Source organism: Gopherus flavomarginatus, chromosome 16 (genome assembly GCF_025201925.1).
Source record: "Gopherus flavomarginatus isolate rGopFla2 chromosome 16, rGopFla2.mat.asm, whole genome shotgun sequence".
In the NCBI taxonomy this organism is placed as follows: Eukaryota; Metazoa; Chordata; order Testudines; family Testudinidae; genus Gopherus; species Gopherus flavomarginatus.
In genome coordinates this window covers 4,820,227-5,103,707 of record NC_066632.1, presented here as the reverse complement: position 1 = coordinate 5,103,707, position 283,481 = coordinate 4,820,227, and the positions used below count along the sequence as shown (strand labels likewise).

At 51.3% G+C, this 283,481-nt stretch overlaps 6 protein-coding genes and 1 long non-coding RNA gene across 28 annotated transcripts in view; 3 read left to right on the top strand and 4 right to left on the bottom strand.

The window, feature by feature from the left end:
• Nucleotides 1-68,837, bottom strand: part of LOC127035303 (uncharacterized) — a 70,824-nt gene extending 1,987 nt beyond the window's left edge. The window contains exons 1-7 of the long non-coding RNA XR_007769645.1: nt 68,505-68,837; nt 63,739-63,882; nt 57,536-57,668; nt 56,660-56,885; nt 10,820-10,960; nt 7,047-8,014; nt 1-3,347 (exon numbers count right to left, since the gene is read on the bottom strand). The exon at nt 1-3,347 is cut by the window's left edge and continues 1,987 nt beyond it. This is a non-coding gene — a long non-coding RNA (uncharacterized LOC127035303). The remainder of the gene's footprint in view (nt 3,348-7,046; nt 8,015-10,819; nt 10,961-56,659; nt 56,886-57,535; nt 57,669-63,738; nt 63,883-68,504) is intronic.
• Nucleotides 5,695-19,469, top strand: LOC127035295 (C-type lectin domain family 17, member A-like). The gene is made up of 8 exons (XM_050925011.1): nt 5,695-6,001; nt 6,095-6,223; nt 7,653-7,703; nt 7,856-7,924; nt 9,127-9,240; nt 10,272-10,421; nt 18,449-18,560; nt 19,337-19,469. Exons 2-8 carry the CDS (start codon nt 6,124-6,126, stop codon nt 19,467-19,469), a joined length of 729 nt encoding a protein of 242 aa, XP_050780968.1. The 5' UTR covers nt 5,695-6,001; nt 6,095-6,123.
• LOC127035287 (CD209 antigen-like protein E) lies at nt 23,512-54,035 on the top strand. Of its 3 annotated transcripts, XM_050924995.1 has the most exons (10): nt 23,512-23,691; nt 28,779-28,829; nt 29,776-29,913; nt 30,474-30,524; nt 31,300-31,425; nt 33,028-33,090; nt 34,124-34,213; nt 34,644-34,813; nt 35,498-35,607; nt 51,350-54,035. In XM_050924995.1, exons 1-10 carry the CDS (start codon nt 23,616-23,618, stop codon nt 51,483-51,485), a joined length of 1,011 nt encoding a protein of 336 aa, XP_050780952.1. In that variant the 5' UTR covers nt 23,512-23,615; the 3' UTR covers nt 51,486-54,035. The 3 variants fall into 3 exon arrangements, with proteins under 3 accessions (XP_050780952.1, XP_050780953.1, XP_050780954.1); XM_050924996.1 differs by lacking the exon at nt 28,779-28,829; XM_050924997.1 differs by lacking the exon at nt 33,028-33,090.
• A 3,540-nt stretch (nt 68,838-72,377) lies between the features above and the next one.
• ADGRE1 (adhesion G protein-coupled receptor E1) lies at nt 72,378-106,046 on the bottom strand. 13 transcript variants are annotated; one of them, XM_050924956.1, is made up of 28 exons: nt 105,842-106,046; nt 100,245-100,295; nt 99,821-99,964; nt 96,978-97,121; nt 93,338-93,475; nt 92,785-92,931; nt 92,174-92,320; nt 91,864-92,001; nt 91,291-91,437; nt 90,688-90,834; nt 90,378-90,515; nt 89,804-89,950; nt 86,942-87,088; nt 86,632-86,769; nt 86,059-86,205; nt 85,134-85,210; nt 84,147-84,230; nt 83,430-83,607; nt 83,013-83,132; nt 81,408-81,598; nt 80,242-80,412; nt 79,631-79,825; nt 78,227-78,462; nt 77,309-77,375; nt 75,128-75,219; nt 74,110-74,278; nt 73,290-73,382; nt 72,378-72,850 (listed from the first exon to the last, which is right to left on the bottom strand). In XM_050924956.1, the coding sequence occupies exons 1-28, from the start codon at nt 105,870-105,872 to the stop codon at nt 72,845-72,847; spliced, it is 3,630 nt and encodes a 1,209-aa protein (XP_050780913.1). In that variant the 5' UTR covers nt 105,873-106,046; the 3' UTR covers nt 72,378-72,844. The 13 variants fall into 13 exon arrangements, with proteins under 13 accessions (XP_050780913.1, XP_050780914.1, XP_050780915.1 ...); XM_050924957.1 differs by lacking the exon at nt 96,978-97,121 and adding an exon at nt 94,416-94,559; XM_050924958.1 differs by lacking the exon at nt 86,942-87,088.
• A 6,025-nt stretch (nt 106,047-112,071) lies between these two features.
• On the bottom strand, nt 112,072-172,268 carry VAV1 (vav guanine nucleotide exchange factor 1). Of its 2 annotated transcripts, none has more exons than XM_050925670.1 (27): nt 171,888-172,268; nt 153,006-153,122; nt 143,294-143,352; nt 142,127-142,192; nt 140,233-140,341; nt 139,656-139,751; nt 138,216-138,284; nt 134,429-134,532; nt 133,751-133,850; nt 132,028-132,123; nt 131,301-131,369; nt 128,712-128,798; nt 127,005-127,090; nt 125,043-125,175; nt 124,182-124,291; nt 122,575-122,676; nt 122,200-122,297; nt 121,374-121,396; nt 120,064-120,109; nt 119,180-119,316; nt 116,748-116,813; nt 116,059-116,090; nt 115,693-115,809; nt 114,929-115,016; nt 114,476-114,590; nt 113,535-113,686; nt 112,072-112,428 (listed from the first exon to the last, which is right to left on the bottom strand). In XM_050925670.1, the coding sequence occupies exons 1-27, from the start codon at nt 172,089-172,091 to the stop codon at nt 112,375-112,377; spliced, it is 2,535 nt and encodes an 844-aa protein (XP_050781627.1). In that variant the 5' UTR covers nt 172,092-172,268; the 3' UTR covers nt 112,072-112,374. The 2 variants fall into 2 exon arrangements, with proteins under 2 accessions (XP_050781627.1, XP_050781628.1); XM_050925671.1 differs by having other exon boundaries at nt 113,535-113,683; nt 171,888-172,178.
• Nucleotides 172,269-172,327: 59 nt separating this feature from the next.
• On the top strand, nt 172,328-197,285 carry SH2D3A (SH2 domain containing 3A). 5 transcript variants are annotated; one of them, XM_050925674.1, is made up of 11 exons: nt 172,328-172,866; nt 180,378-180,513; nt 186,040-186,168; nt 186,789-187,222; nt 187,884-187,981; nt 189,038-189,624; nt 191,212-191,327; nt 192,698-192,869; nt 193,544-193,655; nt 194,851-195,036; nt 195,503-197,285. In XM_050925674.1, exons 3-11 carry the CDS (start codon nt 186,061-186,063, stop codon nt 195,673-195,675), a joined length of 1,986 nt encoding a protein of 661 aa, XP_050781631.1. In that variant the 5' UTR covers nt 172,328-172,866; nt 180,378-180,513; nt 186,040-186,060; the 3' UTR covers nt 195,676-197,285. The 5 variants fall into 5 exon arrangements, with proteins under 5 accessions (XP_050781631.1, XP_050781629.1, XP_050781633.1 ...); XM_050925672.1 differs by lacking the exon at nt 172,328-172,866 and adding an exon at nt 177,955-178,057; XM_050925676.1 differs by lacking the exons at nt 172,328-172,866; nt 180,378-180,513 and adding exons at nt 183,500-184,068; nt 184,727-184,980.
• Nucleotides 197,286-198,552: 1,267 nt separating this feature from the next.
• Nucleotides 198,553-269,086, bottom strand: TRIP10 (thyroid hormone receptor interactor 10). Of its 3 annotated transcripts, none has more exons than XM_050925677.1 (15): nt 268,996-269,086; nt 230,958-231,073; nt 221,764-221,820; nt 218,423-218,570; nt 217,408-217,470; nt 216,341-216,445; nt 215,531-215,659; nt 214,358-214,504; nt 213,516-213,719; nt 207,619-207,792; nt 205,312-205,421; nt 204,061-204,193; nt 201,327-201,448; nt 200,809-200,939; nt 198,553-200,005 (listed from the first exon to the last, which is right to left on the bottom strand). In XM_050925677.1, exons 1-15 carry the CDS (start codon nt 269,017-269,019, stop codon nt 199,857-199,859), a joined length of 1,812 nt encoding a protein of 603 aa, XP_050781634.1. In that variant the 5' UTR covers nt 269,020-269,086; the 3' UTR covers nt 198,553-199,856. The 3 variants fall into 3 exon arrangements, with proteins under 3 accessions (XP_050781634.1, XP_050781635.1, XP_050781636.1); XM_050925678.1 differs by lacking the exon at nt 268,996-269,086 and adding an exon at nt 231,389-231,406; XM_050925679.1 differs by lacking the exon at nt 207,619-207,792.
• Nucleotides 269,087-283,481: the final 14,395 nt, after the last annotated feature.

Genomic DNA, 283,481 nt, shown 5'->3' with positions numbered 1-283,481 from the left:
AAGCAAGAACTTAAGGTCAAGAACTATTTGAACTATTTGTGTGAAAACAATCTTCTTATGTTCTGGGAAAAGAATGTTGAACCATCAGAAAAGGAAACAACACCAGCTGGACAGATTTAAAATTGTATAAGGATTGGAGGAAATGGCACACCTTGGATTATGGTGGCTGCCCAGTCTTGTCTCTTTGGAATTGTGCAGGTAGAAGGCCTAGTAAACAAGGGCAGAGAACCAATAACGCGACAGAATGGACCATAAATGGTTGCCTATAATTTCTGCAGATCGAGTCCTTTATTGATCCAGAGCGCCGTTTGGATATAGATGTGATTTTTGATGGCTCCCCACATCTTATGATCTTATTATCGGAAGGAATTTCGACAGGCCATTGGGACCATTCTAACCTTTGGACTGTGGTATAGTATGTTTGGGGTGTGAATGTATAGTGAATAAGGTTTATTTTGTAATCAATAAAGAGTATTATATACCAACATTGTGTCCGCTATCTGCCTGATCTCCTTCCCATAAAGAGACCTCTATTGCAGGTCTAACAGCTTTACCAGGTCATGAATGTGATAACTTTGGAAAATACTCTCAAGATTCAGCAGGTTCGAGAGAATGGAGAGATATACAGGACATGTTTGAATTACATGTGACAGGTTCCCCCAGGGGTGCCACCTGAAAGTAGATACCATTGAGCCCATCCAGCCCAGGTTCCCTTTACACTGTACTGCTGCAATAGGCTCTCAAGCCCTCTCCAGTACACATACAGGTAGGGACACACCCAGCTGCAGCTTCACACACAGTTGCTGAGATCAGCTCTGCATGGGAAGGTTCAGCTAAGGAACTGTCCAGTTTCTCCAAAGTTATACCATCTTGCGCTTGCACAAAGAACTGTACAGCATAAGCTCATGAAATTCACCTCCTCCCTCAGCTTTTTGCCCCAGGTAATGACTCCCCCACACACTGGTTTTAGACAACGCAAAAATAAATGTATTATCTACAAAAGAGAGATTTTAAGTGATTATAAGGGATAGTAAACAGATCAAAGCAGATTACCTAACAAATAAAATAAAAATGCAATCTAAGCTTAATATACTAAAGAAATTGGATATGAGAAGCAAATTGTCACCCTAATTGTTTTAGGCAGTTTGCAGGGATTCTTGAGAGCAAGCTGCACCTGCTTGCAGCTTCAAACCCAGGTATTCCTTTCACAGGCTAGAAATCCCTCTAGCCTGGGTCCAGCCCTTCTCCCCGGTTCAGTCCTTGTTTCTCAGGTGTTTCCAAGAGTCTCCTTTGGGTTGGGAGTCAGTGAAGAACCGTGATGATGTCACTCCCCTGCCTGCTTTTGCATGTGGCAGGAATGCTTTGTCTCTAACTTTAGTTCCCACTCCTTTTAGTGAGAAAACACTAGTATTCTATGATGGAGTCTGGTACCAGGTGACTTGGTCACATGTCCGTGTAGGGACACAGCAGCCAGGACTCGGAGGCTGTAGGATTCTCAGGAAGGCTCCCTGGTGGGAGATTAGCATCTTCTAAGACCTCTTGTTCTTCCTAATGACCCTTCCAAGCCAGCCATCAAGACTGATTGCAAGACTATTTTCCATAGTTGGCATTCTCTAGGTATAAACAAATTTCCAATAGATGTATACACAATATTCCTAACTTCATATATCAAAATGATACATGCATAGGAATAGGACAGTCATATTCACTGAATCATAGCCTTTCCAATGATATCTTACTTCATCTAGCTTACATTTAATAAATCAGAATTATGCCATAATCATATCATAATAATATTATAATAAAGAATACAGGGCATAATGCCACGTGGCAGTTTGGCCAAGTAAGGCCACTTGTCTGGATTCAAACCAAATGGTCCTCTTTTTGGCCGGTTTGTCTCCCATCCGGTAGTGGGAAAAACTGGGGGTGATTTTTCTGGTATCAAATGGGAGACCCCATTTTGGAGAATGCACTTCTCTGCCCCACCAGTATGACTTTGTACACCTGCTACATCCAAGGTCTGGCCCATGGGAGCAAGACACCCTTAAAAATAGCATCCTCTGTGCAGTGTGACCTTGCACCAGGGGTGAAAGTAATATTAAACACTTATCAATATGGGGGCCTGGCTCTGGGCCTCTGGAACAGTTGGGGCCTTGAGCTGAAGGGGCAGGTGGAAAAGTGGGACTGGGGGTCAGCCTCCTCCAGACAGCCTATCCATGCTGACTGGCCCACTCCACCTGGGGCTCTGGCAGTGATTTAAAATGGCCCAGGGCTCCAGCTGCTGCTGCAGTATCTGTTAAATCCCAAACGAACTGATTCCTCTTAAAAAAGGGAGTCCCCAATGCTATTGGCTCAGCTGGCTGATCTGTCTGAAGCATTTATTCTTTACAACAAAAATCCCCCACTCTTTCTCTGGGTAGAGCTATTTCTGCTGAATGATACATTTTCCCTGTCACTCCCAATTAAGGAGTCTGCTCTAATAATCTCTGACACAGATTGAGTCAAATCACAATTTATATTGACAATATTTACACCTGCCCCACTATCCAAGAGGGCATCTTTGGGTCCATTATCTCCCACAATGACAGTTGTCCTAGGCCTCCCGTTTGAATCCCATCTTCATCTAGTTACCATCTCCCACTCCTGAGGACCCATTTCCAGTGGGAGTGACTTGTCATCGGGGCTTTCCTATAGACCAGGGTTCTCTGAACCCTCAGTTTGCACAGCTGCAACCTTTTTCTGCTCCTTAAACATTTCTTCTTCCATCCTTTGCATTTCATTGATAAGTTCATCAGTACGTCTCCCATCCCACTTATCCATATCTACTCCTCTCAATTTCAAATACCTTCAAGTGATATTCCAAATCACATCTACTCCCTTCTGGGGCTCATTTTGATTATTCTACCCTCTACCTCCTTGGAGTGGGGTGTTTTGTCCTCTACCATGGCCTCTTCCTCTCTCACGGTATCCTGAGAGATATCATCTGAGTGTTATTGCTTCAACAAAAGGTACTCTGGGTTTTAATCCTTCTACCTGGCTTCCCCCTTTCATCATTTGTTGGCATATTATCCAGTGCTCCAATGCATCCTTAACAGTTAACCCCTCATCCTGGGCTGCTTGGTTCACCAAATTAGCAGACATTGCTAATAAATTACTGTCCAATCCTTCAAATGTATCAATCCATAATTCCCTCTGATTCAAATCAACTGCCATCAAAAAGTCAGGTGTGACATGTCTGGAGACCTCCACCCTGGGATTAGTCACTGGTTGTATTTCTCCAGCCAAGAATCTTGACGTTATTCTCCTTAACAGGTAATCCCTGGCTGAATCTCCAGGCTTGACGTGATCTGCACAGGATAAAACATTCATAGGTCTTTGGCATATATATTTCCCTAACAGCATAATAAATCATGATATCAGTTGGTGTGCTTCTGGCTGCCTGTCCAGAACATTTTTCATTCCATCTACTGGCTGTCTAATCTCTCCAGTGGTAGCTGCCCTGATTAGCCTATAAGATTCACTAATATTTAAATTCTCTGTTCCTCCTAACTCTGCCAACTGTATTAGCCATGGAGCTAAATTTTTCATATTCAGTGGGCCTAATGACTTTACCATCAACTATGAATCTGATGAATTTGCAGGAATTATATGTGTCTGCTCTGACTGTATCTCTTCCCCTCCTCCCTTCGCCATCCTTAATGGTTGATCTCCGTTCTATCACTGCTACACACTTTTCTGGCTTAAGCTCTCCAGGTCAGTTTCTTATTTCTTCCCTCAACTTAGTATAAAGCCCCTCTCCAGGTTGGTCAAATTACCTTTTCTCTTAACCTCCTTGCAGATCCTTTCCCTACCAACTATCATTGGAATCCAAACCCAAATCCAAATCTCTTTCTTTTTGACACAAAGTAGTAACTTGCAGCTCCTGTATTTTTCCTTGGTTTTTCTGTCCTGCTATAGTTCTCCTGCACCAACTGTGAGAAACGCTTGAGATCTTCTCTTCCTTTCCATAAGTCAGATCTTGAATTAACTGTTTCATTCCTATCACTTGATGATCTAATTTATCTTTGTCTGCTTTAATCTTTTCTCAATCCATCATTCTTTTCTCCAGTTCCCTATTTTGTTTCCCTATTTGTTCTAACTGAGTTTGCACTATCTGTGCCTGCCTCACTTCCTGCTCCAAATTTTCCTGGCAAGTTTAAAATTCTCTTGTAATGTTTGTAACTCTGCACAGATTTCCCCCTTACATAAAATTGCCTTTTACAGCTTGCCAAAAGAGCCATACTACGGCCATTTGCTTTTTACTGGCATTCAGCTTGTACATTTGTACATCTTTCTCAAACCTGTTTTCTAAGGTATCAAATGTTACATCTGGTTCCACTGCACTTTGCATTCAAGGGCATGTCCCAAATGCAATAATCTCCTTCTCTAACAGAGAAGGGGCTTTAACTTTAGTAGTGGGTTTCCTCTGTTGATAAATTTTACTCTGCTATCAAAAGTCTCATGTCTACAGTGTCCCAGGGTCTTGTGGAAGCCTGGATGGATAGAGAGTTGGGACCAAAGGGTCAGTTGCAGGGCTGGTGAAGTTGATGTAGCTCCTTGAACTTTAGTGGGGCTGAGCAGACGTACATCAGCTGCAGATCTGACCACACCTCAGACAGGACTCTAGAATGTTTTTGGGTGTGGGACAAACACAGGAGTTGGAAGCAACGTTTAGAAGTTTTTGGATAATATTGTCCTGCTCCTAGGACCACTAATTATCCAATGAAATTTTGTTTTGATGAGGTCACGTTTCTACCAGTGTCTCATTGGTGGAGAATTTTCTTCTGCTGGGGAAGCCATGGGCATGAGTGAAATTGGTCTGTACAAGGAGTAGGAACATGCCTGGGGCCCCCATAAAGACAACTACTGCTTGGGTGAGAGGGAACTGAGACCCGTCTCCTCCAGGACACTCCCCTGACCATCTGAAGAAAGGAAGAAGGAATATGGGCAGGGGGAGGCCCCAGTCCATCCAGAACAGTGTGTTGGTGTGTCCCCAAACACCCAGTAAATGGCTCCTGCCAACCTACCTATGGCTGAGATCATTGCACAAGGGCAGGGCCAATGGGAGCCCTTATGCTGGGGTGTGCTTAACGCCCCTGGATTGTCTTAATGCAGCCCTGGGTCTGACCTGTTTTTTCCACCACAATTCCCCTGCATCGGTCATTGACTGGATCTCTCTTAATAGACACTGGTGTAATTTGCTAATTTGTCCCTGGGACTCTAAACGCTGTAATAAGCCTTCACCCACCTGAACTGCATGGGTGTCTCTGTGCAGCACGTCCTGGATACTGAGAACATCACAGTAACAGTGGGTTAGTACTCAGAGCCTGCTGCTCCAAAAGCAGCTTTGAGCCCCAGCTGAGTAGAGGTTGGCTGCTGTTGTGGCAAGGCATGCTTTCAAATGACTGTGCTTGCTCCATAAATGTCACACACTCCTGGATGAATGGTCCTTCTTCAGCACTTCTCAGGGAGTAGAGCATGTGGGTGGGGCAGCATGAGGTCCTGTGTTGTTATTTAAAATGGAAACTCCTCATTCTCCTTTTAGAGTTGGAGATGTCCAAAGAATTCAACGTGTTTAACAGTTGACTTCTCAATGGCATGTTCTGCTGATGTTTCTCAAGAGGCTGGTTATAAACAGTTGCCTTGTCACAAGACAGGCTCCTTGTGGCAGGAAGCAGCTTTCTGCTCCACATAGCAGTCAGCACCCTGCGTTGCTCTGAGAAGTCTGAGCCTTTTCACTCTCAGCTTTGCTATGCCTCTTTGAGCTGTCCAGCCAGATTCCGCTCCCGTGTGTAGCAGTAACAGCTGCAGTGCACATCTTGGGGCCACTGGTAGCTCAGTGTGACGTAGAGCAGCCCCAACACAGCTCTACATTGTACCGAGGACCGAGCTGATATCCAGAATAATGAATCCCTGTGTTGAGCACAACGCACCTCTAGCGGAGGATCACAGCTAGCATGAGGTACCGGACATCAGAAGATTTGGGTAGTACCTGGGAGGAAAGTGCATTTTACAGCAGCATGGATGTCCCTAAAGATATTGGTTTCTCCTGTAGATAAATTTTACTCTGCTATCAAAAGCCTCATGTCTACAGTGTCTCAGAGTCTTGCGGAAGCCCAGGTGGATAGAGATACTATTAGAAGAGATGTCAAGAGAAATCTGTCACATCATCAGGACTATCTAGGTGAGAGGATAAAGGAAATGTTTCTATCCCTTGTCAGACTTTGCAGATCTCTTTTGTTCCTTACACCTCATGGGAGGGCAGAGTTGGGACCACAGGGTCAGTTGCAGGGCTGGTGAAGTTGTTGTAGCTCCTTGGACTTCAGCGGAGTTGAGCAGACATACAGCAGCTGGGGATCTGATCCCAGCTCAGACAGGACTCTAGAATGTTGTGGGGTGTGGGACAAACACAGGAAGTGGAAGCAGCTTTTAGAAGTTTTTGGATAACATTGTCCTGCTCCTGGGATCATGGATTATCCAATGAAATTTTGTTTTGATGAGGTCACGTTTCTACCAGTGTCTCATTGGCGGAGAGTTTTATCCTGCTGGGGAAGCCATGGGCATGAGTGGAATTGGTCTGTACAAGGAGTAGGAACATGCCTGGGGCCCCCATAAAGACAACTACTGCTTGGGTGAGAGGGAACTGAGACCCGTCTCCTCCAGGACACTCCCCTGACCATCTGAAGAAAGGAAGTAGGAATAAGGGAAGTAGGAGGCCCCAGCCCACCCAGAACAGTGTGTTGGTGTGTCCCCAAACACCCAGCAAATGGCTCCTGCCAACCTATCTATAGTTGGGATCATTGCACAGGGCCAGGGCCAATGGGAGCCATCATGCTGGGGTGCACTTGATGCCCCTGGGTTGTCTTAATGCAGCCCTCGGTCTGACCTGTTTTTTTCCACCACAGTTCCCCTGCGTCAGTCATTGACTGGATCTCTCTTAATAGACACTGGTGTAATTTGCTAATTTGCCCCTGGGACTCTAAACTCTGTAATAAGCCTTCACCCACCTGAACTGCATGGGTGTCTCTGTGCAGCAAGTCCTGGATACTGAGAACATCACAGTAACAGTGGGTTAGTACTCAGATTCTGCAGCTCCAAAAGGGGGTCCGAGCCCCAGCTGAGTAGAGGTTGGCTGCTGTTGTGGCTAAGGCATAGGCTGGAACTCACAAGATCTGGCTTCATTTCCCAGTTTGACACTTACTCCCTGTGTGACCTTGAATGAGTCACTTCATTTCTCTGTGCCTCAGTTTCACTATCTTTGAAATGGGTAACATTTCTTGTCTATTTGTATTGTAACCCTTTCTCACTCTGTGTTTATGCAGTGCCCGAGCAAGGGGACCCAATCTCAATTTGGGGTTGTGCAGCACACAGCACAAAGAGGTCCTAATCTCAAGTGGGGTTTGTAGGCAGCACTGTAATATAAATGAGTAATAGCTATAAATGAAACCCATTTACATCCTTGTAAATGACTGTGCTTGCACTAGAAATTTCACAGACTCCTGGGTCAATGGTCCTCCAGTGCTCCTCAGTGGTGGAACATGTGGGTGGGGCAGCATGAGGTCCTGTGTTGTTATTTAAAATGGAAACTCCTCATTTTCTCATCTTCCTTTTAGAATTGAAGATGTCCAAAGAATTCAATGTGTTTAACAGTCAACCTCTTAATGGTATGTTCTGCTGATGTTTCTCAAGAGGTTGGGCATAAACAGTTCCCTTGTCACAAGACGTGCAATAAAATCCTAGGGGTTGCACATGGATGGGGTCTGTCCCTTCAATGCGCCCATGTACAGCAGTTCTTTTCTGCCCCCACTGTTTTCAGTGTCCAAGGAGGTTGCTGGGGTTAGGCTGGGGATTGAGAAAGACCGATCACATCTCCAGGAAGCCACAGGTGAGACACATCCTTTTCCTTCCAATGCTTGATTACTGCTACTTCCTTGTAGAGGGACTCCTGGTCTGAGCTTCCCATGTGAATGGCAAGCTGAAATGGAAGGAGAGAATGAGGATTAGAAAGGGGAAAGATGAGGATGGAACAGGGAGCCCTACATGGATAATCCCATTTTAGTTTGGCATGAGCTGCATCTTGCTGCCATGGGCCACCCCAGGTTTTATCCTGAGCCCAGTTCATGCTGCAGCAGAACTTTGGAACTCAGACTCGGATCCAGCAAAGGCACTTCTGCATGTGTAACCCACTGGTAAGCACGTATGACAGGTAACCCCTCTGTACTGATCTAGGAGATGGTTCGGCAGCTTTATCTCACGCTGAAGTAGTTTCTGCTTTTAACCCTGGAGGGCCCCAGTTCAACCCCCAAATTGTTTCCCATGATAGCAGCTGTCAAACAACTCTACACTCCTGATTACTGTGCGGTGTAACACATGCTCAGAGCAGTGGTTTTTGACCTGTGATCCGTAGACCCATGGGGGTCCACAGACTATGCCTGTGATTTCCAAAGAGGTCCTCACTTCCATTCTAAAGTTCAGGGGTTTGAAAATGAAAATAGGTTGAAAATCACCGGCTTTGTGTTTAAGGGCTTTGCTGCACTGTGGTCTCAGTACCCTGTAGATATGTGGGAATGAAGGGCTGGGGGTGTTGATGTGGTGCTCTGGTTCACTCAGCGCTGCTGAGAGCTCACAGCTCCCTTGACTTGCAGAAGGAATTTGGAAATGCTCAGCCTTTCTGGTATCAGGCCCATCCAGTGCTAACATGAACTGGATTCTGATCTTGGCTCTGCTGGTGTCAGTGCCATGACTATGGATTTAGACCTCCATAGAAAAACCCTGTGATGCAGAAGTGGAATGTTGGCCATGTGATTGTGAGCCTACTGAGGTAAAAATTCACTCACTGAATACAACAATTGGCTGGAAGGAAAATCAATGAGCCCAGGATAGCAGAGGTGCTTAGATAATATAAAAGTGGACTCCGGTATCAGAGCATAGAAAAGTTGAAGGCTGTAAATGGCGACAGACACTGTGTTTGCAGATAGATGGACACACAGAAATTTCCAGCTGCTGTGTAAGAAGGTCTGAGCCAGCCCAGAAATATCAACCTCTTGATTCCGGTGGCATTTTTCGAACCCCTGCCTGCCCTTACAGAGTTAAGGAACCTAACACACAGCATGTCGAAGGAGCTGGCTGAGGTGAGAAGGGACCATGACAGGCTCCAGGAGGTCTTGAGCAGGGTGCAGGACGAGTTACGAAACCTCAAAGGTAAAGAGGCGCCGGGTAGGGCTGTGACGCCTGCGACAGCATTAACCTCAAATGCCCAGAGTCAGTGAAAGCCAATAGGGAACAGCACGTTTGATTATCATGTTCTCAATAGGCCTATGGCCTGCGCAGCTCCCCCTGCAATGAAACTGACCACATCTCCCCAGCTGGGAGTCCCCAGTGGCTGTAGAGCTAGCACAGATGTCTCCGATGCCACCCTCCTGTCTGGCCCTGATTCTCTCATTGGGCCCAGAGTTCATATAGAGCCAGCGAGAGACTCGGGGAACCATAACCCATTCCCTGATACCTGCCCTCCACTCAATGGAAACAGACACAGCTGATAATCTTGGCCCTAGCTGGCTAAATACATAATGAAGCCTAACATGGGATGGATACAATAGTGTATGGCAGAAGCCACCAGATGGTGCGGTGGGTATTACAGGAGCTTGCAAGTTCTCTTTCCAACATGTCAGCCTTTCAAGACATGCTGTGTTGTTGTTTGCAGGCTGTGATTCTTTTGGAGGGGAGCTGTTGCAACTAGCAAGGGAGTTTGCTCCCTGCCTGACACACTCTAACTAGAGTCGGTTCTTTGGGCAGAGTTGTACCAGGAAATTGAGCATCAGTGTCTGGGCTGAGATCACAGACTGGCCTGTTTTTTGTTTATGGGCACCTTTTTTTCAGGACTAGTGCCCTGAGCGAAAATCAACAAGTTATACTCGGAAAATATTAAATCACTGATTTATTTTTCAATGGGAAACTGATTTATCAGGCCCTGCCATCTGCTACCACCTCAGAGGGATGACACTGCCACGTAACTTATAAAACCACCCCACAGAGGATGAATATCGAAGTATGAATATTTGCAACAAACTATTTGGCAAGCTTTTCAGCAGGGTGCGGGGAAAATTCTTGGAGAAATTCATGAATAAGTCCAAATACTGAATAAATTCTAGAATTCCTTTAACTGCTTGTGAGCAGTTAGACTGCCTTTTGACCCTCTAATCAAGATTGTCCCATAATTTGACTTCTGACAGAATTCACCTCCATAAAATATCCACCTGACTGGCAGAGTTTTGAGAAAAGTTGCTACTTCTTTTCAGCATCAACTAAATCGTGGCCGGACACTAAGCAGTTCTGTACTGATCAAAGGTCTGGCTTGGTTATCGTTAACACTGAAGAGGGACAGATAAGCCATCCACTCAGATTCCTATTGTGGATCGTGCAGAATGGAAGGAATTAAGCACAAGGGTCCAGATTCTGTGCTGTTCCACCAGGGTGAATCTCGAGTTACTCTAGATTTACGCAAGCATAACTGAGATCACAGACTGGCCCAGGTTCTCCAGGAATTTAGAAATATTTTTTTTGATATTGCTTGCTATTCAGGGGGGATTGAGGGGAACTCGATACTTACACTCATTTGAAAAATGTTGTGTGAGCTATGTGAACAGAAATCTCAGTGTCAGATGTGGATGGTTTGATGTGAATCAAAATTTGTGTGTGGGGGGGGGCAGTTATAATCCCATATGAATTCAAATCACAGCGTCTCATGGGAACCTAAAAATAAAATTTTATTGCTACTCACCTGGGCAGGATTTCAGCTGCTGACCCAGAGGTAAAATGCTTTTCACAGGAGCTTACTTTTACACTAGGAAAGGCCTTTTGATATCCTAGGGAAGACCCCACTTCAGATTCCTCATGAAGACGTTGCAGAAGGAATCCTGCCCTGCGGGAGAAGAGAAAGTTACTCATCTTGCAGTAACTGAGGTTCTTCAAGATGTGTGTCCCTGTGGGTGCTCCACTCTAGGTGACGGTGCGTCCTGGCGCCATTGATCGGAGATTTTCGGTAGCAGTGCCTGGTTGAGATGCGCGCACTCAGTTGGTATCTCCTGTCTAGTTGGAATCTTCCTCAGTGCGAGCGCCCCACACCCTCCTCGGTTCCTTCTCAACCGTGGAACATCATACTAGTACTCCAAAGTAGAGGGGAGGAGGGCGGGGAGTGGAGCACCCACAGGGACACACATCTCGAAGAACCTCAGTTACTGCACGGTGAGTAACTTTCTCTTCTTCTTCGAGTGCTGTCCCTGTGGGTGCTCCTCTCTAAGTGAATGTGTAGCAGTACCCACTATGGTTGGTGGGACTTTGGAGATGCGGCAGTGAGTATTGTAGATAGTACTGTATGATCTACTATGGTGTCTGCCGTGGTGTCTTGCGTGAGAGCATAGCGTTTTGCAAACTTGTGTTCAGATGACCCCATAGCCGCTTTGCAGATGTCAGGAATGGGGACATTGTGCAGGAAGGCAACAGATGTCGACATGGCTCGAGTGGAATGAGTTCTAATGCCTTCGGGTGGTTGAAGATTTTGTGCATGGTAACAGGATCTGATGCAGTCAGAGATCCACTTGGATAGATGTTGTTTAGAGATAGCCGTACCTTTCGATCTTTCGGTAATGGAAACAAAGAGTCATGGGGACTTCCGAAATGGTTTAGTCCTGTCTAAATAAAAGGCGATTGCTCGCCTGACGTCGAGAGTATGCAGGATTGCCTCTTGCGGAGTCTTGTGAGGTTTGGGATAGAATGTAGGTAAGTATATAGGTTGGTTGAGGTGGAAGATCGATACCACCTTAGGAAGAAATTTAGGATGTGGTCTCAAAGTGACTTTGTCTTTGGAGAAGTTTGTGTAGGGAGGGCGGGCCATTAGGGCGCTCATTTCACCAACTCTCCCTGCTGATGTTATGGCAACTAAGAAAGCCACCTTCATGGATATATGGAGATGAGAGGAGGTAGCCAAGGCCTCAAATGGAGGTTTCATGAGAGCATGAAGAACGAGGTTAAGATTCCATGCTGTCGCTCTTGGGTAAATTTCAGGGTAGAGATTTTGCAGGCCCGTGAGAAAGCGTTTTATGGTGGGGTGGGTAAAGAATGAATAACAGTCTAATAGGTCATGGAAGGTGGTAAGCGCAGCCAGGTGCACTTTGATGGAGCTGAGCGAAAGTCTTTCCTGTTTTAGTTTCAGGAGGTAGTCTAGAATGTTAGGGAGGGTCATGTTATTGGGTGCTAAGTGATTACGTGAGCACCAGAGGGCGAAACGCTTCCACTTCTGTAGGTAGGTTTTACGAGTGGAGTCTTTCCTACTGTGCAGGAGGACATGTTGGACTTGCTCAGAACAGGCTAGTTCATGGGTTTGGAACCATGAAGGAACCAGGCTGTGAGGTGGAGCTTTTGGAGCTGGGGATGAAGAACCTATCCGTTGTCCTGGGAAACGTGGTCTGGCCTGTTGGGGAGAGCCCATGGGTGACGGGAGGATATGCAGAGTAGTCAGGAATACCACATCTGTTTTGGTCAAATAGAGAGTGCGCGTTTGAGCTGCATGATAGCGAGGAATCTGTGATATGGGAGCAAGGCCTTGCTCTGGATTGAGTCGAGATGAGCTCCGATGAACTCCGATGAACTCGATCTGTTGTTTCAGTGTCGGGGTGGATTTTTAGATGTTTATTTGGAGGCCTAGCCTGTGAAAGAAGGAGATAGCGAAATGGGTAGCTTGAAGTGTCTCGCCATAGGAGTTGCCCTTGATGAGGCAATCATCCAGATAGGGGAACAGCATGACCCCGTGTTTGCGGAGGTGAGCCATGACCACGGCTAGAGTTTTGGAAAAAAAACTCTCGGTGCTGTGGCGGGTCCGAAAGAAAGAACTCTGTATTGAAAATGGTTGTGACCAATTGTGAATCATAGGAAGCGTCTGTGAGCTGGATGAATTGATATATGAAAGTAACCATCCTGTAGGTGGAGGGCTGTGAACCAGTCCCCTTGATTCAGTGCAGGTATTATTGTGCCCAGTGTGACCATCTTGAATCTTTGTATTCTCACGAATTTGTTCAGTCGGCGTAGATCTAGTATAGCCCTCAATCCTCCAGTCTTTTTCTGAGTTAGAAAGTAATGGGAGTAGAAACCTGTCCCTTGATTTTGCATTGGCACAGGTTCCACTGCACCTAGTTGTAGAAGATGCGCCACTTCTGTGCGAAGTAAGTGGTCATGAGAAGGGTCCCTGAAGAAGGATGAGGAAGGGGGAAGGGTAGGAGGCTAGGAGAAAGTTTGTCCTTATGTGATGTTATGAGTATAATATAATATCTCATTGAAAGGTGACAGGGCCAGAAAGAGTTAATTAACTCACCTCACCGACTGACCTGACCCATGGGTGAACCTTAAGGACTGGTTAGCAAGATATGTAAATGAATAGATCTCTGAAATGCAAGTTTGCATTGTTAGAGGTAGAAGGGGAAGTGTTTGCTCAGGTCTTGTGATGTAAGCAAACAAGTCTTGTCTATTGCTATAGTTTTAATTCAAAGATCAAAAAAGGAATATTAGCATTTAAGATGATACTTGAGTGAAATAGTATTATTGTCTATGTGCCTCTTTGAAGGTTGTAGTAACCTGTATCTGAACTGTTTAATGGATAAATTACTCTGTGCTAATTGCCAGGATGTTTGGGAGAAGGAGTTAAGCCTATTGTTTTCTCAGGCTGAAAGGCTGCTGGAAATGTATAAGAAGCCTGGGACACGATCCTGCTTCATCTCAGATCTGCTTTGGGTTTCAAGAGGGGGAAACCTTAAGCCACAAGGATTGAGATCCCCAGTCATTGACTGGAGCCACCCTGAATATGGACATTGGACTATAACCTCTGAACTATTTCTAAAAGAACTTTTGGCTACTACAAGCTCACCTCTACTATGTATCTGAACCTCAAGAATTGAATTCAAGTCTGTATGTATATTGATCTTTCAACCAACACTCTCTCTCTTTTCTTTTCTAATAAATTTTAGCTTAGTTAATAACAATTGGCTATCGCGTGTATTTTGGGTAAGATCTAAGTTATAATTGAACCTGGGTATGTGGCTGATCCTTTGGGATTGGAAGAACCTTTTCTTTTATATGATGAAGTAAGATTTTCAGGAATCATCATCATATCTGACAGGTGTGTCTGGACAGAGGCCTGAGGCTGAGTACTTTAAGGAGACTGCATGGTTTGGACTTCTAAGTGACCAGTGAGGTACTATAGAAGCTGTTTTGTGTTGGCTTGGTAAATCTAAGTATTGGAATAACCACCAGCATTTGGGATTTGTCTGCCCTGTTTTGTTTGCAGTTCACCCTGATTGAGTGACCTCAGCTGGCTCCCACGGGCGGCACCATCACAACTTATCAAAAGGGAGATCTTCCACTTTGGTCTGCAGTTCTTTGGGGATGCCAGATGCAGAGAGCCATGAGGATCTGCGCATAACCACAGCAGTTGCAGTTGTACGGGCTGCTGTGTCTGCCCTGTCTAGAGATGCCTGTAGGGCCGTTCTGGAAATCAGTTGACCCTCAGTCTGGATTGATTTGAAGTCTGCTTTCCTATCCTCTGGAATGTAGAAGGCAAATTCAAAAGTTTATTGTAATTATCAAAGTCGTAACTGGCGAAGGGAGCAGAATAGTTTGCAATTCTGAACTGTAGTGTGGAGGACATATAAACCTTGCGGCCCAAGACGTCAAGGCATCTAAGGTCCTTGTCTTGCGGGATGGGTCGATATTGTGACTGTTTCCTCCTCTGTGCAACTGCATCCATGACAAGGGAGTTCGGTGATGGATAAGAAAATAGGAAGTCAGCGTCCTTAGCAGGGACATAGTATTTATGTTCGACCTTTTTGCAAGTTGATACTAAAGACCTTGGGGTTTGCCAGAGAGTGTCAGCCGCTCCAGGAGTGCTTCGTTTATAGGGAGCGCAATTTTTGAGAGCGCAGATGGTTGAAGGATTCTGAGGATTCAGAAGGATTCTGTGTTGCGTCTCCTGAACCTCTTGAAAGGGGATATCTTGACTGAGTGTCAGGGGGTAGCCGTGTTAGTCTGGATCTGTAAAAGCAGCAAAGAATCCTGTGGCACCTTATAGACTAACAGACGTTTTGGAGCATGAGCTTTCGTGGGTGAATACCCACTTCCTCAGATGCATGTAATGGAAATATCCAGGGGCAGGTATATATATGTGTGCTAGCAAGCAAGCTAGAGATAACGAGGTCAGTTCAATCAGGGAGGATGAGGCCCTGTTCTAGCAGTTGAGGTGTGAAAACCAAGAGAGGAGAAACTGGTTCTGTAATTGGCAAGCCATTCACAGTCTTTGTTCAATCCTGAGCTGATGGTGTCAAATTTGCAGATGAACTGAAGCTCAGCAGTTTCTCTTTGAAGTCTGGTCCTGAAGTTTTTTTGCTGCAGGATGGCCACCTTAAGGTCTGCTATAGTGTGGCCAGGGAGGTTGAAGTGCTCTCCTACAGGTTTTTGTATATTGCCATTCCTAATGTCTGATTTGTGTCCATTTATCCTTTTCCGTAGAGACTGTCCAGTTTGGCCGATGTACATAGCAGAGGGGCATTGCTGGCATATGATGGCGTATATTACATTGGTGGATGTGCAGGTGAATGAACCAGTGATGGTGTGGCTGATCTGGTTAGGTCCTGTGATGGTATCGCTGGTGTAGATATGTGGGCAGAGTTGGCATCGAGGTTTGTTGCATGGATTGGTTCCTGAGCTAGAGTTATTATGGTGTCTTGACTGAGTGACACCCTCCTGAAAAGTTCTTGAAGTTGTTTACAGTTGTCCACGGCCTGTGGAGGCGGAGGGAGGAGGGCTCCGTCCAGGGCTAATGGAGAGTTAGGAGTCAGTGAGTCAGGATATGGTGCTTAACTTGCATACTCAGGAGGGGGCTCAGGCACCTTAGAAGTGGACGGAGCAGGAGATTGAGGCACAGAAGGAGGATGATTGGTAGGAGGATGTTGCCAAGGGCATCACTGAGGCCAAGGCATAGGGTAGGAGAACCCAAGTGTCGCCCATGGGGGGGCAAAGTTGGGAAACTGAGGCTGGTGGCTTTAAGCCGTGACCTGAGGTGGCAGAGGTGCCTGTGGAGGAGAAGCAGGAGGGGAGAACTCCGCTTGCTGCTCTAAATCAAGTTCACCGTCAGTGAAAACCCGCTCAGATGGCAAGAGCGGCGGTTCAAAAAATGAGCCCTGTGTACCTAGGAGTGGAGAGTGAGGCTCAAGTGGCACTGAAAGGTCACATTGAGTGAGAAACTGTTGCTCCTGCTCCCTGGGCTGAGCTGAGCCTGCTCTCTGCTCTCGCTCATTAGCAGGAGAAAGTCAAAGTGGCAGTAGTGCTGCAGACTGCTTGGAGGGGCCCTGCAGGGGGTCTGCTACTGGTGCAGGGGTGGAAGATCGGCTCCGTGCCAATGTTCTTCTCCCTGCAGGGGAGGATTGCGCTGGTGGCACCGAGGCCGTTTGCGGTGCCGAGGGGACCGGAGCCACAAGGACCTTCCTGACATGGGAGGTTGGGTCCCTGCCTCTGCGCTCTGTTGAAGCCACGGCTGAGGCATTAGAAAAAGCTGAGGCACCTGCCTTTGGTGCTGTCAGCATTGAGGGTAGGGATCTTGCGGGAGACCCCCTACCCTTGTTAAAGTCTCTCCTGTGAGACAGTTCTGCTTCTTGCCTCCGCTCCAGGGAGGGTGGAGCAACGCTGCCCACTGGTTCTGATCTGGCTGAGGAGCGTGTGGGAGCGGGTTTAACCTTTCCCATCTCCGAAAGCAGTTGTAAGGATTTTTCAATCATCAGCATTTTGAGCTGCAGATCCCTGTCGCGACGAGCTCTTGACTTGAGGCTCGTGCAATGGAGGCACTTCATAGGGACATGGGTGTCCTCGAGGCACTTCACACAGTATGAGTGCCCATCTGTCCGTGACATGGATTCCTGACAAGAAATACGCTTTTTGAATCCTGAAGCTCCTGGCATTATGAATTAGAGATGGCCAAGGAGAGTGTCTCAACGGGAGACAAGCCTGAGGGATTTTTTTTTAACTAGGTAACTAACTATGTAACTACACTAAAGGAAGGGAAACAACTGGGATGTAACTAATAATTATTTCTATGTTCTTTGTTACTGTTTCCTATAGAGACCAGGGAAGAAAAGGCAGCACTGCCCCGGGTTCCGTCTTTGGCCGAGGACGGTTGAGAAGGAACCGAGGAGGGTGTGGGGTGCTCGCACTGAGGAAGATTCCAACGAGATGGGAGATACCAACTGAGTGCATGCGTCCCAACCAGGCACTGCTACCGAAAATCTCCGATCAATGGCACCGGGACGCGCCGTCACCTAGAGTGGAGCACCCACAGGAACAGCACTCGAAGAAGAATCCACCTTAAGTTTTAAATTGAGCCCAGTGCCTGCTGGGAACAGGACTTTGGAAGACTAGTTGGTGCTGGGAGGATGCCCATGTAGTGCAGAGTTGGGCAAGGTATGGTGTGAATCTGGAGTCACCAGAACCTAAATCTCACTCACAAGCAGCACAGCTCATAGCGTGTGTATTTCACTATCCCATCTTTAGTTCTGGATTTAAGGCTTCCCCAGTTACCAGGGTGCAGAATGGGACTTAACAGGGACTGTAAGATGATTCCCTGGTCCCCCTTGATGGAGGAGACCTATGGCCATGAGCTGCACAGTCCCCAGAGGCAGATCCTCAGCAGCTGTAGAAGCATTGAAAGTTATCTGCAGTTCTCAGGGAACAGCAGTGTAATATTCAGCCTTATTATTATCACTTATCTGTATTGTGGTAGCACGTAGAAGTACCAATCAAAGCCCTGTTTTATATAGGTGCTGTACACACGTCACAAAAAAACAGTCCTTGCCCAAAACAGGCCAATGTTCACCTCCTATGCTAAAGGTGAAATTTACAGGGCTGAAGGCAGAGATGATGCTTTTGAAGTACAGCTGGTCAGAAAATAAGCTTTTTTTCTCCTGTGGAAAATTTTGTTTTTGGGGATAACATTTTATATATTTTAATTTTTTGGCTGAAAATCAAAACATTTTAATTTGGAAATGCTGCTGCAGTGCCTCATGGGAGCTGTAGTTTGGATGCCTCAGGCCCCCATTCTTTGGAGGTCAGACAACCCACTCAGTCTACATCTCCCATGATGTACAATAGTCATTCCTCTTGAAGAGAGAAAGCAATGCATCATGGGAGTGCCTGGTGCATCATGGAAATGTAGGGTGGCAGCCCTAATGTAAAGGGTTGGGAAAACAGAGGGAGGGGTCAGACTCTACAGCTATAGACTCTGCTGCCCACAAACACCGGCCCCATGAAACCCCTCACCTCCCCCCTCACCTTCTGCTTGGGATCATGATTGTCTCTTTCACCTGTTTTCCCATATAGATGTTTTTGTCAAAGCACATCACTAAGCCCCAAATGTACTTGCTAGGCCTTAGCGACTCAGCGAAGGAAGGGAAGTGGCGCTGGCTGGACAGCAGCCTCCTGTCTGTCAGGCAAGTCCCTCTTTCTTCAGCCTCTTTGGAGAGAGAACTGTCCCTTACACTCAGCTGTTTCTGCTTTATCTCCTGTCCTGCTAAAGAGCCAGATGGAGCATTGCATAGAGCCAGTGCAACTGATACTACACGGGTCTCTGGTCCCCTTTAGTGGCTAAACCCAAAAAATAAGGTTATGAGTCTGCAACTGCCTCTATACTGATGTCATCCAGGGTCAGCACAGAGCAGGGACTGGACCTGGGATGTTCCTGAGGAGAAAAAAGCTGCTTTACCATGGGACATTCTGAGTGTCATGCTAAGGAAAGGTGCGGGGGAGAACAGCAACATGGCCCAGGGGACAGGGCCATGGAGAAGGAGGCAGCACTGCTGGATTCTAGTCCCAGCCCCATGAGTGTGCTCTGCTGGCCAACTGTGAGGCACATCTCTTCCTGCTCTATGCCTCAGTTTCCTCCCCTGTAAAATGCACTGGAAACTGATGTTGTCCAAGCTGAGAACAGCTCTGGTGTGAGGAGTTGCTGGGCCAGCTTTTCCCTATTCAGTGGCTAGCACCAACCTGCCATGGCCCTGACCTCCAGGCACCACCTCAAGGAGTGAGTAGACAGATCAGTCCATGCCCATCTTGACTCTCTGTGCTAAAACTATCAGACTAGTCAGTGCCCATTGGTGTCGGTGACGTGGAGACCTGTCCCCTAAGAGCTGGCTTATTTCACAGCACCATGAGGGAGGAGGTTTTCAAACCAGAGACCTCTAATTTCATGTGGCTTCGGTTTCCTCATATTCTGGGGGCCCAGGGAACCCAACAATGCTGGGGCACACGGGGAGGACTGTGGCAGCCTGCACTTTAACGGGAAGTGGAACGATGCCATCTGCTCCTTGACTGAGCACTGGATCTGCGAACAGAATTGCTAGCTGAGTCCCTGAATCCACAGCAGGGAGGGCAGGTGTCACACAGCCTGCCCCACGTGGGACTCCTCTGGAGCTTTCATCTCTCTAAATCAGTGATTCTTAGACTGTCTCTCGTGAGTTGCAAGAGGCTCTTTAATGTGTCTCCTGTGGCTCTTTGCAGCACATGATATTAAAACACTGTGATTTAATTATTAACCAATCTAAGTTATTAACCAATCTGGATGCTTTTACTACGTTATTAACCCATTGAGTCATCAACTTGCAGTAAGCTACTAACTTATTTGTTGTGAGAATAATAGATATAGTTATAAAACTAAATATTTCCCATCACACTGTTTAAATATGAATAGTACTATAGTAAATGAAACAATGAATTCACCCTACTGTGGCTCTTTTGCATAATGGTAATGGCTAATTTGGCTCCTGAGCCGCTGTGGTCCGTGTATTACTGCTCTACATGCTGGGCGGCTATTGCAGCGAGCGGAGCTATGGGACAGGATCATGGAAAGCAAAGGTGGAGAAGCTGACTGGCATTGGACTGTCTAATCCATTTCCCTCCCATACTGGGGCCCAGAGAGGGGTTGTTCTTTTCAGGGCTCTAGCATTAAATGTGGCTCCTGCCCAGTGATGAGCTGCCAAAGTCTTAAGAACCGGTTCCCTACCAGTTCTTCAGTGGCGGGTCCTTGACTCACTTCAGGTCTTCGGCGGCATGTCGGAGGCGGGCCCTTCAGAGCCGCTGAAGACCTGGATCGAGTGAAGGACCCGCCACCGAAGTACCGCTGAAGACCCGGTAAGGAACCATCTGGTGAGTACAATCCCCCTGTCCATCCCAGCCAGGGAGTGGGGAGTATTGACCTGGGAAGGTTGCAGGGGAGTTTTACTGGGACTGTCTGCATTGAGGATCTGAGACTTTCCTTGAGGGAGAATACTTGAGCATGTAAAATGAGAACCCAGGAGGGAGGTTGGAGATCATGTGACCTCCTGGCCGGGGAAAGAGACAAAGGGAGAGGAGGGGCTGGAGAGTTTCAGTTTGGAGCTGGCTGGGAAAATGGAGGGGAGGCCAGACAGACCTCCTGACCTCCCCTGGCCCCCAAGATGGACCTGACTGAAGGGGGTCCTGTTGTCTATACCCAAAAGACATTTCTTGGACTGTGTTCCTGCCATCTAAATAAGCCTTTGTCTCCCCCAAACTCTGTGATAGTAGGATAAACATATTAATTAAACAACTGCTTGTTGGAGAGGTGATATTCTAACTGGTGCCAGGATGCAGCCCAATCTGCTGTAAATCAGATTCAGCGTCACCACTTTAGAGTCCATGGGGCAAAATCCATAGCTGGTGTAATATAATTGGTGTTAAGGGGCCACATCTCCAGCTGATGTAAATGAGCATTGCTCCTTGGAGTCACTCAGCCATATCTCCCACTGCTGTGTATTTACATAGTTCCATTGACTTCAAATAGCACAACGCCGATTTACACCAGCTGAAGATGTGGCCCACAAAAGTGATCATCTCTCTCTCTCTCTTTGATATCTGGGGAGTTTCTGTTCTGAGTGTTTTCTTTTTAAATAACAGAGAGATTGTTACAAACATTTTGCAGGCATATGCAAATTCACAGATCACCTCTACTGGAGCATGGCAGCCTGTGTGGGTTTCTCTTTTAGTGGACAGTACATGAGCGGGTTTACCACATTTACCAGGGGCTTGCAAGTGAAAGTGTGTTACACCCTGTTAATCAGTGTGAGAATGTATGTGCACATGCGTGTGTATGTGTATCTGTATATGTTTGTATGTTGACACCAGCTAAGGATCTGGCCTATTTAATTTAATGGACTTATTCATGATTTACACCCATAGATACAAGATCAGAATGAAACCTCCTCCATATCATGTTAAGGCTAGGAGCAGCAGAACTTTGGAGTTCTGATAGTCCTAAGTAAAGATCTCCAGAGTAGATTCTGATCTTAGTTACACTGGTGTAAATCCAGAGTCATACCTTGGAACTCAGTGGAGTGACACCAGATTTACACCAGATTTAAGACTGCAGAGCCTAGTTCTTTGGTTAAACACTTCAGTGTATGTATGTTGTGGAGTTTAGGCCATGAGCCCCTGGGAGGAAAGATGGTGAAGATGGGAAAACATCTTTGCTCCATCGAGCAGGAACATGTAATATGATTCAGCAAGTCAAGGGTTAAAGGATTACTTTAGGAGCTCTATCTATAGCAGATGAAAAGTCATTGCAAGCAACCCTTGTTTGGATGCCCTGGGCTCATGACCCCTGCAAGGCATCCCTAGGTGCTTCCAAGGTTAGGGTTACCTAGCTGCCTGTAAAGCCTGGGACACAGTAATTAGCTCAGGTTTGTCTGGACTGGTACTGGTTTCTTCCCAGAAGAATTGCAGTTGCCCTAGCCTCCACCTCCACTAGTGACTTTCATCCCACAATTCAGTGCTTTGTGTTAAGAAATTCCCACAAGCCCCTGCACCCAGGAACTACTGGACAGGTGAGTCCCAGAATGCACTGGAACAACCATGGCTGCAAGGGGTGGATAGGCCTGGTGAGAAACACAAGCACATATACTGTAATGATCATAATAGGACCCTCACATCTGAGCTCACAGCTAGTATGGGAAGCCTCCTTCTTACCCTAACCCATGATGCCTTCCTGTGTGGGCAGGACAGGGCCAGTTATAGGTGATGAGGATCACTGGGACTTAACAAATGTGGTACATTATTAGCAGGTGCAGATATATCCTCTTCTAGCCCCTTCTTCACAGCACTGTGGTTTGCTGCATCAATGACCATCTTATTTATAAAACAAATAAATAGATGCTTAAAAATAAAAGTGTTGCCAGTCTATACCTCCAGCCCTATATCTGCTACCGGGCTACACTCTGCTCCAGCAATCTGATGGGCATTATGGGATCGGTATCCCACAAAGCACTAGGGGTGAAACTGATCTCTCTGCAGAAGCCTAGCCCAAGGCTTAGGGCATAAGGAGGATTTACATGGTGCCTCAGCCGGGGGAGTGATGTGTATTGATGCCCACTTGCCAACAGCCCAGCTCATAGCATAGGCACACTTATCTGTGGCAGGGGCCTGCACTGGCACTGATCCCTGCTTCGGGACTGAGGTATCAATTGAGTTGTAGGATAAAAGTCTAGCCACCTATGCAAAGCCAGAGAAGGACTGTGTGTTTCCTCCACGAACCACCCAGAGCCAGGGCGTGGGGACACTGGCGCAGCTAGGACATAGGTCTTCCTATGGACTCTAGGAGAAGCTGCAGTGGGGCTGGCTGCTAGTAGAGACAGGATATTGGGCTAAATGAACCATGGGTCCAATCCAGTATGGCGACTCCTATGCTCTACAGTGTGGCTCTGAACCTTTCCAGACTACTGTACCCCTTTCAGGAGTCTGATCTGTCTTTCATACCCCAAGTTTCACCTCACTTAAAAAGCGCTTGCTTACAAAATCAGGCATAAAAATACAAGCTTCCCCGCACACTATTACTGACAAATTGCTGACTTTCTCATTTTTACCATGTAATTATAAAATAAATCAATTGGAATATAAATATTGTACTTATATTCCTGTGTATAGTAAGAGCAGGATAAAAAGTCATTGTCTGTATGAAATTTTAGTTTGTACTGACTTTGCTAGTGCATTTAATGCATGCTGTTGTAAAACTAGGCAAATACCCAGATGAGCTGATGTACCCATTGGAAGACCTGCGTGTACCCCTGAGGGTTCACATACCCCTGATTGAGAACCACTGCTCTTCCAAATGTGGGCAGTAGACCCATGCAGTTCACAGATCAGGTGACCACCTCACCACCACTCCACCAGCCATCCCGCGGCCATGCACCCCACAGCAGAGTTGTGGCAAAGCTACACTCCATGGCACACAACATGGGCTCCCCTTTTTCCTGGCTTCTGTGCACAACTGAGTTCTGCTGCATTTCAGGCTATTTGCATAACCTTCTTCATCCGAGCCCCAGCAGAGAGAGGAACTGAAACTAAGGGAGTAATACAACTGCCCTGAGCGAGATACTGAGAGCAAGGGAGTGCCTCAAGCAGAACAGGGTCTGGGGTTGGGGCGGGGTCTGTTGATTCAGCAGCAGCCCTCCTAAGCCCCCAATCCCCAGCAATAAAGAATGGCTCAGCAGGAGCTCTATGATAACTGGCTGTGCCCTCCACCGTTGCCAGGGAAGAGACCGGTGAGACAAACAGGTAAAGACAAAGTGGTTGGAAACAGTGCACCATCTTTAGCCAGGCTTAGAAGGGGCAGATGTGTATTGTGTTGTGGTTGTGGGAAGTGTGCAGCCATGTGCATTGTGGGCTGTGTGCAAGGGGCATGTACCTACAGATGTGTGTGCTTTGTAAATGTGTAAGCCCCATTTAATTTGGGTTATGTGGAGGGTGCATATGCAGTTGTATGTACTGTGCTTTGTGTACAGGGCTGTGTGCATACACATGTGCTGTTGTGTGAGCGAGTTTTGTGTCTGTGTGTGTACATGGGTGTATAGTACATCCATCTTTCTGTGTGAAGGGCTGTGTGCGTTCTGTGTGTATGTGCAGAGATGTGTGCCATTTGTATGGGAAGGTGATATTGTGTGTTTAAGTATGTGGTCATTGTGTGTGTGTGTGTGTGTGTGTGTGTGTGTGTGTGTGTGTGTGTGTGTGTGTGTGTGTGAGAGTGATAAAAGAGTGCAGATACTTGTGCTCTTTGTGGTGTATATTTGTTCAGAAGGGAGTGCGGTAAGATGGGGTAAGGTCAGTCAACCATAAACCCAATACATCTCCCACTCAAATCTAGTGCTAGCTGGGGAACCACACTGTGGTTCTCACTTGTATCAGTTTAGATCTCTGTGGAAGAAAATGACTTGGAAAATAATTGAGAAACCATAACCGACTGTGGGCTGAATTCTGCTCCCACTCAAATGCAGGCAATGGACTGATGGTATTAGCAGGCCTAGTTCCTCTGGAGCTAATAGAATTGCAATTGCTTGCACCCGGGTGGAATTTAGTGTGGCTGGATGTGGCCAGATCCCAAGCTGGTGTAAATTGTCATCACTCCATTGACTTCAGCTAAAGGACACTGATTTATACCAACTGGGGATCTGGATCTTTGTCACTAAGAGCATGTCTACATCAGAGGATATTTTGATTTGAGGCTTACAAGTGTTTGGGAAGATTGCAGGACATCAACCTTTACAAAGTTAACTTCTTCCAGTGAACTGGCAAGTAATTAACTCAGGTCATAAACTCTATTGTAGACAAGACCGAAGGTAGAAATAATATTAAAATGTCACCAGAATCAGATATGTCATGTCCAAGACTCTAGGACAGATCTGAGAGGCCATTCAAACCTATACAGATCGTGGCTGTGCTGTAAGATTGAACTGTGTTTTAACAATTTCTGGGAAGAGCATAACTGTAACCCCTGACCAGGCTGGATTCGTAACAGTGATGAGATTTAGGAGGCTCAAGGGAAAGCAAAATCTCCCCAACCACCTCAAGGCATACGGCCTCCATGCTCAAGATAAAATGCTTCTGAAGAGCAAATTTGTTTCCCTTTTGGAATACGCCAAGCATCAGGTATTTTCTAGGGCTGTTAAATGATTAAAAAAATTAATCACAATTAATCATGCAATTGATTGCACCGTTAAACAATAATAAAATACCACTTATTTAAATATTTGTGGATGTTTTCTATTTTCAAATATATGATTTCAATTACAAAGAATACAAAGTGTAGAGTGCTCACTTTATTTATTTTTATTACAAATATTTGCACTGTAAAAGGCAAAAGAAATAGTATTTTTCAATTCACCTCATACAAGTACTGTAGTGCATTCTCTTTATCATGAAAGTTGAACTTACAAATGAGGAATTATTATACAAAAAATAACTGCATTCAAAAATAAAACAATGTAAAACTTTAGAGCCTAGAAGTCCACTCAGTCCTATGCCAGCCAATCGCTCAGACAAACAAGTTTGGTTACAATTTTCAGGAGATAATGCTGCCCGCTTTTGTTTACAATGTCACATGAAAGTGAGAACAGGCATTCACATGACACTGTTGTAGCTGGCTTCGCAAGATACTTACATGCCAGATGTACAAAGATTCATATGTCCCTTCATCTTCAATGACCATTCCATAGGACACATGTCCATGCTGATGATGGGTTCTACTTGATAATGATCCAAAGCAGACTGGACCGATGCATGTTCTTTTTCATCATCTGAGTCGGATGCCACCAGTAGAAGGTTGATTTTCTTTTTAGGTGGTTCAGGTTCTGTAGTTTCCACATCTCAGTCTCAGTCTCTTTTAAGACTTCTGAAAGCATTCTCCACACCTTGTCTCTCAGATTTTGGACAGCACTTTGGATTCTTAAATCTTGGGTCGAGTGCTATAGTATTTTTAGAAATCTCATGTGGTACCTTCTTTGTGTTTTGTCAAATCTGCTGTGAAAGTGTGAAAATGAACATGTGCTGGGTCATCATCTGAGACTGCTATAATATGAATATATGGCAGAATGCGGGTAAAACAGAACAGGAGACATACAATTCTCCTCCAAGGAGTTCAGTCACAAATCTAATTAATGCATTATTTTTTTAATGAGCATCATCAGCATGGAAGCATGTCCTCTGGAATGGTGGCCCGAAGCATCAAGGGACACACGAATGTTTAGCATATCTGGCATGTAATGCAATGCCGGCTACAAAAGTGCCATGCGAACTTGTGTTCTCACTTTCAGGTGACATACATAAGAAGCAGGCAGAAGTATATCCCATTAATGTAAACAAACTTGTTTGTCTTAACAATTGGCTGAACAAGAAAATATGACTGAGACGACTTGTAGGCACTAAAGTTTTATATTGTTTTGTTTTTAGTGCAGTTATGAAACAAAAAAAATACATATGAAGTTACACTTTCACAATAAAGAGATTGCACTACAGCACTTGTATGAGGTGCATTGAAAAATAGTATTTCTTTTGTTTATCATTTTACACTGCAAATATTTGTAATAAAAATAATAATATAAAGTGAAATATACTGTACACTTTCTATTCTGTGTTGTAATAGAAATTAATGTATTTGAAAATGTAGAAAAACATCCAAAATATTTATGACATTTCAATTGATATTCTATTGTTTAACAGTGCAATTAATCATGATTAATATTTTTGAGTTAATCACATGAGTTAACTGCGATTAATCGACAGCCCTAGTATTTTCGGAGGGCAGTTATCATGGAAACCTTCCTGCTACACAACCTTTAGTCCACCAACCTCCACAGGAGATGGCACCAGCTGAATTCTGTGCTTTGCCACCATTGGATAAATAGGGCCAGATCCCCAGCTAGTGTTATTCTAGACTTGTCTGCCCTAGAAATGTTTGTTGCTTTAACTGTATACTGGTATTGCTAAAGTGGAAAACCTCGGTTGCATGAATGCAGTTATACCAGCATAAAAGTCTTTATCCTGGCATAGCTTCTTCTGATACGGGAAGAGGAATACGTTATATTGGTATAAGGCACCTTCCAACCAGTATAAATGCATTTACACTGAAGCTTATAGCAGAATTCGGGTAAAAAAAAAATCATGCCCTCAACTGACAGTTATACTGGTGACAGGTTTCAGAGCAGTAGCCGTGTTAGTCTGTATCAGCAAAAACAACGAGGAGTCCTTGTGGCACCTTAGAGACTAACACATTTATTTGGGCATAAGCTTTCATGCGCTAAAACCCACTTCATCAGATGCATGGAGTGGAAAATACAGTAGCAGGTATATATATATATACATATACAGTTATATAAGATGGGAGTTGCCTTACCAAGTGGGGGGCCAGTGGTATTGAGACAAATCAATTAACAGTAGAATACCAATGGAGGAAAAATCACTTTTGTAGCATATTGAGGGTGGACCATTTCAAACTGTTGACAAGAAGGTGTGAGTAACAGTAGGGGAAAATTAGTATGGGGAAATTAGTTTTTGTAATGACCCATCCACTCCCAGTCTTTATGCAGGCCTAATTTGATGGTGTCCAGTTTGCAAATTAATTCCAGTTCGGCAGTTTCTCATTGGAGTCTGTTTCTGAAGTTTTTTTGTTGAAGAATTACCACTTTTAAGTCTGTTATTGAGTAACCAGGGAAACCGAAGTGTTCTCCTACTGGTTTTTTAATGTTATAATTCCTGATGTCAGATTTGTGTCCATTTATTCTTTTTCATAGACACTGTCCGGTTTGCCCAATGTACATGGCAGAGGGGCATTGCTGGCACATGATGGCATATATCACATTGGTAGATATGCAGGTGAATAAGCCTCTGATGGTGTGGCTGACGTGGTTAGGTCCTATGATGGTGTCCCTTGAATAGATATGCAGACAGAGATGGCATCGGGGTTTGTTGCAGGGTTTGGTTCCTGGGTTAGTGTTTTTGTTGTGTGGCATGCAGTTGCTGGTGAGTATTTGCTTCAGGTTTGGGGGGCTGTCTGTAAGCAAGGACTGGCCTGTCTCCCAAGGTCTGTGAGAGTGTGTGATCGTCCTTCAGGATAGGTTGTAGATCCTTGAAGATGCACTGGAGAGGTTTTAGTGTGGGGTGGTAGGTGACGGCTAGTGGTGTTCTGTTACTTTCTTTGTTGGGCCTGTCCTATAGTAAGTGACTTCTGGGTACCTTTCTGGCTCTGTCAGTCTGTTTCTTCATTTCACCAGGTGGGTAGTGTAGTTTTAAGAATGCTTGATAGAGATCCTGTACTGATATAACTCTTCTAGTGTAGACCAGCCCTTGGTGTTGCTTTCTTGGAGTCAATGAGCCAGACTCCAGCTGAAGAAAAATCAGCTGTAGCTCCACTGAAGTAAATGCTGATTTACACGTGCTGAGAATCTGGCTCATAAATTGTAACAGACTTTTTCTTTGATGAATTTCATCTCTTTTTTTCCCCCTGTTGGTGAACGGTCTCAATTTCTGTCCTAATTACGTGTTATCCAAAATAGTTTGCTGAGCAATTCCTCAGCTTGTAAGACCATTTGCCATAGTTTGAAATCCAAGGACACATTGCACCATTTCCTTTCCCTGACTGGATAAATGTATCTCCATGGATCAGGTTTCTAGTAGTAAAGGTTAACACTTACCGGTTCAAAGCTTTCTTACCAATGCTGCTTTAGTTTGTTGTTGTCAAAGAGCTGCTGCAGTGAAGATGATTTGGTTTCACCAGTTTGAGGGCTGCCTCTCAGATTGTGGTGTCAGCATCAGATCTGAATGGTATCCTGTACATAATTCTCACTTCCTCCAAACAAATACCTTGTTTGCAGGGATCTACTTATTAGCAGGGGGACCAGCACATGGAAGTCACTTCAGATCAGGTGAGTCCATATTATTTCCTCCTCATGTTCCTTGGATCAGGCTTTCTGCATCTGGACCAGAACAGAGTCCTGGGCAATAGCATGGTGCAAAGCGATCCTCGATGAGATGCCAGTGTAGAGATGACTCTTCTCCCAGCTCTGCTGGTGATTTATATGCAACCTTGGACCTCTTCTCTCTTTGTGCCTCGGTTTCCTCATCTGTGAAATGGGTGTAACAACTTCAAACCCACCTTCAAACAGGTGCTTTGAGATCTGCGTATAAAGGGACTGATTCTCCTGTCCCACACACAGTTTTATTATTTGTATTACGATAGCACCTCAAAGCCTCACCTGCAATCAGGGCTCCACTGTGCTGAGTGTTACACAGTCACATCATCAGAGATAGTCCATGCCCTGAAGAGTTGACAGTCTAAATTTACAAGGCAGGCAAAAGTGACAGGACAGCGGCAGGAAGTGATTTGCTCAAGGTCACATGGTGGGTCAGTAGCAGAGCAACAAACAGCACCCAGGGCTCCTGAGTCTTAGACTAGTGTCCTATCCATGAAGCCACAGTGGCTTTTGGCTTTGCTCCGTAAACCAAACCTACTGGACCAGCCAACATCTCCTAACTTCAGCAGTTTCTACAGATTTTCTCCGTTATAAGGAAGAAGAGAATGAGGCTCCAAAAGAAATGAATAATATAACCATCATCCTTCTAGTGGTGAAGAGGGCAGTTGGTGAAATCTCACTGCAGGTGTTCTGTAATTCCAAAGCTACTAAGAGCTCCATGCCGGGATGTGGAATCCCCTGTGAATGTTCTCAGATGCAAATGATTTGTTCTAATCTAAGTATATTAGCTCATTGGGCCAGCTCCTCAGTGGATGTAACTTGAAGCTATGCCCATTTATACTGTTTTAGGATTTGGCCCAGATTACTGTACTGGGATTAATTCTTCTTATCTATTTAGACTCACCTGATAGTTTTTCCAACGAGGAGGATTATGACGATGTGTCCCTGTTCGAGATGGGAGATCAGATGCAAAAGAGGCTACCAGCTTATGAAGATAATATAGATATATCAAGCCAGAGAAGCAAGAAAGGCACAGGTAGAACCTACATCTTCTCCTCCTATTCACTCCCTGGCCTGAACTGATCCCTGCTGAAGTCAGTAGGGATTCACCAAAGATGAGCTGGGGCCCATGACTGCACGTGGAGTTACACTCCCAGCAGCAGCACCAGGGCCTCCCAGAGGGGGGGCAAGTGGGGCAATTTGCCCCAGACCCCGGGTCCCACAGGGGCCCCCATGAGAGTTTTTTGGGGCCCCTGGAGCGGGGTCCTTCACTCACTCCAGGGGCCCTAGAAAACTCTCTCGGGGCCCAGGCCCCTGGAGCTTCTTCCGCTCTGGGTCTTCGGTGGCGGGGGGTCCTTCCGCTCCGGGACCTGCCACTGAAGTGTCCCGAAGACCCACAGTGGGGGGTCCTTCTTCCCCAGGACCCGCCGCTGAAGTGCTGGGTCTTCAGTGGCAATTCGGCAGCGGACTCCCCCGCTGCTGAAGACCCCAGGCAACCTGAATCCTCTGAGCGGCGTGGCCTGGAGAAGCCTGCATATTTAATTGTGTGGGAATTGATACTTTCTCCAATGTCTGCACTTTTCTTCCTGTTTGCAGGGTTTTACGTGCTAGCTGGGAAGCCAGCATCTTCAAGTCTCCCAAGGACAGGTTAGTTGGAGTTCCTGCAGTCTCCTGTCCCTTGGACTCTACTGCCTGTGTTGCTCTGGGTAATTGGATTAATATGAGCTACGGAGCAGCCATCAGATGGGAATGACTTTTGATTGCTATAGATCTGGAATCAGTCAATCTCTCTAAAGCTTTTATCCTGCCACCCATATCTGACCACTTTCCACATAAAGTTAATAGTATTAGCAGAGTCCCTAGTGGACTTCATGGAGTCTCCACCACTTCTCCCTTTTGGTTTGGATTGAGACTGATGCCCTAGGGATTAAAGTCCTTGTATCCTTTTTCCCTGACACCCCACAGCCAACCCCATGCCTGGGGACAGATTGGAGCCAACGCCTTAGAGGTGAAAGGGCCTGTATTCCCTTCCCCAACCTCTGTCTTCTGATCTAACCATGAGACTTCACTCACCTCTCAGAGCTGGGAAGAGAACCCAGGAGTCCAGATGTCCAGCCCTAACCACCAGGAACCACTCTCCTCTCAGAGATGGAGAAAGAATTCAGGAGTCCTTAATTCCGGGCCACACCCAAATGTGACCACTAGGCCACACTGCTTCCCATTACTCATTTAAAAGAGTGAGCCATCATTATTGTTTTCAGGCAAGCCAACATGATTCTGAAAAGTTTAAATAACCACAAAGTCTTCCTTTAACATCAAGATCCTGGGTGAAAACCTGTCTTGGGGTAAATGATTCCAGGATCCTTCCTGCTAGGAAATGTTGAAAGTACAGGGAGGTACTAACCAGTGCTGCTCTCCACAGCTAACCCCATTCCTGACTCCAATCAAGGAATAGGCTACAGACCAAAGTCCATTGTGATACTGTATGTCCTGATGGGGATTTGTTTTGCAATGTGGGCAGTTCTCCTCTCACTGGCAGTGGTGAAATGTAAGTCTCAGCACAAGTTAGTATGGACACCTATGGGGGGGTGGGGCGCAGGGTGAGGGAGGGGCTTACTGATGTTATTTGCTTCTCTGAATTAATATATTTGTGCTAGGTCAGGCATGCCACAGGGGCAGAAGTGGGGAGAGAGCATCTCAGATAAGCAATTAACAGAAAAAAATCCATTTCTATCGCCCTCTCACTCACACACACGGATTTCAGTTACACTGGTGACAAAACACCATCAACACACACTATCTCACAGTAGTGCCAAAGCATCCCCAACACACGCTGATCTACTATGCTAGTGCCAAAGCATGCGCACACACACACACTGATTTCAGTGCCACTCGTGCCAAAGAACCCCCAGTATACACACTAATCTCAGTAACACTGGTGCAACAGCACTATACTCTGTGTCTCGGATCTAGCGTAAATCCAGAGTAACTCCAACAAAGTCACAATGCTGTAAACCTCATTTTATGCTGTCCTGAGCCCTGTCCTGACTTGGTATTACTTTACACCCACCTTGCACTGGTGTAAATGGCTGCACAAGGTTCAGGCAACAGGGGCTCAATCTCTACCCTTGCGAGCAACACTATTTTACCACTGAATGTTAAATGGGCTCGTGCTATTATTGAACATGGAGGATGAGGGTGGGGGAGTGCCTCCAGGAACTCCAGACAAATCCCTGCTTCAGTGATTCACCTATCAGGTCCTCTCCAAGAGAAAAGTTAGTGCCATATCCTCCTTCTCCCGCCTCTCCCCCCCCCCGTGTTCTTATAATTATTTATTATTATTACTTGTATTACAGTAGCTCCTAGAGAACTAGACCAAGATCAGGGTCCCATTGTACTAGGCATTGTACAGGAATATAGAGACAGGCAGTCCTTGCCCTTTCAGTCTAAATGGATGAGGGTACAGGTACAAAGTAAAAAAACCCAGAACATATGGCAGTGGTCTCAGACTAGGATCAGTTGACTTGGGCTTGTGGGGCTAAAAATAGCAGTGCAGATGTTCGGGCTCGGGCTGGAGCTGGGCTCCAGGACCTTCCCTTGTTTCAGCGGCCAGGGTCCAGGCTGAGCCTGAATGTCTACATTGCTAGTTTTAGGCATGCAGCGTGAGACCCGCGAGCCTAGCCAGTTGACCTGGGCTCTGAGACTGGCTACCACAGGTCTATTTTCTTTTTCTGTGTAGACATACCCTAAGGAAGACAAAGAGTGGGAGGAACTCTTGTCAATGCAGTTGAGTCCCATACCAGCAATCCCACACTTAGGGATCAGATACTGCTCTTGGTTACAGTGGTGTAAATCTGGAGTAACTCCACTGGGTCAGATACTTAGCTGTGTAAATCAACATAGCCCCACTGACTTAAAGGCATAAGCCAACCTCATTATTGGGTGGTAGGAGGAAACTTCCCTTGGAGTCAGGTTATCACCAGTGCACCTTCCCCCAAAGCAGCGGGTGGAGGCCGTTGTTGGAGACAGGATACTAGGCTAGATGAGATTCCTGATATGTTCCAGTGTGGTCATTTCTAGCTAGCTGAGGAGCTGGCCTATTTATGTTAGCATGAATGGAAAAAGCCATATTCTTTTGTTTCCTTTTTAGACTTGGAGATGTCAGAGGAGTTAAAAGTTTTAAACTGTAACCACTCGGAGAGGCTAATGAACGGTAGGTTCTGGGACTCTAGCTAACGCCTAGTAGGTACTTCTGGTTAAAAGTGGAAAGTGTTGGGTTTGAATTAGGGGTGGGTGGGTCAATTTGGCTAATTCTTTCAGGAATCCTTGGCCCATCTCTAGCACCACCCACTGAAGCATCTCAAAGCTTTTTGTAAATAATGTAAAAAGCTAAACAAACCACCCCCTAAATCTGATTCTCCTTTCATTTATATCAAGAAAAGAACTATTGACTTCAATAGAGTTACTTCTGATTTACACCAGAATTACACCTTTGGACCTGATTCAGCTCTCACATCAATTTATATTAGTGTAGCACCACTGACGCCAATGGAAGTAGTGCAGGTGCTCACTGGTTTAAGTGAGATCAGGATCAGACCCGCTGAGCTTAATGGAGTTACTCCTGATTTACACTGGATAGTATGAGAGGAGAATCAGATGGAGAAACTGAAGCTGCAAGAGGCAATGGATTTGGTTAAGGTCACACAAAGAGACTGGGCACTTAGAAGATCCTCAGCTGAAGTAAATCAATAAATGCCAATTGACAACAATTGAGGTTTATTGTTATCGCTTATCTGTATTGTGGTGCCACCTCATGGCCCCATCCCTACTGTGCCAGGCACTGTGCAAACATACAAAAAGATCACGGTCCCTGCCCCAAACAGCTTACACTCAAAGTCAAGAAACATCAGATGAAAACAACAAATAAATGGTAGGAGCACATGATCACAATGAAAAGGAATTAAGGATCTGGCCTGTCATGAGGAAGTCTGCCTCTCATGGAGCTAAAACTGAATTTCAATTATTACTTGCATTACACCAGAGTCAGGGGTCCATTTGCTAGGCACTGTACAGGCACATGAAGAAAAAGAGCCCTTGCCTGCACAATCAAATGACAGAGGGAAAAGAGACTTGCCCAGACTAACAGACAGAGGTGGGAATAGAACTGAGATCCTAGCTCAGGGCCTCATCTGCTAGACCATGCTGCCTACTGCCTATTGCTTCAGATGATGCTTTGCACTTTTCAGTGGAGCAGGACCTGGCTGATGCACGAATAGAGCGAAAGAGAATCATGAGCGACATGAACAAGAACTATAAAGAATTGTCGGATTTCACAGGTACGTCAGGCATATTTTCATCACTGGTATTTTCTCATGGTCTGTTCGTGGTACCAGTGAAAACTATGTTGATTGTTATCAATTTTACCCCAAGAAGCATCAAAAGGGGCTGGTGAATGAAAGTCAGTTTCTGCTCTTGTATAAATCCAGAGTAACTCAGCAGAAGACTATTGAGTCACTTTGAGTTTATGGCCGTGTGAATAAGAGCAAGATTTGGAGAAAGAAGGATTCTAAGCCAGGCAGAATCGAAATAAAAAAGGATTTACAGGTCAAAATGGCTCATGGAATCAAATTGGAAGAGAGTGAAATTGCTGGAAAACATGTGACACACTCCCAGTGAGCCACCTCACTAAATAACCAAAAAGCTGCTTTCTGCATAAGCCAGAGTTTCCAGTGGTAAAGCAGGGCTGTCCTGAATTCTGCCTTACAGCATCCATCTGCAATGCTCTCCCAGAGCCTATAAAATGTGCAGCCGGCTGGAAGAAGTTTGAGAAATCATGCTATTTCTTTTCAAATATGACTAACGACTGGATGGATGCAAAGCAGTTCTGTACTGATCAAAACTCTTACCTGGTTATCGTTAACAATGACTACGAACAGGTAAGCTATCCCCTCTGTTTGCTATAGTATGCCGTTCAGAATGGAAAGAGTGAGGCATAAAGATCCTGCTTTCAGCTCCATCCATCTCAATTCAGAGTAACTCCAGTAAATTCAGAGGTGTTTCACAAGTTTGCACCGCCTCATCTTCCTCTCTGGCTGATAGTAGCTGCAATTAAGTTACATTGATGAGAGAAGAGAATCAAGCTTGGGGTGGAGTTTGTGACTTTTGTCACAAATGTGATTTGAGATTTGACCAGATCCTGAGATTTGTAAATCATCATAGCTCTACTGAAGGCGATGGAGCTCTGCCAATTTAAATCAGCTGAGGATCTGGCCCTTTTGACTTCAGTAGAACTACACCAGCTGAGGATGTGGCCCTGAAAGCCCACCTATGCTTCTTTTAGAGCACTAGGGAGGAGGCTATGGGGGAGGACGTTTGTCAGAGACGTACACCCTGCCCGACTGGGAACTCCCAAACTAATCTCCCCTAAGGCAGTGAAAAAACATTCAGAAGGCCATGACTTTTGATCGCTAGACAGCTGGCTGACTTACAAGTGAAAGGCTGTTGAGATACCATGCCGATGGGTGCATTAGAATTGTACAGACTGACCCCTCCGTTTCACCTTGCCAGTCCCCAGAACCATCATTCTGACCTTTTTCATGTTAAATTCTTTTCCATTCTAGGCTTTTTTAAAAGACTATAATAAACTGAAAAGGACATACTGGCTGGGACTGAGCGATGCAGTGGAGGAAAGGAAGTGGCAGTGGGTAGACAATAGCCCGTATTCTGTCAGGTAAGCCCCTTCTCATACAAATCCCTTAATCAGAAAATTAGTCCCAATACTTGGGAGTTTTGAAGCCATGGATATATCTGTTTTGTCTATTATCTCATGAAAGGGGAATGGGCAGGATAGGCTCAGACCAGACACTGACCCTGGGAAGCAGAGGTGCAGAACTGGGGCTGGAATCTTAGTATGGGAGGACTCTTTTACATAAATTTAGTGCCAATAAAAAGTACCCTGGAGACTGAAGTCCTTTGTTTATCTGCAGTGAAGGTACAGCCCATGCAGCAGCCGAGAAAGCCCCACTTCTGCCCCAGCTTTTCCTTGCCAATACGCCTCACCTCTGCCCTGGAGGGACTCCTCTGGTGTGAGAGGGAAGTTCAGTCTCCATAGCCTATTTCATCCTTGGCCTCTTTGCCCTGATGGCCAACATATTTTTGTGAGTGAGTTTCTCATAACATCTTTCCCGTCCCAGTGTTGGTGCACAGGGCAGAAACCAGTCTCTTCCATACTTATGGTGTTGAGATAGCCTATTCTGCCCTCCTTGCTGAGGGTTCTTAAGGTTTTTCTTGGGTGTCCTTGATTCCTCACACCAGTCAGTTTCTATTGGCAGCTTCATGTGGGAATCTGTGTTGGCATCCAGAGTACAAGCCCCACATATGTCCAGCACTTCCTTCTGATTCTGATGGAAATAAGCTGTTAGTTGTTGATTTCTCAGATATCTTCATTGTGATGAAGTTTTTTTCAATCAACTCTCAGAATCTTTCGTGAGCACTAAATTTCCAAAGTTGTCTAATTTTCTGTGTAAGATTTTAATAAATCTCCAGGTCTTGCAGCAGTATGTTAGCACCGAGATTACATTTCAATTGAAAATTCTCAGGTTTTGTTTTAGTACTATCTCTCTTTGATTTCTATATGTTGCTGAGTTTAGTAAGTGCTGTGGATGGCTTTACTATCCTTGATGTCACTTCCTTCTTGAGGCCTCCGTTGGCTAACTTTCTTGACATTTTTGCATTCTACAGTGATGTTACTGATTGACATCTGGGTTTCAAGGATGTGTGTTTTAGCATAATTAATTCTGAGCCCCATGTGGCGTGCTATTTTTGCCACATTTTCTGTCTTTGTTTTTAACTTTCTGGGGGTATTGCTCAGTAACACAATATAATCAGCAAAGTGTAGGTCTTGGCATTTTGCCATCTACCCATGCAATATCAGTGTTTGTGTTGCTAATACACTTCTTTTTTCATTATCCTGTTTATTGCAGTGACAAACAATGGTGGAGATAAAATTCAACCCTATTTGATGCGGTCCACAATGAACCAGTCTGTGGTCTGGTTGTTCACCCTTACAGAGCACTTTGCATCTTTATACATGGCTTTGATGTTGCTTATGACTTTAACTGGGATTTTGTAGGATTGAAGAATGTTCCACAATGTATGTCTGTGCAGGCAGGCAAATGCCTTTTAAAAAAAGAAAAAAAATTAATAAAATTGATGAAGAATGGAGTTTGCTATAAAGGTTCTTAGTATGAATATCTGTTCTACATAGGATCTTTTGGGCCTGAATCCAACTGGTTCTTCACTAAACTTTGTATCCACTGCCTCTTTCATTCTGTGTAGCATCACACTGCAGAAGGCTTTCCCTACAACAGAGTAATGTAACTCCCCTCCAGGTGTTACAGTCAGGAAGATCACACTCTTTTGGGGTACTCTGACAATGATTCCATAATTCCACTGGTCAAAAGGAAACCCCTTTTTTCCCAAATGTCATTGAACATCTGTCAATTTTGGTAGTATCAAATACTTTCAGGATTGCTGCTATAATTTGGTCATCCGCCAGCACTCTTACTTTTCATATTTTTGACTGCAGCCTGTACTTCTGACATCTTTATTGGATTGTTGTTAATGTGAAGCTGATCAGCTTCCCTTGTTTCATCAAACATGGGAAGCTAAAATGGGACTGGGTCTACTGATGACTTCTTTGAAATGCTCTGCTCATCTGTTTTAATTGGTTCTACTTCAGTTGTGAGCCTTTTTCTGTCTTTGCTTTTTATTGGCCCATGTCTGGTTTTGAAATTTTCACACAGGTTTCTGAGCACTGTCCACTTTTCTTCAGGTCCAGTCTGTGTCTCACCTCTCTATGCCTCAGGCAGTGCCTCAAGCCTGTTTCTTAATTCAAATTGGAATTTCTCACGCTACGCTTTTGTTTTCGGTTTTATACTGTTCATTTTCCTTTCCCACTTTCTGCTTAGCATTGATCGTTCTCAATTTTAATTGCAGTTTAGCAATGCAAAGATTGTGGTCACTACTAACCTTTGCTGCTCGATATGTCCTTACATCTTAGATGGATTACTGGGATCTTGAGCTAGTGTGGATGTGAACAATCTGACTTCTCATTTTGCCTTCTGATGAAATCCAGGCTTCTGTGTGTATTCCTTTGTTAGGGAACAGTGTACTTGCAAGAACCAGGTCAGTGACCAAGCACAATTCAGTGAGTATCTCACCATTTTGGTTGATGGTTCCCAACCCATGCTTCCCCATTGCTCTTTCCATTCCTGAGTTGTCACATCCTATTTGTTGCCCATCACAAGGAGTAAGTCATGTGTAGGTATTCAGTCGATCACACTTTGGAGATAATTGTAGAATTCATCTTTATCCTCAGCACTATGTTCCTTTGTTGGCACTGTATAATGGACATTTTTAAGAATCTGGTTTGGAATCTGGCACGTATGATGTTTTGGTTAATCAGTTCCCAGCCAGTGAGTGATTTTTCAGCAGAATCTGTCAAAATGAGAGCTACTCCCCCATGTGTTTGTTGTCACTACGACCTGAGTAAATGAGATGTTCTTTCTCTGGCTTGAAATGCTTCTTATCCGCACCTATCAACCTGCTGTCACTGATGCTCAAGATTTCAAGTCTGTTATTGTCCCTCTCTCTCATGATCTGCAAGATATTTGATGTTTGAAACGTTGTTCTCACATTCCAATGACCACTCTGCAGGCCAGCATGACACTTCTGGGGGGGTCCTGGCTTCCACCAGGAGCCTTCTTGCAGCATGAGGGGGCAGCAGTGTTCACTTCTAGTGAAATGTTGAGATATTTTTACTAGGCTAGGCGCAGTTGCCAACTTTCACACGGTAAATAAGCACTCTGACTTTCGCAATAATCAAATTAATCCCGTTTCAAAACAAGGCCAAAACAAGTCAATCCCTAAGAACTAGGCTGTCAAACAATCAAAACAATTAATCATGCAATTAATCACTCTGTTAAACAATAATAGAATACCATTTATTTAAATAATTTTGGATGTTTTCTACATTTTCAAATATATTGATTTCAATTAGAACACAGACTACAAAGTGTACAGTGCTCATTTTATATTTATTTTTATTACAACCTAATACAAGTGCTGTAGTGCAATCTCTATCATGAAAGAGACTCTGACTCTCTCCCCCCCCTTACCCCTGCTTGCCAGGAGCCAATAAAAAAAAAAAAAAAAAAAAAAAAGGCAGCAGCAGCAGCAGCAGCAGCAAGCTGCAAGCCAAAAAGCTAGCCAACAAGCAACTCACAAGTCAATTAAGCCAAAAACAAGCCCAAATTCTGTGTTTTTGTCGTAGGTTTCTCATGTCTGACCGGCAGCCCCACATGCAGGAAGTGGGGTTCCATTATGGTGGTTTGTTGTTATTCTTCCCCATTGTTATATGGACTTATCCCTCCGGTAAATGAATTGACACTAAGGAACAAATTGTGACTTAGCCTAAGTGGGTGCATCTCTGCGGATTTGCATCTGCTTTCACCAGACCAGACTTTAGTCCTAGGGATTCATTTCACAGAGGCCACCAAAGAGCCATCAGATGGTGACATCTCCAGTTTGTTTAGTCAACTGGTCCAGTAATTTAGAACTGGAACTCTCCAGTGTTCAGAGCAATCTAATCTCCCCTGCCTTGGAATAACTCTTGCTGGAGAGTTGCCACTCTTGCCAGGGTTTGAGTTGTTCTACAGAACCTTCCCCTCCTACAGCTCCTTCCCAGTAAGTGCCCTTCCAGTGCCCTCCCAGAGCATCTCCTTGTGATACAGCAAGGCCCTGCAGGCACTCTTCCCTCCGTTCCCTCTACGGCAGGCCTGCACAACTCGTAAAGCGGTGAGGGCCACATTACTCCAAAGAAAACAGCTGAGGGCCAAAACCCCCCAGCCCAGCGGAAACATCCCGGCCCAGCAGAAACACCTCGCCCCCTCTTTCACCTGAAGCACCTGACCAGAGGACCAATCAGGAAACCAGATTGGTCCTCTGGTCAGGTGCTTCAGGTAAAAGAGACATTAACCCTTAGCTATCTGTTTATGACAACAACACATTAGTAGGCATTAGAAATCACCTATCCCAACTCCCAAATTACTGCTCTGTGCAGACAAGTCCTTAGATACAAGTAATATTTTCCAGTGTTTATTGGATAAACTTGGAATTTTTTTCTTTTTGTATCGTGGTGTTTTATCAGCCTTTATCTGTTACAACTGAAAATCAGAAGACCTATGTGTATACACTAAATAAATTAGACGCCAGGAGAAGGGGAATATTGTTTAAAGATTCTGGAGGCAAGTGATTTATTTCTGAATCCCCATAGAGCAGGCCTGCACAACATAAGGCCTGCGGGCTGCATGCGGCCTGCGGAGGCTCACTGTGCGACCCGCGGTGGGATTCAAAAGGCTCTGAGCTGCCCGCAGCGGTGGGGAGCCCAGAGCCCTTTCAATCCCAGCCGCGGCCAAGATTCAAAAGGCTCTGGGCTGCCCACAGCAGCGGGGAGCCCAGAGCTCTTTATATCCCAGCCGCAGCCGGGATTCACAGGGCTCTGAGCTGCCAGTACGCTGTACTGGGATGGCCCAGCTCCCCCAGGGGGCAATATAAAAGGCCTGGGGCTCCCAGCAGGGGCTGGAGCCCCAGGCCCTTTAAATTGCCACTAGAGCACCACTACTGCAGCCCTGGAGTAGGGCTGGCTCCGGGGGCTATTTTAAAAAGTCCGGGGTTCCCATCGCTTCTACCGCCCCAGCCATTTAAATAGCCACCGGAGCCCCACCACTTCCCCAGGGTTCCCATGGCTATTTAAAGGGCTGGGGCAGTAGAAGAAGGGGAGCCGCGGGCTCTTTAAATAGCCCCCAGAGCCCTGGGGTAGCAGGGGTGGTGGTCTCCAGCTGCCTTTGCTGCTCTGGTCCTTTAAATAGCCCCCAGAGCCCCACCACTTCCCCAGGGCTCCCGCAGCTATTTACAGGGCTGGGGCAGTGGAAGCAAGGGAGCCCCAGGCCCTTTAAATAGCCTCTGAGCCACGGGCTGCTGCTGCTACCCTGGTGGGGGAGGCAGGAGGAGGGGGCACTCACCATACAGGAAGGGCTGTACCCCCTGTACCTGCACCAGCTGCCCGCAGCCAATCCCTGCTGCAACCCCTGCTGCGCCTCCTGCCCTGCCTTCACCAGTTCCTGTCTGCAGCCAGCCCTGCACCCACTGCCCGCAGCCAGCACGTCTTCAGCCAGCCCCGCACCCCCTGCCTTGCCTCCAGCCCTGCACCAACCCCTGTCTCCAGCCAGCCCTGCACCCCCTTCCCTGTCTCCAGCCAACCCCTGTCGCACCCCCCTGCCTGAAGCCAGCCAGTCTAGCACTCCTTTGTCTCCAGCCCTGCCAACCCATGCTGCACCGCCCCTGTGGCCCTGCCTGAAGCCAGCCAGCCCACCCCACACCCTGTCTCCAACCTGCAGCCAGATCCTACCTCCAGCCCCCTTCCCCCCCCCACCTCCAGCCAGCCCCATGTCCGCTGGTGCCCTGCAGTTCCCAGGGAAGTAACCCTGCACACCTGCTTCAATGAGGTGGGCAGGGAGCAGCTGGGACCCACACATGTGCACCCTAGCACACCCTCAGGGAGTAGCAGAGCTCATTTCTAGTTCAGACACATCTTTTTAAAAAAGAACTTTAGGTAGGGTTTACATACATCTGTATTTTCCCAGACATGTCAGCCTTTTTGGTTTTCAAAATCCCCATCCGGGAGGAAAATACGGATGTATGGTAACCCTATTGGTACAAAAAATACATACTGTGGCAGAACTTTTTATACGGAACAGATTGCTAAGAAATAAAAGGCTTTTTTTTTTACGTTTTTTTTTTCAGTCATCCCTGCCAGGGTCCCGCACCTCCTAAAGCCGGCCCTGCCAGCCGCGGACGGGATTCAAAGGCTCTGGGCTGCCCGCAGCTGTGGGGAGCCCAGAGCCCTTTAAGTCTCAGCTGCAGCTGGGAATCAAAGGGCTCTGGGCTGTCCGCAGCGGCAGGGAGCCCAGAGCCCTTTTAATCCCAGCCACGGCCAGGATTCAAAGGGTTCTCGGCTGCCTGCAGAGATTCCTGGCCGTGGCTGAGATTTAAAGGGCTCAGGGCTCCCTGCCGCCACAGGCAGCCTAGAACCCTTTGAATCCCAGCAGCAGCTCCAGTGGATGGGCTGGGGCTGGGATTTAAAGGGCTCGGGCTCCCCTCAGCAGTAGGAGCTCTGGGCCCTTTAAATCCCTGCCCCAGCCCTGCAAAGCTCCGGGTTCCCCCAGCCGCTGGAGCCCCGGGACCTTTAATTTGACTCTGAGGGCTCCCAGCCACCTCTTCAGCTGGGAGCCCCTGGCTGATTTAAAATCAAGTATCACCTCCCCACCCCCAACCTTCCTTTTTGGCCCACAGCTGTTTTGGTGGGGTGGCGCTGGGGAAGGAGGGTTTGTTTCTGCAGGGCCGGGAGGTCCGGGGGGGGTATCATAACCTTAGTCCCAGATTTGGACCTTAGCGTCCAAAATATGGGGGTTAGCATGAAAACCTCCAAGCTTAGTTACCAGCTTGGACCTGGTACTTGCTGCCACCACCCAAAAAATTAGAGTGTTTTGGGGCACTCTGGTCCCCCTGAAAAACCTTCCCTGGGGACCCCCAAGACCCAAATCCCTTGAGTCTCACAACAAAGGGAAATAATCCTTTTTCCCTTCCCCCCTCCAGGTGCTCCTGGAGAGATACACAGACACAAGCTCTGTGAATCCAAACAGAGTGACTCCCCCTCTCTGTTCCCAGCCCTGGAAACAAAAAGCACTTTCCTCTTCACCCAGAGGGAATGCAAGATCAGGCTAGCAAATTCAACACACACAGATCTCCCCCTGATTTCTTCCTCCCACCAGTTCCCTGGTGAGTACAGACTCAATTTCCCTGAAGTAAACAAAAACTCCAACAGGTCTTAAAAGAAAGCTTTATATAAAAAGAAACAAAAATACATACAAATGGTCTCTCTGTATTAAGGTGACGAAATACAGGGTCAATTGCTTAAAAGAATATTGAATAAACAGCCTTATTCAAAAAGAATACAAATCAAAGCACTCCAGCACTGATATTCATGCAAATACCAAAGAAAAGAAACCATATAACTTACTATCTGATCTCTTTGTCCTTACACTTAGAACCAGAAGATTAGAAAGCAGAACTACTTCTCCAAAGCTCAGAGAAAGCAGGCAGACAGACAAAGACCTCAGACACAAAATTCCCTCCACCCAAAGTTGAAAAAATCTGGTTTCCTGATTGGTCCTCTGGTCAGGTGCTTCAGGTGAAAGAGACATTAACCCTTAGCTATCTGTTTATGACAGTTGTGCATTAACTGGTCCGTGTAGATCCTGCTGGTATGGACTAAAGGTTCCCGAGTGCGCTTTAACATATTGCTATTTGAAACAAAACTGTGTTAAAGTGTGCCCAGGGAATATTATGAAGAGATGAGTTACAGTATATACACATTACTAATTACAGTATATACATAGAGAAAGCCCTGAAAATCCCCAATGTTTGTAACTCAGATATTGCTAAAAATAAATTCCCTAAACTGAAATTAATAAGCCTCACAGACCAGAAGCCTTATTAATACAGCTTTGCCCAAAATAGCTCGTTGTTCAGTCAAGGGTCTTTCTAGCCCTCCTTCTTGGGATGGGGGATTTCAGTCCTGCCTCCCCAGCCCATAGAGTCTCACCTCAGATTCAGGGTTTTCCTAGGCCTCTTTCTTGGGGCCAAGGGGATTTCCTGTCAAGCTTCTCCAACAGCTTCCCTTATTGGCCTGTGTTTATTACCTCAGGCTTTAAACCAGCTTCTCCTCCAGCTAGTCCTTTTTCACATTAGACCTTTTTCTCCCTGGACTGGGAAAGCTTAGCTGACATCAGCCTTCCACTTCCTGCAGTGTCTCCCTGTTTTGAAGGAGGAGGCAGAATATATGCAGACCTCTTTCCCAGAGCTGGTTCTGCTTGGTTAGGAGAGGGTGGAGCCTTGCCTCACCATCTCTAGAAGACTTCTGGTTCTGGACTCTTAAAAAAATAGCACAGGTTTTCACCAATCACAGACCCTTCCCTGGCACCAATTCTCCTCTTCCCATAGCTGCCTTTGTCATTTTCCAAGAACCTGGGGCGCTAAACCTTAAAAGGACGATGCCACAGGATAGGGATGGGATGACCACTAGGCCCTACCACCCCGACACTGCAGGGCAACCATTGACCCATTGATATGACTGACATTAATTCCCCTCTTGCTAACACCAGTGCAGCTCCAGAAAGCCAGGTTCCTAGCTCGTGTAAACTGGCATTCCTGCATTTACATGTCCACTTACATTAGATGAGGACCCGAATGTACAGATAGAGGGACTTACTGGTGTAAAAGGAGAATCAGATCTGTAGCGTTATCAGAACCAGATGTACCATGGGACCACTGGTGCCATGGCGCAGGGCCAATGTTCCGAAGGGGCCCTGGCCCGGCCCACTTTTCTCCACTCCCCGCCCACAGCTCTCTCCTGTGGGGGCAATGGGCAGAAGCTTGGTCCTCCTGGCTCCTGCTGCACCTATTGGGTTTCTGGGAACTGGGTGGGCGGAAGCCCGCCCATTGCTAACGGATCCAACCCCCAGCCTAAGGGGAGGATCTACAGGACCTCAAAACATCTGATTCCGGGGGACAACTAATAAAAGAACAGAGACAGGAGTGCAGTCAGAGGGTCATAAGAAGGGAGCCTGACGGGGACACCGAGCAGAGAACCCCGTACAGCACCCACTGCTCCTCGAAGGCGTCAAGGGAGCTAGTGGGTGCCCAGAGGAACTCCGCCCGGATATGTGAACGGACTAAGGATCGGAAACAAGCCCCACAGTCACCGGAGTCTCCATCGGCCAACCTCCTCTCCCTGGCTGCGTAGATGGCCATTTTAGCCAGGGCGAGGAGGAGGTTGACCAGGAGGTCCCGCGACTTTGTGAGGCCACGGATAGGGAGTACATAGAGAAGGAGGTGAGGGGAAAAGTGCAGCCAGAAATGTAACAGTAGATTGATGAGGAGCCGGTATAGGGGCTGCAACTTGGCGCACTCTAAGTAAACGTGCGCCAGGGTCTCCCTCGCGCCGCAGAAGGGGCAGGTGTCTGGGACAGGGATAAACCGCGCCAAGTAAATGCCCATGCTCACGGCCCCATGGAGGAGCTGCCAACTGATATCCCCGGCGGGCCTTGGGACCAGGGTAGGGTATAGGCTGGCCCACCGGGGCTCCTCACCCTCCAGAGGTGGCAGGAGGTCCTGCCACTTTGTGTCGGGGCGGGACACGAGGGTGAGGAAGTGAAAGGTGTGGAGCACAAGCATGTAGAGATGTTTCCTTGGTGCCGTTTGGAAGTGGACCGGCTGCAGATCGTGCAGCCTGCTCGTGGAGAAGGGGCGGGGGGCCGGTCGGGTCCATGGGGCAGGGGCCCGATGAAAAGGTCCAGAGGGCTCAGGGTAGGGGGTGGGCGGGGCATGCCCTCTGGCAGGACCCGATCGAGGTAGGCCCGAGCAGCGGGCGGCAAAGCGGCCTTCACCTCCTGTAGTATGCGCCGGGGAGTACAAGGTCTGGAGAGCCTCTTATGCCGAGTGAGCGTCAGGGGATCCAGCCAGTCTCCCCGGTCGTAATCCAGGAGGTCTCCAACCCTGGTAGCTTCTGCAAGGACCAACCTCTGGTGCACCCAGGGGACTCCGCCACCTGCACACGGAGCTGGGGGTTGTGTAGCAGGGGCTCTGCAAGGGGATCTGCCCCCTCGGTGGCCGCCACAGACCTGGTCGCAGAGAACAGCTTCCAGGTCTGGAGGAGGTCCTGGAAGACGACCGGGAGCCTGGAGAGGTCTCACAAAAGACCCCTCGGATCGAGATAAAGGAGCTGCCGGTCGTATCGGAGCCCTCGGAAGCGGTGTAGGAAGGCGTGCGCCAGTACTCTCCATGCCGGACTACTTGCACCATAAAGAAGCCTCTGCAGTGCCTGGAGGTGGAAGACGTGGACCTGAGTGCTTAGGCACTTCAGGCCCTGCCCTCCCTCCTCCAGGGGCAGGTGGAGTACCCCTGCAGGGACCCAGTGCAGTCCTGGCCAAAAGAACTCCAGAACCACCCTCCTGAGGTCAGCCAGGAAGCCCGGGGCCGGGACTAAGGTGTTGAGCCGATACCAGAGCATGGACAGGACTAGTTGATTGAGCACCAGTGCCCTCCCTCGAAGGGAAAGGCACCAGAGGAGTCCTGTCCATTTCCGGAGCCGCTCCATCACCCTGCCCTGCAAACCTTGCCAGTTCTCCAGTGGAGACAGATGCGTGGCGGAAAGGTAAACGCCGAGATAGAGCAGCGGACCCGCACTTCACCGGATGGCCTGAAGCGCGGGTGGGAGGGAGCTTGCCTGCCACCTGTCCCCGACCACCAGGCCAGAGCTCTTGACCCAGTTGACCCGGGCGGAGGAGGCCGCCGAGTACACAGCCTGGCAAGCCTCCACCAGAGCCAGGTCGCCCAGGTCCTGGACCACGAGGAGCACATCATCGGCATACGCTGACAGGACCAGCCACAGTTCCAGCTCTCGAAGCACTAACCCCATCAACCTCCTGCGGAGGAGAGAGAGGAAGGGCTCAATCGCCACAGCGTACAGCTGACCCGAGAGGGGGCACCCCTGCCGTACTCCCCGCCCGAAGCTGACCAACTCGGTCAGAGTCCAATTGAGCCTGACCAGACACTCTGCGGAAGCATACAGCACCTGGAGAAAACCCACAAACTGGGATCCAAAGCCTAACACTTGCAGAGTGCCCAGGAGATACCCGTGGTCCACCCTGTTGAAAGCCTTCTCCTGATCCAGGGACAGACTGGCGAATGACAGACCATCCCTGCACCCAAGCTCTAAGAGATCCCAAACCAGATACAGGTTATCAAAGATGCTACGGCCTGGGACGGTGTAGGTCTGGTCTGGGTGGATCACATCCTCCACCAGCATGGCCCCCAGCCACAGCGAGATGGCCTTGGCTACAATTTTGTAGTCCGTGCTGAGGAGCGAGACGGGACGCCAATTCCGTAAGTCGCGGAGGTTCCCCTTCTTCGGCAATAAGGCGAGCACGGCTTGCCTGCACGAGAGAGGGAGGACCCCGCTCTGCAAGAACTCGGCCCAGACGGTGACCAGGTACGGGCCGAGGACGTCCCAGAACACGCAGTAGAACTCCATGGTCAGCCTGTCCATGCCTGGAGATTTGTTGGTGGGCACGCGATGGAGAGCGTCCGAGAACTCGGCCAGAGAGAGAGGCAGCTCTAGCCGGTCCCGGTCACCTGCGCTGACCGTTGGGAGCCTGTCCCAGAGCACTCTGTGAGCGGCAGGATCGGTCGTATCCAGAGAGAAAAGATGTGCGTAGAAGGTCCTGGCCTGCTCGCACATCTCCGCCAAATCTGTGACAGGGGTGCCGTCCTCTGCCAGGAGGCAGTGACATGCTTCTTGGCCTCCCTCTTTTTCTCCAGGGCATAGAAGAAGCGGGAGCCGTGATCCATCTCCCAAAGGAGGCAGATGCTGGTTCAAACAAAGGCGCCCCGGGCCCAATGATCTTCGAGGACCCAGAGCTCCTCCCGCTTCTCCCGGCATGCTCCGCAAAGGGATGGATCCTCGGGGCTGGCAGCCAGACGCCTCTCCAACTCTAAGACCTCCCGTTCCAGCTGCTCTATCGCCGCATCCCTCCGTCGGCTGATGCCCTGGGTGTAGTCACGGCAGAAGAGCCGGGCGCACACCTTCCCCACATCCCATCACCGCCGCGCCAAGAGAAAGGCGCACCAGTGCCCTCGCCAGGCCAGCCAGAACTCCCAGAAGGATGCCAGAAAAGCCCCCATCCTCCAGCAAGCTGTTGTTAAAATGCCAATAGGCCGGCCCCAGCCTCTCCTCACAGAGAGAGGCTGTCACAGTGACAAGGTGGTGATCTGAAAAAGGGGCCAGCCAGACGCTGGAGGACTGGGCCCGTGAAAGATGGAAGCGTGACAAGTAGATGCGGTCCAACCGGGAGTGGCACGACCGGTGGGCTCCCACCCAGACATAAGTAAACGTGGAGACATCGTTCAGGTGGTGGTCACGCCAGACGTCCACCAGGGAGTGATGGTTGACAATCTCCTGGAGGACATCTGCGGCGGCTGGGCTCTGCTCGGTCCCCGAGTGGTCCCGCTCCTCAAGGATGGTGTTAAAGTCCCTGCCCAGGATGAGGCATTCATGCGGATCCAAGAAGCCGAGGAAGGCAGACGCCTGCTGATAGAACCGCAGCCGCTCCGGGCCCAATGTCGGGGCATAGATGTTCATGAGGTTGACCACGAGCCCCTCCATGCGGACCCGGAGGTGCAGCAGGCGGCCCGGCACAGTCTCGGCGACTCCCAGCACCTCGGGCCGTAGGTTGGGGAAGAACAGGGTAGCCACTTCAGACCTACGGGCTGTGAGACGGCTGAAATAGACCCTGTCCCCCCCACTCCAGCCGCCAGCTGGCTTTGGCGGCCGGATCCATATGGGTCTCCTGCAGGAAAACCACAGAGTACCCCCCCTCCCGAAGGAAGGAGAGCACCTGGCCGCACAGCAAACCGTGACTCACCCCGAAGGTGAACAAGGAGTCACGGAAGCTGCGGACACGCTGGTAAGCCGCGGCACCCTGCTTCCCGGTTCTTTTGCTCTCCCCCATGAGGGCCCTCGCGGCCCGGAGGATCTGGTGAAAATCCCCCCATCGCTGGAGAGCAAGCTTCCAGAAACTCCCGCTTCCCCCTCCCCTTCCTCTTCCACTGAGCATCCTGCATCCCTTCCCCTCTCCGTGTGTCTCCTGCTGCCGAACAGCTGTTCATTCAGGTGAGGGGGGAGGAGGACGACAGGAGCTGCAGTGCTGCTTGGGAGAGGAGGGGGAGAAGTGGTGGGGGAGGGGCCTTGGGGAAGGGGGTGGAATCAGGGCATACCCCTCTAGCCCCCTGCCATGAGCCACTCAGGGAAGGACACCCCCACAACCCCAGCCAACATCCCCATCCCCCTGCCCTGACTCCTGCACCCCCATGAGCCCAGCCCTGACTCTTGCACCCCCCACAAATACCCAGCCCCCCACACCCCATGCCCTGACTCCAGCAACCCCCTCACACACACCTCGCCCCCAATCCTGACTCCCGCACCCCCTCACATCCCCACCCCCCACCCTGAGCACCAAATGGGAGCTCCTGCACACCCCACACTCACATTCCCACCTGCACACCTCACATCAAATGGGAGCTGCCTCAGGTAAGTGCTCCACAACCCAACATCCTGCCCCAACTCTGAGCCCCCCTCCCTAGCTCCTGGCCAGACCCTGCACCCCAATTCCCTCCCAAACTCTGCACCCCCACACTCAGCTCAGTGCAGAGAGAGATGAAGAGAATGGGCTAGAACCAGGGAGAAAGTAGGCACCTGCTCTATGTGGGCAGGGGCAGGGGAGATCCTGTTTACCCCCTCCCCAGCCCTGCTGCACTTGCAGTTTACCCCCAGCCTCTCCCTTGCTCCGAGGACCGACCCTAGTCCCGCCCCACTGTGCTTTTGCCCCTAGCCCCTGCTTTGCTCCAGTCAACAGGGACTAAACCTCCTCCCATACCCCACTGTGCTCATCTTGCCTCGTCCCCTGCCTCACTCCAGCTGGGGACCAATCCTTCCCCGCTGCCCCCACCATGCCTTGCTGTCAGGGTGGATAAAAATCAATGACTTTTTAAAAAAAAAATTAAAAATTGATTTTTTTTTTAAATTTAAATCAGCTTTTTGAGGAAAAACCTATCTAAAGATAGTTTTAATTAAGATACATTATATTTCATCATGGAGTAGGGATTATAAATTCTAATAAATAATCATAGAAGATATACCAATCTCCTAGAACAGGAAGGGATCTTGAAAGGTCATTGAGTCTAGCCCTCTGCCTTCACTAGCAGGATCAACTATTGATTTTCACTGCAGATCCCTAAGTGGCCCTACTCAAGGGTTGAACTCATAACCCTGGGGTAAGCAGGCCAATGTTCAAACCACTGAGCTATCCCTCCCCCTACTAATTCTATAGTATGAGACAATATATTCATGTAATGTTTAAGAAAAGTTTTGTAAATGTGTTCTGATAGTTCATGGATTAGGGACTCAATTTTCTGGGGTTCCACAGGCTTCTGTACAGATTATTTTGGTAAATCTTTCTATCTACCCAATGGGATTCAGTGCTCAGTCTAGAAGATACCATCAGAGATGCTTAGTTTTGCAGGTCTCAAACTGTGGATTTGTGTCTCCAGAGATAACATGCTTGTTAACAGCAAAAAATGTTTTAAAATAAATAAATAATATATAGAGGTGAGAAATAACAGACCTCAACTCTATTGCCCCTCTGCAAACGTGTGTACACAGCGTCAATCCCTTACCTCTCTTTAAATGTGAAAAGTTTCAAAAAGTTCAATGAATAGAAGATTGTTGGAGGCGGAGTAGATCTGGACAAGGAGAAGTAGTCTGGAGATTAACGTGAGAAGAGAGGGACATATGCTTTTTTGTTAAAATATTATGTTTGCTGTTGAAGAAAAGAAATCCAGAATACTTAACGTTGTTGTTTTAGTTAAATAAAACAATTCAAATGTCTGTCTGGTGATGTTCTCCTCCTAATACAGCCTGGCAAGAAAACCCTCCAAATATGAATGATTAACCTGTTGAATTGGAGATAGTTCACCTCCCAATGACTTCATAAATATCTGCTTCAATTATCTTTGGTAAATGAAATAACCAAACAATTATTCATTTTCTGATATAGCTGTAAAACTCATCTGAATAGTTTTCAGAATACATCACTGTTTAAAAATGTATAGTGTGTACCTTCAAAAATGAAACCTACGTCTATCTCTCAGTTGTGAAGAATATGTATTAAGGTTATAACAACGAACAATAATGCATTTTTATGTAGAAAACCATAACTAAATCGAGTCTTCCTGACTAGTGATTTAAATCATTATTTAAATCAAATCCACCCTGCCCTCTGTGCTCCTGCCCCTGGCCCCTTCATTCCCCAGGGGAGGCCACAAATATGTTTGGCGCCAGGCTCACAAAAAGTTAATCCAGCCCTGGTTACCTTCTCAGAGTAAGCTTTTGGTCTCCATTACACTGGAGTAAATCTGTAAACTCTCCATTGACGTCAATCTGGTTTACTCTTACACTGTTATCAGAATATGACCCATTGATTTAATCTTAAAAACTCAATGGAAGAATTTGTAGATATCTGTCTCTTCAGTGGAAGAGCTGTATTTAATAAAGGGGGCTGAGATCTACAAAATCCCTCCTTGGAGGCTACAGTTACTGGCACTGCCCTGAGAGGCGTGAACTTTTCCCATTTGTCTTAATGGGTTTTAACTCGGGAGCCTGAATGTGACCTTTTAAATGACAACACAGTTTAACTACATCAACAGACTCTATGTGGCTTTGTTTTTCTTGGCAGCTTTTGGAACTTGGGGGAACCAGACATGCAGGGTGAGGAGGAAGACTGTGTCAGCATGAGGTCTACCGGGACATGGAGCGATTCCAAGTGCTCCCAGCACAATTACTGGATTTGTGAAAAGACATGGATCTGCTGACCCACTTTTCAAACATGCTCTTGTTATGGGATTGAGCACAAGTCCTACTGCTCCTCCTGCACCTGCTCAGTGGCTGACAAGAACTCACTCCAGCTCCCCAATAGCTGAACTGAAGAGGATGTTTCTCCTGATTGTTAATAGTGCTCTCCTGCATGCTAGTTAGGGCTGTAGGTTCAGGGGTCCAAGTGATCCCAAAAAAGTGGCAGTATTATACCTCAGTCCTGCTCACTTCCTCAAGCTTTACCTACAAAATGCAGAGCAGCTACACACTTCAGCTAAAATTATCAATAGTTGAAATGTAACTGTGCTGACATGTAAATGGCCACCATTGGGCTTCAGAATCAACACCCACTTAAAACAAATGAGGAAAGTTCATTCCTCTCAGAGCCATGAGGCCCAATTCTTTACTTGCATCTGTTTTAAACCAGCGTAACAACTGATCTCAATGTCGTTACCTCTGCATCAGTAGTGTCTACTTAACTCTCGGAAATTATGGCTTATGTAGACTAATTCTTATACTTTAAATCCACTCCTCAAAAATATGACAGTGTTGACAAGACCCCTGAAGGGGGTGCAGCCACTTCACTCATACCATATATTTAGGCTTGGCAGAATTAGATTGTTTTTATATATACAATTTTGACAGATAAATAGTATCAATGTTTATTTAAGTATTTAAAAATTATCAATGTAAATGTTCACAGTTGTAGAAAATTATGGGCAGGTCAGACAATATTTTATGACAGTAGATGTAGACATTCAAAGAGTTAACACATTATCACCATTAAAACCACAAATTGTCAATGTCATATATCAGAATATACAAAGTAGATATCTTTAAATCAAACTAATATATGCTCGAGCAGTATTTTCTTACTTTATCCATCTATAAATTCTGATCATTAGCAATGAAAAATTGTTTGTAGGTTTGTGTACTGTGAAATTGACATTTACCAGCATTGAGTGATAAACATCAAATCCTTCCAAGCTTACATATATTCCTTCTTCACTTTCTATCACTCCATGCAATTGCATCTCTCCCTGCCTTAAGCCATGTCCTTTCATTCATTTGTGGAATAATAATTATGTGATTCTGTAGCTAGGGTCAAGTTGAGTTTTGCCCTTTAAAACAGGGATTCTGCTTTATTGTTACGTAGAAAGAACATAGCATATTTTCCTCAAACGTGCAGCAATTGTAACTGAGCACAGAATGGATTGTCTGAGGTTAAATCTGTTGCCTAGTTTGGATTATAATAATTTAAACTTGTGTCCTTTTAAGAGGTGCATTGCACATTGCCAGACTTTTTTTTGTACAGAATGACAAAATCATCTGTTGCGACAAACTCTCTGTTTAAAGATTGACCTAAGTGCTCTAAAATTGACGTTTGTTGGATTTCTTTAAATTTGGTGTGCCTCAGGAGGATGCAGGGTAGCATTAGTGATGCAAATTTGGAGTCATTCGAGCCAGGGATTCCAGAGATATAAGCCTGGAAAAAATAGCTATTTTTTTTAAAAAGGTTTCTAGGTGGGGGTTTTTTGCAGAGAGCTAGAGATCAAATTATTGATGGGATGCAGGTAAAAATGGTCTCAATCTGTTGAGTTTTACCCAAGGTAGTGTGTTGTACTCACTAAATCTTTGGGGGATCCAAACTGAGAACAGTATTTAAGAAAAATGTACATTTTTACACTGTATGTGCACCAATACAAAAAAACAACTAGAAAGCTTCCATGCCAGTTTTTTATGCTTTAATCCTCGACTCTTGTAAGAGCTCTAAATCAGCATAGTTAACTGGATTGCTTTGAAATCTGGTGTGCCTCATGGTGGCATAGGGTAGAGTTAGGGATCCAAATTTGGGGTCATTTGGCCAAGGAGTTCCCGAGTTACAGGTCCCCTCCAAAAAAACGGTTTCCTTCTTTAGCCTTCCGCTGTTAATCTGAGAGGTATTAATGACTGGATGAATCTCAGGTTTGGTCTACACTACAGAGGTAGGTCAATGTAAGGCAGCTTATGTTGATCTAACGCTGTAAACGTCTACACTACAATGTTGCTCCTGCCGATTTAAGTCACTCACTACACCGATTTAATAACTCCGTCTCCACAACAGGCATAGCACTTGGGTTGATATAGACACTGTATAGACATAGTATAGACACTGCATTGCTTACATCAGACTGTTCTGGCTGAGCCCAGGGCTCATGGCTGGCAGTGCCCCACAATGCCCCACACAGACAGTTAAATAAATGCAAGTGCTCCTGGTGAGAACATTCACTGCCAACAGAAGGAATTAGTGTGGACATGCAAAACCAATTTAATGACTGTGGTGGCTGTAGGTGTAACTTAAGTGGACTTAACTTTGTAGTGTAGACTTGCCCTCAGAGCCCTTGATGGCTGTGAACTCAGCCTGCAATTACCATATCTAAGGATAACCCCCAGACTAAGACAAAAGGAGTTTGGAACAGAGTGGTTGGAGGTGTTACAATTTGTGACTCATAGGTGCCAGATTTATTTTGGTGGAAATGTAATCAAACAACTTGGAGGGGAAAAAATCAGACATGTGAATGCTTCTTGAGATGGGAGGGATATTAGGGAGGGGAAGGAATAGAGTTAGAGGGGTGTGAGGCTGGAGCAAGAAAGATTCTGGGGAAGTGGATAAATAATGGATGGATGGTAAGTGTGGTGAAAGAGTTTGGGGGCTCAGGTGAGGGAGGCATGGCACCCCCCACCTCTGCCAAACCATTCCAACCCACCGGCACCCCAACCACCATGCAGCCCCAGCTCTGCAAGTGCACCTCAAACCCCTTTCAAACAAGCCACCCTTCACCACAACATGCCTGTACCCCACAGCTCTGCCAGTGCACCTCAACACCCTGGAATCCCCAGCTCTGCCAGTGCACCCCAACCACCTTGTACCCCAACATGTCCTGCCAGTTCACCCCAAACCTCTTCATGCAAACACCCCAGCTCTTCCAGTGCATCCCCAAATCCCAGCAATCTGAGCTTTGCCAGTGCACCTCAACCCCCCTGCACCCTCCAGCTCTGCCAGTGGTCTAGTGGACCCCCATCTTCCCTGCACCCTTAACTCTGCCACCACATCCCAACCAACTTATACCCCAATCTTCCTGCACCCCAATACTCTTCCACTGTAACACAGTTGTCCTTTGTTCCAGACACAGGATGTGATTCAGGTTATAGGAGAAGGCAAGTAATGGTAATAGGAGCATTTGTATATGGGAGTGAAAAGTTCAGGGAGATGCATTCTCTGCTTGCAGTGGGGAGGCCTAGCCATAGTAGGGGGAGGGGCCATGTTGGCAGGGGAGTGCACTGAATGGGTCAGGGGCATGGCTGGGGAGGTGTGCCAGAGCAGGGCTGGCGGAACACAGCTGATGTGCGTGGTAGGTAGGAATGGCTGGCTCAATGTGCTAATTGTGGGACCAGAAATGTATAATTGCCCAAATGACTACTAACTTCTAACAACACCACCACCACCACCACATCTTTTCTTGTTCCAAAAAACAGGAAATTCAACAGCAAAAGCCTGTTAGTGCAGAGTTAAGGTTACTTGGCAATATGTTGTCCGCTTGCAGAACATTGCTGTGAGCAAAACCCAAACTTCTGAAAACCAGGAAGTGCAGAATTAACATTGCCCAAGCAACCTTAACTCTACCCTCTTCCAGCAATGCCCAAATGCAAACTGTTAACATACATACTTGACTCTGCCAACCCACAGTTGCTGAGATCTACAAGCTTGTCACCTCCTTTTACAACCCATTCAATCTCACCCATAGGATTCCATCGAACACTTTTAAAGGCTCCCTACAAAAAAAGACTTGCCGATGACGTGTTCCCACTATACTTTTTGAGCAATGCCTCAATATGAACTCAGCACTTACTCTCACTAGCCCTTGGCACTATTAAGATCCAGGAGGTTCAAGATCCTGGCATACTCCCTCACACTTTGCCAACACCCCAGAAAGAATACCGCACATTACAATTTAAGAACTACTTCACAGACTTTTACAGTAACTCCCTTATACTTACTCATAGGATACCATCTCACTTTCACTTCACCACCATTAAAGCATTGCAATCCCCTCAAATTCTGTCTCCCTGCTGACAGTATCCCTTATAATAAAAGCCCTATGCCCTGCTATTGACAATCCTATACAGAAAGTATGAATACTGCAATCCGAAGGTATGCACATACCACCTCTCTTTCCTCACACAAGAGAAAATGGAAAACATTGATCTCCTCATATCGGTCACAGCTCTGTCACACACCTCAAAGGAATCCACAGATCTCGGAAATACACCTCTACCAAGCAGGGCTAACTACTGCTTCCACCATTCAGTAAAGCTACACCTGACACTGACCACACTCACTTCATCTAAAAGCTTAGGTTGCTTTCATATCTCAGCTTGCTACTGACAATACCTCTTGCAATAAAGCCCCTGGGCTCTGCTATCTGCATAACATATACAATTCTGCTGGAAATGATGCATACTGGATCCTGAAAGTACACATGCAGTAATTCCCTTTGCTCACACACTTCGGAGAATGCAAAACATAGATCTTCTCATATCATACTCATAGTTCTGTCACACAACTCAAAGTAATCCACATGTCTTACCTTAACTCAGCAGGCCCAACTACTGCCTCCACCATTTAGTGCAGGCACACCTAACACACTGACTGCACCTGAACTCTGTCCAAATAATTTACATTGGCCACTGCCAGCTCCTGGAAAAAACAGAGGGAAGGGGGTGTGGGCGACAATTTTTGTTGTTTTGTTTTTGTCCTTTAACAGTGTTCAATGGAATTCTGTGGGAGAGAGTGAATGGGCTTCAAAAGGTGATGAAGGACTTGTACATTTCTATGGGGTTGACACAGTAAAGGTATGTGTGTTAATAGTGTGTATTGAGGCACTGTTGAAAGAGGGCAGAGTTAAGGTTGCACAGCCAACCTTAATTCCGCATTTCCTGGTTTTCAAAAGTTTGAGTTTTGCTCAACTCAGCGTTCTGCAAGGGGACAACATATCACCAAGCGACCTTAACTCTGTGTTTACGTAGGGTTTTTTGGTAACAGAATACATATAGAAAAACAAGAAGAAAGCAAAGAAAGAAGCCCCAAGCAGGGCAGGGGATATTGCAGAGTGTCTGCAGTATCATGACTCACAGTGAAAGTGTCTTGGCCTGAGCATTATGCTCCAGCTCAGCTCAAACTATCCTGTTCAGGCCACTGCGATGGCCATTTCTATGTTGACTGTGGGCAGCTGAATATCATGATGTCTTGGGAGAACTCCAGATATTCTGTGCACAGGTTCTTAAAATCTGCCTCCTGGCTTTTGTGCTCACTTGGCCACTTCTCAATCCAAGTGTCTTTGCCAATGACATAGGAGATACTGGAAGGGACAAAGAGAAGATTTGTGCCTTTGATTCCAGGCTTCACTCACTACTCACTGATCTACCTGTCTGTTGAGTTCTTCAGGGATGGTCAGGTCTACTCTATTTGCAAGGATCCCAAAGACCACACCTGACTTGTACAGAATCAGAACAGATTGCATCTGGTATCATCTTTAATTCAGGGACATGGCCCATGGAGACAACAAATCCCAGCAAGCAATGATCCACATTCAACTGGTCCGATTAGGATGGACCATTGCTCAGATGTCCTGACCTTCCCCTATTCTCCTATCACTCACTGACTGGTCAGTTCTAATCAGACACCTAAATACAACCTTGGTTTCCACTGGATCAGCCTAGGCTATCCCACTGAACTGGTGGCACCTTCCCATTCTAAGCTTATTTATATATTTCTTTTGGGGAAAAATATATTTCCACCTCTTCAACTGAAGTTATTAATACAAATTCAGACCAATGCAATTCAGAAATGACTCTGAGCCAATAACCCTTGAAGCGAACTGAAAACAGTGACCTTCAACTATTGTTTGTGCTGGTTAAAGTGAAATGATTCACAAACTACAAGTTTCTGCCACAGCATTCTCCCCACCAACATGCAGAGATTCAAGGCCCAGGTCAAGGGCCTACTTACTTGGCTCTCAAGGCCCACAAATCACTTCTGAGGCCCCAGATTAAATAGTCATTAAGATCCAGTTTCAAAGCCTCACGACATTTTGCATAGCTGATGAACACACAAGTTTTTCCTTCTGGATTGTCATCAGTTCCTGGGGAAAAAAGAAAGAAAGATGCAGCACATCAGAAGTTGGAGAGCGGGATACCGAGTGCAGGGGAAAGAGATAACAGGATTAGGAAAAAGTGGAATCCCAGATGTTCTCCTGCAGCTTCAGTACAGAGACCTAGAGTCAAATTTAGCCCTAGAATAAGCAAGTGAAACTCTTATTGAAGCTAATCACTATAGTTGGAGCACTCAGATTAACGCACCTCCCAGTCATGACAATCAGGGAAGTGGCATCAGAGCTTACTTTGCCCCCTGTTCATTTTTCTTTTATCATGGTTGATAGAAGTCAATTTTTAGGAACATCCGATCATCCTCATCCATACCAGATTGGGGCAACGTCGGAGCTGGCATCTTGGCTCCTGCAGTGGCTATTAGTGGAAAATTATGCTTGGCAGAATTTTTTTTTTATTTTGACAGATAATATTTTTTGTTTGTAAGCATTTTTTCTATTTTTATCCATTTAAATTTTCACAGTTGTAGGAAATTATGGACAGGTTAGATAATGGGGGAAGTATCAGACTATAGTTATTTAATTACAGTAGATACTGAGATTTTAAAAAAGTTAAAGCATTATAACAGTTAAAAAACAAACTGTCAGCATCACACATTATAATTTACAAAGTAGAAATCCTTAAAACAAACTCTAAGGAGTTCTCATGCAACATTTTTCTTACTTTGCCTATCTGCAAATTTTGATTATTGTCAACAGAAATATTTGTCCATTGGTTTGTGTGTGTATGGTGAAATCAGTGTGACATTTACTGATAAAAATGAGGAAGGTTACTCACCTTGTGCAGTAAGGATGGTTCTTCGAGATGTGTGTTCCTATGGGTGATCCACGGTAGGTATATGTGCACCCCTGTGCCTCTAATCAGAGATTTTTGGTAGCAGTGTCTGTTGAGCCCACGCATGTGCCCTCCCTCCCTTGTGGCCTGCCTCGAGGCTATTTAGCACTGAACGGGTGAACACCCGTCACTTCCTTCTCTACTGCAGAGCCCTAGAGAGAACTCCGAAGGAGAGGGGAGGAAGGCAGGTTGTGGAGCACCTATACGGACACACATCTTGAAGAACCATCATTACTGCACAAGGTGAGTAACTTCCTCTTCTTCTTTGAGTAGTGTCCCTATGGGTACTCTACGGTAGGTGATTCCCAAGCAGTACCCACCTCTGTAGCCTGGGACTTCGGAGTTGAGTCTTTTACCCCAGAGAGTACTGCAGAGTTGAAGACGGTGTCAGCAGCCAAATCTTCAGTGATCGCATAATATTCTGCAGAAGTATGGGCAGAGGCCCAAGACGTTGCTCTATAGATTGCTGAGATAGGGGCATCCCTATGGAATGGGATTGAGGTAGAAACTGACTTCGTGGAGTGTGTACGGACTCTGGACAGAAACAAGTTGCGCCCTTAATAAGTGATTAATGCAACTAGAGACCCATTTGGATAATCTTTGAGCAGATATCACAGAGCTTTTGGATCTTTCTGTGAATGAAAGGAAGAGTTTAGGGGATTTCCTTAAGTCCTTCATCATGTCCAGGTAGAATGCCAATGATCTTCTAATACCTAGCTTATGCATAATTGTCTCCCAGTTGTCACAATGTGTTTTTTGGAAAAAACAGGGAGATGGATCTGTTGATTCATATGTAAAGTGCAGAGAAAGTAAGGAGAAACTTGAGATATGGCCTTAGAGTTACCTTTTTTTTTTTTTTAAAGACAAAGGCCGTGAATGGTGAGTGGGCCACAGGGCCACTATTTCTCCTATGTGCCTCGTTGAGGTGATAGCAATTAGAAGTACTGTCTTCATGGACAGGTGTAACAGAGAACAAGTTGCCCTGGACTCAGAAGGAGCTCTAGACAAAGCCTTGAGAACTAGTTTAAAGTCCCAGGGACTGGAGCGGGTGGTGTCACATGTGGGAAGAGATTCCCAATGCCCTTAAAGAATCTACACATTAGTGGGTGAGCAAACACCGAGTGGGAGTCCTTTTTTGCTGCGAGATGAACCTTAAGGGAGCTGAGTCAGAGTTTAAAATGTAGTGCAAAATGAGAGGGAGAAAAATGAGGTTGAGTCTCTGTGTTTGGAATGACACAAACTTGGAGTCGTTTCCATTTTGTAGGTAAGTATGTCGAGTGGTCGACTTTTGGTTGTGTTGCAACACATCTTTCAGCTTATCGGAGCATTCTTCCTCTAAGCTTTGGAACTAAGAAGGAGCTAAACCTGGAGGCGGAGGACCTGCAGGTTGGGATGAAGGGTCAGCCCATTGTTTTGAGAGAGCGGGTGAGGAATGGGCTGAAGAGGAACAGGAGGGCATATTGCCATCTGTGTTAGGTAAGGGAGCCAGACTTGTCATGGTCAAGAGGGGCAATCAGAGTAACTCTCGCTTTGTCTCATTGAATTTTCAACAGAACCTTGGATAGAGTAGGAAACTGAGAAAAGATATACAAGTGGGCCCTGTCCCAAGGGAAGATGAGGGCCACTGCCAGTGAATGTTTCCCCAGGCTGGCCCTGGAGCCGTAACAAGGACCTTTCTTGTTCCATTAAGTAGTGAAGAGATCCATAGCCAGGGTTCCCCAAAGGGCAGATATATCTTGAAGCGCCTCTGGGTTCAGTACACACTCGTTGTGACAAAATTCCAGCTGAGACTGCCGTCTGTCACATTCTGTATCCCTGGTAGATAGACAGCTGAGATGAGCACGTTGTAATGGGTGCATCAATTCCAAAGTTTGAGTGCTATCTTGTAAAGGGAGGGAGATCTGGCAGCCCCCTGGCGATTTATACAAAACATACAGGAAATATTAAATCCATCATGACTTTTGTGAGTTGTTTTTCATGAAAACAGAAAGTGTGCACAGGCATTCCTGACAGCCCTTAGCCCCAGAAGAGTGATATGGAAGGTCATTTCTGTGGAAGGCCATTTGTCCTGAACCTTGTGGTTATGTAGGTGAGCTCCCCAGAGTATTAGGGAGATGTGTCCCAGGGTAGTGAATGTGGGTAGCGAGAGGAATGCTCTTGCTCGTACTGCATCAAAGTTGGTGATGATAAAGTCCAGACACTGTACTGGGGTTAATATGCCACTACAGTGAAGAGAACCTTGGAGAATATCCTGTGTGGAGTAGTCTGTACTGATAATGATCCTGCCACAACAGTAAGCAGTAGGAAATCTCCTGTATGATGGTTGTATTGAGATACGGAAATAGGCACCTTGTAGGCTCAGGGCTAGAAATCAATCTCCTTGCTCTAGAGCTGGTCCTAACTGCTGTGAAGTAGGGCAAGGTGACTTCTGAGTGGCATGACAGGTATATAGATGGCAGCTGATGTTGTAAGGTATCATCGTGTAGGCCCTCGACCAGCTCATCAAACGTGCTTATAAGAGGCAGTTTGAGAGGTCAAAGACTGGGCTGCAGACTGTTCCCACTTTTGAGCCCTGGTCCTCATACACTGTGGCTCATAACAGCACTGAGATGGTGGGTATTGAGAAGATTGTGACCTGTGGTGTGGTTGAGAGGTATATCTTCTCTTCTGTCCCACCGTCTAGATTCCTAAAGAATATAATGTGGTCTGAGAATCCTTCAGGATGTGGAGAGAAAACCTGTCTTCTTGGCTAAGAGTTTGGCCCTTCAAACTGGACGTGTGTAGCTCTTTGGGCAATCTAGAGAGGTGTAGCCAAAAAGAAACCCCACAACCCGCCTCAGTACCACGGTCATGGAGACTGGGCTGGCAGCTGTAACAGCTACACCCAGTGCTGTCTCTAGGACCAGTCTTGCTATTAACTGACCATCTCTAAGAATGGTCTGAATCTGTTCTTTTTGTGTCTCCAGTAATGTTCCAGAAACACATTGGGTTTCCCATAATGAATAAAATTGTATTTGTCCATTACAGTTTGGTAATTCATGATTCTAAACAGTAATGTCGATGAATACATCATCTTGCCAAGCCTGATCGAATGGAGTTGACTTGGCATTATGTTGCTTGCTTCATGCCTTAAGCACATCCACTATGATGGAGTTGGGTTGTGGATGTTGAAAACAGTCTGTCTCTTTGGGTAGAGATGTAGGGGTTTTGTTGTTTTTGTTTTTTTACCTTCCGTTGCTGGTTAGTGCAATGGAGGCTGGTGTCTGCCAGATGACTGGTAGGGTCTAGAATCACCTCATTAATTGGAAGGGCAATTCTAGATGACAAGGTGGTGCGCAGAATTTCCACCAACTTATGATGTGTATCTCCAACTTCCTGTAGGGGTATCTGCAGTTTGTCTGCCACCCCCTTGTTAAGATCCAGAAAGTTCTTAAAATCTTCCTCTAGTGAAGAGAGGTGGGCAGCACAGCCTCACCTGGTAGAGATAAGGAGAACTGTCCTGGAGGGGTAGCTGCCTCTTTGGGTTCTTTTTCCTGTTCTGAAAAAGCTTCCTCCTGCCTTAGTTCAGGTGCTCTGGACAGACAGGCTGTAGCAAACCATGTGGTAGACTCTCTCCGAGAGACATTGGGGACGGTCGCGACATGTGTGTGTACGTCACCCAAGAATTACAATAGATCCTTGCGGGGGAGAGGGAGGAAGGTGGGCATGGGCGGTGGGCTTGCCTCAGGGGGCCCATGCCGTGGTTGTAGGTTGGCTTGATGGAATTGGGGAGGACCCCTGTAGTGTGATGGTGGGCCTCGATGAGCGGTCAGGGAAATGATCTCCTCCTGGCCAGTGACAGACTCATCAGTGGGTAAGGGTGGTGCTGACTGGGATATTGGCAGTATACAGCCTGGTGCCAAGAGCGATTCTGGGTGCCGGGATGTGCTCGATACCGGGGCCCTGGTACCAAGTAATGGGGATTGCGGTTCTTCCCCAACATCAGGTCTCCCGGGTACCAGAGCTCATGCAGTACCATGGGTTCATTTGGTACCACGGAGGAGTGTCCAAGATACATTGTCAGTACCAATAGTTGAGCAGAGCACTCCCTAAATGAGAGTTTTGTTGTGCCCAGTACAGAAAGTTTGTTGGTGCCTCTATTTTAGAGATGGTACAGTAATTGTCTTTCTCTGGGTACTGAGGCCACAGGTCTCCAGAGTGTAAGCAGAGTCAGAATGAGCTTTCCTCTGACATCTGGTGATGAGCTATGGAAAAGGACTTCAGGGGCTGATCTTATTTGCATGGACACACCACCCCGCCTAGCATGATGGGACTGCTTGCCCAAATGGTCACTTTGGCTGCTCCAGGATCTCCAGTCTTTGTTATTGGGGCAGGAGTAATAAAGCGTTGTTACCCTAGTTATGTGAATCAAGGCCAGGACAACTGTACTCGGCATTTTATGACAGAGGGACTTGCCCTCAACTAAGTAGCACTCAGTAGGCGAAAGCTAATTTTGACTCTACTAGGAGTTTTGTTACATGCTGCAGAGCTGAAATCACTGATACTTAGGTCTAAGCATCAGATGTGCTTTGGGCTGATGGTGCACCAGCACTGAGGTTCCCCTACTACTAGCTGAAATCATTGAAGAGCTGAAGTTACTGGGAGCTGAGATCACTGAGAGCTGTGTTAAAGGCGGAGGCTGAAGATAAGTTGGTGAGCGACTAGCAGAGAGGCATGGATAGCGGAACAGCTGGCAGTGAAGACTGCAGCAGAACCCTATGGAGAGGCATGGCAATCGGCTGTCAACCCAAACAGCGGACCATGTAAGATGCCCCCCATACCTCCCCGCACTTCCACCCAGGCTGGGAAGTAAACTCTGCAGAGGAACTTTTGAACTCTGAGAGCTGCACTGAACAAGGAAAGAAACTGTGGGTGGGGTAACTGTTGGGTTGCTGGACTTAAGACCCTGAGGGGAAAAGGACACTGTCATATTTATTTGGAGGTGGGTCTTCTGCTCATGGTTTGTGTTATGAATCCTGTTTGTGATGTTTCCCCAACATAATGCCACATTACCACCCATAGTGCTTGCTTACCAGTCAGTGGAGTACATGGATAAATAACTTTTTGGGCAAGTGCAAGAGCTGGGCCCAATGGCATTAGAGCAACCTACAGTACAGTTGCTCCATTTGAGAGCTCCTGCTCACTTAGCTGGGCTCCAGAACCAATACTTACCAACACACTTTACTGCAGGATCAGTGAAGTGTTCCTCCCCAGAACTAGATGCAAACCCCTGATTGCAGGTGCACTGGTAGCCTCCGGGGATGTTTTCACAGGTTGCAAAAGGAGGACAAGTAGACAAATTCCGACACTTGTCAACTGTGAAAGAAAGAAGGAACCTCATCATTGAAAGAGAGCAACGGATAAGCCTTTGCATGTTTTGGTTGATTACTTCACTATGGTTCAGATTAATTCATTAACCTTGTTAATCATGCAGGAAAGGAGAAAGTGTGTTCCTAGAAGAGCAAGTGGATGAGATGGGAGGACTAAGGCAGCTGGCCATTCTTCTCAAGATATCAGGGAAAGGATCAAGAAAAGCCCTCCATCCCCCTCTCCTGAATACAGGAAAACAGGAGGATGTGGGAGGGTAGCTGGGACAGCCTGTATTCCATATACAAAACTTTTATATGGTTATGATCTATTTTGTACAAAGTATGCCCTGTGAGGTATCATTTGGATACTAATAATCTGATTAATATTATTGTCTTCTTGAAATGTGTGTAACAAACACTGCATGTGAAATTATGAGATTTTGCTGTATGATTCTTATTGAAATATCTTGTAATTCCTGGGTAGGACTCATAAGCAAGTTCCTCAGAAACAAGAATACACTGGCATGCAAGCAACCTGCTAAAGAGTCATACCCTGTTTCATGGGAGATTCACCAACTGGGGTGTTCTCAACACGAAAAGTACAAATCAGTGGAAAGAGAGTTTGGTGCTCACATATTTTCTATCCAGATGACCCAGCAACGGTATTTCCAGCACACAATAATTGAGGTATAATAATAGGGACAAAAATACCTGTAAGAAGGGGGATAAAGATGTCTGTACCCACCTCTCCTGTCTACCTTCTCTCTCTCTGCTTATAACATCAATGAATCCTTGAAAAACAGTGAACTAAGAGGAGTGGTCCCAGAATGAAAGGAAATCCAGCCTGTGAACCAAGGACTGCCTGCAGCATCTGCTGCTTGAGAACTTGTTACAGTTTGATTTCAGGATCTTTACTGTATATATTGTGACTTGATATTGACAATTTCTGTTTTAACCATTACAAGGTCTACTGTCATTAAACAAATATTGTCTGACTTCCCCCATGGCCTGACCCCTCCATAGTTTCCCACAACCAAGAAAATTTTAATTGAAAAAAAAAAATCAAGTTATGCTCAGCCTACAAATCAGTGTGGCTCTATTGACTTTAGCAGAGCTACAGCAACTGTTGAGCTGGCCTCAGTCGTTAAACCCAAAGGGAGTTTTGTCTGAGTAAACACTGAGTGAGGACAATCAGAGTTTGTCTCGTTCCCACGTCTACACTGTAAGAGTGTAACTCACTTCTCCTATTGCCCAGTGTCTCCGTTGGACATTTATCAAATCATCTCAGAACACAGTTTGAAAGCCACTTCCTTGTAACCTGCAGCCGCAGTTCTACTGTGTATCAACTGACCCTCTGCTACTTTCATTGACAGCTGAGCCTCAGATACGTGCTTTGGATGCCACCATCAGAAGCCCAACTGCTCAGCAAAAACCCCTCTGGGGCTGGGAATGCAGAAGTTCACTTCTGTTCCCTGCACTGTAGCAGCTCCAGAGAACGGCTACTTGATACTTCCTCTCCCACACTCAGCTGGAACTAAGAAATGCAGAGGCACATGGTAAAGATAAAGGGACCAAACCTTTTTGGATCAAAAATATTTTCAGCTTATTTTACCCCCAACGGATTCAGCAGTTTGCAATAGAACAACGGGTCATGCCAGGCACAGTAGAAGCAGAGGAGCTCACAACCCTTGGTCATGTGCTCTTCTCAGGTCTCACCGCTTTGTGTTTGCGATCCAGCACTTTGCATCCCATTACACGGGGTACTTTCCCTTGTGGATTTAAGGTGGCTGGACGTTAGAGGAAGGAGGATCTGGAACAGTTTTCCAACAGGACTAGTGGTGGCAAATAACCCAACTAGTCGGAAGATGGAATTCACCCCATTCATATAATTCTGTTCTATGATGGGACTGTGAACAACAGCAGGGGCCTGGACTCAATGACCCAGATGGTCCCATGTCCTAAGGAAGTTTTACTAACTAAATCCTCCATTTGTTATATGGCTTCTCTGAGTTGCATCATGAGTGAGGACAGTGGTTCTCAAACTTGTCAGACTACTGCAGCCCTTTCAGGAGCCTGATTTGTCTTGCGTACCCCTAAGTTCACCTCACTTAAAAACTACTTGCTTACAAAATCAGACATAAAAATACAAAAAACTGTCACAGCACTAGGGTGACCTGATGTCCTGATTTTATAGGGACAGTCCTGATTTTGGGGTCTTTTTCTTATAGAGGCTCCTATTACCCCCTACCCCCATCCCGGTTTTTCACATTTGCTGTCTGGTCACCCTACATAGCATGCTGTTACTGAAAAATTTCTGACTTTCTCATTGTTATGTATCATAAAATAAATCACTTGGAATATAAATACTGTACTTACATTAGGGAATAGTACACAGACTAGTATAAACAAGTCATTGTCCGTAGGAAATTTTAGTTTGTACTGACTTTGCTAGTGCTTTTTATCTCGCTTGTGGTAAAACTAGGCAAATATCTAGAGCTGATGTACGCCCTGGAAGACCTGTGCGTACCCACAGGGGCAAGGCTCTCCAAGCACACCCACAACTCAGTCTGCTTGTGTCCCTCTTATCCTGTCCTCCCACCCCACCACTTCTCTTTACCCTCCTTCTCTCTAGCTAAGGCCCCAATCCTGCGATGATCAACATATGAGATCTCTATGCCCGTTAAGGTCAATCGGACTCCATAGGGGGCTCTTTGCAGAATCAGAGCCAAAAAGATCATAATCCCTTCTGGGTGGGAATTGTCTTTTGTTATTTAGCTTTACAGCACTTAGCACAATGGGGCTCTAATCTGCCAGGTGCGGCTGTAAGAACATCAGTAATGTGTTGATTCACAAGCCATAAGAAAGAATTCATAATCAACATGGAACAATAAATAGCAAAGGACTCAGTATGATAGGTAGCACGTGGACTTGCTTATTAACCAGTAATTACTAATAATAAATGTACACCAAGCCTAGCCACCAGCGTATTCATAGATTTAGAGGCCTGTGATGGAGAATCCACCACAACGCTTGGCAAGTTGTTCGACTGGTTAAAGACCATGACGGTTAAAAAAAACCTGGACATTTGTCCAGTCTGAAGTTGTCTAGCTTCAACTTCCAGCAATGGGGTCTTCTTAACCCTTTGTCAGCTAGATTGAAGAGCCCTCTATTATTAACTTGCTGTTCCTCAGGGAGGTTTTTCTAGACTGTGTTCAGGTCACCCCTTAACCTGCTCTTTGATAAGCTACTGGGGTCCCTCACTGTACGGCATGTTTTCTAGTCTTCTAACCATTCTCGTAGCTCTTCTCTGAACCGTTTCCTTTTATCAACATCCTCCTTGAACTGTTGGCACCAGGACTGGACACAGGATTCCAGCTGCTGTTGCACCAGGACCAAATACAGAGATAAAATAACCTCTCTGCTCCTACTCGATATCCTCCTGTTTATGATCACGTCAGCCTCTGTTGACTATGGGATTGCCCTGGGGGCTTGTGTTTTTAAGCTCATTATCCACCATGACTTCAAGTCTTCCTCAGAGTCACTGACTCCCAGGAGAGAGTCCCCCACCTGTAAATACATCCTAGACCTAACATGTGGCCATACTGAGGCACAGAGTGTTTGACTGCATCTAGCTCACCTACCGATCCAGCTCACTCTGTATCAGTAATCCGTCCTCTTCATTATTTACTGCTCCCCCAATCTGTGGATCTTCTACAAACTGCTGAACATGAGCACCCAATGTGACACAATAGCTGAAGGAGCTAATGCAATCCAGGGATGCATGAACAGGGGAATCTCGAGTAGGAGCCGAGAGATTATTTTACATGGGTATCTGGCCTTGGTGAACCAGAATTCTGTGTCCAGTCCCAGTGCTTGCAGTTCAAAAAGGGTGGAGATAAATGGGAGAGGGGTCAAAAAGAGCCAGCAGAATTAGAGGATTGGGGCACACGGGTAGGTGAAATATTCAAAGAGCTCAATCTATTTGGCTTAACGAATAGAAAGTTAAGGGGTGACTTGATTACCGTTTATAAGCATGTACACAAATATTTAAAATTGGGCTTTCTAATCTAGCAGAGGAAGGTGTAACACAATCCAATGGCAGGAAGTTGAAACTAGACAAATTCAGCCTGGAAAGAAGGCGTACATTTTTGACAGTGAGGGTAATTAACCATTAGAACAATTTACCAAGGGTCATGGTAGATTTCCCATCCCTGAGGATTTTAAAATCAAGATTGGATGTGTTTCCAAAAGATCTGCTCTAGGAATAATTTTGGTGGTAGGTCTCTGGTTTATGTAGACAGGACGTCAGACTAGATGCTCACACTAGTCCTCTCTGACCTTGGAATCGGTGGTTTATTAATTTTCTGAGTGATGATTTTATGTTTTCTTCCAGATCATTGATCAAACGAGTGTTCATTTCCAGAGACACAGATCTGGGCTGAATGCCCATCAGTGAAGGGCCCTACACAGATCCCAACACAATTATTACGGCAGCAACCGGTCATGGACCCTTGTGCTAGGAGCTGTACAAACAGAGAACAAAGACAGGTTTCCTTCCCCAAGGAGCTTAAGCTAAGTTGTTTTTTTGCCAACTCCCCCAAAAATTAATCCAATTCTTTTCAAACTTACCCAGAAGGTGGGAGATGAGCTGCTTCGTGGTGGCCACTGCCTTCTGCAACAAGGCAAGAAAACTGTACCTACTTTATCCTCTTGTGATCTCTCTCAGAGGAAGTTTGCTGAATGACAGTTTTTACTGGGGTTTTTTATCACAGTTCCTTATCTCAGCTGTCGCTCTCTCTTGGGACAGATACAACTCCCCTGCCTACAATGGCCTCTAAGCATCTAGCTAACATTTGTTATGAGGGTAAACCTACCTCCAGTGGTGCTGGAACTAGGGACCCTGCCATGCCCCTCAGCTTGAAGCACTAATAACAAACACCAAATACATGGTTTCCATCAGCAGCACCCCCCTCCCACTATAAAAATTGTTCCAGCTCTGTTGCCTACCCCCCTGCAATCTGCAGGAAGGAAAGTAGCAGGGGAAACTGTGCTCCTTGCCGTTTGGGAACTGAAACTGGCTAATAATAATAGTGGTACGTGAAGGCTTTAAATAACCTCATGGATGGTTCCTGGGAACCACATGTAATATTCTATAGCTTGGGGAAGCATCTTGTAACCCTCATATTCCTCATTTTTATATAACTGTGATCTTATATATAAAGCAGGCATTGTAAGTTATCAGGGGAAAGGTTATGATGTGCTAAAAGTCTTTTCTCTATCCATCTATGTATAGTATTAATGCGCAGGAAATTATGAGAATTGTGTTGTATGGCTGTCACTAAAACATGCTGTAAGCTGGGGAATCAACCAGACATTAGCTCCCCAGAGTCAACAGCAAGGAAAGTAACCAACACCGGGCGGGGTGTCAAACAACCCATCAACAGCCAAAGTTGGTGCTGGTCCTGCTTTGAGCAGGGGGTTGGACTAGATGACCTCCTGATGTCTCTTCTAACCCTCATCTTCTATGATTCTATGAACAGCCAGTGCCCAGCAAGGGAGCTACAATGCAATGACCCACTTGCATGAGGCCACACCAGGGGCACTGCTCAGCCCTTCCTTGAGACTCAGCAAGGCCCCCAAACATGCCTGGACTTGTGCTCCCCAAGCACATGGGATGGAGGGTATAAAACAGAACCCAGTGGCCACATGCGGGGCCTTTCTCCTTCACCCACCTACGCTGCAAGCAACAAGGACACGCTGAAGACTCCAACAGAGGGGACTGGCCCAGATTTCAAGGATGAAAACCGTGTACTATGAACTGCAATATCCAGCAGAGTGAGAAAAACTGCTTTATCTAGATGTTGCTAATAGGGTCAAGAATTCAGATGCGTGCTTATATTTTGTTTGGATCTAGGTATTTTGCCACCCCAAGCACGGCAGGCAGCCTGCCTTCGGCGGATTGCCTGGGAGAGGTCCCCAGTCCTGCGGATTCGGCAGCATGCCTGCGGGAGGTCCACCGAAGCCGCAGGACCAGTGGACCCTACGCAGGCATGCCGCCGAAGGCAGCCTGCCTGCTGCCCTCGCAGCGACCGGCGGAGTGCCCACCTTGGCTTGCTGCCCCAGGCACGCGCTTGGCATGCTGGTGCCTGGAGTCGCCCCTGTAACTAACTCTGACCTTTTTGCTTATTACTTTTGCCTTTCCTGCAACAGCAGAAAGTTGTTCTGGAGCTGGGGCTGAATGTACAGCTTATAGAAAGGGACACACAGACTCTGTGCCCCGTCTCGATTTCATGCCAGCCCCTTTAGGCCATTCTAGCAGCGTAAAGTGGGTGGAAATGGCCCCCTTTTGTAAATGTCCCATGGGCATGGGGCCTCGCTAGTTGGCATAGGGGCCCCGCATCCCTCTGCTCCCAGAGTAGAGGGAAAATCAGGGGCATAACCAAAGTACACTGTACTACATCTCTTCCCTGCTCCCCAGGAGGCTATAGGTTGCAAAGTAAGTTAGAACAACCTCAAGGCTGCTGTAATTTACACCGAGGGCTAGGCACAGCCCTGAATGGCCCTAGAATAGAGGGAACACAGCATTTCTTCTGACTTAGCTGCTGCAGGGTCTCTCCCTACAAGCCCTCCTCTGCTCTGGAATGACTCTCACTTCTGGATAGGTCTGAAGTAGAGGTCATGGGGCCCAACTGGGCCAGCCAGACAGGGCTCTGGCACCTGACTGCCAGCATTCCTGGCCCTGCCCTAGGCACCGTGTTCGCAGCACTATGCCTCAGAGGACCTGAGGTAACACATCACATCGGATCTCGTGCTTGGCTGCTAGGGGACAGCTGTGGAGACCAAGGACCCTGTCAGGGAGAACAATGGGAAATTGTAGGGGGAGAAGAGAAGAAGCCACATCCACCCAGCACTGCGAGGGTTAACACAGCATGCAGCACCAATCTCTCTGCTTTATCCCTGCAGCTTTCTGCTGCCTTATCTCCCTGCAGAGCTCAGTTCCCCTCCTTGGTTTCTCACCGCAGCCTCTTCTCATCACCCTGGTGCAGGATGGTGACCCTTCTTGTGAAAACTTCCCCTCTGAAGCCACAAGCCAGATGCCAAAGAGCTGCCCTGCAGGCCCTTGCATGAGAACCAAGAAACACCCAGAGGCTAAGGGTATATCTGCATTGCAAGCAGAAGGTGTGACTGCTGCACTTCTAAACACGTCTCAGCTAATGGTCGAGTCGCGCTCGAACCCTGCGGCACACCGATCCGGCACGTCCGTGGCATCTTGTGATACTTTCAGTACTTGCATTCCAGCGCACCACTCCCTGATCTGAGCTAGCTTTACCCAGCTAGATCACGGCTAGCTCGAGTATTAAAAGCAGTGACGTCCCAGCAGCATGGGCCGCGGTTGCTCAAACATCTACCCTCAGTCCTGGGCAAGCAGCAGGCAGTCACCTGCTCCTCGTGCTAGCTAAAGCAGCTGTTGATGTCTGCCCATGCTGCAGTCCCATATCCCCAGCTGCAGCATAGACATGCCCTGAGGTACGTCTCCCCCCCGCCCATTGGACTGTAATGTACCAGGCTCACTGCTGGGTCCCTTTTCAGCAGCAGATCTCAAGGCGCTTAGAGGGCCTCCTACTGCCCAGTTGAACAGCTTGCTAGTAGCCGGTGCCATAATCCACCACAGGCCGGGGAAGGTATAACTGGGTTCCTGGAGGACAGGGCCATCGCAGGCTGTTAGCCAAGACAGCTAAGCCTCTGACGGCCAGAACTGGGACTGGCTGTCAGGGGATGGATCACTGGCTAATTGCCCTGTTCTGTTCATTCCCTAGGACACGTCTGGCACTGGCCACTGTCAGAGACAGGTCACTGGACGAATGGACCATTGGTCTGACCCACTGTGACTGTTCTTGAGGCAATCCCATGCTGAGGGGGGAGGAGGCTGGTGGCCACATGAGGCTGGGATCCAGGCACAGTCACACCCTGTTGGTGGCGGAGGGGCAGCAGCAGAGGGGTGCAAAGCAGCAGGGGCAGTTGCACATGTGGGGGTGCGCACTGGGCCCAACAAGATCATGGACAAAAGAACCGAGCTCTGGCTCATTGTCTCCAAGAGTGGGGGGCCCCCGTAGCAGAGACAGGACTCTGTGTGGATGCCAATAAAGGGGCGTCCTGTATTGAGGCTGCTGGATACAGACCCACTGGTTCCCTCAGGCACTGTAGCTCCCAGACTGTACTTCCTGATGTCACCATTAGGCATCTCTCCAAATCCTGATTAAGCAGTCATGGAGCAGAGTGCAGGCTGTACTGAATTCATAGGACAGCACTACTGGGCATGCTAGACAGCACCCCCTTGCTGTCAGGGAGCACTAGACCTGCACTTAGACCGAGCATTATGGGGATTCGGGATGTGGTTGCTTGTACCCCATTTTCAGCCACTAGAAGGACAAACAATTGAGCTTGTATATTTTATGGCATAGAAATGAAACCACTTGAGAAGGTGTTTTAAAAAGACACCACGAAGTCATGTATTCAAAATCAAACTCATTGTACAGTATTGAAATGCCGCAGACATGCAAAATCTGCTCAGATTTCAGGGGACTGAAGGATTGAGGGCAGGGGAGAACGATAAATAAGGAGAAAGGGAATCTCTAAAAAGCAGCAGCAGTGGATTAAGCTATAGCTGGATTAAAACTATAGGTGCTACTGACCCATGCCTAGGGAGTCTAACTTGTTCTAACCACTAGACCCCACAGCCAGGGATAGAAGAACCCAGGAGTCCTGACTGCCAGCACCCTCAGCTCTAATCCTCACACCCCTCTCCCCTTCCCAGCCCGCTGATTTAACCCCGGGATCACACTCCAGCTGGCAGGTTGGTTTCGAAGTTCTGATCCTGCAAGCACTTTAAAGAAGGCAGATTCAAGTTCTGCGATAAGCTCTTCCTTCTCCTGTGGCGCGATGGCATCTCCTGCCTCCCGGCCAGAACGTCAGCCCTGCAAGGAACGAGACATCAGCATGGTTCCGGAGGGGAAAACTCAAGCTCCCAAGAGAGTTTTGATATCAGATGAGTGGGATCATGCCTTCTGTGCACTCGGATTTAACCCTGACTTCAAGCTCCTAGCATAGCAGATTTCCATGTCTATTGGTGTCACTGGAGCTTCCCCGAATGCTCTGAAGCCCCTGAGGGCCGGTTTGCACCCAGCTTTTGTACCAATTTAACTATACCAGTCCAGACACCACGGCTGCCCTGCACCGCTGTCCTGACTCCCAACCCCCTCTGCTCTAACCACTAGACCCACCCCACTTCCAGAGCCCAGAATAGAACCCAGGAGTCCTGACTCCCAGTCCAGTGCTGTAATCCTGCCTGGATCTAGCCTTCTGGATGCACCTGGTGATGGCTGGCAAAAATCGCAGGGTCACTGGCTCTCTTACCGCTTTGCTGCTGGTGGCTAAAGTAGACATGGAGACATCGGAAATGTAGGACTTAGGTTTGCAGGTGAATCGTCTCTTGTACTCCTCCCGCACCTGGAGATGCAGAGACAGTCAGTGGCGCCAAGAGATCTCTTCTCTCTATGCCTTATCTCCATTTCTAACGTGCCCAGTACCTCAGCATCTGGGCGTTATGCAAACGAACAAGAGCTGCATCTAATCCTGCCTGATAAAAGGGACCTGAGCCCCTGACGCTGTCATTGGAGCTCACTGGCTGTTACCCAGGTGGAGACTTATAGCTATTTATGCTCCCCCTCCTCTATGCCTTGGTACAAGTTAGAGCAGCCTCAGGGCTGCTCTAACACTCGGCTTCCTGTGGCAGCAGAGAATTCCCATAATGCAGTGCACTCTAGACTTCCACTCAATCCACAACCCTGCACTGGAGGAAGAGCCTTTATAGGAGATAAGCATGGAAGGGGATTCTCAGGAGGCCTTTTCCCTCGAGTTTAACAGTCCTTCGAGGTGCCAGACTGATTATTTCAGGGAAGTTCTCCAGGGAACTGAGAGGCTAAGTGACTTGCCTAAGGTGTTGACAGCACAGCGTGGAATTACGCCCAGTCTCCTAAGTGCTCAGCTATTGCTTCAGCCCCTGGGCAATCTTTCATCTCCACAAAAGGGGCTGCTCCATCGCTCTGTTACTGGGGGAACCCTGGGGGGAAAACTTGGGGGCATCTTGCCCAGTAAAGCGTCGTTAGCCAGCCCCGCACTCTGCTGGCAGGGGGTCTGCTGAGTCAATCAGGGGACGAACGGCCCTAGGTGGTACCTGGCGATTGAGGAGACAGTGCACCAGGAAGATGAAGGCTCCCTGCAGGCTGTTGATGATGGTGAATAAATACGCCATGACCGTGGCGGCTGGGCCGACTTGAAGGAGACCGAAAATCCACGTGCAGCCCAGAATGAAGACTTGGGCAATGGCTTTAAAGGTCAGAAGCCTGGAGAAAGGCAGAGAGAGAGATCCCGTGATGACAGCCATCTGAGGGCTGCTGAGTCAGGGGGATCTGGGCCAAAATGGTGAATGCTTCCTAAAGACCCAAGTCTCGCTAAGAGGGGTTGGGACGGATTCAGAGCCTATCTGGATCAGGCAAAAGGAGCCCTGTGACACACTCACCAGCACTGGCTGCAGGCACACAGAAACACAGAGAGAGCTTTGCTTCTATGTGACCTGGCTTTCGGGGTGACTATCCCAGCCGGGTCCCATTGCAGAGGGCAGGTGGGACGGGGTGAGGCAGGTGTCAGTGTGGGGTACACAGCAAGGAGCAGAGCAGGTTTGTAAATCCAAGTGTCAGAGATGGGAGAAAGCCCCACTGGGGCAGATCTCCAGCTGGTTCAAATCGGCAGATCCCGTAGAGAGACACCAGCTGAGGATCTGTCCATCCAGGCTTTGCAGCAGCATCACCCTCTCTCCTGCATTCTCGCACCCTGGCCACTCCACAACTGAGGGACACAAACAATGGGGCATCCAGCACTGCCCTTGGGGGGCTGTCAGCCAGACTGAGTATCTCCAAGGGCTGTCCTAGCACTCAGGGAGGCTCACAACTCCCACTTCAGCCCAGTTTTTAAAAGAGGGAAACTGAGGCACAGTGACTTGCCCAAAGTGACTTGCCCCAGTAGCAGAGCTGGGAATGGAACCCAGGAGTCCTGACTCCCAATTCTAACTGCTAGACCCCACTCCCCTCCCCGAGCTGGGGACAGAAACCAGGGAGTCCTGACTCTCATCCTGCCCCCACCCTCTTACCACCACTGAATTATACTTTTCAGCTCTGCATTTAAACCAACATTACCTGGTGTTCTTAAGGGTGGACACTTCAGTGTTGAGGCTGGAAAGCTTTCTCTGCAGCATCCAGAGGGTTAAGGCAAAAAGGACGGAATTAATCTAAAATCAAAGTAGAGAAGTGACAAAATTTGCAGATACAGAATTGCTCAAGATAGTTAAGCCACAGGCAGACTGTGAAGAGCTACAAAAGGATCTCTCAAACCCAGCAACAAAATGCCAGATGAAATTCAGTTGACAAATGCAAAGTTATACACATTGGAAAACAGAATCCTCACAATACGTATAAAATGCTGGGGTTTAAATTGGCTGTTACCACTCAAGAAAGATCTTGGAGTCACTGTGGATAGTTCTCTGAGAACATCCACTCAGTGTGCAGTGGCAGTCAAAAAAGCAAACAGAATGTTGGGAATCATTAAGGAAGGGATAGATAATAAGAGAAAATATCATATTGCCTCTATATAAATCCATGGTACGGCCACACCTTGAACACTGTGTGCAGATGTGGTCACCTCAACTCAAAAAAGATATACTGGAATTGGAAACGGTTCAAAAAAGGGCAACAAAACTTATTAGGGGTCTGGAACGGCTGCCATATGAGGAGAGATGACTAAGACTGGGACTTTTCAGCTTGGAAAAGAGACGACTAAGGGAGGATATGATAGAGGTCTAGAAAATCATGACTGACATGGAGAAAGTAAATAAAGAAGTGTTATTCACTCCTTCTCATAACACAAGAACTAGGGGTCACCAAGTGAAATGAATAGGCAGCAGGTTTAAAACAAACAAAAGGAAGTATTTTTTTCCACACAACGCACAGTCAACCTGTGGAACTCCTTGCCAGAGGATTTTGTGAAGGCCAAGACTATAACATGGTTCAAAAAAAGAACTAGATAAATTAATGGAGGATAGGTCCATCAATGGCAGTGGGCAGGGATGGTGTCCCTAGCATCTGTTTGGCAGAAGTTGGGAATGAGCAACAGGAATGGATCACTTAAAGATTACCCTTTCTGTTCATTCCCTCTCGGGCTAGACCCGCCCAGAGGATTCAGGGGGTCTGGGGCAAAGCAATTTCAGGGGCCCCTTCCTTACAAAAAAGTTGCAATACTATACAACACTATATTCTCGTGTGGGCCTCGGGGCAAATTGCCCCACTTGCCCCTCCACCCCCAGGCAGCCCTGGAAAAAATAAACATTTAAAAACCTTCCACATCTCGGCACAAACCCAGTTTTAAGAAAACTCCTTTTCAAGTCACCTTTACAAGGTATCACTCGTTCTTAGCATCAGCTAGTGCTAAAAGGCACTAAATCCCATTAAAAAGGGTTGGACAAATATTTTCCGTCAAAACTGTTTTTGGATCGAAAACTAGGTTTTTTTAAAAAGCAGAAAAAAAAGTCACAGACAACGTCAGCTTTTCTTCAAAATCTGTTGTGGTTTTTTTTACTTGAAAAGCTGAAGTCAGTCTGCCAAAACCTGAACATGGTTCAGAAGTGTGTGGCCAAATATTTGCTGCTTGCTGCGTTTGATTGTTTAAAGAAACAATTAAAAAATTCTGCTTAAAAAAAAATTCAAAAAAACTTTTGAACCACCTCAGCTTGGGGCCAAACGCCTGAGCCCATCCAGTCAGAGATCCCTGTCTGGGGCATCTGGCACTGGCCACTGTTGGAAGAGAGGATACTGGGCTAGATGGACCTTTGATTTGACCCAGTGTGGCTGTTCTTACTTTGTATGTTCTTATCTCACTAACCCCGATTTGCCTCAGGCTCTGGGGAAGGGATGTGATGGGCAGCTGCGGGGGTCTCGACATGAGCAGAAGCAGAAATTGTCGCAATCCAAAGCAAGGGGATTGTTGTTCAGTATGTTTATTTGGCCAGATCCCCAGCTAGTGCGAATCAGCATTGCTCCATTGAAATCAACAGAGAAATACTGATTTACGCCAGGGGAGGATCTGGCCCCATGATCTGAAGTCCCAATGTGATGCCAGAAACTGTCTTTCGCAGTGTGATCTGGTGGCTCTTATCACCCCATTCCCCGACTGTGCCAAACTCCTCCTTGGCATATACTCTTTTGAGGTCAGTAGCATTACACCAGGGCCCACAATGCTTAGCAATAGACAAGGGAAGCCAGGCAGAGCTCCAGACATCACCATACTGAGGTAGGCGACAGGGTCAAGCAGCCATGGATACATACCCCGATGATGACACACACTGGCCCCAGGAAACTCCAAATGAACCCCTTCTCCATGCTGAGCCAGCAGCTACAAGAACAAAAGGTTAACGTGACGTTCACTGAACATCAGCAGCCTGGTGCAGCAATCGTCATTGATATTAGTGCTACCCAACGGGGCTCCTACCGAGCTACAGAGTGAGGGACAGTCCCTGCCCCTACCACCACCATCTAAATGATGTGGGGGAAGGGAAACTGAGGCAGTGAAGGGGGATGAGAATCATTTCGGGGCGTTCTCTGGCCTGTGTTCTACAGGAGGCCGGACCACATGATCACAGTGGTCTGGCCATAGAATCTATTAATTGTATTCAAGGTCATGCATACAGGTCAGTAGCAGAGCCAGAGGGAGAACCCAGGTATCCTGCACCCCAGTCGACTAGATGCTAGGAACAGTAATTCATTCATGAAGGACAGCACCACAGCTGTCGAGACAGACGTCCACTGGTCCAGAGCATCTTTCACTGGGGAGCGGTGGGACACGCACACACACACACACACACACACAGTGCTGGCGTAAGACAGGACCTACTCTCTTCACTCCCTTTTTTGCAGTCGCACAGCAAATTTGGCCTGCAGGTCTAACCACGGTACATCAAATTTCCTTAAGGCCGAGAATGCCTTAGATTTGGACCGTCTACTTCTAGGGATTTATAAGGCCCCATCACTGTACCATCTAACAATCTTTAATCGATTTTGTCTCCCAATGCCCCGGTGCAGCAGGGCAGTGCCATTATCCCCATTTCTCACATGGGGAAACCGAGGCACAGAACAGCTAATTGGCTTGTAGTAGAGCTGGGAGTTGAACCTCCATCTCCCTTAACACGTTAATGCCCTAACCACTGCAATCTCCTTCAGGGCCAGTTCCCCAGCTCGAGTACTCACTTTTCCTGCCTGCCGTAGCCCTCTGGCATAACCACCGCCGAGACGGCCACCACCAGGGCGGGGAAGCCGTAGCCGAAGAGGCTCAGGTGCCACATCTTGGGGCTGTGGGTGCTGAAGTAGTTGACGACCCCGAGGTTGCGGACGGTGAGGAAGAGCACCACGGCCTCCAGGAACATCCAGGCGAAGCAGGCCAGGAAGAGGTAGTGCAGGAGGCCAGCAATGATGACGCAGGCCAGCTGGGGAGGGAAGAATGGCCTAGTGAGCGCAGAGCTTCTACGTGGTTCCCCAGGCTGGCACTTAGGGCGACCCCTAGTGGCGACACTATGCAGAACAGGTCGGGGGCTGGCGAGCCAGAGAGAACCACGGGGTCTGTGTCCAGCAACCCGGCTAAACAACGTTTGAGCATTGCCTCCACCCTACCACCAGGGGCACTGTAGCCACTCCTATCTTCTGCCACACAAATCCCACCTCGGGGAGGGGGGCGTTTCAAAGAGCCCACTCGAGGTCTGGGGCCTTCAGCCTGCATTAACAAGGACTTGTTGTGACGAAGTGGGAATGTTCTTGACGTGTTGTTTGAATGCTGAGTGGGGAGTATTGACCTGGGAAAGTTGCAGGGGAGTTGTGCTGGGACAGCCTGCACTGGGGAAGGGAGGAACCTGAGCATGTAACATGAGAACCCAGGAGGGAGGTTGGAGGCCAAGTAACACCTCTGCCCGGGAAACGGGACAAAGGACACAAAGGCTGGGGGAGGAGCCGGCGGGGGAGGCTGAGTGAGAGGCTGGAGGGAGTTTCAGTTTGGAGCTGGCTGGGAAATGGAGAGGGGCGCCCTGACAGAGCTTGGGCTTCCCAATGGGGCTGTGGGGCCCCAGATGGACCTAACTAAAGGAGGTCCTGTTGTCTGTTTCGGCAAGACTGGTTTGGGAACTGTGTTCCTGTGGTCTAAATAAACCTTCTGTTTTAGAGGCTGGCTGAGAGTCACGGTGAATTGCGGGAAGTGGGGGTGCAGGGCCCTGACATCCCCACACTCCATCAAGGTACCCTCTAGTCCTATGAGTCTTTCATTTAACAGCCTCTAATGAGCATCCTTGGACTTGGTTCCGCTGCATCAAACACACCCCTGGGAATTACCACTGTAAGAAGGGGGTTTGCCCTAGGATCTCATCTCTGCCCTAAAGGCCACCACTAGCTGCATACTCAATAAACGCTCACTCTTCAAAGTAGGTCAGTATCGTTACCCCCATTTTACAGATAGGGAAACTGAGGCACAGGAAGGTGCTTTGCCCAGCATCACCAACAGGCTAAAGGCTACAACCCAGGTCAGCAGAGTCCCCAGGCAGTGCGCTATCTACCAGGCCGCTCTGCCTGTCATAGTAGGCATCACACAAGGGGTGGGGAGTGCTTTACCTGATGGCTGGGGCTGTCCACCGCGGTGAGGAAGAGCAGGTCGGCCAGGAAGAGGCAGAGGCAGAGCTGCAGGTGGATGGAGGTGTTCACGTTGCGGATGGAGCGGCACAGGAGGAAGGTGAGGATGGCGAGGAAGAGGCACAGCAGGGACAGGGCCAGCCCGACGTGGGAGATGAGGAACAGCGGGAAGCCTGCCTATCAGGGAGGTGGGACAGACAGCTTGTTAGGAGGCCACACGTAGTCCCACGTGGGACAGTTAATGCAGGTGGGGCTTTGCTAAGAACTCTCTCTGACTCCTGCCCATGACAGATAATCGCAGTTGTTCCAGGGGAGCACGGGCATATAACTGTACAGGGGCCTTTATTTCAACCATAGGGCTCTGGGAGCCAGCATGGGACCACGGAATGGGGAACTGCCTGTGATTGGCCCATGATGCCCACCCCTTCCCCTTTGCGCTTTCCCCGGTGCTGCCCCCCATGCCGGGGAGGGGCTCCCCATAAACATCCCCAGAGCTACCTCCTTGTCTTCCTTCAATCTCTCCTTTGCCAAGAGTATGCCCGACTGCCCCCAGCAAAGCCCGCAGCCTTGGTCTGCGAGCACGGGCCCGTTACCGTTATCTCCCCCGATGCCATGAGGACGGCCAGGTTGGAGATGCGATTGCAGCTGCATGTGGTGTGAGTGGCGTTGCTGCGCATGACCCCGCACCCTGCCCGAGACCAGCTGCCACGCCGGTCTGTGGCCTCCCATGAGACGCAGATGAGCTTGTCGGGGCTGCTGCTTGGCTACAAAAAAGGAAAAAGCGAAGAATAACGCAGGTTGGAAAAAACGTGGTACCAGGGGAGCAGGTCAGAGACTGCAGGAGAGCACTTGAGAGGCAGACTAACAGAGGCCGTGTGGACCAGTAGACAGGGTATTAGACTGGAACTCAGAAGACCTGAGTTTTAGTCCTGGCTCTGCCACTGGTCTGCTGTGTGACCTTGATGGAGTCACTGTCCTGCTCTGTGCCTCAGTTTCCCCTCCCACCCTTTGTCTAGGCAGACTAAGCGCTTGGCCGCAAGGGGTATCTCACATGATGAGCTGTTCCTGCCAGAAGGGGGTGCTGATTTCAGCCTGTGCATTAGCGCAAATACTGAACAGTAGGGCAGAGGGCTAACAGCCTCTCTATCGCTCCCCACAGAGAGTGGGCTAAAGAACACACATGGGGTGGTTCTGAAGGGCTCCCAGACTCTGCGTCTGCCTTTACAAAGCAGAAGAAAATCTATCCCTGCTCCTAGTATTAACACCTCACTCTTCAGCGCTTTCCATCCATCAGGCAAGGCGCTTTCCAAAAAAAGTCACTATCGTTACCCCCATTTGACATATGGGGAAACTGAGGCACAGAATGATGTGGGGAGAAATATCAAGGTCACCCAGCAGGCTAGTAGTAGAACCAGTAGAAGAACCCAGGTCGCCCACTAGTGTGCTATCCACTAGGCCACACTGTCTCCCCGTGTTCCTCTTTTTCTCTTCCCCTGTCACTCAATCCCAGTAATGGGAAATTTATGCGTCTACTACTGATGCTCGGTTAACCGAGCTGGCCCTTTAGCAGCTGGAGGAGAAATTCAGACTTTCTGATCAAGAGGTCATGAGTTCAATCCCCCCTTCCCTCCCAAGGCAGCACCACACTTGGGGAGAACACAAGAATTCCTCCCCACCTGTGAGTTAATTCAATGCAGCATCCCCACCAGAGGAATCAACCCCAACCGCAGTTCATGGAGGGACATGCAGCCAGCCTTACCATGATGGTCTGGAAGGTGTAGTTGATCGGATCCGGGAAATCGGTCTTGGCCTGACTGGTCAGAAAGGCACTCACCACCCTGGAATTTATCCGAACTGGCCAGACAGAGGTGGCCCTTTGGCCATGGAAGAAGCTGCCATTCAGGATGGACTCCATGCCCACGTAGGAGGCAAACGCCACTCCAGCCCGGGCTGCAAGTATCCCCAAGGAGAAACCAGATGAGTTAGCAGCTTCTTTACCCGCATTGCACCAGGGGACTTGCAAAGCACTGTACAACTCCCCCACTTCAGGAGCTGGGTAATGTATTGCTTCAGACCCACCCACAGATAAAAACGAGGCACAGAAAAGTAACACAATGGCACAGCAAGCCAGCAGCAGAGTGAGAAGAGAACCCAGGTGTCCGGGCAGCCAGGCTTCTCCTTATAACTGCAGCTCAGCTGGCACTGATGACAAGACAGAGGGGCTGTCCATGAATTACGGAATGCAACAGGGGGCACCTTAATGTTGTGTGTTTGTTTCAGTGTTATAAGGAGTGGGCAGATCTCGAAAAATCCCCCCAAAATGTGTAAGTGTTTGGAGAGCCCCTGAAGACGGTTTTCTCAAAATATCTGATATTAATAGAGCTAGTTGGAAAAGGGGGGGGTTTCCTCATAGGCAAAAAAAAAAATGGAAACCAAATTTTTTATTTGAAAATGCCACTTCAATGCCTCCTGAGAGTTGTGGTTTGGGTGCCTCGTGCTCCTGTTTCTCCTCTATGAGCCAGGCTCCCTCATTGGTCTGCATCTCCCATGATGCACCATGGCAATCATCTAGCCACAGTGCATCATGGGAGACAAAGCCTGGCTAGAGAGCCTGACCTGTGGAGGGGAATGGGAGCCTGAGGCATCAGGAACATGATTTCAGAATCCAGATACACCTCTACCTCGATATAACCAAAAAATCTTACTGCGTTATAGGTAAAACCGTGTCATACCAAACTTGCTTTGATCCACCAGAATGCACAGCCCCGCCCCTCGGAGCGCTGCTTTACTTCATTATATCTAAATTCGTGTTACATTGGGTTGCGTTATATTGAGCTAGAGGTGTATTTTAGGTCTTCAGCCAAAAGCAGAAAATATTTCAGGTTGGAGGGCATTTGGGGCACCCAGTTTTTCAACACACTAAGTTTTCTGCAGAAATCAGCCACTTCATGAAGAATTGCATTTTCTGAGGACCCAATTTTCCAGCCCTCATTCTTCATTTTTCTAGTTGCCTTTATTCTAGCAAGCTTGACTAGGACAGAAGGAATTTACATTTGTAGGCGTAAGAACCCAGGAGTTCCCATTCCATCACAGAGCCCTGTTCTGTGAGCCCTGTATCCCATACACATCAATGGCGCATCTAGTTCACTCTCTTGTGTCAGCACTGACCAAATGGTCCATTTAAGTTGGGATCTCCTGCCATTGCCACTGATGCTTCAAGAGGTACAAAACCTCCTGTACTTTACCTGTGTGATACTGCCGCTCGGCGGTGAGGGCTGAGGGAAACCCATTCCCACCCCGAATGCGGCAGCTGAGAAGCAAGCCTCGGAAATCCGTCTCACGCTCTCTGGTGGTGGTGACATACCTTGTGCCACTGTTCCCTGGATTGTTCTGCAGCTAATCTTCATGGTCTCCCCTTTGACTTCCAGGCTGACGACTGAGTCCTTTCCGGGGCAGCCGTCCTCAATGACTTTGGTCTGGAGATCTAAGGAGAGGGGGAAAGAGCACGGTCTGATACAGCACAACGGCTCCTCGGGCAGGGACCATCACTCGCCCGGCAGAGTCGATGCATGGGTAACGGCAGAGAGAGAAGGAAACGGAGAGACACATCCAGCTGAGAGGGGAAGAGGCTTTTGTGCCCACAGGAAAGAGATAAGGATGAAGTTTCATGGGGCCCTTGCACCAAGCCTCTCCCGAGGGGTTTAAGAACAAGGGGGGACGTGCAGTTGCCACCTGTTCTGACCACTCTCCCCCCACTCCACCCCAAGACCCAGCTTCCTACCCAGTTGTTTCATCTGGATGGTCTGGCTCCCGTTCCCAGTGGGGTTCTTGAGGACGTCCAGCACAACGTTCTCCACGTTCTCCAGGAAGACGGTGGCCATGGTGGAGACCTGCTCCGTGCTCAGGTTGGACCAGGAGGGCGTCTGATCCAGGATAGAGGCAAATCCCTCAGCGGCTTTCTACGATGGGGCAAGAGAGAGAGAGAACTCTTATTGGCTGTGCTGTTACCCCAGCAACAGTTGGCCAATCTCCTAAGGGCTGCTGATGGACATCCTCACAGCTGCCCTTCATCCCACCTGCGCTGAGGATCCACGTGTGCAACATGCCCCCTCGAGTGACTGCTCCATAGAGGTCTGAGCCAGCTACAGGTCCGGGGTCTTCTCCAAGGCCAGCGAGAGGCTTTGAATGACTTCTGTGGGCTTCGTCTCAGGCCTGAAGTCCCTTGATTCAAGCACTAGTGGCTCGTGCCTATAAAGCGGAGTGTCCCTGATCCAGCCCTGCTACGGGCCTGCGTGGCACTGATTAGATCTCTCTACAGCAAGATGCTGGTGAACCACGAGCATCAGCCCTGTTCTCTTCCAGGGAATTCTAAGATCCACCCACCCCCTAGTTACAGGGCTGGATGCAGGGATCAGTGGGGTGGGGTTCTGTGGCCTGGGTGATGCAGAAGGGTCTAGAGAGACTGAAAGCTGCGATAAAACATCCAAGCTTCTCTTACCTCCAGAGAGATGGTGGAGTTCTTCCTTTCGTTGGGGTCTCCCAAGACGCTGAAAGTGGAGGCCAATAACATGCAGAATGCATCCTGTGCAGGGCGGAAGGAGGGGGGCCAGAGCAGAAGGAAAAGCCCATAGTACAACACAAATTCAATCGTACAGCAGGAAGGTTGGCCTTGTAGCCAAGGCATGGGGCTGGGACCCAGGGGTTCAAACTGCAGCATAGTCACAAAGCCATCTAATTTCTCAGTTTTCATTCCCCATCTGTACAGCGGGGCAACTAATCCCGTCTTGACCACTTACATGGTAAGTTGGGGGGGCACGGCCTGCCTCTTACTATGTGCCATGCAGCACCTGGCACATTGGGGGTCCAGATCTTGGTGCGAGGGAGGGGGAAGGGGTCTGTGCCCTGCTTGAAGCCAGAGTGCTACTGCAAAGGATTGTGGGTGGCAGGAAGGGACAAGGGAGGTTTGGGGTGCCAGAGGTTCTACTGCTGATACCATGGGAATGAGGACTGGTGCTGCTGGGGGTGGGGCAGGGGGAAGCTATGGCTTCCTACACTGGGATTTTCCATCCACTAAAGATTTGTTGATTCTTGGCACTCTCCTGCAGCCTGCACTTTGCTGCTGCTTCACTGGCATGGATGACAAATTTTCACCCCCTGGATTAAAATCCCCAGTGTCAGAAATGCCAGGTGTGAGTGGCTTTGCTGCAGCAGTCAAAGGCCGCACTGCAGACGAAATTGATCTGGGCTCAGATTCTCCAAAGCAACTCGATTTTGGCAGCACTCGTGCGAGGTTCCTTAAAGGTGCCCAGGAAGTGAGGAACGCCGGCTCCCTGCACACTCAGGCCATTTGAAGGCATCTCAAGCCAGGCACCCCAAAAACAATCACTGAGTCACTTTAAAGAATTTCAGCCGGGGTTCCCCACGCTGCCTTTGCTGTGAGTGTCCCTAGATTAACGGGGCGTGTGAACTATGCTGGGGTACGTACATTGTTTGGGGATGAGCTGTGAGCCGCATCCAGCCCTCGGTTCTTACAATTCCTCACCAGATAGTTTGAAGTGACCTCTGGGAGGAAACGAACAAACAAAAAATCAAATGTGCAGGAAATCGCTGGGCATCCCCATCCAGGATACACAGGGTATAAAATCCTGCTTGTAACACCAGCGACTTCCAGGTCTAGGGTTACTACCCAAGTAAACCCCACTGTGCGCTGAACCCAGATCTGGGTCAGAGGGAGATGCCTATTTCCAATCAGGATTCACATCCAGGAGCCTGGTCACCCTTTTCCAAGGGGAAGTGGAACTGGGGTGGTGCCGCCTCCCCCAAAACCCCTTAGAACCAAGAGTTCAGTGGGTAGCGTGCTCACCTGATACAGGACACGAAGGGTCAGTTTTCCCCCTCTGCCTGATGTAGAACCCTGGGTCTCCCAATCACCCCGGAGAGAGCCCTAACCACTAGGCTGTAAGGCTGCTCCCTCTCAAGCTCTCCGGTTGGGTAACACGGTCCTTGTAACCATAGGACTGGAACCTGGGTCTCCCACTTGAGTATCTGGTCACAGCAGGTTTCTGGGCTGCTGCACACAGGACAGGTTCCTGCACCCACTCTGGACTGGATCCATCACAGAGAGAGAGACCAGAGATGTTCCCTTTGGTGCTTTAATACACAGCCAGCTCCAGCTGGTGGAGGCCCAGGTTAAGTATGTTGTGCATGGTGCCACCAGGTGGCTGAGCCTTACTATACAGTTTAGCAGTCACCTGTGAACCATACAGTCACTCTCTGGCCCCAGGAATATCTATGTCCCCCACCCTTCTTGGGCAGAGAAGCTGTTTAAAACAGGCTGGGGGCTCGGATCTTGTCCTTCTCATGGGCAAGGGCTGCAGTGAGAAGCCGGGGAAGGTTGCTTGGATGGTCACCTGTGCAGCGGGTTGTTCCGGGTACCCAAGGCCCAGCCGTGGATGGATGGTGCCCGGGTGAGCACTGGCAGGTGTAGCTCCCAGGTGTGTTCATGCAGGAGGCATTGGGCCCGCAGATTGCAGGGGTTTGGGCACATTCATCCACATCTGCCAGGAGATGACTTGGAATTAGTCTGGTGTTTATTACATGCACTATGGTAGCACCTAGAGGCCCCGCTGCGCTAGGCGCTGCACAGACACAGTGCAAACTTACAGTCCAAAAAGACAAAGTGTGGGAGGGGGACAGAGGCCAGGAGAGGGGCAGACACTCAGTAAGTCAGGAGCACCGCTGGGACTGGAACTTCCGCCTCCTCATTCCCAGGCAGTCGCCCAACCCACTGAGCAGCACTGGGGAGTCAGCAGTGAAGACACAGCCAGCTCGCCCCACTTCCCAGGGCTCTGGAGACAGTCGCACTCCAGGCTGTGCAGGCGGAGCCGCTCAGACTCTCGCTCTCGTCTGCAAGACGACCTGAGAGCCGGCCTCAGCCTCCCACCCCCAGAGCTACACCCACAGCCCCCACATGGGATGCTCACCTGTGCAGCTGAACCAGATGCCAGCCTGGCTGTGGGGGAGATAGCCTGGGGGACACGTGCAGGTGTAACTGACCAATGTGTTGGTGCAGATGGAGCTGGGGCCGCAGGGCGATGGGTCCCGGGAGCATTCGTCAAGATCTAGGAGAAGGAATCCAGATTGGACTTGCATGATGCTAGAACATCAGGGTTTTACTGCCACAGGACACCCACACCCTGATCCAAAGCCCACTGGAGTCAGTGAGAGTGTTTCCACCAGGCTCAGTGTCCTTTTGGATCCATCGCTCTGCTTTGTGCCAGAACCAGCACTCACCGTTGCACTGCACTGCTGGGTCAGTGAAGCGCTGCTCCCCAGAACTGGATGCAAAGCCGGTATTGCAGGTGCAGTAGTGGCTTCCTGCGGTGTTGGTGCAGGCGGCGTGCGCAGGGCATGATGCCAGATCCAGACATTCATCCATATCTGTGATGGAGGAAGGATGAATGGGCCCAGCTAGCACAATAGAGCCTTCCCTTGATGGGAAGAGGGGAGGGGAGAAGGCAGGTCCCAGCACCTGTCATTGGAGGGGGCACCATGTCAGGAATATGGTTCCCAACAGGTTTGCAATATGCTGCCCAGTCCCAAGAGGCAGCAGGTGCTAGTGGCCAGAGAAGCAGGAGCCAGCATGCCTGGGTTCTCATCTCAGCTTTGGGAGGAGAGCGAGGTTTGGTAGTTGGAGCAGGGAGGAGCTGATGCCACCTGCTGTTTAGCAGTCACCTGTGAACTGTACAGTCACTCTCTGGCCCAAGCAATATCTATGTCCCCCCAGAGAACCCACCATTGTTGGGCAGAGAAGCTGTTTAAAACCAGGCTGCGGGCTCAGATTTTATCTCTCTTGTGGGCAAGGGCTACGGTGAGAGGCCGGGGAAGGTTGCTTGGATGGTCACCTGTGCAGTGGGTTGTTCCAGGTACCCAAGGCCCTGGCGTGGATGGATGGTGCCCGGGTGAGCACTGGCAGGCATAGCTCCCAGGTGTGTTCATGCAGGAGGCATTGGGCCCGCAGATTGCAGGGGTTTGGGCACATTCATCCACATCTGCCAGAAGATGACTTGGAATTAGTCTGTGTTTATTACATGCATTACGGTAGCACCTAGAGGCCTCGCTGCGCTAGGTGCTGCACAGACACAGTGCGAACTTACAGTCCAACAAGACAAAGTGTGGGAGGGGGACAGAGGCCAGGAGAGGGGCAGACACTCAGTAAGTCAGGAGCAGCGCTGGGACTGGAACTCCCGTCTCTTCATTCCTAGGCAGTCGCCCGACCCACTGAGCAGCACTGGGGAGCCAGCAGTGAAAACACAGCCAGCTCGCCCCACTTCCCGGGGCTCTGGAGACAGTCACACCCCAGGCTGGGCAGGCAGAGCTGCTCAGACTCTCGCTCTCCTCTGCAGGATGACCGGCAAGCCGGCCTCAGCCTCCCACACCCAGAGCTACACCCACAGCCCCCGCATGGGACGCTCACCTGTGCAGCTGAACAGGATGCCAGCCTGGCTGTGGGGCAGGTAGCCTGGGGGACACGTGCAGGTGTAACTGCCCCGTGTGTTGGTGCAGATGGAGTTGGGGCCGCAGGGCGATGGGTCCCGGGAACATTCGTCAAGATATAGGGGAGGGAATCTAGGTTGGACCTTGTGACGCTAGCCACTCTGGACTGGCTCCATCACAGAGAGAGAGACCAGAGATGTTCCCTTTGGTGCTTTAATACACAGCCAGCTCCAGCTGGTAGAGGCTCAGGTCAAGTATGTTATATATGGTGCCACCTGGTAGCTGATCATTGTAATACTGCAGGGGTCAGCAACCTTTCAGAAGGGGTGTGCCAAGTCTTCATTCATTCACTCTGATTTAAAGTTTCGTGTGCCAGTCATACCTTTTAATGTTCTTAGAAGGTCTCTTTCTACACGTCTATAATATAGAACTAAACTATTGTTGTATGTAAAGTAAATAAGGTTTTTCAAATGTTTAAGAAGCTTCATTTAAAATTGAATAAAATGCAGAGCCCCCCGGACTGGTGGCCAGGACCCAGGCACTGTGAATACCGCTGAAAAACAGCTTGCGTGCCGCCTTCGTCACCCATCCCATAGGTTGCCTACCCCTGTAATACGGTTTAGCAGTCACCTGTGAACTGCCCAGTCACTCTCTGGCCCCAAGAATATCTATGTCCCCCGAGTGAGCCCCATCCTTCCTGGGCAGAGAAGCTGTTTAAAACCAGGGTGGGGGCTCAGATTTTGTCCTTCTCGTGGGCAAGGGCTACAGTGAGAGGCTGTCACACCCCAAGGCCCCCTCCCTCCAGGAGTCCCTAGGAAGGCAGATCAGCATTGTATATGGCTAACGCTCTTGCTAGCATCGCAAAGCTTTTTGGGGACGGTCAAATGTGTGTGAGTGGGGAGTGCAAGATTCCTTTGCAGGTTGCAAAAGGCCAAGAGGGGAAAAGGGGAAGAGAGCAGAGAACGGGTTAACTCGGCACCTCAGCTAGCTCTGTGAGAGAATAAGACGCTGGCCCCGGCCCAAGATCACGTGCCCGAGAAATCAGCAGCTGCCCAGCCGTGAGAAGAGAAGAACTAAGTCGATCAGAGCTGTAGAGAGAACAGCGAGAACAGTGAGAGTGAATGAAACAGAAGGGAAAACAGTCTACGGAGCCAGGATGTTTTGGGAAACCAGGGAGGCCACAGCAAGCCTGTTTGGACTGGCAAAAAGAGCACCAGGAACAGAGGGCACTGAACAAAGGCCCCACCTCCACCCCAACGAGCCCAGAACTTAAAAACCCGCCTGAGAGCTGAAGCAACTCGGAGAGCACCACAGATCCTTGGACGGCCTGGGCCCAGGACAGAATTCCAGTCCACCTGCCCCTCCTCGGTCTGATGTTACACCCAGACTTGGCTGCTCTGGGATATGGGTGTGTGAGCATGAAAGTGGGATAGGGCTTGGGGCATTAATGCTTTCTTTCTTCCCTTGAGTGACATGGGAGCATTCCCAGCACTCTCTGCTGTTATTTTATCAATAAACCTTTAAAATTGAGACATTTGCTGTGCCTCATCATCTCCTCCCCAGAAAAGATCCTGTGGCCCCAGCCTGATCAACTGTGGCCCAGGCAGACTGGTAATGAAAATCTGTCACAAGGTCGGGAAAGGTTGCTTGGATGGTCACCTGTGCAGCGGGTTGTTCCAGGTACCCAAGGCCCTGGCGTGGATGGATGGTGCCCGGGTGAGCACTGGCAGGTGTAGCTCCCAGGTGTGTTCATGCAGGAGGCATTGGGCCCGCAGATTGCAGGGGTTTGGGCACATTCATCCACATCTGCCAGGAGATGACTTGGAATTAGTTTGTGTGTTTATTACATGCATTACAGTAGCACCTAGAGGCCCCGCTGTGCTAGGCGCTGCACAGACACAGTGCAAACTTACAGTCCAACAAGACAAAGTGTGGGAAGGGGACAGAGGCCAGGAGAGGGGCAGACACTCAGTAAGTCAGGAGCAGCGCTGGGACTGGAACTCCCGTCTCCTCATTCCCAGGCAGTCGCCCGACCCACTGAGCAGCACTGGGGAGCCAGCAGTGAAGACACAGCCAGCTCGCCCCGCTTCCCGGGGCTCTGGAAACAGTCGCACCCCAGGCTGGGCAGGCGGAGCCGCTCAGACTCTCGCTCTCATCTGCAGGACGACCGGAGAGCCGGCCTCAGCCTCCCACCCCCAGAGCTACACCCACAGCCCCCACATGGGACACTTACCTGTGCAGCTGAACGGGATGCCAGGCTGGCTGTGGGGAAGGTAGCCTGGGGGACACATGCAGGTGTAACTGCCCACTGTGTTGGTGCAGATGGAGCTGGGGCCGCAGGGCGATGGGTCCCGGGAGCATTCGTCAAGATCTAGGGGAGGGAATCCAGGTTGGACCTGCATGATGCTAGAACACCAGGGTTTTACTACCGCAGGCCACCCACATCCTGATCCAAAGCCCATTGGAGTCAGGAAGAAAATTTCCACCAGGCTCAGTGTCCTTTTGGATCCATCGCTCTGCTCTGCGCCAAAACCAGCACTCACCGTTGCACTGCACTGCTGGGTCAGTGAAGCGCTGCTTCCCAGAACTGGATGCAAAGCCGGTATTGCAGGTGCAGTAGTGGCTTCCTGCGGTGTTGGTGCAGGTGGCGTGCGCAGGGCATGATGCCAGATCCAGACACTCATCAATATCTGTGATGGGAGAAGGAGCAATGGGCCCAGCTACCACAATGGAGCCTTCCCTTGATGGGAGGAGAGGAGCGGAGAAGGCAGGTCCCAGCACCTGGCATTGGAGGGGGCACCATGCCAGGAATACAGTTCCTAACAGGTTTACAATATGCTGCCCAGTCCCAAGAGGCAGCAGTTGCTAGTGGCCGGAGAAGCAGGAGCCAGGATGCCTGGGTTCTCCTCCCAGCTTTGTGAGGTTTGGTAGCTGGAGCAGGGAGGAGCTGATGCCACCTGCTGTTTAGCAGTCACCTGTGAACTGTGCAGTCACTTTCTGGCCCCAGGAATATCTATGTCCTCCAAGTCAAGCCCACCTTTACTGGGCAGAGAAGCTGTTTAAAACAGAGTGAGGGCTCAGATTTTTGTCTCTCCCGTGGGCAAGGGCTATGGTGAGAGGCCGGGGAAGGTTGCTTGGATGGTCACCTGCGCAGCTGGTTGTTCCAGTTACCCAAGGCCCAGCCGTGGATGGATGGTGCCCAGGTAAGCATTGGCAGGTGTAGCTCCCAGGTGTGTTCATGCAGGAGGCATTGGGCCCGCAGATTGCAGGGGTTTGGGCACATTCATCCACATCTGCCAGAAGATGACTTGGAATTAGTCTGTGTGTTTATTACATGCATTACGGTAGCACCTAGAGGCCCCGCTGCGCTAGGCGCTGCACAGACACAGTGCAAACTTACAGTCCAACAAGACAAAGTGTGGGAGGGGGACACAGGCCAGGAGAGGGCAGACACTCAGTAAGTCAGGAGCAGCGCTGGGACTGGAACTCCCATCTCCTCATTCCCAGGCAGTCGCCCGACCCACTGAGCAGCACTGGGGAGCCAGCAGTGAAGACACAGCCAGCTCGCCCCACTTCCCGGGGCTCTGGAGACAGTCGCACCCCAGGGTGGACAGGCGGAGCCACTCCCACCCTCGCTCTCATCTGCAAGACGACCGGAAAGCCAGCCTCAGCCTCCCACACCCAGAGCTACACCCACAGCCCCCACATTGGGCACTCACCTATGCAGCTGAACGGGATGCCAGCCTGGCTGTGGGGGAGGTAGCCTCGGGGACACGTGCAGATGTAACTGCCCAGTGTGTTGGTGCAGATGGAGCTGGGGCCGCAGGGCGATGGGTCCTGGGAGCATTCGTCCAGATCTAGGGGAGGGAATCCAGGTTGGACCTGCATGATGCTAGAACACCAGGGTTTTACTGCCACAGGCCACCCACTTCCTGATCCAAAGCCCATTGGAGTCAGTAAGAAAATTTCCACCAAGCTCAGTGGCCATTTGGATCCATCGCTCTGCTCTGTGCCAGAACCAATACTCACCGTTGCACTGCACTGCTGGGTCAGTGAAGCGCTGCTTCCCAGAACTGGATGCAAAGCCGGTATTGCAGGTGCAGTAGTGGCTTCCTGGGGTGTTGGTGCAGGTGGCGTGTGCAGGGCATGATGCCAGATCCAGACACTCATCCATATCTGTGATGGGAGAAGGAGCAATGGGCCCAGCTAGCACAATGGAGCCTTCCCTTGATGGAAGGAGAGGAGGGGAGAAGGCAGGTCCCAGCACCTGGCATTGGAGGGGGCACCATGCCAGGAATATGGTTTCCAACAGGTTTGCAATATGCTGCCCAGTGCCAAGAGGCAGCAGGTGCTAGTGGCCGGAGAAGCAGGAGCCAGGATGCCTGGGTTCTCGTCTCAGCTTTGGGAGGAGAGTGAGGTTTGGTAGTTGGAGCAGGGAGGAGCTGATGCCACCTGCTGTTTAGCAGTCACCTGTGAACTGTACAGTCACTCTCTGGCCCCAGCAATATCTATGTCCCCCTAGTGAACCCACCATTGTTGGGCAGAGAAGCTGTTTAAAACCAGGCTGGGGGCTCAGATTTTGTCTTTCCTGTGGGCAAGGGCTACGGTGAGAGGCCGGGGAAGGTTGCTTGGATGGTCACCTGTGCAGTGGGTTGTTCCGGGTACCCAAGGCCCTGGCGTGGATGGATGGTGCCCGGGTGAGCACTGGCAGGTGTAGCTCCCAGGTGTGTTCATGCAGGAGGCATTGGGCCCGCAGATTGCAGGGGTTTGGGCACATTCATCCACATCTGCCAGGAGATGACTTGGAATTAGCCTGTGTGTTTATTACATGCATTACGGAAGCACCTAGAGGCCCTGCTGCGCTAGGCGCTGCACAGACACAGTGCAAACTTACAGTCCAACAAGACAAAGTGTGGGAGGGGGACAGAGGCCAGGAGAGGGGCAGACACTCAGTAAGTCAGGAGCAGCGCTGGGACTGGAACTCCCGCCTCCTCGTTCCCAGGCAGCGGCCCGACCCACTGAGCAGCACTGGGGAGCCAGCAGTGAAGACACAGCCAGCTCGCCCCACTTCCCGGGGCTCTGGAGACAGTCGCACTCCAGGCTGTGCAGGCGGAGGTGCTCAGAACCTTGCTTTTGTCTGCGGGACGACCCACCCCCAGAGCTCCACCCACAGTCCCCGTACAGGACGCTCACCTATGCAGCTGAACAGGATGCCAGCCTGGCTGCTGCGGAGGTAGCCTGGGGGACACTTGCAGGTGTAACTGCCCCTTTTGTTGGTGCAGATGGAGTTGGGGCCGCAGGGCGATGGGTCCCGGGAGCATTCGTCAAGATCTAGGGGAAGGAATCCAAGTTGGACTCGCATGATGCTAGAACACCAGGGTTTTACTGCCCCAGGACAACCACACCCTGTTCCAAAGCCCACTGGAGTCAGTAAGAAAATTTCCACCAGCCTCAGTGGTCTTTTGGATCGATCGCTCTGCTCTGTGCCAGAGCTGGCTCAGACCAGTGACCCATCTAGCCCAGAATCCTGCTTTCAACAGTGGCTGGTACTAGATTCTTCAGACGATCATTTCAGATGTTCTCATTATTTATATCAAAGTCGAATCCTTCAAAACCTGATAAATGTGCAGCCTTCATGGGATACTGTGGCAGGCAGTTCTACAGGTTAATACAGCAGCATGTAAAAAACCACACAGTTTTCTTTCATCCATTTTAGGGACTGGATTGTGAGTGGCCCCGACATGGGTGCACAGGAGTAGAGAGCCCACAAGGAAGCTCCTCCCAGGCCTTCGTGAGGATCACACTTTCCTCCATATCCCTCCTGGTGGATCATAGTGTCCCAAAAGTGGGTGGGAAGGAGGCAGGGCCATAATATGCTCCTCCTCTCTGTACAAGGAATGGAAGCAGGGCTTGAGGGGACTCTGTCTACACCCTGGGCTGCTCCAGGAGGAATTCAGCCACCCATCCCCATGACGAGGTAGCTGCGCCAGGGCTGCGTCCAGACTGCACTATGGCTTTTCCATTTGATCGGCTGTCCCGTGATTTGGGGAGGGACAGATTGACAGGCTGGAGAAGCCAAGTCACTAAATCTCCTTGGCCACATATATCCCTCTTAGTCACTGCATCACGCTTTCCAATCAGCGAAACACTCGATACCGAATCTTCGCTGCAAGCAGAAGAGCCACTCAGGTGACCCTAGTGCCAGCTACATAGCAGTGGCCCCACTACATGGCTCCCCTTTTCCTAGCTGGGCTCAGGAGCTCACACTCACCGTTGCATGTCACTGTCGCATCAGTGAAGTGCCGCTCCCCAGAGCTAGATGCAAACCCACGTTTGCAGGTGCAGCGGTAGCTCCCGGCGATGTTGTCACAGGTTGCATAAGCAGGACAGACAGATGAATCCGTACACCTGTCAGCTGGGAAATGAAGAAGAAACAATGTAATTAATTAACAAGCCTTTGCCCCTTTTGTCTTACATCTTCAATGTGCTTGTAGCGGGGTGGTTACCCTCTCCTGCCCTGCGGGGCTTGAAACAGCCCAGGAGGGGCCTGGGGCTGGGGCTGGGGAAGGGAGCAAAGCCCTGGCTGACTGGGGGAAGTGGCCAGGGCAGCCAGAAGCTCAGGAGTAGAGAGAGAAGGGCCTGGCTTCTAGGGAGCTGAGCAGGGTATTGGGAGTGGAGCAGGGCTAGGGGAAGGCTAGAGGAGCTGGGGAGCTCTGGCCTAGGAAAGCCCTAGGCTGCGGGCCTAAGACCGGTGCTGGGGCTGCTAGGCAGAGGCAGCAGGGAGTGGGGCTAGATGGTAACTGGCAGTAGCCTTACACTGAGGAGAGGTGGGGATAGTGGGTGGGGAGACCCAGAGTGTGGGGGTACTGCCACAGGGGGCAGCAAGCCAGAGAAAGGGGCCCCGGGGTCCTGGGAGGGACCCCGGGGCCAGTGGTAAGACAGATCACCAGCCTCCAGGGGGCGCTCCTGGGTGCTGGGAGAGCTAATTCCCTGAGACGACCAGCAGGAGGCGCCGCAGGGGTGAGTCCATGCCCTTAAACAGTGCTTCATATTCCTTCGTTAAGCCTGCCAGCAAGTGAGGAAGAGTGGACCTAGCAGAATAGAGGGGTGGGGAGGTAGGATCAAGGCAGCCGGGCTCTCTTCTGAAGGCAAAGAAGCAAGAAAAGCCCTCCAGCGCCCTCCCCTGAAGCCAGGAAAGGAATAGCCGGAGGTGGGGAGGGTAGGAACAGAGGCCCTGGCGTGGATGGATGGTGCCCGGGTGAGCACTGGCAGTTGTAGCTCCCAGGTGTGTTCATGCAGGAGGCATTGGGCCCGCAGATTGCAGGGGTTTGGGCACATTCATCCACATCTGCCAGGAGATGACTTGGAATTAGTCTGTGTGTTTATTACATGCATTACGGAAGCACCTAGAGGCCCTGCTGCGCTAGGCGCTGCACAGACACAGTGCGAACTTACAGTCCAAAAAGACAAAGTGTGGGAGGGGGGACAGAGGCCAGGAGAGGGGCAGACACTCAGTAAGTCAGGAGCAGCGCTGGGACTGGAACTCCCGCCTCCTCGTTCCCAGGCAGTGGCCCGACCCACTGAGCAGCACTGGGGAGCCAGCAGTGAAGACACAGCCAGCTCGCCCCACTTCCCGGGGCTCTGGAGACAGTCGCACTCCAGGCTGTGCAGGCGGAGCCGCTCAGAACCTTGCTTTTGTCTGCGGGACGACCCACCCCCAGAGCTCCACCCACAGTCCCCGTACAGGACGCTCACCTATGCAGCTGAACAGGATGCCAGCCTGGCTGCTGCGGAGGTAGCCTGGGGGACACTTGCAGGTGTAACTGCCCCTTGTGTTGGTGCAGATGGAGTTGGGGCCACAGGGCGATGGGTCCCGGGAGCATTCGTCAAGATCTAGGGGAGGGAATCCAGGTTGGACTCGCGTGATGCTAGAACACCAGGGTTTTACTGCCCCAGGACACCCACCCCCTGTTCCAAAGCCCACTGGAGTCAGTAAGAAAATTTCCACCAGCCTCAGTGGCCTTTTGGATCGATCGCTCTGCTCTGTGCCAGAGCTGGCTCAGACCAGTGATCCATCTAGCCCAGAATCCTGCTTTCAACAGTGGCTGGTACTAGATTCTTCAGACGATCATTTCAGATGTTCTCATTATTTATATCAAAGTCGAATCCTTCAAAACCTGATAAATGTGCAGCCTTCATGGGATACTGTGGCAGGCAGTTCTACAGGTTAATACAGCAGCATGTAAAAAACCACACAGTTTTCTTTCATCCATTTTAGGGACTGGATTGTGAGTGGCCCCGACATGGGTGCACAGGAGTAGGGAGCCCACAAGGAAGATCCTCCCAGGACTTCGCGAGGATCACACTTTCCTCCATATCCCTCCTGGTGGATCATAGTGTTCCAAAAGTGGGTGGGAAGGAGGCAGGGCCATAATATGCTCCTCCTCTCTGTACAAGGAATGGAAGCAGGGCTTGAGGGGACTCTGTCTACACCCTGGGCTGCTCCAGGAGGAATTCAGCCACCCATCCCCATGACGAGGTAGCTGCGCCAGGGCTGCGTCCAGACTGCACTATGGCTTTTCCATTTGTTTGGCTGTCCCGTGATTTGGGGAGGGACAGATTGACAGGCTGGAGAAGCCAAGTCACTAAATCTCCTTGGCCACATATATCCCTCTTAGTCACTGCATCACGCTTTCCAATCAGCAAAATACTCGATACCGAATCTTCGCTGCAAGCAGAAGAGCCACTCAGGTGACCCTAGTGCCAGCTACATAGCAGTGGCCCCACTACATGGCTCCCCTTTTCCTAGCTGGGGTCAGGAGCTCACACTCACCGTTGCATGTCACTGTCGCATCAGTGAAGTGCCGCTCCCCAGAGCTAGATGCAAACCCACGTTTGCAGGTGCAGCGGTAGCTCCCGGCGATGTTGTCACAGGTTGCATAAGCAGGACAGACAGATGAATCCGTACACCTGTCAGCTGGGAAATGAAGAAGAAACAATGTAATTAATTAACAAGCCTTTGCCCCTTTTGTCTTACATCTTCAATGTGCTTGTAGCGGGGTGGTTACCCTCTCCTGCCCTGCGGGGCTTGAAACAGCCCAGGAGGGGGCGGGGGCTGGGGCTGGGGCTGGGGCTGGGGAAGGGAGCAAAGCCCTGGCTGAGTGGGGGAAGTGGCCAGGGCAGCCAGCCTAGGAAAGCCCTAGGCTGCGGGCCTAAGACCGGTGCTGGGGCTGCTAGGCAGAGGCAGCAGGGAGTGGGGCTAGATGGTAACTGGCAGTAGCCTTACACTGAGGAGAGGTGGGGATAGTGGGTGGGGAGACCCAGAGTGTGGGGGTACTGCCAGAGGGGGCAGCAAGCCAGAGAAAGGGGCCCTGGGGTCCTGGGAGGGACCCCGGGGCCAGTGGTAAGACAGATCACCAGCCTCCAGGGGGCGCTCCTGGGTGCTGGGAGAGCTAATTCCCTGAGACGACCAGCAGGAGGCGCCGCAGGGGTGAGTCCATGCCCTTAAACAGTGCTTCATATTCCTTCGTTAAGCCTGCCAGCAAGTGAGGAAGAGTGGACCTAGCAGAATAGGGGGTTGGGGAGGTAGGATCAAGGCAGCCGGGCTCTCTTCTGAAGGCAAAGAAGCAAGAAAAGCCCTCCAGCCCCCTCCCCTGAAGCCAGGAAAGGAATAGCCGGAGGTGGGGAGGGTAGGAACAGAGGGTGGGTGTTGAGGGAGCTGATCCTGTGAACTGGCTCCAATATCACTGTGAGGTGAGGGGCCATTATGCCCATTTTCCAGATGGGGAACTGAGGCAGAGAGAGATTAAGGTCCGAAGCAGTCACTTGGGGTACCGCATTGGAGGCGCACAGGCCCTGATTGTTCAGCGCCCTTAGCGTTCTCTAGCCTGGTGTACGTGCAAAGCTCAGCTCCCCTTGCTGGGAGCGCTTCTGAAACTCAGCCCTGGGGCCTCAAGTCAACACGCGGCTAGTGACCACCCCTTAAAAACTGGGCTAAGTGACTGCCCAGTACCACACAGGAACTCTGGGCCCTACAAGTAACAACTTCCCTCCCCACGCAGCCCTGGCTTATCCCCTGAGCAGAGCTAGCCCGTGCACTGGGTGAGGCAGGGGATGCCCAGGTAACAAAAGTCTGTGGCATGATGCACACGCACAAGGGGACAGAGGACACTTGACTTCTGGCATTTCCTAACTTCTGAGTGGTTGATTTGCAACCTTTAGAACAGTGGTCCCCCCACTGTGGGGTGCGCCCCCTGGGGGGCATGGAGGAGCATTTGAGGGGCATGGCGGGGCCCGGGCCAGCCCTCATGAGAGTGGGGAGGAAGTGCTACCCAGCCCCACTGTGCCATCCCACTCTGCTCTGGCACCACTCCCAGCCTCAGCCGCAGCTCTGCACCCGGCCACAGCCCTAGCTGCTGGCTCCCATCATGCCCTGGCTGCAGCCCCGCCCCCAGATCCACCTCCAGCTGCAGCCCCAGCCTCGGCCCCCTCGCCCCAGGAGCCGCAGCCTCGCTCCTGCTCCTGGAGGGGTGGACAGGGGTAGGAAGGGGCATGACCCTGCAGAGTTTGGGGACCACTGCTTTAGACTGGTCTTTTAACAAAGGCATTTTTAGCACCTGTATTTTCCTAGGTTTTTCAAAAGGCAAACTGAAAAAACCCATCACGTGGCACCGTATGAAGAGCCACATGAGTCACCAGCTGAGTTGGAACCTCAACATCCATTGCACGGACCTCGGCCACTTGAGCTGAGGGAGGAATTGCGAGCCGCAGCAGTTTGTCAGTATCTATGCGAGGGAGGAGGCACTTTGCCGGGGAGTTCCCCAGATCCCTGCTGACAGCAGAGCAATGGGGAGACTCTGGAATCTTGGCCTCCATCCCAGGCTCTGGAGGGAGTGTGGTCTAGTGGATGCAGATCCTTCCGCCCATTCCCCCAAGCTCAGCTCCTTCAGCCCCGTCCCCTCCAATCTGTCCCTGTCCCAGTGCTGTCTTTTCCCCACCTCTGTCTCCTTGTCCCCATCCCATTCTGCACTCCTCAGGTTTCTCATGACAATCCCCTTGCCCAGCCAGTCCCAGTCTCCTCCCAGTATCTGATCCCCCGTCCCTCCCAGTCCCCGTCTCCTTTCCCAACCAGTCCCAGTCTTCTCCCCATGCCTGATCCCCCTCTCCAGGGTGAATTTGATTTAAATCAGGATGAGAGTGGGGAGAACTCCTCCTACACCTTGGCTTAAGGTCACAAGAACGGCCATACTGGGTCAGACCAATGGTCCATCTAGCCCAGGACCCTGTCTTCCAACAGTGGCCGGTGCCAGGTGCTTCAAAGGGAATGAAGAGAACAGGGCAGTGATTGAGGGATCCATCCCCTGTCCAGTCCCAGTTGGCAGCAGTCCGGGTTGCTCAGCATCCCCACCCACAGCTTTGTGCAGTTTGCACCATCTTCCATTGCTGCTTTCCAGTGTGACTGGCCATTCCTGGGGCTATTGTTGGCCAGACTGCGGGAAACCAAGTCATTAAATCTCCTTTGCCATATATTGGCCTGGCCTGGCTCCTAGTCACCACCTCACGCTTCCCAGTCCCTGATACTTTTTTCTCTAGTACCTGATGTATTATCTTCATCGCACACTCCAGAGCTACTCCGTGGCAGTCTCCCCAGTACAGAGCTCCAGGGCTTACACTCACCGTTGCAATGGACGGCTGGATCAGTGAACTTCGTGGCCCCTGAAGTGGATATGAACCCAGGTCGGCAGGTGCAGTAGTAGCCCTGGAGAGTACTGGTGCACGTTGCGTGATCAGGGCACAGCATTGGATCGTCGCACCTGTTCACTGGGAAATGAAGAAGGAACCAGGGCTGGGCAGTGTTTTAAAACACAGCCCTGTTTAGCTGCCCGCAGAGAAGGTGGCTTTGTGGCAAGCGGGGACAACAGCGCAAGAGAGCAGAAGGGAATGAAAAAGAAGAACGAGAAAAATACACAGAAACGTGGGGAAAGAGGAGGAGGAAATGGGATGGAAAGTTCTTTGCCCGTTCAAAGCCTCCCTCCAGCTGCAGGACACACTGGGGTTCAGAACTGGAGATTTTTGTCCAGGTTTCTAGGCATCAACTTACGAGCGCTGGAGACATGCTGAGTCCCCTTGAAGCAGACGAACCAGCAAAAGCCTGGAAGAGGAGACACAACCAAAGATGATTATTGCACTGGGTTTTAGTGCCTGTAGGAGGCTGAGTGGCCTAGTGGGTAGAGCAGTAGCTCTCGGTGGAGGGTGGTTGATTCTATTCTTGGCTCTGCTGGTTGACCTCAGCCAGTCTCTCCTCTCTATTTCCCTTGGGTCCAGCTTTCCCATTTTGATTATAAACTCTCAGAGCAGCCTTTGTCTTCACACTGCTGATCATGGCTGAGACCCCTAAGCACTAATGGAACGTAACCTATCAGAGTAATACCTTTTCAGCGGGCCAGATCCCAAGGTACTGAACTCAGGAACCAATCCCCAGGCAGTATAAATCAGCGTGGCACTCCTGACTGCCGTGAGCAGCTGAGGATCTGGCCCTCAGCCCCAGCAGGAGTTTAGCCTGAGTAAGCACCAAGGAAGGATACACGAGATCAGCTCATTCTGTGGGCCCCTTCACGAGAGAGAAGTTCTCAGGCACTCGCTCCTCTCACTGCCCGGCGATCTGACTATTTCTCTGTAAGCTAGAAAGCGGTGAGCACTAACCAACTCCAGGGACAGCTGAGCCCCCAGACATTCAGAAATGCGCCTTGGCTGGGACAACCAGAAGCCCAGTGGCTTGGTCTAACCCCCTCTGGAGCAGGGAAGGCAGGTGGAAACCTCAGAAATTTCCTGCTGTCAGTTGCTCTAGAGCTGCCCCTGCACAGAGGGGTTCTTTTGAGGCTCTCTTTCCTCCACCCTCACCGGGAACTCAGAGAGGTGGTGCCGTTTGATTTAAAATAGAAGGGACCAAACTTTCCAAAAAAACCATTGGGCTGATCCTCATTTCCCCCAGCTCCCGTTGGTTGCTTAAGACGGAACAAAGGGCCGTGCGACAATACAAGCAGAAGAGCTTGGCATTTGCAGCCCAGCCCGCTGTGGCTGGTTACACAAGGCTGTTTCCCATTTGGATCCAACAAGGGGGCTGGAAGTTTCAGGCTAGAAAATACAAGAGGATTTTTAACCAGCAGAGGAGAGAGGTTCTGGATCAGCATCCCGATGGGACTAGTGGGGGCAAACAGCCGAGCTAGGTGTAAGCTGGAGCTGGATACATTTATACACAGGGTTATATGGCAGGATTGTGTGTGGTAGCAGGGGACTGGACCACTGCAAACCATCCCTTCTCCTTCCCCAGGGGCTGGGCTGGCCAATGGAGAGGGTCGATTCCCACAACCCCACAGGCAGACATGGGTTAACCCGGGGGGACAATTGGCACCTGTGCAGGGGCAGAGGCTGGCCAGGCTGCGCTGCTCCCTGCTGGCCATGGTGATCCTCAGAAAGGCCAAGAGTCGTCAGCCAGGAGCTCCTGATCCACACCCATGCCACTCTCAGCTTCTGCAGTCACAGGCTCAGATCTGGGTGGGCCAAGGTGCTAACTGGGTGGGGTGGGGCCCACCTCTGGCTATGCCCCACACTGGCCTGGCTGACCTGGGAGGCCCCTTCCAGTCCTGTGTCCTGAGGCAGCCTCACTGGCCCGACCTTCCATCCATTACCTGGCTGCTTCGAGCAGCATCGGAAGTCACCACGAGGCTCTGTGGGCTCTTGGGTACCCATCTGCAGTCACAGCACTGAGACGAACGGGGGACTCGCAGTAAAGGCCCCGGGGCCCAGCTCGACAAAGGTGCTTAGGCACAACTGTGCTCCAAAATGCCGGCTTGGTTACGTTCAGCACCTGTGACTGATGACACTTCCAGCAGCCACGGGCTAAGCAGGTGCTCAGCTGTGACTGGTGATTTGCTTCTTCCCACTAACAAACACACACCCTACGCCTAGACAACCATGAGCACAAACAGTCCCGCTTGTGTCACGCTTATCCTGTGCCCCCACCCCACCCTTCCACTGGGTTCCCTTTACCCACCTTCTCTTACGCTAAGGCCCCAATCCTCCCATGATCTTCACCCAAGCAGCCTGTCATAACATTTTTTCCCAGATTTGGACCTTAGCGTCCAAAATATGGGTGTTAGCATGAATTCCTCTAAGCTTAATTACCAGCTTAGATCTGATAGCGCTGCCACCAATCAGGAATTTTTAGGGCCTGATACCCTCTGGTCCCCCCCAAACCCAGATTCCTTGAGTCTTACAACAAAGGGAAATAACCCCCTCCCCTTGTTTCCTTGTTACTTCCTCCCAGGCTCCCCTCCCTGGACGATCCTAAGAGATTCCCTGCTCCCAGTCCTGGAAACACAAGTACCGAGAGAGCTAATCTCTCTCCCCTCCTCACCCACAGGGTATGCAAAGTCAGGCTTAGTAAATCTAACAAAGAGATTTCCCCCCTGACTTCTTCCTCCCACCAATTCCCTGGTGAGCTGCAGACTCAATTCCCTGGAGTCCCCACTAAAGAAAAACTCCAACAGGTCTTAAAAAGAAAGCTTTATATAAAAAGAGTGAAAAAGGACATAATATATAGTCTCTGTATCAAGGTGGCAATATACAGGGTCAATTGCTTAAAGGAAAAAAATGAATAAACAGCCTTATCCAAAAAGAATACAATTCAAAACACTCCAGCAACTACACACATGTAAATACAAAAAAACAATATAAACCTATTGTCTTACTACCTTTGTACTTACAACTTGGAAACAGAAGATTAGAAAGCCAGGAGATAGAAAAATCACTCTCAGAGCTGAGAGGGTCAGATCCAAGACAAAGAACAAAGAACTCACACCCAAAACTTCCCTCCACCCAGATTTGAAAAAGTCTTGTTTCCTGATTGGTCCTCCGGTCAGGTGTTTGGTTCCCTGTGTTAACCCTTTACAGGTAAAAGAACATTAACCCTTAGCTATCTGTTTATAACACAGCCCCCCATGCCTGTTACAGACAGGGGGCACTGGGATTAATCAGGGCTTAAAGAGACTAAGCATTTTAGGACAGGAAGTGTCTTTTGCTATTTAGCTGCTGTGGCAAGGCACCTTCTCAGTCTCCTCAGTCTCTGCTGCTTTTAGCCCTGGTGAGACAGGCTTGGGTAATGTGGTCCCCCTTGGGACACAGGGGGAGTCTGCTCCCCATATCTCCACCAGTCCTGTTTAGAGTATTTTTGTCCCTTGTGGGAGAGAATACTGCCTCTCCTCCTGGTGAGGCTCACTGTCTTGCTACTCCTCGCCTACCAGCAGCAGAGCTCCTTCTCTTCCCCCAGGAGGGTTCAAAAAGGTCTCAGGCAGCCCTACGTTGGAATCAGCTGATCCTAATTAACCTCAGGTAGCTCCCCCTCAGCTGATTCTAATTGCTACCGTGGTAACCCTTTCTCAGCTGAACCTGATTGACCCGTAGTTGCCTCCCAGTTGATAGGGAGGAGGGCCTTTTAACTCTCTGGGACTGATTCCTACCCCTCCCTTGCAGCTGTCTGTCCTGAGTTTATCACACTACACACAGCACCTAGCATATTGAGGGCATGACAATAACTTTAATAATGTATTGATTAACAACAACCAAGTGTTCATAATCAACGTGAAACAATTAATAGCAAACCACTAATAATCAAATCCACACACTACAAACACTAATGAATCTTTCATTAGTAGCCATTTGTGATTAATAATAAAAACACCCCAGGGATACCCAGCGTGGCAGCCACCGGTGTATTAATAGATTTGGAGGCAACGGTGAACATCTAGTCTGACTTCCTGTGTGATTTGTGTGATAGAACTTCCCTGAATGAATTCTTGTTTGAACAAGAGCAGATCTTTTAGAAAAACATCCAACCTCGATTTAAAGATTTCTAGTGCTGGAGAAGCCACCACGACCCTTGGTAGGTTGCTCCGATGGTTAATTGCCCTCGCTATTAACATTTGTACCTTATTGCCACGATGAATTTGTCTCGCTTCAACTTTCAGCCATTGGATCTTGTTAGACCTTTGTCCACTAGACTGAGAAGCCCATGCTCAAATATTTATTTTCCCTGTAGGTACTTATAGACTGGGATCAGGTCACCCTTTAACCTTCTCTTTGTTAAGCTAAATAGATCGAGTTCCTGAGTCTTTCACTACAAGACAAGCTTTCCAATTCTTTAATCATGCTCATGGCTCTTCTCTGACTCCTCTCTAATTTTTCCAACACCCTTCTTGAATTGTGGACCCCAAAACTGGACACAGGATTCCAGCCGGGGTCACACCAGGGTCAAATACAGAGTAAAATAACCTCTCCCTCCAACTTGAGATTCCTCTGTTCATGCATCCCAGTATCATATTAGCCCTTTTAGTCACAGGGTCACAGTCAAACCTCCGCTGATTATCCATCATGACCCCCAAGGTTTTGTCTGAATCACTGCTTCTCAGGATGGAGCTGTAAGTATGGCCGACAGTCTTTGTTCATAGATGTACGTCCATATACTTGGTCACACTGAAATGCATATTGCTTGATTGCACCCAGCTTACCGAGGGATCCAGATCTCTCTGTATCCATGACCTGTCCTCTTCCTTACTACCACTTCCCCAATCCGCATCTTCTGCAGACTTTCTCAATAACGATTCTACGTGTTTTTCTGGGTCATTCATCAAATAAGCATTTAGATGAAAAGTCACAGATCTGGGCTGAACGCCCATCACTGAAAGACCCCCCTACGACCCCTCAAAGATCCCAACACAATGACAATTATTGTTGCCTCTTTTCAACTCGAGCTGCTAGTCAAATTTCTGGGCCCAGGGCATCTTCCAGCTGGGAGTAGAAACTGATGATGGACTCTGGTATTTCCTATGTTTCAATCTGGTTTGGTTACAAGCCCTGCTTCTTCAAATGCAGAAGGGACCAAAAACCAGAGATAGCTTCTTTTCTTTACAAAAAACAACAACAAGGAGTCCTTGTGGCACCTTAGAGACTAACAAATATATTTGGGCATAAGCTTTCGTGGTCTACAGCCCACTTCATCAGATGTTTTAGCCCATGAAAGCTTATGCTCAAATAAATGTTTTAGTCTTTAAGGTGCCACAAGGACTCCTCGTTGGTTTTGCTGATACAGACTAACATGGCTGCTACTCTGCAACCTTCTTTTCTTACAGTCCCAAGCCTCGTTAGCCAGCACCAAACCCAAAAGCTGTCTCTGGTCTTCTCCCAGGGTCATTCAAACCATGCCTACAAGCTCCTGTCTGGCTTTCTTCCTCTGTCTCTGAGTCTCCCCCAGTTTCTTGTCTGCCACTCCCCCCGCAGCTAGATTAATTCCATGCCTAACATTCTCACACACATGGTCAGAATAATAGCCAGGTGGCACCCTCTGCCCACACGATGCTAGTTTCTGGGCAGATTCCATCCTGCCTTGTTTTGGGGGGGGGGCCCTACAGGGTCTCTTACAATTATCTTCACACATCAATTTCCATGAGGTTTTAACTCAACCAGTAACAAGGATTGATTGCACTCACGAGCCTCAATCATGGATTGGGCCCCTGCAGTGCTAGGTGCTGTACAAAAGCAGAACATGAATACAGTCCCTGCCCCAAAGAGCTTAAGTTAAGTTAGTTTGTTTTTTGTCAAGCCCCCGCTGGAAGAAAATAACACAATTCCTTGCAAACTTACCTATAAGGTGGGTGATAAGCTGCTTCCTCATTATGCCACTGCCTTCTCTTACCAGGCAAGAAAACTGCCCCTGCTTTATCTGGTTGCGATCTTTCTCAGAGGAAGTTTGCAGAATGACATGGTTTTTACTGGGGCTTCCTTTCAGAGGTGCTTTAGCTCAGCGCTCCTGCTCTTGTGACAGTTCTGCTTGCTCTGCCCAGAACGATCTCTGGGCATCTACTAAGTGTTTATTATCAGAGTATCCAAATAACACCCCTGCAATGGACAGGAAACAACAGGGGAAGTTGCAATCTTATCTCTTCAGGAACTGAAAGTGGGACATGGGGTGGGGAGGTTGGTCTTACCATAGAATCATAGAAGATTAGGGTTGAACGAGACCTCAGGAGGTCATCTAGTCCAACCCCTCGCTCAAAGCAGGACCAACACCAACTAAATCATCCCAGCCAGGGCTTTGTCAAGCCTGACCTTAAAAACCTCTAAGGGAGGAGATTCCACCACCTCTCCAGGTAACCCATTCCAGTGCTTCACCACTCTCCTAGTGAAAAAGCTTTTCCTAATATCCAACCTAAACCTCTCGCACTGCAACTTGAGATCGTTTCTCCTTGTTCTGTCATCTGTCACCACTGAGAACAGCCGAGCTCCATCCTCTTTGGAACCCCGCTTCAGGTAGTTGAAGACTGCTATCAAATCCCCCCTCACTGTCCTCTTCTGCAGACTAAACAAGCCCAGTCCCCTCTGTAACGTTGACCTCCATAGTGTTTTATGGAAATATGCTTATGAGCATGAATATAATGTAACTGGAATATGCTTTATGCAAAAGGTCTCTTGTAAGGTATCATTGTGAAGCTTATAATCCACTGAGTGTGTTCATCCTATTTGTATGTATGTATCGTTCTTGTATCTAAAACTAGAAATATAAAGTATACCTCTGAGGTCCTGTTGTAATTATGTGAGCCTTTAATGGTGGCTTGGAATCTTGGTGGCTCCCACTGACTAGGACAATTGGTTGTAAATGGGTTTATTTACCTGCACGCCTTCCTGTGTACCTGACATGGGTTATGAAGAATGAGGTCTCACAGGACATGTGACCAGGTCACATGATACTGGAATCCATCTTAAACCTGGTGCTTTTCCATTTAGAAGGAGGAGTGGGGACCTAGAGAGACAAAAGATTCCTGCTTTGTGCCAAAGATATATAAGTGGGTGGAGCAGGACAAAGGAGGTTCCAGTCACGAGAACACCCCTGTTTTCCACCTGTGTTGCAGCAGGCTAGTGAATCTGGCTCAACAAGGCAGGGTTCTGGAGTCCCAAGCTGGCAGGGAAAACAGGCTCAGAGGTAACTTCAGCACATCAGGTGATAATCCCAAGGGGATCTCTGTGACCGAACCCGTCACACCCTCAGCCGCTCCTTGTAAGTCAGGTGCCCCATGGGGCTCCCTGATAATTTTCATTGCCCTCTGCTGGACTCTCTTCAATTTGTCCACATCCTTTCTGTAATGGGGGGGCCCAAAACTGGACGCAATACTCCATATGTGGCCTCACCAATGCCGAACAGAGGGGAATAATCACCTCCCTCGATCTGCTGGCAATGCTCCTACTAATGCAGCCCAATATGCCGTTAGCCTTCTTGGCAACAAGGACACACTGCTGACTCATATCCAGCTTCTCGTCCACTATAATCCCCAGGTCCTTTTCTGCAGGACTGCTGCTTAGCCAGCTGGTCCCCAGCCTGTAGCAGTGCATGGGATTCTTCTGTCCTAAGTGCAGGACTCTGAACTTGTTGAACTCATCAGATTTCTTTTGGGGCCCAATCCTCCTTGTATGGGCCTAGGAGACTTCTGTGTCTCTTCCTAGCTCAAGATCTAACAGGTAGAACAGGAAGCTGGAATTTGGACATGTGGATTCTCTTCCCAGCACAGTGTTATCAAGTAGCTAGAGCATGTGAGTAGGAGTCAAGATTCCTGGCAGAGGACATTCATGATTTCAAACTTTTTTTTCATTCCACTTGTGAATGAAACCAAAAACTTTCAAAATTCTCAGGGAAAAAAATATTTCAGGAGGAAAAGAAATCATTTGGGGGGGTCAATCAAAATATTTCATTTTGACAAAGGTTTTTCATTTCGGTTGCTGCTTCAACAATGTTATCTTGTGTTACAACACACACCCACCATTAACACAAAATACAAATTTCAAAAATGGAAGTCATTTTGAAAAGAAAATGTGAACCATTTGGCTCTGAAAATGTTAAAATTGAGATATTGTTGGAACTTTTTTCCCTGAGACAAAATTTTGGTGAATCCAAATGTTTCCCTTTCAAGGGAACTGCAGTCTCCAGTGGAAAAAGGGTCAGTTGGACTTTTTCCATTCAGTTCTCTTGGGTTCTATCCTCAACTCAGGGAGGGAGGCTGGGAGCTAGGACTCCAGGGCTCTCGTCCCAGTTCTAGGAGGAGAGTATTACCTTGTGGTGAGAGCACAGGATTGGGACTCAGGGAAAGAACCCAGAAGTCCTGCTCTGGGAATATACTCTATTTATCTCAGCATGTCTCTTGGGGGCATGGTTCTAACTTTGAGAGCATGGTCTAGAGGTCTGAGTACTAGACTGGGAATCCAGTGGTTTGCTTGCTAGTCCCAGCTCAGCCATTGACTTGCTGTGCGATGCAGTCATGTCACTGCTGCTCCGTGCCTCAGTTTCCCCAGCTGTGAAATGGGGCAATGATACTTAAGAAAAGTGTTTTGATATCTTTGGCTAAGACACACCAATGTAACTGCCACATAGTGTTACTGGGGGTATTTTCTTGCCTGAGTAAAGAGCAGGTTTTGTGAATGTAGCCAGAGGTAAGGGAAACGGGATAATAATGTACAAGAGAGGGCATACTGCTGGGAGATCCTGGTGCCATAAAGGTACATGCTCAGGGGGTGGATTCCTGCTCTGGGAAGGGGAGGCTTAGGGGAGCTGGAGCCCGGAAGTCTGTGGTCATATTTCATCCAGGATGTTTTTCATCATCGGGGCTTATTTCTGAGGCCGCTTTCTCAACAGCAGAGCCCATAGACGGGTAGACGCTGTACCCAGCTGCTTACGACGTGGCTAGTCTAGGCCGGGATTTCCCAACATAGATGACGCCTGAGATGCGAGCTCTACGTGCCCGGGAGGGCTGGACAGAGTGCTGAGTAGGGAGAGCTCAAGGAAAGCTTTGTGGGGCTGCAAGAGGGCAGGAGACAGGACGATGGGAGCAGTCCATGGAGACATACATGCAGCTGGGTAGATGGCTGTTGCCACTGGCTCAGCCGCCCGGCCTGCAGAGGGGTTCAGATCTGGAAGCCGAGTCGGGCCCTCCATGCTTCCCTGGGACACACAGTTGTCCCAGTTTTCCTCTGCTGTTCCGCCGGGAGCCCTGAGATTCGCAGGGAACATGGAGGGGGGAACCAATTCTGAGAACGCCCCTTCTGCAAAGCCGGGAGGGGACCGGAATGACGTCACGGCTGGAGCATCAAGCTGGCCCGTGCCCATGCGACTGCGAAAACTGACAAAATGTCACTTGGGAAAAGTGCTGAGTCAGTCACGGGCAGAGCATTTCCCCAGAGCCGCTCTCAGAGGAGGGGAATGGAAGAGGCTTGCCCAAGGGGCAGGATGGGTGGTGGCTTAACTGCAGCCTCGAGCCTGAGGACACTTGGGTTCTATTCCAGGCACTGCTGCGAGACCTTCGGCAGGTCCATGCCTCAGTTTCCCCATCTGTAAAATGGGGGCTGAGGCTGACTTCCTTTGAAATAACAAGTGCCATGTGCATGCTAGGAGTTATCAGTGCTGGTTAACATTAATTCCTGCTGCAGCCGTGCCAGCATTCCCTCGGAGCTGCCCTGTGCCTGGCATGGAGATGCCAGCGGCAGAGATGGGCTGCCTGGGAGCAGGAAGCCCTTGGGGAGGCAAGGAGATGAGCGACCTTTCTGGTCTGGTGGGGCTTGTTTAAGCATTTTGTTTTTCAGGCCAAGGAGACATCTGAATAGGATGTTACACCTGGGGAACTGGGTTCTGAGGTGGGAGCGGGGTGGCTGGCAGTGTACAGGAATAGGGCAGTATCCCTTTAGAAACGTGACCCCTCGCTTAGTGCTCCCCGTGTTCTGGTTTAGATGCCGCCAGACCAGCCGGGGGTGCGTAGCCGGGCCTCACATGTTGGTGAATGTGCACCCAGCTGGGCCCCAGCTGGATCGTGTTATTTTTATTGTGTAAAGCCCCAAAGGCACAAGGGGGGGAAGGGAAGGGGGATGGGAAAGGGCACCTGGCCAAGGCCCGCAGGGATAAATGGCAGCCCAGCCTCTCCGATTAACAGGCCAGGTGGTCCAATGGTTACAGTATTGCACTCCACAGACCTGGGTTCTCTTTCAGGCTCGGCCACTGACGCTGGCTGAGTCCCCAGCCCGCACTGTACCTTGTCTTCCGCCTCTCATTCTGGGCTAGTCCGGTTAGCGCACTAGCTCGTCGAGGTTGGGACCATGTCTCAGTAGGTGTTTGCACAGCACAATAATTAGTGCTTAGAGCACATTGCAATGGAGATGGGTATCACTCACCCCATTTTACAGTTGGGGAAACTGAGGCTTGGGGATCTGGCAGGACTGGCCCAGGGTCACCTAGCAGCAGAGAAATAGAAGCCAGGTTTCTTTGGTAGCAGTCCCGTGCCGCCTGCCCGCCCACACACACCCCGAGACCACAGCGTTCTTCTTGACACCAAGCGCTTCCGTTTTCCTTGGGTTTCCTGGAATATTGCACAAACTGAAGACCAGGGGAAATGCTGAGCCAGGGCTGAACTTACCAGCAGCTCAGCAAAATGCTGTACCGTATTCTGGCTCTGTTCCCAACACTCTCCCACCCCACGTTTCTCTCTTCCCAACCTCTAGGGCTACTGGGCCTAGGCCGCATTTCCCTGTGTTGTGTGTTTGTGGGGCCTAGCAGGCAACCCGCTCACCTGCCACGCCCACAACTTGGCTTCTGTGCCTGACTCTGGTGCTGGGTGATGTGGGACAAGATGCTTCCCTGCTCTGTGCCTCAGTTTCCTGGGAGACCCACATTATCACCACCACCACTACATCACTTGGCGGTACCAGCACCATCTAGGGGTAGCTACTTTGGATGCTAACGCAGAACTGGGCCTGGTGTGGCTAGGAATTGATGCTACCAGGTGTCCATGTGCCCAGGATCTACCCTGGCAGCTCGTCCCTATGGACAATGCACTGCAGAGCCAGTGGAGCAGAGGGGAGGAAACCCTGCGTGGCCTCGGGTTTAGGCAGCACAGTGCAATGAAATGGATAAGTGACGTTTCCAGCTCTGGGGGTGGAATGGGGGTTCGTGAGTTAGAGGAGAATGGGATTCAGGACTCCTGGGTACTTTTCCCTCTTCTGGGATGGGAGTGGGGTCTAGCTGTTGCAAGGATTCTCAAATTGAGGGTCATAAGGTCATGGAAGGGGGGTCGCAGGCTGCCAGCCCTCATGCATGCCAGGGCTCTGTGCAGGGCTAACAGCCCAAGCCTTTCAAAGCTGGGTGGCCAGGGCGCAGCTGCTGGCCAGGCGCCCAGCTCTGAAGGCAGTGCTGTCTCCAGCAACAGCCCAGAAGTAAGGGTGGCATGGTATGGGGAGGTGGGGGGGATCATCACAGCCTGAAATATTTTCAGAGGGGGGCCCAGCCAAAAAAGGTTGAGACCCTTATGTTAAAGCATGGTGGGAGAACGGGAGCCAGGACTCCTGGGTTCTCTTCCCAGCTCAGGAAAGGGAGTCAGGCCTAGTGGTTAGAGCGGGGGAGGGGGGTCTGAAAGTCAAGACTCCCAGTTCTAATGCTGGCCCTGAGAAGAGAGATTTAATTTAGAGTGAAGGGCTGAAAGTCATGACTGCTGGATCTAAACCCAGTGCTGGGAGGAAGTGTGGTCTGGTGGTTAGAAGAGGGGCATGGCTGTCAGGACTCCTGGGTTCTGTTCCTGGCTCATAAATTGACATGCCAGCAAATTGCTCCCCGTCATGCCTTAGCTCACCCTGCTGACCAATTTAGTAAAGAGTTAATGACAATCGCATCAGCCTGGTGCCATCTGGGTTCTGCCTATGCTGGAGGGAATATAAAGGTGGCAGTGAGCAAGGGATCCTCCCTCTCCACGGGACAGCCTCCTACCCCTTCACGTGGCCGCAGCCCTCTGGGCTCCATGTGCCTGATGGGGCAGTTGGATCATGCCATGGACTGGAGAGAAAAGGGCTCTTGGGTACAGGATGACGGCCGGTACAGCTCCAGCCCATCCACCCATTCAGTTTATTCAACACAAAACTTCCTTTACATGCGTGAGAGAAGGGAAAGAGAAGAGGGATCCGAAAGTTCATAAATTAATAGTCCCGGGGCGCTACTCCCCACCGCACTTCCGCCAGCACAACATTTCTTCCTGCTACAGAGACCCCTTCCGGGCCTGGCTCCGCATGAGCTCACGGTGTGAGTGCCGCGCAGGGTCGGGAATCCTGTGGGTCATGATCTCAGGGGGGCAGAAAATTACACAGGGCTCCAGACCTCAGCAATATTCCGAATAATCTTCCTCCACGTAATTCGCTGGGAACCAGCCAACCTAGGAGGGGAAAACCCAGTGAGACGTGGAATTGTTATCATAAAACAGCCATTGGAACATGGCCCATGTGCCGTATAAGCATTGCTGCCCTCTTCTGGATGGGATGGGTGCTGCTCACCTGTGTGTCACAAACCCTGTACTGCTAAGAGCTAACAGGGATTCTCCTGTAACTCGGCTTGTTTTTGCAGCAGGAAGATCTGTGTGCTTCCCCCAAATGCTGTGGTGAGATCTGCTGGCTATGCCACGTGGCACAGGGGCCACTATCATGAGGCATGAGTAGCTGGGAATGAACTTTGGACCTCTGGATCTAAAGGCACCAGTCTGTACTGCTTGACCTAAAAGCCCCAGCTCCATTAGCTGGCTCATCAACAGCTACTGTTCCAGCCACCACTAGGGGAAGACAAAGTGCCACTAAAGTTGGCCAGTTGGCCATAGCTTTCTTGGCATCCTATACTCGCACTAGATGTTCATTGTCATCCGATGCATCAGAATGTGTGGGCGCGTGGGTGCACGCATGTGGAGCGATCGTGCACGTGCATGCATGTGGGGCGGATCGTACGTGTGCACGTGCATGCATATGGAGATCATTTATGGGTGTGTGCACACGTGCATGCACAAGCGAGAGGAATGCGTGTGTAGGCGTGCAGTGATTGTGTGTGCGCAAGCACATCTTTGGGTGTGGATTGCGTGTGTACGTGTGGATTGTGAGTGGGGGTAAGACAGAATTGCTGTCCTCTGCTGAGTAGGAGATGATTACAACAGCTCACAAGTGTGTTTGGGGGGGGGAGGGTTGCTTGCACAGAATTGGGGTGGGGGGGGAGGGCTGCTTGCACAGCTGCCCCCTGCTGGATGGAATATGTCAGCACTGCTCACATGCATGGGTCTATATACACTAGAGAGAGATGTGTGAATGTGTATGTGATAGGATTACACTCTGTATGTGTAGAGGTGTGAAGAACGCTGCCCCCTGCTGGATGGGATGTGTCAGAGCGGGTCATGTGCGTGTATGTGTGTGTAACACTGTGCCCTTGTGGACGGGCTATGTCAGGCCTGTTCTGCTGTATAAGGGGGTTGTAATCCAAACTCCCACTCGGCGGTGCACTCACCCGGCCGTAGATCTCCCCTTTCCACCAGCCCTGCTGCCCTTTCTTGCTCAGGATCTTTATGATGTCACCCTCCTTGAGCGTTAGCTCTGTCCGGTCCCGCGCGCAGAAATCGTAGCGAGCCTTCGCCGACCCAAAGTACTTCAGTCCTCCTGCTGCAAGGGGACAGACCCACACTAGAGACAGCTGTGCCAGGACCAGACACCCTCAAATAAAGATCCACCCCTTTGGTGGGATCCTGGAAAGCGAGCGGTCCCTGAAAGCGCTCGTCACCCACCACATGGCTGGAGGCAGGGACCGCATGGTGAAAGACTGGCTCTCTCGCCTCCTGGGGCTCCGAGGGCTTGGGCCACAGAGGGTTAATTTCGAGAGACCACCAAGGTGGAGTCTATGCCCCAGTCGTGACCCACAGGAAAGGGCACCACTGCTGGGGGCCATGGCCGCATGGCTCCCCCACGCTGTGACATCTCCCATCAGCACTAGAAATGCTGCCCAGAATATCCCCCCTCTTCTTTGCAACGGAGCCTTTGCCAGGTCCGGCAGGGAGCACAGACCACCCTCACCAGCTGGGGGCTGCCCCAGCCCCTTTATGGGCATTTTGACAAGCGTCCACACACCAGCAGCCAACCAGGATGAACGATTCGAGCTGGGCCTGGGAAATGACAGGTTTTGCCTCTCGACATTTTTTTTCCTGGTTTTGTCAAAATTTTCCCATTTTTGTTGAAAACCCTGGAAATTTGATAAAAACTAGAATGGGGGGGGGGGATTTGGGTTGAAAAGCCACCGTCCCTCAAGAAAAATGTTTTAGGGGAAATTTCCATCCCATATGTGCCCGGTCATGAGGATCTATCCCAAGAACCCCAGGGGCTGAGATCCTGCAGTGCTCGGGGGGCGCCTCAAGGTCTCCCCGCCCTGGCTCCAGCACTGGCCCCCAAGCACCCTACCGGGAGGTCTGGAGATGGCCCTCTGCTCAGGCTCCTTGAAAGGGAACTGCAGCGTGGTGTCGAGGGTTTTGAAGCAGTCTTTCAGGGAGTTCTGCTGGTAAAACTCCACTAGCTCCTAGGGAGGAAGCACGGAGAGGCCCTGAGCATGCGAAGATTCCTTCTCTCTTGGAGCAGGAGCAGAGACAGTAACAGCTGGCCCCCACTCCTCCAGCCCCTCCAGCCAGAAATAGAACCCAGGAGTCCTGACTCCCAGCTGTCTCCCCTTCTAACCCACTAGCTCCCACGGCTGGGAACAGAACTCAAGAATCTTGGCTCTCAGCCCCTCCTGCTCTATTCAGTACACCATCCTGAGGGCTAAGCGGCTGGTGTTGCACTACGCATTCCCACAGTGGCTAGAGCCTTCCAGTGAAGATAGAGTTGAAGCATCAGATGCGAAAACTGCTCAATCCTTACTATGAGTCCTTTGAACGCCTTCTTCTCTGTGATGCGGTAGAGGCCCTCCGACGTCAGGATCTTGATGTGTTTGATTTCTACGTTAAACCTGGGGGCACAGACACCAGCTCTCAGGGGGCCGCTGGTTTCCTAATGATCTCTACAGCTGTAATTTTCCAGTGTATTGCACCTTTAAATTTCTAGCTGTCTGCTCTCTGGGAAGGGCAGAGCTTTGTGCATGGAAGATAAATGCAGCTTGTTACAGAAGAGAGGCACACACTGTACTCTCTCTCATAGGGTCTTTCAGAAAGCACTAAGATGGGGATCTGGCCCCACCGACTCCAATGGAGTGACACTGATTTGTGTCAGCTGGGGGTTTGGGGCTAGGAATACAGGATTCTCCATAACGGCACAGCTCTGGCCTTGTATCTCACCTCAAATGGCAAGTACATCCAGATGGAAGATCATCGTATGCACTGCAGCAGGAGGCACTTTTCCCTGCTCCCCTAGCTGGCGCTTTTGGATATGCTATTCTTAAATATCTAACCCTATCTTCTTAACTTACAAAGCAAACTGCCTTCATAAAATCATGAGGTGGGGAGTCCCACAGGTTACCCGTTGCATATAAAAATATTTACTTTTACCAGGTGGGCATTCAATTTTGCTAAGTGCCCTCTGATGTTTGCATTATAGGGAAGGGCCCAAAAGAGTTCTCCCTGAGAGGCAAGCTATTCACACACACAAAGATGTTGCTCTGTAGTAGCTGTTATTAAGGTTAGGATTACTTGATGCTGATGGCAAACTCGGCCGCGTCCTTGACCCTCTGCCGCACCAGGAACGTGCCGTCTGAACGGTTCGTGAGGATTTGCTCCGCCTCTGCTCTCTCCATAGGTCCCGCGTACCTGCAAGTAGGGACATCCACACAGGAGTTATTACTTGAATCTATGATTCAGCCACTAGATGTGGCTGTGGGCTGTATGCCATACCAGCGAGAGTGTGGTCTGGTAAACAATGGCGACAAACCTAGAACTCAAGCTGGTTTAAGACAGTCTGTGATTTCATAGAGCATAGATTCACAAGGCTGGACTCCAGGTTAAACAGCAATAAATTATGTAGATGCAGAAATGTTTCAATTCTATCATTTTACTTACCAAAGATAAACAGAAAAATCTGGGGGAGGATTCTGGGGGGAGAAAAGAAAGAAGTTTTATTTTCTTGCAGTAAATAAAACAGAGAAGAAAGAGTTACGTTTGGCCCAGGAGATCTGATGTCAGTGCTCTGTTATTCTGGAGTTTCATTTTGCTCCCAGAGTCACATCACAAATAATTCATTTTTTTAAAAAAAATTATTTATACTATGGTACAAAGAATGGGGCCCCATTGTTCCAGGTGCTACACAGACCAGGGCTCCATTGGCCCAGGCACTGCACAGTCCTTTCCCAAGATCAGGACCCCAGGGCCACAGGTGCTGCCCAGACACAAAGTGAAAGACAGTTCCTGCCCCAGACAGCATGTACACAAAAAAAGAATTATTATACCCAATTTAAAAATGAGGAGCTGAGGTACAAGGAGATGAAGTGATTTGCCCATGGTCCCACACAGGCAGTCTGTGGCAGAGCCAAGAATTTCACTCACATCTTCTGAGCCCCATTCCAGCACCTTACCCACAAAACCCACCCTTTCTTCTGCTGCTAAGCATCCTGGATTGCAGACTGACATCTGCCCTTTGTCCCCAGAGCAGATACAACCCACCGAAACTTGTCTAAGGAATTTAGAGACCCTACAAAAACGTCCAGTGTTTTACAGCTAATTGAGAAAATGTGAAAGGAGTCGCTACTCACACACACATACGGTTTGACTTTTTGGCATGGGAACCAGCCGATCTCGTTCGTGGATGTGTTTCTGCCCTGCAAAGCGGAAGCCAATGCACGTCAGATCTATCATAAAGAGCTATCAGGGAAGAGGCCGAGGTGGCTGCTCTTGGCCTGGTTTGCAGAGGGACTATTGTAGGCTGGATGTTTAAGCTGAGAGCAGATATATTTCAATTCGGCTATCCTGACGTGGTGTTTCTTGGGAATTGTAATTTGGTTTTCTTGTGACCCCATTCGCTTTGGGTCAGACTCCCCAGCCAAACTACTTCTCCCAGGATGCACCATGATCAGGGCCTCCCATGATGCAACCCTCTCCCCTCACCATGAGGGCAGACTGTGGTGCATCATGGGAGATGTAGTCTGACCAAGAAGCCTGGCCTTTGGGAAAGAAACGGGAGCATGAGGCAACCAAACTACAACTCCCACAAGGCACTAAGACTACATTCCCCAACCATAATATGCGCGGGAAAAATCCCCTTTTCCAACCAGCTCTAGCCTGAAGGCCTGAGCCAACCCCCACTGAAGTCAATGGGAGTCTTCTCCATGGGTTCCAGTGGGTTTTGGATCAAACCCTGCCTAGTACTCAGCATCTCTGATCAGACCTGCACCGAGATCAGAGCCCCCATTGTGCCGGCCACTGCACAGACCCTGACTGAGATCAGAGCCCCATCGTGTCAGGGGCTGCACAGACCCTGACTGAGATCAGGGCTCTGGGAATTAACTGGGAGAAGACAAGGCGTGGGTGACCCTGCCAAAGGGGGCTACTTATTGCTGCTAAATCCCGAGGTATAAACACAGAGACACTGAGAGCAGGTTGGACACCAGGGCTGCTGGACGAGGAAGACCCTATGGTTCTCTCTGGTCGTCACTGCCTGGCATCACAACTAGGAGGAGTCGACCTCCCTCTTGGCCTCATCAGGAGAGTTGAGTACCAGGCTCAGCAACTGAGCCACTTTCAGAAGCGGCCTGGATCAGGTCTGTTTCATCATTCGGTGCCTGATGCTGCCCGGCCTCCTGACCAACAAGAGGCTAAAGCACTAATTGATTTATGCTGCTCTCCTCTTTGACAGCTGATTTTAAAGACATCCTTCCCCACCCTGAGCTCTGTAATGATCCCAGCTACAGTCATTAGCAGGGCTTGACTGCTGGAATGTCCGCACTGACAAACAGACCCCTCCCACTTGAGCTAAAGTGAGCTCCATTAACCAGCTGCACTAACTTGCAGCATCTTGAAAACTGTATTGCAACTGTACGCTATCCCTTTAAATGCTCGGCGGGTAGGGGCGGTGTTCCTGGTCCTGCTTGTGGGCAGGGAGCTCTGTAGGAAGCTCTGAGATGTGGGCCTAGCAATAGTTAGATTGCAGCCAGCCAGCCTAGAGTAAGGTGGGGCAGGGCCACCCAGAGGGGTGGGCAAGTGGGGCAATTGGCCCCAGGTCCCGGGCCTCACAGGGGCCCCGTGAGCCCTGGCTGAGAATCCCTTCCCTGACTAGAGGCGCCTTTTTAATTTTTACTCACCCGGCGGCTGTCTGAGTCTTCAGCGGCACTTCAGCGGCAGGCCCTTCACTCGCTCCAGATCTTCAGCAGCACTTTGGCGGCGGGTCCTTCAGTGCTGCCGAAGACGCAGAGCGAGTGAAGGACCTGCCGCCGCCGCAGACTCTAAGCGCCGACCGGTGAGTACAAGCACCGCAGCGGGTAGCGCCTTTTTTTATGTCTGCTCCCCCGCTTTGCCCCAGGCCCCCTGAATCCTCTGGGCAGCCCTGAGGTGGGGTGAGTTATTTCTCAGGGAGAAGCCTGTTTTGTCTCTCTCTGTTTTGGGGTTCTTGTATGTTATCATTCTGGATTCAAAGCAATAAAGTTGTGTTACATTGCAACCTTCCGGCAAGAGTATTCTAGGTTTATCTAGTTTCTTGGTTTGCATGCCATGAACATAACAGTCGTCAGACTGTTAGCCTCTCGATGGACCAGCCATCAAAATGGGATGTCCTCATGGGGCGAAGCCCTGTGGTTTTGGAACCAGAAGTCCCGGCTTCAAGTTCCTGCTGACCAAATTTACGTGCAATTCCTGTAGTCCAGCAGTTCCCAAACTATGGGTCGTGACCCCAAGTGGGGTTGCACCATCAGCGGATTGGGGTGTGAGTTCAAGTGAGTAGCCAAACCAAATCTAAACATGTCTGGAACCTGCTTCACAAAATGGCGTCCTCTGTGCAGCATGACCTTGTGCATACGAGGTCATGCCACGTGGAAGATGCTGTATTTGGTTCACCCTCCAGCAGTGGGTCTAGTGATGCAGTTATAGGGTGGTGGGAATCAGTGGGATTGAACGTTCAGGAACCACTGTTCTAGTCAGTGTGTCTCCATCAGGGCACACGGAGTGATGGGTGGATGGCTGCGGAGATACCTACCTCCCACCAGAGCTGCTCCACCTCGGCTTTCGTCAGCTCCACAATGTCCCCCATGCTGAGTCGCAGCGACGGGCCAAATGCCACAGGTGGCGGGGGCAGCCCGTAATACTCCTGGCAGACCTCCATTTTGGGCAGCCCTAAGGAAACAAGGGCATTGGCAAGGAACCGGTCACAGGGCAATCCGATGTATCTCCCTGCAGCCAGCGCCTGCCACCCGGCAGTATCTGTGCCCAGTGCTCCTCCCACCCGCTACGTGTACACACATGGACGGTCACATCTTCCTGGTGCGAGGGGGACAGAAAATCCTCCCTGTGTTCTACAGGGGGAATAGAGAGACAGCCCCAGGGCAGGCCCCATCTGCCCCTCCAGGACGGGGATTCTGCATGCAGGATGGTGTATGTTAAGGGCTTATTGTCTCTTGAACTCTTATCAACCCAGAGCTCCCATGAGCCAGTGGGGCTTTCCTGCACGTGCCCTGAATTTAACTGGAGCTCAGCATCCCAGCACAGATCAGGGATCCCTCTAGTCTGGTGTCCAGCCTGTGGGAATGGTAGCTCAGTTCCCACATGTCCTCATCTATGGGGCAGGCTCCCCAGCCGGACTGCATCACCCATGATGCACTACACTTCAGAGGGATGGGGTTATAGCATTCCAGTCCCTCATAGTACAGCAGATCTAGCAGAACTTAAAGGGGGATCCTTTATTGTGGGGTTAGACCTAGAACAGACCCTCGGCTCTCTCCAGGCTGTAGTGCCTGGAGTCACCAATAGGGGTCTCCATCACATCTGGCCTAATCAGGACTGCTGATTACAAGAAAGGAAATTCCTTCCTGACTCCCCTGCCTGCCCTGAAGCATGAGAGTGGGTGCCTGCCACAGGACTTACCAAGGTCATTCTTCTTTCTCTCCTGCGTGTGTCGGTTGGATTTATTCTGCAGAGGGAAGACAAGGAGCCTGGCTCAGATAAGGAGATTGTGTGAGATCTGTCTGCAGTTCAGCAGGCACAGACCCTGCTATACATCAGCGGGGGGTGTAGCATTATGAGCAGAACTGGAGTAAGAGGGTGGGGCTTGAGGAGGGACTTAGGTCAGTGTGGTACTAGGGGAGGGCTCAGCAAGGCAAATATAACAACCCCCCATGTGGTAATTAATCCTCTTCTAACGGCAGCTGAGCCATAGACAGAGGCTGATAAGCCTGCTACTAGGTCAGGTTTTAGACCCAGAGGTCCCAGGTTTGATCCCCCTTCCTGGTGACGGCCCTACCAGCATAACATAAACTGGGACCAAGTTCCTTTGCACCCAATCTCTAGACCATCAGTATGTAAAGATCTCCCTTGTCCCGCATCACTTATTGCTAATTAACCATGGGGCAGGGGTCTGTGATCTCCTGATGCTGCCATTTAGGCTGTGGCTAGGGCTGATCTCCCAAATTTTCCATTTAGGGTTTTTCCTGAGAAACACCATTTTTCATGAAAAGTGTCAGCTTTCTGCAGAAAAATGTCCATTTTTCTTCAACCCCCACCTCCCAATGCCTGAAAATTTCAATATACTGCCCCAGTGCCTCATGGGAGTTGTAGTTCAGTGGCCTCGTGCCCTCATTTTCTTCTATGGGCCTGGCTCCCTGGCTGGATTACATCTCCCATGTGCTCTCTCCCATCAGCCACAAGGCCTGGCTTTTCACTCACTTATACTGAAGCATCACTGGTGTAAAATAAGGCGCTAGTGAGCGAGAAATTAGGTGCAATGTCTGTCTGATAAACAGTATAAGGAGAGAGCCAGGCAGCGAATGAGCTGAGGTGAAGGGAACCTTGTTTTAACGTCTCTGGTGCTTCAAGGGGCAGTATTGCCCAATAGCTAGAGCACTGGACTGGGAATCAAGAGACCTGCCTTCTATTTCCAACTCTGACTTGTGTGATCCTGACCAAATCCCCTCCCCTCTCTATGCCTTAGTTTCTAAACATTTCTACTTTATTATTATTATTATTTATTAGGTGTATTACGGTAGGTGTAAGACCCCACCCTCCCAAGCCCAGGACTCCATTGTGCTAGGCCCTGTACAGACACAGAACAAAAAGACAGACCCAGTCTCTTACTATGTGTTTTTGTTCCCACGGAGCCCAGGACAATAAAAGTCTCCACCCCCCATATGAGAACGTTTTAAGGTTGAGATTTAAGGTTGAGTTCGGGGTTTGTTTACCTTTTTCAGCGTAGACCCATAATCTGAATTAAACAGAAAAGAGGGGAAATGATTACTTGATAGTTCTGAAATCTCATCCTAAGAGTTCTCAGACTAAATTAAAGCGGAATTGTATTTCTGTTTGTGGGTGACCAGTATGTGCCAGGGAGGCTGGGTTAGAAAACTCACCTCCTGTCCCACATGTTGCCCCTTTGTCACCCCACTGGTACCTCAGCGGCATGCAGCTGCAGCGCAGATGGTGATACAGAGCAGCAGCTGCAGTGAAGGGGTTAACTAGTGCCTGTGGGCCAATCCTTTCCTTCCTCTGCTTTTGTATTCAGCCACTTGCAACTGCACCCTCCTCAGATGTATCCCAGAATCCTTTGTGCTGCCATGCCACAGCTGCCTCCCAGAATCTCTTGCACCACTTTGTCCATGCTGCATCCCACAAGCCCTTGCAACACTTGGCCCAGATGCATCCCAGAATCCCTTGCACCTCATGGCTTAAATGCATCCCACAATCCTTTGCACCACTTTGTCCCAACTGCATCCCACAATCCCATGCCCCAGCTGCGTCCCAGAATCCCTTGCATCACTTTGTCCATGCTGCATCCCACAATCCCTTGCAACACTTGAACCAGATGCATCCCAGAATGCATTGCACTTCATGGCCTAGATGCATCCCACAATCCCTTGCCCCCAACCCTTCAGATAAGGCCCCCTGGGAATCAGCTGATTAGTTTCCGGGTTGCTCTAAGGAGGGCTGGCCGCAGGCAGGCTCAGATGGCAGGAACAGAGTTGTATATCCCGCCAACGCTGCTGACCTGGGCTGGACGCAGACACGTACCTGAGCTCGACTTCCCGCAGGGGGATACCCGGCCCAGACACTCCTTGTGAGCCGGGGCTTTGCATCGGCTGCAGCGATAGCCCTGATAGAACGTGCCCCTATTCGCACGGCCAAAAGAGAGAACATCTGTGTGTTAGAGTTGCCATGGTAAATCAGGGCTTGAAGTCATCCCCCCGACCCTTCTGCCCTGCTCTAGTAACCCCTACTTTCCCATGCCCCATCCCCAGCTCAGCCCTGCCCCACAAATTAACCCCGAATATGGGATTGGCCAAACTCAGGAGACGCCTTAGCCGGGAGCAGTAGTGCAGACCAGCAGCTGGTGTAGGGGATGTACATGTCCCAGGCTGGTTGCACTAGGATCCAGGCAGCTCCTACCTGAGCAGCATCTGGCAGGATTTGCAGGACGCATTCTCCTCGAAGGAGTGCATGTGGAAGTCGTGGCCATTGGATGTGGCGTTTTCGGGGTAGATATTGGAGCTACAGGGATCAGGGGAGAGAGACAGACCAAGTTATGCATATTATTACTATTATTATTATTAGGTGTATTTCGGTAGCACCTAGGCGTCCCAGTCACTGGCCAGCTCCCCTTTGTGCTAGGCACTGAATATTATGGTAGTACCCAGGAGCACTTTGTCCCCTAGTGCTGATGGAGCCGGTGTGTTAAAAATAGCAGTGTAGCCGAGGTGGTGTGAGGAACAGGAGGAGCTGGCCACCCTGAGGACGTGCCTATGGGCATGGACGGGATCATACTCAGGGCAGCTAGTGAAAGTCCCTCCTGCCATTCACACCCCCACGGCTACACTCCCATTTTTAGTGCATGGCTTGAACAGACCTAGAACAGGTACGTCTGCTCGGGCTGGACATTACAGCTGCAGCTCAGAACGTAGATTTATTCTATGTGTCTGTGCAGCGCCCAGCACAGCGGGGCCCTGATCTCAACTGCGGCAGGGACTGTCTCTCGTTGTGTGTCTGTGCAGCACCCAGCACAATGGGCCCTGATCTCAGCTGGGGCAGGGACCGTCTCTCGCTGTGTGTCTGTGCAGCGCCTGGCACAATGGGACCCTGATCTCAACTGGGGCAGGGACTGTCTCTCACTGTGTGTCTGTGCAGCACCTGGCACAATGGGACCCTGATCTCAACTGGGACAGGGACCGTCTCTCACTGTGTCTCTGTGCAGCACCTGGCACTATGGGAACCCTGACCTCAACTGGGGCAAGGACTGTCTCTTGCTGTGTGTCTGTGCAGTGCCTGGCACAATGGGACCCTGATCTCAACTGGGGCAGGGACCATCTCTCACTGTGTGTCTGTACAGCGCCTGGCACAATGGGACCCTGATCTCAACTGGGGCAGGGACCGTCTTCATTGTGTGTCTGTGCAGCACCCAGCACAATGGGCCCTGATCTCAGCTGGGGCAGGGACCATCTCTCATTGTAGTGTCTGTGCAGCGCCTGCACAATGGGACCCTGATCTCAACTGGGGAAGGGACCGTCTCTCACTGTGTGTCTGTGCAGTGCCCGGCACAATGGGGCCCTGATCTCAACTGAGGCAGGGACCGTCTCTCGCTGTGTGTCTGTGCAGCGCCTGGCACAATGGGACCCTGATCTCAACTGGGGCAGGGACCGTCTCTCGCTGTGTGTCTGTGCAGCGCCTGCACAATAGGACCCTGATCTCAACTGGGGCAGGGACCATCTCTCACTGTGTGTCTGTGCAGTGCCCAGCACAATGGGACCCTGATCTCAACTGGGGCAGGGACCGTCTCTCACTGTGTGTCTATGCAGCACCGGGCACAACAGGGCCCTGATCCTCATCAGAACCTCTGGCCACTGCCACTTTACCACTAATAATCTAGCAAGCAATAACCACCGGGGACAGGACATGGCAGAGAAGTTTCAGAGAAGGGCTGGGACAGATTTTTGACACCGAATCTGCAGAGAATCAGTAGACAGGGATGGGAGTGAGGGTTGGGGGAGGGGGGAACATACATGGACATTTCAAACTGCTCCATCCACTTCTTCTTCAGCTCTCGTGTCTTGAAGAAGAGCTCGTAGCCCTGGGTCCCATAACTACAGATCAGGTGGAACATGTAAGTCCACTGGAAAAGATAAGCACACAGATGTTTAACAGTCCCCCTGGAACTCATGGGGCAGGGGTACCATCTTCCCAGTAACTGCATATCAGACAAGGAGACTCAAAGAGAGACGTGAAACCACACTCCCCCCAGCACCCAGCAGCAGCAGCAGCAGACAGGGGCAGTGTGGACTAGAAATTAGAGCAAGGGAGTGGGGAGTCAGGATGCCTGGGGTCTATTCCCAGCCTTGGGAGGGGAACGAAGTCTAGTAATTACAGCTAGGGAAGCAGGAGTCGGACTACCAGGGTTCTACTCCCGGCTTTTGGAAGGAGCGTCGACCAGTAGTTAAAGCAGGGTGTGCATGGAAGCCAGGACTCCTGGGTTCTATTCCTGGCTGTTGGGAGGAAAGTGCCCAGGGTTAGAGCAGAGGGACTAGGAGTGGGAGTTATTTTGCTGATTCTCCCTGGCAGCCAGAACTGGCAGGTCTCATTAGCTCCAACCCAGGAGCAGAAAAGGGCTGAGCCAGGCGGAAGAGGAGATAGTGCAGGGGCAAATATTGGGATCAGCCAAGCTAAGGAGACGCCTTAGGCCAATGTTTGTGTGGAAATGGTGCAGACTCTGTACGTGTGTGGTCACTGCCCCCTACTGGGGGGAAATATCTGTTCTGTGTAAGTGTGTCTGGCAGTGTATCGATGTGCAGGAGGGAGTGCACACAGGTTGTGTTAGCAGGGTGGGAGAGGCTCCGGCTCACACACATACACTCTCACAGCGTTACCTTCTTTTTGTCCTTTTCTCCCAGGGAGTCGTCCCGGATCTGGTAAGTGTGGAGGTCGATGAAATCTCTCATCTCGTAGGAGTCCCCTTTCCGCTTGCAGATGAGCAGGGCTTGGTCCAGGAGGAAGGCGTACCTGCAAGGAACAGGCCCCGACACGGAGAGGGATGAAGACGGAACCCGGGACAGATGAGCCACAGATGGGCCGTGGGCGGGGACGGGAGGAAGGCACATCCGGCTTATATGAGCCCCAAGGCTTTAGCCCTGCTCTGGATGCACTAGGAGGCCATACACTTAATCCAGGTCTACATGCAAAAATGAAGTCGACCCAGTGAAGCATCCACACCTCTGAGCGAGGAAGTTAAGCTGATCTAAATCCCAGTGCAGACAGTGCTAGGCTGACAGGACAATTCTTCCATCAACCTAGCTACTGCCTCTCAGGGAAGTGCATTAGCTACGGGATAGGAGAACCCCTCCAGTGAGAGTCTGCACTGAAACACTGGCTGATCTCTAAGGGCCAGGCCCCTGGGACACGTTCTCCATCCTTTGCTATTCTCTGGACCTCAGGATGACACTACTAAGGACCGTATCTGCTCTAGATTCCCCAGCCGCCCCAGAACTTGATCTTGAAATAGGCAGAAGGGAGGCAATTCAAGACCACAAATTATTTTTATTTTGTTTTATTTGCAGGAAATTCCCCCCCCAAAAAAATCAATTTGGGGTTTATCAAAATTTCCCTGCCCCCTCCCCCGCGCCCCCCCCCAAAAAAATGTGGACCAAAAACCCAACCAACCCAAACCTGGTTTTTTTCAGTTTAAATTGTCGATACAAATTATTTCTGAAAAATATTCATTTGTATAGGAATCATTATGTCCAGCCAGGGCATTTCCCCACCACCACGTTCATTTTCAATGAGCAGCTTTTGTTGTTGTTGTTGTTGTTGTTGAAATGGAGAAGAATCCAACCAACCCCGCCAATAAAACACAACAGGACACATTATACTTTGAAAACGCTAGTGCTAACACCCCAGTTCAGGACACCACTCAAACACGTGCCTAAGTGCCCTTCCTGAACAGGGGTGGGGTCCTGAACAGAGGCTGGAAGCATGTGCTGACTTCTAAGCAGTCGCTGTGACTTAAAGGTCAGCATATGCTTAAATGGGTTGCTGAATGGGGGCCCAGAGCTCTAGCATCTTGCGCGCTGGAGCCCCAGGTTGGTTCTGTCGGTGGCAGAGATGGCTGCCATGGGCCCCGACCCAGGAACCGCTGTCCCAGACACTTGTTATGTGATCAGATGCATTATGGTCCCTTCTGGTTAAAGTCAGCAGCCTAAGAGCAATGGGATTAGCCCTGGCATTGACCCCACAGCCCAAGGAGGTAAAAGAGTTTGTAAACTACCTGTATGACCTTAAATCAAGATGGCAAACCTTCTATCACCTACGGCAGGGGTTCCCGACGCAGTGCCCGCCGGGGCGTCTAAGTGCGCCCGCGTACTTGCCGGCGGACGAGCATCCGCTGAAATGCCGCTGACAAGCTGCGTCATTCAGAGGCATCGCCACCAAAATGCTGCTGATTTTCGGCGGCATTTCGGTAGCGACGCCTCTGGATGATGCTGCTTGTCAGCAGCATTTCAGCGGTGACGTCTATTGACATTGCCACTTGGCAGAATTTCGGCGGATGCTCGTCCACCGCCACAGTCCTCCGTGGCTTGTTGTCTGGTGCCTACCAGATGAAAAAGGTTGGGGACCACTGACCTAGGGGGTTTATTGATCATATCTGTAATGCATGAGGAAGCCCTCCAGTGTCGATTCAGCCCCCATTCCCAGCTAAGTGACATGCCCAAGGTCACCTAGCAGGCCAGTGATAGTAGAACCCAGGTCTCCTGAGTCCCAGTCCAGTGCTCTGTCCACTAGGCAGCACTGCTGCCACTCAAAGCCACGCAGCTCAGCTCTCTGCCTGCGCTCACCTGTCCATCTTGGAGCGTTTCTCAGAGCTGATGACCTTTAACTCCCCGTCAATCTTCGGCCTCCCGTACTGAGCCAGGGACTGTGACTAAGAGGAGAAGGGGGACAGAAAACCAAACCCTCTTACAGGAATTCAGTCTGAGATGTGTGGAACCAGCAGGCTGAACAGATGCCATATACCTTTCTAACGACTGGCCCGAAGACAGTAAGAGTCTATGACTGCTACTGGATGATGGAGTAACTCTTATAGCTAAAGAGGGAAAACCTCTGTGCTTGGTCCTGGGTTCACTCCACGGGAGGCCATATTAGATATTATGCTTCACAAGCTTCCTGGAGCTGAACACAGGGTGGTAGCGATAATGCTGGGACCTTCTGCTCTAGAAATACCACAGTGACCAGTAGAAACTGGTCTAGACAGAGGCAGCTCTAACAACAGCCAGGAAGCTGTTGAGTGTGTATAAAACCAGGGCTGGCTCCAGCATTTTTGCCGCCCCAAGCAGCAGGAAAAAAAAAATTTAGCCGCGATCGGCAGCAGCTCTACTGCCGCCGCTTTGTTCTTTGGCGGCAATTCGGCGACACGTCCTTCCCTCCGAGAGGGACTGAGCGACCTGCCACCGAATTGCTGCCAAAGAGCCCCTCTCTGTTGGCCGCCCCAAGCACCTGTTTGCTGCGCTGGTGCCTGGAGCCAGCCCTGTATAACACACACTCAGGTCTGTATTGTATATACACCTCTACCCCGATATAACTCTGTCCTCGGGAGCCAAAAAAATCTTATTGCGTTGTAGGTGAAACCACATTATATCGAACTTGCTTTGATCCGCCAGAGCACACAGCCTCCCCCACCCCCTGGAGCACTGCTCTACCGCGTTATATCCGAATTCATGTTATATCGGGTCGTGTTATATTGGGGTAGATGTGTACATATTCCAGGGGAGAGGAGAAAAGTGATACAGTCGACTGGGAAAAAATAATTTCAAAAAATAATCGCACTCGTTTGATATAATTAGTTCATTAAAGAGAACGCACAAATGAAAAGAAAGGAACAAAAAAATGAAAGGAAAAGTAAAACAATGAAAAAGAATGAAAGAACAAATAAAATGAATGAAAGAGGAAAAACGAACGAATGAATGAAAGAACCAACCAACAACAGGTGAACGAATGAAAAAAAAGAACAAATGAATAAAAGAAAATGAACAAAAAAAGAAAGAGGAAGAATGATTGAAGGAACAAACAAAGGAGCGAACAAAAGGAAGAGAAAGAGGAAAAAGGAACGAAGAAGTAAAGGAATGAATAAATACAGGAGCGAACAAACGTAAGATTGAAAGAGGAAGAATGAATAAAGGTAGGGCTTTGGAGCTGTGCTCCGGCTCTGCTCCGGATCCAGGCAAAACCTGCAGCTCCATCGCTCGGGAGCTGCTCCGCGCTCCAGCTACGGGCTCTGCTCCAAAGCCCTGAATAAAGGAATGAATGAAAGAGGAAGAATGAACAAATAAAGGAACAAATGGATAAAGGAGCGAACATGAACCATGGTGGAGGAAGAATTAATTAATTAATTAATGCAGGAAGAAATAAATGGAGGAATAAACAAATGAAAGAGGAAAAATGAACGAAGGAATGAAGGAAGGAATAAACAGACAAGGACGAAGGGAAAAAGAAAGGAAGAGACCGATGGAAGCATCAAAGGCAGTAGCTGTGGCCCCGGGACTCACCAGTTTCTCTATGGAGAGCTGAAAGTTGGTGATCTGTTTCAGGGTCTCATTGTCTCTCTTGATCTCGTTCACACACTGTGCCAGGTCCTAAGGGATGGAGGGTGGGGGAACACAACGAGCCCTTGGTCAGTACCAGCCGTGCCTGGGGGTGCGATCCATGGCTGGGTTTTCCCTTCAGGGTCCCCAGGGCATTCTCTGCTGGGGGCACGACCATCTGATGTCTGACCATTAAAAAGGGGGCTTTCCTTGGGGCAGAGTGACATCCCTTGCTGGCAAAGGGGGCGCCAGACCCCTCCATTACTGCTCTGCCCCACCGCCACCCAATGAGGTGTACTGAATAGCCCCAGTCCAGCATCCCAGTAGAACCCATCCTGACTGCCCTCTCCAGCCCCAGCTTCCCCACCCTACAAGCCCCCAAACTCCGCAGCCTCCAGCTCACAAACCCCCCACCACTCCCCTCAGCACTAGCCTCCCACCCAACAAGACCCCAACCTTTCAGCACCAGCACTAGCTCCTCCACTCCCCAGCTCACCACGCCAAAAGCAACATATATTTGTTATATTATGTTTATTCTAGTGTATTTATTTAGGCTTGGCAGATTTTTTTTTTTTGAATTTTAGCTGAGAATATCAATATTTATTTAATTTTTGTAGCTTTAAATTTTCGCCGTTGTGTGAACTTCTGGGTTTTAAGCATTTTTTCCCTATTTTATTGGTTTAAATGTTCACACTTAGGGATAATTATGAGGTGCTCAGAAAATGAGGTATTGACAGTGGATTCAAAACCTGTGAACATCACACGTTGCATACACAAAGTAAATACCTTCCAATCAACAAATCAGCCCTGTTTTCACTAGCCATTCGCTAGTCCAGTGGTTCTCAACTAGGGGTCCACAGCCCCCTGGGGGTCACAAGCCCTTTCAGGGTGGCCGCAGAGCCCCGCCACTGAAACCCAGTGCCCCAAGCCCCATCACCTCCCACGGGCTGAAGCACTGAGGGGACACAAGGGTGTTGCCTCCCAAACTGCAGTACCTTACCCAGAGTGGGGTAGTCCTGGGGGTGCTCCACCCCCCTCACCTCCTCCTCTCCCTCAGCCCCCCTCAGGCCCCACCCTCTGGCCAGATGCTAGGCAGGAAGGCAGAGCCAGGCAGCGCGGGGCAGCTGCTCCTCTGGCTGCTGGTGCCATGGAGTGGGCAGCTGCGGCATTCTCCCATCTGCCCCTGGTGCTTGGGGTTGCGTCTGCTCCTCAGCTCCCAGCCTCCTTTGACTGCTCCCAGAGCCCTCGGGGAGCAGCCACCGGCTCCAGCCCCAGACAGGTGGGTGACCTGATGAGGTGAGTTGGGGGTGGAGGTGGCGCTCCCTCCCTGGACCCCGCTGTGCAGAGCTGGCCCGAGCCCTGCCAGCCCTTGTCCCCTGCCCTCATAGAAGTCAAACTACCCCTATGCCCCCAGGGTCCCACCCCAGGCCCAGAGGCCCCCCTGCCGGGCCCCGGAGTTTTTCTAGCATGTTGAGGGGTGGGGCTCAGAAAAAGAGAGGTTGAGAACCGCTGCCCTAGTCCACTTGTCTAAGTCACTGGATTTTGACTCTAATCAGGTCTTACCCCTGCAAGCCCTGCCCTCACTTCCCCTTCTCCTCAAGCCCCCACGATGCCTCTTCCCCAGAGCCCCCGCTTCCGTACCGCTCTTCCCCCAAATGACCCTGCCCCCGCTCGCTCCTCTCCACCCCCTTCCTTACGGCCAGTGAAAAGTAGGGGGGCCACAACCCCCGGTCCCACCTGTTCCGGTGCCCCTGTATGTTATATTATATTATATTGTGTCTACACTTAAACATTTTCTGAAGTAGCTATTCCAGAATAAATCCACTTCCAAAGGGCATTAAGCTAAACTGGAAAAAGCTTTTGTCTTCCAGAATAAGGGTGTGCACACTGGGACTTATACAAAAAGAACTATTTTGGAATAGTGAAATTATTATTAATAACTATTACTTTTGTTATTAATTATTAATTATTATATTTTATAATTATTCCAGAAGAGGTATTTATAATTATTACTATAATGTCATTTATTTAATAATTATTCCAGAGTAGCTACTTATAATTATTATTTTCATTACTATGGTTATTTTATTGTTATAATTATTCTGGGATAGATTTTATTATTATTACTCATTTTAAAATAATTATCCCAGACTTGGCTTTGTTATTAGGTAATTATTCCGGAATAGCTATTTCGGTCCATTTCCACGTCTCCACAAGCCCTCGAGTCACTGAGATGTTTCGGAATCAACATTTTTCAGAATTTCCATTCTGAGGAAAATTCAGCCTCAAGACAATGGTCCCCGTCCCCCTTCCCCTCCCCGTCCCTCGCAATATCAGAATTTCCCCCGGGGAGGAAAGTCCCTCTTCCATCCAGCCTTAAACAGGAACTTTCCTACCCTCACCTCCCAAGCATAAGTCCCTCTGATGCACACAACCACCCGCCAGGCCCCGGAGCATTCTGCACCAGCCCAAGTCTGGCAACCAAAACACTGAGAGACCCTCATGACTGTCCTGAAAGTTGACAGCACCCGGGACACGCAGAGCCGGCCTCACCCGCATGGCATCCAGTGCCAGCCGCAAGTTCTCCTTTTCTGTCGGCTCCACCGTATGTTTCACCAGCTCCTGGAGAGAGGAAAGAAACCGGGACGGATTTGACCGACTCAAAGGCATTTCTGGCTCCTCCAGCAGAGGGTGCCAGGGTTCCCCAGCTCCCCAGAGCGAAGCATCATGGGACAGAGCCAGGAGCCCATATAGTGCTGGGTGCTGTACATTATTTATCAGGTATATTATGATAGCACCTAAGTGCTCCAGTTATGGCCCAGGACACACGTCCTGTACAAACAAAGAGAACATAAAGATGGTTCCTGCCCCGAAGAGCAGACTTTCTAGTCTGAAGCTGACCCCAGGCTTCGATGGAAGAGCTGGCCAGACCCAGCTGGTACTGAGGGGGATTATATCATGCCGAACACCTATAGGTTTTGTTTTTTTCCGATGGAGGTCATTGTTCTGCGTATTTTATAGAGGGAAACTGAGGCACAGAGAGGGGAAAGGACTTGCCCATGGTCACACAGCAGGCCAATGGCACAGACAGGAATAGAACCCAGGAGTCTTGATCCCCAGCCTACTCCCTCCTTTAGCCCACAAGACCCCACTCCCCTCTCTGAGCTGAAAATAGAACCCAGGTGTCCTGATTCCCAATCCATGACCCTTCTGCATAGCCCACCCCCCATTGACCAGGGTCCTTCATGCCCACTCCCAGCTTACAGCCGAGGGTCCGTACCTGCAGGAGCAGATGGTATTTCAGCACCCGTTGCATGGGCACCATTAGCAGGTCACGCAGGGTGAAGCGCCCATTGTTGGCTCGCTGGGAGCATTCCTACACAACAGGATTGCAGGACAGGACAGCGTTGGCAGGGGGAGATGCCCAATGTGCTGAGGGCCTGGCCAGAAGGACCCACAAAGACTAGGGCCAGTCCTATGTGATGGGACCCCCACAGGGCCCCAGCTAGCTCCTGCATGAGCCAGGACTCTGGAACCCATCCACCTCGTGATCCCATGGAACCTCCTGCTGTGCCCTCTTGGCCCTCCGACCCTGCACCTCCGGACGTGCCCTCTGAGCCCCCCGACCCTGCACCTGCTGCCGTGCCCTCTGAGCCATCCGACCCTGCACCTCCTGCCGTGCCCTCTGAGGCCCCCGACCCTGCACCTGCTGCCATGCCCTCTGAGCCCCCCGGTCCTGCACCTCCTGCCGTGCCCTCTGAGCCCCTCGACCCTGCACCTCCTGCCGTGCCCTCTGAGCCCCTCGACCCTGCACCTCCTGCCGTGCCCTCTGAGCCCCCCGGCCCTGCACCTCCTGCCGTGCCCTCTGAGCCCCCCGACCCTACACCTGCTGCGGTGCCCTCTGAGCCCCCTGACCCTGCACCTGCTGTGGTGCCCTCTGAGCACCCCGGCCCTGCACCTGCTGCCGTGCCCTCTGAGCCCCCCGATCCTGCACCTGCTGCGGTGCCCTCTGAGCCCCCCGATCCTGCACCTGCTGCGGTGCCCTCTGAGCCCCCAGACCCTGCACCTGCTGCCGTGCCCTCTGAGCCCCCCGACCCTGCACCTCCTGCCGTGCCCTCTGAGCCCCCCGGCCCTGCACCTCCTGCCGTGCCCTCTGAGCCCCCCGACCCTGCACCTGCTGCCGTGCCCTCTGAGCCCCCCAGCCCTGCACCTCCTGCCGTGCCCTCTGAGCCCCCCGACCCTGCACCTGCTGCCGTGCCCTCTGAGCCCCCCAACCCTGCACCTGCTGCCGTGCCCTTTGAACCCCCCGATCCTGCACCTCCTGCCGTGCCCTCTGAGCCCCCCGACCCTGCACCTCCTGCCGTGCCCTCTGAGCCCCCCGACCCTGCACCTGCTGCCGTGCCCTCTGAGCCCCCCGACCCCGCACCTCCTGCCGTGCCCTCTGAGCCCCCCGACCCTGCACCTGCTGCCGTGCCCTCTCAGCCCCCCGACCCTGCACCTCCTGCCGTGCCCTCTGACCCCCTGACCCTGCACCTGCTGCCGTGCCCTTTGAACCCCCCGATCCTGCACCTCCTGCCGTGCCCTCTGACCCCCTGACCCTGCACCTCCTGCCGTGCCCTCTGAGCCCCCCGGCCCTGCACCTCCTGCCGTGCCCTCTGAGCCCCCCAGCCCTGCATCTCCTGCCGTGCCCTCTGAGCCGTCAACCCCATGACACCTCCTGCTGTGCCCTCTGAACCCCCAACTCCATGACACCTCCTGCTGTGCCCTCTGAACCCCCTGACTCCATGGCACCTCCTGCCGTGTCCTCTGAGCCCCCTGGTCCCATGGCACCTCTCGCCAGACCTCTGAACCCCCCGACCCTGGCACATCTGTCATGCCCTCTGATATCCCCAGCCTATTCCAGCTTAGGGGGTACCCGTTAGCATGGAGGGATGTAGGCGGTGGGGCTATAGTTAGAGGATGGATGGGGAGTGGCTAGGATGATACAGAACCATGGCCCTGACCTCCAGCTTCATCCTCACGTCCATGCTGGCACCAGCCACTTGGTCCAGACACCGGCTGGCGGCTTCCACCTGACTGCAGTATCTGCCATAGAGCAGGAACCTGGGAGGGCAAAGGGGAGCATGGCCATGAGCTGGGAGAGGGGAGAGAGAGCTGGAATGTGGCCCTGGCCAAGTCTGGAAAGAACCCTTCACTTGTCTTCCTCCTGTCTCCACTCACAGCCAAGGGGAGGGAGGGAGAAAGAAAGAAAGAAAGGTGGGAACTCAGAAAGGAGATGCTGTGAGTCCCGTATCCTGGGAACGGAGAGTGGGGGACACAGGGACCAGCTGTGCGCTGACTTCCTGGTCCCACCTCTGCTCTCTGAGTGCAAAGAGAGCCCCCACGAGGTGGGCTTAGCTCTCTTGCTCAGCAGGGGGAACCATACGGGCAGGGAATACAGAAGTAGGGTGGGGGCAGTGGTGAGAAGGGGGCATCTCCACGGATTCTTCTAGACACTGAGCTCTTGGGGCAGGAAAGAGAAAGGGGAACCGACCCTCGCCCCAGCAAGACGGTCAGGGTCGCGGGGCATGTGGAAGAACATGTGGCTTCAGAGCATGCCCAAGTGACCCCACTAGGGGAAGCTCCTCCACCCCTCCCCAGGAGTTCTTCTCCCCACCCTTACCTTTCCGGACAAGCCTCACCTTTCCTTGTACTTGATAAAGACCTGGTAGAGGTTCTGGGCATTGCTGAAGGACAGGACGTTCTTCAGGTCATCCAAGAAGAATCGATGCACCTTCACGAGGTCCTAGGAGCGTGTTGGGGGAGAGATGGGGGGAAATCAGCTCAGAGCAACTCAGCCTGCCACAACTAGCTCAGTCACCAGCTATGGGCTGTACAGAAACATCACGTGCACCACAAGTCCCATGCTGGAGTCCCAGGGGAGGCAGACTTAGATCTAGACCCCAGGATTAGACTATGGAACCCACCAGGACATAGACTCATAGACTTTAAGGTCAGAAGGGACCATTATGATCATCTAGTCTGACCTCCTGCACAACGCAGACCACACAATCTCACCCATCCACTCCTGTAGCAAACCCTTAGCCTATGTCTGAGTTACTGAAGTCCTCAAATTGTAGTTTGAAGATCTCAAGCTGCAGAGAATCCTCCAGCAAGTGACCCATGCCCCATGCTGCAGAGAAAGGTGAAAAACCTCCAAGGCCTCTGCCAATCTGCCCTGGAGGAAAATTCCTTCCCAACCCCAAATATGGCAATCAGTTAAACCCTGAGCATGTGGGCAAGACTCACCAGCCAGCACCCAGGAAAGAATTCTCTGTAGTAACTCAGATCCCACCCCATCTAACATCCCATCGCAGGCCACTGGGCATACTTGCCTGCTGATAATCAAAGATCAATTGCCAAAATTAGGCTATCTCACCATACCATCCCCTCCATAAACTTATCAAGCTTAGTCTTAAAGCCAGATATGTCTTTTGCCTCCACTACTCCCCTTGGAAGGCTGTTCTAGAACTTCACTTCTCTAATGGTTAGAAACCTTCATCTAATTTCAAGTCTAAACTTCCTAGTGTCCAGTTTATATCCATTTGTTCTTGTGTCCACATTGGTACTAAGCTTAAATGATTCCTCTCCCTCCCTAATATTTATCCCTCTGATATATTTAGAAAAAACAATCATATCCCTCCTCAGCCTTCTTTTGGTTAGGCTAAACAAGCCAAGCTCTTTGAGTCTCCTTTCATAAGACAGGTTTTCCATTCCTCGGATCATCCTAGTAGCCCTTCTCTGTACCTGTTCCAGTTTGGATTCATCCTTCTTAAACATGGGAGACCAGAACTGCACACAGTACTCCAGATGAGGCCTCACCAGTGCCTTGTATAACGGTACTAACACTTCCTTATCTTTGCTGGAAATACCTCACCTGATGCATCCTAAAACTGCATTAGCTTTTTTAACGGCCATATCACATTGGTGGCTCATAGTCATCCTGTGATCAACCAATATTCTGAGGTCCTTCTCCTCCTCTGTTACTTCTAACTGATGTGACCCCAATTTATAAGTAAAATTCTTGTTATTAATTTCTAAATGCATAACCTTGCACTTTTCACTATTAAATTTCATCCTATTACTATTACTCCAATTTACAAGGTCATCCAGATCTTCCTGTATGATATCCCAGTCCTTCTCTGTGTTAGCAATACCTCCCAGCTTTGTGTCATCCGCAAACTTTATTAGCACATTCCCGTTTTTTGTGCCAAGGTCAGTAATAAAGAGATTAAATAAGATTGGTCCCAAAACTGATCCCTGAGGAACTCCACTAGTTACCTCCTTCCAACCTGACAGTTCACCTTTCAGTACAACACGCTGTAGTCTCCCCTTTAACCAGTTCCTTATCCACTTTTCAATTTTCATATTGATCCCCATCTTTTCCAGTTTAGCTAGTAATTCCCCATGTGGAACCGTATCAAATGCCTTACTGAAATCAAGGTAAATTAGATCCACTGCGTTCCCTTTGTCTAAAAAATCTGTTACCTTCTCAAAGAAGGAGATCAGGTTGGTTTGGCACGATCTACCGTTTGTAAAACCATGTTGTAACTTGTCCCAATTACCATTGACCTCAATGTCCTTAACTACTTTCTCCTTCAAAATTTTTTCCAAGACCTTACATACTACAGATGTCAAACTAACAGGTCTATAGTTACTAGGATCGCTTTTTTCCCCTTTCTTAAAAATAGGAACTATGTTAGCAATTCTCCAATCATATGGTACAACACCTGAGTTTACTGATTCATTAAAAATTCTTGCTAATGGGCTTGTAATTTCATGTGCCAGTTCCTTTAATATTCTTGGGTGAAGATTATCTGGGCCCTCTGATTTAGTCCCATTAAGCTGTTTGAGTTTGGCTTCTACCTCCAATGTGGTAATATCTACCTTCTTATCCTCATTCCCATTTGTATCCTACCATTATCCCTAAGCTCCTCATTATCCTCATTAAAGACTGAGGCAAAGTATTTATTTAGATATTGGGCCATGCCTAGATTATCCTTAACCTCCATTCCATCCTCAGTGTTTAGCAGTCCCACTTCTTCTTTCTTTGTTTTCTTCTTATTTATATGGCTATAGAACCTTTTACTATTGGTTTTAATTCCCTTTGCAAGGTCCAACTCTACTTGGCTTTTGGCCTTTCTCATTTTATCCCTACCTGTTCTGACCTCAATAAGGTAGCTTTCCTTGCTGATTCCTCCCATCTTCCACACCTTGTAGGCTTTCTGCTTTTTCTTAATCACCTCCCTGAGATGCTTGCTCATCCTGCTTGGTCTACAACTCCTGCCTGTGATTTTTTCCCCCTTTCTTGGGATGCAGGCTTCTGACAGTTTCTGCAACTTTGACTTGAAGTAATTCCAGGCCTCCTCCGCCTTTAGATCCACAAGTTCTTCAATCCAATCTACTTCCCTAACTAATTTCCTTAATTCTTTAAAGTTAGCCCTTTTGAAATAAAAAACCCTAGTCCCAGCTCTATTTTTGTTTATCCTTCCATCTAGTTTGAGCTGAATTCGCTCACGATCACTTGAACCAAGGTTGTCCCCTACAACAATTTCTTCTGTGAGGTCCTCACTACTCACCAAAACCAAATCTAAAATGGTTTCCCCTCTTGTTGGTTCTTCAACTACTTGATGAAGAAATCCATCAGCTATCACATCCAGAAAAATCTGATTCCTATTATTACTACTAGCACTTGTCCTCCAGTCTATATCTGAGAAGTTAAAGTCTCCCTGGGCTAACACCTGATGTAAAATTTGCCCAGTCCCCACTGATGGAGCAGGATTCCATTGTACTGGGTGCTGTACACTCTGTACAGAACAGTAATATCAGTGGGGCCAGATCGCCAGCGAGTGCAGGCCCACTGGAATCAATGGGCCAGACTCTTCAGCTGGTGTTAATGAGATCACCTTGTTCTAACAACCAGGTCTCACTCCTATCCAGGAATAGAACCCAGGAGTCCTGACTAACAATCCATCTTGATCTAACCCCTAGACCAGACTCCTTTCTAGAGCCAGGAATAGAACCCAGGAGTTCTGACTACTAAGCTAGCTCGTCCTAACCAGCAGGCCACACTCACCTACCAGAGCCTTTCAGTTCTAGGAACCTACCCATGACCTACTGCAGGAGATAGGGTGACATTCATAACTACCCCTGCATGAATTGCCAGTGAAATTTGGATTCAGGGCCTTCAACACAGGCTGCTGCCTTTTGAGATAAAGGAGCAACTCTATCTGCTGCTAGCAATAGCAGGTTGTTATCCAGTTTGTGGAATAGCCACTGGAATGGGGGGATATGTAGCACACACTGAACTTCTGAGTCACACAGTCCTCTAAACAGGGAAGGTGCATTAATGGGTGGTATTTAGCCTGGGTTTCCAGGATGGAGCTTAGTTCAAGTCAGGAGAGGTATATGAAGAAGAGAGCAACTTACCTCAATGTTGATGAAAATGTTCTCCATGTCCTCGGGCTTTAGAAATCTCTGCAGGGGCTTCATAAAGTGCTGCAAACACACAACGGGGAGTCATCACGCAGGGCAGACCTGTCTGAATCACATGGCTCAGGGGCCGGATTCCACAGACAAACCCTGGCTGGATTTTCATGGAACAGACCTAAGGGGGCAGGGGTTGCTGGGACTGCAGATGGGGTAGTGGGCAAGGAAACAGCATTGTCATTTAAAGGGGCCACCTTCCTAGAGAGGGTAAAACACGTGCCTCTGTGATTCAGGGGTTCAAGGTCAAATGTGTAAGCCAAAGGTTGAAGTGGTCCAGGAGTTAAAGCTTCGTTCAATCCAAAGTTAAAGTGAGCTCAATCTATTCAGCTCAACAAAGAGAAAGTTAAGGGGTGATGTGATTATGGCCAATAAGTACTGACATGGGAAATAAATATTAGAGAATGGTCTCTTCTGTCTAGCAGAGAAAGGTCCAATGACTGGAGGTTGAAGCTAAACAAATTCAGACTGGAAAGAAGGCGTAAACTTTTAACTGGGAGGGTAATTAACCATTGAAACAATTGACCAAGGGTTGTGGTTGATTCTCCCATCACTTTTCAAATCAAAATTGGATGTTTTTATAAAAGATCTACTCTAGGTAGATCTCTTTGGCCTGCGACATCAAGGAGGTCAGACTAGATGATCACCATGGGCCTTTGTAGGCTTGGAACATATCATTCTATGTCTCTAAGCTTGAAGGTTAAAGTGATTCAGGAGTTAAAGGTTGGTCCAAATTTTTCGGTTGACATTTTTTTGTATAGAAAATTGGAGCGTTGACATTTTCACGGAAAGCATCTGCCTTCCTCCATCATTTTCGATTTTTCTTTTTTGGGTCAGAAAACTGAAAAACGTCCAGCTTTGGACCAAAACTCTTTGAGGTGATTTCTTTTCTTTTCACTTTTTCGTCAAAAACATGTCAGGTTTTTGATGAAAAATCAAAAATGGTCACTGAAAATTGTGTTCTCAATTAAATGTTTTGCAGAACCCCTAGCATTTTTCTACCAGCTCTGGGGGAAAGCTCCTCTTCTCCTTAGGTATGGTGAGAACTACCGGACTCATCCCCCATGGTGGGGCGGGTGTCTGTGTGGACTGAATCTGTAGTCACTGCCTCCACCCCAAGTAACACCACCGCAACCTTTGGCCTCATGCCACCATTGGCTCTGACCCTCTTTCATGCCAACCTGGCCTTTTCAAGGGTGTCCTCCCAGCTCCTGCCACCCACGCAGCCCTCCCATTAAGGGGGCAGGGGAAGCCAAACTGAGATGAGCCCCTTGTTCACCATGTCATACCTCTACCTATGTCACCAGGGGAAAGGTCCGCACCCGCAGCTGGCCGAGTGGCCAGCAGAGATGGCAGGACCGGTGGGCCGTCCACCTTTCGTACCTGGTAGATGGATTCTAGTGTGTCTGTATATTTCTCCTCCGTCTGTCTGATTTCTTGAAGGCAGCAGTTCCGCTTATCCAGCTCTGTCATCTTCTGCTGCAGGAAGACACAGTGCAGATTCTTGACATTCAGTAACCTTAACCCTGGGGGCCAGATGCCCAGCTGGAGACCCCACAACCCTCCCCAAGCTAGTAATCGAACCCAGGGACCCAGACTCAAACCCCCCTACTCTAACCACTAGAGTCCAGCTCTCTTCTCAAGCTGGGAACAAAGCCCAGGAGCGCTGACTCCCTCTCCTCTCTGCTCTACCCCCTGGGCCCCTCTCCCCTTCCAGGAGTCTTGACTGCTATCCCCTCCTCTAACCTCTACATCCTACTCCTCTATCAGAGCTGGGAACAGAACCCAGGAGTCCTGACTCCCAGCCCCTGGCTTTGACCATTGGCTCACACTCCCCTCCCCCGAGAATGGAACCCAGGAGTCCTAGGATATCTCCACATGCTGAATACCTCAAGCCACCTTCGTGGTACAGCCCACTCCAGCAGCAGGGACTCAGCAACGCATCCTTCCTGTTACTTACTGGCATGACAACTGGCTCCGACCTCATCAGGTCTTCATAGATTTCATCTCCTTCCGCCTCCTCATTCTCCACGCAGTCGTACAGGTCGTCATCTTCCTCCACCGTGTCACTGGGGAGTTGAGAGCAAGAAGGAAGCTCAGTGCCCTGGACCGGGTCTGACCCCTTATCTTGCAGAATAGTCCAGATGTTCAAACTCAAGGGCCAAAATTCAATATTTAGGCACCTAAATAAGTGGTCTGATTCTCAGAAGTGATAAGTTCCCCCAAGGGTTCCTCAACACTTTCTGATTAATATCTGCACAGACCCCGACTGAGATCAGGGCCCCATTGTGCCAGATTCTGCACAGACCTGGACTGAGATCAGGGCCCCCACTGTGCCAGGCACTGCACAGAACTGGACTAAGAACAGGGCTCCCATTGTGCCAGATGTTGCTAGGGTTGCCATGTGTCTGGATTTTGACAGGAGCACCTGGTCCAAAAGGGACTCTGGCAACTCCGGTCAGCATCACTGACCGAGCCATTAAAAGTCCGGTTGGCAGGACTGGCAGGCTCCTTACCTTGCTCCCTGGCCCCTAGAGGTAGAGTTGGCCGGAGGGGTCCATGCAGTGTCCCCCACCCCAAGCGCTGGCTCTGCAGCTCCCATTGCCCAAGAACCGTGACCAATGGGAACTGCGGGAGCAGCATCTGCAGACAGGGATAGTGTGCAGAGCTGCCTGGCCACACCTCTGCCTAGGAGCCGAGGGACATATTGCCGCTTCCGGGAGTTGCCTGAGGTGAGCGCCTCCTGGAGCCTGTACCCCTTACCCCCTCCTGCACTCCAATCCCCTGCCCCAGCCCTGAGCTCCCTCCTGCACACCAAACCCCTCATCCCCAGCCCCACCCCAGAGCCCACACTCCTAGCCAGACTCCACACACTCTCCTGCACCCCACCCCCCAACCCAGAACCCCCTCCTGCACCCTGAACCCCTCATTTCTGGCCTCACCCTGGATCCCGCACCCCCAGCCTACAGCCCGTACCCCCTCCCCCAACCCAACCTGGAGTCCCATCCCACACTCTGAAGCCCTCGTCCTCGGCTGTACCCCCAGCTGGAGCCCTCACCCCCTCCCACACCCCAACCCCCTGCCCCAGCCCAGAGAAGATGAATGTGAGTGAGTGCAGGTGGGGGAGAGCAAGCATCAGAGGGAGGGGGGAATGTGTGAGTGGGGGTGGGGCCTCAGAGAAGGGGTATGGCCTTGGGGAAGGGGCAGGGCAAGGGTGTTCGGTTTTGTATGATTAGAAAGTTGGCAACCCTCTGCATAGCCCCTGACTGAGATCACACCCCCCATTGTGCCGGGTGCTGCACAGATCCCGACTGAGATCAGGGCCTGTCGTCTTGGGCACTGCACAGACCCCCAAAAAGATGGGAGCCCTCATTGTGCTGGGCACCTCACAGACTTCAAGTGAGATCAGGGCCCTCATTATTCCAGGCACTGCACAGACTCCAACCAAGACTGGGGTCCCCCTTGTGCTAGGCCAGTGTTTAATTTGTGCCAGGGCTGAGCCCCAGGACGTCTGGGCCTGGCCGTTCAGAGCCCCGGCGCCTCCGGGCCTGGCCGTTCAGAGCCAGACTTGCCACATCAGTTATGAATGTAAAAAAATGGCTTGAGCTGCAGCACCTTTTTCATGACAAACTAAGCACCGTGTTGGACACTGCACAGACTCATAACGAGAGAGTCCCCACCCCGAAGAGTTTGCAATATAAACAGGCAAGACAAAGCCAAGAGCGTAGTCTCCATTTTAGAGAGGCAGAGTCGCCCAGTGGAAAAGCAGGGAACAGGACCCATTTGAGTGCCAAGCCAATGCTCTCTCCAGGTCACCCCCTATGGCTTTTGGCGGAGACACAGAGGGCACTTACTCAATCTGATCCGAAAGGTCACCGTAAATGTCGTTGTCCGCGACGCTGTCCTCGGTGGGGAAGGGCCTGAAAGAGGACAGAGACGGCTCATGATCAGGTTATAACGTGGACAAGCCTCGTTTGCGAACGTCTCCTCTCCAGGAGGGTTCATCTCTCTGGCCTGTTTTACCCTTGCTGCCCCATGTCCCAGCGGCACAGGGCTGCCTGCATCCCTGCCCCTATCATGGAGCTGATCAGCCAGAAGGGGTCACTCCAGAGGCCGTCCGTGGGCAAACATCGACAGATGTCATGGTCAACCAAGATAGCCATCTACTAACCACATCACCACCACAGCTGATAACTTCTAAGGGCTGGTCCACACTAGGGGGGGAAATCGATCTTAGATACGCAACTTCAGCTATGTCAAGCAATCGATTTTAACCCGCCGATACGGCGGGTAGTCTGGACATAGCCTAATTGAGGAGAAGGGCTGGGAGGTAGAACTAGGCCCTCCGATATGGTTTGATGGGGAACAGTTTTCCTGTTCTGTAAATATAAGAGTTCAAAAATTTTCCCATATTGAATTGGGGGCAAAAAGCTGCAATCTTGAAACTAGAACTGCACTGAGAAAAGTAATTTTTTTTTCTTTTCAGGTGCATTGGAATGTTTCATTTCAATCATTTCAAACGTTTTGTTTAGACCAGCCAATTTATTCCCTTTTTTTAAAAATCTGTCTAATTAGCTTCAATCTCCCAATGAAAAGTTGTTTCCAACTGAAGAACTGGGATTTCTCCATTTTGAAAATATCCAAATGACACATTCTGACCATCTCAAAACTTTCTTCCGAGTCAGGAAGAATTGGGCCAACTTTCACAGCCAGTTTTGGTGTCAATGAATCAGCATTTTCCGATGAAAAAATGATTTATTGGAAAATTCCTACCCTCGATATCACCCAGTGTGGGACTCTGGATCCCTGGGTCGTGGATTCTAGACCCGTGAAGGCTGCCTGATTAGGGCCATAAACTAGGATCCTTCTCAGCAAAGAGAGGCCAGGTGATATTAATGAACTACCAGGCTTATTATCCCATTCACCAGCACATTCCAAAGAGAAATAAAGCCACCTCACATATGCATATTCAAATTCCCTGCTGTAGCACTCAACCAGGGTGTGTTGCCAACCTTACTTACATGATCCCCTTGGACTGAGCTATCTGAGTCCATGAGAGAATCGACAAGGTCTCGATCACCTAGGAGGGGAGAGAGGGGCATGTTACATCAGTGGACAAGATGGACAATTGCAAGGGTGGCAAGAGAACCGTAGCAAGGGTGGATTGGACCCACAGAACCCGGATTGGAACTCCCCAGGGCTCTGGGAATGCAGCGTTGCCCCGTGAGAATGTTAAACTGAGAGCAATGGAGAGTGATCCCCCACCCACTGAGTGCAGTGGAGACTCCCACTCCCAGGGGAGCTGCTGAATGCTCAGCACGATTGCAAATATGGCCCCTTGGTGCTAAACCCCAGGGGTTTCCGTGCCCTGGGTTAAAAAGAGCAGCAGGCTGGGGATCTTCCCAGGATTTTCCCAGCCCCAAAACCTGCTGGGCCAGCTGACCTCAATCCCCAAATGTGTGGCTTTCCCAAAGTACAAAAAGAAAAAAACAGAAATGTCTCTGTCCAGGGAGCTTTTATTCCAGAGAACAAGAAAGAACCAATGTAAACTCTCCATGAAAGCAAAACGAACATGTACTCAGGGACACAAGGTCTCTCACACACAAAGCCCCTTTGTAACACCCTGCATCTGGACTGCAACACAGAACAATAGCCACCCAGCAGCTGTCTCTGCAGATAGATAAGGAGAACCCTCCTGGACACAGATCTTCTTTAAGGCACCATATGTCATACAAACAGCACACCAATTATCTGGGGGCTTTGGGTGCTTCTTCTCTACACGTGGTTTAAAGGACTTTGTGACCCTTGGATTGAAAGGGCAATATAAATCTATATTGAACTCCTGCTTCCAGCGTGCCCCCTGCTGCTGTGATGGGGAAAGCACCACAAAACCAAAACTGGAGCTCCTTAAAGGCCAGCTGGGGACACCCACTCACTTCTCAGGAACCACTATTTATTATTGTTATGATTTATTTGTGTTATAGTAGCACCTACAGATCCCTGCGCGAGATCAGCCCCCCCCCACCACGCCATTGTTCCGGGCACTGCACAGACCCCCACCGAGATCAGGGCCTCGTTGTGCCAGGCACTGCACGGACTCCCACCGAAATCAGGGCCCCGTTGTGCTGGGCACTGCAGAGTCACAGTAAGAGACAGTCCCTGCCCTGAAGAGTTTATAATCTAAATAGACAAAGGGTGGGTGGGGAAATAGAGACCCGAGAGGGGAAGCGACTTGCCCAAGGTCACCTAGCAGTTCAGTGGCAGGAAATGCTCCTATCCTTGCCCCTGAACTCTGGGGCAGTTCACCAGGCCCAGACGCGCAGCGGCAGAGTTCTATTGAGGGTTACTTGAATTGTGAGCTCTGTGGAACAAGAAACTTCTCTTTGCTCTGTGTTTGTGCAGCACCTGGCACAGCAGGTCTTGGTCAGTGACTGGGGCTCCCAGGCAGGGCCATAATCATGATAAATAATAATAATTCTAGGCTCGACCCAGCAACACAGAGGTGACCCTAAGGGACATGCTAGGGCAGCTAAACTGACTATTCCAGACCCAGAAGGATGTCGCTGTGCTGTATTGCAACATGGGAGCTCTGCACACGTTGCCCAGCGCGCTGATCCTGCCAAGGAAATGTTGCAGCACTGACCGCCTGCCTTCTTCCCTAAGACAGAGCTGGAGCATCGGGGCTGGTTGGGGAGCAAGGGAAGTGAGTATTTGGGGTGCGTATGGTGGGACCTAACTTGCACTGTGGCTCCGGGTGACTCTCTAAGATGGTGTCAGGTATCAGAGGGTAGCCATGTTAGTCTGGATCTGTAAAAGCAGCAAAGAATCCTGTGGCACCTTATAGACTAACAGACGTTTTGGAGCATGAGCTTTCGTGGGTGAATACCCACTTCCTCAGATGCATGTCTCTAAGATGGCTGCCTCATGAACCAAAGCCCCAAGTGACTCCAATCTAGGGTTGCCAACCAGACAGTCCAGGTTTCACCCTTGTGTGTCCAGGTGCCATCTGGCAAGCCCTGAGGTCCTGCTTTTTGATCGTGGGTGGGGGGAAGGTGGAGCAGGGGCTTTGCGGAAAGAGGCGAGGCCTTGGGGGTCCAGTTACCAGCCATTAAAAAGGTGGCACCCTGCTCCAATTAACGCCAAAAGGGGGCCAGGAGCAAGGGGGCGGGGCGTGATTGGGCAATCAATGGTCCACAGACATCTTAAAGCCTCTTAAAGGGGGCAGGGCAGGGAGGAGAAAGGGACAATCAGAGATAATCTCTATGTGATATCTTGGGACATTTGATCTGTGGAGCAGGTTATGTCACCTCAGACCGGCCTCTCTGGGAGGAAGCACAAAACTCTCCACTTCCTTCTTGGCCAAGACTATTTGACACATTCTCGGGCGTGCTGGGGGAGCTTTTCCCTTTTCCCTGTTCAGCAGGGTTCATGGGAGGCAGCTCCGGGGAGGGTGTCACTGTCACACAAGTCACTGAGAGGGAGCGGGGAGGTTGATTTACTAGCAGTGATCATGAAGCCAAGTGCATGGATGGGGGGCTTCAGGGACAGGCAACAGCAATGATCAGGAGCCTGGAAGAACTCTCCTATGAAGAGAGATTGAAGCGAACAGGAGGCAAATATGCGGATACAGAATAAGGGATTCACAGATTATAAAGCCAGAAGGGACATTGAGATCAAGTGTGACAACTAGAGAAAACAGAGGGGGAGTTAGACCAGCAAATGTTAAATGTTTTGGAAGACAGAGAAATTCATCAGGGATAAAACAACCCCTCACTATTGGGGATTAAGAAGATTTTCCCGAGGGGAGATTATCCCACATGAGCCTCTGCAGCGTGTGGTGCTGGCCACTGTCTGAGGCAGAATATGGGACTAGATGGACTCTGAGTCTGACTGTTATTGTTATTTATTAAGAATATTATGGTAGCTCCTAGGAGCCCCAATCTTGGCCTAGGACCTCATTGTGCTAGGCACTGTACATTATTTATTCAATGTATTACGGTAGTGTTAGAAGTCCCAGTCACAGATCAGGTGCCAAGTGTGCTAGGTGCTGTACAAACATACAACAAAAAGACAGTCCCTGCCCCAAAGAACTTTTTCAATCTGGCAGTTCCTATTTCATTTCCCCAAAGCCCAGTAAACTAGTAGCTCTCTTCCCTAGGTGTTTATCTGACCCCCACCAGTGTCATATCTGAGTGCCTCACAATCTTTACCACATTTACTCCCACAGCACCCCCTGGATGGCAGAGCAGGGCTGTTATGCCCATTATTCAGATAGGAACTGAGGCACAGAGATTTGCTCAAGGTCACAAAGAGATGCTGTGGCAGAGCAAGGAATCTAACCCGGGCCTTCTCAGCACTGTTCTGTCCTCAGCATCATTGTAGTAAGGGAATGTGGAGCATCAGCTGTTCTCAGCGTGCATGGGAGACAGACCCCAGGTCAGGCTTCAACCTCTCTTCTGAGGCTGCCAGCGTGGGCTGGGGCAAGATCAGTGCCAATTGCGAGGGTTTGGGATGCGGCCTGCTAGGATCTGGGCTGAGGCCCAGAAAACTCACTCGCACCAGGTTCTAATCTCCTCTCTACACGTATCTTTACAGATCCGCAACCAGCTCCACTGTCGCTGAGGTTTCAAAATGGAGCAAACTGAGCCCGGGCCTATAATAGTAACAGCTAGTTCTCCTGGAGCACTTTTCATCTGTAGTTCTCAAAGCCCTTTTCAAAGGAATCCATATCACTATCCCTGCTGTACAGGTGGGGAAATTGAGGCACGGAGGTGAGGCAGTGACTTGCCTAAATTCATCCAGCAGACCAGGGACAGAGGTGAGATCCCCAGAAACAGGAAATTACAGGACAGTTCAAACATCAAGCATAGGACTGCAAATGGCCATTTCTCACACACTGACCTGGGCATCCTCCATCCCAAAGAGGCAATTCTCCATAGTCTAAATGGGGAAACTGAGGCACGGGAGGTGGGGGCAGGGAAACAATGTGCTTGAAGTCATGTGGTGAGTCAGTGGCAAAAATGGGAATAGAATCCAAACTCCCAGGCCCCCTGCTCTAACCACATGAGGCCACTCCCCTCCCAGAACTGGATTTAGAACCCAGGAGCCCTGACTCCTAGCCCGCCCTGTTCTAAACCCTGCACTCCCCTCTCAAAGCTGGGGAGAGAACCCAGAAGCAGCTATTAGTCAAAACTAACTAACAAATGCTAGACCGCGGCACATAGGTAAGGAGACCATCGATCCATAGTTGGAAATGCCAGGCAAATAGGAGGCAGCTTGCTGAGTGGACAGCCCAGGGGACACTGAACCAGGGGATCTCCACAGCTTTCAGCATGAGTCTCTCCAGCTTCCGCTAAAGAAGCAGCTTCATTGCAGCTCTAACCAACCCACCATCTCTGTGGCTCAGGCACAGAACTGGGGACACGTAACACACTGAGCACCCTAACCCCCTCCTGGATGGAATCAGAACTGGGTTGACTGTATGTGTGTCACACAGGCCCTATACTGCCAACAGCAAATGGCATTTCTGCCACTGCACAGGTGTCAGAGGATGACCTATAGCAATAATAGTATCATCTAGCACTTTTCATCTCAAAGCACTTTGCAAAGGAAGCTAGGTTTGTTACCCCCCATTTTACAGAGGGGAAAACTGAGTCACGGGGAGGCAACATGATTTGCTCACAGTCACTGGCAAAGCTAGCACTAGAACACAGGTCTCCCAGGTCAGTGGTCTAACCACCAGACCATACTGCCTCATACTATTAGACTTTTATGGCCCCAAATATCACAATGTCTGAGCATCTGACCCTCTTTAATCTGTTTTTATCCTCACACAACCCTGGGAGATAAGGCAGTGCTGTGATCCCCATCTGATAGCTAGAGAAGCAGATGCACAGGGAGATCTGCTCAAGGCCACTCAGGAAGCCTATAGCAAAGTAGGGCCTTGCACTCAGCTGGGCAGTGAGTGCTCTAACCATTGCACCATCCCATCCCCAAGTCTCAGATCTGAAGCACCAGGGGTCTAACTTTGAGCCTTCACCCCTGTCACCGGGAAGCCCTCGTCCCCCATGACGCGCAGCAGCATCACAGTACGTGACACACGCACCCAACCATTCAGCTCTGTGAAAGCCAGAGAAAGCTGCTAGCCCCAGCTCCTCTTCCACGCCCCAGCAGAACAGAAACTTAGCGAGCGGCCCAACCTCGACAGGATGCAAGATCTAAAAGAAAAACCACACACGAGCTGCAGCACCAGAGCCGCAGAGACACAGCAAGCGCGTCTCGCGTGCAGTGAGAACGCGGCCTTTGCAGACCCACAGATTTTGGGACCAGACGAGACCATTCGAGCATCAGATCGAAGCTTGAGACCAACCATTTGCGTTTGTCTAAAACATCTTCCAGAAAGGCTGTATCTGAAAACCTTAAGAGATGGAGAATCCACCACTGAACTGGGGAGTTTCTGGCAGTGATTACCCCCCGACACATTGTTTAAAATTGGTGCCTTGTTTCTAATTTGAATGAGTCTGGCTTTTCCCTTCCAGCTGCTGGTTCTTGCTGATCCTTTCTTCAGTTGATTAAAGAGCCCTTTAATAGACGGTATTTTTCTTCTGCATCTGTGGGTACGCTGACTACACTGTACATTCTGGTATGTCTACACTGCAGTCAAAGACCCATGGCACGACCGTGGCTGGCCCAGGTCAGTTGATTCGGGATTGTAGGGCATTGAAATTGCAGTGTAGCTGTTTGAGCTCGGGTTGGGGGTGGGTCTCGGAGCCCAGGGTCCAGCTTGAATGTCTACACTGCTATTTCTAGCCCCACAAGCCCGAGCCAGCTGGGCCAGGCTCTGAGCCTTGCCGCCCTGGGTTTTATAATTGCAGTGTAGATGTACCCCAAGCCTGGGCTCTGATTCAGGTTTGAGCCCAAGCCCCCCTTTTGTCTACACACAGATCAGTCTGACTCAGGTCAGCAAGCACTCCGCACCTAGACCCCTTTTAGGGGGCTGGGTCAGAGCCCAAGTCCTGTGGTGACTTGGGTCCAAGCCCTGTCATTTTGTAATGTGGACACAGCTCAAGCCACAGTTCCAAGTTGTGCAGTGCAAGCTGGGTCCAGCAACTGGCTTACAATGCAGTGTGGACAGTCAAGCTCGGGCTCATAGACTCATAGACTCATAGACTCTAGGACTGGAAGGGACCTCGAGAGGTCATCGAGTCCAGTCCCCTGCCCTCATGGCAGGACCAAATACTGTCTAGACCATCCCTAATAGACATTTATCTAACCTACTCTTAAATATCTCCAGAGATGGAGATTCCACAACTTCCCTAGGCAATCTATTCCAGGGCTGGGAAACACTTAGTCCACAAACCTGGGTCCCACAGACCTGGCCTTCGTGTGCAGTGTAGACATACCAAGTGGGGTCAGGAGGGCTAGCGAGCCAGCTCTTCTTGGGGAAAGGTGGACACTCCCTAAAGAAACATTTCTCAAAGACAGCCACCGTGGCCGCGTGTGGCCATCAGTGGCTTTACATGTGGCCACGACAGTCTCCTGGGTGGTGCTGGGGCAAAGCATCACGCGCCCCCCCTTTGTTGCTCCTGGATGCGCTGCCCTGCACACCTCTGGAGAGAGGTGGGGTACAACAGTGCAGGAGCAATGTGAGTTCTTATCCACGTTGCGGGGCAGGGGTTGGGCAGCAGGCTCCAGCGGTGGGACTCCAGGAACCCGGCAATGCGGCCTGGGCTCCGACCGTGGGGCAGTGGGTACTGACTCCCGCCCTCGGCTCTGGCCACGTGGCCCTGACCTCCAGCTGCAGGCCTCCAGCCTCTTGCACCTGGTTCCAGCTGGGTGGCAGCAAGTGCAAGCCAGTTCCAGACTCCAGCCACGCAGTGGCGGGCGCTGACTCCTGACTCCAGCTACACACCCCTGGGCTCCAGCTCCAGGCTCTGGCCCTGCAGCAGCAGCATCCACTGGCCTCGGGCGCTGACCCACAGCTCCGGCTGCACAGCAGCGGGCTCCGATCCCTGGCTCCGGCCATGCAGTTCCTGTCCCCAGCTCCAGGTTCTGGCTGTGGGTACTAAGCCCCGGCCCTGGCCACTTGGCAGCAGACACTACGCCCTGGCTCTGGCCACATGACAGTGGGGCTCATCATCCTTTCTCCCCCGCCCCCCGGACCCAGCTGCCTTCCTGGCCTCCCATCCATCCCCTGCATTGTGGGCCCCCGCTGCCTCCCCTTTCCATCCTCCCAGGCCCCATCCAGAGCTTAATGGGTCCTGGGACTTGCTGGGGAAAGTGATATTAACAAACATGCAAGTATCACTTTTCTCAGCAGACTTACTAGCATCTGTGAAAAGTGACACTTGTGTGTTTGTTAATATCACTTACCACTTTTCCTAGCCTCCCAGGTAGTTACTAAGTGCGCTGTGACGTTAACAAACATACAAAGATCATTTTTCACAGCAAGCCCCAGGACCCATTAAGCCCTGGATGAGGGGCCAAAGTGGGAGGCAGCATTATCTTTGTTACTGAGTCTGCCAAAAACCCCTACAAATACAAATGACAGTGATCTGGATGGGACTCTGCGCATATTTAATTCTTTTTCCTAAAGTTAATTAAGTATTTTAGGGAAAAATTGTCAGTGCAACCACCAGTGAGAGTTGGTGGCCGCACTCTGACGCCACCAAACAATTGCTGCGAGAAACCCTACCCTAAAGGGAGCAGATTTATCGTCCAACAAATACGTACTCAAAGCACTTTACAACTGTGAGCCATTTACTCCATTTTTAGTTGGGGAAACTGAGGCACAGAGCAAGTGTAGCATCTTCAAGGTCTCACAATAACAAAGTCAGGAATAGAACCCACAGCTCGTGAGGGTTCGTCCACTGCTCTAGCCACCAGACCGTACTGCTCTAGGAGGCAAGTGGCTTTCCTTGAAGACTCCTTTAATGTGATCAGGCTTGACAAAGCTCTGGCTGAGATGATTTAGTTGGGAATCGGTTCTACTCTGAGCAGGGGGTTGGACTAGATACCTCCTGAGGTCCCTTCCAACCCTGATATTCTATGATTCTATGTCTCAGCCTTGCAATGGCCTTGGCTGCACTGATAAATTCAGTATGGCCAGCTACAAACTTTCAAAAATCAGGAGCCAGGTTCCAAAACAAGCACCAGATTGTCTTACACATCACAAGATTTAAAAACAATAATACTCCATTTGGGTTTTTTTTCCAGATCTTTTGTTCAGAAAGGGAAAAATTCAATAAAAAGTTGGACAATTATTTAAAAAAAGGTCAATAACAATTTTGGTAAAAATGTCACTAAAATTTTCACCCCCAAATTCATCAATATTTTCACCTTTTTTGGTTTTTGCAAATATTGTCCCCCTAACTCACAAGTATTTCTTGAAGATTTTTATTAATATTTTCCCCCAAAATCTTTGTGCATTTTCCCCAATTTCTCCCAAATCACTAAAAAAGGGTCCTGAATATTTTCAGTAACATCGCCACACAATTTTCCACCGGTATCACCAGCCAAAAGTTCACTAAGGTTTTCATACACAAAAACCACTAAAGTTTTCAAAAAAAATCTTCACTAATATTTTCATGACAATTTTCAGCATTATCACACAATTGGTCACTAAAGTTTCCACTGACATTTTCACACACAAAAAGTCACCCCAAAAAAAATCACAAATATTTTTTGTGCAAATGGGTCTGTTTCGATCCATGGTGATATTTTTCACCAAATTGGTTCACGGCTTCTCAAGCCGCGCTATTTAACCACTCATTACGGCACCTGCTAAGTGCTAGCAGTGACTCATTGAGGCTAGGGTTAGGGGGCAGGGGAGCAGGGTTTGGGAGGAGTCTGACTCTTTCTGAAACTATTTGAGAAACCTCAGGTGTAAAAAGAAACTGAAAAAAACCAAAAACAAGTTCCACTTCTGTCGTGTGGGTGGATGGGGGAGAGGCAAGAATGGGGCACTGGGTCTCACTATGGCACACTAAACACACAAAGTGCCCATTTATTTGGCTATGGACAATGGTTATACTGTACAGTCTAAACAGCAGTGGGGGTACGTTAGAACAAGGCGTGGAGTGGATGGAAGTCAGGACTCCTGGGTTCTATCTATAACTCTGGGAGAGGGGTGGGGACTAGTGTTTGGAGCAAGGGGGCACCAGGGAGCCAGGGCTCTTGAGTTCTTTCTCCAGCTCTGGGAGGGGAGGGCAGTGATGTCTAGTGGTTAGAGCAGGGAAGCTGGGAGTCAGGACTCTTGGGTTCTATTGCCAGCCCTGGGAGGGGAGTGGTGTCTAGTGGTTATTCAGAGGGGGAGTGGCACTGGAAGCCAGGTCCTGTGGGTTCATCACCAGCTCTGAGAGCGAGTGTGGTTTAGTGGTTAGAGAGGGACACTAGACGCGAGGATTCTTGGCTTTACGGCTGATGCTCTGTGCGGCCCTTCGTCAAGCCACTTCCCCTCTTTGAGCCTCGATTTCCCCACATGCCATCTCAGAGTTGAGAACAAGACTGGGGATTCCTTCCCTGCTCTGCCACCGACTCCCTGGGGAACCTGGGCAAGTCATTTAGCTGCTCTGTGCCTCAGTTTCCCCACCTTAACACGAGGACATTAACACTTCCCTGCCATGCAATGGGATTGCGAGGAAAAAATGCATTAAAGACTGTGAGTCGCCCAGATGCCACAATGATGGGCACCAAATAGAAACCAATCAAAAATCCAACCAATCAAAGGCTGACCTTCCCAAAATCCCGCACGTCAAAGAGATCGAAGACTTCAAAGAGCTCGTTCTTGCGCAGGCCGAACTTATCGCAGCAGGTGGAGAGGAAGGTGCGGATGTTCTTGAGACACAGGAACTGAAAAGGAAACAGGAGTCGATGCTTAATCTGCAAGCTCATTGGGGCAGGGGCTTCCCTTTTATGGCCGCATGTCTGTGGCAGCCCCATAGGGCCCTGATCCCTGATGGGGGGGTCAGGGGCTGCTGCATTACACATGCATGGTAATAAATTAGGGGCAGCAGGTCTTTTCCTCACCAGTGCCTCCTCTGTGCTGGTTCTGGTGGCCACCAGAACAGCAGCATCGTATCCCCCCATTCAATCCCCAGGACATGAGCCTGCTATGGGCCAGCTCATCTGCTTGAGCCCTCAGCTCAGTCCCTGTCTTGGCAGCCTCTGTGAGGGGTTTGTCAAGGGGAGAGCAGATCTCGAGAGAGGGGGATCTGGGAATGGTGACAGAGCAGTCCCAGGAGACAGGAAGTCGGAGGGTCAGACAGAAGGTCTGGCTAGATTTGCCTGGCTTAAGAAGGGTTAGTGGAGCTCTGAGGAAGGAAACCTATGAGGCTGAAGAGAGTTCAGCTTGGCTTCTCGAGTCCCAGCAACTTCCCACATAGACAGAGGGTGATGGGCTCCAGTGGGTGGGGGGGAATTCCTCAGAGAAGGTGCGGGACACCGAAAGCCATTCCAGTCACCCAAGCAGCAAAGGTGGGTGCTGGGAGATGACATCGGACACAGCCAGGTCATGACACAATATTTGCAAATGAAGGAGACTCTTAAGACAGAGCGACACAGATAGGGCGAGATGAGCAGTTTCTGTGCATAAATTTGTTTCTTTAATGCTTCCAGCTCCATGCTGGATTAAATTTGTTCTTAGTGTAATAAATATGATGCTTTATTTTCACTATCTGCAAGCCTATGGTCTAGTCTACACTAAACACTTAGGTCAACCCACCTACGTAGCACAGGCGTGTGAAAAATCCACTCCCCTGAACGGCGTAGTTAAGCTGACCTAACTCCTAATGTAGACAGCACTAGGTTGATTCATAGATTCATAGATTTTAGGGTCAGAAGGGACCAATGTGATCATCTAGTCCGACCCCCTGCACAAAGCAGGCCACAGAACCCTACCCATGGAAGAATTCATCTGACCTCCTGTATAAAACAGGCCATAAAACTTCCCCAGAGTAATTCCTAGAGCAGATCTTCTAGGAGAAACATCCTCATTCCCAGAGACTTGGGCCCAGACCATCAGAGGCATTTTGAGCTCCTAACTCCCACTGAAATCAATAGGAATTGGGTGCCGAAATACCTTCCAGGAGCTGTGCCTCGGGGACTGCCTGGGGGCAGCAAAAAGCCTCAGGGGGCTATCAACCCCTTCCCAATCCCTGCATTCTGAGGCCCTGCCTGGCCACTGGCATCATTTAGAGCTGCCTTAAGGCTGCTCTAATTCTTCCTCTGCTCCACTAGGAAGCTGAAAATAGCTGTAGTGCAGTACGTTCTGGCCATGAGGCTGGGAACACGGTAGCTGTAGGACTCTTACTAGTTCCACACTGGTCCCCTCTGTGGGGAGATTCTCGGGGGGCGGGGGAGCTGTTTCCACCTGCTTTAAGGCCCCTCTATGCTGCACCAGTGGCTTAAAATCCCACCACAGATAAGGCCCAAGTCTGAGTCCTGAAATAGACTGAGAGGTGTCTCCAAAGCACTGTGAGGTCTCAGTGGTTAGATGCAACCCGTGAGAAATTCAAAGCTGGCCTGAGATTTGTGTCTACTAGTTGCTCCCCGAAAGGATGGCTTAAACTCCTGGTCTGTGTGTGCTCTGAATGCAAAACCCACATGCTGCTGCTGAAACAGCTAAGCTTCGGCCCTTCATTGTAGCCAGTCGGAGCTACCAACTCTCCCAGGGGATCTGCTCTTGGAAGGCCTGAAGGCTGAACTGAAGCTGGACTAGATACAGGTTTTCCCGTTTTGTGAAAAAAACCCTGAGATTCCAAACCATTTGCATGTCCCGAATTGGGTGAAAAGTCAAAAATCTTGGAAATGTTATGGAATGAATTTCCAAATCTTTTCTCTCTTCGGGCTGATGGAAATGTTTCATTTCAACTTCTCCTATCTCGTAAATTTCAAAACAAAAAGGTGTTTTGAGCCAGGAAACCAGAATCATCTAGAAAATGCCAAAATGAAGCATCTGGAGAATGTAAACAACATTTTTCAAACATTTCGTCGAATCAAGGAATTCGCTGAAGCCGACCCTTTCCTGCAAAAACGTTCGAGGGATTGGCATTTTGACAAAAAAGTCTCATCCAAAAACTCCTGAAAAATCTGAATACAAAAATCCATACGGGGCAATTGGAACAGTTTCTTGTGATGATTTCAAAATGTTTCATTTCCATTTAATTTTTTTTAATTCTAATCATCTTTAAATTTTGAAACCAAAAGCCATTTTGAGTTGGAAAAAAAATGGAATTTTCCATTTCGAAGCATTTTGAGAATTTCAAAACCATTTTTTCCCCCTAACATTTTTTCCAGCTGAGAAATTTGTCAGCATTGATCCTTTCCTGTGGAAAGTTACGACTGGCATTTTCCAGCCAAAAAAAACCAAAGCTTAACTGAAAATTCCTAACCAGCTCCACCCTGTACCTTCCCACGTGGACACCACCATGCAGAACAGGGCACCACCACTTGAAGAATGGACAGAGGCAAAGGGACATATCCTCTTCCATTTGCCAACCTCAGATCCCTCAGGAGACTCTCCACTTTGACCTCAGTCTTTGCCACTCCAATTTCCTTGATCATTTACCCCATTATCCTGGTGTCCTCAACCCCCTACACAACATGTGTCTCACTAGCCCCACACAGGACTTCCTATCTCCCTCTCCTGGCCACGCCCTCTCCCATAGCGGTTAGGCCGTTTCACACTTTAACCACAATTGTCCCCTTCCTGCCAACTTTCTCTCTCACGCCGGCTCCATCTTACCTCGAGTGGCAGTCTGGGCTACTGGATAGGGCACCAGGCTAGGGCTTAGCCAACATGCATTCCATTCCCAGCTCTTCCACTAGCTTACCAAGTGATGCCAGGCAAATCGCTTTGCCTTGTCATGCCTCAGTTTCCCCTCCCACCTTTAGACTATAAACCCTTTGGGCCAGGTGCTGCCTCATGTGTGTACAACACCCCCACAGTGAAGCCCTGAGATCTTGGGCAACATCTCTAGCTGTTACTGTAATACTTAGTAGCTTCATGAAACTGCTTTCCCATTTTATAATCTTGGGAGTCATCCTTAACCTTCCGTGTCTCCTTGCATTGCTGTCCCCTTCAAAAGTTTGCCAGAAGCAGCCCACTTTCCTGTGGTGTAAAGGAATAGGGTGGTATCCCTTTAAATACTGAGGGAGCCCTCTGATGGTGCACACTATGTTCCGTGTTTTAGAAGCCACCAGAAACCAGCCAGAGCAAGCAGTGTGGCCGAAGCTGGGCCTTACGTGTTTGTATGTATGCAGTGAACACAATAGGTTATTTGGTTATGCCCACACGGTTCCTTCACAGTCTGTTTTGTGTAAAGAGCAGAAGGCACAACACGTGGTCCGAGATTCAGCGGAGATTTGAGCTGAGCTCTGCTGAAAACCTGGCCACCGAGTCCAGTGCCTAAGTGGGAGCCCAGCTCTTTGGAAATCTGGCTCCAGTTTGACTAGGAGCTCAACACAGGTCACCAGTGGATGGCCTGGTGTTATGCAGGAGAGCAGACTAGATGATCTCATGGTCCATCCTCATCTGAAAATCTATGGTGATGAATTTCATTCCCTCACCCTCCACCAGTGAATTGGAGACCTAGATATAAAGATTCCAGACCACCACGGCCAACAACTCCTCCAAATACCTGCTTCTGCTGTTCATCCCCACTGAGGCGGAGGGTCACACACTGGCTGTTGCAGAATGGGACCTATGACACATACTTGGACATATCTTACATTTCAGCCATGATGCAACAGGCTTTTTAAAGCCTCAGCACGGCTGCCATGAGACCAGGCTGGGAATTTTGACAGGGTCTCCATCCAACCTCCCTGCAGCCCAGGCAGGAAGTTGTCAGGGTCAGCAGATCAGGAGAGAAGATCTACTGGTGGACTGTCTTTGCAGCTATCCAGCTGCAGTGCTTCATCACATCAGCTCCACTGCTATGTCTGCTCCTTGAATGGCCTTCAACCCAAAGACACAAAAGCCTCCAGAAATGATCCTGGCAGTACAGATTCATAAAATAGCCTTTTTGCTGTTCTAGGCAAATGATCCAGGTTTAAGGTTTGCATAACAAATTGTGTGTGTGTGTGTGTGTATGGCTTTGTTAAAGGTGAAAAAAATATGCATTATGTTTCAAAGCACACAAGGAAAGCTGGACAGCCCAGGGGCATCAAGGGTTGGAACCGTGTGTGGAAGGTAGAGCTATTTCTCCTGATTCACCCTGGCAGCCAAAACAAGTGGGTCCTTTTATTACCAGCTCAGGAGTATTGAAGGGTTTGAATGTCCTGCTATCAAGTACCAAGACCCTTGGCAGAGATGCAGGGCTACTTCTGCTGACACACCCTGATGCCAGGACCATGCTGAGAAATATCTCTCCCAATTCACCCCAATGCCAAGAGGTGGAGCTACTTTTGCTGAGTCACCCCAATGCCATGTCCCTGCACAGAGAGGTGGAACTATTTTATCACCTTTGCACCATCCTCACAGCTCATGCTCAGAAATGCAGCACTATTTCTGCTGATTCACTCTTGCTGCCAGACCAGATGGGCCCTATTAATTCCAACATGGGAATATGAAAAGGCATGTGCATCCCAGAGAGAATTAAGGTTAGGAACTGAGGAGGTTTTATAAAAAGAAACAAACAGTCAAGCTCAAGAGAAAGCTTAGGGTGAAGTTTATATTTTGATGTTGTTCAGATGAGGAAAGGGACAAGCACTGAGAGAAGCCCTGATTGTGTGTTGGTTCTGAAGAGGCTACAGTGAGGAAATACTTTATTGTACCCCCGCTAGTCTCTCATCCCAAGGACCAACCAGATCTGGTCATGCTTAGCTTCCAAAAATCATAGCATAATCCCCAGGGCTGGCACTTCCATTTAGGCGACCTAGGCGGTCGCCTAGGGCACCAGGATTTGGGGGGCGGCAATTCGGTGGCAGGGGGTCCTTCCGCTCTCCAGGTTTTCAGCGGCAATTCTGCGGCGGGTCCTTCACTCGCTCTGGGACCCGCCGCCGAACTGCTCCGAAGACCGGGAGCGCGGAAGGACCCCTGCCTAGTGCGCCAAAAACCCGGGAGCTGCTCCTGATAATCCCCCTTGTCAGTGTGTTATTACAGATCCTAATCTGTCCCTAATCCACAGAGAATGACAGTCTATTACAGCATGAGCTAGCTCAGGCTACAGCAGCTGATTTTTTGCACTCTGGAGGTTTCCAGGTCTATCTTCAGTGTGTCAGTCAAAATGTTGGCCACGATATTAACATCGCTTGAGACAAGAGCTGGTCGGGAACTTTTCAGGAGAACATTTTTTCGCTGACAAAATACATCGTAGTCAAAACCAAAACTTTTCACAGAAAAGGGTTGGTTTTGACAATGATCTCTGCTAAGAAAAACAAGCGAAAGAGGTTTTTGACTTTACAAAAAAATGTTGAAAAAAGTTCTGAAGTTGTCAAAAGGTTCTGTGTCGACATGAAAAAATTCTCAAGGAAAATTCTGGTTTCTTCTTCAAAAATGTACACAAATTAGAGAGTCAAAAAAATTTTCAATCAAATAAGGGATTAAATCAAAATGAAACATTTCAAAATGATTGAAACTGAAATATTTCCATTGACCTGAACTGGGGAGGGTAGGGAGACCTGGATTATCAGTTTGTGAAGTTTTTCAAGATTTCAACCCAATCTGGGGGAGGAAACTTTTGCAGGGAACCATGTCCTAGCCCTCTGGGGCCTGACCCAGGCTGAGGGCCGGAGCAAGGGAAAGCCCTGCGATATCTTTGGTGAAGATGTGCCCACAGGCTCTGGATCACAGAAGGGGCGTGTGTTTGGCCTGGCCTATGGGGGAATTCTGATTTTAAACACCCAGGAGGTTTGCGGGCGCTCACATTTGCGGGGGTCTCCAGTTTGAGGGGATGGGGACACTCGGGCCAAGAAGCAAGGCCTAGCTCCACCCCGTCTCTCACAGGGACGCCTGGCTGCAGGCCCCCCACTCCACGGGCCGGCGGGGGTGGGGGGCACAGAAGCTGAGCCACTTCTGCTCTTTAAAATCACTTGTGTTCTCTCCTCCACCCCTGGATTCCCTCCCCCGCTCCTTCCTCTTCCTCTCCCCTGCACCTCCCTCAGTATACCCTCCCCTCCCCCTACTTCCTTTTCCTCACCCTTCGCCTCCGCCTTCCCCTGCCTGCCTCCTCTGCTCTAAACTTCCTCCTTCCCCCCTCCTTCTCTCCCCATTTACAGTAACTGGAAGCTTCACAGGCCCCCTCAGCTAGTTCATTCACAGCCCGGAGTCACTGGGCCAGCTAAACCCACAGAGCCAGCCACAAGCTGAGCTCATCAGCCACAAATATACCCCCGACTCCCTGGTTTCGCTTTCATCTCCTTGCTAAATTTCAAGGACCCCGAGTTCAAAAGAGAAACTCGGGGAGGGGGCATGTCAGACCCAGAACCCCGGATTGGAATGCGCCCAGCTCTGGGGGAACACCTGGGGCCCTGGTGCTAGAACAGACCAAAGATTCCAAAGCTGAAATCCAGTGTAACCGGGCCCAACTCAACGGAGCAACAAGATGTCACTCCCAACCCTGGGGTGACGGGAACCAGCTCTGCTGCTTGGGGAATGCCCCGGTGGGAGTGGTTAAGCGGCTTCATGCACTCCCTTGCATCCTCTGGACACTGGGACTCCTGGCATCAGTGAGAGCAACCTCGGGGCTGCTTTAACTCATGCTCTGCCCCATTCGGGCCCAAGGGAAATAGGGAACAGCCACAGTCCAATCCACTCCCAACACCAGGGACTGGAGGCTCCCTGCACTGGAAGGATTCTCAGGGGCCAGAGCAATCAGGATGATCTTAGCATAAGCAAGAATCCAGTGGGTCAAAACTCATCTCTGGTTTGACTCCACCGAACTCAACAGAGCACTAATGGACAGAGGAGTCGAGAGGGATTGTAGCCTGGGAAAGTTCACATCCGTGGGATAGTTCAAGGGGAGAAGGAGCAAACCTTAATTCAGTAAACACCAGCAGTGTATCCCAGACAGGAAGGCTCATCCAGGGGCAAAGGCGTTAACGTTCGATTTGGGAGACACAGGGTCAATTCCTAGCTCCACTCCAGACTCCCTGGGTGACCATGGGCAGGTCACGCAATCTCTCTGCGCCTCAGTTTCCCCATCTATATCCGAAAGATAATAGCACTGCCCTGTCTCATGGGATGTTGGGACAAATGCATTGAAGACTGGGAGGTGCTCAGATCCGACAGTGATGGGGGCCAGCGAAGTACCTTACTTAGCTATCACCCAGGACCTCATTGTGCTTGGTGCTGTACATACACAGAGCGAAAACACGGTCCCTGCCCCCAAAGACCTCACAATCTGAAGCTTGAAACTATGAAACCTAAAGGGCACAAACACTAAAAGGCACATAAAGAGAACCTCCACCTTTTTTATTATTTAAAAACTCAGGATTTTAAAGGCAATCTCATGATATTTTTTTTGGATGGGGCTGCACTGTATTTTTTGGAAGACATGGGGCCAGCAACATTGCGTGGGACGTGGTAACGTCACAGCCAGGCCGACAACGCTGCATGCGGACCGGCAATGCCATGCTGGGGCTGAGGACACTGCCTAGGGGCTGACAGAGCGAGGCGGCATGGGGGCTGGTGAGGCTGCACCAGGACTGGCGATGCCCGGTTGGATGGTGCAAGATCCACTGAGGGGCCATGCTCCCTTGCGCCAGCCACATCTCTTTACGATTGGGAGGGCTGGGCCGGAAACAGGAAGCTCTGCAGAGCCATCAGAACGGCTTCCTCCTCCCCCGACCCCATGCTGGGGAAATTGGCCACCGCAGAGAGCAACCAATGAGCGCAAAAGGGCTGGTGTTTGCCTCTGACTGCATCTGCACAGCCTGGGCTGGGGATGTCCCATGTCAGACCTATCCAGTCGGTGCTGTGCTGCCTGGAGTGCATGCTTAGTGGTAAGTGAATCCAGATAGAGTCTGAGCCAGTGGCTCACCACTGTTCATTATATCATAGACTCATAGACTCTAGGACTGGAAGGGACCTCGAGAGGTCATCGAGTCCAGTCCCCTGCCCTCATGGCAGGACCAAATACTGTCTAGACCATCCCTGATAGACATTTATCTAACCTACTCTTAAATATCTCCAGAGATGGTGATTCCACAACCTCCCTAGGCAATCTATTCCAGTGTTTAACTACCCTGACAGTTAGGAACTTTTTCCTAATGTCCAACCTAAATCTCCCTTGCTGCAGTTTAAGCCCATTGCTTCTTCTTCTATCATTAGAGGCTAAGGTGAACAAGTTTTCTCCCTCCTCCTGATGACACCCTTTTAGATACCTGAAAACTGCTATCATGTCCCCTCTCAGTCTTCTCTTTTCCAAACTAAACAAACCCAATTCCTTCAGCCTTCCTTCATAGGTCATGTTCTCAAGACCTTTAATCATTCTTGTTGCTCTTCTCTGGACCCTCTCCAATTTCTCCACATCTATCATTGGTGTCAGTTACACCAACTTAGACCCCACCCCTCGCGCTTGATTCTCAGTTACCCCATTCCCCTCCCTTAGGTAGAAATAGTGGGGGCGCCCTTAAACTACCTTTGTGCTCCCCATATTCTGGGCCCTGCCCAGCTTCTGATCCAAGTTAGAGCAGCCTCAGGGCTGCTCTACCTTAATGGCCCCTGGGAAGCAAAGAACAGCTGCAGCACGGAGCACTCTAGCCATGCCACTGCTCCACCTCCTGCGGAAGCAGAGCCTTCCCCTTCCACCAAATCCACCTGGTGGGGAGGCCCCAACATGGGTGGAGGGGATGCTGGCGGGGGACAGGGGGCTGTACACTCCCAAAGCAGCCTAAAGGGCCCCTAGCATCACCAAGAATCAAGCCCTCGGGGCCTCCAGCTGCCTCACTAGGACAACCAGTGGGCTACGAGCAGCCCGGATGCAGGATGCTAATGGAGTTGCAGCAGGGCCAAGTTGAACCTTGGGGTACGTCCCAGCAGCACCATGGCGCTGCCTCCCTCGCCATTAGCGATTCAAGTGCTCGGTGCAGAGTCCCGCTCTCCTCGTGAAGTCTGACCTTAGCCAGGCTGGGTCTGAGCTGCAGAGACTCATCTCCTCTCTCTGCGGCTGCTCTGGAGATAGGCTTCTCTGGGGCTCGAGGGCCTTGTGCTAGCTGGAAACCACCTGCTCTGACTGTAGCTGCCCTTTCAAAAACTCCAGAGCTCTGAGGTCTCCACGCCCCCGCAGGGCTCTGAGCACGCTCCCCAAAGGGAATCAGAGTACAAGGCAAGTTCGCAGGTGAAGGGCCAGTCTTCACTGCAGAGGCAGCCTTTGCAGCCTGGACCCCCAATCCCCCTTCTGGTTCCATCCACACACAAACCCTGCCCAGCTGGCCTGGCGGGTTAAAGCCCGGTGCCACTTGCACTTTGCAGTGCGGATGCAGGTTAAAACCTCTCTAGTCCTCCAAGGCCCTCCCACTCTTCCCCCCACGTGCCCGCAAGGGCAAACAAATTCTCTCACAAGGATCAGAGGTTAGTGCCACGTTGAGATCCCTGGGCGTGTGCCTACAGCCGTTTGAGCAGCACGCGGCCAAGCGCAGAAGCAGCAGTGAGGGGTGGACCAGTAACTGGGGTAGGGCTGGGCTGCTCCTGCCCGGGCTAGGTTGAGCCAGGCGCCAATCAGCGGAGCTAGCTCTGCAGTGAAGCCCCATCTGGGGTCGGCTGTATATGCTTGGACCGCACTGCGTTTGTACTGGAGAAGGCAGATCAGAGAAGTGTGGCTGGTGCTTGGAAGGAGAGGTTTGGGAATGGTCCCTAGTTCTTGTGGCAGGTAGTTCCACCGGCTGGGACTAGGAGGCTCTGTCTCCTGCACAGACCAGCTTTACCCTGACCGTGGCCGGTTCCTTGGGGCCTGAGCAGCAGAAATGTTGCCCACAGGCCTCATCCCAGAGCTTTAGAAGCTTGAAAAGAAAGACCAAGCCCTTGAACTTGACTCTTTATTCAACGGGAGTTGGTGCTGAGAGCAGCGGACAGGGTGATCAGCTCGTGGGAGCCTGCCTTGCTGAGGAGGCATGCTGCAGAGTACTGTGTGAGCTGCAGTTTCCCACGCACTGAAGGCTTCATGCCAGGTCTATCACATGGCTGTGGTTCAGTGATGAAAACCTGAGTCACTGAGGCCAGGTCTTTGTCCAGCGGGATGGGATGGAGTCCCTTAGCCAGCTGGCTGCACACTCCTCAGCGGGCTTCCCTCCATCCTCCAGCATCACCTCTGTCTTGCTCAGGTTCAGCTTCTCTTCAGCTGTTCCTCAGCCATGAGCTGACCTCGTCCCGCCCCTGGGTCACATGGGGGTGGGCGGTGCATGGTGATGGATAGGCAACATCTGCGTAGTGCTGGCACTTAAGTCCATGTTGTCTGACCGGGTCCACATGTAGACGTTGAATAGGACCAGCGGGAGAATGGATTTCTGTGGGACTCCACCAGGGAGGGGTCCAGTGGCCGAGGAGCAGTTCCCCATCACTGCTTGTCAGTCACATCCCTCCAGGAAGGACTTAAACTATTTTGGTGCATTCTCTGGACCCCATGCCGGAGTAGATGGGCCATTGGTCAGATCTGGTTGGGGCAGGGACTGTCTTTTTGTTCTGTTCGTACAGCACCTAGCACCATGGGGTCTTGATCCACAAGAGGGGCTGCTAGGCAATACCATAATGCACCTAATATATAATATGGCAGTGGGTAGCACACCAGACTAGCTAGATCATTGCTCTGATTCAGTGCAACAGGGGACGAGATGCCAGACTAGATTACTAGACCATAGGGATTGCTGGATAGGGTCAGACCCGAGGTACTTGCAGTGCAGGATCTTTTCCCTGACAGTGGTCAGTGCCAGATGGTTCAGAGAACGTGGGGAGATTTGGAGATGGTCCCTAGTTCTTATGGCAGGTAGTTCCACCGGCTGGGACAAGGAGGAATAATCTGCCCCTCACATTAGGGCTCCTCCTGGTCTCAGAAATAGTCTCAGATCCTGAAGTTTAATCTCCTTTCACTATGTGACCACCAGTAATTATTACAATTCTGGATATTATGTGTATTATGGTAGCAGCCAGAGGCCCCAACCTAGACTGGAGTCCCCCATTGTGCCAGGCACTGCACAGACCCTGACTAAGATCAGGGCCCCATTGTGCCAGGCACTGCAGAGACCCCAGCCGCAATCAGGGCTCCGTTGTGCCAGGCACTGCACAGACCCCAGCCGAGATCAGGGCCCCGTTGTGCCGGGTACTGCACAGACCCCAGCTGAGACCAGGGCCTCCATTGTGCCGGGTACTGCACAGACCCCAGTCGAGATCAGGGCCTCCATTGTGCCGGGTACTGCACAGACCCGGGCCGAGATCAGGGCCTCCATTGTGCCGGGTACTGCACAGACCCGGGCCGAGATCAGGGCCTCCATTGTGCCGGGTACTGCACAGACCCGGGCCGAGATCAGGGCCTCCATTGTGCCGGGTACTGCACAGACCCGGGCCGAGATCAGGGCCTCCATTGTGCCGGGTACTGCACTGACCCGGGCCGAGATCAGGGCCTCCATTGTGCCAGGCACTGCACAGACCCCAGCCGAGATCAGGGCCCCGTTGTGCCAGGCATTGCACAGACCCTGACTAAGATCAGGGCCCCATTGTGCCAGGAGCTGCACAGACCCCAGCCGAGATCAGGGCCCTGTTGTGCCGGGTGCTGCACAGACCCCAGCCGAGATCAGGGCTCCGTTGTGCCAGGCACTGCACAGACCCCAGTCGAGATCAGGGCCCCGTTGTGCCGGGCGCTGCACAGACCCCAGCCGAGATCAGAGCTCCGTTGTGCCAGGCGCTGCACAGACCCCAGCCGAGATCAGGGCCCCGTTGTGCCGAGTGCTGCACAGACCCGGGCCGAGATCAGGGCCTCCATTGTGCCGGGTACTGCACAGACCCGGGCCGAGATCAGGGCCTCCATTGTGCCGGGTACTGCACAGACCCGGGCCGAGATCAGGGCCTCCATTGTGCCGGGTACTGCACAGACCCGGGCCGAGATCAAGGCCTCCATTGTGCCGGGTACTGCACAGACCCGGGCCGAGATCAGGGCCTCCATTGTGCCGGGTACTGCACAGACCCCGGCTGAGATCAGGGCCCCGTTGTGCCAGGCGCTGCACAGACCCCAGCCGAGATCAGGGCTCCATTGTGCCAGGCGCTGCACAGACCCCAGCCGAGATCAGGGCCCCGTTGTGCCAGGCGCTGCACAGACCCCAGCTGAGATCAGGGCCCCGTTGTGCCGGGTGCTGCACAGACCCGGGCCGAGATCAGGGCCCCGTTGTGCCGGGTGCTGCACAGACCCGGGCCGAGATCAGGGCCTCCATTGTGCCGGGTACTGCACAGACCCGGGCCGAGATCAGGGCCTCCATTGTGCCGGGTACGGCACAGGCCCCAGCCGATATTTTTCATCCACCTCTATTTAGTTGCCAAAGTCCCATTGACTTTCAATGATACTTAGGCTCCTGAGGCCCCAGTTTACTTCTGAAAATGGGATTTAGGCACCTAAGTCCTGTAGGCGCCTTTGAAAATTGCACCAAGGCAACCTGGGAGCAACGTGGAAAGCAGCTCTGGGGAGAAGCAGTGAGAGTGAGCAGCTCCCGCAAGCGGAACTGAGGAAGGAACTTGAGTGCAAACCCAGCAGAATGAAGGGTTTCAGCGAAACAAACAGCTTTGCTCTCTCTGCATCTGCCCCAGTCACACACACGTGCAGGGAGGCTGGTACGTTTCATGTCTCCTGAGAAAGCTCTGATTGGCCGCCCCCTCACCCATCTTCCCCTGCAACCAAGGGGCCAGAGACTCTCAACCAAGCCTGCGTTCACTCACCGATGGAGCAGCTAGCCCGCCTGGAGCTGTAGCCAAACACCCTCTGAATATCGGTTCATGGACTGCATTGAAGTCCAGGTCCACCTCTAATTTACACAGCGCATCATCCATCCCATGAGACCTCAGAGAACTTTACAAACTAGACAAGGATCACTTTGCCACCACTAAAATGCAGCCACCTCTAGGGTAGGACATGGCAGCTGATCAACGGCACATGGGGATGCTGAGCAGGCATCGCTCACCCAGCACTGAAAAGCAGCTCCCTCTGGTGTGGGACACAGCAACACTGTGCAAGGGATCGCTCTGCCAGTGTTGAAATGCAGCCACTTCTGGGGTGGGCTGCAGCAGCTGCTTAATAGCTGAATAGCAATAGTACACATGGATTGCTCACCCGGCACTGCAATGCAGCTGCTGCTGAGGTGGGATGTGGCAGCTGATCAATGGCACGCAGCAACACCGCGCAAGGGATCGCTCACCCAATACGGAAACGCAGCCACCTCTGGGGTGGGATGCAACAGCTGCTTAACAGCTGCACAGCCGCAATGCGCCACACTGCCTCGGACAGAAAGTGAAGGAGGTAATTTAGAGAGGCAGAAGGGAATAACTGAGATTAGAAATCAGGTAGAGCACCAGGGTTCACACCCTTGAGCAAATCACCCTAGGCTCTTTAGTGACCAAAATCCCCCAGTGACAGGCACCTCCGACATATAGCAGCGGTGAGAGCCTCAGAACAGGTGGGAGGACACAGCAGAGCCAGCCGGGCGTTCCACGGCTGTGAGACCAGGATTACGTGACACCAGCGGCCAAGAAAGAACCACAGGGTTGGTCTGTGTCCAGCAGCCTCCATACAGAATCCTCTTTATAGTCATCACGGCTGAGTCCTCGGTTGTTCCGACCACCAGGGACGCTCTGGATGGTCTCCAAAAGTGTAACACCCCAGTGACGGTGCACTGGGGGTCAGTCCTGAGGTCAGGTGGCAACCTGCCCACAACAGCTCTTGGGAGTTCACATCCAAGGGCCAAGGCCTGGCCATGCTTCGCTTACGGAAATCACAGTATAACCCAGCACCCATCTCCTGGCAGCCCTTCGCCACAGAGAACACGAGCTTGTTACAGCCCCAGAGCACAGGGCTCACCCCCCGGCACCACCACTGAAATGCAGCCACCCCTGGAGTGGGATGCAGCAGGTGGCAGAGCCACAGTGTACAACAGTCCAGGACGGGAAGTGAGGGAGCATTAAAACCGCAGGGGGAGGAGGATTTCGAGAGGCAGCTAGGGAACGCCGGCTCTTCAGTTCAAGCCACTGTCGCATTGAGCTCTGGGGCATCCAGCTCAATGACCTGTGTCAACCAAGATAATTTGCTTGCCAGCTTCCTTAAAGCTCCTCTCCTTGGGAGAGAGCCTGGGGCATCCTGGCTCCATTGATCAGTCTGTGATTACCCTAGGAACAGCCCTGTAACATGGCAACCTCACCCGGGATTTGACTGTCTAAAAACCGTGGGAGCTGTTTATAGCATGTTCTCCAATCAACGGGGAAGTCGTTTTAAAACACCGGGCCAAGATTACATTTTTTCAGGGCCAGTTCCTAGGGGCAGTAGATCCCAGTAGGTGGAGCAGTAGACTGGGACTTAACAGACCTGGGTTCTAGTCTCAGATCTGCGGCTAAGTGACCTAAGGCAGCTCTGTGCCTCAGTTTCCCCACCTGTAAAAATGGGATACTGGTGCTTACCCTCCTTTGAGATCTACCGATGAAAAGGGAGAGCTAGGGATGATTATTATTCAGGACCGAACTCCTATTGGGAGACAGGCAGGGAACATATGGACTGCCAAATTCCTATCGACTAGCACTCCCTTGAGCCCAGTTTCACAGAGTTTAAGGCTAGACGGCACCATTAGATCACCTAGTCTGCTCTCCTGGGGAGTACAGGCCACTATATCCCACCCAGACACCCCTATACTGAGCCTGGCGACTCTAGTTAGACTAAAGCGTTTCAGGCCTCAAGAGACGAAATAGTTTTGTACCACACGGAGAGACCAGGAGAAACTGAGGCCCCTGTGATGGCAGAGCAGGTGAGATATGCCCAGGTGATCCGCCAGAACGGCATAAAACTGCCAATGTCCCTGCCAGTTTGACCCAGGGGAAAATCAGGGCTGCCCGGGGAGGGGGGAGCAAGTGGGGCAATTTGCCCCAGGTCCCGGGCCCCGTAGGGGTCTCCACAAGAATATAGTATTCTGTAGGATTGCAACTTTTTTTTTTTTTAATGGAAGAGCCCCCTGAAATTGCTTTGCCCCAGGCCCCTTGAATCCTCTGGGCGGCCCTGGGGAAAATTCCTGCTCTGATATGCCTCAGAGGCAAGGGAAGCCTACAGGCTGCTTCTAATGATGTGACCACACAGCACTCCCTATCCGCAAATCTCAAAGAGCTTTATCCTCATCCCCAGAGGGACGAAACTGAGGCACAGAGAGAGAATGGTCACCCAGGCGTCCTCCCAATCTGGTATCCTGTCCACTAGAACCAGGGAATAGGTGGTTCTTGCGGACCCCAGTCGGTCGTCAACCCTGAAACCTGGTGATGGCATTGCCACATAGCGCCTTTCCAAAGCCGTTCCATGTCGCCATCTGCCATTTGTGCAAATAGGGAAACGGAGGGGCAGGAGGGGAAGCAGCTTCACAGACGGAAGCAGTGGTAGAGTCCAAAATGGAACACAGAAGTCCCAGCCTCCCCACCCCTCGCGCCACTCACCCGCACTTCCCTCCCCTAGCTGGGAATAGAGAGAATGCAGGAGAACGCCCAGCCAGCCTGCTCCAACCCCTAGCCCCTGCTTCCCTCCCAGAACCCAGAAGTCCTGATTCCTAGTCCTGCTTCTCTGATCACTTCCCCAGACTTCCTCCAAGAGCTGGGAATAGAACTCAGAAGTCCTGGGTCCCAGCCCCACATAGAACCCAGGTAGTAAACACTGCGATTGGGACTCAGCAACGTACAGTCATGCCAGGGTGGGCCACATACCCACTCCTGCTCTGACTGGTTTCTGGCAGCTTCTCGAACACAGTGAGCACCACTCAAGAACTCACAGACCATTTAAAGGGAGACTCCCCTATTCCCACGCATGACACGAGGCCTTTCTTGCCAAGCAGGATTCCAATATGATTGTCACCCTAGATATGGTGCCCAGAGGAAGAGTTCAGTTAACAAAGGCAAAGGCTCACCTAACACAAGCCCCCACATTTCCTTTTGATCTGGTGTAAATCTGGAGTTAAGTGCCTTGACATGCCGGATTTACACCAGGGTAAGTCAGATCCTGCCCTAGCCTCCCTATTTCCTCGAGTCTCCGAGGAGTAAGAGACGAAGAGCAATTTGCTTCTCTTGTCTCCCCGCGCAGTCACATGAGAATGACTGAGACACCCGAGGACTCGTTTCCAGAAATAGTCACTGTCTTACCAGTGAGAGAAATGCTGGCCCATTCTACCCTGCCATCCTCAACCCAGGCCACTGGCAGCACCGATCAGTGCCCCCCCGCCGCCACCAGACCCAGAGCATGTGTCAGGGTGGAAAGCAAGCCCGACTTTTGCCTTATCTCAATACACCTGATTCAGGCTTTCCTAGATCAGATTTCGCTTGGGCCTAGATCAGACTTCATGGAGGTTTAATTCACCTCCTGGCCACGCTTTCCGGATCTCACACACTTGGGCCTAGCTGCATCAGTTAGGGGTGTGGGTTTTTACCGGCCCAGCTACGCTCTAGTTCGTAGGGACGTGGCTGTACCAGGAGAAGAGGGCCAGGGAACCAACATCAACTAGGCCAGCAAAAGCCCTCGTTAAAAATGTTGCCAGTATAATAAAGTTGCTTAGGGATGTGACATCCCCGTTCCAGCAAAAGCCCTATTGTAACTGCTGTTATAGCTGCCTAGAAGTGCCTGTGCCGATATCACTTATTTGGTTGTACGGTAGAAGTGATACTGATGGAAGGACGCTTTGCCATAGGCTGTGTCAATACTAACTGTCTGTTAGTCTCTAGGGTGTCACTGGACTCCTTGTTGTTTTTATCGTAGGAGGGTTTGCCAGTGCAGTTATGCCAATATAAACCAAGCATTAGGGTCCACACTGGGAGGACTATGCCGGGAAAACTTGAGTGTAGACGTACCTTGAAGATCCATTTGCACCAGCATCTTTCATAGCAGGACAATTGTTGTAAAAGTTGGTCCAATATTACCCCACCCACCTTGCCTCTCTAATAGCAGGACCATGAGAGATCTGGGAAAGGAACCCAGGAATCTTGACTTCCAGCCTCCCCTGATCTAACTACTAGACCTCACTCCCTTCCCAGAGCCACGGATGGAACCCAGGATTCCTGACTCTCATTCTCCCCTGCTCTAACCTACTTGACCCCACGCCCCTCCCAGAACCAGGAAGAGGATCCAGGGGTCGGGGCTCCCCAGGCCTGTTGTCAGTTCCCCACCCCCAAATGCACGCTGCACGCACTCACCCGGAGGGTGGTTAATACAGCTCTAAAGCTCAAATGCACTTTGAGACATAATCTTATTAAAGCACAAGTCTGAGTGTCAGGACTCCTGGGCCCTGTCTCCAGTTCTAGGAGGGGAGCAGGGTCTAGGGGTTAGAATGGGGAGGGGGGGCTGGGAGTCAGGACTCCTGGATCCTATGCCCAGTGCTGGGAAAGTAGTGAGGTCTAGTGGACTGGACCGGGAAGGCTGGGAGTCCGGACTTCTGGGTTCTTTTCCTTGCTGCCATTGGAGTGTTATGAAAGACTCCAATTCTGCCCACAATGAGTCTCACACCAAGCCCCAAAACTAAGGGCTTACCCATTGCCCCAGCTCAGGGCCCACCACGCCTGGCACCCCCCAATTCCAGGAAAGCTCCACGGCTGGGCATCCCTCTCTTGGTCCCTTCCTGCGACTGTCGGTCCTCTACAGAGCGGGGGCCTTCTCGGGTCTCCCCACCAGGGGCTTTGCGGCTGTGACTCCCACCCTCCTGCTCAACAGGGCTTGTCAGCTCCCACCCCACCAGCGTTCACCCTCCTGCCTGCGCCCCAACCCCAGGGGAGCTGCCCCGGTGCCCTGGCCCTGCTCCAGGGGCTGCATTCCCATGTGCCACCCCAGGGCCCATCTCAGCCCCGCCCAAGCCAGCCCCACTGTTAACCCCTTAGCGGATGAAGGGTTCATTGCTGGTGCCTGCTCCCCCCCACTGGATCCCATTTCCTCTCCACCCCCGAAGACAGAAACGCCTGCAAGCTCCCTCCTACCCCACCACCCACCTTCCTGTTAACCCCTTAGCTGCCAGGTGAGGAAGCCTGTAAGACTCCCCAGTTCCGTGTTAACCTCTTAGCTGTCAACTGGGGCCCATAACCACCCACCACTCTGCTGTTAACCATTTGGCTGCCAGCTGGCCCAGCAACTCCCCACCCCTAGACACAGACACAGACACACACACACACACACACACACACACACACACACTACTATTAACCCTTTAATTGCCAACTGGGTCTCAATCCCTCCCCTTTTTTTGGTGGATATTAACCCCCAAGCTGCCAGTGAGCCCCCATAAGCCTTGCCCTCTCCATTGACATTTACTCCTTAGTTACCAGTTTGATGCCATAAACTCCCCCTCCCCATGGACATTAACCTCTTCACTGCCAGCTGGATCCCATAAGTCTCCAGCTCAGCTCCCAGATTAACACCTTAGCTGCTGGGAGGCTGGAGGATGCCCAGCCCCATTCCGCCCCTGATTCTCCCACTCACCCACCTGGGACATCTGGGGCCGCAGGTTGATCTCCCGCAGGTTGACGGCGTGGGGCATTAGGTTGTTGAGAAGCTGGCAGAGCAGGACGCCGTCACGCAGGGCCTGAGCCAGTTCGCACACCTGGGCACTGGGCCAGGTCACCCGGTGGTTGGGGGGCAGCACCCGGCATTGGATCAGCCAGTTGGCGCATTGCTTCCACAGCTCCATCTCCCCGACTGAGCGTCCTTGCTGGCCGGCTGCTGGCTGCTTCTGCTGCCTCCGCCTCCTCCTCGTGTCTGGGAAACCAATGCCCGAGAGCGACAGCTTCCTCTTTTGCAACTGACAACACCAAACCACAGAGCAAGGGAGCCCATGTGGGGGCTGGGGTGGAGCAGGCCTGGGAGCTTCCCCCTCCCGCACCCCAGGGAGGAGCTGCAAGGGAAGGGTGCCCCTCCCTCCAGGGGCATCAGAGAAAGCTGCTCTGCTGAGCAGGATAAGAGCTGGCAGAGGAGACAGGCCCCTTTTAAAAGCACCTTCTGGGGAAAAAAGACATAGTTAGTTCCTGGGCCCACATAGCTTGGGGAGCCGGGGCTAGACCCCCGGTCACACTGCTCTGCTCCCAAAGACTTTTGTCCCCTCAGCTAAGGGAAAACCTCCTCTGCTTAGGCCAGTAGTAGACACCTTATCTTCTCTATAGGACGAGGCAGTGCGCTTTTGCTGTCTCTTTCACACACATGCATCATGTGGCAGTCAGGTCAGTATGATCCCTGTTTCACAGGTGGGGAAACCGAGGCACAGAGCAAAGGCGTGATATGCCAAAGATCAGCCAGGAAGTCACCAGCAGACTTAATAGAAGCAACTCCCTGTTTCTGTCATAAGAAGGGCAGGGGCTGTTCTCTGTGGCATGTTTCCCCCTCATAAGGCAAATCAGTTCCCATCGAGCACAGCTGGAGGGAGCGACAAGCAGAGACACAGCCAGCAATCTGAGCAGTATAAGCAACAGGTGAGTTTGCTTTTCTGGGGAGATCATGGGAGGGGGCAGGCCAGGGAGCTGGTATCTACAGTGAGATGCCCTGGGTGGGTCAGCCTCTGTACTGAGCCTAGAGCAGTCTCCATCCACTAATCCCTCCCGCACCTGAAAATTCCTAGCAGCTCTTCCAACCCTATCTCCTCCTCCCACCTTCTTCCTTTAAATTCCTGTGCTGCCACCTGTTTGCCCGACGTGTCCACTAGGGGTCACTCTTCTCCACATTTTGCAGCAGAGGAGGCAGCGCTTGCAGACAGATTTGCTGGTGGTCCGTAGGCGGATTTGGTTTCAAACCTGAGTCAGTGTAGACATAACCCTAGGGGTGCCTGGCCTTTCACACCCACACAGCTGGGATCTAACCCTTTACCTAGACTAAAGGATTGTATCCAGATTGTATCCTCGGGGTGGAGTATGGGGAGAGAGAGACAGTATCAGTCTATCCCCATATTCACCAATTCATCTATTCCCATTAACAACCCAGACTCTGGTTGTCTATAGCAGTGGTTCTCAACCAGAGGTACGTGTACCCCTGAGGGTACACAGGGGTCTTCCAGGGAGTACATCAACAGGCTACATAAAAGCACTAGCGAAGTCAGGACAAACCACGATTTCATACAATGACTCGTTTATACTGCTCCATGTACTAAACACTGAAATATAAGTACAATATTTATATTCCAATTGATTTATTTAATTGTATGGTAAAAATGAGAGAGGCAGCAATTTGTCAGTATTGTAATACTGTGCTGGGACACTTCTAGAATCAGAGAATATCAGGGTTGGAAGGGACCTCAGGAGATCATCTGGTCCAACCCCCTGCTCAAGGCAGGACCACTCCCTCAATAAATCATCCCAGCCAGGGCTTTGTCAAGCCTGATCTTAAAAACCTTTAAGGAAGGAGATTCCACCACCTCCCTAGGTAACCCATTCCAGTGCTTCACTGCTCTCCTAGTGAATTTTTTTTCCCTAATATCCAACCGTATTTTTTTCCCTAATATCCAACCGTATAAAAATACGTATTTCGTATTTTTATGTCTGATTTTGTAAGCAAGTGTTTTTTAAGTGAGGTGAAACTTTAGGTACACAAGACAAATCAGACTCCTGGAAGGGGTACGGTAGCCTGGAAAGGTTGAGAGCCACTGCTTTATAGCTGTGGTTTTCAACTTGTGGTCCTTGGACCCCTGCAGATCCATGGACTACGTGTAAGATTTTAAAAAGGGTCCAGAACCAGCTTTTGAAAATTTTATGGGTCCACAAATTTAAAAAAGGTTGAAAGCTGCTGATCTATAGCCATGTGAACTGTTTGGAAACTGATGCTATGTTTCACCATTTTTTTTTAAAGCTCATTTTCTCAAATTTTTTCAAAAACCCACCAAAAATTCCAATTTTTTGACCCAAAAAAGTTTTAGTTTTTTAGTTGTGAGGGCAGGAATTGTCTCTCGCTATGTGTCTGTGCAGCACCTGGCACAATGGGGGCCCCGATCTCTGTCGAGGTTTGTGCAGCATCCGTGTTTGGCTAAAGCATGTTTTCTAGAAAGGCATCCAGTTTGGATCCGAAGACATCAGAGCTGGAGAAGCTGCCCCTTCCCTTGGTAGTCTGTTCCAATGGGTATTCACACTCACTGTTAAAATACATGCCCTATTTTCTAATTGAAACGTGTCCAGAAGTCCCATCCAGCCATCAGTTTCTGTGCTGCCTGTGAGGGAACTTACCCAGCGTGATCAAGTCACCACATTTGTGGTCGTGGGTTTGGAGCTGATGTTAAACCAATCTCAATGCCAGGTCATTTCCTGTCCAGTCACCCTGCTCAGAGTTCCCCATCAGAGCACCTGCTCGGTTGGTAGGTTGATGAGTCATCACTGGAGAATGTCCCGCCTGATGGGGTCAACTTCTCACTCAGCAACTCCAGAGCCTGGAGAAAACAAGGGGAAATAAATGTTAAATACTGGATTAATTGGCAAATGAACTATCCCGCAGGGCAGTTATTTATCTCTGCTTCTCCAACATGTCCCTGCTTCTTTCTCTTACCCCTTAGGAGTGGGGAAAGCAATCTTGCAAGCTTAGGGATCTCTCCTGCCCTCCATCACCATAATGCCTGGGCACTTCACACATAAAATCAGTAGCCGCAGTGGAGACCCCCAGTTCCTAAGGTCCAGCTCAAAATCCGTGAAACTCCTCATAGCTCACATCTGCCATGCTGAACCTGATAACAAGCCAGGCACGCTGCAACCACTGCTCCTGATTGGTCAAGGATCGGGCCCATCCACGTATTCGTGTAAAACCAACTTCCCTGCCTCCACCCATCTCATTTGGCTCACCCACCCTATTACCATATACCTCACCATACATGAGGCAGGAAAGGACTTTTGTGTCAGTTTCACAGTTGGGGAAACTGAGGCACAGTTGCACATACACGCTCACGATAGAAAAAGGGGTGGGAGAGGCGGAGAGAGGCTGGCTGAATCAGGCTGAATCTCATCTCAGCAGCACCAGGCTCGGTTCCTTGTTTGGGGCCATGAGTAATGTCATGCAGCTTTGCCAAAGCTGCAGACAAAGCCTGTGACAGAGCAAGAAATTGAAGCCAGTCTACCTTATACCCCAGGTTAGTGCTCTAACCACTGGACCACACTTCCTCTTTCTTTTCTGTTTTGTCTACTTGAATCAGAAGCATTTCAGAGTGGACCCAACATTTTCTGTGTTCGCACTATGTGCTACTATTTAGATATTTAATAAATAACAACATTCTCTGGCATGTGAGAGGTAGTGGGGTCCCGGGGCTAGGGCATGGTCTAGGGACTGAGAACCCCTGGGTTCTAATCCTGCCTCTCCCGCTGCCCTGCTAGGTGGCCTTGAGCAAGTCACGCCCCTCTCTGTGCCTCAGTTTCCCCTCCCTTTGTCTGTTTGGAAGGGGAACCCTTTGGGGCAGGGACTGGGTGTATATGCAGCACTGAATTGGAGTTCAGCTGATTTACACCAGCTAGGGAGTTGGTTCCCAGGTCAAGGCTGGAGATTGCAGCCCCCAGGTGATCTAATAGTGACAGCGTCATCCTTCCCGACACAGACATTACTCATGGCCCCAAACAAGGAACCAGGCCCGGTGCTGCTGAGATGAGATTCAGCCTGATTCAGCCAGCCTCTCTCCGCCTCAGCTTTGTTCCAGGCTGACACAGTCATGGTAACAGCAGGGAAATCTGTCAGCAAGCACCCCCCACCTGTCCAAGAAACTTGCTGGAAAAGTCAACCCACTCCTTCCGTCCCCAGCTGCCACCAGCCATCTGGCGCGTTGTTCCTGCTTCGATCCTTGCTGGGCCCCTACTACCAGAGTCTTTTATAAAGGAAAAACCCCTTTATAAGGCCATGATCTGATCCCCCAAGCAAGGTCGGGCCGGGTCCGACCTTGGACAGGGCGCCTTGCACTAAAGAGAGCGGTGAGAGTGGTTCAGTAGGGGGCGCTCTCCCTTCTGAATCAATGCTGACCCCGCTACCCAAGGGTGGCACTAGGGGGTGCTGTGCTGCAGGGAGTAAAGTGGGTGGCTGGTTCATTCAAGGGGGTTCTCCCCTCCGAATCAGTTCTGATCCCACTCCCATAGCCAGGTGGCAGGGGGCGCTGTGCTGCAGGGTGACGGCTCAGTAGGGGGCGCTCTCAGTAGGGGGCGCTGTGCTGCAGGGTGACGGCTCAGTAGGGGGCGCTCTCAGTAGGGGGCGTTGTGCTGCAGGGTGACGGCTCAGTAGGGGGTGCTGTGCTGCAGCATGGTGGCAGGGGGGGCCATTCTGCTTCACGCAATAGATGAGAGGGGTTGATACAAGGAGCCCATTGAAGCAGAGGATGGGAAGCAGTTCTGGCTGACACACGGCAACAGGCAGCTTGGGATGGAGCCGAGGGGGACTGTGCACAAGGCCCTGGTGACGGGAGGTGTTTCGTACACCAGCACGCACATTCACACTCAAGCCGACACCAACCCACAGTCACATTCACAGCAACAATCCTAGAGGAGTAGTCACATCTGCTGCACAAACAGCAACCCTTGCCACGGCTGTGCTTACACCCTCACCTCCGCACACTTATTTACACACAACACACCAGCTGCCCCTCCACAGTCGGACTCACAATACCTCAATCACACAGGCTCTCAAACACACTTCTCACACCTTCAAGGCTACACAAACACACTAGCACCCAGGCACACTCGAAACACAGACTCACAAAGACAACTCAGGTGACACCCACAAGCCTACCCAAAGACACTAACGTGCCATTACACCAATTTACATCCAGAAATCAGACTCACAAACATACTAGCTCACACTCATACACTTCAAACTCACACCCAAAACACACAGACTCACCATCTCAGTCCCAGAGATACACTCAAACTCACACCCACTATCACACCCAGAGCACACAACCCAACTCACACACAGATACATTCAAACTCACACTCACTAACACTCCTAGAATACACAACCCGACTCAGCAACGCACAGACTCAGTCATATAAACTCCAGCTCACACCCAAAACACACAACCGGACTCACCTTCTCACACTCAAACCTTCACACTCAAACTTACATCCACTATCACACCCAGAATACACAACCCGACTCACCAACTCAGTCACACAGATACAAACTCACACCCACTAACATACCCAGAATACACGAAACTCAGCAACACAATCTCACAGTGATACACTCAAACTCATTCCCAGAACACACAACCCAACTCACAATCACACAAATACATCGCTTACTATCACTCCCAATCCAACTCACAGTCACACAGATATATTCAAACTCACACACAGAATGCACCAAACTCAGCAACACAAACTCACAGTGATACCCTCAAACTCACCCCCAGAGCACACAACCCAACTCACAGCCACGGGGATACGCTCCGCCTCACACCCAGACTCACAAGCGTTCACCACCTCACATCGTCACCCCACAGCCCCCCCGGCTCCGGCTGCCTCCGGCGCCCCTGCCTGGTCCCGGGCTCTGCTCCCGGGGGTGGGTCCGGGGCCTGGGCGGAGCCGCTGCCGGGCGCTGGAATGTGCGGAATGGGGAGAGCGGAGAGCCCGGGGCTGCCGGGGACCTGCCGGGGCTGGAGGGAGCCGGAGCAGCGCACGGGACCCCGAAAAGCAGCGCTGCGCCCCAGCAGCTCAGGTACGGGGGAGACGCTCACCCCTGCGCCTGCCCTGGCTGGGGGTGGGGGGCGGGAAGGGAGAGCCCTGCGGGGGGGGGATCTCCAGCGGGGTTGCTTCTGTCTTGGGGACCAGCTAGAATCCGGGGGCGGGGTATCCTGGAGGTGAGATCAGGGTGGGGACCCTGCGCTATAGGAAAGGAAATGAGCCAGATCGGGGTGGGGGTCTGCCCGGGAGGTGAGACTTGGGGGGTGACCCTGCCCATAGGAGATCCAGATGAGGGGGGTTTCTGGAGGTGAGATCTGGGTGGGGACCCTGCCCTATAGGAAAGGAAATGAGCCAGATCGGAGTGGGGGACTGCCCGGGAGGTGAGACTTGGGGGGGTGACCCTGCCCATAGGAGATCCAGATGAGGGGGGTTTCTGGAGGTGAGATCTGGGTGGGGACCCTGCCCTATAGGAAAGGAAATGAGCCAGATCGGGGTGGGGGACTGCCCGGGAGCTGAGATCTGAGGGGGAGGGGAGCCCTGCCCTATAGGAGGTGGCCAGGATGGGGGGGGGATCTATTCTGGGGACCCCTGCCCTGGCAGTGAGATGGGAGACGTTCCCACTGGCTTCTGCCCTGATGGGGTACCCAGTTACAGGGATGGGGGAGATTTGTTTTGGGGGAGCATGTTAGCAAAGACGTCCCCAGCCCCTGAGCCTAGGGGGAATCTTATCTCTGTTCCCCACAGCCATTTTTCAGATTGTTTCCCCAGAGAAAGACTGGAGCTCTCCCTAAATCCCCTGCATACCCTGCCCCCACCCCAGCCCCCTTGGTTTGCTGGTAACCCCCCAACACACACACACACACACACACACACACACACACACACACCCTACAGCTGGGTTAAAAGCACAACCCCCCTAATCTAGCCCTTGGAAGAGGGGCTTTGGCTGTGCAATGATCTATCTGCGAGGGGTCTAGGGCCTGGTTCAGCCTCGACCCTGTGGCAGTCGGAGGAGGACCCGGGATTTACCCTGGAGTATCTGAAATCAGCACATGGCCAGCCTATGCTGTGGTCAGGGGCACGCGGTGCCCACAGAGCCCTGGCACAGGCTGCGCCTGGTGGGCTGTGGCTGATCAGAATGAACACACGTGTTGCGTCACTAATTTTGGGTGATCGGCTTCCTTCCCCTGCGGTCGCACTGGCTTCGTTGTCCAGTTGTTGGTGTCCATTCCCTTTGCCAGTTTTCCGTTTGCCCCCATGTAAATGGGTGTTGCTCTGCTGGAGTTAATGGGGCCAGATCCCTGGCTGGTGTAAGCTGGCTCTGCTCCTTTGGAGTCGTGGCTGATTTACACCGGCTGAGATCCCCGGAGAGTGTGGGAGGAGGATCCAATCCCTGCGCCTGCCTCAGGATTGGTGTTGTTCCAACAAACTGGGCCTGTGATGGCTGGGGGGAAGCACGCCAGGGCGGAGGATTTCCTCCCCATTGTGCGGCCGCCCAGCCCTTTGTGTCTGGTTTAGTTGGGGATTGGTCCTGCTTTGAGCAGGGGGTTGGACTAGATGACCTCCTGAGGTCCCTTCCAACCCTGATAGTCTATGATTCTATTGTTCCCAGGGATGGAGTCAAAGGGCCAGGGCCATGTCCTGAGCCGGGCATGCAGCTCCCGTCCAATGGAGCTGCGCCGGGGGATTAGAAGGGTGGTGAGAGCCAGGAAAATTACAGCATCACAATGCCCCTGCATTGCCGCTCACCAAGTGACATGGAGTTCAGGGGTTGGGACATAGGGACTGTCCTGCAGGATCAGACCAATGGGCCCATCAAGCCCAGTATCCCACCTCCTCCCTCCCCGCTCACACCATGGTGCTAGGTCAGGCCAATGGGCCCATCTAGCCCGGTATCCTGCCCACCCCACCCTGGATCAGCTCAATGGACCCATCCAGCTCCATATTGCCTCACCCTTGATGGGCCCATTGGTCTGATCTGTCCAAGCAAGCCTAGTATCCCCTACCCTGCTCCCAAGTCCCTGTTGCATTCGATCCAGACAATGGCATCAATCCATGGATGTCACTGGAGTGACTCTGGATTTGCACCGCGTTAGCTGAGGTCAGATACTGGCCCCGTGTCTCCCCATTCTCCGTGGAGCATGGCTGGTGCACTCACCTGGCTTAGCTGATAACAATCGGGGTCCAGCATGTACCGTGTCTCCCTGTGACTTTTTATCTGTCTCTTTCATTCTTTGCTGATGAAGACACCGGGGCCCAAAGAGCTTGGGAGCCGCCTGGGCCTTTCATCTCACTTGTCTTGCCAATCAGTTTCTTCCCAGGAGACTTCTGATCTGAATCTCATTTCCTTTTAGGAGGAAGCATCCCTGTGGAGGGCTTGGCGTGAGCTCTGGAGGGTGGAGACCTATCGAACCTGGTGGTGAACGGTCCTAGGGGGCTGGATGCCCCGTCAGACTGGGCATCCCCTCACGTGATACCCCGGAGTTGCCTGTAAGTCATAGATTCTTGTATCCCTTGATGTGAGTGATTCAAACTGGCCTGACGCTGACAGAATTAAGCAGCTTGATGTGTTTAACTTATCCAAGAGAAGGTTAAGAGGTGACGTGATCACAGCCTAGAAGCACCTATCCTAAGCAGCTGTTACATTTAGCAGGAAGAGATGCAGCGGCTGGAAGCCGAAGCCAGACAAATTCACGCTGCAAATAAGAATCACATTTTTAACAGAGAGGGGAATTAGCTACGGGGGAGGTCACCTCAGATCTGGGCTTGTGATCTACAGAGCTGGGAAGTTGCGCTGGCAGGCTCTGGTGTAGAGGGCTCAGCCCTTTCTGTAGACGGGGGCCTGGCCCTGACCTTGGCAGGAATTTTGTCTTGGCAGCTCTGCCGCAAGGATCAAAGGAAGGAGAGGGCTGGCTGGCTGAGCAGGGGATATAATCAGCGCTCTTACACGGTGCTTTTCACAAGCAGATCTCAAAGCCCTTTGTGGTCTTATTTATCCTCCCAACCCCCCATCTGAGGCAGGGCACTGCTGGTATCCCCATTGTACAAATGGGAAAACTGAGGCTCGGAGAGGCTATGTGACTTGCTGAAGGTCACCCCGGGAGTCTGTGGCAGAGCAGGGATTAGAACCTGGGTTTCCTAAGTCCTAGGCTAGGGCCCAGATCATTGGAACATCATTCCTCTTGGGGTCTTTGTCTCCTTGATTCCAGCACAGGTCTGGGGCAGCTGGTGCCCACCCTTGGCTGCTCAGCAGCACCTGTGTTGAATGAACGGGTGGGTCTGAGCCCCGGTCCATATGGGCATGTGTCCCTCCTGTGGGAACGCAGTGCCAAGATTCAGGGGGGCAGAGCACCCTGGCGTCTGCAGGATGATGGCCCAGGGGGTGAGTCACTGTCCTTTAGGTCTGCAGGGACAGCCTGGGGTCCAAATAAGCACCATGGGGTCCTAAATTGCAGTCCACTGTGCCCCATGTTTGTGCCCAGGTGGGCAAATGCTCCCTCCCAGTCCCACATGTGAGTGGTGTGGATGGTCGGGTAGCTAACGCATGGGGCTGGGAGTCATGAGAACAGACCACTGCCCACGCTCAGGGCCTGATCCTAGACCTGTTGACATCGGCTGCAAAAACCCCGCTGAGTGGGCTCAGGGCTGGAGGTAGAGTTTGGCTGATGCCAGAGCTGGGCGGGTGGCCCATGCTGCAGCACCCCATAGCTGGAGATGAGACACCATGGGGCCCAGTGCTCTGAGAAGGTCCAGAAAACCCTCTTTCTGGATGTCCGGCTGGTGGGTCTTGCTCACCTGTTCAGGGTCAAACTGATCGGTAGATCTGAGGTCAGGCAGGAATCTCCCCCCGGCCCAGATTGGCAGGGACCTGGGAAGTGACGGCTGGATCATGTCATCTAATGGGGGCAGAGGGCCCGTCCAGCTTGGGTGTGGCACCCGCGGGTGCATCGATGCTCCAAGCTTAGGCAGGGCTTCTCAATCTTTATCTTTCTGAGCCCCCTCCCCACCCCATGCTATTCAAATTCCATGGCCCACCTGTGTCACAACATCTGTTTTTCTGCATATCCAGTAGATTAAAAGCCAGGGCTGGCGTTAGGGGGTAGCAAGCAGGGTAATTGCCCAGGGCCCCACACAGGGCCGGCGCTTCCATTAGGTGACTCTAGGCAGTCGCCTAGGGCGCCAGGATTCAGGGGGCAGCATTTTGTGCGCTCCCCACGGGGCGCACGGGAGCTTCCGGTTCTGCTCCCGTCGCGTCGCCAAAGAAGGACCTTCTGCCGACGTGCCGCGGAAAACAGCGGCAGGCAATTGAGCAGCTCAATGGCTGCTGCTCTCGCCTGCGGCATTTCAGCGGAGGGTCCTTCTTCGGCGGCGCTATGGGAGTGGAACCGGAAGCTCCCGCGTGCCCCATGGGGAGCACACAAAATGCCGCTCCCTGAATTCTGCCTAGGGCGCCAGAAACCCTGGTGCCACTCCTGGCCCCATAACACAGGGGGCCCCCGTGAAGCTAAGTTGCTTGGGCTTCGACTTCAGCCCCAGGTGGTGGGGGTCAGGCTTCAGCTTCCTGCCCTGGGCCCCAGCAAGTCTAACGCTGGTCGCTTTCTGGTTCGTTCTGGCGGCCCCCCCGAAACCTGCTCATGGCCCCCCAGTTGGGAACCACTGCTCTAGGGTTCCCATTGCAGCTGGTTGGGCAGTGCGGTGCTGGAATACAGAGACACACCCAGGCCACAGGGAAGGACGGTGTTTGGGGCCAAGGGGGCTGGGGGAGCCACATGGCAGCAGCACAGGGAGCTCAGAGTCTCAGTTTGTGACCCACGGAATTTGGGATCCCTCTGCCGCCTCTGTTGTAGAAGTACCACTGTAGGAAATGTAGGCTACCCCAGCCTTGGCCTCTTCCAGCAGGGGGCGCTGTGGGGAGTGGGGCAGGAGCGCTGGCTGTGGGGGGAGCTCCCAGCTACCCCAGCCCTGGCCTCTCCCAGCAGGGGGTGCTGTGGGGAGTGGGGCAGGAGCGCTGGCTGTGGGGGGAGCTCCCAGCTACCCCAGCCCTGGCCTCTCCCAGCAGGGGGTGCTGTGGGGAGTGGGGCAGGAGCGCTGGCTGTGGGGAGGAGGTGTAGAGATCGTGTGACTGAGAGCCCCGAGGCGCAGCCTCTGACTTTGGGGACCACAACTGTGAAGAATCATGTGACTTATTGGGGGTCTCCGTAAGTAGAAGCTTGCAGTCCGTGTTGGTTGAGAAGAGGCTGGGGCAGTCCGGGGTGGGTGGAGGAGAAGGGGGGCTCTGCACAGGGTAGCTGCTTGTGGGGGCTGGGGCAGGAGCCCAGGAGCAAGGCTAGCAGGAGGTCCTGATCTGAGGGTGACCGAAGCCCTGGGAAAGGACTAGAGGGCCATGGGGATCCTGGATCCAAGGCTGAAGGTGAACTCTTTCTGTTCAGTAAGGTGAATCAACAAGGCTCTCTGAGGGGAGTGGTGTCTAGTGGTTGGTGTGGTGGGGAGACTGGATTAGAACCCAGGAGTCCTAGCTCTGGAAGGAGAGTGCCAGGCAAGGTACTCCTGCATTCCTGGGGAGCAGGACTCCTGCATTCTCTTCCCAGCTGCGTGGTCGCTGAGTGCCACCAGGGTGCAAGCGGAGGGGAAACTGAGGCACATACGCAACCAGGGTGCAGCGACCATGTGGGGCGCATGCTGGGTGCAGGGCAACCCCCCAGCTCCTGCAGTGCGCTCTCCTCCGTAAGCAGGAGTGCAGACTCGTATCGAATGGCCCTGTCCCCTGTGCTGAGGGCTCCTGCATGCCAGCCAGTTGGAGCTGCACTACAGGGCCTGCTCGCTGGGCTGGAACTCTTCCGGCCTGCCGGGGTCACAGGCTGCTGGCAAGCTCCCAGTGCCGCTGACTCAGCACCCAGGCATCCCAAGGTGTGCTCGGTGTCTGATAACCTGCCTAGGCAAGGGGCTGCGTGAACCGGAAGGAACCCGCCCCGAGCAGACAGTCCGGAGGAGCCACCGTTGGGACAGGAGGATCTGATCCCGAGGACTAGACTCCTTTGGAGCCAGGTGAACAGGCAGGCTCCTCGCAGGGTAAAGGGATCCGAGAGGGTTACATGCCACGGCTGCTTTTGGCACTTTGCTCTTTCCGCTCCCGCTTCTTATCGCCTTCCCCTCTTCCTCAGCCTCCTTGCACAGCGTCACCCACAAAGCCACTGGCACTAACATTACAGTCGAGTCTGGAGCAGTTGTTCTCTCCCTGGGGTCCGGGGCCCCTTGGGGGGGCTTCATGCAGGCTTCAGGGGGTCTGCCAAGACTTGCTAGGTCCCAGGGCAGAAAGCCAAAGCCCTGCAGCCCAGGGCTCCAAGCCCTGCCACCTGCTTGCTGCCCCATAACGCCAGCCTCGCTTTTAGATGCAGAACATCAGTTGTTGTGGCACAGCAGGGCCATGGTGTTTCTGTAGCATGTTGGGGAGGCTGCAGAAAGAAAAGGATTGAGAACTCCTGGTCTCGAGGCCCCAACTGGGATCAACTCCTCCTGCCCTCCGGCCATTGGGCTGGGTGCTGCACAGGCCCCAGTTGAGATTGGGGGTGCCCCTGCCTGCTGGGTGCTGCAGGCAGAGGGAGACCGTCTCTGCCCTGAAGAGCTCACAGTCTAAGGAGAGAAAGTGAGAGGAAGGATTGTTAGCCTGTATTTTACCATTTTGTCTATTTCTCATTGTCTGCAGCGCCTGGCACAATGGGGCCCAGATCTCAGCTGGGGCGGGGGCTGTCTCTCTGTGTGTGACCGTGCAGCGCTCGGCACAACGGGGCCTGATCTCAGCTGGGGCAGAAGCTGTCTCTGGCTGTGTGTCTGTGCAGTGCCCGGCACAATGGGGCCCAGATCTCAGCTGGGGCAGGAGCTGTCTCTCTCTGTGTGTGACCATGCAGTGCCCGGCACAACGGGGCCTGATCTCAGCTGGGGCAGGAGCTGTCTCTCTCTGTGTGTGACCGTGCAGTGCCCGGCACAACGGGGCCTGATCTCAGCTGGGGCAGGAGCTGTCTCTCGCTGTGTGTCTGTGCAGCGCCCGGCACAACGGGCCCAGATCTCGGCTGGGGCAGTGCCTGTCTCTCGCTGTGTGTCTGTGCAGCGCCCGGCACAACGGGCCCGGATCTCAGCTGGGGCCAGGGCCTGTCTCTCGCTGTGTGTGTGTGCAGCGCCCAGCACAGCGGGCCCGGATCTCAGCTGGGGCCAGGGCCTGTCTCTCGCTGTGTGTCTGTGCAGCGCCCGGCACAACGGGCCCAGATCTCGGCTGGGGCAGTGCCTGTCTCTCGCTGTGTGTCTGTGCAGCGCCCGGCACAACGGGCCCGGATCTCAGCTGGGGCCAGGGCCTGTCTCTCGCTGTGTGTCTGTGCAGCGCCTGGCACAACGGGCTCGGATCTCAGCTGGGGCCAGGGCCTGTCTCTCGCTGTGTGTCTGTGCAGTGCCCAGCACAGCGGGCCCGGATCTCAACTGGGGCCAGGGCCTGTCTCTCGCTGTGTGTCTGTGCAGCGCCCGGCACAGCGGGCCCGGATCTCAGCTGGGGCCAGGGCCTGTCTCTCGCTGTGTGTCTGTGCAGCGCCTGGCACAGTGGCTCCCGATCTCGGCTGAAGGCTCTGGGCGCTGTTGTAATGCATACTGGGGATGTGAAAGTGGCGCTGGCACCGGCGGCGACCCAGCAGGCCTGCGCTTTGGGGTTCCCATTGGCACCGGGCCATGCTGATTCAGCCCTGTGGAATGACTAGCACCTGTGGTGCTAAAGGATCAGGCAGAGAAGGTGTTAGTGGATGACCAGCAGGAGTGGGGGGCAAAGTCCTGAGGCCAGGGGGAGGGAGGAGGATCCTTCTCTGCTCTCTGACCTTGGTAGGAAACTGCCCTGTCCTGAGGTCAGAGGCTGGGACAGGTCAGGCTGCGTGGGTCTAGGGGGATAGGCTGGGTGGTCAGAGTCCGGGAGGGTGAGGGCACGAAACCAGTTGCTGGGAGGAAGATGCTGCTGCTGACTTTTGACCTTTCACCACCCAGGAGGCCTAAGCCGAGGTGACCATGGACTTGGCCAAGGAGACGCTCAGGAAGGAGCTGGAGGAGGAGCTGAAGCTCAGCACAGACGAGCTGCGGAGCCATGCGTGGTACCACGGCTGCCTGCCACGGAAGGTACCCATGATTCCAGTCTATTAGGTGTATTATGGTAGTGCCCAGAGACCCCAGCTGAGGTCACGCCTCATTGCCCTGGATGCTGCATAGATCCAGAGAGAGGCCCTGCCCCATGGAGCTCAGTCCCGCTACCTGGGAGGCTCGGTATCCCTGTTTTACGGAGAGGAAGCCAGAGGTGCAGGGAAGGGAAGTGACTTGGCCAAGGTCACACAGAAAGTCAGTGACAGAGCCTGACTCTCAGCCCCCTCCCTGCTCTAACCACTAGACCCCACTCCCCTCCCAAAGCCATGGGTAGAACCCAGGAGTCCTGACTCCCAGCCCCCTCCCTGCTCTAACCACTAGACCCCACTCCCCTCCCAAAGCCATGGGTAGAACCCAGGAGTCCTGACTCCCAGCCCCCTCCCTGCTCTAACCACTAGACCCCACTCCCCTCCCAAAGCCATGGGTAGAACCCAGGAGTCCTGACTCCCAGCCCCCTCCCTGCTCTAACCACTAGACCCCACTCCCCTCCCAAAGCCATGGGTAGATCCCAGGAGTCCTGACTCCCAGCCCCCTCCCTGCTCTAACCACTAGTCCTGCTGCCTGCCATCTCTACCCATGAACAGCCCTTGTTTCCCCAGGAGGCCGAGTCCCTGCTGGGGGAGGACGGAGATTTCCTGATCCGGGACTCAGGCTCCAGCCAGGGGGACTACGTGCTGTCATGCCGCTGGCGGGGCGAGACCCTGCACTTCAAGATCATCCGGGTGGTGCTGCGCCCTCGCCTGGGCTACTCCCGCACCCTCTTCCAGTTCGAGCAGGACCAGTTTGACAACGTGCCAGCCCTGGTGCGCTTCTACGTGGGCAACCGCACACCTGTCTCAGAGACCTCGGGCACTGTGATCTCCCGGCCCGTCAACCGGGACGTGCCGCTGCGCTGGCTGCAGGAGCGCTACGGGGCCACTGGCCAGCTCTGTCTGGACAGACAGGAGCCGGCCAAGGGGGACACGGCTCCCCGCAGACTCAGCCTCCGCAGACTCACCGCTGGGGAGAGGGTGACAGACGGGAACCTGCTCCGGTGAGCGCTGGGATGGGAAATGGCCCTGGTTAGAGCTGGGGCTGGGAGTCTGGACTCCTGGGTTCTCTGCCCAATTCCAGGAGGGAAGTGGTGTCTAGTGGTTAGAGCGGGGGACAGGCTGGGAGTCAGGATGCCTGGTTTGGTTCCCAGCCCCTGGGAGGGGAGTTGGGGATCTGGTGGGTTTGAGCAGGGAGGACTCAGAGTCAAGACTCCTGTGGTTCTATTCCCGCTGAACCATTAGCCCATTCCCCTTTCTGTGCCTCAGTTTCACCATCAGTGAAGTGGGTCTTCTGATTCTCTCATCTGGGGATGGGTTGTGATGCTCAATTCCTTGCTAAGCAGGTTCCAAAGCCAGGGGGAAAGGGGCTGCCCTGGTTATTAACCCCGTGTCTGCCAAACTGCCCCCACGCTGTGGGTTGGGTCTGAAACGCTGGTCCCTGGTGCTGTGTCTGATTCACACCAGCGACTCGGGCTCCAAACTGGCTTCCCCACAAATGATCACGTTCCGTGGAGCAGCCCAGCCCCCGCGCGGAGGGCAGGATCCCAGATCTGCCAGCCAGGCCCATTACTCCGGCATCCCCTTCATTCTGAGCGTGAGCCCTTTGCAGCTTGGGGGTCTGCAGCGGCCTGGGGCTCACGGTGTCACCGCTTCTCCCTGCAGAGTGAAAGACAGGAGTGGGAGCCACCCCACCGGGCTGGATCAGCTGGGCCAGAGACCCTCCCTCTACACAGCGCAGTCAGACAGTAACCTACGGACAGGTGCGTGGGAGCCAGGGCTGGAGGGCAAAGGCTGCCTCTGCTGGGGGGGTATTAACCCTTTCTGACATGGGCGGGGTACAGGGCAGGGATTGGTTTGGCTGCCACCTTCAATGCAGTTCCTCTGGATTGACGCTGGTGTAACAGGATTTGTGCAGCTCCCAAGTGCAATGCTCCCAGGTGGTACCATAATATACCTAATAGATAATGTACAGTGCCTAGCACGTGCGTCGAGCAGGCTCCTAGGTGCTACTGTAATACATCTAATAGACAACTTAATAGGCAGCAGGTTTAAAACAAACAAAAGGAAGTATTTTTTCACACAGCGCACAGTCAACCTGTGGAACTCCTTGCCAGAGGATGTTGTGAAGGCCACGACTATAACAGGGTTCAAAAAAGGGCTAGATAAGTTAATGGAGGATAGATCCATCAATGGCTATTAGCCAGGATGGGCAGGAATGGTGTCCCTAGCCTCTGTTTGCCAGAAGTTAGCAATGGGCAACAGGACATGGATCACTCGATGATTACCTGTGCTGTCCGTTCCCTCTGGGGCAACTGGCATTGGCCACTGTCAGAGAACAGGATACTGGGCTAGATGGACCTTTGGTCTGACCCAGTCTGGCCGTTCTTATGTATAATGTACTGCCTAGCACACTCCTGGTCCATGAGCGGGGCGCATAGGTGCTACCATAATACATCTAATAGATAATGTACAGCACCTAGCACAACAGGGTTCTGGACCATGACAAAGGGGTTCTCAGGCGTTACCATAATACACCAAATAATGGACTCCTTACAAACCAGATCCTCAAGCTGGTGTAAATTTGCAACTCTCCATTGACTCCAGTGGAGCTATAGCCGGGGGATCTGGCCCTGCTGCATAACACCACAGCTCCGATTGCCACCCCGCTGTTTTCACGCTGGTGTAACTCCCCTGTCCCTAGGGGGGCGACTCCGGATTCCCAGCAGCCCTGGCTGAGATCAGAACCAGGCTCTGTGGGGTCCATGTGTCTGGCTGCTCCGCTCCCCCCTCTGACATGGTCCCATCTCCCTCTGCAGGCAGCCCGGAAGCTCCAGTCGGCACCCAGGAACGGAGTGAGCTCCCGCCCCCCTCGCCCGTCTTCCGCACTGGCAGCGACCCCGTGCTGCGACCCACCGCCCCCCGGTGCCTGGACCCCGAGGGGGGTGCAGCGCTGAGCGGCTCGGAGGGGCAGCTGCACTCCAAGGCTCCCCCCAAGCCCCTGCGGGCCCCCTCCATGCTGGTGGGCGACGCCTCCCAGGAGCAGCTCAGCACCTACTGTGAGCTGGTGCCCAAAGCCCCGGCCGGCCTGCGGAGCCACGTGGCTCGGCTGCACACCGAGGAGAAGTGGCGTGGCCGGGCCCGTGCCACGGACACGGCCTTCGGCTTCCTCGAGGATGAGGTGGTGCCGCTCCCCCGGCCACGCCACTATGGGGAGGAGATGGAGGGCTTTGTGCGCCCCCTACTGGAGACAGCCTCCTCCTTCCAGCCCCACAGCTTCCACTCGCTCCTCCTGCCCCACGACAACAAACCCTTGGAGCCCGGCGCCCTCAAACGGCTCAAGGACCTTTTCGACCGACATGACTGCCGGACCATGGCCCTGCACATCCTCTACATAGACTGTCTGGTAAGGGGGAGCTGGGAGCTAGGGCTCCTGGGTTCTATCCCTAGCTCTGGGAGGGGAGTGGGGTGTAGAGGTTAGAGCAGGGGCAGACACTGGGGGCCAGGAGTCCTGGGTTCTATCCCCAGCTCTGGGAGGGGACTGGAGTCTAATAGTTGGTGGGGGGCAGGGTGCCAGGACTCCTGGGTTCCAATCCCAGCTCTGTTGCTAACTCACTGTGCAACTATGGACCAGTGACTTCCTTTCCCCGTGCCTCAGTTTCCCATCTGTATAGTGGGGGGAATGATAGTGCCCTCCAGGGCAGTGGGGTGTGGGGAGGTGAGCTGGTTGTGAGGCACCACTGCATCTTTGTAAAGTGCTTTGAGATCCTTTTAGTGGAAAATCCCACAGAGCCACAGAATTTATGGCCAGACAGGATCATTGACTTGGATATCACAGGCTCCCAGAAACCAGACACTAAACCCGATCAGCATGGATGGGTGGGTGGCGTTACCCCCTGCCTCTAATGGCCCTGGACCCCAGGACCCCCTGGGGATGCAATGGGACCCTCGGGGTAAAAACTGGCCACTGGGGTGTGTGCACTTGTACCTCAGCCATGCATGGCGGCTCCTCCGCTGTCCCCCGGGGGGGCTTGTTATCCTGCGCTGGTGGCCCCATCTCATGCCTCTCCAGCCCAATTAATAGGAGAGCTCCTCTCCTCTCATGCCCCAGCCCCACCCATGGTCCTCAGGCTCTCCTCCTCCAAGAGGGCCCATTGGACTGGCCCTTCCCAGAGTCTGAGACACGCCAGCTTAGCTAAGCTGCAGCCTGTGGGCAGAAGGGGTTAAATATTGGGGGGAAGGAATTGTTTAGGGGTGTAGGGAATCTCGGGGGCTGTGGAACTGTCCCCACTCCCACCCTAAGGGGAATGGGTAGGAGCCCCATAGCTCTGATGGGAAGCAGCCCTGGAGAACAGGAAGCAGGAGATAATACACGGAGATATACCGATCTCAGAGCTGGAAGGGACCCCGAAAGGTCATTGAGTCCAGCCCCCTGCCTTCACTAGCAGGACCAAGTACTGATTTTTTGACCCAGATCCCTACATGCCCCCCTCAAGGATTGAGCTCACAACCCTGGGTTTAGCAGGCCAATGCTCCGGGTAGTTATAGCAGGTTGGGGTCGGCACTGTCTGTGAGGGGCAAGGGCCCCCTCCTGAGCCCCCCACCCTGCTCCTTTGTAGCACAGCACCCCCTAGTGCTGTGCTGGGGCATTGGGGTCAGAAGTAACTGGGTGGGGAGAGCGCCCCCTATTGATCCCCACTCCCTGCAGCACAGTGATCCTGGAGATGGGTCGGGGGTGACTTATGGACTGATGGTTAGCCACCCTCCCTGGTCTTTGGATGGCCCTGCTTGAGCCTGGCTGGGGGCACTGCTCGCTCCCCAGTGAATGTGGAATGGGGGGATCGGAGAATCCAGGGGCTCATTAGCATAATGAGAAAAACCCCAGGCCCCTTGGGGGACCCAGTGATCTGGCTCCCCTCCACCAGCAGGAGGGTCCCTTTGTCCTGGCAGGTCTCAGATCCTCACCCCTGCATTTGTTTGTTGCTTGCACCAGGCTGGCAGGATCACCGGGGTGACCAGGGAGCAGGAGCGGGCGATGGGGGTGAGCTCGGGTCTGGAGCTGATCACCCTGCCTCACGGGCACCAGCTGCGCCTGGACCTGTTGGAAAGGTACCGGCCTGGGGGAGCAGGGTGTGGGGACAAAGGCTGCGGGATGAGGCGTAGCAGTGTTGAAATGCGGCTGCCTCTGGGGGAGGGCACGAGGGTGGCTAAACAGCTGCACAGCAGGATTGCACTGGCAGGAGGAGGAGCTGGAGTCTAAAGCCGCAGGGGAAAGTTAGAATAAAACACGGCCGGGGCATGGCTGGGTAAAGCCTTTACAGACCACAGAACAGGGTAAGATTAAGGTCTTGTCTACATGAACACTTAGTTTGCAGCAAGCTAGGGTGGGAGCCTCCCGCCCCCACAAACCCCCAGCCTGCCTGTGCGCTCTGTCCCTGTGCACCCAGGTGACGTGCAGTACCACCTCATGAATGCGCTTTGCTGTAGTGCTCTTTGAAACAAGACTGGATCAACGCGCACTAACCAACGTCTAGTGGGCACCAGCAGGGATGGGGCGGGCCGGTCTACGCTCAGAACATGGTGGCTGGCGCTGTAATGAAATTGCTCTATGCTGACGGGAGAGAGTTTCTCCCATCAGCATAGTTAATCCACTTCCATGAGAGGTGGTAGCATCCCTGCCGTCCACACAGTGCTGTCTATGCCGGCATAGCTGTGTCACTCGGAGGGCAGAGGGAGTGGTTCACACCCCTGAGTGCCATGGTTACACCGTTACAGGTGTGTAGTGCAGACCAGATCTTAGAGTGTGGCTGGCTGGGGTAAGTTCTCACCCCCAGCTTGCTGCGAACTAAATGTTTGTGTAGACAAGCTCAGGGCCTCGTGAAAGATGGCAAAGCGCCTCCTAGCACTGTGGTGCAGTACTGCGATCTGCACTCACTGCCCCCTCCTGAAACCCCCACTCCCTGCAGCACAGATCCCCAGAGCACCATGCTGGGGCACTGGCGTCTGCACTGATTCAGGGCATGTGTGCATTCCACCCACACTGCGGACCCTCGTCACGGCAGAAGAGGTTTTTCCCAGCGCGGGCATGAGTGAGTGAGTAGTAAAGCCACCCCTTCCCGTGGCAGTAACGAGGGCAATGGAAGAATTCCTCTGTCACCCTAGGGGTGTCTACACTGGGGCTTAGCTCAGCTTATCTATGTCATTCGGGGGGGAGGGCGGGGAAGTGAATTTCTCACACCCCTGAGCACCATAGCTAGGTTGACCTATGTTTTAAGTGGAGAGCAGACCTCAGCAGGGAGCGCTCCCTGTCCTGAGCCCCTCCCTGTGTTACACACGGGGGAGGTTCCCTTGCAGGTCTCCCATTTAACACACAGCCAAGCCCAGACCTGCTTAGCTTGCCCCAGGTAACATCAGCCCCACTGCATGCCCTGTTAGCGAAGGGGAGGGCTCAGCCCCTGTGGTGTCTCTGTCCCTTCCAGGCACCATCTCATTGCCCTGGGCATCGCTGTGGACATCCTGGGCTGCACGGGGGCCGTGGCAGAGAGAGCCGCCACCCTGCACAAGATCGTCCAGCTGGCCGTGGAGCTAAAGGGCTCGGCTGGGGACCTGTTCGCTCTGTCGGCTGTGATGAAGGGCCTGCAGCTGCCCCAGGTGAGCAGCGGGCCAGGACCAGGTGGTGGAGGGTGACTAGCTCCTGTTCCCCATGGAGGCCGGCCCTGGCCCCAGTCTGGAAGGCAGCCTTCATGAGGCCCACCTAGAGGGATGGTTCAGGCTGGCCCATAGAGAGGGGCATATGGAATTGTCTCGTCAGGGAACAGGCTGTGAGCCCTGGAGCGTGGGCTGCTGGATGGAGCCCTGGGGAAGAGACTGCGGGGAGGTAACGTGTTCTAATGGCCTAGGAGACCTGTGACCTTGGACAGGTCACTTCTTCTCTCTGGGCCTCAGTTTCCCCTGCTCGCCCTGTGTGTGTGTATACAGTGAGCTGTTCAGGACAAGGACTGTCTATGGGTCTGTGCAGCACCCAGCACAGGGGAGAGCCCCTGATCTCGGCCAGGACCTGTGCAGCACCCAGCCCACTGCGGGCCCCCATCTTGGTCAGTTGGTCTGCACATCGCCCGACGCAGTCAGGGGTCTTGAGTTGCTACAGCATAATGGGACCCAAAAGGCCTCAATCTATCCCTAAGGAACGGGACTCCCATCCATCTGGCAAGTTGCCAGGGTCTGGTCAGTGGTACTTGTCCCAAGGCATGGCACCTGCCGTAGCCCGCCCCCGCACCCCCCCAACCTCTCACTCCTGTCCCTGTGTCCCCACCACCACCCCGCAGATTGCGCGGCTGGATCAGACGTGGCAGAAGCTGCGGCAGAGCCACACCGAGAGCGCCATCGCCTTCGAGAAGGACCTCAAGCCCCTTGTGAAACGCCTCAACCAGGGGGAAGGTGAGACAGGCCCGCTGGGTGCCTTGGCCATGGACCTGAGAGGGGATGGAACGAGCTGAGGAGGAGGGGATGTGGGGAGAGCATCATGAGGGTGAATCTTGCCCCAGGAAGAGAGGGCTGCAGGAGGTGGCTGACACCTGAAGAGGTGGGGATTAGGCTGGGGGCTATGGATGGATGGCCTCACCTGGGCTTGTGTCCCACCAGCCTAGGCCGGATCACAGCCAGACCTCCTCCTCCGCCTCTGTTGCCAAATGGTACAGGTCCCCTAAATATGCTGCTATTCCCCCCATTCCCGCAAATACCCTTTTATGCCCCTGTGCCAGAGCCCTGGCCCAGTCCAGGAGGAATGGCTGGCCCAGTGGTTAGCACGCTGGCCTGAGACTTGGGAAAACCAGCTTCAGTTCCCTGTTCTGCCCCAGTGTCCCCGTGGACAACTCACATAGTCCCTCTGTGCCTCAGTTTCCCCCTCTGTACAATAGGGATTGTGAGGATAAATGCATTAATGACAGTGAGGTGCTCGGGGGGTGGGTGCCAGACCGGTACCTAAGATGGAGCGGACGCCTTTCTGTCCATGCAGGGGAGAGGATTCCTGTCTCAAATAGGGTCTGATCCTCTTCTCCCAGCATCCTTTGCACTAAGCCACTGGGCTGTCTGTAAATGCACCCTTTACCCCAGGGCTATATTTCACCCTCTATGGTCAGTCCTCTTCATTTTGTTACTCTAGGCCCAGCAAAGCATCATTCAAGTAGGAGGGAGAGAATTAGTCCCTCCCCAAGACATCCAAACCCCAACAGTGTCCCATTGCAACTGGACTACAGCTAGGTGTGACATGTGATGGCTGGAAGCATCTACAATCATGGGGGAGAGCGGGGGGGTGGGTCTGGTGCCCTTTTATCCAAGCAGCTTCCACTGCAGTTTCAGGGCAGACCCCTTCTGGGCCTGTTTGCCTGACGCATCAACCCCTGTGGCTAGGCTTGTAGAGACCGAGGCCTGAGATAAAAGACCTACTACTGCTGCTGGAGTCTTCTTCCACCTCCAGCGGCCACGGTCTGCCTGTTTGCTGCTCGAAGGAGCTGGGTTGCCGGCAGATCCGGGCGGGACGGATTTGTCTGGGCAGTAGTGCCTGGCCTACAAGGCACAGTGGGTACAGGCCCCTGCTTGGAGGTGGCTCTGATGTCTTGTCCCCGCGCTGCAGGGAACTCCTCCCCAGGAGAGGTCGCCGTCCCTCACCTCCTGCCTCTCATCAGCCTCATGGAAGGGGAGCAGCTCTGGGACGACCATGAGGAGAGCTGCGACCTCCTGCTACACACGCTGGAGTCCGCCCGCTCCATCGCCACCAGCGCCGGAGCCTACAAAGCCACCGCAGAGGCTAAGCTCCAAGGTACGGTTGCAGGGAGCTGTGCGCGTCAGGGGCTGGCGGAAGGGTTTCCAGAGGCTCATAGGAGTTGTAGTTCAGTTGCCTCGTCATGCTCCCTATTTTCTCTGGGCTGGGTTCCCCAGCTGGACTACATCTCCCATGCTGCCATTGCGTCACTGCACCATGAAGTGGTGCTGTGGTGCATGATGGGAAATGTAGTCCAACAAGGGAGCTCTGCCCCAGAGGTGGTGGTGGCTATGCAGCCACTGCACTACAACTCCCACAAGGCACAGCTGAGGCAGTTCCAAACAGTAATATTCTCAAATCCAGCTTGATGGAAATGGTTTGAGTAGCTCCAGTCTTTGTGGAGCTGGGCCTTGCCTTCAGTAAAGCCAGTTCTTAGGACCCCGGACTGCAATAACACAAACAGCGTAGGAAGGAACGAGCGAGAGCCTCAGCCGTTCCCTGGTATCGTCTCTCCTCTCCCTAGGATTCCAAGCCACGCCGGAGCTCCTCGAAGCTTTCCAAACCGAGTTTGCGCTCCGCTTATTCTGGGGCAGCAAAGGAGCGGCCGCGGACCGGGCCGAGCGCTACAGGAAATTCAACGCCATCCTCACGGTGCTGTCCCAGAAACTAGAACCAGCGGGGAAAACGGAGCCCTGAGTTTCCTCCACCACCGTGGCACGGACCACGAACAATGGCTTGCAGAGCCAAGTCGGCACAGAATGGAGGAGCGACCGCGCCCCGGTGCCTGGAGATTTCTCCACGAGCTTGGCCCCCAGTGCCGGTAGCAGGATGGGGACAAGGGAACTAGCCCGAGACCAAAAGCCTTCCAGGCCTCACCGCCGCAGAGGACGGTGGATACAGAGATTTCAGCGGCTTATGCCAGGGCAGTATTCTACCAGCCCCCTCCTGCCTTGCTGCTGGAGGCGGCTGCTCTGTGTACAGAAGCTTGATGGAGTGGGACAGATTGGTGGACACATTGCACCTGCAAGCCTTCGGCTTTTTAAATGCAAAATGCCACTGCAGGTTTAGCTTCCCCCGCCTCTTTGCCAGCGTGGGAAGGTGTGAGCTGGTTAAAGGGAACGGAGGAGCAGGGGGGATTCCCCCTCCCAGCAGAGGAGCGGTGGCTGGAGCAATAAACTAAAGACTTCCAGCTGGCTTGGATAACTGCTGCAAAGGGTTGCTCCTGTCACTGGGGTGTGTGGAGGGATGCCGGGGAGGCTGCTGGGGGCCCCCACTGCAGCAGGAGCAGGGCTAGTACTCAGCGTGGGTATACAGCACTGTTGCCTTTCTCAGGAGAGGGCCAGGTAGTAGACACCTACTGGGCCCTTCACCCCCATTCGGGGGGGCCCCTAGCCCAAAGGGGGATGCATGCCCTGCCCCCTTAGAATGACTATTGGAGACTTACAGGAAGTGAAAAGTCTCTCTCTGCCCCTGTCCCCTTCTCCCCTGAAATGAGCAGGTTTTGGGATGCCCTCAGTGCATTAGGGGAGCTCCCCTGGGCCTGGGTGGCAGGGGACTGTCACCTCTGGCCCAGGGATGAAGAATTGCCTAATGGTTACAGCAGGAGTCACCTGGGTTTGGCAGGCAGTTTGGGCAGGAAGCAGGCTGCAGCAGATGGAGTGAAGGCTAGGAGAGGCCGGCCAGGGGTTAGACTAGGATGTTCAGCTTCTGCTGGCAGCTGCTGTTTAACTAAAGCATCCTACTGTCATCCCCCTGACCTCAGCCCAGCGCTCTCCTCAGCGGAGGGCAGTGGGGAAGCGAAACCAGACAATGCACCATCAAGGGGAACAGTCCAAGCCAGGCTGTCGTGTTTCCTGCCCCCCCGAGTCTCTGCTCACGTGAGGGGAACCAGCTTGAGTCAGTACCTATCCAATGCCCCAAGGAGCAGCTGGCCAGCAGGGTTATGCCTATGAGAGCTTAAGGTGGGGATTTAAACAAGGGTAGTTACAGCCAGGCTCAGCCCTGGGTGGATGCTCTGAGCTCAGGCTAAGCCCTTTTCTATGGGGGAAGCCAAACCACTCAGCGAGGGTGGGAATTTAAGGCCCCTGCTCTGAATAAGCCAATGCAAACTGCAGTTCCATTTGTGGGGCCCCCCTCTCTTCCCCACATCCATGGTGGAAGAAGGGGGGTGGCTGGAGACAGCACAAGCATGACTAGGCCCCGGCTCTACTCTAGCAGAAAAAAGCAGTTTAAATGTTGCCTCTAACAAACCCTTGAACTTCAGCATGGAAGTAAAAGTACCATGTTCCCTTATGGGGAAACTGAGACAGGCCTATGCTCACATAGTAAAATCATAGAATATCAGGGTGGGAAGGGACCTCAGGAGGTCATCTAGTCCAATCTCCGGGTAGATTTTTGCCCCAGATCCTTAAGTGGCCCCCTCAAGGATTGAACTCAATGCTGGGTTGAGCAGGCCAATGCTCAAACCACTGAGCTATCCTTCCCCTCACTGGAAGGCAAAGATAGGACTCTGAGCCCACTCCCCTCCCACAGCTGAGACTAGAACCCAGAAGTCCTGACTCTCAGTCCCCCTCCTGCTAACAGAGTCCTGGTGGCCAAGTCCCCCTGCCCTAAACCACTAGCACCCTGTGTTCCAGGTCTGCCACTGTGCAGCTGGGGGATGGTCACTGCCTGTGCCTCAGTTTCCCCACATGAAAAACAGGGATGAGCATTCCTTAGCTCTGTCCTCACTGCAAAACCAGGATGCATTGCTACTGCTGGGTAGCCCCACAAGGGTTGTACATGACGAGCAGGGGCATAGGTAATGTACCTTGACAGAGTTAGTCTAGAACCCCCCCCCATACCACCCCCTCCAAAGCTGGGGCTGGCCTCAACTAACTACAGACCATTTAAAAGTGTCCCAGGCCGCATCCCCAGCCAGGCCCTCCAGCACGTTAGGAAAAAAGTGCCCTTAACTCACATTAGCCAACGCATTGCCACAAGGCAAAGTACCGGTGAAGACTGGACGTAGCCTCAAGGAGACCTTAAGCCCCTCCACAGTTTGTAGCTGGACCTGCTAGCGCGTGTAAAAACTACACCCTTCCCCAGCTACCCTAGAGCGTCTTTATGTGTATTCGAACCCTCAGGGTTTGTCTTCGCAGTACAGCCGCCCCACTGTCATACTAGAGTGAAAACGCTACTTCGCCAGCAGGAGAGCTGCTCTTGGCAGCGTAGTTAATCCTCCATCCCCACAGGCGGTGGCCACGTTGATGGGAGAAACTCTCCCATCAGCATCGTGCTGTGTACACAGGGGGATAAGTCAGTACAACTGCATTGCTCAGGGGGTGGAATTTTCAAACCCCCTATTGACATAGGGCTTTGGTGTAGACCTCGTCTTAGTGAAGACAAGGCCTGGATGTCAGACCACGACCGTGGGAGTCCTGCTCTCAGCTGGGGGCACTTCTAGACATGACGGTAATATACACAACCAACCGCGCCCCTCTCCCTAAGAGCAGGGGGGGCTAAGTGTTACCAGAACACAGACCAACTGCTCTGCTCCCCTCCCACATCCAAAACAAACAGAGGCCTCAGTGCCAGAGTCTGTATCGTTTTTATAAACTTAAAAACTGCACAGGAAGGGTGGGAGGGGGGGATCAACTATTTACATAAAGTGTAAAAGGCACCAGGCTGCAGTGGAAATACATTCTATGGGCTCCGGCACAGCGACCTCCAGACCCACTTCTCAGAACCAGAGGGGAGACAGGATCTGCCCCCTCCCTCCCCCATAGGGTGAGCAGAAGCCAAGACAACTGAGACATTTACACTTATGTTACAGGTTAACTGAGGCACAGGCTAAAATGAGCAGTAATTGGTCACTGTATAAAAGGCTGATATATTAGAGTCCTCTAAAAAATAATAATTATTACACGGAAGGGGTTGGCTGCAGCTCGGCCCCCTGGGCTCCCACCAGCGCAATCAGCCTCCCCCGCCCTCCAGGAGACAGATTCATTGATGCAGCAGGCACTTTTTGCTCTTTTTTTCCTTGGCTGGGCACGTTCTGGAGTCTGGGGAATAAAGTGCATGTCGTGGCAGAGGGAGAAGTGGGCTGGAGCTCGGCCAATGATTGAGCTGGTGGCATCAGCTGTAATGGGCACGCACTCCCACCCAGGGACTGGTGAATTCAGAGCCGCGGGCCCTGGCAGAGAACACAAGGAGGTTCAGGACCTGGGGCTCCTGGCTGGCTGGCACCTCTGTTCGATTAAGATCCAGGCTGGCGCCAGCCAACGTGGGGAGCCACAGGTCCTGGGTTGGAATCCCAGGAGGGAAACAACCAACCCAGGACTGAGGTTTGTCATGCTGCTTAACATGCACCTGGACGGTGCCCAGAAGCCAGGGTGACAAATATGGAAGGACAGATGCAGAGGACACTTTCTATTCCATAAGCCCCCACATGGGCTCTGCTCAGCACACCTTGAAGCCTGCATCCCTTTGCCCTAAGCTAGCTTTTAGGAGGAGGTTGAGTTACTCACTCACTCACAGGGGATCTGACTGAGGGGGCGCAGTATAGAGTATGCAGGGGCAGCAGCCAGAAACCCAGTCCATCCCTCCTACTAGCACCCACTGCAACTCTCCCACAAGCTGAGAGGCCATGCTGAAATGTGAAATTCCACAGAGCTGGGGCTTGGGCAGAAGGGGGTCGGGGGGTTCTCCTTCCCCTTACAGGCGATCTGCTTTGCAAGCGGGTACCGTTGCTTGCCCACGAGGGCCACAGGCCACTTCCATGCCTGTACCCCTGAGTCCTAACGCCCAGGTGCCAGCAGCGTTGCTCCAATCCCCGCCACCCCCCTGCAGCTCCATGAGCCAGCTGCCACTCTCCAGGCGGGCGGGGAAACCAAAGCTCAGTTCAGGGTGACCCGCAGGTAGGATGTTGGCACGTAGCCCTCGCCGCCTTTGCTCCTCCGTACCCGGGTCCAGCCATCGCCTTTGTCCTCCTCCATCAGGCTCAGCTCCTCCCCCTCCGTCATGGAGATGGTGCCTTCACTGGAACCTGGGGCGATGGGGAGGGAGGAACAGGGTGGGGGAAATCAAGGCAAGTGCGTTAGAAGACTCGCTCGTTTCAGAGCTCAGTTCTAGGTTCCCCCCTAATCCCTGTGATGGGAGGACTTGTATGTTAGAGCTCCTACAACCCCTGGGGAATCACACCCTCTGTGCCCCTTTCTCAAATCCACATAGCTGGCTGCAGCAATAGGCCACTAGGGGCTGGAAGTTTCCCCTAGAAGACATGGGTGAACAGTGCAGACCTTAAATGTCCCCCATTAGCCAGGAAATATCCCAGTGGGCAGCTGTTAAAGGGGAACTTATGCCAAACTCCTGCCTGGAGGTGGGGTGGACTGAGCAGGGGTTTGGAGATGTAGCCTATTTGGGTGGTGAAGTCTCCAACCTCTAAGCAGGATTTGAACTCAAGACCTTCAGTATTTAAACTGGTTCCTACTGTTTGACCTAAAGGAGGAGCTCTGTTAGCAGCCAGCAGTAGTAAGACTAAATGAGATTTTTCAGGTAAAGCATCTGCTTCCCATGGAAACGTCAATTTTCTCTAGAAAAAACTACCCAAAAAGCAGAATATTTTGATAAAGAAATGCTGCCATGATGCCTTATGGGAGTCAGGGTTCAGGTGCCATTCTCCTTTCTGGGCCCAGCTCCGAAGCTGGACTTCATCTCCCATGATGCATCATGGCCCAAAGACTCCCATAATGCACTGCTTCCTCAGCCAAAGATGGGCAAGACCCTGGTGAATCATGGAAGATGTAGTCCAACAAGGGAACCTGGCTCAGAAGTGTCTTGGGCGAGTACCTTCAAACTGGTACATGGCCACACAGGTGCCGATGGGCGATGCCAGGTCCTCCTCGAAGTCCTCATCAAACTCCGTGTAGATCGGCTGGTTCAGGGCATCCTGGCTGTCGTCGGAGTGGGTGGCGTCAGGGCTGAGGGACCAATGAGGAGACAGGGTAAGCAGCTGTTTCAGGAGGTAGCTCCAGCCACAGGGAGTCCAGTGTGGCTGTTCAGAAGCAGGAGTGTGGTCTAGTGGTTAGAGCAGAGGACCTGAGAGCCAGGACTCCTGGGTTCTAATCCCCACTCTGGGAGGGGTGCAGGATCTAGTGATAAGAACAGGGGGGCTAAGGAGCCAGGACTCCTGGGTTCTAGTCAGACTCGTCAATGACAAAAATCCTCCTCTGGCAAGCCAAACAGATGGCACCTGGCCCAGAGATCCCAAACCACACACGCAGGTGATGATTCAACAGCACCCCCACCTGGGTATTACGGCCACCTGGTCCCCCTAGCTCCTGGGGACAGACATTTCACCTCCTCACCTGCCCTTCTCATGGGAGCCGTTGTTGTTCAGGGTGGTGGCGTGGTCCAGGTGGCGGCTGTATCTCAGGGTGTTGTCCGGCCGGTTACTCAGCATTCTGCTCTCGGCTTCGGCCAGCCACGACTGGGAGGTGCAGGGGAGAGAGAGAGAGGTTCAAGCATTTCATTCCTGCCTCCCGCCAGTAGAGACAGATCGCACAGGGGGGCAAGCGTCTTCGGTCACATGGGGCTTCCTTCTCTGCTCCGTAGCAGCTGTCCCTCTATGAGGTCTTGGCCCCATCCCCCAGGGCTGCGGGGCGGGGCGGGGGGGGAGGGCAATTTGCCCCGGGCCCCGCAGGGGTCCCCACGAGAGTTTTTTGGGGCCCCTGGAGCGGGGTCCCTCACTTGCTCTGGGGGCCCCGGAAAACTCTCGCGGGGCCCAGGCACCCGGAGCATCTTCCACTCTGGGTCTTTGGTGGCAATTTGGCAGCAGGGGGTCCTTCGGCCCCAAGACCTGCCGCCAAAGACCCCAGGCCCCCTGAATCCTCTGGGCGGCCCTGCCATCCCTGCCCTCAGAATATCTACAGACCCAGGCAGTGAGGTGCTTTTCCAGAGCAGCTGAAAGTACCCCCAATTCTCAGTTCTGCTCCAGGCTTCACGCAGTCTTTGGGCTCCCCATATTTTGTCTTGCCCGGCCCGCCCCCAGTGTAAGTTAGAGAAAATCAGTGTTCAGAACCCAGGAGTCTTGGCTCCCTGCTCTAACCACTAGACCCCATTCCTCCACGGTGGTGCTAGACGTAAGGAGACTAAGCAACTGCTTAGGGCCTCAAACGGCCAAGGTGGACCCACTTCAGTAATAGCCCCAAAATACCATTCACCATATTTAACAAGTGTGTCAGTCCATGGCCTGGTGGTCTATTTGTTATGGAAATATCATTACTATTTTTAAGAGGTGAGTGAGGGGGATGGGTAGGCCCCCAAAAATATTCCTGTTTAGGGTTAAGGTTAGCACTGCCTCTGCCACTTCTTCCAGAGCTGTGAATAGAACCCAGGAGCCCTGCCTCCCAGCCAGCTAGCTACAATCCCATTCCTGCCCACTCCAGTATCAGAGACGTGAGCTTTGAACTGTAGGAACAGGGAACACCCAAGAGGGTCTGAATCACTGGAGGAATGGGGCGGGGGAAGGTGCCGTGACCTGTGCTTTGATCAGGCTATGCACATTCAGCCGACTCATTCCTAAAATAGACCTGTGGCCAAGAGTAACTTCCTTAGCGAGTAAGGAAACTGGGCAGAGCCATTGAACAGGATTGTCTGCTGTAAAGTTTGTCGCTTGAGAAACAGAAAGCGACCAAAGGCCCAGGCTGTTTCTATGAATGAAACGATACTGGACGCTGAGTTACACACATGATTCACCCCAGAATAATTTAGGCATGACTCAACCGCTCATAAATCAAACCAACAGCCTTTGAATCATAAGGACACCTAACCTGAGAACCAATGCGGTCGTGACACCATTATCTGTAGGGTCACTGCCTGGTTAAAATATTCTCTCATCTTTTGATACTATTCATATTGTGGTAGTGCCTAGGACCCTCAGTCATGACCCAGGTCTCCACTGTGCTAGGCGCTGTACATTATTAGGTGTATTACAGTAGTGCCTAGAGGCCCCCCTAGTCATGGCCTATGTTTCTATTGTGCTAGGTGCTGTATGAAGACAGAACAAGATGCTGGTTCTTGCCCCAAATAGCTTCTAATCTGAGTGACACCCCCATATGCCTTAGAGAAGCAGGATGGTGCAGCGGGTAGGGCACTAGCCTATGACTTAAGTCCCAGGTTCGAGTCCCTGCTCTGCCACAGACTTCCTGTGTGACCCTGGGTATGTCACTTAGCTTCTCTGTGCCTCTGTCTCCTCATCTGTACAATGGAGATAACAGCTTTGCCCTAGGAGGATAAATACACTAAAGATGGTGCGCTGCTCAGACGCGACAGGGGCCACATAAGGATCTAAAATACTTAGAATCTATCAGTAAGACAAGAGACACCGTGTGGACGTGGAGATCGTTGTGCTAGATGGGCCAGATAATTTTGACCATATATTAACGTCGGTTAGGAGTGTGATTTTTTTTTTTAATTTTTAACATTCTTATTGCAATATACAAATGCTTTTGCCAATGTCACTTATTTCGCTTGGAGAACCAGTATACGCTACCCCATTGAAAGCACTCTTCTGCCACTACAAGCTGCATCTACTGTGTCTATACCAAGGGTAGGCTTTCTAGCGTCCACTTTCTAGCGTAGGGGAGGCCTTAACAAGTGCAGCGTGGCCTAGTGGATAGAACACTTAGCCAGGGACTCAGGAGATCTAGCTTTTATTCCCAGCTCTGACACTGGCCTGCTGGGTTAGCTGGGGCAAGACACTTCCCCCGTGTTTTGCCTCAGTTTCCCCCACTGTGAAATGGGGATAATGGCACTGTCCTCCTCTGTAAAACACAGAGCTCCAAGGATGAAAAGTGCTGGAGAAGAGCAAAGCGCTGTTACATGGTTCAGCCACTAGAGGGAGATAAAGACCCCCCCCCTTATAAATTTACCGCACTTTGAACTGGTTCAAAGGAAGGACTGGCCGGACATACGGGGCATCGCGTGTGTTTGGAGCCACAGATGGCTGGAGAGCAGAGCCGGACGCGTGGATTCCCAAAGGGTCCTGGGGAGCGTGTTAGAGGTAGCCCCATCCCGTGACCCCCCTCACCTCCCCCTTACCTCGTACTTCTGGATTTCTAGGCGTAACTTCTCGATGTTGCTGAGGGTCTCAGAGATCTTTGGCTCCAGGCTAGCGGGGTCGCCCATCTGGGGCGTCTTCTGGTACACGTCCTTCATCTTGTTTAAGGCATCTCTGTGGGGAAGTGTGGGGGAAGAGTTAGGGGAAGGGATTTAAAGGGACAGCACACAATTTCTGCCTTCTGGCAAAGAGATTTGAATGCAAATTGTAGGATACAAACTGATTGGTTCCCTCCCTTTATATCCTCCTGGATATAAAGAGAACAAGGGGAAGGAGTGCTTCCTAACAGACAGAGCACCGGACTAGGAGTTACATAAGAACATCCGAATGGCCACACTGGGTCAGACCAAAGGTCCATCTAGCCCGGTATCCCGACTTCTGACAGTGGCCAATACCAGGTGCTTCATAGTGAATGAACAGAACAGGCCATCATCCACTCCCAGCTTCCAGAAAGCAGAGGCTAGGGATGCCCAGAGCATGGGGTTGTATCCCTGATCATCTTGGCTAATAGCCATTGATGGATCTATTCTTCAGGAACTTATCTAGTTCTTTTTTGAACCCCGTTTAGTTCTGGCCTTCATAACATCCTCCGGCAAGGAGTTCTGCAGGTTGACGGTGTGTGAAGAAGTACTCCTTTTTGTTTGTTTTAAACCTGCTGCTTATTCATTTCATCCGGTAATCCCTAGTTCTTGTTATGAGGAGGGGTAAACAACACATTCACTTTCTCTGGACTAGTCATCATTTTATAGACGTCTATCACACTCCCCCTTAGTCGTCTCTTTTCCATTACTTTGCCCCAGACTTGGGGGAAATCATTTCTCTTCCTCCTGTTTTCCCTTCCTACCCTGGTCTATTTAGACTGTAGACAAATTGGGGCAGGGACTGGCTCTCACGAAGCACATCCAGGACCTGGCACAACTGGGCCACCCATCTTGGTTGGGCTCACTGTACAATGATTTTTGAAGGAGTGATTACAGATCAAGCACACACACTTTGTGGAAATCGCATTTCCCTATTGTGTGCAGTCTACAGGACTCACTGCAGCAGGAGGCCAGAGTTACAGACTATGGCTAACCCCTCAGGGTTTAAAAGCCTGGTGATGCATTGTGGGAGTCCTAGTGCATGGAGCGTCATGGGAGATGTAGTCCAGCAGGTGGGCCACCACCAGAGGAGGAGAACAAAGACAGGAGGCATTCAAAAGGCACCGCCTACAGGGCATCAAGTGCTTGTACCTCTGGTCAATTTCCTTCTGCAGCTCCCGGTTCCTCTCCTCGATCTTCTGCTGCAGCTTTTTCCTTCTCTGCTCTGGCGGCAAGTGGCTGAAATCTTCCGTGATCACAGGCTGGCGGCAGGAAGTGGTGAGAGGAAGAAAAGGATACATCAGTTCCCTTCATGTCGTAACATGGACCCTCTTCCCCAGCCACAAAATCCAGTCCCCTGTGCGCCCCCAACTCCTTCACACTATGGGTTGCAGGGGCTGCCGACAGCCACTGCCCCTAACTTGCAAGACACTGGCCAGCACCAGGGGAACATGTGCCCCACTCTAAGGGCCTGATATCGCTGAGCCTCCTCAACCTTCACTGGTCATTGGAAGAGCTCGGTACCTCGCAGGATAGGGACAGCGCTTGGAGGTGGGCCCCTCCTGGGGCAAGACGTTGCATGATGCCTTTCTGCAGCAGTGGCCAGGATCCGAAGATCTCTGGTTGTGCAGCGGAGAGAGCTCGGCACCTAGCTGTCGGGGAGACACCAGCCACGGCCCTGCAGCTTTAAACCGACATGGGCTGGATCTCTGCCTCCACCAGCAGCAGGGAGGGTTAAGATCCTGGTTCTCTCCAGCTGCAGAACCCTCAGCCCATGGAGGAGGGAACAGCTCACAGCATCCACCCCAACCGTTACAGCAGGAGCAGCTAAGGGGGAAACTAGCACTGAGCTGGGACTCAGGAGACCCATGTGGCCTCCGGCAAGTCACTGGGTGGACGGGCCTCAGACAGTGGTGTGCAAAGCTACAGCTCCACGTAACCATGCCCACGCCGAGGAAAGATCATCCCATCGAGGCCAGGGTCCTTGGAAGCGTCAGGCGCCCATGATGCTACTAGCTGGACCGTGGGTCCGTCCTGCTAATATTTTTATTCACAGGACAAAGTTACTCAATTGGCCAGCAACTGATTTCCACCCCATGCCAAGGCAACACCAAGCGAGCATACCCGTGTTTCTTTTTTTTTTTTTTTTTTAAAGCTGGGATCCTGGCACAATAACCACAGGCCCTCAACCTGACAGTGTCAGCCCCCCGGCATGGAGGGTGAAAGCCATGTGGGCAAGCCTTGGTTTGCAGAAGTGCTCCTACTTCCTGGGAATACCGGACATGATGGGGATAGAGGGAGAGATCATAAATCGGCTGCTGGCTTAGGTCTTTGGTCTCCTGGCTTGCGATGCTTTATTTAGAACAGGAAGCAGTTTGATGTTGACTGGGGCTTGACCCCACTCCCACAGAGTCTGTACCCCAAGCAGCAAATGCAGCACAGCAGCTTCCAAAAAGGAGAAGCCAACAGAAGGGAAGCCTGGAAAGCAAGGGATGGCTTGGGGTTTTATATGGAGCAGGAGTGGAGGCTTGCATCCTCCAGCCAGGAGCATTTGCAATGGGGAAGCTCCTGGTTCAGACGAACAGCACATGGTGGAACGTCATGCTGTGGGGAGCAGGTGAAGGGCTGGGCTAAGAAGTTTGGAAGGAAGGCGCGTGTCTGGGGAGCCAATGTTTTTGAAATGGGCGGAAGCACTGACTTCTGTACCATGCGAGGGAGGCTGGAGCTACATGGAAAAGAGGGAGAACCCGGGGCTTTAAGAAGTGACCAGTAAAAGAAGAAATAATTTGGTGCATGCTGGGGCTGAGAGAAAATTCCCACAGAAACTGCATTTTTATGGAAAGCCTGGATTTGGGGGAAAATGCATCTGCTTCAGTTGGAAAGATTTGATGTTCTCATTGAACAAAACAAAGACCTGAAACCCAACTCACTTAGATTTGATTATACTACTGTAGTGCCTCCTGGGAATTGTAGTTCAGGTACTTCATGAGCCCATTGTCCTCTATGGACCAGGCTCCCTAGTTGGACATCTCCCATAATGCACCATGGTCTGCCCTCTCCTTTGTAAGGGGAGGTGGTGCATCATGGGAGATGCAGTCCCATCAGGAGCTTAGCAACATCTCCCATGATGCACCAACTCTCCTTACAAAAAGGGCATACCATGGTGCATTATGGGAGATGATGTCCAACCAGGGAGCCTGGCAGATAGAGGACAATGGGCTCACGAAGCACCTGAACTACAACTCCCAGGATGCACTACAGTAGCATTTCTGAATAGCTCTATTTTCAGAGGGGTTTTGCCGGAAAGCCGAAGTAGATGCACAAAGGCGTTAAAAATAAAGATACTTTAAGCCTCCTTCCTGCACAGCCCCACTGCGTTTCTCTCTTTGCAGGTGCCCTTCATAACAGCAGCAACTTCTCCCGGCTTGGTACAAAGCAGAATACAAGACACAAACTTACCCCCCGTTTGAGGCTGCGGAAGGAGGCGATGCGGGGTTTGACTGTCTTATTGATCTCATTCAGACAGTAAGACAGAGGGTCCTGGGTGAATTTGGGGGATGGAGGTCCGTTGGTGGCAGACGAGGAGGAAGGAGGTGGGGCAGAGATCACTGGGGAGAGGGGAGGGGGCGGGAGCTAGGGACAGACAAAGGGACAACAGAACACATAGGGACACACAACGGAGAGAACTCTGTAAGAAAATAAACAGCACGCACAAAAAAAAAAAAAAAAACCACCACAACCCAACACGGCACAGGGAATAAAGGGGAGAGGGGTAAGGACAAGCTGCACCATCACAATGCACCAGCCGGAGGCAGCGAGGGGAGGGAAGGCCCACCAGCCGTTTTGTCCATCTCCCAAGTGTAGGGGATCCCAGCAGTGAAGGGAAAGGGAATAGGCTCAGAACACTTTCAAGGCCAGGAATGTTCAAACGATCCTAAAGGAACCTGAGTCCCATGGGAAGTCAAAGGAATTTGGGTGCCTAATTCCCCTAAGACTCCTAAGGAAATATGTCTACTTTAAATGCTTAGAGTCCCACCCTGCACCAGGGGTGTGACTGGCACCATGGATCAGACCCCTACCTGCCACAGATCGGGCCCCACCCTGCACCCTTGGCCTTTCCTGGCACCCATGTGACTGGGAAGCTTGACACCGAGAAGAGGACCTGGCTTTCGGCACCTGCCTTCCTCTCTTGAGAGAGAGGCACTTTGGTGGGAAAAGTGAACTTTGTTCATGTCTCCCATGATGCACCACCTGCCCAGAGGGGAGACCATAATGCATCATGGGAGATGGTAAGAAGACTTGGGGTGGGGGGACATGTTACAGCAGGAGGCAAGTAACATGAAGGTCACTTGACAGCTAGACCAGAGGCTGTTTTGCTCCCACAGGCCCAGTTATTCACCCCCATCCATCCCCATCTCATTCTCACAGCCCTCCTCCCCAAGACCAGCCTTCATTCCTTCCTGTCCACAGGCCCCTCAGTTAGGGAAGGTGGAAAATTGGAATTTCAATTAAGCTTTTTTTTAAAAAAAAAAATTGCTTTTGGCACTTCCTGCGGGAAATTTCAGTTTTTTGTTGAAAACTAAAATATTTCCATTCTGAAGTGCTACCGCGATGCCTCATGGGAGTTTTAGTTTGAGCGCTTCATACCACACATTTGCTTCTGTGGGCCCAGCGCCCCAGCCAGACTACATCTCCCATGATGCACGGCCTCCCTCCATCGAGATCCAGGTTCATCATGGGAGATGTAGTCTGGCTGAGGAGCCTGGCCCATAGAAGGGAATGGGAGGCATCTATAAGGCACCACGGGAGGCATTTCCGAATAGAAACATTTCAGCTTTCCACCACAATGTTGTGATTTTAGACACTTCCATCTCCAATCCTGAACTGTCCCCCCTCAGCCATTGCATTGCCCCCCCAGTTCCCAATCTCCTCCCCACCCCCTCCCACCCAGGTCTGCCTGCTTCTGGGCCTCATTCTGAGTGCCTATGCCTGCTGTTAGCTCCTCAGGGTGCAATCTTTCTACGTTACCCCTTCCTCTGCTCAACTGAAGCCCCAATCTGGCAAAGCACTTCAGGCAAGAGAACAAGTACACTGGCTTCAATATTAGGTGCAATACGTGAGCCCGTCCCCATTGCGCTAGGTGCTGTACAGCCACAGGGCAAAGACATGGTCCCTGCCTCAAAGAGCTGACAGTTCTTGCCAACTCTCCAGGTTGCCAGCCCTCCAGGATTGTTTGGGAGTCTCCAGGAATTAAATATGAATCTTTCATTAAAGATTATGGCATGTGACGACACCTCCAGGAATTTGTCCATCTAAAACTGGTGACCCTACCCAGGACCCTGCTTCCAGGCTTAGAAGCAAAGCCCGTGCTTGAGGCCTGAATTCCTGCCAGTTTCATTGTGGACAGTTGGTCTTATCCCCTTTAGTAAGTCCTTGCCAGGGTGGGGGAAATATCCATCCCCTACCCAACCCCTTACAACAAGCTCTTCGTCCCTCCATAGGGATGCTTCCATGTGATAACTTCCCACCCCCCCTTGAGTACCCTGCACCCCGTGACATACCCAACAGCTCCCCCTATCGGGGGTGGGGGTAACTGATGCACCATCACCCCAGGGGTCACCTACCTCAGCTGGAGTGGGGCAGGAGGGGGGAAATCTGAAGGCAGGATACAAGGGTGAGGGTCTGCAGGAAACATTCATAGGGAACACATGGCTAATCAGGGGGTGGGGATTGATGCCCTAAAAGTCTCTGCCTTGGACATACGTTCCCTGGGCCTCCTTACCCAGTCACCCTCCTTACCCACCCCTACAAGGTGCCTGGCCCAAAGTGCCCTACCCCCGATGCTGCTCCAGCTCCGGGGGCGAGAAGAGGCAAAATGCTATTTTTATATTCCTGCTGGCAGAAACCCCGAGCCAGAAACCCCAGATCCAAACCTCATTTCGGTCTGAACTCCACAACTTGGGTTCCCCACCGCTGGGCTCCCTCCTACAGGGGAGACTCCTTGGGTTTTCCCCCCGCCCCCGGTGGACGCAGGACGCCGGGCATCGATGTCTGTGAGTTGCTGAGTAGTAGGAGTTTTCAGCGCATGCACCAAGTGAAGCAGCAAGCAGCTTGGATATGAAACAGGCACGAGACAATTAGAGCAAGAAATTCCGCCATCCGGCAGTGCCTATGAAATGGGCACAGCACAGCCAGGGAGGGTGCTGCAGTCCCACCAGCCGTGCTCGTCCTGGACCCGCTGAGGCTGGGGCATAGCAGGGGCTCAGCGTGCAGAGCACTAGAGCCCAGTTCATTTTCTATGGGCTGCCATGAGCTGCAAGTCCCCTTCGTCGCGACGTCTCTGATTGGCCTACTGGAACTGGAGGAGGGTGGGGCACATGGCCTACTAACCAATAGGGCTTCACTCAGCCCTTCCCCACCCCCTTATCCTGCCCAGCATCCTTCCTGAGGGCTGCTCTAACTTATGCTCTGCTTCCCATAGGTCCCGAGAAAGGCCATAGTGCAGATCACACTGGCCCTGTCCCTAATACGCTGGGGGCTAGGCCCTTATGCCAGCTCCATGCTGGCCTAGGAGGTCCCTGAACAGGATCTTTTCCACCCACATTAAGTCCCCTTTATGCACCGCGTGACCAAATGGGGCCTCCAAACCATCTTCCACTTGACAGCAGCCCAAGGCTCCCCAGCATCAGAGAGACAGGGCAGCCCTGTGACAGATGGACAGTAACCCCTAATATCCTGGACAAGCCGGACGGAAGGAAGAGAAACTTTCTTGAGGGAAGTTGGACCTCCCTGTGTTACAATTCATACCATGTGGGGGAGGGCTATAGGAAAATGCCACGGGGCTGGGTGTGCGTGGGGTGCACCTTCTCTAAGAGGGAGGGGTGAATGCTAATTAACTCGCTTGGCTACGTGGGGAGGCATCCATGTCTCTGTTCAAAGCAGATTCTCCAGAGCCCCACAGACCAGCAAGAGACAATCTGGACGAAAGCTGGCGTTTTAGCTAGCTCAAGGCCTTCCTTCTGATCCAGCCAACGGCCCAGTCCACGGAGGGGCCCGATCCTCAGGGAGCCTTGGAAGGACTTGGCTGACAGAGGCCTCCTAAGGCAGGGGTGTGTGCGTGCGCGGGGGGAGGGCGTGTTCAGAGCCGAAGAGTAGAGGACCCACAAAGGAACCCATAGAGCAGGGTGATGCCAGGGAGCTTGCTAGCGGGCGTGTGGGTTCTCACTGGTCGTAGAGGTTCTCTCTGTAATGCTCTTTATTTTAAGCATGAAGGGGTGTAACAGATCTGAAGCAACCCCTCCGTTCTCAGCAAGGCTGTCCTTGCTGGGAAGTGCACAGCAAAGGCAGAGAACGTGCAGCCTGGGACGCCCCCCGGCAGGAGGACGTGGGGGCTGCCCGCGGAAAGGTGAGAGCCAGGGAGCTGGAACTACCCAAGAGTGGAACCACGGGGGTGGAGGTGGGGGGTAGACTGCTGCAGTTGCCCCAAATTGTGACGAGCTTTGGGGGGCAGAAAAGCTAAAGGGAGCTGACCACACCAAGGATTTCTCCTCCAGAAATGTGTCCCTTCCTCAGAACAGCAGCCTGTGCTAGCCTCCCACACAGGCCGGGATGTGCCAGGGGAAAGGGGCGAATGCAGCCAGGACATGGACCCTGGAGGGAGCAGAGGAAGATGGAGCATGCAGAGCACGGATGTGAGTTGGGGAAGCAGAGCTCAGAGCACAGCCATGTCAGCGGTTAGGATCGGGACCTCCTGTGTCACTCACCCAGCACCTGCACACTAAAGCCAACAGCCCAAATACAGCCCAGATATTACAGCCCATCGGAGACAAAACTAACACATGTCGTGGGCAGAGAATCGGAGGGGCCCCTGCCTGGGGTCCTGCATGGGCAAGGAATGATTAAGTGAGATAACCGACCCACACCCCACGCTACAGAGGAAGGTGAAAAAACCCCAAGGCCGTGGCCATTCTGAGCAGTGTAATGATCTAGGTGTGATCTTTGTTCCACATAGTACAGACGGGACATGGGGGTTAGGACACAGGTAAACATGGGGGAGGACGACGGAAGAGAAATCCTACAACACAGGTGGGACCCTGGGAGGGGTTTCAAAGGGCTCAGATGCATGCAGCTGTGGCCTGCTTTTGCTAACAAGCCTCTCACTAAACCGGGCACGTTGGGAGCCTGAGGTTTGTTTTTGTTTGAGAAGGATCCCACACAGGAGAGTGCTGGCCCAGAGCACGGCCATCACTGATCCTGCCCCACTCCACAGGGAGCGTGGGGGGGGGCAGGTTATTAATAAACAGCCTCACAGTTACTCAGGGATCCCAGAACCAAGACAAAAAAAAAAACACACTCAGCCCCTCCCTGCCCCAAGAGCTCTAACCTGGCGTAAAAGCCAGGTCAAGATTCCTTGTCGGAACAGCATGTTCCCAAGGCAGCTCTCCTGGGGCGGGGGAGGGAGGGGTGCGCCGGATGTGACTCATGGACGACAAGAGGATCGGGCAAGGCTGGGGGCGGGAGGAGACAGAAAGAGAGAGAGGCTCATGCTGGCTGATTTGCAGCGCGCGCTCCTGAACTGGTTAATTATTAGTGTCTTCTGAGCCTCGCTGGCTCACGCCCGTCCAGCACTTGAGAGAGACGGGGGCTTAAGGCTCTTTTACGGCATCATGCACAGGCAGCGAGATGCAGCCAGGGAGAATGATCGCAGACCAGGGTCAAAGGGCGGTGTAGTCTGCAGCGAGCAACAGGCAGCACCGCAGAGAAGGGGGTTGGAGGCTGCTAACCACCCAGGCATCTTCGCAGTGCTCAGGGCAAGGGGGCAGCTGCTGAGGCCCAGAGCCCCCAGAACGGCATTTGGCAGCTGTTCATCTACAGTTGATAAATGATTCAGCCCAGGACCAGCACTTGGTACCACCTGCCCCTCTGCATAGCTAGTAGGGTGGGCAAAGGGGTGGAAGGAGATATGGATGGGTTCATGCCAACCGGTAGCGGGGGGGGAGGGGGTGTCTAGTGGTTAGGGCAGGGGCTGGGAGTCAGGACTCATGGGTGCTATTCACAACTCCAGGAGGGGAGTGGGGCTGAGAACCAGGACTCCCAGAGCTGTGAACAGAACCCAAGAGTCCTGACTCCCAGCCCCCGTGCCACTAGACTCACCCCCCCGACTCCCCTGCCAGAGCTGAGAATAGAACCCAGGAGTCCTGAACCCCACGCCCGAGATGGGACTAGGATCCAGGAATCTTGACTCCCAATTCTGTGCTTCGACCACAAGATCCCGCTCCAAGTTCCAGCCAGGCTGAGCTGCCCCAGCCCAGGCACCGCCCAGAGCCAGGGCCTCAGGGCCTCACTGCCAGTTCTACCTTATTCTTCTTGCTGAAAAGCCAGCGCTTTCCTTTGTTCTTGCCCAGCAGGCGGGGGTCCAGCCGGCCATCCAGGGTGCCCCGGGGCGTCCCCAGGCTGCTGTCCGAAGAGGTGCGGTTGATAGGCTGGCTGAAGTCTTCAAAGTCCACGTCTCCCGGCCTCTCAAAGCCAGACTTGTGTAACTCAATCAGCACCTGGGAGTCCTGCCAGCGGTAGGGCGAGGGGGAGGGCGTCACCGCCGGGAGAACTGCTGCTATCTCCCTGCCAGTGCCCGTTCCACCTCGCTGCAGTGTTCCCATCTCCCCAGAAACACTTGCATGCACAAACCACGTGTCGCCAGCAAGGCGGGTCATTGATCTCTGCCTTGATCACTACAGACCGGACGCCAATCCCTATTCTATCCATGGGCACAAGTCCAAATAGGACCCAGGCGTCCTGACTCTCAGCCCTCCCCTTCCACCCCCTCCCCCTCGACACCACTCCCCTCGCAGGGTCCTGACTTCCTGGGTCCGCAAGAGGAGCAGGTGTAATGGTTAGAGCAGGAGTCAGGACACCTGGGTCTTATTTCCATTCCCTAGGACACAAATACCCTCAAATCCCTCCAGGTTTGGGATCTGGGGCTGGATTGACTTAACTCCTCCAGGTGAAGTAAAAGCAAAGAACTGCCCCATGCTGGTCTGGGGCCCCTAGTGGAGGGGGGAGGTTATGACAGCTGGCTCCCACCCAGTTAGCCCCACCTACTTTGGGGGGGTCTGCCTCTCTATTGGAGGGCAGGTGCTATAGCAACTCCAATGGGCTTTCCATCCCGAGGGACTAAGTTTAAAGAGACAGCAGGACCCACGTTCTTCTCGTTCACTGAGTCGGCTGCTGCCTTCATGCCGTCTAGGCACTTGCCGATGATGGGCATGACCTGCCGCTCGGTCTCGGAGAAGATGCCGTAGCCTTCCTTCAGCTGCACTGTCCGCCTTTCGTCCATCTCCTGCAGCTTCTGCAAGGGATAGGGAGCAGAAAATAGTGAGAATGATAAAAGACTCTACAAATATTATTAGTTATTAATTACGCAGCTCTTATATAGTGCTTTATCCATAGATCTCCCAGCGCGTTCCAAAGGAGATCAGTGCCATTATCCTCATTTTACATATGGGGAAACTGAGGCAGAGAGAGGGGACGTGACCTGCCTAAAGTCACACACCAGGCCAGCGGAAGAGCCAGATAAGGATCCAGGTGTCCTTCATGCTGGACAGGCGGTTTGTTTGAAAAAGGCTGGAGTTGTTTACCTTGGGGAGGAGACACCTTAGAAATCCACACAATAATGGGTGGGACTGAAGAGAGATCAGGTAGGTCTGTTCCCACAATGTAAGAGCAAGGAGATGTTTGTTTTGAATTTTCCATCTTTCAGTTTTAGTAGATGAGGAAGAAATCCATGTGTACTTTGCCATCCTGTAGCAGTGAGTTCCGCAGGCTAGGAGATCAGGACCTTCCCAAGATTCACACACAAAAAGTGTGTAGTGAAAGCAGCACAACTCCCCATAGTGCACAGGCTGTTCTATTCCCATCTAGCTATTCTCTTACTTAGACTGGAAGCCGTCTGGGGCAGCGACGACACCTTGTTCTCTGTTTAGACAGCACTGAGCACCGCAGAGTCCTGGCCCATGACTCGGACTCCAATGCCAACACTAAACAAAACATGGCCTAGTGGTTAGAGCACTGAATGGGGCCTCAGAAACTTAGGTTCTATTCTTCACTTGGCCTGCTGGGTGACCTTGGGAAGATTCACTTTCCCTCTCCATGCCTCAGTTTCCCCATTTGTAAAACAGGGATAATGATACCTTTTGTGAAGGGCTTTGAAATCTACAGAGAAGAGCTGGGCATCATCATTATTATTATACTGGTATAACTGTCAGAGAGGGAAAGAAAAAGAAGGGAAGGACAGAAAGGAGGAAGCAGGGCTAAGGTTAAGTAGGAAGGGCTTATATTGATGGGGAGGAGCTTATAGTCAAGGGGAGGGGCTTACGTTGAAGATCTGCGGCATCTCCAGGAAGTAGAACTGGCTCTGGTCCCGGTTGAATTTCTGCAGGAAGGAGGCGTATTCGTTCTTGCTCTCCTCCGCCATGTGACTGCGCAGATTGGCCTGCTGCTTCGCCTGCCGGGGTCAGTGCAATCATCACAACAGGCCCAGCTCTGTCCCTGCGGGCAGACGGACAGGCCCGGATACCAGCCCAGGAAATCCCTTCTAGTCAAAGCCCTGGGCCGGTGGCCAACTCCCCATCCGCAACAGCAAGCTCCCGGGAGGGTCTCCCTCCCATCTGCTCTTCTCCTCTGCACCACACAGCTAACTCTACCCGTGCATCATTGCAGCCCCCGTTGGGGCTTGGAGTGGGCCTGCATCGTGCCAGGTGCTGCAGACACGTCCCCTGAGAGGTTAGGCTGAACAGCCTCAGGAAGGCTCATTAGCCCCATCACAGAGACAGGGAAACTGAGGCACAGAGATGAAGTGACTGGCCCAAGGTCACCCATGGCAGGTCTGTGGCAGTGCCGGAAACTGAACTGAGATCTCCCCAAGCCTGAACCCCAGCACCATCCTCTTCCTCTAATGCAGCCTCTTTGAATGTGGTCTGTTACGGATGGTCAGCTCTTTGGGGCAGAAACCTGGTCTTCATACCAGTCTGTAAAGCAGCAAGCAAAACCCATGGACTACCTCACTCAATAGGTCCCCGCTCCCTTCCATCCTGCTGGGCCCCCTCCCATGCCGCCTGATGGTTCCCCCATCCCCAACAGGCCCACGCTAGAGGGATTCAAGCCAAGGGGACAGCAGCGTTCTGACCTTCTCCACGTCCGCCTTGGTGGCATTGAGGTCTTGGTCGAGCTTCTCAGCCACCAGCATGGCTTTCTCCGCCTCCCTGCAGTCCCGCTCGAACTTGCGTTTGCTCTGGGGGCAGGAATACAAGCCAGCATTACTTTGCTGGAGCTCACAGCTGCTTCCCACCCACAGAATTCAGGGTAACCACTGGGGAGGGGGCTCAGGGACTCTCCCCCATTACAGAGGAGGAAGGCAGGAGGTTAAGGAACTTGCCCTAAAGCATGGAGTGAGTGTGTGGCAGAGGTGGGAATGGAACCCAGGAGTCCTGACTCCCAGCTGTCCCCCACACAATCCTCCACTAACCCACTAGATCCCACTTCCCTCCCAGAGCTAGAAACAGAACCAAGGAGTCCTGACTCCCAGCACCTGCCATTGGTCTAATGCCACAGTTCTCAAGCTGTGGGTCGCAACTCCACTTTAATGTGGTTGCTCGGGCTGGTGTTCGATGTGCTGGGGCCCAAAGCCCAAGCCCCACCACCTAGGGCCAAAGCAGAAGCTTGAGGGCTTCAGCCCTCGGAGGTGGGGCACAGGTTACAGGCCCCCTGCCTGGAGATGAAGCCATTGGGCTTTGGCCCCCACACCCAGGGGGGTGGAGGAGCTTAGGTTTCAGTCCCCCTCCTGGGGTCACGTAGTAAGTTTTGTTGTCAGACAGGGGTCATGGGGCAATGACGTTTGAGAACCCCTGGTCTAATGCATCAGAGCCCACTGCCTTCCCTGAGCTAGCAACAGAACCCAGGAGTCCTGACTCCCAGCCTTCCCCCCTACCCTAGCCACTAGAACCACAGAACAGTTTTGCCGCACATGTTCTGGACTTCCTCTGAATAAAGCCCCTTTCATTCTCCTGAAGGCATTTCCTTCCACCAGCTGTGCTCTTTGCGGAGCACAAGCTGACCCATGCAGCTGGGTCTCGGCGAGCGCCATCCAAAGCTTCCTTTGCAGTCAGTGGAAAGGTTCCCAGCGGCTCCAAAGCGCTTGGATCAGGCCCAACACGAGCAGAGTGTAAACAGCTGGCCCTGTTCCCCAGGACTCACATTTTCGAGTTGCTTGAAGGAGTTTTCTAGCTGCTGCTGGGCTCGCCGGCCCTCCTGGAAGTGCTGCAAAGAGGAGCAACATCAGCGGAACCTCATGATTTTTCAGCCGTCTCGCCGTTCTGTGTTTGTACCGCACCTAGCGCAGCGAGGCACTACCAAAGAATAACAGTGCCTAGCACCATTAATAAATTAGCCAACACCAGAACATTCTTCTTCACAGCCAGAATTTGCAGAAGTGGCTAGAGATTTGGGAAGTTTGAGACTCCTTAAATTGAGCCTGATTTTCAGACAGCACCAAGCACCCTGCCAAGACGAAAAAGTTGGGGTCCCTTTAAGAAGTCTCAGGGTCCCAAATCACTAGGCACTTCTAAAAATTCAGACTGTGATGAAGAACGTTCTGCTGCCGGCTATTTATTGGGTGTATTATGGTAACGCTTAGGCAGCCCCAGTCCAGGGATGCTCTTGAACCTCTACAAGCTGTATTACAGCAGCACCACGGGGCAGGTACATGTCCCTTCTCCTCTCCAGGGAGACGGCAATTTTGGTAGTTCTAAAAAAGCTTCCCCAAAACAGCATGGCTATTGCACCCACGATGCTCCCACGTCCAGCCATGGGCAAACCCTCCAAGAAGGCAGAGATGGTCCCACTCCCAGAGGGAGCGAGGGTCAGTCAGTACAGTGAGCTGGCCGAAATTCACACCCAAGGGACACAGCGTCTGCAGGGACTGAACCTGGGTCCCGTTGGATCTAAAAGCGCCCCCTCTGCCCCCTGAGCCACAGGCCCTGGGACATTACTTCAAGGCAGTAGCAGGCTGTCTCCTCCTAGTGGCTGGGTCCTGCACAGAGGCACACATGGCTGGTATGTTACCCAAGCTCTCCAGGCTCAGTGGGGACCTCATGTTTGTCACCCGGCCACAAAGGATGCACAGGGCTTAGCTGGATCCACATCCCCCAGCCCCAGATATTACTAGGTCCTGGACAGTTGCACTGGTAGACAGGGAGGGAGAAAACGTTACCGATTTCCTCTCCTGCTTGAGCTCCTGAGCATGCTTAGAGAGCTCCACGCAGATCCGCGTCATTAGGTTCTCTGCCACTACCTCCCTCTGACCGGCAAAGTCATTGAGCTCCTTCACCACCTGCAGGAAGGCCTGGTACTGGCAGAACCTGGAGCAGGGACAGAGGTATGAGGTGAGCGACAAGGTCACAGGTGCAGAGGCTCAGTGCATACGCCCCCACCCCCTCAACTCATCCGCCCCAGGCATCTCAGCCTGGATCAGAACAGGTGTCAGTCGAGGCCAGGATCCTGCCTCTGCTAAGCCCAGACTGGAATCTCAAAGACACACAAGGCTGCTCTGCTGTAAGGAGAGGTTCAGTGCAACTACCTCTGCAGGGAAACCTCCAGTCTGCAGTACCCAGAAGGTCACGGATTTAAAGTCAAAGACTTCGAGCGATGGAGGATTCACCACATCCCTCCGTGAGATGGCGCAAACCTGTAACTCTCAATTAGGGCATGACAGGATAACCTGCTGCCATGGAAAGATGTGTCCGTCCCCCCCCCCCCCACCCTCCAGCAGTTAAAGGCTGGGGCATATGCCTTGAAGTACAAGGCTTTATATCCCTTCCTAAAAGTTAGTTGGTTGGTTTGGGTTTTTTTTAAGTTATTATTCTAAATCTGGATTTTTTTTATTATTTAAGTAAGTGCCCACTTCTCCTTTTAAGCCCACTAAACTCTCTACACCCCAGTGAAACCTTGTGGCAATGAGTTCCACTGACTGCACGATAAAAGTTATTCCTGCAGTCTGTTTTAAATGGGCTGCCTTGAAGTTTCATTGAACAAAAAACCCCTTTGTCCTTGGATCATGAGGCAGGGAAAAGAGAAATCCCTGTTACCAAAACTGGCATCTTATCTAAGCTTTGAGATGGTTTAACTTTAGATGAAATAGAATTTAGATCCAAAGCCAATGAGACTGGAGATTTTGCAAACCCAGAGCCCAGCTTACTTCGTCCAAAACAGTGACATCCTCTTCTCTCAACATAGCCTATTGCAGGGGTTGGCAACCTTTCAGAAGTGCTGTGCCATGTCTTCATTTAATCACTCTAATTTAAAGTTTCGTGTGCCAGTAATACATGTTAACGTTTTCAGAAGGTCTCTTTCTATATGTCTGTAATATAACTAAACTATTGTTGTATGTAAAGTAAATAAGGTTTTAAAAATGTTTAAGCAGCTTCATTTAAAATTAAATTAAAATGCAGAGCCCCCCAGACTGGTGGCCAGGACCTGGGCAGTGGGAGTGCTACTGAAAATCAGCTTGCATGCTGCCTTCGGCACCCGTGACATAGGTTGCCTACTCCTGGCCTACTGAATATCAGAGGGGTAGCCGTGTTAGTCTAGATCTGTAAAAGCAGCAAAGAATCCTGTGGCACCTTATAGACTAACAGACGTTTTGGAGCATGAGCTTTCATGGGTGAATACCCACTTCGTCTGATGCATCTGACGAAGTGGGTATTCACCCAGGAAAGCTCATGCTCCAAAACATCTGTTAGTCTATAAGGTGCCACAGGATTCTTTACTGGCCTATCGAAAACACTCTGGTGCAGTTCTCCAACTGGCCATAAGGAGGCACCCTACTATTGACAGATCACCTGGCAGCTCTATTAGCACCCCCAGCACCACAATGGTAATCCTGGTCCAATGCAGAAGCAAGTCTGGGGGGGGGGGGCACGCCTGGAAAACAAGCCCCCAGCCTGCACTCACCTCACAGCAGCAGCTCGGGCAGCCCCAGTGTCCCAGGGAGCTGGGCCCAGCACTCGGCTCCAGGCATGGCAACCTGGTGTCCAGGATCAGTGTACTGCTTGGGCTTGGCCTGGCCAGACCTGAGCAGCACTGTGACCCGCAACACCTGCAGCGGGGAGCTGGGTCCAGTCCCGCAGGATCACAGGAACCGCTGCTGCGGGTTGAGTCACGGACACGGAAAAAAGCCATGGACAAAATGGGAAAAGTCACAGGGGTTTTCCCCAGCCACAGCATTTATGTTTTGTATCACATTTCTCCGTAAATGGAAACAGCCACCTGTTTCATGCAGGCACAGCAAGGGGAAGATAGTTTGGGTGCAAAGTTTTGGGCTGGAAATTCTGAAGGAAGTGGTCAGTCTTGGTATTGACAGCAGAGCCGAGGGTTAAAGGAGGGCGTCTGATGGGCTGGATTAGGGCCAGAGTCAGAGGCTAACCCAGCCTGAAGATTTGGATCAGCCAGGGTCACCCGCTCCAGTGGGCTGCCTGGCAAGCTAAGCGTTCTGCCACTTCTGGCAGATCTCATGAGAAAAGCTGATCTCGGTCAATTTCCCCACCATCCAAGGGCAGAGCCCAGACCAAAACTGGGGGGCAAACAACAAGATCTAATCCAATGGCCCGACATTCCTGACGTTTCTGGGGTTCAGCTGAGAGGTTCCAGCCCATCTCTGCCCTCACACAGAAGCCTTTCTAGTGCTCTGCACCAATCAGAAGTCCTGGGCCTGGGGCAGGAATACAGAATACTGGACTGCATCAGACAGACAGTCTACTCCATCAAGTCGGTCAGCGCCAGCACTAGACAGAAGGTGTAAGAACCCCACCATGTCCGATGTAGGATAATCCCCCCCACACGCAGCAGATTAAATCCCAGTGCCTGAGGTTTAATAACCCTTCCAGAATAGTCGTTACCTGTAATTATGATCACTCTGGATATTCCTGCTCCTCACATAAGCGTCCAATCCCTTTTTGAAACGTACTAAATTCCTGATTTCAACCACTTCCTGTGGCAAGGAGTTCCAAAGGCTGACATTCTCTGGCCTTCTATGTATGTCAGGCTAGAGGACAATGCTCCCTTCTGGCCTTTAGATCTATTACAGTAACTTGAACCATTGCAATTCATAGAGTTTAAGGCCAGAAGGGGCTATTCTGTTATCTCCTCTGACCTCCTGGCGGGCACAGGCCAGAGAATTTAACACAATTACTCCTGTGCCGAGTCTGATAACTTGTGCCAGAAAGGCAGCCGGCCTGGATTTGAAGATCAAGGGGTGGAGAATCCACCACTTCCTTGGGGATGTTGGTCCAATGGTTTATCGTCCTACCATTAAAGCATTGTGCCTCATTTCTAACTTAAAAGTTGTCCGGCTTTAAACTTAGCATCATAGAAATGTAGGGTTGGCAGGAACCTCAATAGGTCATCTAGTCCGTCCCCTGCCACACTGAGGGAGGACCATTTATACCTAGACAGGCTTTTGTGTCCTTAAAAACACCCAGTCTTGGGTTCTCATTCTGCCTCTCTCAACTAGCTTAAAGAGAATGACACGCGCCGAGATCAGACAGAGGCACTTACTTGGATTCTGGATCTTCTCGTGTGTTCCGTTTCGGAAGATACTTTTTCACCAGATTCCTGCAAATGAGAAAGAAAAAAAAACCCATAGGAGAGTGGAGGCTCCTCAGAAACAAGGGCAGAGGGTTCCCTGCATAGGGAAGATTGCAAGATGTTACCAGCCAGAGAGAGGCTATCAGGCTAGAAGGCCCCTCCCTCGGTTTCCCCGGATAGATAGAAATCATCTTAAGAAGTCATCAGAAAACCCCAAGTCCCAGCACCAGAAATCTACCTGCCCCACCCTGAGGCCAATGGAAAAGCTGCAGATTTTTTGTGAGAGCACAGCCCTGCCCCAAACTGTTCGTGAGCTAATCCAGGCCAGCAGTGCCAGGGGCAGCTGAGGCAAGGAGAGAGGAAGTGACTTGCCCAGAGTCACCGGCAAAGCTGGGAACAGAATCAGCTCTGCCGAGCCTCAGCCCAGCTGGACCCGGCGGGAAGTATGCTGTGAAGTCCTTGGAATCCCTGTCTGTCTGTTGTACTTATCTGGTACTGTAACATCTGAGTGCCCCTCAAACTTAAATATACTTCTCCACACAGCCTCATCAGGCAATGCTGTTATCGCCATTTCACAGATGGGGAAATTGATGCACTGAGAGAGAAAGAAGGGGAGAAAGAGACTCGAACATGTCCCTATAGTGAACCAGTGGCAGAGTTGAGAAGAACCCAAGAGTCCTGATTTCCAGGTCCTCTCTGCTTAACCACTGCACCTACTCCCAGAGCTAAGAATAGATCCCAGAAGTGTAGTCTACTAGCCAGAGCAGGGCACAAAGAGTCAGGACTCCTGGGCTCCATTCTCAGCTCTGGGAGGGGAGTGGTGTCTAGTGGTCTGAGCAGCAGGGGCTGGGAGTCCAGACTCCTGGGTTCTCTCCCTGCTCTTGGAGGGGAGTGGTATGTAGTGGTTTGAGCAGGTGGGGCGAGGAGTCACGACTCCTGGGTCCTACGCCCAGCTCAGAACAGAAAATTCTTTACCTCCCGTTTCCCCTCTGCTGTAGCACTAAACCAGGATTAAAACCCAGAAGTCCTGACACCCAATTTCCCACTCCTCGAGCCATTAGACCCCACTCCCCAGAGCCAAGAAGAAAAACCAGATCTCCCCTGGGACAGTGGAAAAAAAGAGGGTGTCACAGGAACCAAAAACACCCTTTTCTACATGCAGACGTTGATGGGACGGTGCTTTTTGGTGGGATTTTACCCTAAGGCATGATGCGAGAGGCTTCTGAAAAAGCTGGGCAAAAAGAAGAAAAACCAAAAAACTCCTCTGCTAGGAGCTTGGAAAACCCCCCAGAGTCGAGGCACAGACAGACAAGCAGCCTGGTCTGAAATGGGCTCAAAGAGAGGGAAGCTCCTTGTAACGTGGTTTGCAAGAAAAATGCTGGGTACAGACTTCTCTGCCACATGCCTGCTCTTCCTGTCAGCTACCCCATGGCTGAGCCAGCCTGGAGGGGGCTCTTCCTTCCTCCTGCTAAATATAGGCCAGTGGCTTTGGATTGGCCTGTGGCAGAGATCTGCTTAGCAGAAAGGCCAGTCTGGCCTGGCACTTGCTCGCAGAACAAACAGAGGCTGCTGCCCCTTAAAGGGGCAGGACGAGGTGGCTGCCTTCACCATCATGTTCGCTTCTGCTCTGGAGGGAGAGGGGGGACAGCTGCTGCAGGGTAATCCCCATCCCACCCCAAAGGAAAAAGGAGCTCCCAAGCTTAGAGCGTGGTGGGATCCACACGGGGTGGGGGGAGGATTCACAGCCGCCACCCCAACCTTGGGGAGCACCAGCGCCAAGATTCACATGCAGCACAGAAAGCGGCCAGGATCCATGCCCCAGGGCCAGGATCCACACCCACTGCCCCCCTGGGCACCAGCAGGACCCATAGCACATGGAGGCTTGGGCCAAGCCTCAACGACCATGCGCTGTTCAGTCCCGCTCCTTATGGAAGCCAGACGAGGCATTTCCTTTCCCACCAGCCACGCTCCTGTGATCTGAGAGCCAGGATCCCCAGAGCCTCTGGGACCCCTCCTGGAAGGGCTTACGAGGAGAGGAAGCATGGCCTATTGAGTAAAGCACTGAGCTGGGAGTCAGGACACCTGGGTTCTATTCCCAGCTCTGCTGTGACTTTGATCTCACATCCCTGCTCTGTGCCTCAGTTTCCCTTCAACCCCTAGTCTGTTTACACTGAGCTCTTCAGGGCAAGGACTCTCTGATCCACCCCCTGATTGCAGCTGGGGCCTCTGGGTGCATCCCAGACTGCACTCTCCACTCTTGGCTGCGGATGAGCTCCTCTCCTGACACTCCTTTCCACCCCACTGCTTTCTGTGGGGACAGGCTCAGCGCTAAGGGGGAGCGGCTCACAGGGCACTCTGGAAGAGGCTGGAGGTGGGGAAGAGCACAGTGTCAGCAGAAGGTGGGGGTGAGGTTTTAAAGGAAAAGGCCACCCCCTTTCCACTCACTCATCAAGCCCAAGCCTCCTCATCAATAATAAAGCGCATTTCAGTCGCAAATCTTCACGCACTTCACAAAAGCATCACAACCCTCATTGTAGAGGTGGGGAAACTGAGGCACAAGAGGCCACAGCAATTTGACCCAGGATACCCAGCTCTGGCTGCAGGCAGAAACAGAGGCCTAAGCCCTGGCACATCCGTTCCCAGATACACACAGCCCACCCTGCTAGCACGGAACCAACCAGCGTTTGTCAGTCACAGCTACAGGGCCCCAGCTGAGATCGGGGTCTGCCTTGTGCTGGGTGCTGCCCAGACCCAGGCCCTGCTCCAAAAAGGCTAGACAAGACAGTGTGTCAGAGGGGAAACTGAGGCAGGGAGTGAGGCCAGGACTCACCCAAGGTCACAGAACAGGGAAGGGGCAAAGCTCAGAACAGAACCCAGGTCTCCCAGCTCAGGGCTCTACCCATTAGGCCATACTGCCTCTGTTGGCTGGTTTGTTCAGGACAGACTTAAATGGCCTGATCCTCTCTGCCTCAAACAGAATTTCCTAGCCCTGGCAGGGAACTCCCCTCCTCTCTTACATGATGTGGCCTTCCTAGAAACCAGAGCCACGGAGAGAGCCAGGCAGCCCACGGTTTCACTTGCAAGTTCAGGCACAACCCCTCCCAAGAGCCGGGAGTTTCTTTCCTGGTTAGAAAGAAGATGGAGCCTATGAGATGAGAAAGAAAGAAAAAAAAAAAAAACAAACAAACCACCCACTGGACATCCAGAAAGCACCTTGCAAACAAATTCACACCAGGCTGCTGAGCTGACAAGACCCAGCTCGCTCAATTCACCGACAGACAAAGCGTGGCAGGGCTGGCCGTGAGCTCACGATATCACCAGCCGCTGCCTCTCCCGGGTTTGTCTGCCACCTCTTTAGTCCGGATCTGGAGGCAGGGCTGCTCCATATCAAAATTTTGTCCCCACGCCCAGAGTTTCACATTTTTTTAAATTAAGTTTTTTAAAATTAACCTACTGGTGTGGGGCGGCGGGGAGGAGGCTTTTTGCTGTTTTGTTGTTGTTGTGTTTTGTTTTTTTTACTTCTCAGGTCAGTTTCAAGCTTTTTTCCTGCAGCCACAAGGGCTAGAAATTTATATTTTAAAACCATCTTGTAAGCAGAGGTGCTCGCGCAGGCACCTGCCTGTAGGAGCTGAAGCTTTTAGAGAGTTGCTGCAAGCCACGAGCCTCACGATAAAGTGACAAGAGTTAACTGCCCCCTACTCGAATTACGCCTTCTGTGCGTGTCCGCCCAGGCACAATGCTGCCCCCCTGCTGGCGGGGTGGATCAGCACCGCCCAGCTCTGCACATGTGTATTTAAAGCCCATTGACCTATCGCATCCCCCCACACCCAATCTCATCCACCATGGCCAAGGCCAACAATCATCATCACCGCTTGGCCTCATTTAGACAGGTGAGCGGCAGACATGAACAGTCGCTCCTCCACTGCATTGTACATGGTATTATTGACTCATCGGTGTCCTAACTCCAAACTTGCCCACAGCGATTGGGATCAGAAGTAGTCACTAAACACGGACTGCTGAAGCCGACGTAACACGACTAGATCGGCTCAGTGTCACTTTATCGTGAGTCTCGTGACTTGCAGCAACTCTCTGAAAGCTTCAGTTCCTACAGGGAGGTGTCTGCGCAAACACCTCTGCTTACAAGATGGTTTTAAAATGTAAATTTCTAGCACTTGTAGCTGCAGGAAAAAAAGCTTGAAACTGACCTGAAACTTGCCTGCAAAAGTTTGTTGGTAAGAAACAAAGGACTGGGCCAGGCTGGAGAAAGATGCCTAGACAGACCCCTCTAGGGGAGGGGGTGAGGTGCACCAGCAAGACTTGCTGTATCCCTACTACTCCTAGATCTTCCACAGGAGGTTTTTTTTTTTTAAAGCCAGTGAGACAATGAAACCTTTAAAGGGCCAGTAACCATTTCAAAGCAATCTTCCTAGGCCAGCTGGAAACCCCCAAACAGCCCCCTACGGCTAGCACAGGAGGACCCAAGCATGAAAGTGACACATCAGAGGGAAAGTGACCTAAGATTCCCTGGTGAAGAAAGCACGAAAATAGGGAACCGGCCAGAGAGCAGCCTTTGAGGTTTGTATAATTAGTCATCCCAGTGCACCACAACTGCTGGGGGAGGTGGCGGGGGGGAGAAGAGAAGAGTTAGTTTTATTTTTAACACTATATGAATGTATTGTCTTGTCAGCATCCCTGCAATAATAGGAGTTGATGTGGGGTTGGGGGAGAGGTGGGGGGAGTGTGTCCGTGTCTATCACTGCTCTCTGCTAGATGGAATCAGAATGACTTGATTCTGTGTCATAGGCCCTGTACTGCTAACAGCAACTCTTCTGGGTGGGCCAAGGAGCTGGATGTATGTGGAAATGTGGGGTCTACCCCAGCTGCTCTGATCTGTCTAGCTAAGGAATTTATCTAACACCCCTGTCACACACCACACATTATGGGATACCCTTCAGAGCAGGACAACGCTATTATCCCCACTTTACAGGTGGGGAATGGAGGCCAGGAGAAGATAAGGGTCACATTTTTCAAGGTATTAAAGTACCTAATTCCTGTTTATTTCAATAGGAATTAGCCATCCTAAATACCTTGAAAAATCTGACCCTAAGTGACTTGACCACATCTCACAGGTGTTTGGGGCAGAGCTGGGTCTAGAACCCAGGTCTTTTACACCTGAACAGCCAGTCCCCTGCCCACTGAACCACACGGCCACCCAGGCCCATGCTAGAGCCGTAGCCACCGCACTGTCCAGTCTTCCTCGGGATGAAATGCCCAGCGGCCGTGCTGTGCCACATAGGGGCAGTCGCACAGCATACGTGGGAATCAAAGAGCCCCTAACTCAGTGAGGATGCAGGGGTGAGCCTGAGTCTCCCCACCCACTGTGCTGTGCAGCAGCAAGTTGCTCTCTTCCACCCCAGAAGCAGCCGCATTTAGCCAGCATCCAACCCTCCCCCACATGCTAGACAGAAACACGTTACCAGGCAGCCAAGTCAAGAAAGCACCTTGCGTTTCCACGCTGGGTCAGCTCAATGGGGCAGAGGGACCCAGCAGACAGCAGTTAGAGCACAGGGCTGGGACTCAGGTGACCTGGATTCTGTTCCTGGTTCTGCCACTCACCTGCTGGACAGGTTGCTGCTGCTGGCATTGCAGAGGAGCGTTAGGTGCTTTCCAGCTAGGCTCCCCCCGCAGCTTTTGGTTCTCTCCCTTGGAGGCTGCCAGGATCCCTGACTGGTATCGCCAGCCCCCCTGCCCTGGGATCTGAACACCTGATTCCTCTTAAATTCTAACAGAAAGGGGGCGTCCACACCCCTTCGCCAGCTTGGAAGCATTCCCCTCCCATCCTCTGAGCAGCCTAGTCCCCCTTCACCACCTCCTACTGAAATACTGTTTCCTCATATCCAACCTAAACCTCCCCCACTGCAACTTGAGACCATTGCTCCTCATTCTGTCATCTGCCACCGAGAACAGCCAAGCTCCATCCCCTTTGGAACCCCCCTTCGGGTAGTGGAAGGCTGCTATTAAATCTCCCCTCACTCTTCTATTCTGCAGACTAAACAAGCCCAATTCCCTCAGCCTCTCCTCATAACTCATGTGCCTCAGCTCCCTGATTGTTTTTGTTGCCATCTGCTGGACTCTCTCCAATTTGTCCACATCCTTTCTGTAATGGAAGGCCCAAAACTGGACACAATACTCCAGATGTGGTCTCACCAGTGCCGAATAGAGGGGAATAATCACCTCCCTCAATCTGCCGGTAATTCTCCTACTAATGCAGCCCAATATGCCGTTAGCCTTCTTGGCAACAAGGGCACACTGCTGACTCATATCCAGCTTCTCATCCACTGTAATCCCCAAGGCCCTTTTCCGAAGAACTGCTGCTTAGCCAGTGAGTCCCCAGCCTGTAGTAGTGCATGAGATTCTTCCATCCGAAGTGCAGGACTCTGTACTTGTAATTGTTGAACCTCAACAGATTTCTTTTGGTCCAATCCTCCAATTTGTCTAGGTCACTCTGGACTCTCTCTCTATCCTCCAGCATACCTACATCTCCCTCCAGCTTAGCGTCATCTGCAAACTTGGTGAGGGTGCAATCCATCCCGTCATCCAGATCATTAATAAAGATGTTGAACAAAACTGGCCATAGGACCGACCCCTGGAGCACTCTGCTAGATACCGGCTGCCATTGACCACCAGCTGTTGAGCCCAACAACCTAGCCAGCTTTCTATCCACCTTATAGTTCATTCATCCAATCCATATATGTTTTTAACTTGCTCGCAAAAATACTGTGGAAGACCATATCGAAAGCTCTGCTAAACAAGATACATCACGTCCACGGCTTTCCCCATATCCACAGAGCCAGTTCTCTCATCACAGAAGGCAATCAGCTTGGTCAGACATGAGTTACCCCTGGTGAATCATGCTAACTGTTCCTGATCACCTTCCTCTCCTTCAAGTGCTCCAAAATGATTCCTTGAGGACCTGCTCCATGATTTTTCCAGGGACTGAGATGAGGCTGACTGGCCTGTGGTTCCCTGGGTTCTCCTTCTCATTTTTAAAGATGGGCGCTACATTTGCCTTTTTCCAGTCATCCGGGACCTCCCCGATCACCACGAATTTTCAAAGATAATGGCCAATGGCTCTGCAACCATATCAGCCAATTCCCTCAGCACCCTCGATGTATTAGATCTGGACCCAGAGACTTGTCCACATCCAGTTTTTCTAAATAGTCCTTAATCTGTTCTTTTACCACTGACGGCTGCTCACCTCCTCCCCACATTGTGTTGCCCAGTGCAGCAGTGGGATGTGTAAACAGGGGAATCTCGAGTAAAGGCAGAGAGGTTCTTTCACCTCTGTATCTGGCACTGGTGCGACTGCTGCTGGAATCCTGCGTCCAGTTCTGGTGCCCAAATTCAAGTCGGAGAGAGGTCAAAGAAGATCCATGAGAATGATGAAAGGGTTAGAAAATCTGCCTGACAGCGAGAGACTCCAAGAACTCAAACTTCTTTGCGTAACCAAGAGAAGGTTAAGGGGTGACTTGATCACAGTCTCTCTCTACATGTACCTACGTGAGGGACAAATCTTTTGTAAGGGCCCCTTCAATCTAGCAGCGAAAGGTCTAGCAAAATCTGACTGGGAGCTGAAGCTAGACCAATTCCGACTGGAAATAAGGCACACATTTTTTAACAGTGAGAGTAACTGACCACTGGAACAACCTGCCAAGGATCATGGTGGATTCTCCATCACTGAGTTTTTAAATCAAGGTTGGATCTTTTTCTAAAAGCTCTGCTCTAGGAATGATTTTGGGGCAGTTATCCAGGAGGTCAGACTAGATGATCACAATGGTCCCGTCCGGCCTGGGAATCTATAAACGGCGGGGGGGCGGGGGGGGGGAAGAGAGGGGGCCCTTACTCTGCCGCTGCCCATGCCATGCACCTGTTTCTCCTGGTGCTCATCACCAGGGTATCTGGGAGGCAGTGAGCAGACATGCGTGTCTGCTCTGTAGCTAGGCAGAAGACGGTCTCTGGGGCAATGAAGAGCTGGATTCACAACCCACTCCCCCCAGCCAAGGGCCAGGGCACAAACTGAGGAGTCATTGGTAAAATCCAGCCAACAACCCGGTCCAGAGCAAGAGGAGTCAAACAGACTTGGATGGCAGCTCCCATAGCTCCCCCCGCTCTTGGTTCAGCTGTATTCCAGGCTGGAAGCGCCAAGGGGCTGGCTGCCTTGCTTGGAGAGCAGCAGCCTTTGTGGGGGCGAGGAGGAGGGAATTTAACTAGGAAACATTGAGTGGCACCTCGTTAACTCTTTGCTCCCTGCTAGGCCAGGCCAAACCAAACAGGCATCTTGGAGCACAATGCAGATAATATGGCAGACATGATGCATGGGAGTCGGGGGATGCAGGGTCATGTGCCTCCTCTCCCCCCCCCCCCCACATCTGCTCTTTGGCTTGTACTGAGCATGCTCAGTAACACCGTTGAAGCCAGGTGCCCTCACTCTGCCCCCCACTATCAGCAGGTATGAGTGGTCTCTGCCACAAGGCACAGACAGGTCAGGGAGGAGGGAGAGACCAGGGAAGGACAGAGCTGTGGGTGAAGCATGGGATCAGGCCATCCTGCCAGCCAGTTCCCTGCACGACTTTGGGCAAATCCCTTCTGTTGCCTTTGCCTCGATTTCCATTTCACCAATGGGGAAATGGAGGCACAGAGGGTCTGTCTATATGGCAATGAACCCCCGTGGCAGGCCCGTGGCAGCTGACCCAGGGCTCAGGCCGCAGGGCTATAAGAGCACAGTACAGACGTTTAGGCTCAGGCTGGAGGCCAGGCTCCAGCCCAAGCATTGACGCTGAAAATATTTAGCCCCACATCTCGAGTCAGCCGACTGCGGGAGTTTTACTGTAGTGTAGACATGCCCAGAGAGAGGAAACTGTTTCCTCCAAAAGGTACTGAGGGAGGAGCTGAAGAGAAAGAACCCAGGAGTATTGAAACCTGGCTCCTGCCTCTAACCACTGGACCCCACTCCTCTCCCACAGCTGGGAATAGAACCCATGATTCCTGGGACCCAGCTCCCAGCTCTAACCATTAGACCCCATTCTCCTCCAAATGAAGGGAATGAGACCCAGGAATCCTGTGCCTTAAGCAGCCATTCTGGCCTTTGTCTCCTGCCCTCCTACCTGAGCTGCTTGGCGTAGGCCTGCTCGATTTCTGTTCGCTCCTTCACAAACTTCACGTACTTCTCCATCAGATCCAGCCCCCACTGGGTGTGACGCTCTATTTCGTCAAACTGGTCCTGGGGGAAAAAGGGGATAAAGAGGTGGGAGGTGTCACCGGCACAGCTGGAAACAATACAGCATCCTTCCTACGTGCCCAACCACTCACTCTGCTCACGCCCCCGACAGCTGTGGGCTCAAATCCCAGCATTCCCCACCCCACCCCTCGCAGAACCCTGGGTTCAATCCCCAGCTTAGCCAACCCGCACCCTTGGTGACCCCCCAAACATGAGGCTCGATCTCCTGTTGTCCCACAAATGCCCCCAGCCCCATCCACTAATCTCAGACCATCACCCACCTCCTCAGTACATATTATTTATATTACAGGCACTCACCCCCTATGGTCTCTCCTGCAAGCAAGCCCCCTACAGATAGGGCACCAGGAAGACACAATGGTAGGAGTCCCTAGTGCTTCCCCCCATACATCCTCCCCCCACTCCCACCCCTCTCTACATCTCTGCCATATCCCCACACCCTCTCCCGCAGATCCCCATGCTCCCCCAGATCACCAGCCCACACCCCACCCCTCCTCCTCCCAGATCCCCATTGATCCCAGCTCCCCTACATCCCCACACCTTTCACTCCAGATCCTCGTTATCTCTAATCCCCAACTGCCCCCCCCACCCCAGGATCCCCAATCCAGATTTCTGCCCTCCCTGATCCCTGGCCCACACTCAGAGGCTGGGAAAGGAGCCCAAGTGCAGCAGCTCGACTGCTGCAGGCAGTGGAGGAAGAGCCTGCGTTCCCGTGGGCCCTCCCTCCCCACCCAGGCTCACCCCGCTGGCCAGCAGCCAGGCCCATTCAGACCTCGGAGGAGAAAGACGCCAGGGCCGGGGGGCATTTATAAACCCAGACACACAATGCGGCCTTGTTTACGAGAGCAGCTTTTGCCAGGGCTCAGGCAGGTTTCACATGGAGACCAGATTCCTCTGCCCAATGGCTCATCTGGGCAAGGGGAAATCCTTGGCACTGGATAAGCGCCTTTCCCACCCCGATCCCAGAGTCACCCACCAACCTGGCTGCAGCCCAGTCAAAATGCATCCTCGCTCCCCGCCTGGCCTCCAGACCCTGTCACAATGCCAGTCATCCATTCCCAGCCTCCTCTGCCCCTTCTCCATGCAACCTTGGCACCACGGGTGAAACCCTCCCCGCTGCAGCTCCTGCAGGTTGGCACAGCCTCACAGGCATTGTCTGCAATGGAATTTAAGCCACAGGTGCCCCTGTGCAAACAGGTACACCCCTCCTCGCCCACCCCAACCTGGTGCAAAAGGCTGCACTGTTGCTAACCCTCATTTCAAAATCCCAGGGCGGGCAAGGACCCGGTTTCGGCATCAGTTGAGGCATCAGAGTTATATTAGTAGTAAGACAAAGTTAACTCAACCCAGATACCCAGTAGTATGAAAAAGACAAAACCCTCATGCTCCAGAGCCAGGGGTCAGGAGGAAAACATCCCCATGGGGTGGGGGGAACCTGCCTCTAACTACCACCCACAGAATTTCTTACACCATCCTCTGAAGCACTGGATGCTGGCCCTGTCAGAAGTGGGATACCGGACTAGACGGGCTCCCTGCTCTGATCCAGTGTGGCAATTCATACGAAGCTACATTCCCTGGCTTACGCCTCTTCATGTCTCTCTCCATTGCTCTGTGATATGATGGCAGTGCCTAGAGGCTCAAACCACTGAGCCAGGTGCTGCAGAGACAGTCCCTGCCCTGAAGACACAGGCAGAACGAGAACTGCCGGCGTTGCATATTAACTATTATAAAAGGAGTATCTGGAAGGATATAAAACCTCAGGCTTAAAGCAATCGCTGTTAGGAATTAGCACAAGACCTTTACAGGAGCTTAAATTAGGAGACCCATGGGTGTGAACTAACATTGCACACTCTAAGGCCAGAAGGAACCACTATGATCTAATGAGCATAACCTCCTGCGTAGCGCAGACCAGGATGAAATAGACCCAGAAAATGTGGGAGAGGAACATAGCATCTGGGGCACGATTTTCAGAAACAATTAGTGATTTGAGTCCCAGCTGGGGCCCCACCTTAACTCTGCATTGGCTCGGGTGCAGTTCTGGGGACCCCGATCCTAGGAAGGCAGGTGCTTAGAATTCTGACCCACGTCTCTTTAAGGAGCCTCAGATCATGCACTTGGTGGCTTCTCCAATCACTGGAAGCCTTTTAGAAAGAGAAACCCGGGCTTGATTTCAAGGTACGTTCTCTAGCTCAACTACCAGAGATGGGCTGGAGGCAGGAAGCTCTGGGTTATAAAGGAGGTTGGGTTCAGCGAGTGTTTCTCAGTCCTTTCAGCCTGGCAGCTCCTTATTCAATATCAAACGTTTCCACGGCAAAGATTCACTGCTGGGTTCTTGGCATAAAGCCAGCCTCCGACGCACAGCTTACAACACATTGTGCTTTTGGGCTGCCAAAGTCATCCCATGAGGCTAGGTGCCTCGCTCCCCCACAGGAGCTGGCACTGGGAGTCATTTCCCTCTCCCACGGAGAAGAGCACACTTACCCTGCTGTCCCAACACTCAGCAGGACAGCTCTCCCCTGCTCCCAGCGTTACACAAATAAAGAGACCAGACCGGGACTCAGGAGACCTTAGCTCAATTCCCAGTTCTGTCACACTCCACATGACATCAAGAAACTCTTTGTCTATTTCGTTATTGCCATAGCGTCTCAAAACTCCAGTCACAGACCAGGGCTCCACTGTGCCAGGCGCTGCACAAACAGAATACAAAAGATGGCCTCATCCCCAAGGTTCTTACAATCCACAAAGAAAACAAAAGATATGGATATGGATATGGACAGACCATACTCATCCTTCCTTAGCACAAGGAAACAGAAATATTGGTCAGCCTGATTGGCCGTGTCTCTCTGTGCGTGTTTGTGCAGTATCCAGTTGTCTTGGTGCAACTCTAACAAATAACACGGAAAGATTTTATTCAAAATATTAGGTGCAAGCTTCCAAGCAAAAATAAAGGTGGAGAAGAGACATTTAAGACCCAGCCCATCAGCGAGGAGAGCTCAGCAAACAGGTAGGAGCAGGGAGGAAGGAAAAGTCATGACATTGACTAGAAATAAAGTGAAACGGACTCATTTTAGGCCCGGATCTCTCTCAAGAAGATTTGCTCTGGTGCAACTAGATCAATAGGGGCTACGGGAGTGCAAAGCAAGAGGATATTTAGAGAAAACGAAGCCACTTTTTAAACCCACATCCTACATTTGGCTGCTGTCTCTGGCATACTAAATCCAATCCACCTTGCATGAAGGAGAAAGATCAGTACTAAGAGGTATTTGAAATACTTTGCAAAGCACTTAACAAGCTCCTTCCATCAAAGGCTCTAAGCTCCTTGGAAACTTTGCCATAAGTGTCCCAACAATTTGTTCAGTAGGGAGAGATCCATGTGTAAGATTGAGGGGGCTGACCCAGAAGAAGGAAGTGAACTTGCCTTAGGGGAAGTTCTGTTGCCTGTTATACAAGAGGTCAGACTAGATGATCTCAATGTTCCCTTCTGACCTTGGTGTCTATGAATCTATAGTTAGTGAAGGCCCAGAGAGCGGAAGTGGCAGAGCTAGGGGGGTGGAAATAACTCAGGAGTCTTGCACTTCCACCCCAAAATCATCATTCTCCCCGCCCCCGATTAAATGAGGATTAACGAGAGACAGGCTGAGATTTCATGCCTGTACCCTTTGAAGCTTAAATAATGGAGCATTCTCCCTAGCTGAGTTGTCAGAGAGGAAGGCTGGCACAGTGGTTAGGGCACTAGTCAGCTCTTGGGAGATCCAGGTGCAAGACCCTGCTCTTCCACAGAGACCTTGGGAGAGTCACTTAGCTTCTCTGTGCCTCAGGTCTCTAAAAAGGAGATACCCTCATGAGGCAGCACATCACTAATGGGAGGATAGACATTGTGAGGTGCGCAACTAGTAGCGATGATGGGGGCCAGAGATGTGCCATAGATGGTTCGGGTTTCAGAGGGGTAGCCATGTTAGTCTGTATCAGGAATCCTTGTGCCACCTTAGAGACTAACACATTTATTTGGGCATAAGCTTTCGTGGACTAGAACCCACTTCATCAGATTCATGAAGTGAAAAATACAGGAGCAGGTACAAATACATGAAAGGATGGGGGTTGCTTTACCCAGTGTGTGATCAGTCTAATGAGATACCTGCTCCCGCATTTTTCACTCCATGCATCTGATGAAATGGGTTCTAGCCCACAAAAGCTTATGCCCAAATAAATGTATTCGTCTTTAAAGGTGCCACACGGACTCCTCGTCGTTTTTATAGATGGTTCAGTTTGCAGAGTCCTGACAGGTTGGGACTAGAATAGTCAATTCCTGGAGTCAGGGCACATCTTCACTAGAAAACAAGGCAGCATCAGAACACAATCTTGGAGTCACCTTAACAAGCATAATGTTAAACCACTATTTTGCAGATCGTGTAGACAGGGGCAAGCCGGGTTTAACTTCCCGTCAGCTGGTCGGGATGGAACAGGAAAGCTAACTCCAACCAGCTGACGAGATGTTGAACCCAGCTTGCGCCCGTCCACACAGGAGTGTTTTAGAGTCATGTTAACTACCATGACTTTGAGGTTACATTCTAACACTGCCCGGGGAACCATGAGGACATGCACCACCACGCTGTTCAGAGCAGGGGAAAAGGTGACTCACGTTGCTTAAAGAATTTAAGGCCCCCATAAAAAGAAACTTCAGTAATCTAATCACCTCTGTAACTCCCCTCCCCCCAAATGCAGCAAGGAGAGCAGAGCCAGCAGCAGATGGGAAAGCAGGACTGCCTGCGACAGAATGGGGTGTGGTTTTAGGGGCCTCACCTTGCATAGGTCAGAGCAGGCTGGGAATGGGGCCACTCAGATAACAGACAACATGCCTAGCACCTGAAGGATCTCAAATGCTGCTGGATGTTCTGCAAAGCATCCCTGGGAGGGATTTTAAAAAGTCTGTAGAAGTGAAGAAACTGAGGCACAGAAGGGACTGCCACGTGATCATATAGCAAGTTACTGGGAGAGAGAGGAAAAGAACCCAGGAGTCCTGACTTTCCACTAGACTCCACCCCATGCTCTAGCCACTGGACTCCACTCCCTCCCCAATGCTAGGGATAGAACCCAGGAGTCCAGGCACCTAAGACCCTGTTCTAACCATTACACCAAAGTCCATCCCACAGATGGACACAGAACAAAGTTCAGATGCGCACTCCCTCTCAGAGCCAGGAATAGAACCCAAGAGACCCGACTCCTAGCCTGCCTTGCACTAGTCATTCGACCCCACTCCATCTCTGGTGGTAATTGTTATGCAGCGCTGAGGGGCATGATCTGTTACAGACGGCTATCAGCTAAGGGGAAGCGTTCGCAATCAGCATTACAGGGGAAGTTGAAGGAGATTTACCCAAGATAAAGTCGTTATACAGTCTACACAGGCAATGTTAAAGCTCTGCCACGAATGTGGCTTGTGTGGTTGCAGCAGAGCACTGGAGAGAGGAAAAAAAACAACCCACCTCCACGAGGGGAGAAGCTCCCAGCACTGGGGCACTGTCTACACCGGTGCTTGGTGTAGCTGACCCTTGCTGCACTGACCCCTGCTGCACTCGGGGGGGGTGGGGGGTGTGTTTTCTCACACCCCAAGCAAGAAAGTTGCAGCGCTGGAAAGTGCCAGTGTAGACAAGCCCTTAGTTTCTCCCGTAGTGAGCACAGAAAAAAAAAATTTTTTTAAATAGACATTTGGCACAGGATTGTCAGAACCCAGGAGTCCTGGCTCCCAACCCCTCCACTGCTCGAACCACTAGACCCTACTCCCCTCCCAGAACCAGGTATAGAACCCAGGAGTCCTGGCTCCCAGCCACACCTTGATCTCACTCCCCACTTTCTGAATACAATCCAGGTATCAACTCCCCATCTTCACTGCTTTGTTCAGAGCACATTCCCCACTCCTAAAGCTGGGAATAGAACCCAGGAGTCCCAGACCCCCACACCGCCTTCTTGTAGGCTGTCCTTCCCGAAGGAACCAGGCAGGCACCCCTCTAGGGTGACCAGATAGCAAATGTGAAAAATCAAGACGGGGGTGGGGGGCAATTGGTTCCTCTACAAGAAAAAAGCCCTGAATATCGGGATTGTCCCTATAAAATCGGGACATCTGGTCACCCTACACCCCTCCCCCTTCCCCAGTAACAGCTAGCCCACTTTCGAGTGGACTCGGCCTGTTCGCCGTCAGATTGGGGCCCTGAAGCGCTCTCTCAGCACCGCTCACAGGCTTCCTCAGCCGGCACCAAGCACAACTCAGCAGCTCCCCTGCATTCCTGCCGCGCGTCGCAGTTGATTGTAATTAGATGCCAATGAGCTACATGCCAGGTTAGATCAGTCTGGGGGTGGAGGCACCCGAGTGTGACGGCAAAGGCAGCTTTATCACCCAGCATAAAAATCCACAGGACCCTGGTTCTCAGTTACCTTGACCTTAACGGACTGTCCCTCTGCACCATAAAAAGGCCTTACTTAAGGCAGCAAATCTTCCCCATGCAAGGGGCACCTCCAGCAAAGTGGAGCTGGCACCTGGGTTCAGTCAGCGCACTATGTACTGGGCACTACACGGTGCCTATTCTCTGCTCCCACTGGCCGTGGCCTTTGCTCCAGGTCCAATCCACGTAGGGTGACCAGATGTCCCGATTTTACAGAGACAGTCCTGATATTCGGGGCTTTTTCTTATATAGGCACCTACTACGCCCCCAACCCCTGTACTGATTCTTCACACTTTCTATCTGGCCACCCTACATCCACAGCAGCACAAGCTATTACATTTCAGGCTGGGGCTGGCAGAGCAGCTAGGATTCAATTTCCTTGTGTTACGCAGGGTCGTGAAGGACTCCAAAGAACTCAGATTCTAAGGCCACCCTCCTCAAGTCTGACTTGGTACAACACAGGCCGTGAGACTTGCCTGGATTCCTTCCTCTTTGAACTAAAGCAGGATCTCTTAGAAACGCATCCAATCCGGATTTAAAAAACTCATCAGCAATGGAGAATTCACCACAGCTGTTGGCAAGTTGCTCCCATGGACAGAAGTTTGTCATATTTCTACCCTGAATTTGTCCAGCTTCAACTTTCAGCCATTGGGTCACATTAGACCTTTCCCTGCTAGATTGAGGTGCCCTCTATCATCAAGTTTCTGTTCCTCTTGTAGGTACTTATAGATCAAGTCACCCCTTAACCTTCTCTTTGTTAATCTAAATAAATGGAGTTCCCCGAGGCCCTATTTGCCAATCCTTCAGTCATTCTCATGACTCTTCTCTGACCCCTCTCCAATTTCTCGACATCCTTCTTGAACAGTGAGCACCAGAACTGGAAACAGTATTTCAGCAGCAGTCGCGCCACTGCCAAATTCAGAGGTAATATAACCTCTCTGCACCAGATTCCCAATTACACATCCCAGGATAGCATCACCCATTTTGGCCACAGCACCACAGGATCAGCTGATTATCCACCATAACCCGCTAATCTTTTTCAGTTACTGCTTCTCAGGAGCAAGTCCCCCATCCTGTAAGTATGGCCGACATCCTTTGCTCCTAGTTAGTTTCCCATCACGTTAGTCTGACAGATCTATTTGACATAAACTCATTTGATTAGCATTAGTTACCTATCTTATTTCTTTATTGAGTCCCATATCAGCTATTCCATTATTTTGCCTGGGATCGACATCAGGCTGACAGGCCTATACTGTATCTAAGTCTTCAAGATAGACCCTTTCTTCGAGTCTTATAGATCTTCCACAATGTTCAAAGAGTTATTGAGAGGGGACAATGCTAATGGTTCCAGGAGCTCCTCGCCCAGCTCTTTTATAACTCTTGGGTGCAAAAATACTCAAGGAAGGTTGACTTTGCACAGAATCTAGTGCAACAGGGTTCTGGTCCATGCCTGGGGCTTCTAGCACTACTGTACCTGTGGCTCTTCTATGGTGCCTTCTATCCATAACCTCAAAGCAGTTTACATTCTCCCTTCCTTCCTTCCTCCCTCCCATTTCACAGATAGGGAAACCGAGGGACAGAGACACAAGCCCAAGGTCTCACACAGAGAGCAGAGCCGGGAACAGAACCCAAGTCACCTGCCTCCCAGACTGGTGCCCGATCTGCAGACCAGACCTAGAAGCATGGCACAGCGTTCCATGTCGTTCAGGGCCTGATCCCAGCTCTATTAGCATGGGAGGGCAGAGAATGATGTCAGAGTGCCAGGACTGCCCTCCCTTCACCCTCCAATAAGCCCTCCAGCAACTGAGATGTGGGTGCAGTCATATCTTTTACTGGACCAACTTCTACGCATGAAAGAGAAGCTCTCAAGTTAACATGCAAGCCACTAAAGGTATGTCTACACTGCAGTTAGACGCCAGCCGACTCGAGCCGGAGCCCAGGCTCTAGGATCCTGCGAGAAGGGAGGGTCCCAGAGCTCTGGCCTGGGGTGCAAACATCTACCCTGCAATTAAACAGCCCCTTAACCTGAGCCCAAGTCAGCTGGCAGGGGCCAGCCCAGGTTTTTAACTGCAGCGTGAAACAAACAACGTGCCAGATGCTGCTCTAATTTACGATGCTGTAAAACACCATGGCAGGCGAGAGGAGTCACTCCGGATCTACACTGGCACAGCAGGACGTGGCCTGAAGCCTAGTTCCTGGATTGGAGCCTCCTTCCAGTGCAGCGGACCTCACATGACCTCCTGCAGCCATTCCAGATGCCTGGCTCTATGGCTCTGGCTGAGCCTTTCCCCAGGAAGGAGGGTTAGGATCTAAGCTGCCAACTATTTATCCTAGGGACTCTCACTCCAGCTAAGTCCGCCCCACCCAGGAAACAATGACCACAGGCAGAGTTAACTCCTTGAGTGCCAGAGCCATGTCCCCCTTGATAGACCCCATCATGACAGTGGCACTGATCCCTGCAGATGGGCTGAGATCAGCCCAGATTTCCGCCCTCCCTCCATTATCTGATGAGAGAGAGATGGCAGCAGATTGGGTTGGATGACAGAGGCTTCCCAGTGGCCCAGCTTTCAGGCATCCGTGCCTCAAACCAAGAGCAACATAAAGCACATCAGGAAATCTGGCTCAGGGCAGGGGCCTGGCATGTTTATCAGAACAGAGCAGCCCAGCTGGGAGCTAAGGCGAAAGACACCAATGGATGAAAGACCCTAGATGATCAGTCTTGTTACTGACTCAAATGACCAGCCCATAAAGTGTGTGCAATGGGCTCCTACAAAACTTCTGAGACTCCTTTTAAAGTTCGCTGGGGGGCGGGAGGGGGTGTCTTTTTCATTTACTTCCTGGCTTCCAAGAAACTTAGCAGAGATTGTCACATTCACATGACTCCAGAAGCCTCTGGCTTTAAGAAAAAAGCAGCCACCAAATGGTAACGAGAGAGGCAGCAACAGGTGGCGAAAGAGGGCAAGTTCCCTTTAATGCAGAACTCTCACCCAACTCGTGACACCTACTTACATAGAACAAGCCTCCATCCTTCCCGGGGGAGGAAGGGGAGGTGAGAGGGTCAGAGCAAAGGACGTCCTCTGCTGTGCGTTTCCCCAACCCAACTGGGGAGTGTCCCAAGTGACTTATTTCCAGCAAGAGGCCAGGATCTTGTTCTCACTTTTCTCTGGCCCTTGGTACTCAGCCAAGACTCAGTTCCAGGTTACACACTAAGGTAAGGCCTTTACTAAAGCAACTAGTGAGATCGGGCCCCCATTGTGCTCGGTGCTACATGGACAGTCCCAGCCCTGGAAGTCCTGAGAGGTGAAGGACTTGCCCCAGGTCACACCAGGTGGCAGAGCGAGGTCTCCTGATTACCAGTCTAGTGTCCTACTCCTGGACCACCCTAAGCTCTGTGGAAGGAAGCTGATCCTCCCTGCACAGACCCCTTTGAGCTAAAGGAGTAACTCCACTAGCAGGCAGCAGCAGGAGGCTGTTATCTTTCAGTAGGCTGGCCATCAGAGGGATACACGGGTGCGTGCATTAATACCACCTAGCTCTTATATACAGCACAGGTTCATCCATAGATCTCAAAACACCTGGTGCAAGTATCATTACCCCTACATTATAGGTAGGGAAACTGAGGCACGACAAGGGGAATGACTTGCCCAAGTGGGCCAGTGGCAGAACCAGGAAGAGAACTCACACCTCCCAAGTCCTAGTCCAGTGCTCTGTCCCCTAGGACATACTGCTCCTTGCTTAGCCAAGCTGGTTAGTTCTTTTAACCTCTGATCCCCTGCATCCAACAGGATGCAGCCTCATGTCCCTAGTTGCAATGCTAGGTCTGCAGTCAGGACAGAGCCATGCTATAGAGACACATCACAGCTTCCCTGACACAGTGTGAATTTTAAGGGTGGTTCACAGTTAAGTACCAGGCCTGCAGGACAGGAATGATGGATTCTTCTCTCCTGGAAGCGCCTTCAATCAATGGCCAAGACATCCTCACAAAGGATGGAGTTAGGAGCTCAGCTTTTGCTTCATCAAGAACTATCCAGCCCCAAACTCCTGTCCCCGGTGGGCACTGGGCCAGGATGGGTTTACCAAGAGACAGCATTCTCCTGCCTGGTGGTCCCGGTTTGGAGTCAGGATTTGGAGGGGGATGTTCCTCAAGGTACACGGCACACTCTGAATGGGAGCCACATGAGTGCAAGAGACCCACCATTGAAGAGGACAGAGAAACAGAATCAATGTGTCTTATATGGCCCCTGTTGACTGTTCTGACCCAGCCGCCCTGTGGGAAACACGACGCGTAAAGGTAGGCAGGCTCCTTGCTTTACAGCCCCAGCGAGTTCATCAATCAGATGCCAAAGCCGGACACTACAAACCCACCTGGCCTTTGCTACGGAGTGACACTGACGCCACCAGTTTTGAAACAGGCTCTGAGGTGAGATATGCTGCTGAGGATAGACAGAGGCCTCCCTGAGCCAGGAAGCTGGGCCAGGAAAGCGGAGGCTGGCTCGCTCAGATCAGCCGACGTTTGGCTGTAAGAGACAGAGACTTGCTCTCCGGCCACAATCCTCCCAGAGCACCGACCCTCCGAGGGTTGTGATGGGAGGAAATGCCAATCCGCCCGCTGACTTCGGTGTCTTTCAGGGAGATGGGGGAGGAATGCAATCAGGGAGGTTTGTTGCAGAAGCCGTTTCCAGAGTCCAAAAGAAAAGCTACCAGCAGGAAGACAAGGCCTGAAGGTGGATGGAGAAGGGCCGCAGGTCGAGGGTGATGGAGCTGATCAGACAAGGCCCACTCGCCTTGCAGTGGAAACACCGAGGTTCTCTCGGCCAGCTCTAGAGAACCGCTGGAGACATGCTGATGACAGGGATTTCCTGGGGCGCTGTGCTGCAGGGAGCAGGGCGCTCTCCCTTCACATTCAGCGAGGATCTCAATGCAGAGCTAGGGGGCAGGGTGGGTGCTCGCTAGGGGCAGCTCTCCCCTCGCAATCCATGCTGGCCCCAGTGCTCCACTAGGAGGCACTGTGCTGCAGGGGGCTCAGTAGGGGGTGCCCTCCCCTCACAGTCGGTGCTGACTCAGCAAAGATCCCAGGGCAGCTTTTCCAGAGCAGGGGCTTTCACCCAAACATCTTGGCCAGATCCCAGGGTGGGTCGAGTGTCATTACTGGAGCAGCCTCAGCTGGCTAATGATGAGTTATAGATCTGGCTTGAAATGCAGCCGGCCTCAGGCCTGGGAGGGAGAGCGCATCCCCCTCCAGAACTGGAATCTGACCTGCAGCATCACTGACCCCCAAGTCCTGTGCTCAGATCACTCCCCTCCAGGACATTCTTCACTTCCCGAATGGAGTTGATACCAAACAGTCACATGCCCCACTCCAAAGCCAGCTACATCTCAGTGCCAGGTGAACGATCCCCATACAAACAGCTGCCATGCACCACCCCAGAGGCAACTGCATCCCAATGCTGGGAGCAAGAAGACGACGGTTCCGTGGTTCGGGCATTAATATGGGACTCAAAAGACCTGCCACAGACTTCGTGTGACCTTGGGCATATTGCTTATCTCCATTTTACGGCTGGGGAATTAATACCACTGCCTTCTCTCAAAAGGTGTGTGTGAAAGGCACTGCCTAGGAATAGGGCATTCAAAATTGTGAGGCCCTATGGTAATGAGAGCCATATCAGATAGAGAACAGTCCGTGCTCCACCCCAGAGCCTGCTGCATCTCTGTGCCGGGCAAATGCACAATTCTCACGCCCCACCCCAGAGGAGGCAGCCTCTCGGGGTGGCCTTAGTGATCCCTGTGTAGCACTTTGGTCCCTTCAAATCCATCATGACCCTAGTACAGAGGCGAATTAGTGAGCTGTGGGGCCCTGCGCCAGAGCAAGTGGGTGCCCCTCCCCACCCCTTCTGGCTGCAGTCCTTCCCACCCCCCAGCGCTCCTGAAGTGGACTGCGGTCAGGGCCCGAAGGCATCCCTCACTCCCTGCTAGTAACACCAGGCATGCAGAGTGGGGCAAGCCCCCGTGCCCCAACCCTGCTCCCCACCAGGAGTGCTGGGCAGGCAGAGCAGGTTGGGGTGTGGGGGCTCCCATTTTTCTAGGGGGCCCCCCCAGTTGGCAGGGGCCTGTGCCCACAGGCCCTGTTGGCTAAGTGGCTAATCTGCCACTGCTCTTACAAATTACTCTCACCATTAGAAACATTCGCCTTTTTTCCAATCTGAATTTGTCTAGCTTCAACCTCCAGCCATTGGACCATATTACACCTTACACAACGTTTACTGTGCCAACGACCTGCAGAGTGCAGGTACAGAGCAATCCCTGCCTTCGCAATTCCCTTTTCACTTGCCCAGTGATCAAATCCATAGCTACTGGCGCCAAGATGCAGCTGGCTCTGGAGTGGAGCACAGCTGTGGTGTAACACCACCACCACCACATCACCTGCTTCAATTGTCTAAGAAGCAGTGTCCCAAGACAAGAGCTCCTCCTCTGCTAATCGGGTCAAGCAAAGAGTGCTCCCCCCCCCCACTCCACACACACACACACACACACACACACACACACACACACACACACAGAGCTGGATCCAGACTCCCGCAGCCAGTTCACCAGCTGGGGGAACAGACCGAAGGGAGCATCACAACAGACTCCCTGGGGACCTTCTGGCTGTCAGCTTCCCACAGCAGGGTCGGGGGGAGAGGTGCTAGGGAGTCTCCGAGCGACTGCTTGCTAGCTCACGGAGGGTTAATTCCTCCCTAACCTTCAGCTAGTGCTTCTGAGGTTCACAATAGGGCAGAACCCTGCAGCTTTTCCTGGCTCAGGGCAAAGGGGAGAGGAGCAGAGGCAGGGACCAGGAGAATGTCTCTATGTTCTGCAGAGGACTGTCTGGAGAGTTTGGGTGGCGATGGGGCGGGGGGGGGGGGGGGTGTCAGCAAGGGAGGCATGGAAAGGAGATTTACCTTCCCTTCTACCAAGGCCCTGCCTCTATTTTAGGCCCAGGTAGCATATAGCACAGAGCCACTAGCGAACCTGGGAAGGAGTTTAGCCTAGTGGTTAGAGCAAAGGGGGCTGGGAACAGAACCAAGGAATCCCAAGTTACATGCACACACACCCCCTACGCATACACACACACACACACACACACACACACAATCTCACAGCTCTACACACTGGACCGCACTGCCCTCCCAGAGCCAGGAGGAGAATCTGATCAACACACACGCTGCTCCAGACCCCACTCTTCCCATCACTGGAAACACAAGCCAAGGATGTTGCCTTGTGGTTAGAGCAGCAAGGCTGGGACTCAGGACTCCTGGGTTCTGCTCTTGCGGTCTAGAAGTTAGAGTAGGGGGGGCTGGGAGCCAGGACTCCTGGGTTCTATACCTGGCTCTGGGAAGGGAGGTCAGAGGGGAGGTGAGCTGGGAACCAGGACTCCTGGGTTCTACACCTGGCTCTAGGAAGGGAGTGGGGTCAGGGGAGAGAGCGCTGGGCTGGGAGCTAGGACTCTTGGATTCTACACCCAGCTCTAGGAGGGGAGTGAGGTCTAGGGGGTTAGAATGGGGAGGGAGATGGCAGTGCTAGCACGACGGACTCCTAGTTCTCTTCCCAGCTCTGGGAGAGGAGTACAGTGTAGTGGTTAGAGCAGCCTCTGCTCATCAGGACTCCTGGGTTCTGTTCCTATGACTTTCTGTGGGACTGGGGGGTGTGGGGGGGGAGTAAACCAGGGGCACTGGAACTTGGGGTGCTGCAACACCCCAACTTGAAGTAACAACCAAACACATGGTTTACGCTTTAAGTACTTGCAATATAAAAATTGTTCCACACCCCTCGGGACAACTCCTATGTAAGGGTGGGGCGTGGGGGGGCATTCTGTGAGATCTTCCGGTGAGAGGCAGCAGAGCAGGATAATGCAGTGGCCAAGATACTCATTAGCGCAATAAAATTTTAATAACTCCCCTCAATACACACACAAACCCAAACACCAGAGCAGCCCAGCACGGCCGATACTCCTGCTCCGTGGCTGCTTCACTACACCACACTCAGCCACAAGAGGATCATTTGACTATTCAAACCAGGAGACCCCACATCGGCCTATTTGCCTATTCAAAGGAAGCTGCAGCCTCATTTCTAGGCAACGCCTTTGGTGTAGAGTGGAAGCTCAGGCAGAGACTGGGTAGAGCCAGCCCGGTCAGGTGGAGGATCAGCAGGGCTGGGGTTAAAGCTGTTAAAAGGAGGTGGGTGGGGGTGGGTGTAAAAAGCTAGTTAGAGGACTAGGGCTAGAGAAAATGAATGGCTGATTTTTCATAGATTCCAAGGCCATTGGGATCCTCTGGTCTGATCTCCTCTAACACAGGCAGAGACCTGCCCCCAGACCAGTGGTCCCCAACCCTTTTCAGTGTGGCGGGCGCCTGAACACTAGCCGCTGAGAAGCGACAACGCCAACAAGCAGCATCATAAAGAGGCGTTGCCACCGAAAACCACAGCATTTTGGCAGCAGTGTTTCTTGATGTTGTCGCTTCTCGGCGGCATTTCAGCGGCTGCTTTTCCGGCGGCCAATAGGTGGGCGCCCATAGATGCCATGGCGCCCGCTGGCACCACACTGGGGACCCCCTGCCCCAGACAATCCCTGTTTGAACTAGAGCAGATCTTTCAGAATCAAGCCAGTCTTGATTTTCAAATTCCCAGTGAGGAGGCCCAACAGTAAATGGCCCTCGCTGTTAAAGACACATGCCTTCGCTATGGGCTGAGCTTGTCGAGCTGCAAAATCCAGACTTTGGATCTTGTCCCATCCCCCCCCACCCCCACCCCCAAGCTCTGCTCTTCACCAGCAGAAAGAGACCACGTACATTTCATGATTTAGCTGCAATCGCCCCGCGCACGCACACACGCACCTCTCACAGTGTCCTAAGCAGGATAAAACAGATGAAGTCCCTTCTCAGGGGATGGCTACACTTACAAGTGTACAGCGCTGCCACACAAGTACTCCCGCGGCAGGGCTTTGAAGTGTGAGTGTGGTCGCGGCGTCAGCGCTGGGAGAGAGCTCTCCCAGCGCTGCACGTACTCCACCTCCCCATGGGGATTAGCTTACAGCACCGGGAGCCGCGCTCCCAGCACTGGGGCACTGTTTACACTGGCGCTTTGCAGCGCCGTAACTTGCTGTGCTCAGGGGGGTGTTTTTTTCACACCCCTGAGCAAGAAAGTTGCAGCGCTGTAAAGTGCCAGTGTAGCCAAGGCCTCAGGCCTTATCCACATGGAGAAACAGACCGGAATAGCGCCCCATTTGCACACACAACGCCAGAACAAAAAGCCACTTGACTCTGCAGTTCTCCCCGTCTCTGCCACAAAAGCACAAGAGAGAGTCAGCACAAAGTCGCTAGCTCGCCCTCTGCAGCTGGTACCTCTGCCCTCCCATCCCTAGGTATGGAACCCAGGAGTTCTGCCTACCAGCCCCCCCCCGTTTAACCCACTACCACCACAGCTGAGACTAGAATCCAAGTGGTCTGAACTCCCACCCCTCCACTCTAAACCTACTCCCATCCCTAACCTAAAGTGCTGATTCCTTGTCCACTCTGCTTTAGCTACTAGACAGCACTGCCATTAGGCCAGGATGGAGAGCTACAGAGCGGGCACGTTTAAGAGAGGCCTCTCCCCTTAGAGGAAACAATTCTCCGGCCCTCCTGACCAGCTCTAATGGATGCAGAGTTAATATACAATGCCAGAAACATTTCATGCGAGTGGGGAGACCTCCCGTCCCATAGCAGGCAATGGTGGGAGTAGGCCAGAGAATGCAGGAAACCTGCAAATTGGTACCACATTGGACTAAAATCCCAGCTGATCACAGAAGCTAAAGAGGGTCAGGCCGAGTCCATGCTCAGATGGATGACTGACTCCTGAAAGGATATTAGTGGCACTCACCGTGGCCCCAGTGGGTGTTTAAATAGCACCAGCGAACAGATAATTCTGGCCAAATTCCATCTCAGGTGATTCATTCTGCTGCCTTCAATCTCCCCCTAGGCACAAGAATCTTCCGTGCAGGCATCAGTTCTTAGCTGCCGAATCCGAGTCGAGCTAGAGCGCCCCAAGGCGAGAGGCTTGGGTTATTATCCAGCAGCACAGTCCCCACTCGGCTCCAGCCACAGCACAGACTGCTACCCAGGATTCCCGCTAGGAGACAGCCTAGCGCATGGGCAGCACTCCCGATGTTGGCACTGGGCTCCTTGGACTGCTGGTCACAAAATCAGTTTGCAATTCACAGGGAGTCTGCAGAGATCTGAGATGCTGCTGCAGTCTCTTCCACTCAGATCCAGGGACTAGCGGTTCTGGGAGTGGAATGCACAGCTCAAGTTTTTAGAAACTAGGTGCAAGCTTTTCTGGGGTGGGGGGGGGTGTTTGTTTTTTTTAAAGCAGTGAGGGTGATAAGCCACAGAAACAGCCTGCCTATGGCCGGAGTAGATTCTCCATCACCTGAAATCTTTAAATCAAGGAGGAGTATTTTGGTTAAAAAGTAGCAATAGCTCAAACAGAAGTTACTGGCTTGATACAGAAACCATCAATTCCCAGTCTGTGCTATGCAGATGTCAGGCCATAAATGTCCCTTCTGGCCTTAAAACATATCAGCCATCAGCAAACCGTGCGGACTTCATGGCAAACTCCCCACTGCCCAACCCATCGCGAGTGAGAGCAGAGAAGTTTCCACATCAGCAGGCTATCAGGCGTACTAGGGCAGCCTCTAAAGGCCCCCAGCTGAGGTCTTGTCTACATGGGGAAGTTGCACAAGTTTACCTTAATTCAGTTCTTAAGCAGATCTCCTTTGACTGGTGCAAACCCCAGCATGCATGCTCCAACTTTGGTTTTACTCAAGTAGATTCAGGCTTTTATTTTTTTGGGGGGGGGGGTTGAACACAATTCAGCTGGGAACAGGATTAAATTAAATGGCGATAAAAGCATCCAACATGGGAGTTTGCACTGGTTTTAACTAAATCAGTTTAGAGTCTCACCTCAGTAAAATTGGAGCAACTTTCTCACGTAGACAAACTTAGATTTGTGTCCACCGCCCCCATCCAGGGGCATTGAAATAATGTGTATAGCGGGCTGCTGAGAGCCACTGAACCTAACTGCCAACCCTGTATATGATGGAAACCACTTCAAGCCAAGAGGATGCCGCCACACCCCCAGGACCCCTGCTCCCATCATGCTGGGTGCACAGACACAGTGCAAGGTAGTCCCTGCCCTCCCCTCGGGTTTATAATCTAAATGCACAAGACAAAGGAAGGACTGTTATCTCCATGTTAGAGCTGGGGAAATGCCACCCCAGAGAGGATGTGATGGGCCCAAGGTCATACAGGAGTTAGTGGCAGAGAGAGGACTGAACAGAGACCTCCCAAGCCTCACCCACTAACCACAAGGCCGCCCCCTCTCTTTAACGTGGTGTTCAGCCTTCTGACAAGGATCTCTGCAAAAAAAACATCACTCCTGGAGAGTCTAGTGATTTTCACAGCAGTTGATCAACTTTTCTCCCTGCCCTCTGGGTAGAAGGGGCTGTGGTCTCTTTACAAGTTGATTTACTGCTGGCCTGTCAGACTTGGAGGCTGGAGTGCTCCTGATAACAGATCAGGTAATAAGGTACAACTCCCCCCTCCATCCCCACACCAGTGTGTCTGTGCCCTGCCCTGGGGTGCAACACAAGGGGAGGAGTGGAGGAAGGGGAATTCTGTGTCCAAGGATCATTCTGTTCTTGCTGAGATCTGCAGTGGGGGTTGAGGGGAGGCACCCCACACATGCAGTGAGTTGTCAAGTCTCAGCACAGTTCCCAGCGCACACGAATGGGGTGTGATTGCAGCAAGTCTTGGACAATCAGCTGGGCTGGATCTGAGCTAGGGAGAAGAGTGAATGAGCTTCATGGCTCATCTCTGACCTCCACCCCCAAACTAGCGAGCTCCTGCCCCCATATAACACAGCCAGGTCTCCATCACCAGCCCCTTCCCAGCTCCAATTTCCAAGCCAGCCAGCCCCCCTAGCCCAGCACTTCCACGAGTCACTCCCAGGGTTTATGCAACCAGTACAGTGGCGTGCCAGCTCGAAGCCCAGAGTGCAAAATCAAGAGCCAGCTCCAAATCCCAGTGCCATGGAGGGGTGTGTGGATGCTGCTAAAAGCACAGCTGTAGAACAGCCCGGCCAGGGAGATCCACGGCTCAAGTGACCCCCACCCCCACCCCCAAGTCTCCCGATCAGCAAGAGGGGAGCCTGGGGGAACTCCAGTCCAGATAAACAGAGCTGGAATTCTAATGAGGCCACGAGGAGTGAGTCACTCCCGTTCAGAGCCAGAGAGCTGCATTGTTTGAGCTAATCAGCTCAGCAAACCCGTGGTTGGTTTCTGGACTGTCTGCCCCAGCCCTGAGACGCGAGCCAGCCTGCTGCAACTAGCGCCTGGTTTGACAAACAGCAGCCAGACAGCGTGGGGAGATCACTCAGCGAGTTGCACAGAGCGGGGAATTGGGGTCTCAGTCTGGCACCTTATCACAGCAGCACCTACCCGAGAGCAGGGGCTTATTGAGCCAGGTGCTGTCTGTATCCCGAGCTCTCTGGGAAAATTCAGTGATGAGAGCAGGGAGGTCGGCAGTCAGGACTCCTGGGTTCCATTCCCAGCTCTGGGAGGCAAGCGAGATCTAGTGGGGTAGAGCAATGAGGTTTGGGAATTGGCACTTCTGGGAGGGCAGCAGGAAGCAGTGGGTAGAGAACACAAGAAGGTAAAGAGGTTACACGACTTGCCCCCGGCCGTGGCATGTGTCGGCGTCCGGATGCTCCGCTGTGAGAGTGATAAGCTAGAGGACGAGCATATCAGTAACCCTCTGCTGCTCTCGCGTTTCAGCACCCCCTATTTATACACACCAGGCTTCGCACCTTCCAGCCAAGGACACCGAGTACAAACTAATTCAAAGCTGGGAGGGGGAATGGGCGAGTGTCATTTTAATGATGCCAAAACTGGGGGAAGCAGAAGAGAAGTGACTTGCCTGAGGTCCCCCAGCAGGTTAGTTGCAGAGCCACAAATAGAACCCAGGAGTCCTGACACCCAGTCCCCTCCCCCAACCTACCAGACCTCACTACTTTCCCAGAGCCAGGAATAGGCCTGTGCGGCCTGACTCCCACTATCCCCACTAGACCCTCACCCCCCTCTCAGAGGTGGGGGCACAACGCAGGTATCCTGACTCCTGAGCACAGGCCCATCTCCACCACAGCAGCAGGGCGCCTACGAGCCACAATCTCCAGCCAGCTCGCGAGTCTAAGCTGCAGGTTCCATACCAGGTGTTGTCCTTCCCTTGCCCTGCTTGGTTTAAGAGGACCCCCCACTCCCTCCAGGACCGGGGTGGCCGGTCTCAACTTCCTGCTGTCTCTCTTCCCTGGCCGAGCAGGAATAAACACAGGCAGGAAGTGGAAATACAGTCCAGATGTGGGACCCACAGAAATGCCTGCTGCATCCCGGTTCTTTTCTCTGTAATCACCCCCCCGCAGGGCTGGGTAGGGTGGGAGGCAGGAAAGCTTGGACTGGGGAGAGAGCACCCCAGCGGGGAGGAAGAGGGAGAGAGAGAAGCAGAATTGTCCTGTCTCCCGCCTCCCTCCCAAATGATGCTTGGAGAGGAACTTCGGCCCCCAGGCCACACTGATTAGAAACATGATTTATAATCATTGTCACAACTCCGGGGTGGAGGATCAGGAGAGACTGATGAGAGTCAGCTGGTACTGAAGGCATGCTCCTGAAGCAGATTCAGGCTGGTTCAGATGAGAAGGGACCAGATCAGGCCTAGTGGCTAAAACAGGGGACAGGGGAGACGGAGTTTCAGCACCAGGTCCTACATGCTCCAGTCAATCGGGCTTTGAACAAGTCCCTCCCCTGCTCTGTGCCTCAGTTTCCCACCCCTCCCCCATCCAGAGGATGAGAGGAGTACCTTCCCTCCTTGGGAAATTATGAGGTTTGCTCATTAACATTTGTCCAGGGAAGCTCTGGTCTGAAAGCGACAGGGAGAGACAGAAGCTAAGCACTTCGCAGTGATGGAAACAAGACCAAGTATTCCAACAGTCTCGCTCTGAGCAGGGGCAGGAAGAGTGGCCTAGTGGTTAAAGCAGCGGGCTGGGTCTCAGGAGATCTGGCTTCAGTTCTTGGCTCTGAACGCCACCATGGGCAAGTCACTGCCTCAGTCTGTTCCTCAGTTTCCCCACTGTAAAAGCAGAGGTGATCCTTCCTGCTCTCTGGGGCAGGGACTGTCACTTGCTAGATGTACGTACAGCACCTAGCACACTGGGGTGAAATTATCCTGGGGTCCGATAAGATCATCATAATAGTCCCTTGTAGCCTGAAAATCCACTAGTCTCAGCCGGGGACTCTGGCTGCTATGAATAGGCCACCAGCCTGGGCCCTGGGAGATGTAGGTTCAACTCCTAGCTCTCCCACGCTTTGTGGGACCTCCGGCAGGCCACTCACTCTGTGCCTCAGTTTCCCCATTACCAACTATTAGCACTGTTCATTTCCCTACCCTGCAGGCGTGTTGGGTGATGCAACGGCAATGGGAAGGGGCATAAGAATCTAGCTAGAGGCCCTGATAGTTCCTTCCTTCCATAACCCCTCTGCTTCTACAGCAAAAACATCTCTTTGCAAACTATGCTGGGATTCCTGCCCAATTCCTCTCAGCTGCCTGACCTGTTTGTGTCCTAAAAATAGCCCATGACAGAGTCGGCTTCTCCTGGCCTCTGCAGAGCAGCGCCTCGTTGACACACACTTCACTCCTAAAAAACAGGCGCTTGCTTGGCGCAAACAGGTGGTGGACGATGAAACAAAGAGGCCAGACAATGCTCTGCTCTCTGCTGTTTTCCAAGGCGAGAGATCCAGCTTCTGGGCTCTTTAGAGGAAATGCCTGTAGAATGGAAACCTAGGAGGGGTGGGACCCGAGACCTATGTCCTACGATCCGATCTCCTCCCACCTGATGTAGCTGGGAACCAGAACCCTGAGCGCAGACAAACTCACTAGCAGAGGCACAAATGTATCAAAATAATTTATTCCCATGGTTGGGGCCCAATTCTGCCACTGTTCCTCCCACCCACCCCTCCACGCATAGTAGATCTGTACCAGACCAGACACCCTTGGAGTTAATAGGGACAGCTTTGTGGTTCAGGCTTGGGCCTGGGAAGCAGGACTCCTGGGTTCTCTTCTCGGCTTTTTCTCTTTTTGGGGGGAGGGGAGAGAAGAGCATGCAGGAGTCTAGCGGATTAGAACATGTGGAAGGGGCAGAGAGAACTATCGAGCTCTCCCTGACTCTGGGAGCGCAGTGGGGGTCTAGCAGTCACAGTAGGGGGCTGGGAGCCAGGACTCCTGGGTTCTAGCCCCAGCTCCAGCAGGGGCGGGGTCTAGCAGTCACAGTAGGGGGCTGGGAGCCAGGACTCCGGGGTTCTATCCTCGGCTCCAGCAGGGGTGGGGTCTAGTGGTCAGAGCAGGGGGCTGGGAGCCAGGACTCCGGGGTTCTATTCCCAGCTCTGGGAGGGGAGTGGGGCCTGACAGCAAGGTAAGTCAACTGGACCACAAAGATGGGAATAGAGTCCAGCAGTCCTGACTCCCAGACCTGCTACTCTATCCAGCAGGAGTCAGGACTTCTGGGTTCTATGTTACACATGTAAGTCTGCCAAAATGGGAATGTTAAACAAGCCACCTCCCTGTTCTGTGCTTCAGTTTCTTCTCCCATCCTTTGTCTATTAGCAGTGTAGCTGGTGGGATTCAGAGGAAGCAACCGCTTCCCCTCAGGCTGGCAGGCACGGAAGCGGTGCCTCCCGGCCGGCGCTGCCCACCACACGGCCAGAGGAGCCAGGGGGGGCAGGCTGGCATGGAAGCCGCGCCTGTCGGCCAGTGCAGACACAGCCAAACACTGGGACAGGAGGCAGGGACAGGCGGCAGTGCAGGAGGGAAGGTGAGCCGGGGGTGGGAGGGTCCGGTCTGGTGGCACGGCCAGAGAGGGAGCCAAGGGGGAGGGGGGCTTTTTTATGTTTTTTGCTCCCCCTACACTGAACACCTGGCTATGCCACTGTTTAGACTTTGAGCTCTTTGGGGCAGGGACTGTCCCTCACTCGGTGTCTGTGCAGCATCCAGCACCACAGGCACCTGATCCCAGCTGAGGCCTCCAAGCAACACAGTTCTTAAATCTCTACCCCTAGGATCAATTTTAAGGCTCACTCATGGCAAACTGGGGACCCCGTCAGGCTGAGTAAGTGACTGCTTGCACTCCCCTTGACCGGCTCCCCTCCCAAACACACCCACACCCCAATGCACTGCACCGAGGACCAATGGTTTCTGCACAGCCCGGGGCCCACAAACTCTTACAGGCATTGTTATCTTTCCAGATAAAGCCTTTGTTACACAGCAAAAATCATTAGGCCTCACAATTGACAGGACAATTCAGGCCATTGTGTTGGGAGTTGGTTATCGACAGGGAACACAATGTCTGGCCAGATTAAATTGAAACCCAGAGATTAACCAAGGAAAATCAGCAGGGCCATGGCCAGGAGGATGCACAGACTGGGATTTTTGGTACCAACTTAATTTGCACCAGTGCAAACCCCTTAGCACAGACGTGACTTACAAGACCCGAAGAAGAGCTCTGTGACTGGTACTGGACCACCTTCTGGTGGTGAAAAAAAGACATCACCTCGCCCGCCTTGTCTCTCCTGTCCTGCGACCGACACAGCTACGATCACCAAGGGTCATGGTGAATTCTCCATCACTGACCATTGTTACATCAAGCTGGGATATTTTCTGAAAGTTCTGCTCTAGAACTTGGAGGTCTATGGCCTGTGTATTACAGGAGGTCAGACTAGAGGATTCAAAGGCCAGAAGGGACCGTTATGATCAATGAATTTATGACCCACACACCACCACATCGTTTGTCTTAAGTGCAAAATGGTGCATTGGTGTCAATCACGTCTACACTAAGGGGTGGCTGAAATCCCAACACAAATAAGGCCTTACATTTGAGCTGGTCTGTTTCACAGGAAGGAAGGATGGGTCCAGTGGTTAGGGGCACAACCTAAGACTTGGGTTCAGCCCTGGCTCTGCCACAGACTCCCTGTGTGACACTGAGCACAACCCGTGTGATTTTGGGGTGACACATTGGATATGTCTAGGCTGCAGTCAAGAGATGCCCCTGCAGCATGTTTAGCAATACCCAGGCTTAGGTTTGGCCATGTGACTGGTCCAGAGCTAGCAGGTCAAATATTTTAGAGCACCAATTGATTAGAACGGGAAGTCTTACTTCTTTTTGGTTAATCTCCAATAGCTTTAGATAGATACTTATTCCCAATTACAAAAGAGAGTCAACTGAACTATTTTAACTCAGAAAAAGGTAAAACACAGACAGGAATTCTTAAAAAAAAAAAAAAAAGTATGCACAGGGATGGCTCTAGCTTTTTTGCCGCTCCAAGCACGGCAGGCAGGCTGCCTTCAGCAGCTTGCCTGGGGGAGGTCCACTGGTCCCACGGATTCGGCGTACCCACTGCCGAATTGCCGCCGAATCCACAGGACCAGAGACATCCCGCAGGCAAGCCGCCAAAGGTAGCCTGTCTGCTGCACTCAAGGACCAGCAGGGCGCCCCTGCGGCTTGCCGCCCTAGGCACGCACTGGCACCTGGCGCCGCCACTGCGTATGCATGTCCCCACCATGTAGGCATTCTTGCTGGAATATCTGACGTTGCCCATTATTTGCCAGTCAATCGACCGGCTTGCTAAGCTCACCTGAGCTAGCTTTAAGCATGGGCTCCCTCTTCCCGAGTCGATACCCAGGTAGATCCTGAGCCGGCTTGCACTTGTGCAGCTAAGCATGTGCTGTCGCAGCTTCACCGCTGATTGGTAGCAGAGCTGGATTAAAGCTAGCTATACACGCCGCAATCAGACCTCCGACCACAGCGTAGCCACCACCTTAGCCTGTTGCCTCCATAACATGGTGACAATGCCATGTCCCTCCCTCACAAGAGGGTTGTGCGGATAAATACGTTAAGAAGGGAGATGATCAGATACCATGCTGATGGGAGCCACATCTGAGATACACAGATATCCACAAGGCTCACTTTACGGATGCGAGTCTGTGCTCCCTCCAGAGGTGAAAGTAAGCCGGTGTGCTGTGCCGGACTGGACCGGCTTCTCTGGCAGTGATTTCAAGGGCCTGGGGCTCCTCGCAGGAGCTGGAGCTCTGGGCCATTTAAATCACTGCCGGAGTTCTGGCAGCCAGGTTCAAGCGGGGATTTAAAGGATCTGGTGCTCCTGCCACTGTGGGGAACCTCGGGCCTTTTAAATCTCTGCTAGAGCCCTGCCGCCCTGGGGTAGCAGCGGCAGGGCTCTTGAGATGATTTAAAGGGCCCGGAGCTCCGTGGCAGCCGAAGCCCCAGGCCCTTTAATTCGCCTCTGAGCCCCGGAGCTTCCAGTGGCCTCTGGAGCTGGTAGGTCCGGTCTGATTTAAAGGCCCTGGGGCTCCCAGGCACAGCCCAGAGTCCCAGGGCCTTTAAATCTTAAAAGGCCACACCTCTTCCAGTTGAGGCCACACCCCTGCTCGGGACTCCAGGGCACTGGTAAGTCCTTTAAGTTACTTTCACCCCTGGCTCCATCAATTCAGCAGTGAGTCTATCCATCCTGATTTCAAAAGCCACCTTTGCCAGATGCTTCAGAGGAAAAAACCTTGCGGTTATTATTTGTCTTACTGTGGTGCCTCAAAGGCCCCGGACATGGAGCAGGACCCCACCGTCCTAGTCACAGAACAAAGAGACACTCCCTGCCCCAAAGAGCTTGCAGTCTAAGCCGTGAGGGGACAACTTGCCCCCAGGGAAAGTTTCCACCTAAGCCCAAGAGATTTATGCACCACAGCAAGCTTCCTAGCCCTTCTAAAGCTCCTGGTTATTTGCTCCATTCTCACGCATCTGGCTTCCGTGAAATCTTGTGGCCATGAATTCCGCTGGCTAGTTGGGTGGGGAAGAGTGTTGTTTCCTTTCCTGAGAAAGTAAGGGAACATGCAGAAACCCTGGGAATCTAGAGAAATCTGGAGTGGGCAAAGACAACCCAGAGTAGGGGATAGATATAAATGTTAGTGTTCCTTTTACTGTGACAAGCCAGACATGCTAATTTTCAAGCACTGGTTTTTATGATTGTTTCAGAGGGGGAAATTATGGATTATTTTGTCCCCTTGCAGAAGGGATCAAAGCGCCAGCAGATCCATGCTCCTACATACAGAGCTGTAGCTCCGAAATCCATCCTGGAAGGGGGCTGCTGGCTCCCCTCTGCCCCATCTGGCTATCCCAGTCCCCCGGGGAAGTGCTAATCAGGGATGATGATAATCACATTAGGAGAAAAAACACAGCACAAGGGATTTTAAAGGAAGCAGGGAAATCTCCCAGCACTTCTGCAGAAAAAGGAATAAGGATTCAATGGGTTTAAATCATCTGGACGAGGGATTTTTAATCTCCGAATCGATGCAATCAACAACCTTGGTATTTTTGCTATTTCTCTCCCCGGTAGTCAAGAACAGTGTCCAAGGGGGCGTCACGGGAGAATGATGCAGCACTAAACTTGATGCTATTTATGCTGCTTCAGACAAGATGCCCTCCCTCTTCTCCCCTCCTCCCCCAACACCGCAATCTTCCATAGCCCTTTTAATGACCATCAACCAGGAGAGCAGGAGACCAGACAGCACCTTAAGGCTGCCATTTAAAAAACAAAAACCACACATCAAGGCTAAGCAAAGATTAAAGCACCAATAATGAGATTAGGGGCACCGAACACACACACACACACACACCCTATTTACTGCACCAAAAGCGTCTGTTTAACGGGACAGAGCTGCCTTTGCTGGTACAGGGCAGTGCCCAGGCCAAATCTTTTCCCCAGCTCAAAGCCAGGCACCTTCATTTTCAGTGCATCGCCGGGATGGGAGCTGGAGGCACGACGCTACTTGAGTGCTAGAAGTTTTAGCCCCAAAGGCCCTTTTCTGCACTGGGAGCCGGACACCCGCAGAGACACACACAGCGTCAGTGCAAACAGGCAAAGCAGATTTTTGACCTAGAGGAGACTAAAGCAGAGACAGCAAAGTACAGTGCTGCAGAGCCGGGTTTAGAACATCTTACCCTGTCTACCACCAGCAGGGCCTAGTGGTTATCTTCTGTCACCTCAGGAGACAGGTTCTATTCCAGACTCGGCTACTGACTTGCTGGGTGCCCATGGGCAACTCACTTCCCTTCTCTCTGCCTCAGTTTCCCCTCCCACCCTCTTTCTGATTGGGAGCTCCATGTGGGGCAGGGACTGTTTCTGCAGATTCTAGTATGATGGGACCCTGATTTCAGCTGGGGTCTGTAAGTGTGACATACTACTATTACTAATCGTGTTTCTTACAGTAGTGCCTAAGGATCAACTGAGATCAGGGCCCCGTTGTGCCAAGTACTGCACAGACACACAGCGAGAGACAGGCCCTGCCCCAGCTGAGATCAAGGCCCCATTGTGCTGGGTGCTGCACAGACACACAGCGAGAGACAGGCCCTGTCTCAGCTGAGATCAGGGCCTCCTGGGCCGGGCGCTGCACAGACACACAGCGAGAGATGGTAATTGCGCCCAAAGAACTGAGAATCTTAATACCAATCCCTTGTTTGGTGCATCTACACGAGGGACTGGACACTGAAGGCTGTAGAAGCGGGGAAAATCCCCATTGCAGATAAGGCCTCCACGGCTCAGCTCTGCTGGGGGGGTGGCGAATTCCCCATGGGCCCCTCCTCACAGCCACGGGTGGGAAAGAACCTTTAACATGGATGGGGGTTGCATCAGAGGGCCATTCATCTGACTGGAGGGCGTTTAAAGCCCCTAGCAAAGGAACGAGGACAGATCAAGTCCAGAAATCCCCAGCCCCTTTGTACTCTTATGTATCAGCTCCTCACAGCTCCAGAGTTTTGGAGGCTTAGATTGGTGACAATTAACTTCCCGCTGTTGTCAGCACTGCAGAGCTGTTCTAGCCTGTGGAACAAGCCACAGCCCACTCCGCTATCAAAAACCGTCCACCCTGCTGCAGGAGAGATGTCAGCCCCAGCCCTCCCTAGCACTGATTGCCAAAGAGCACACGCCCTGTAGCAATGAAGAGATTCATGGTGGGGGGAGGAGGGGGCACAGAAAGGTTCAGGGCTGCCGCAGGGAGTGTACCTCGGACTGGGGCGGGGGAGAGAGAGAGGGTCCGTCTGCCCTTGGGGAGGACAGATGGAGGAGGAAAGTTGTTTGGTTCCAACAACATGGCCAAGTAGAGAAGATCAGAAGAAGTCAGGACTCCTGGGTTCTTTTCCCAGCCCTGCCACTGACCTTGGGAAAGTCGCATCCCCTCACCAGCCCTCAGTTTCCCCTCCTTTTGACTTATCCATTTAGATTGTAAACTAGGCTGCGTCTTCACTAGGAAAAAGGCATACTACACCAGCAAAGCCCTCCCAGCGTAGATGCAGCACCAGCCAAGCTGCACCTGGTACCACTATATTAAATCCCCCCTGAGTGAAACAAGCTATGTCAGTTTTGCCGATCTAGCTGCGTCCACACTTGGGGCTTCTGCTGGCCCAGCTGTCGGTCAGGGATCACACCTCTTCACAACCCTGACCAACACAGTTTTGCCGGCAGAAGCCTGTAGTGGAGATCAGAACCCCTGGTAAGGCTGTGTCTACAAGTGCTACAGTAACACTAATCAAAAATAAGAAAATCAGGCTCTCAGGTATACAAGTGACAGGATTTCTTGCTTAAAGGGCTGCCATCAATCTAAAAGCAGAGTCATTTCCATCTGAATTCCACCCTCCCATTGTTACAAGTAACACCAAAGAGTTATTACAGTTTAAAGGTAGAAAATGACACCTCCACAACCCTTCCACATCCCAAATCTACTCGATGCATTGAGAGCACTTGAATCTGGTCAGTTTCACCTGTCTTCCCCTGCAGCTCTCTTTCACACAGCAACAAGGGGAAGAGAAATTCCTGTTTTTAAAAAGACATCAAACGGATTGCAAAACCACAGTAAACAGCAGGGAGGAGTTTACAAGCACCTGAAGAGGTGAGGTATCGGTTAACACTTAACATTGCCTGGATTACAAACTGGGGATAGGAATCACCATACTGGATAAAATGAACAACCCACCTCGCTTAGTAACAGTCTCTGCAGCAGCACCAGATGCTTAGAGGAAGGCGCAAGAAACCTGAGTTACTGGGGACCCAAGCAAGAGGTCAGGAAGAGCCTGGTCTTGGGGGTGTCTTTATTGCAGAGTTAACTACTATGATCAGCACCTGGATCTGAGCAGTCTAGGCCTGGTGTGAGCAGCCATCCTGCACAGCCCTACTGTCATCACAGCTGCTGGGTCACTGGGACATCTGGGGCACATCCCAGTATCCCGTGCTGCAGTACGCTCCACGATTCTTCCCCCAGCTAATGGTGGGAGAACCCATCAGTCCTCCTGGGCACACAAGGGAATTGTGTTCAGGCACCGCAGGACCAGCAGCACTTGAGTGAATTTTAGCCTATGTCCCACTGCATACTGGACGGGTTCTAGCCCAGGTGAAAAGGGTATCACAAGGCAGACCAGCTAGCCTGTGGTGAAAGTACCACCACACTCGAGCAAGATGACTGTGTGTGGATAAGAAAGTGAGGGGGTAACACCCAAGTAAGACCCCAAGTTAATTCTGCAGAGAAGAAGGTATCAGACATCCTAAGGCCGGAGGATTCATGACCCTACCTAAACTTTGGGGGGTTAGCTTTTTGTTTTATTATAAGCCAGGATGCTCTCATCCATATAAATGCCTTTTTTAAAATCCTGCTGAGGTTTTAGCTAACAGTGTCTTGTGGCAATGAGTTCCACACGCCAGCTGTGTGTAATGAGGGGGGAAAGAGAAGCACTTCCTTTTATTGGCTTGAACTCTGCCACTTTTCAAGACCTTGCTTAAAAGGGAAGCTCCTAAGTAGTTTAGATCCAACATTTATAACTACTTAAAAAAAATATTCACAGCAATTTAGCAGAAATCAATAGTTTCGTGAAGGTTTGTATGTGTTTTGAAGGGGAGGGGCATCTTCCCATGAATTGTCTGCAACCAAGCTATCCCAGCAGGCCCTGTTAACCAGGAAGTGAAACAGACTAGAAACAGTAGTGAAACTGACTAACCCAACTTCAATCTTCAAGCTGAACTCACGTAAACAAGCGCTGTAAGAAATTGGATTTTAAGGAAGAGATTCAGGTTTAATCACCTCTGGTGTCTCTACCACACTTTGTTTTACAGGTGGGTGGAGAAGATTAAATGACTTGCCTGCGTTCATGCAACAAGACTACAGCAGAGCTGAAGATAGAACCCAGGAGTCTGACTCGGAGCACAAACCCACACTTGCCTATAAGCCTGACTCCTAGTTTTTCCCCCTCCTCCAACTGCTACAGATTTCTGCTTCCCTTCAGAATCGCCTATTTCCACTATACCAGTAGGTCTCAAACTTTTTTTACTGGTGATCCCTTTCACATCACAAGCCTCTGAGTGCGACTCCCCTAATAAGTTAAACATACTGTTTAATATATTTAACACCATTATAAATGCTGGAGGCAAGCGGAGTTTTGGGTGGAGGTCGACAGCTTGTGACCCTCCCCTCATGTAATGACCTTGTGACCCCCTGAGGGGCCCAAACCCCAGTTTGAGAACCCCTGCACTATACTTATAAAAAGCCAGCCGAGAAGATTCCTTTACCACTCCCTCCAAATGACTTTCAAGATTTCAGATCAAAGATAAGACAGCCAGGCTTCAGAACAGGATCGATCTTGCATGCAGAAGATTTAAGAACCGAAAGCAAGAGGCCAAAAAGGTGTGGGAGGGAGAGACACATTGCAACACATTTCTGACATCAAAAGTTTCCGAGTGGACTTAAAATTCAAAGCCAGGGGGATCATCACGCTAACGCTCAGAGAGAGGTTTGAACTGCTAGGCACAACTTGGGCCAGCTGAGATTTGAAGAAGCCAATGCAAAAGCAACACAGCACAAAAATAAAAATAAAAAAAAAAGTTCCCTGAAAACTGATCCTGCTTTGCTGGAAGCTGAGAGCTTGCATGAGTTGCTCTAATTGATAGTTCAGATGGCAGCCACCTGAAGTGACCCCACTTGCTCGTCTCATCCCCTCTCATGGCATTATTTAGGGAAAGTAACCCACCTAATAGCATCCCCATGGCGAGGGGGAGCAGTATATTGTGTTGCAATGCTCCCCTGGTGGCTCCATGGGCTTGGACAGACGTTAAAGGGCCAGAGTTTCACCCTTTTACACCCCTCAGGCAGCCAGACGAAGCCTTGAAGTTGGCGTCAACGTTAAGAGAACTTGGCATGAGAATCACGTCCAGATTTCTCTTTAGTTTTCAAATCTGGGCTTTGGCTACATCGGGAATTAGCTGGGTCGGTGTTGCCAGGGCAAAACTGCTATTAGCCCAGGAGGTGCTGACCCTCTACCTTGAAACCAAGGATTCGTCAGCACTGGCACAAGCCTCAGCATTTGGCTTCTTACCCTGTCCTGAGGCTCTGGAGAGGGTGCAGCTGCATTGGAAGGATAGGTGGCTTACAGCCAGCTGGACCCCTGGCCAGTAGCGGCTTCACAAGTGGCCTATCTGGCTGAGTTCAAGGAGTATTGTGGGACAGTGGTGGAGAACCAGCCCCATTCGTGTGCGGTAATGTGACCCAGCCCCACACTGGCACCAACACACTCCACTGGACAGCCACAGCCTGCAGCACAAACCTCCATGCTGTTTTACAGGGCCCACAGGGCAGTTATTACAGAATGAAGTAGGGTGTGGATTTTCAGTGCTCTGGCTATTTCGGAATAAGAGCGTCCACATGGGGAGTTTATCCAGATTAGCTATTCCCGTCAATTTCATCATGTAGACAAGCCGTTAGTAGCAGATTACAGTAGCACCTAGGAGTTTTACAGCAGATCAAAGCCCCGCTGTGCCGGGCACCATGAATGCCCCTAGTGAGAAAGCAGCAGAGTCCTGTGGCACCTCATAGACTAACGGATGTATTACAGCATGAGCTTTCGTGGGTGAATCCCCACTTCGTCGGATGCAGGACTCTTTGCTGCTTTTACAGATCCAGACTAACACAGCTACCCCTCTGATACTTGACATCTAGTGAGAAAGTTCCTGCCCCAAAATGCTTCTCAAAGGACACAAAGGAAGGATCTTTATTTTATAGATGGGAAACTGATGCACAGAGCAATTAAATGACTTGCCCAAGGTCACAAAGTATGCGGAAGAGCCAGTAATCAAACCCAGGTCTCTCTCATCCCAGCACAATGACTTAACCACCCACCTCCCCCTGTCCTCACAAGCCCCGTAAGACTGGTACTAACCTCACTCAGCAGGGCCGGTTAGTAGGTTGTGTTCTGATACAATCCCTTCCGGGAAGGCCGCTCCCTGGTGTCAAATGCAACCCACATGCCACACAACAGAGGCCAAGGACTCGGGCTTAGTCAGGGAAAAGGAAGCAAGCAATGCTATTCATCCGTGAAGTTGCACAACAAACAAGGGATGTTAGGACGCAGCAGTCCAGCACCCGCCAGAACAAACGCAGCAACAGAGCTAGCTCCATACAGTCCAACCACTGGGTTGGGACCCTCTGCAGAGCTGGGGTCAGTCCCCATGGGCCATTCAAACTCAGCTGAGGCAGGCAACAAGAGATGGTGTTAAACAGGAAAGTGGTGGAGGAGGTTGTACGAAGCACCTGCTGCCTAGGAATGGAACCAATTTGCCCAGTCACAAGGCAGAAGCCCCTCCCCACCCCACCCACAGACTTTGGGGGCACCATGAGAAGTTTTCAGTTTGACCTCCCGCAAAACACAACTTGCAGAGTCCCACCCTGCTGTGGGGTCTAGTGGGTAGAGTACTGGACCAGGTCTCCAGAGCCCTGGGTGCTACCAGCTCTGAGACGGGCCTGCTGGGTGACCTTGGGCAAGTCATGTCCCTGCCCCATGCCTCAGTTTCCCCCTCAGTAAAATGAGGCTAGTATTGCAGCCCTTCCTTTGTAACGCACTTTGAGGTCAGCTGATGGGAAGTGCTGTCGACCAGCAAGATGATATTACTACTCCTCAGCAAAAACCACCCCTTCGTGGTCATGCACAAGGCTAGCTCGCTCCTTAGCCAAGAGACTCTCTCATAAAAGGGAAGCGACAACAGACTCAACCAGGGATCTGTGCTCCTAGGGCACCAGGGACAGTCTCAGGTTACAACAGTATCTTCCCCATGCACAGCCTGTCCTCCAAACATCGTCCCCTAGGCCGGGGGCTTGCATCCTTCGCTCCCAGATGCGTTGTTTTCCTGCCCCCCAGTCACAGCCTCTGATCCACACCCACCGCTTGAGCATACAAAGTGTGAGTCAGTCTCCATGGTAACTCGGGCCAAGGCTTCTCCTGGCAGAAGCCAGATTGAATGGGAAGGGAGCGGGGAGCTCAGTGGGTGCTGCACACACAGGCGAGACCATGAGACTTGCAAAAACAATGTACCATTTGCACTCCTCCACTGTCACCAGCAAAGGTCTGGGGCAGGGCCCTGGCAAAAGACACACACGCTGCTGGAAAGGGGCTCTTGTTGAGAAGAGGAGTTCTGCAAAAGTGTCTAGTAAAAGGAACCCCCTCCCCGTCCTATTCCTTCCCCCCTCCCACCTGCTGGAAACATGGGTGCTCTCATGTCCTTCAAACACAGAGCTGTCCTATTACAAGGCATGGCATGTTTGCTATGCAACCCTCTCCTTCCTGCCTCTGTTTTTTTGGGGTGTGGGGAGACTCCTCTTTCCCAGCAGAGGAAACTATTGCCTTTTGGGGATGAGGGCCACAGGGGCTCCCCCCAACAGCAGCTGAGAAACTTACCAGTCTTGTTAATTTCAATACAGCTGCTGTGAGCAGAGGCACCCTCCCTCCCCCCACCCAGCAACCAGCCCAGCACCACGTCTCCTTGGGCTACAACGTTTTTTAATCAAACTCCTCAACTCTGCAAAAGTTGATGGCGCAGGGTCATTCCACCTCTACCTTCCCCCCCCCCCTTCCAAAAAAAACCCTCCTCAAGAAGAATTTCCCACTTACTTACCCACTTGGGAGTGGAATTTCCCCAAATGTATTCACAAAAGCAGTAAATAAGAAAAGCAAGTCGGGGGATTCCTTCAGCAAAGAACTAGGGGGGAAGGGAGGCAGTGCACCATTTCCAAGGGGTGCGTCAGTCAAGCGTCACCTTTTCCATTCGGAGCAGGTGAAATGGGTTTCTTAGCACCGGAATGGGTTACCTAGGGAGGTGGTGGAATCTCCTTCCTTAGAGGTTTTTAAGGTCATGCTTGACAAAGCCCTGGCTGGGATGATTTAGTTGGGGATTGGTCCTGCTTTGAGCAGGGGGTTGGACAAGATACCTCCTGAGGTCCCTTCCAACCCTGATCTTCTATGATTCCAGGACCTTCCTCTGAAGCATCTGGTGCTAGCCCCCATCAGGACACTGGACTAAATGGATCCCTACCCAGATCTGGGGTGGCAATGCTTTTGTTAACCCCTTCTCCTTACACTTTGAGGGTGCGAACTTATATAGAAGATTCCATACTGCCAAGATGGACAGATGCGTGAGAACACCCCGCGGAGCAGCAGCTTTCCAAGAAGAGAAACATAACACGCTTGTGAACCCAGATGCAGCGTTGCCAACTTGCAGAGTTTTCTCAAGACCGTCATGATCTCTGAGGCTTTTCTTAAAGCTCCGATTTCTGGAATCAAGAAACTGCACGAGAATATTTTTTTTAAATGTATTTTAATGGGTGAGGAAAAAAGGGGTTCTATACCCCAGCTGCAGATAAAAGCTTGGAAATTTAAAGCACACACACCCTAAAGGCTCAGAAACCAGCAGACAAATTAAGTGGCCCCAAAAGTTATTTTTAAGAGAGTCTTTTTTTTGGTTAACCTTCAGAGTTAACAATGCTGCAGATGCACTGTTTACAAGTGGCATCCCAGGCAGGAGAGCATCCTACAGGGCTTCCTATGGGAAGAGATGAGAACATTGAGCCTATTTGCACGTAGGAGGCGGGGGCAGAAAAGCCTGGCTTATTACACATTCTTCCACAAGAAGTTCTGGCCAGGCTGTAAACACGGATCCCGCTCAACTCATTAGCTGAAATGGGCTCCCTTCTCCACCTCCCCCACCCAAAGCACACAGATCCACAACTAAGAACCCAAACAGAATACAGCAGGCCCTACGTAAACGCTGGATAGAACTGAGCAATGGATGAACAGACCACGCTGCGCTTTGCAGAGATGAAGCAATTATTACTAGCAGATATAGGTTCCACTGCCTCTTTCAAACAGGGATCAAAGTAATTTTAGGAGTTAACCCTCACCAACCCTCTCTCCTCCCCAAGGTATTAGCCACATTTTAGAGACAGGGAAACTGAGGCAAAAAGAGGTTAAAGGACTTGCCTTCCCCAAGCCAAGTGGCAGAGTCAGGAAAAGAACCCAGGAGTCCTGGCTAGCAGCCCTACCATGCTAGCCACTAGAGGCACAAGCCCTCCCAAAGCTGGGGAGAAAAGCCAGGAGGAGTCCAGGCTGCTAGTCCTCTGCCCTAGCGACAACTCCTCCTAGAGTTTACAATAGACTCCAGGAGTCAGAGCTATCCCTTCCCCTGTGCTCACCACTAGGCAGGTCACCTCACAGAGCTGGGAAATAGAACCCAGGAGTCCTGTTCGAACCACTCCCGCACTGCTCAGGCATGCATTATATAAATGAGTCCCCATTTCACGCAGGCAGGAGCAGGCCAAGAGCTGTACCACAGACAGATAAAAGCAACAAACATCTGGGGTCTCCATAGTCCCCCCTTGCCCAGGGCAAGCGCTCCCAGCCACATCTGCTTTTGCTCAGGCAGGGGCAAACACTGAGAACTCCTCCCTTCCACCAAAAAGCAACACAGGAGATTTTTTTTTTACTCAAGTGACCCGGCTCAAAGTAGATCTGCCACTTTGAGAAAAATTTGAGATTAACCAGATTAGAGGCCAACCAACTACTTTCAGGGGCCAAGGGCAGTTTTTCAAATACTTCCGACCCACTCACCCAGCCCGTGGGGCGTTTGAACAATTTTTATAGTGGGGGCGCTGAAAACAATTGATAGAAACTTCAAGCTACCGCACCCCTAGTTCCAAGACCTCTGCCCCCCCACTCCTCCCTAGGGGAAGCCATGATCCCAAAACACCAGAGAAACTTCTGGAGCTTAACAACAAAAACGCTACTGGGGGGAAACTACACAGTAGAGTTACACATGCAAACTCTTAGCCCAAAGGACCATACAGAAAATAAATTGACACCCACAGGCCTGGGTCAGGAAGAACTCTGCCCTGAGTTAGATTCAAAGCCAACTCTCCACAGAAGCCCCATTACAAACCCATCACAAGGATGGGGTTGAACCAAAAGTGTGCCCCCCCCGTGCAAAAATGCATAACAACCCCCCCACTACTGAGACACTCCCCCCTCAAAATAAAGTGCTTGCAGCAATGTATCAGTGTGAACACTTAAGATACAGACTTAGGTATGTTGCTTTAAAATCAGGGTGAGTCTCCGTTTTTGCGATCTGGGGGGCACTGACAAAAGGAGGCATGGGGGGTGGTAAAGTGCACCCCAGCAGCTTGCAACTCCACCGTCCCAGAGGATCTAAGAGATGGGGGTTGGGTTGGGGGGATAAGTTACATGACATCACATATACACCCCAACCCACATGCCCCATTACAAGGCTGGGGAATTCCACACCCAGGAAGCGTGTCCATCCTCTGGGGGAAGAGGGGGGAACAGCCACCCCCACACTGAGCACTGGATGGAAATAAAGGCTCCCTCCTCCCAAGGCTGGGAGAAAGTCGGAACCAAGCTGGGCCAGGGAGAGAGAAACGGACCCAGTGGAAAGGGGGAGAGGGGAACAGGGAGGTAAGAAGAGAGGTTTGGGGGGGGGATGATCACAAGGAAAAGGAAATGGGGCTTAGACGGAGAAGAGAAAACCAGGATAAAGGGAACAGACACCCAGGAACAGGGGAAGGGATGGAACTGGAGAAAGAGGGAAATTATGGGGAGCCCAGACCGAGGATATGGAGGAGGGGGGAAGCCAATCCCAGGGGATAGGGGTGACTGGGAAGCAGGGAGAAAGCCCAGCTCAGGGGGAATAAAACTGGGGGGGCCGCCCAGGAGATCGGGGGAAAGGAACCCAGCCCTAAGGAAGCAGGGGAGAGGGAGGGAATTGAGGCGAGGGGAGCCCACCCATAGGAGAAGGGAGAAAGCCAGCCCGGGGGGAAGGGGAGGGCAAGGAGTTGGGGGGCTGGCCCCAGGGGGGAAGGGGAGGGAGTTGGGGTGCTGGCCAGGGAAGGGAGAGGGAGTTGGGGGCTACCCCCCGGGGGAGGAAGAAGCGTACCCCCCGAGGGGAAGGGGAAAGAAAGGGAGTTGGGGGGCTGGCCCCAGGGAGGAAAAAGGGGGGAGTTGGGGGGCTGGCCCCAGAGGGAAAGGGAGGGAGAGGGAGTTGGGGGGCAGGCCATGGGGAGGAAGGGGGAGTTGGGGGCTGGCCCCGGGGGGGAGGGAGAGGGGCTACCCCCCGGGAGGAAGGGGAAGGAGAGGGAGTTGGAGGGCTGGCCCCGGGGGGGGGGGAAGGAGGGAGTTGGGGGGCTACCCCCGAGGGGAAGGGGAGGGAGTTGGGGGGCTGGCCGGGGGAGGAAGGAGGAGGGAGTTGGGGGGCTACCCCTGAGGGGGAGGGGAAGGGGAAGGAGAGGGAGTTGGGGGGCTGGCCGGGGGAGGAAGGAGTTGGGGGGCTACCCCCGAGGGGAAGGGGAAGGGGAGGGAGTTGGGGGGCTACCCCCGAGGGGAAGGGGAAGGGGAGGGAGTTGGGGGGCTGGCCGGGGTAGGAAGGGGGAATTGGGGGGCTACCCCCGAGGGGAAGGGGAAGGGGAGGCAGTTGGGGGGCTGGCCGGGGGAGGAAGGGGGGCTGGGGGGCTACCCCCGAGGGGAAGGGGAGGGAGTTGGGGGGCTGGCCGGGGTAGGAAGGGGGAATTGGGGGGCTACCCCCGAGGGGAAGGGGAGGGAGTTGGGGGGCTGGCCGGGGGAGGAAGGAGTTGGGGGGCTACCCCCGAGGGGAAGGGGAAGGGGAGGGAGTTGGGGGGCTACCCCCGAGGGGAAGGGGAGGGAGTTGGGGGGCTACCCCCGAGGGGAAGGGGAAGGGGAGGGAGTTGGGGGGCTACCCCCGAGGGGAAGGGGAAGGGGAGGGAGTTGGGGGGCTGGCCGGGGTAGGAAGGGGGAATTGGGGGGCTACCCCCGAGGGGAAGGGGAAGGGGAGGCAGTTGGGGGGCTGGCCGGGGTAGGAAGGGGGAATTGGGGGGCTACCCCCGAGGGGAAGGGGAGGGAGTTGGGGGGCTGGCCGGGGGAGGAAGAGGGGCTGGGGGGCTGCCCCCGGGGTGCCCCACTCACCCACAGCTCGATGCCCCAGTCCATGCTGGCGGCGCCCGCTCCCCCCGCTGCGGTCAGAGCGCGGCCGGGCCCGGATCCGCCTGCGCCGCCTGCTCCGGGCTCACAACATCCCAGCGCGGCGCTGCCTCCTGCCGCTGGGCCGGGCAGCCCCCGCCCCCTGCTCCTTAAAGGGACAGGGACCCCGCCCAGCCCCGGCCCGGGGACACCCCGCGCTGCCCAAGCGAAGGGCATTCCCCCACTGGCACCTATAGAGAGAGCGGAACCCCCCCACAGTCCCTATAGAGACAGGGAAACACACACCCCCACAACCCCTATAGAGAAGGGCATTCCCTCACTGGCACCTATAGAGAGAGGGGAACCCCCTGTCCCTATAGAGAGAAAGGGGAACCCCCCACAGCCCCTGTAGAGACAGGCATTCCCCCACTGGCACCTATAGAGAGAGGAACCCCCACCCCTATAGAGAAAAAGGGGAACCCCCCCACACAGCCCCTATAGAGAAGGGCATTCCCTCACTGGCACCTATAGAGAGGGGAATCCCACACACTGGCCCCTATAGAGACAGGGAAACACACACCCCCACAACCCCTATAGAGAAGGGCATTCCCTCATTGGCACCCATGGAGAGAGGGGAATCCCACACACTGACTCCTATAGAGACAGGGAAACACACACCCCCACAACCCCTCACTGGCACCAATAGAGAGAAGGGAACCCCGCACACTGACTCCTATAGAGAGAAGGGAACTCCCCCCGCAGCCCCTCTAGAGAAGGGCATTCCCCCACTGTGCCCTATGGAGAGATGGGACCCTCACACACTACCCCTTATAGAGAGACAGGGGCCCCACACACTGTCCCTATATCGATGGGAATTTCCTCACTGGCTCCTATAGAGAGAGGGGGTCCCCCACACCCATACACTGTCCCCAATAAAGAAGGGCATTTCCTCCACTGGCCCTTATAGAGAGTTGGGAACCCTACACACTACCCCTAAAGAGAAGAGCGCCCCCCACTGTCCCCTATAGAGAGACAGGACCCCCCACAACCTCCTATAGGGAAGGGCATTTCCTACACCCTCCTCTGACACATCTGGGTCTGGCCATGGGATAGCACCCACCTATCATGCTGACCAGGTTGGGTTTGCCTCACCCTTTCCTTGTACTGCCCCGTTTGTCTGTGTCCATCTGTTCTCGCCTCTCTTATACTTGGGCCCACTGTACCCTTCATAGCTACAGCACTAAGGGGGTGATAAATCTGCCCCCCGAGCACCGTAGCTGGGCCGACCCAAGCCCAGGTGTAGACAGAAGAATGCTTCTGTCGACCTAATGAGCGTCGCTCAGGGACGTGGGGTCCCTGCCCCAATGGGAAAACCCCTTCCGTTGCAGTAGTCGGCCTCTACACCGTGGAGTTATGCCAGCATTGCTGTGGCACCATAACTATGCTGCTCGAGTGCCCAGAGTGTAGATGTGGCTGGGATTGTGAGCTCTTTAGGGCAGGGACTGTGTTTTTAGTCTGTGTCTCTACAGCACCTAGCGCTGTGGGGTCCTGGTCCCTGACTGGGGCTGCTGGTCACTATAACACAAATAACAGGTAACAGGCAGACGATGGGTTTCCTCTGTTATCGCAACTCCCTGGGACTGCGATTCCTAACAGTGATCTAGAGGCAATTAGATCTATACCCCATCCCTACTCTCAGACACCTTCCAACTGCCCCTCCCACCCCTCAAGGGTAAAATGACCTATGGGTGGCAAAATTAGACACGAGTTTGCATTGTGATACAGCAGCAATTTAATGACCAGTGTGATCGGTGCTGTATAATATAACCTGCAGTGTGTGTCTATAGTCCCCTCTCGTGGCCGGCTCTTGTAAGAGGTTTATAAGTCTGCTATGGTGTCCAGCCCTGTAGCTCAACTGCTCCAAGTTCACCTGTTTAGAGGTAAAGGTGCTGGGTTCAAATTCTGAGGCTGGCCTGAGAAACATAGAAGCATCACCACAAAGATCAGGGAGTTAATGGTCTCTGTACAGCTCGAGGGAGATCTAGGGCACAGGAGCAGGCAAACGGCAGAGTGGTTTGGCATGGGAGTCCTCCGGGTGAAGGAAAGGAGACTGTGATCCTTGGGGTGCTTTGTCTGTTAGCTTGCTTGCGTGCTTGAAGATTATAGTGTGGTCTGTTTCAGGGACTGTGTGTTGAGTCAACCAGCCGGCTAGGCTAGGCTGAGATCCTAACAACCCCTTGGTTCATGACCCCTTTAGGATTCCTTGACAAGGCAATGGGGCTAACTCTGGGAGAACAGGGGTTTAAAAAGCCAGCTCCTAAGTAAACAAGGGAGTTTTGAGAAGGAATATGAGAGGCGTTCCTTCCGGGTCCGGTTTGAGCAGAGAGCACACCGTGACAGTGAGCGAGCACAAGCTGGAGGGAGCTACTCAGGTAAGAAGAGGTTAGCAGCCGGGAGAGGAGGCCAACAGACTATAAGCTAACTACCAGAAGGGTGTTAGCAGAGCCTCCTCAAAAATAAATGGGGGTGGGAGTAGGAAGAGAAGGAGAAACCCAACCCACCTAACAAACATATGCTAAACTTCAACCAATAATGTTCTCTCCTAAAAAAACCACAGCCCTGCAAGAGTAAAAATAATGCAGCCAGAAGTCCAGCCACAGAACAGTTTCTTGTATGGAATGCAGCACGGGCTGGTGATGTATGTGTGCGCACGGGACAAGCAGCTCATAGCCCACAGAGACACAGGCCGGCCTCTTGAGATCCACGGGGCTGAACTGGCTGCGCTAAGGGAGACAAAGAGAGACACCCAGAGGAGACTTTCAGGGACACAATAGAGTGGCCCCACCACTAGTCTGACAGCTTCTGTTTTGTTATAGAGAATGAAAGTCTCAGGGATGGAGAACATCAAGCTGGACCAGAGGGAAACAATTCCATAGTGGGGACCCTCTTCCAGATGAAGTTGTGGTATCCCCTTGCACTGAGGGTACCCCTCCGGGGAAGCGACCCCAGTTAGTAGGAAGATCCAGGTAATCCTAATGGGAGATTTGATAGATAGTTGAGTTTATGATGGCCAGGAGAACCACGTGGTAAATTGTCTGCTGGGTGCAAAAGTTGCTGACCACATGAGACACCAGTGATGGGGAAGGTGGCACATGTAGGTACCAGTGATATAGAGAATGGTAGGACAGAGGTCCTAGAGGCCAATTTAGGCCTCTAGATAAAAGATTTAAGTCAAGGACTTCCACAGTGGCATTCTCTGAAATGCTTCTAGGGTTTATTAGTGGCATTATATTTTCTGTCTTATTATCTGTCTCTTTCCTAATGGTTCCTAACATTGTTCGCTTTTTTGACTAAGATGGGTGAATTAGAGTGCCCGGCATTAAATGAGGATATTGATATAATAGGCATCATGGAAACTTAATGGAAAGGGGATAATCAATGGGACACGGTAAGACCAGGGTACAAAATACACAGGAATGACAGAGGAGGTCATGCCAGTGGGAGAGTGGCACTATATGTGAAAGAAAGCATAGAGTCAAAGAAAGTGCAAATCTTGAATAAATTAAGCCGTGTCACAGAATCTCTATAGATAGAAACTCCCTCCTTGAGCAGTAAGAGTATAACAGTAGGGATATACTACTCACCACCTGCCAGGATGTTGATGGTGATTGTGAAATGCTCAGGTTGATTAGAGAGGCTATAAAGGCAGAAAACACAATAATAATGGGGGATTTCCTCATGTTGACTGGGCATATGTCACCCCACAGGTGTGAATCCAGATCTCATACCACCCCGAGTCTTCCCTGCTCCCAGCAGTTTGCCCTGCTGTCAGTGGCATACTATCTCACAGCTATTTACCTAGTTGTACTAATGGCTCTCTGAACCCAGCAGTTTTTCAGCCATCGCACTGTTTAGCCATGCCTCAGTTTCCCTGTTGTCAGTGGTGTTCCGGCCCACAGCTTTCCTGGCTGTGCCAGAGTCTCACCACACTCTGCAGTCTTCCCTGCTCTCAGAAAAGGACTGGCCCAGAGCTGTATTAGTGACTCACCGCTCCCAGCAGATTTTGGCCCACAGCATCTCTTAGCTGCGCCACACACGCACTCTGCACTGACTCAGTTTCCCCAGCGAGGGTTCGCTGAGTCTGGCCATGGCAGGCTTGTACCTGAGCACCCTCGGGTTATATCAATACAGAAAATAATAAACACCAAGAAAAAACACTTCCCACTTTCCGAATCTCAGAACAACCTTTAGGGCCCACAATGATCCCGGCTACGGGCAAAGCAATGGGGTCCGGCATTCCCACATCTGATTGCTGGCTAGCCCCTGATCCAGCACATCCCTAGGCCCTCCTCCTCCTGGGTCCCGTGGGCCTGCTTTGACCCTCTTCTACTGTTCGAGCTGCCTACATTTGTCCTGGTCAACAAGTTTCTATTGCTCCAGGTCAGCCGGCTCACTCTGACACCTGGCCTCCCATCTCTCCTCCCATAGCAGCCTCTGGCTAAACAGGACCTCTGCGTTCTCCATCTTTGTTAGCAGGAGGTTCCATCTTCCATAGATACAAAGTGCTGGCTTCTTTGTTCTCCCAGCTGATGGATCCCAGAATGGCTCTTTGCTTCTGTTCAAGTTTCCCAAACCTCACTGTTTTATCCCTCGAGTCAGGATGACCGTCCTGTTGCCTTCCCATCCCCCTGCTGCTTTAATGGTGTGACCACTGTTTTGATTCCACAACGCTTAATTTACATTGGAGACAGATAGGTAGCTGCCTTCCCTCCTGTTTGGGAGAAAACCTGTGTATCCCTTCGTTTGGGCACCAACTTGAAAGCCTAATATCCGTATGTATCCATAATTTATCACATGAGTGTTAATACAGACATTTCACTGTCATATTAATCACCAGCGTGTCACCAGCTTTCATAAAAGACTTTCCTCAATACATTTTTCGTGATTTTACGGGCCGGAACACCACTGTGGGCCGGAACACCACTGACAACAGGGAAACTGAGGCATGGCTAAACAGTGCGATGGCTGAAAAACTGCTGGGTTCAGAGAGCCATTAGTACAACTAGGTAAATAGCTGTGAGATAGTATGCCACTGACAGCAGGGCAAACTGCTGGGAGCAGGGAAGACTCGGGGTGGTATGAGATCTGGATTCACACCTGTGGGGTGACATATGCCCAGTCAACATGAGGAAATCCCCCATTATTATTGTGTTTTCTGCCTTTATAGCCTCTCTAATCAACCTGAGTATTAGTGTATATGACTCAATTGCTTATTCTTTGGGGATCAGACCCCTAATTGTCCCCCTGGGGTGCTTGGACCCTGATTGTCACAAAGATCCCTCAGCAAACACTCTTAAGCAAACTAAACAGACACGAGATAAGAGGGAAGGTCCTGCGGATAAGTAACTGGTTAAAAGATGGGACACAAAGGGAAGGAATAAATGGTCAGTTTTGACTGTGGAGAGAGGGAAATAGTGGGCCAGGGAGCTGTACTGGGACCTGTGGTCTTCAGCATATTCATAAATGATCTGGAAAAAGGGGATGAACAGTGAAGTGGCAAAATTTGCAGACAGCACAAAATTACTCAAGCTAGGTAAGTCCAAAGCTGACTGAAGTGTTACAAAGGGATCTCACTGACTGGGCAAGGAAACAGCAGATTAAATTCAACCTTGGTAAGTGAAAAGTAATGCACATTGGAAAATGAAATCCCAACTATATATAAAATGATGGGATCTAAATTAGCTGTGACCTCTTAAGAAAGAGATCTTGGTATCATCATGGATAGTTGTCTGAAAAAATCTGCTTAATGTATAGCCTCAGTCAAAACAGCGAACAGACTGTTAGGATCCACTAGGAAAGGCATAGAAAATAAGATAGAAAATGTCATGAAGCCACAATATAAATGGTAGAGGTTTCTAAAATCATAACTAGTGTGGAGAGAGTGAATAGGGAAGTGGCATTCACCCCATCACGTAACACAAGAACTAAGGATCAGCTGATGAAATTATTAGGCAGAAGGTTTAAACCAAAACAAGGAAGTACTTCTTCATACAGCCAACCTGTGGAACTCATTGCCGGGGGACGTTGTGAAGGCCAAACGTATAAATGAGTTCAGAAAAGAATGAGCTAAGTTCCTGGAGGACAGTTCCAGCAATGGCTATTAGCCAAAATGGTCAGGGACCCAGCCTCATGCTCTGGGTGTCCCTAGAGCTCCGACTGCCAGAAGCTGGGGCTGGATGACAGGAGAGGCATCACTCAAAAATGCCCTGTTCTGTTCATTCCCTCTGAAGCATCTGGCACCAGCCACTGTTGGAAGACAGGATTCTGGGCTAGATGGACCACTGGGCTGATCCAGTATGGCCATTCTTGTGTCATTATGGTCCCCCTACCCTTGTGATTCTAAATATATTTCAATGGGCTTATTTATGGGAAGGGTTAAAGAGAGAGAGGAGTTTTTTTAGGTGGCATGACAGAGTTAAATTAACTAGGTCTCTGAGTTGCTAAGGTAATACAAATAAATAAATAATAGGTCTGTCAAGCAATTAAAATTTGATATCGTGATTAATGGCACTGTTAATAATAAAATACCATTTATTTAAATATTTGTGGATGTTTTCTACATTTTCTAATATATTGATTTCAGTTACAACACAGAATACAAAGTGTGCAGTGCTCACTTTATATTTATTTTTGATTACAACTATTTGCACTGTAAAAAAACAACAGAAATAGTATTTTTCAATTCACCTAATACAAGTGCTGTAGTGCAATCTGTTTACCATGAAAGCTGAACTTACAAATGTAGAATTATGTACAAAAAACCTGCATTCAAAAATAAATCCATGTAAGATTAAAGAGCCTGCAAGTCCTACTTCTTGTTAGGCCAATTGCTCAGACAAACAAGTTTGTTTACACTTGCAGGAGATAATACTACCCAGTTCTTGCTTGCAATGTCACCTGACAGTGAGAACAGGCGTTCTCATAGCACTGCTGTAGCTGGAATCACAAGATATTTACGTGCCAGATGCACTAAAGATTCATATGTCCCTTCATGGCTCAACCACCATTCCAGGGGACATGCGTCCATGCTGATGACGTGCTCTGCTTGATAAGAATCCAAAGCAGAGCAGACCGACACATGTTCATTTTCATCATCTGAGTCAGATGCCACCACCAGAAGGTTGATTTTCTTTTTTGGTGGTTCAGGTTCTGTAGTTTCCACACTGGAGTGTTGCTCTATTAAGACTTCTGAAAGCGTGCTCCTGTAATAACCTTAGTCCCAGATTTGGACCTTAGCGTCCAAAATATGGGGGTTAGCATGAAAACCTCCAAGCTTAGTTACCAGCTTGGATCTGGTACCTGCTGCCACCACCCAAAAATTAGAGTGTTTTGGGGCACTCTGGTCCCCCTGAAAAACCTTTCCTGGGGACCCCAAGACCCAAATCCCTTGAGTCTCACAACAAAGGGAAATAATCCTTTTTCCCTTCCCCCCTCCAGGTGCTCCTGGAGAGATACACAGACACAAGCTCTGTGAATCCAAACAGAGTGAATCTCCCTCTCTGTTCCCAATCCTGGAAACAAAAAGTACTTTCCTCTTCCCCCAGAGGGAATGCAAAGTCAGGCTAGCAATCCAACACACAAATCTCCCCTTGATTTCTTCCTCCCACCAATTCCCTGGTGAGTACAGACTCAATTTCCCTGAAGTAAAGAAAAACTCCAACAGGTCTTAAAAGAAAGCTTTATATAAAAAGAAAGAAAAATAAGTACAAATGTTCTCTCTGTATTAGATGGTACAACACAGGGCAATTTCTTAAAAGAATATTGAATAAACAGCCTTATTCAAAAAGAATACAAATCAAAGCACTCCAGCACTTATATTCATGCAAATACCAAAGAAAAGAAACCATAGAACTTACTATCTGATCTCTTTGTCCTTACACTTAGAAACAGAAGACTAGAAAGTAGAACTACTTCTCCAAAGCTCAGAGCAAGCAGGCAGCCAGAAAACAAAGACCTTAGACACTCAAATCCCTCCACCCAAAGTTGAAAAAATCCGGTTTCCTGATTGGTCCTCTGGTCAGGTGCTTCAGGTGAAAGAGACATTAACCCTTAGCTATCTGTTTATGACACGCCCCCCAAATTGCAGACAGTGGGGAAGCTCACTGGCGGCGATTTCCTTCTAGAACTTGAAAATAAACAGATTAATACAACACATACACCTTTACATATACTCCTAAGTATATAACTAACAGACTTCTACATTTTAAGAACACTTTTTAACTACTGAATTCTGGGAAACTCTCACGGGAGAGTGCATCAGCTACTTTGTTAGAAGCTCCTGTGATGTGTTGAATTTCAAAATCAAAATCTTGGAGAGCCAAACTCCAACGAAGAAGTTTCTTGTTGTTCCCCTTGGCAGTATGAAGCCACTTTAGTGCAGCATGGTCAGTTTGTAGTTGGAACCGCCGTCCCCAAACATATGGGCGTAGCTTTTCCAGGGCGTACACAATGGCATAGCATTCCTTTTCACTGACTGACCAGTGACTTTCCCTCTCAGACAGTTTCTTGCTGAGAAACACGACAGGATGGAAGTTGTGATCTGTTGCTTCCTGCATGAGCACTGCTCCTATACCACGCTCAGATGCATCTGTGGTTACTAGGAATGGCTTGTCAAAATCCGGGGCCCTGAGCACAGGGTCAGACATGAGCGTTGCCTTAAGTTGGGTAAAGGCCTTTTGACACTCATCAGTCCACTTAACTGCATTTGGCTGGGTCTTTTTGGTCAGGTCGGTCAGTGGGGCAGCGATTTGGCTGTAGTGTGGTACAAATCGCCTGTAGTATCCGGCCAAGCCTAAGAAGGATTGGACCTGCTTCTTTGACTTTGGGACAGGCCACTTTTGGATAGCATCCACCTTGGCCTGTAGGGGGTTTATGGTTCCTCGACCCACCTGGTGCCCCAGGTAAGTCACTCTGTTTTGGCCTATTTGACACTTTTTGGCCTTAACAGTTAGTCCTGCCTGCCTGATGCGCTCAAAGACCTTTTCCAGGTGTAGTAGGTGTTCGGGCCAGGAGTCTGAAAAAATGGCCACATCATCGAGGTAGGCAACTGCAAATTCTCCCAGTCCAGCTAGTAGACCATCTACCAGCCTCTGGAAGGTTGCGGGTGCATTTCGAAGGCCGAAAGGAAGGACATTGAATTCATACACCCCCGCATGGGTGACGAATGCTGACCTCTCCTTGGCAGGTTCATCTAGCGGTACTTGCCAGTACCCCTTGGTTAAGTCTATTGTAGAGATGAACTGGGCACGTCCCAACTTCTCCAATAGCTCATCGGTACGTGGCATTGGATAGTTGTCCGGACGAGTTACAGCATTTAGCTTACGGTAGTCCACGCAAAAGCGTATTTCCCCATCTGGTTTGGGTACCAGAACCACTGGAGATGCCCATGCACTGGTAGATGAGCGGATTATACCCATCTGTAGCATGTTTTGGATCTCCCGTTCTATAGCAGCTTGGGCATGAGGAGACACCCGGTAGGGTGGGGTTCTGATTGGGTGAGCATTACCTGTATCAATGGAGTGGTATGCCCGTTCAGTCCATCCTGGGGTGGCTGAGAACAATGGGGCGAAGCTAGTGCACAGCTCCTTGATTTGTTGCCGCTGCAGACGTTCCAGGGTGGTTGAGAGGTTCACCTCTTCCACGCCACCGTCTTTTTTCCCGTCGTAGTAGACACCGTCAGGCCACTCAGCATCATCTCCCTGGACTGTAAACTGACAAACCTGTAAGTCTCTGGAATAGAAAGGCTTGAGAGAATTAACATGGTACACTTTAGGCTTTAGTGAGGAATTGGGAAATGCTATGAGGTAGTTTACAGCTCCCAGGCGCTCTTGGACCGTGAATGGCCCTTCCCATGATGCTTCCATCTTATGGGCCTGTTGCGCCTTCAAGACCATAACCTGGTCTCCTACCTTGAAGGACCGATCTCTGGCATGTCTGTCATACCAGGCCTTTTGCTCTTCCTGAGCATCCTTTAGATTGTCTCTAGCAAGGGCTAAAGAGTGTCGGAGGGTGCTTTGTAGGTTGCTTACAAAGTCCAGAATGTTAGTTCCTGGAGAAGGCGTAAACCCCTCCCATTGCTGCTTTACCAACTGTAATGGCCCCTTAACCTCGTGACCATACACAAGTTCAAATGGTGAAAACCCTAAACTGGGATGTGGTACAGCCCTGTAGGCAAACAGCAACTGCTGCAACACTAGGTCCCAATTATTGGAGAATTCGTTGATGAATTTTCGTATCATGGCCCCCAAAGTTCCATTGAACCTTTCCACCAGGCCATTGGTTTGATGGTGGTACGGGGTGGCAACCAAGTGATTCACCCCATGAGTTTCCCACAGTTTTTCCATGGTCCCTGCCAGGAAATTAGACCCTGAATCTGTAAGGATGTCAGAGGGCCAACCTACCCTGGCAAAGATGTCTGTTAGGGCCAGGCACACAGTGTTAGCCCTGGTGTTGCCTAGAGCTACTGCTTCTGGCCATCGGGTAGCAAAGTCCACTAAAGTCAGTACGTACTGCTTTCCTCTGGGCGTCTTTTTTGGGAAAGGGCCCAGAATATCCACAGCTACTCGCTGAAATGGGACCTCAATTATGGGGAGTGGCTGGAGAGGGGCCTTGACCTGGTCTTGAGGCTTACCCACTCTTTGGCATACCTCACAAGACCGGACATACTTGGCAACGTCCTTGCCCATCCCCTCCCAGTGGAAGGACTTCCCCAACCGGTCCTTGGTTCTGTTCACCCCAGCATGGCCACTGGGATGATCATGGGCTAAGCTTAAGAGCTTCTCCCGGTACTTAGTTGGAACCACCAACTGTTTTTGCGGCTGCCATTCTTCCCGGTGTCCACCAGAAAGAATTTCCTTGTATAAAAGTCCTTGGTCTATAACAAACCGGGATCGATTAGAAGAGCTGAGAGGCGGTGGGGTGCTCCGTGCCGCCGCCCAAGCTTTCTGAAGGCTGTCATCTGCTTCCTGCTCAGTCTGGAACTGTTCCCTTGAGGCTGGGGTCACCAGTTCTTCCTCAGACTGTGGACTTGGGCTTGGTCCCTCTGGAAGCGATGTAGGTGATGGGGTTGTTTCCGTTGCTGGTGAACCGCTCTCCGCTGGTGCACCTGAGGGTATTTCAGGCTCTGGCTGAGCCTTTTGGGTATGGCTGTCTGTTGCTTCTGCCAGTTTTGGCTCGCTGGCGCCCTCTGGCGTTGAGTTTGAAGATGTAGTTGCACTTGCTGGTGCTGGTTGCTGTTCCAGTTCCGGGCCTGGGACTGGAGATGCTGTGGCTGTTTCAGTGGTAGGCATGGAATCCAGGTCCACTACCTCTGTCTGGGTCTCTGGTAACACAGACGGGGCCTCTGTGGACGGCTCAGGAACAGGAATGGGTCTGGAAGCTTGCCTGGTTTGGCTACGTGTAACCATTCCCACTCTCTTGGCCCGCCTCACCTGGTTGGCCAAGTCTTCCCCCAGTAGCATGGGGATAGGATAATTGTCATAGACTGCAAAAGTCCACATTCCTGACCAGCCTTTGTACTGGACAGGCAGTTGAGCTGTAGGCAAGTCTACAGCTTGTGACATGAAGGGGTAAATTGTAACTTTGGCCTTTGGGTTGATGAATTTGAGGTCAACGAAGGATTGGTGGATAGCTGACACTTGTGCCCCCGTGTCTCTCCACGCAGTAACCTTCTTTCCGCCCACTCTCAAATTTTCCCTTCGCTCCAAGGGTATTTGAGAGGCATCCGGGCCTGGGGATCTTTGGTGTGATGGTGGTGTAATGAATTGCACTCGCATGGTGTTCTTGGGACACTTGGGCTTGATATGTCCCAGTTCATTACACTTAAAGCATCTTCCATCTGATGGGTCACTGGGCCGAGGTGAGTTACTGGAGACTGGTGAGGTTGAAGGGTAGGGTATCTGTGGCTTTACTTGGGTGGTATGTGGGGTCTTTGGCTGTCCTCGGTTGTAGGGTTTATGGTCTGTGTGCCCCCTGGGGTAATCGTTCCCCTTGACAGTAGCTTTCTTGCTTTCTGCCAGTTCCATCCATTTGGCTCCAATCTCCCCCGCCTCAGCGATATTCTTGGGGTTTCCATCTTGTATGTACCGCGTGATGTCTTCAGGAACACCATCCAAGAACTGCTCCATTTGTATGAGGAGGTTCAGTTCTTCCAAGGTTTGAATGTTGTTTCCTGTTAGCCAGGCCTCATAGTTTTTTGCAATGTAGTAGGCGTGTTTGGGAAATGACTCCTCTGGTTTCCACTCTTGGTTTCTGAAACGCCGACGGGCATGATCTGGGGTTATCCCCATCCTGTATCTGGCCTTGGTTTGAAAAAGTTTATAGTCATTCATTTGGTGCTTAGGCATTTCAGCTGCCACCTCTGCTAAAGGTCCACTGAGCTGTGACCTCAATTCTACCATGTACTGGTCTTCGGGAATGCTGTACCCAAGACAGGCTCTTTCAAAATTTTCCAAGAAGGCCTCGGTGTCATCACCTGCCTTGTAGGTGGGAAATTTCCTGTGCTGTGGAGCAATACTTGGCGCCGGGTTGTTAGGGTTGGCTGGCACATGCAGCCCAGCTTTTACCAACTCCAGTTCATGTTTTCTCTGTTTTTCCTTCTCTTCATTCTCTTTTTGTTGTTTTTCCATTTCTTTTTGTTGTTTTTCCATTTCTTTTTGGTGTTTTTCCATTTCTTTTTGGTGTTTTTTCCATTTCTCGGTGGTGGGCCAACTCTTCTTCTGCTTGTTTCCTTCGGTAGGCTATCTCTTCTTCTTCTAGTTTTCTTTTGTGTGCTGCCTCTTGGGCTGCCTGTTCTCTTTGGAAGGCTGCCTCTTTGATCTGTTCTTCTCTTTCTTTCATCTCCATCTCTTTTTGTTTTATTTCCAGTTGTCGCCTGTGTTCAGCTTCTTTGATTTGCTCTTCGGCGTCAATTTTTGCCTTAGAAGTCATGGTTCCTGTTTTCTTGTGTTGGGGTGCCCTCCGGTGTTTATCTTCTGAACTGCAGGTTCTCTGTTGCCTCCTGAAGTCTGCCTAGCAACAGTGCCTTTAGCTAATTTTCCTTTTCTCTCTCTAGCTAATGTTCAATGAAGGGAAACCAGAAAAACCACTTTATTTGCATGCCTATAAGTGCTGGTACTTGGCTCCTAATGGGAGGGCTATTGCATGACAAAAGACCCTTAACATGCAAGCCACAAACTGCGAGAGAGAGCAGAAAAAAAAAATTCTCTCTGGTTCCCTTTTAAAACCAACTGTTTCTCTCTGCTAAAAAGCCCTTAGCAGAGAAAAGAAAAATATAATATTCCTACTGGCTTCTGGATTCTAGTCCCACCAGCTGCACACCATGTAATAACCTTAGTCCCAGATTTGGACCTTAGCGTCCAAAATATGGGGGTTAGCATGAAAACCTCCAAGCTTAGTTACCAGCTTGGATCTGGTACCTGCTGCCACCACCCAAAAATTAGAGTGTTTTGGGGCACTCTGGTCCCCCTGAAAAACCTTTCCTGGGGACCCCAAGACCCAAATCCCTTGAGTCTCACAACAAAGGGAAATAATCCTTTTTCCCTTCCCCCCTCCAGGTGCTCCTGGAGAGATACACAGACACAAGCTCTGTGAATCCAAACAGAGTGAATCTCCCTCTCTGTTCCCAATCCTGGAAACAAAAAAGTACTTTCCTCTTCCCCCAGAGGGAATGCAAAGTCAGGCTAGCAATCCAACACACAAATCTCCCCTTGATTTCTTCCTCCCACCAATTCCCTGGTGAGTACAGACTCAATTTCCCTGAAGTAAAGAAAAACTCCAACAGGTCTTAAAAGAAAGCTTTATATAAAAAGAAAGAAAAATAAGTACAAATGTTCTCTCTGTATTAGATGGTACAACACAGGGGAATTTCTTAAAAGAATATTGAATAAACAGCCTTATTCAAAAAGAATACAAATCAAAGCACTCCAGCACTTATATTCATGCAAATACCAAAGAAAAGAAACCATAGAACTTACTATCTGATCTCTTTGTCCTTACACTTAGAAACAGAAGACTAGAAAGTAGAACTACTTCTCCAAAGCTCAGAGCAAGCAGGCAGCCAGAAAACAAAGACCTTAGACACTCAAATCCCTCCACCCAAAGTTGAAAAAATCCGGTTTCCTGATTGGTCCTCTGGTCAGGTGCTTCAGGTGAAAGAGACATTAACCCTTAGCTATCTGTTTATGACAGCTCCGCACCTCATCCCTCTCAGATTTTGGAAGGCACTTCACATTCTTAAATCTTGGGCCGAGTGCTGTAGCTATCTTTAGAAATCTCACATTGGTACCTTCTTTGCGTTTTGTGAAATCTGCAGTGACAGTGTTTTTAAAATGAACAACATGTGCTGGGTCATCATCCGAGACTGCTATAATATGAAATAGATGGCAGAATGTGGGTAAAACAGAGCAGGAGACATACAATTCTCACCCAATTTG

Excerpts from the sequence above, each read along its gene's own strand:
- TRIP10 (XM_050925677.1), bottom strand. The coding sequence starts at position 269,019 with ATGGACTGGGGCATCGAGCTGTGG. Across the intron at positions 216,446-217,407 it reads CCTTCAAGCAACTCGAAAAT|AGCAAACGCAAGTTCGAGCG; the intron begins GTGAGTCCTGGG and ends TCCTGCCCCCAG. Across the intron at positions 205,422-207,618 it reads TCCGCAGCCTCAAACGGGGG|CCTGTGATCACGGAAGATTT; the intron begins GTAAGTTTGTGT and ends TCCTGCCGCCAG.
- ADGRE1 (XM_050924956.1), bottom strand. The coding sequence starts at position 105,872 with ATGAGGAAGCAGCTTATCACCCACCTTATAG. Across the intron at positions 89,951-90,377 it reads CATCCCGTTCAGCTGCACAG|ATGTGGATGAATGTGCCCAA; the intron begins GTAAGTGTCCCA and ends ATCTCCTGGCAG. Across the intron at positions 73,383-74,109 it reads ACTGTCTCCTCAATCGCCAG|GTGCGGGAGGAGTACAAGAG; the intron begins GTACCACCTAGG and ends CTGCATCTCCAG.
- LOC127035295 (XM_050925011.1), top strand. The coding sequence starts at position 6,124 with ATGTCTACAGTGTCTCAGAGTCTTGCGGAAGCCCAGGTGGATAGAGAT. Across the intron at positions 6,224-7,652 it reads ACATCATCAGGACTATCTAG|AATTGAAGATGTCCAAAGAA; the intron begins GTGAGAGGATAA and ends TCTTCCTTTTAG. Across the intron at positions 10,422-18,448 it reads CGTTAACACTGAAGAGGGAC|AGATGTTTTTGTCAAAGCAC; the intron begins AGATAAGCCATC and ends GTTTTCCCATAT.
- LOC127035287 (XM_050924995.1), top strand. The coding sequence starts at position 23,616 with ATGGCTCAGCAGGAGCTCTATGATAACTGGCTGTGCCCTCCACCGTTG. Across the intron at positions 23,692-28,778 it reads GAGACCGGTGAGACAAACAG|GGATCTACTTATTAGCAGGG; the intron begins GTAAAGACAAAG and ends CCTTGTTTGCAG. Across the intron at positions 34,814-35,497 it reads TTAACAATGACTACGAACAG|GCTTTTTTAAAAGACTATAA; the intron begins GTAAGCTATCCC and ends TTTCCATTCTAG.
- VAV1 (XM_050925670.1), bottom strand. The coding sequence starts at position 172,091 with ATGGAGCTGTGGAAGCAATGCGCCAACTGGCTGATCCAATGCCGGGTG. Across the intron at positions 132,124-133,750 it reads ACGTGAGGATGAAGCTGGAG|GAATGCTCCCAGCGAGCCAA; the intron begins GTCAGGGCCATG and ends CCTGTTGTGTAG. Across the intron at positions 116,814-119,179 it reads TGGAGCAGCTCTGGTGGGAG|GGCAGAAACACATCCACGAA; the intron begins GTAGGTATCTCC and ends TCCGCTTTGCAG.
- SH2D3A (XM_050925674.1), top strand. The coding sequence starts at position 186,061 with ATGGACTTGGCCAAGGAGACGCTCAGGAAGGAGCTGGAGGAGGAGCTG. Across the intron at positions 187,982-189,037 it reads AGACAGTAACCTACGGACAG|GCAGCCCGGAAGCTCCAGTC; the intron begins GTGCGTGGGAGC and ends CTCCCTCTGCAG. Across the intron at positions 193,656-194,850 it reads ACGCCTCAACCAGGGGGAAG|GGAACTCCTCCCCAGGAGAG; the intron begins GTGAGACAGGCC and ends CCCGCGCTGCAG.